General features: G+C 30.5%; 22 protein-coding genes across 43 annotated transcripts; 11 read left to right on the forward strand and 11 right to left on the reverse strand.

Annotated features, from left to right (window-relative positions):
• Positions 1–21,292: 21,292 nt before the first annotated feature.
• On the forward strand, positions 21,293–22,512 carry LOC126841875 (ribosomal RNA small subunit methyltransferase NEP1). The gene is made up of 4 exons (XM_050578621.1): positions 21,293–21,589; positions 21,656–21,899; positions 21,968–22,176; positions 22,255–22,512. Exons 1-4 carry the CDS (start codon positions 21,458–21,460, stop codon positions 22,366–22,368), a joined length of 699 nt encoding a protein of 232 aa, XP_050434578.1. The 5' UTR covers positions 21,293–21,457; the 3' UTR covers positions 22,369–22,512.
• Positions 22,513–23,014: 502 nt separating this feature from the next.
• Positions 23,015–29,707, reverse strand: LOC126841731 (myrosinase 1-like). Of its 5 annotated transcripts, none has more exons than XM_050578346.1 (12): positions 29,588–29,707; positions 25,858–25,999; positions 25,634–25,767; positions 25,432–25,566; positions 25,213–25,335; positions 24,967–25,147; positions 24,799–24,896; positions 24,113–24,254; positions 23,756–23,901; positions 23,554–23,688; positions 23,378–23,484; positions 23,015–23,279 (listed from the first exon to the last, which is right to left on the reverse strand). In XM_050578346.1, the coding sequence occupies exons 1-12, from the start codon at positions 29,618–29,620 to the stop codon at positions 23,135–23,137; spliced, it is 1,521 nt and encodes a 506-aa protein (XP_050434303.1). In that variant the 5' UTR covers positions 29,621–29,707; the 3' UTR covers positions 23,015–23,134. The 5 variants fall into 5 exon arrangements, with proteins under 5 accessions (XP_050434303.1, XP_050434307.1, XP_050434306.1 ...); XM_050578350.1 differs by lacking the exon at positions 29,588–29,707 and adding an exon at positions 26,629–26,719; XM_050578349.1 differs by lacking the exon at positions 29,588–29,707 and adding an exon at positions 26,452–26,619.
• Positions 29,708–32,402: 2,695 nt separating this feature from the next.
• LOC126841761 (terminal nucleotidyltransferase 4B-like) lies at positions 32,403–40,171 on the reverse strand. 3 transcript variants are annotated; one of them, XM_050578400.1, is made up of 11 exons: positions 39,391–40,171; positions 37,749–37,820; positions 35,511–35,889; positions 35,269–35,439; positions 35,053–35,170; positions 34,013–34,249; positions 33,781–33,927; positions 33,539–33,720; positions 33,064–33,268; positions 32,855–32,999; positions 32,403–32,776 (listed from the first exon to the last, which is right to left on the reverse strand). In XM_050578400.1, the coding sequence occupies exons 3-11, from the start codon at positions 35,858–35,860 to the stop codon at positions 32,541–32,543; spliced, it is 1,791 nt and encodes a 596-aa protein (XP_050434357.1). In that variant the 5' UTR covers positions 35,861–35,889; positions 37,749–37,820; positions 39,391–40,171; the 3' UTR covers positions 32,403–32,540. The 3 variants fall into 3 exon arrangements, with proteins under 3 accessions (XP_050434357.1, XP_050434358.1, XP_050434356.1); XM_050578401.1 differs by lacking the exon at positions 39,391–40,171 and adding an exon at positions 38,974–38,989; XM_050578399.1 differs by lacking the exon at positions 37,749–37,820 and having other exon boundaries at positions 39,391–40,025.
• Positions 40,172–40,460: 289 nt separating this feature from the next.
• LOC126841763 (glucose-6-phosphate isomerase) lies at positions 40,461–44,754 on the forward strand. The gene is made up of 10 exons (XM_050578404.1): positions 40,461–40,774; positions 41,992–42,085; positions 42,166–42,357; positions 42,423–42,503; positions 43,039–43,254; positions 43,316–43,555; positions 43,615–43,941; positions 44,074–44,278; positions 44,350–44,416; positions 44,487–44,754. The coding sequence occupies exons 1-10, from the start codon at positions 40,644–40,646 to the stop codon at positions 44,608–44,610; spliced, it is 1,677 nt and encodes a 558-aa protein (XP_050434361.1). The 5' UTR covers positions 40,461–40,643; the 3' UTR covers positions 44,611–44,754.
• A 706-nt stretch (positions 44,755–45,460) lies between these two features.
• Positions 45,461–49,202, reverse strand: LOC126841762 (malonate--CoA ligase ACSF3, mitochondrial). Of its 2 annotated transcripts, XM_050578402.1 has the most exons (8): positions 48,876–49,202; positions 48,690–48,806; positions 47,492–47,700; positions 47,111–47,419; positions 46,887–47,043; positions 46,561–46,761; positions 46,263–46,408; positions 45,461–46,198 (listed from the first exon to the last, which is right to left on the reverse strand). In XM_050578402.1, exons 2-8 carry the CDS (start codon positions 48,803–48,805, stop codon positions 45,561–45,563), a joined length of 1,776 nt encoding a protein of 591 aa, XP_050434359.1. In that variant the 5' UTR covers position 48,806; positions 48,876–49,202; the 3' UTR covers positions 45,461–45,560. The 2 variants fall into 2 exon arrangements, with proteins under 2 accessions (XP_050434359.1, XP_050434360.1); XM_050578403.1 differs by lacking the exons at positions 48,690–48,806; positions 48,876–49,202 and adding an exon at positions 47,835–47,956.
• A 1,408-nt stretch (positions 49,203–50,610) lies between these two features.
• LOC126841755 (integrator complex subunit 7) lies at positions 50,611–53,861 on the forward strand. The gene has a single exon (XM_050578385.1). It carries the CDS (start codon positions 50,970–50,972, stop codon positions 53,838–53,840), a length of 2,871 nt encoding a protein of 956 aa, XP_050434342.1. The 5' UTR covers positions 50,611–50,969; the 3' UTR covers positions 53,841–53,861.
• LOC126841756 (tRNA (guanine(37)-N1)-methyltransferase) lies at positions 53,837–58,221 on the reverse strand. Of its 4 annotated transcripts, XM_050578387.1 has the most exons (8): positions 58,063–58,221; positions 57,783–57,853; positions 56,060–56,126; positions 55,701–55,992; positions 55,080–55,282; positions 54,406–54,547; positions 54,223–54,344; positions 53,837–54,145 (listed from the first exon to the last, which is right to left on the reverse strand). In XM_050578387.1, the coding sequence occupies exons 2-8, from the start codon at positions 57,814–57,816 to the stop codon at positions 54,007–54,009; spliced, it is 999 nt and encodes a 332-aa protein (XP_050434344.1). In that variant the 5' UTR covers positions 57,817–57,853; positions 58,063–58,221; the 3' UTR covers positions 53,837–54,006. The 4 variants fall into 4 exon arrangements, with proteins under 4 accessions (XP_050434344.1, XP_050434345.1, XP_050434347.1 ...); XM_050578388.1 differs by lacking the exon at positions 57,783–57,853; XM_050578390.1 differs by lacking the exons at positions 57,783–57,853; positions 58,063–58,221 and adding an exon at positions 56,192–56,496.
• Positions 58,222–71,732: 13,511 nt separating this feature from the next.
• On the forward strand, positions 71,733–91,447 carry LOC126841711 (uncharacterized). Its single transcript, XM_050578309.1, has 6 exons — positions 71,733–72,032; positions 85,010–85,177; positions 88,455–88,670; positions 89,186–89,376; positions 89,526–90,190; positions 91,106–91,447. Exons 1-6 carry the CDS (start codon positions 71,919–71,921, stop codon positions 91,126–91,128), a joined length of 1,377 nt encoding a protein of 458 aa, XP_050434266.1. The 5' UTR covers positions 71,733–71,918; the 3' UTR covers positions 91,129–91,447.
• A 110-nt stretch (positions 91,448–91,557) lies between these two features.
• LOC126841710 (uncharacterized) lies at positions 91,558–101,087 on the reverse strand. 3 transcript variants are annotated; one of them, XM_050578306.1, is made up of 18 exons: positions 100,777–101,087; positions 100,391–100,464; positions 99,692–99,868; positions 98,219–98,432; positions 97,488–97,587; positions 97,128–97,278; positions 96,464–96,612; positions 95,910–96,312; positions 95,402–95,557; positions 94,191–94,403; positions 93,974–94,126; positions 93,652–93,798; positions 93,300–93,420; positions 93,107–93,219; positions 92,883–93,041; positions 92,584–92,780; positions 92,337–92,452; positions 91,558–91,754 (listed from the first exon to the last, which is right to left on the reverse strand). In XM_050578306.1, the coding sequence occupies exons 1-18, from the start codon at positions 100,787–100,789 to the stop codon at positions 91,741–91,743; spliced, it is 2,670 nt and encodes an 889-aa protein (XP_050434263.1). In that variant the 5' UTR covers positions 100,790–101,087; the 3' UTR covers positions 91,558–91,740. The 3 variants fall into 3 exon arrangements, with proteins under 3 accessions (XP_050434263.1, XP_050434265.1, XP_050434264.1); XM_050578307.1 differs by having other exon boundaries at positions 91,710–91,750; positions 92,333–92,452; XM_050578308.1 differs by lacking the exon at positions 100,391–100,464.
• Positions 101,088–108,205: 7,118 nt separating this feature from the next.
• LOC126841759 (heparan sulfate 2-O-sulfotransferase pipe) lies at positions 108,206–138,164 on the forward strand. The gene is made up of 9 exons (XM_050578395.1): positions 108,206–108,535; positions 111,363–111,484; positions 127,359–127,414; positions 131,638–131,829; positions 134,274–134,353; positions 135,049–135,205; positions 135,307–135,431; positions 137,197–137,351; positions 137,453–138,164. Exons 1-9 carry the CDS (start codon positions 108,432–108,434, stop codon positions 137,608–137,610), a joined length of 1,149 nt encoding a protein of 382 aa, XP_050434352.1. The 5' UTR covers positions 108,206–108,431; the 3' UTR covers positions 137,611–138,164.
• An 81-nt stretch (positions 138,165–138,245) lies between these two features.
• Positions 138,246–143,635, reverse strand: LOC126841758 (zinc finger CCCH domain-containing protein 18). Of its 3 annotated transcripts, XM_050578393.1 has the most exons (15): positions 143,392–143,635; positions 142,317–142,459; positions 141,497–142,030; positions 141,088–141,425; positions 140,899–141,025; positions 140,748–140,837; positions 140,504–140,670; positions 140,071–140,382; positions 139,829–140,002; positions 139,581–139,723; positions 139,352–139,481; positions 139,089–139,293; positions 138,943–139,015; positions 138,647–138,726; positions 138,247–138,521 (listed from the first exon to the last, which is right to left on the reverse strand). In XM_050578393.1, the coding sequence occupies exons 3-15, from the start codon at positions 142,004–142,006 to the stop codon at positions 138,423–138,425; spliced, it is 2,448 nt and encodes an 815-aa protein (XP_050434350.1). In that variant the 5' UTR covers positions 142,007–142,030; positions 142,317–142,459; positions 143,392–143,635; the 3' UTR covers positions 138,247–138,422. The 3 variants fall into 3 exon arrangements, with proteins under 3 accessions (XP_050434351.1, XP_050434350.1, XP_050434349.1); XM_050578394.1 differs by lacking the exon at positions 142,317–142,459 and having other exon boundaries at positions 138,246–138,518; XM_050578392.1 differs by lacking the exon at positions 142,317–142,459.
• Positions 143,636–144,048: 413 nt separating this feature from the next.
• Positions 144,049–148,663, forward strand: LOC126841743 (E3 SUMO-protein ligase PIAS2-like). Of its 2 annotated transcripts, none has more exons than XM_050578366.1 (3): positions 144,049–144,377; positions 145,822–146,500; positions 147,127–148,662. In XM_050578366.1, the coding sequence occupies exons 2-3, from the start codon at positions 145,831–145,833 to the stop codon at positions 148,332–148,334; spliced, it is 1,878 nt and encodes a 625-aa protein (XP_050434323.1). In that variant the 5' UTR covers positions 144,049–144,377; positions 145,822–145,830; the 3' UTR covers positions 148,335–148,662. The 2 variants fall into 2 exon arrangements, with proteins under 2 accessions (XP_050434323.1, XP_050434324.1); XM_050578367.1 differs by lacking the exon at positions 144,049–144,377 and adding an exon at positions 144,388–144,524 and having other exon boundaries at positions 147,127–148,663.
• Positions 148,664–150,114: 1,451 nt separating this feature from the next.
• Positions 150,115–151,088, forward strand: LOC126841786 (ATP synthase subunit d, mitochondrial-like). Its single transcript, XM_050578440.1, has 3 exons — positions 150,115–150,344; positions 150,485–150,653; positions 150,722–151,088. Exons 1-3 carry the CDS (start codon positions 150,226–150,228, stop codon positions 150,983–150,985), a joined length of 552 nt encoding a protein of 183 aa, XP_050434397.1. The 5' UTR covers positions 150,115–150,225; the 3' UTR covers positions 150,986–151,088.
• Positions 151,089–153,594: 2,506 nt separating this feature from the next.
• Positions 153,595–175,316, reverse strand: LOC126841839 (allatostatin C-like). The gene is made up of 3 exons (XM_050578517.1): positions 175,219–175,316; positions 159,731–159,975; positions 153,595–154,171 (listed from the first exon to the last, which is right to left on the reverse strand). Exons 2-3 carry the CDS (start codon positions 159,950–159,952, stop codon positions 154,016–154,018), a joined length of 378 nt encoding a protein of 125 aa, XP_050434474.1. The 5' UTR covers positions 159,953–159,975; positions 175,219–175,316; the 3' UTR covers positions 153,595–154,015.
• Positions 175,317–195,680: 20,364 nt separating this feature from the next.
• Positions 195,681–207,457, forward strand: LOC126841882 (uncharacterized). Of its 2 annotated transcripts, none has more exons than XM_050578632.1 (4): positions 195,681–195,804; positions 202,750–202,971; positions 204,660–204,815; positions 207,142–207,454. In XM_050578632.1, exons 2-4 carry the CDS (start codon positions 202,783–202,785, stop codon positions 207,229–207,231), a joined length of 435 nt encoding a protein of 144 aa, XP_050434589.1. In that variant the 5' UTR covers positions 195,681–195,804; positions 202,750–202,782; the 3' UTR covers positions 207,232–207,454. The 2 variants fall into 2 exon arrangements, with proteins under 2 accessions (XP_050434589.1, XP_050434588.1); XM_050578631.1 differs by lacking the exon at positions 195,681–195,804 and adding an exon at positions 195,833–196,130 and having other exon boundaries at positions 207,142–207,457.
• Positions 207,458–208,569: 1,112 nt separating this feature from the next.
• LOC126841994 (vigilin-like) lies at positions 208,570–210,431 on the reverse strand. Its single transcript, XM_050578831.1, has 6 exons — positions 210,249–210,431; positions 209,891–210,097; positions 209,587–209,802; positions 209,145–209,328; positions 208,928–209,058; positions 208,570–208,871 (listed from the first exon to the last, which is right to left on the reverse strand). Exons 2-6 carry the CDS (start codon positions 210,050–210,052, stop codon positions 208,731–208,733), a joined length of 834 nt encoding a protein of 277 aa, XP_050434788.1. The 5' UTR covers positions 210,053–210,097; positions 210,249–210,431; the 3' UTR covers positions 208,570–208,730.
• Positions 210,432–211,970: 1,539 nt separating this feature from the next.
• LOC126841992 (vigilin) lies at positions 211,971–224,785 on the reverse strand. 2 transcript variants are annotated; one of them, XM_050578828.1, is made up of 24 exons: positions 224,670–224,785; positions 222,545–222,851; positions 221,443–221,658; positions 221,023–221,229; positions 220,719–220,934; positions 220,275–220,458; positions 220,060–220,190; positions 219,835–220,003; positions 219,660–219,772; positions 219,325–219,478; positions 219,063–219,241; positions 218,863–218,994; positions 218,652–218,798; positions 218,299–218,454; positions 217,871–218,221; positions 217,492–217,710; positions 217,193–217,411; positions 216,962–217,091; positions 216,246–216,400; positions 216,032–216,160; positions 215,465–215,575; positions 214,854–215,054; positions 214,527–214,757; positions 211,971–213,991 (listed from the first exon to the last, which is right to left on the reverse strand). In XM_050578828.1, the coding sequence occupies exons 2-24, from the start codon at positions 222,776–222,778 to the stop codon at positions 213,740–213,742; spliced, it is 4,236 nt and encodes a 1,411-aa protein (XP_050434785.1). In that variant the 5' UTR covers positions 222,779–222,851; positions 224,670–224,785; the 3' UTR covers positions 211,971–213,739. The 2 variants fall into 2 exon arrangements, with proteins under 2 accessions (XP_050434785.1, XP_050434784.1); XM_050578827.1 differs by lacking the exon at positions 224,670–224,785 and adding an exon at positions 224,473–224,634.
• Positions 224,786–225,380: 595 nt separating this feature from the next.
• On the forward strand, positions 225,381–225,746 carry LOC126841980 (coiled-coil-helix-coiled-coil-helix domain-containing protein 1). Its single transcript, XM_050578815.1, has one exon. The coding sequence runs from the start codon at positions 225,381–225,383 to the stop codon at positions 225,744–225,746; it is 366 nt and encodes a 121-aa protein (XP_050434772.1).
• A 1,669-nt stretch (positions 225,747–227,415) lies between these two features.
• Positions 227,416–235,556, forward strand: LOC126841993 (UDP-N-acetylglucosamine--peptide N-acetylglucosaminyltransferase 110 kDa subunit-like). Of its 2 annotated transcripts, none has more exons than XM_050578829.1 (8): positions 227,416–227,563; positions 228,687–228,726; positions 228,816–228,898; positions 229,009–229,144; positions 229,628–229,646; positions 230,391–231,534; positions 231,863–232,831; positions 233,975–235,556. In XM_050578829.1, the coding sequence occupies exons 2-8, from the start codon at positions 228,703–228,705 to the stop codon at positions 235,104–235,106; spliced, it is 3,507 nt and encodes a 1,168-aa protein (XP_050434786.1). In that variant the 5' UTR covers positions 227,416–227,563; positions 228,687–228,702; the 3' UTR covers positions 235,107–235,556. The 2 variants fall into 2 exon arrangements, with proteins under 2 accessions (XP_050434786.1, XP_050434787.1); XM_050578830.1 differs by lacking the exon at positions 227,416–227,563 and adding an exon at positions 227,570–227,703.
• Positions 235,557–238,405: 2,849 nt separating this feature from the next.
• LOC126841722 (thymidine phosphorylase-like) lies at positions 238,406–243,238 on the forward strand. Its single transcript, XM_050578330.1, has 8 exons — positions 238,406–238,718; positions 239,029–239,301; positions 239,798–239,956; positions 240,692–240,810; positions 240,871–241,033; positions 241,099–241,320; positions 242,643–242,978; positions 243,122–243,238. The coding sequence occupies exons 1-7, from the start codon at positions 238,604–238,606 to the stop codon at positions 242,918–242,920; spliced, it is 1,329 nt and encodes a 442-aa protein (XP_050434287.1). The 5' UTR covers positions 238,406–238,603; the 3' UTR covers positions 242,921–242,978; positions 243,122–243,238.
• A 113-nt stretch (positions 243,239–243,351) lies between these two features.
• Positions 243,352–255,130, reverse strand: LOC126841720 (uncharacterized). Of its 3 annotated transcripts, XM_050578329.1 has the most exons (10): positions 254,899–255,130; positions 249,530–249,771; positions 248,533–248,828; positions 248,065–248,277; positions 247,697–247,993; positions 246,942–247,166; positions 246,546–246,878; positions 246,099–246,317; positions 243,527–243,583; positions 243,352–243,455 (listed from the first exon to the last, which is right to left on the reverse strand). In XM_050578329.1, exons 2-9 carry the CDS (start codon positions 249,750–249,752, stop codon positions 243,575–243,577), a joined length of 1,815 nt encoding a protein of 604 aa, XP_050434286.1. In that variant the 5' UTR covers positions 249,753–249,771; positions 254,899–255,130; the 3' UTR covers positions 243,352–243,455; positions 243,527–243,574. The 3 variants fall into 3 exon arrangements, with proteins under 3 accessions (XP_050434286.1, XP_050434285.1, XP_050434283.1); XM_050578328.1 differs by lacking the exons at positions 243,352–243,455; positions 243,527–243,583 and adding an exon at positions 244,218–245,593 and having other exon boundaries at positions 248,533–248,822; positions 254,899–255,129; XM_050578326.1 differs by lacking the exons at positions 243,352–243,455; positions 243,527–243,583 and adding an exon at positions 244,219–245,593 and having other exon boundaries at positions 254,899–255,128.
• A 2,968-nt stretch (positions 255,131–258,098) lies between these two features.
• LOC126841868 (insulin receptor substrate 1-B) lies at positions 258,099–269,694 on the reverse strand. Of its 2 annotated transcripts, none has more exons than XM_050578610.1 (15): positions 268,909–269,694; positions 266,329–266,534; positions 266,050–266,255; positions 265,831–265,979; positions 265,492–265,741; positions 265,339–265,425; positions 264,352–264,502; positions 264,112–264,272; positions 263,327–263,427; positions 262,922–263,006; positions 262,740–262,847; positions 262,382–262,658; positions 260,714–261,205; positions 260,228–260,620; positions 258,099–259,502 (listed from the first exon to the last, which is right to left on the reverse strand). In XM_050578610.1, the coding sequence occupies exons 1-15, from the start codon at positions 268,990–268,992 to the stop codon at positions 259,418–259,420; spliced, it is 2,835 nt and encodes a 944-aa protein (XP_050434567.1). In that variant the 5' UTR covers positions 268,993–269,694; the 3' UTR covers positions 258,099–259,417. The 2 variants fall into 2 exon arrangements, with proteins under 2 accessions (XP_050434567.1, XP_050434568.1); XM_050578611.1 differs by lacking the exon at positions 268,909–269,694 and adding an exon at positions 266,615–266,757.
• Between the last annotated feature and the right edge of the window lie 14,943 nt (positions 269,695–284,637).

The following is a 284,637-nucleotide window of genomic DNA, read 5'->3' on the forward strand; positions in this document are numbered from 1 at the left end:
GAGCACAAAGCACTTTAAAAAAAAACTATTAACTTGATATCATAAATGTGTACAATATCTAAACATAAATATAACTACTTAGCTGACTAGAGGGGAAATTTAAATTACTAAACGAGAAAATATTGCGTAAGAAACTATTTTTTGAAAATTTAACAGTCACTGGAGAATTTCATAATTTAAAAATACATTTTTTGAGTGTTTTTTATGTAAATACAAAAGCAAAGTTTGATAATCTATACAATATTTAACATCAAAATATCAAAGAGTTTTTTTTTTAAACTATAATTTCTTTTGGGGGGGAAATTTCAGGTTAGATTTATGTACATCGGTATGGGATGACAATTTCAACAAACAAACCTATACCATACAATTATTAATCATTACTAATGTTTTTGTAATTAAGACATTTACAGATCATATCTTATCCTCTCTGAATGCGTCATTGATTATTTAAAAAAAAAAACGTTATTGAATTTCAATGATTCATATTTTTCTGTTTAGGTTAGGTTAAACTCAAAAATGTATTTAAATGAAAAATAAATAATTTTTTTCTCGTAACTTTTATTAAAATATTTAATGAATTTAACAACTTTTTAAGGAGTAATTAAATTTATAAAATATTCAAATAAAACATTTTTGTTTTGGACATAAATGTTTGTTTTTTTAATTATAGAACCTAGAATAACAAATTTTGCGCAATATAATTTTCTTATTTCAAAAATAATTTTAGTTTGACAATTATTCAACAAGTACTTTGGACATTTCAGTTGTATCGGGTTCTATTATTTATTTTAAATATTTCACCACATCAACGGTCTTAGGAGTATTTTTATTTTGAAACTAAATAATATAATATTTACTTAAAATTATGAGGGAAGTTTTTTTATACGATATATGAAATTGTAATATTACTGTTCTGATTTATGGTTTGTAGTTTTTTGTTTCCACTGTTAATGCAAATGTGCAAATAAAAAAGTAGAAACGGCTCGTACGAATAGGCTACCGAAAACAAAGACATAATTCACAGAAAAGTTGATATATTAATAACAAAAATGATTAAGCGTTTTGCATGGGATGTATTTTATACCGTCGTCGTCTTCGTATAATACATGGTTAAACACGAATTAACATAATTTCACGTCGCAATGGACTTTTGGGCATATTTGCATTGGGACATTTCAATGAGTTGTGAAGAATTTAAGGGAGGAAAACACCTAAAGTGTCTGACAATTGATGTTTTACAGAGTGTCCTATTCCCTTATTGCAACACCGTGGGATCTTTAAACACCGTGCTCCTGGGTGAATAAATTGTTATGCGTTACACAGATGTGTCATATGAAGTGCGAAAGCAAAATGGTTAAAAAAAACTTTACACTATTAGAGGAAAAAAGAAAATGAATTAAAAAACATGCTAATCGACTATTTTGTTTTCTCCACAAATGTCTTTAATTCTCCTTTAAAACCACGACCAGATTTGTATTGTCTTAATTATAAGTTTTACTCTTTTTTTATTTTCCGCCAACATATTTCCAACGCTTTGCTCATCAACAACCATCTCGTTCTCCCTTGTAAGCCGGTCCTATTGATACCACTCTCAAGCCGGGTATATACTACATATTTTATACTCATTGCTAATTCTATTCCGCGGTCAATCTAATATTCCTCTTCCGCTACATTAATTTCCCCATTCGTATCTTTTATTCAATGCCCAACGCTCTATACTATGATTTATTTGAAAAAAAAAAAAAATTGCCATTAAAGATAGACTCGCTCAAAGTATTTGGACAATTGTTTGTTTATGGAAAACTTCAAACAATGGAATAAATACATCATTTGTGTTCAAATACAATATACTTGGTTTTTTTATTTAAACATAATTGTGATAAATATAAATAAATACACTACAGGTATTGTACCAATTATTATTACCAAGAAAATATTAAATCGATTTGACAACTCACATGTAGCTATTTTGTCTTTGGACTGGCAAAACGGGTTCCTGAAATATGTTGAACGTTTTAAAATAATTGCCAAATCGTCGTTTCATCATTTTTCAGGGCACTAGTCGATAAATAGTAGATTTAGCTAATGAAAATTGGTTTTGCTAAATGTTAATGACTTTGTATAGTCTTTATTTTGTATAATAAAAAAAAAATAAACCGAAATATCATACATTTATTAAGTTTACAAATAATACATTGGCTGTTTTTTATGTATGTATATTTGAACGATTCATTTTCATCGATCACACAAGATCACAAAGATATACACAAATTATTAATACTAGTTAAGCTTTGTGTCGCGCTAACTTCGTTTACACGTCGTATAACATTTTTTTTAATCATTCAAAAATGTCCATTGACATAAAACTCAGCTCAAATATTGTTAGTAGTTTTTGTTGCATCCAATCCGCGTTTTGAGTACTTCTCAATAAAATTACACGCTTTGAAACCGTGCATAGAGCGTGGGTTTGGATTTCGGTAGTGCATTAACAATTTGGTTTTGAATCACAATAATAATAATAATAATATAGTGTAACAATAATTACACTATAAAAGCGTATAGTGCATTATCAGCAACTGAACACACAGGGGTCCCTAACGACCAAACCGCCCACTCACCTATTTAGGTTGGCCCTAATATTATAAAGGCTCTTTTGACCTTTCTTACCGCCGTAAATAATTAATTTAGTTTCCATTGTGTATTGTTTTGTCTAATAAATATTCAAAACCATTAGGGAATAATTAAGAGATTTAAAAGCACATTCCGCCCAACAGAATGTTGCACGCGCGTGTTGTACTCGCCAAAATAATAATTATAATAATTTTAATACATTCCATTTGCTCTTTCTCTTTGGATCATTAATTTACGTGGACATATATCTATTTGATTAAATCTCAGAGTATAGGAATATTATTATTATGATGTACAAAGGCAATAAAAAACAAGGTAGTATTGTATTGATTATTCAATTAATAATGCATGTAGTTTTTTTTTTTTTACACTTTTTGTACTCGAAACAACGGTTTAATCTCTTAAAAGTCGTTTTCAACGTTCAAATTCGTTTTCTCCTCTCGCTTTAATAACGTCATTGTTCGCTGCGCTTGTTGTCTGTGCATTGACAAACACTACCAATATAGACAAATAACATTTTTTGTTAATTTGATTCGTGTTAAATCATAAATAAACAAATACAAAGCAATACCGATAATGATTGCGTCATTAACATTTTGAAGATAATCGCATAAAAAAAAAAATCACAGAAAACCGATAATTATTTGTTAGCCGGTTTAACAGAGTTTTCCAGACGGTTCCAACAGTTTGAATTTATAACATTATTCAACAATTTATTATAGGGATGAAATTATTCTACCGTGTGTGAACAGTGGTCAGTGTGTAAACATATTATAACAAATTAATTTCCTACCTTAAAAAAAAAAAAGTAAGTGTTTGAAACAAAATATTCGCAAAGGGATTTTTATACAGCCATTGCAGTTGAAGCTTAACGGGCTCTACCCTCCTCCCCTCTCGCCTTTTCACCACTGCCTCAGCTTAATTAATTTTTAGTCGCAAAAAATGCTTGGACGCTATAAATAATTATGACGTTATTAGATTATTATTTTTCATTGGGCTTATACGAAAACGGATTTGTTCGAGAGACCATATTTTGTCGTTAAGCTAATCTCGGTTTGGTATTAAGTGGAGGACTAAACTGTTATGGAAAAAAAAATACAATATTTTGCGGTTTTTAAGCTTCGACCCGGTTCCAAAAGTGGGCACCTGTCGTTTTAATGCGATAACACTATTTTTTCGTTTAGGGCGGTAAATGGAAAATATAAATTGCAACACCGAGTCGTGCAAGCCGACAGAAAGCTACTGAAATAATAAACTTAAACTCGCCATGGCTCACCAAATAAACCAGAGATCAAAAGGTCGTGGCCAACGGAATGTACGACTTTTAAAGGACTTTTTTTTAGTTTTAAATAATCGCTTTATAAAGTTTTTGGTGTCTGCTAATAAGCAGCCAACACATATTGAATTGAATTGTGCCATTTTGCTCAAACGCCGTCTCGTATTACATTCGACCGTTTGTGTAACGTTTGACATGATATTTCATCAAACCGTACAATTGGTTCAGAACGTTAATGTTATAACAGTATTGTAATCGTATCATTTCCGCGTGTAGCTGCCACGTTTAGTTGATTTGTATGAGCAATTATGGAAAACAATAGGAAGCGAAATAGACACTCGTCGAGAGCAGTGCGCAACCCTTTGTTGGTATGTTATTTTAATTTTGTATTATAAAGCTTACGATGCCGGTGAATTGCATCCGACATATTGAACATATTATCATACAATAATATTGCACTGAAACGATTTTAGGGGTATAATTCGGGACGGTTGTGATTTGTCCTTTCGTTTGTGGCGAGTGTACAAGAAAATATAAACACAACAAATATTATTATAACAATAAATCGTTATTATTGTATGTCTCGTTATCATAAAGATCCACGGTTAATCTAAACAGTAATTAATTATTACAATATTATTATCATCCGGTATAGATAAAACCGACCAGAAAAAAATATATGATACAAATCTGCTCACACGAACAACATAGTGAATCATTTTGTTTTGGGCGTTGGGTTTTTGTCGATGAGTCAGATTAGTGGGTTTTTTAACGGGTTTTTTTTTACATAAAATAAACATTTGACCGTGTCCTTCTTAATGACCTCTTTTTGTCCTTTTTGTGTGGACACCGCTGCGCTTTTATAATAATTCGGCAACGTGTCGGTTTGTTTATTTTACATTATTACACGTTACTCAAACCGGCTGTTCGATTCCTTTGTCGTTATTTAGAAATTCCGTTGTTAAAAATTCAATATTAATGTCTCTTTTAATTGACGACAAGGACGCCCGCGGGGAGGAGCAGGAGGTGGACAACTCCCCCGCACGTTCCTCTGCAAGTTAAAAAAAAATTATATTCCAAATTTCCCTAATCCGTTAAAAATCTCATGCCCGTCCCCCCTCTTAATTGTCACCTGTAGCCGCCCTTGAACAATGACATCGGTAGAAAAATAGTATACTGTTTGTGGTATACACAATTGTACGAAAAATACATGTTTCCAGTACCTTTTTTAGTATATTTAACAATTAGGTACTTGGTAAAAATATTTTATATACAAAATGATTACATACGCTCGCAGAAGCCATTATTTAAAAAAAATCTACAAATTTATGCTTATGAAAGGGCGGGAAGATAGCTGTAAATAAATTATAAAAAAAATTGATATTAAAACTTTGTAACGCATTAACATTTTTATAATGCACGAAAAGTTACCAACTGTAGTTGAAAAGAATATTTATTGATTTGTTCCATTTGTTTACAATTAGTTTACAACTGGTTTAATACTGTAAATTGGATCATGTTATACCTACAGATATTGTGCAATGGTGAAAAACCAAATATGCTGTAAGGTATAACAGACCATTTTGCACCAAACCCAATCGTTACAAATTGTATTTTCTTTTCTAATCTTATTCCAAATTCCATTTGTAAAGATTAAAAAACGTATAGCTTTTTCCTACTCTTTGTCATTGGTAAGCTAAGCTTAAAGTTGGCTGTAGCGCGTATTTAGGCCATGAGTATTGTCGATAATCCGACCAAGCATGTAATAACATGGTGTACAAAGATATAAACCATTAGTAGTACCCATTGAATTTTGCACCTACCGGTCCGAGTAGTCGGATGTATTATTATTATACATATTTGCACCACTCTCGAAGTTAAGCTCGGCTTATTCGGTTTCACGAAATACCTGAGACAAGCGTTATTATGATATGCGCATTTTCTTTTGTCTCCTTGCAATAATAAATTCAACAGCGACGGTTTTTTTTACAAGTACAACCGTGAACGACAAACGCAAAACAAAGTCACAAAGTTATGATAACGTCGTTAAGTACAGTCGACGATTTATATTGTATAATATTATGGTTACACTTACAATTAAAAAATTAAATTCCAATTTCGAATGGTGTCCACGCCGACGCGACGGCGGTAATAAAATAAAAAAATACAAGGCGAGGGAATAACATTGAGGAATCTCATTATTAGTCTCGAAATATTGCTGAACCTTATGCGATTGTTTAACGATTCAGTGTATTTTTTCAACAGCACAGGAGAAGACATCAGAATTGACTGTAAATATTACAGCACTGCTATTGGACTGTGCTGTAATCGTAATTTTCATCACAGTCGCTGTGTTATGTTAAGATTTCAATAAAAAAAAAAAAAAACGTAGGTACATTATAATAATTTAAAATTTGAAAATTATTCAAGGCATATTCTAGTGAAATTATAGTTGTGTTGTAAATCATTTGAGTACTGGAATTTAATCGCATTTGTTGAAAATGAACGTTGGTTTTTTTTTTTTCAAGTATTTTAGGTACGGCTTTTTGATATTAAACATAAACTACATTGACAACTTTTAATGGTAATTATCGATTTTTTCTTTTGACCTTAACTAAATCATTAAAAGAACCAGACACAGTTTGAACCAACACAAAGCAGTCGAGGCAAAACAAAAATAAATACTTTAGAAATTAAGTATCACAGCGATAAAAATGAATGTATTCAAGTGAACAAATTCAAGCAATTGTATGACTTATACTTGATTTATTTTGTCATTAACTGATTGCTTGATTAAAGCAGTTTGTAAACGCTTTAGAAAAATCGATAATTAATTATAATACACCACAAGCAATCGTGGTTTTTAATTCCAGAACAAGAATTAATTTAGTTTGACGCAATTCGAATTATAGTTAATTAACATAAGGATTTCAGATTAATTTATAATTATATGATTTAACGGATACGATCCTTTAATAAATATAATATGGTGTGAAAATTATAACTACGAAGCTACAAAATAATAATTACATACAGCTACATATTAATGATTAAAATACATGTTTACGTGCACGTGTAGATTCTAATTGGTGTACTGTTCGGTCAAATTATTAATTTTTATAAATTATGATTTGGTGTTTATAATTAACTAAATAATAGTTAGAAACAGTTGAAAACTGGACCGTTGGTTACCGGACCGTTACAATTTACAAAAACGTACCAACAAACATTAATATACCTACATAATAATGCATAATATACATATCAGCGCAGCGTGCCGACCAATGTATTTTCCGGTTACAAATATAATCGATTTACGAATAACACTAAACATACTTTGTATAATTAATTATTACGACATACTAATACATTTATGATAATTATTTTTGTTATTGTATAATATTATTTATCGACGATATTAATTAATGGCAATCGTAAACGCCATGAAATTATTACAGTATTTATTACCTGCTATATAGTTCTGTAGAAAACAAATTATAAATGGTATTGTTGTTGTAATTACAATCATATTATTAGCACCGACGAAGCAGCCAAAAACCAATGGACACCATCGAGGTGTGGTCACGGCCAGCGGTCAAAACGCCCAGACGCTGCTGCAGGTCGTCCTGACACCGACGATGGTGCCTGTCGGTGGTGGTGGTGGTAGACCTGTCGTGCCTAACGGCCGTGTCAAACATTATACAATACAATATGTATTATAATAGGTACAATGCGCGTGTTGCAATACAACAAAAGACAAAGATATATTATCCTGTTAAAAAATATTTCTTAAAAATACCTTTTTTTAACACATAAGTTAGTATCAAGCTAAATAATGAACATGTTAAAAAAAAAAAAAAACAATGATAAAATCACTTTCGAATCAACACACTTCGATGCGAATTTTAAGATGGTAAAAGTATTATAAATTTATATATATATATAATACGATTAATATTATAAACCACTTAACTGGCAGTAATCGGTTCATTGCATATTTTAGGCTTCCCTGGTAAAAAAACATGACTACAATAAATTACAATTAATTTTTTAGTTGAGAATAATTTATTAAACATTTAAAATGAACTTTGCATTTGGAAATGTACTATACAGCCCAGACAAATTAACATTTCAACTGGGTACATTTTATATCAAGCTGAATTTTGGCATACAACTTTTAACGCCGTTTTCACAACAATGTGTGAGAAGTCCCCATCGATACCATGTATGCTTCAAAGGTTATGAAAATAACCTTTTCGCAAATATCTCACTTTCTATTGGTCATACGATAAAACAATTTAAGCAAAACTTATAGAAGAGATAATCATCTACAATAAAGGTGTTTTGACATTTTCGTGTACGAGTTATTGCTTTTGCGCTAAATAAGGCCTACAATATCGGTGATAATCATTATAAACGTATGCATGTGTTCAAATTGTGTTTTACTTAGTTTTTTGTTAGGTTAGGTTAAGTTGGGTTGGGTTAGGTTAGTTGCCATTGTTACCAATCGTATCAAATCAACAATAAAAACTATTTTTAACATATTTATTGACTGTTAATACAATACATATAACGTATTCTTACATAACGACCGAGAACTTTAATATGTCAAAGTGTTAACAAATATACTAAATAAACAATTTTATAGAGCCGTCGATATGTATTTTTTTTAATAGAGATATTTGTTATTTGAATGTCTTCATCGACTCCTTCTCTTTCTTGTACACATAAACTCCCTTAAAAAAATAAATATTTATTAACCTAAATTAAATTGAGTTTTTATAATCAAATAAAATAAGTTTCAAAAAAAAAAAAAATGTAATTAAAACAAACACTATGTCCTTACAGTTTTTGTTTTTAAATGATAACTTAAATTGTCTATAGTTAACACACAATGTTTTCGCCAACATTTTAATGGTTAATATTTTTTGCTCGCTATTTTATTTAAAAAAAAATTATACTCGTAAAAAATATATTTATTCCGTTTTAATAAAACAGCTATACATTGTAGTCGTATAGTGCAATACATATATAGTATTTACATTTTTAATATGTGTTAAACATAATAACATTTTGTGAATTTCTTTTTGTCGGTTGGAAATCATAATAATAATCATATTCGTATTTCGTCAGCTATATTTTGGTTGTCGCATAATATTATAAATGAAAATACAGCCGCAAAGTAATTTATATTATAATATGCGAGTCGTACAACGCTCCTGCACGGTTTACACTAAACTATTCAGTAATAAAATAAACAGACAAGCGAAAATATAATACTTTAATATGTATATTAGTCGCACATAATAATATAGTATATACAGGGTGTCCCATTTTAAAATACTAATCGATTTTTCTCCAAAAATACTTATCCAATCAAAAAGTTGCTTATTAAAGACTTTTAGAGTACAAAGGGGGACGTTATAAAAGTTTAAAAAATAGGGTCCAAAATTCAAAATGGTCGACTTACGGTCAAAAACATGTTTTTTTTAAAATGGAAACCATGTATTTTTTGTTAACCAAACAAATGTTCTTATCAAAACTAACAACTTTTGTAGGAGAATTTTTTCGAAAAACCCATAATTTAAATGGTAAAACCCATAATTTGTAAATTAAGTATCTTTAGCTAATTTTAGTTTTGTTATTTTATTTTGATGCATATGGTGACCTTGTCATGTGTAGTAACCTTGGTATGTGTGACAATTATGGTTTTTGTCTTTGTGATACACAGAAAAGAGGATAACGTTAACGATAAAGATAATGATAATGTAATGGTAAGGTTAGGTTAGGAAATTATAAACATACCACGGTTACCACACATACCGTGGTTACCACACAAACCAATGTTTCCACTCATACCAAGTTATCAAACATACCATAGTTACCTCACAAACCAAGGTTACCACACATACCAAGGTTACTACACATGACAAGGTTACCATATGCATAAAAATAAAATATCAAAACTAAAAATAACTAAAGATACTTAATTTAAAAATTATGGGTTTTACCATTTGAATAATGGGTTTTTTGAAAAAATGTTCCCACAAAAGTTGTTAGTTTTGATAAGAACATTTGTTTAGTTAGCAAAAAATACATGGTTTCCATTTAAAAAAAACATATTTTTGACCGTAAGTCGGCCATTTTGAATTTTGGACCCTATTTTTTAATTTTTTATAACGTCCCCTTTGTACTCTAAAAGTCTCTAAAAAGCAACTATTTGATTGGATCAGTATTTTTAGAGAAAATCGATTAGTATTTTAAAATGGGACACCCTGTATATCTATACCTACCTAGGTATATAATATATATGAATGACTGATGTAAAATAAAATGATAATAATGTATTCTGTTCCTTTTAACTTCCTCTTACATTGACAATTGATGAATTCAATACCTAATGGTCTCAATCAAAGACACAATACTATTATGTAAAACCTATTTCCTTTACTCGTGTACATTCACAGAGTTCATATGAAATACATATTATGTCTGACTGGCGTGTACACTGTACATGGTATTGTATTCTGTTAGAAATAACACAATTAATATTATGATCTCTTTTTCTCTAATTTAAGTACAACTATTGTGTCATTTGATTACCCTTTGGAAAAAAAAGTAATACTAATAAACAGTCATTTTTGTTCCACAAACGTGTATGTATATTTTAATAAACATTCAAATTGCCAATTACTGTTTTAGAGGACGAGATCCATTATTCAGGTAAGAGTTTCCTGTCGAGTTAAGTGATGCAAGTTTTCTATTAATTTATTCATTTTATTGGGTATAACTTAGTTGACCGCGGCGCAATGTCTTTTAGATACACCCTGTATGTCAATAGGTGTATACTTACGGCGAGCACGGCCTATATTATGATATTGCCGATTGCGCATTGCAGACCGAAAAGGTAAAATCAATGTGTATATAGTTTGTTTTGGTATTTCCCCTTTTTTTTTACACTCACTCCGAGATATGATTTTTGTAATTTTCTGCACCCAACTCGATTTCTTACCTTTCTTGTGTAATTTTTCGCTTATAAGAGATATAAGTTTAAGAAGAAAAAAAATGTCCTACAAAAAAAAAATCCGAGACCAAACGACGTGGCGACGTTGCATTGAAATATTTATTTTTTTTTTTAATCCATTAAAAACTTTTAATTGCAATTTGTTTTTAATGTTTATAGTCTCTAATTGTGCTATTTACATAATTCAAGTGGACGAAGCGGTCACAACTATTATTATTATTATTACAGCCGACATACACCAATCATTTGTCACGTAAAACGTCGTACACTAAAAACGGTTTCGAGTAGAACATCCGAAAATAGGTCAAAACTCGCCCTAAGTATACATTACATATATTGTATAGTTCTAAAAGCAATATTCCGTTTGAATATGTTCGCATGTGATGTCAACATAAATCATAGTATACACCATAGTACTACTATACATTACAGTATGTGTGCGACCGTCATTAATTGTTGTAGTAATATCTATACGAAACGAGTGTATTTATACTTACTTTGCTATATAATTTTAAAACCACGATATAATATTTTTTTTTCTAATAAAATTTATCTCATATGGGGTATTTTATGTGTGAAAATATATAATTTCTATATAGCTGTAGGTACAGGTGCCTTGTAAAAGTAGATTCAAATAGTTAACAAATAAAAAATCACCTAAGTGTTCAATTAAAAAAAAAAAAAAAAAAAACGAACCCCATAAACTAATCTAACAATTATTTAGTAACGGATGTAATAATAACTAATACGAGTAGGTCGTAGAGGGCAATGGCTATGCATAGGATAAGCGCAAAAAGTAGAGAGGCGTTTTGGGTAGTCCCAGGGGTGATACAAGGGTGCTTTGTAATTACATTTTTTTTTTTATGTAAAAAAAACTTATAATTTATAAACTATATTAGTTTAAATCAAATTATTTTCGAGAGCTTAGACATTATTTGTTCCAATTTTATATAAAAATTTTGAGCCATGCATTACTTATTATTGTTTACTTATTTAATTTGTTTGTTAATACATAATATAGTAGAGTTGTCTCCGGTTGCAATATAACTATTTAACAGGCCTTAAATGCCGCCCCTCTTCATGGCTTCAGTTTTTAATTTAAAACCCAAAATAACTGACGTGCAATTAATATTCAACGTTGTCCTTACACTGCCAAACAAAACTTTTTTTTTAAGGACAGTTACCAATAATTCTTCCCAAACATTACTAATTTTGTCTTAACATTTTTTTATCGTCTGTTACGTTATAAATCATTTATTTTTTCGTTTCCTTTAGATAGCTTTCAGAATGTTATGAATAATTTTTATAAGAACTGATTGCCAAGGAAAATGCACTGGGAAATCATAAAAACATCTTGGCGTGTAAAACTTTTCCATCGAAAATCATATTAAAAATGCATACTATACTATAGTATTTTTTCTTTTTACTAGCCGTTATTTTAAGTTGGGGTAGATAGAAAGTTATAAATACCTATTATCTACTGAAAGACTAGAACTGAGTTTGTATAAGTCTATAGCTATAAAACAGTAACCATTTCCAGAATATTAAATAACATTTTATTTCAACATTTCATAACTTATGTATTGGATACCGGTCGAGTTTTGAAAGTTTGACAGTATTGTGTACAATTCAAAACAAAAAAGTTAAAATATAATTAGAGATTAATAAAAAATGTTTTATAAAAAAAAAAATCACAATTTGTACAAAGTACAACATTTTATACCAAGCACGTCAAAATTAAAATATTATTTATTTTGTGTCGTGTATTGACTCTGTTATAAGATTTTATTTCTATATTCTATATTGCTATATTTATTTTGCTGAACACACCTACACGATAGTCTTTTTATTCATTAAATTACTTATGTACATAAATACAATGTAATTTATAATAATATAATAACAACTTTTTATTTTATATTGACTACAGACAGACTTTACCGGCGAATGAAAAGATCATGTGAATTATCATTTATCTCATAGACATAGCTACAGAGAATTTGTACAATGGTGTATTAAAAATGTTTTTATTAATATAGTTAGAGTAACACAGATTCTAGATTTTCAGCTGAAACACAAGTTTACTTGTATGATATTTTTATACAATTCAATGTGATTTTGACATAGCCCAAGTTTTTTTCTCTAAAAATGTATCAATTCTGTCTATATTCGTACTTTTTGGATAATTCTAAATCTCAAAAAATAATACTCACTTGACCTACATAATTCCAAAACGAATTGATATGATCACCATTAACGTCGATTTAAAGGGGCGAAAGCATACTCTATAAACTCTGTAAGTTTAAATTAGGTTCGTTAAATTGATCATGTGCAATAAAACATGATGAATAAATAAATTTAGGCGTTTTCAACGGCACACGGCTAACTATTGAAGTTTTATGGTTCGTATACACACTATTATAACCAACAAATTTTCGCCTTGGCAAACGCTTTTATCGATATTAAGCGTTTACCCGTTTGTTGAAAGCGATTTTATCACCTTTTTTTTTTTTTTCTATTTTATCATTATTATTATTATTATTTGAACGTCTGCCTCTTTTTACCGGTGAAATTTATTACGATACCCCGGCGTGCCCGTGATTTATCGCACAAAACGTGCTTAGGTATTGCATTTTCGCGCGCGCCCTACTCGAACCACTGCGGTTAAAACCGCACATACCGCGGACCCTTTTGCCGAGATGTCGTTATTATAATATTATACGTGTATATAACACGGGTACCGGTACGTGCATCCGTCCGATTTTTCCATTACCAAAGCACGGATGTACACTCAAAAAAAAACAAAAAAAAAAACTATGTACAAGAGTTCGCGACCGCCTTGTACCTACTGACTTGCGAGATTTTCCACAGATAAATCTTTGAAGACACATCAAAACGATACGGGACGCTTTCCTAACGGAGACCAGCAGCTGTGTAAAAAAAAAATCTACACAATGATGAGTTCAAACCAGTTAAAAAAATGGCATAACGTGGACGAAACATATTGTGGCGGAGGAGGTCTACATGAATCGTTATAACTCAAAATGATTCAGTACACTTTCAAACGAACGCTTCGATGCGAATCTGTAGATGGCAGATAGTGTTACAATTATTGATACAAGCATTTTAAATGATGATAATTGGCTTGAAATTGTTTTTTTAGTTCAAGGGTGGATGATACGATCAATAAACAAAATAACCAAAACATTTGTTGGATACCCGTTGAGTGGTTTTTCCTTAATAAAAAACAAATTTGACTACAAAAGATTTCGAATAAATTTATATTTATAATAACCCCACTATAGGTCTAACTTCAGTTTAATTATAACACCTTAGAACTACACCTGGTAAAACGAAATTATGAAGAAATTTTTCACGTTATCCGAGGGAAAGGGTTTTTTGTTTTTGGTTTGTCAACGTATATTGATAATACTCTGTCTAAAGAATATTCTACACAAATTCGGTGTACATATGTACAAAAAGCCATTTGTACATATTTCTAATGTCCAGTACCTCGTGTATAGTATTTATTCCAAAGTTGTACTGCATAAGCTATAGATTACTAACATATTATGCTTTTGTTATGGACTTAGCCGTTTCATAATATAGAAAAAATGATGTCCATGTCCACACATCTCCTTTCCTCCTATCAGACCGACCAAATATTCTGTCTCCATATTTTTTTTTTAATAACATCAACCCTTTTCTTCTTTGGTCCGACTCTGTGTAATACGTCTCTTACCCGTTTTACTATTCCTAATTTTCCTCAAATCTTTCGACCGTCTGAAATTTGTTCTTTGTGCTGTAACTCTACAATTTCCTCTAATATACTCTCGTTGCACATTGTGTGCGGCCTATAATGGCTATTACTCGACATTCTCTTTTCGCCTACTTGTGCGCTGGCCAGTTCATGTTTCGCCGAAAAACTAGTAAGGAATTCGTTTGAGTGTGAAATACGGTGGAAAATCGTTAGCGAATACCTATTTACCGACAGCGGGTAGTTTATGATTTGGGAAGAAGCGCTAAAAATTCAGTGGTTGCCACCGAAACCGTTAATACGCGGTTGGGCATTGCAAACGTCCATCATCATAAAATCGGCTATTGCCCGGGTAAACGGCAGCCACAGCCTATAATAGTGGTATGAAACGAGAACGGTTACCGCGGTGGTATTTCAACGATATCGATTCCGTGTACAATGTAAAACCATCACATTTTCAGCCGCTAGTCTTGCACCGTTACGGCGTGGGCATTGTGGATAGTCTAAAAAAAAAAAAAATAAATAAAATCCTAATAATTCAAGAGAAACGCGATTTTTGATTCATATGCATATTATCTGTGGTAAATATAAATGCAGTACTTCAAAGTCATAAATATTTTTTTTATAGATCGGTACTTTTCCCCTCCTATTCCTCCAGCCCGGTATGGATTTCGACGATCTCGTTATCTGATTTTGGTCTTTTTCTAATAATTCTACTTTATGTGGGTTTTTGGGAAACACAAAATTAATTCGTACACATTTTTCACGGGTCCGCGTTCGTAATACTAGACAAACGTATACGAGTAATTCGGATTTTTTCCTTAAGTTTTAATATTTTTTTTTTTTTTCCTTTTTAGTTTGTATTTTGTAAAGGTTTAACCCGTAAAAACATTTTTGAAATCGTGAAAATAATAATATATAAATCGCGACCGCAATTTTACTTGTAACTACATACACATATGCGAATCCGTGTGTAACGCTTAAGCACGCTATTGATTCTTTACACAACATTTTGCGGTAAAGGTAGAATGGAAATTTTCACGTTTGTAATACCGAGCCCCGGACACACTTAAAACCATTAATCACATTACAACTCAAAGTTGCCGTCCCCGCAAAACCATCACATCACACACACAATAGTTTCCTATAGTCGGTAACAAAACATAATAGTTAATCGAGTAATCAAAAATTATGATTTATAACAGCTATCCGTAGGTTTTTTTATCTTAAACCGACCAAACATTATTTTTCGGTTCGACCATTGGTCAACGGTAAAAATGACAACACTATCGTTTCGATAAGCATTGGTTGGACATTCGGCATTTGTTGTCTAATAATGTGTTAGACACACAACATATTGTGTTTTACATGAGGTACAAGCATAGCAAATGAGACAAGAGAAAATAAATTGAGATTGTTCGATAAAATAACAATAAAGGTATGAGAAACGATGGCGAATAGAGATAGACTTGGGATGGGAGAGGATTTACAAGAAAACGCAAAGAGCAAAATGTAATTACAAACGAAAACTATAACATCAAAATTAAACATTTAACGGTAGAATTAAAAAAAAAAAATTGCTCGTTATTTTAAATTGAGTTACGATTTTTTTTTTTTTTTTATAGATTTCATAGTATATTCTACATATTTTGGATTTTGGATTTAAAATGGCCTCATCTCGATTATTATAACTGTCAGCCAACGAGTTTTAAAGGACTTAGTAAAACCCTAAATTGATGCTTTCGAGTCAGTAATTTAATCAATTATTGGCGCATTTTTTTTTTTTAGTACATTAAATAAATACTATACACTTGTACAATATACGTCATATTTTCCACCAAACCTAATCTGTATGTCATCTGCATACATTTAGTATTTAAATATTATCGCCAAAGCTTGCTTCGCATTTCTTGAAACTTGAACTTAACTCAGTAAACTACACTCAGTAGGCCTCGACGCCCATTAATATTGTACATTATATAAGACACATTTAAAGACAAACCGGAACGTTCCAAAAATGTTGTGTTATGATAAATTGTTCGTTGCTATTAGCACGACAAAGCATGTCAGCTACTGAGCTACCTCAATCTTACTTTGGGAACTTTTCAGGGTACCTTTTTGTCGGCTTTGCCTCGAATGTAATCTGAACGATTTTCACTTTGGCCGCTAATTGTCGGGCCGTTTGCCATGCCGTTGTAAAAGACGCTTGTCTGTGTACAAAATAACTGATTATGTAACCGGTTTTATGTTAAAAAGAAAAATGCAATTAAATTGTTTTATTCATTCTCCCAGACTTCCGGTGTCTAGACATTTAATATAACACACACCGTTCGACATCGGCGAATTTCAAAGAGCCTTCTACATATAATTATGGTGAATTAATTATAACATCATACCCCAACCATTTCCACAATGATATTATGTTTATGCGGTAGTTTGATTGGGAAAAACACACACGTTTTTTGTATTAAATGTATCAAAACATATTTTATGATCTAAAATAGCTTTTACGCTTAGTGTACTAACCAAACCAACAACTTATTATTATTAGGTAGCTGCCAGCTGGTAGCACAATGGAAACTTAACATATTTTGGAGTCTAAATGGGACAACTGTTTTGACATAGGTATTTGAACAAATATATAAATAGTATTAATCTGTTTTTTTGGCAATTAAATTACGGCGAACATTTATATTTATGTCTTCTAAGTTTTTTTTTTTTTTTTAATAATTTTTTACTAAAACCCTACACAAAAGTGGAGAGAAGCTTCGTGTCAGACCAGCAACATAATTCCAAATTTGTTTTAAAAAAATAAATATACAACTGAAACCAATAAATGTACAGTTGAAAAAAATATTTCAAACCTGCCCAGTCAAAACTCCACTTAATAATCCATCTAACAGATAGTACAGAAATAAAATAAGACAAAAATATACATAGGCATAACAATTTGGTAAACAGTTAGAATATGACTTAAGCTTTGCATAAAATAAAATATTTATTCTAAAGTTCATACACATAGGGTCCCATTGCGCACTTATGAAAGTGATTACCATACATATTGAAACGCTTAGTTTGTATAACCGAAATTATATTTTAAGAACCTCCTAAATCATAAATGAATATCATATTCTAAGAATACCGTGCAATTTTACATGGTTGAATAACTACAAACTTTTTTTATCTCCTTTTTTGTGCTTTGCGCACAAGTTTAAACAACATTCCTAAGAGTGAGCCTATTCGAAAAATATTATAAACAAATACTTCATTTGCATTTTTTACATTATGGTTTATGACATTTTTGTTTGTTTGCTGCGGTTTAAAAATTAAAGTAAAAATATTTTGATGCAAATTAGACTGCAATACATAGCAATTGTATTGTTACAAATCCTCAAGAGAAAAATTATATGTTGACTGACAATACTAAAAATGAAGTCTGTCGCTTAAGGCAGTAGTGTTGAGGTAGATGCTTTTTTTCAAAGAAACTATTGTTTTTATTCACATTTCACATTTCACGTCTACTTTAAAGCTACAATTTATACACCCCGTTCGCCACAAACGTTTCTATTGTACTTTTATTAAGTCGAACCGCGTTCAAATAATGTACCTATTAATTTTCTAGTAATACATACATCTGACATTTATGAAAAATTCTGAACATAAGTGCTGGTTGATTTCCAACGAAATGGTGGAGTTTCTAAATGCCTTATACTTTTGTCTTTTTGCCGAGCAGGTTCGAGTTGTCAAGCTTAAGCCGGACGGATCGTAATAGAAGTTATTCCGCCGGCAAAAAAAGGCCTGTTTTGCATACAATCTCTCTCTCTCGAAAGCAATTTTGCGCGTTTAAACCCGTAAAACCCGTATTTTCCAGGTCGTTAGAAAGTATATTATTATTATAGTCTTTGTGCTTTGGAAAGAAATCCGCTCTTGTCTGCAAGTATAAGTAGGCAAAGCGACGGTAATAATGCGCTATTCATATGTTGTATTATTAATACCGTAACTCGGCTAACACCCGGTTCGGACAGACCCGGTTCGAGTCAGACTTATTTTTCAATGTATTGCGTACAGCGGAGCACAATTCGATTATTTATGGTGTTTAATAATATTATAATACATATATATATATATATATATTTATTCGGTTGATTATAGTTGCGGTTAGTTCGGTTTTTTCGTTGTGTGAACTTTATAAAACTTTCAAAAGTTTCGGCTTGGCCAAAAAAAAATAACATAATTGTCTAAATTTTCGATTATTGAATTATATTTGTTCCGTTTTGGCTCAAAATTACCCCGCATGGCCTTAATTATTGTGATACAAATTCAAAGCTTTCGGCCCAAAGTCTTCGCCCTCCTGCTGTTGCGCGCCAACTGTTGTAACAGAGCGGAAAAGAGGCGTCGAAAGTACACTGTGAAAATAATAACGCGGTCGTCTGGCGGAAAAACGAAAGGCGTTGAAATGTGTTATTATTAACAATGTATTTTTGGGGGCTATGACAATAATAATAATATAATTGTATAATAAGGCGCGGTAATAAGAGGTTAAACGGGGTTAAGACGGGCTAATACAAAGGAGCGTCGTTGATGGACGAAATTCGGCGACCCTTGCCAACAAACAACAAACCGTATACCGCGCAACCCATCTCTCTACTCTCTCTCTCTCTCTCTCTCTCTCTCTCTCTCTTTTCGAGGTATTTTTTTATTATTATCATTTCGAACTAGTGTAGGTATATTATCTAAACGTCGTTGAAATAATAATAATAATAACAAACATCGCGGCGTCGGATTAATGAGCCCGTTCGCTATAAATCGACCGGCGCGCCGTTTCTTAATTCTAATTGGACGTTTTAGTGATTCTTGCATGCGCATCGCTACACGTCACGCTACATTATAACGGGCAATCGGTTATTTTCAACCCCGGCAGAGCGGGTGGACAGTGTGCCGTGTAAACCGGCTGAAAGAGTCGATCCGTTCGAGGATGTGCCGAATCGCTGTTGTGAAGATAATGATGACTTAAGCTTCCCCCTAGATTGGGCTACAAGTGTCAGCGTGTCTTTTCCGAGCGCGATATAGTCCAGACGATATTTTCTATTAATACATACCAATTTTCTTTTACCTAATTAGCGCAACTAAAATGCACGGGCAGATCTTTCGTCATAATATATCTTTGTGACCGAAAAGCAAGAGTGCAATATATATATATATTTGCGGTTCACCGTCGATTTTTCATCGGATACACGTATATACTATTTATTTATTATGTTTTCATGCTTTGACGTACTACGGGGATAGAGAAATCCTTGTACAGAACACACCCCGCGCGTATGATATGCATAAGTTTCAATTTGACCGAATGCACTTTTGGGATGTACGAACTGACTGTCTAGACAGACGTGTTTTTCCAGATTTCTAACAACAATAAATATATACACATAATATACTAATACATAAATACGAAATAAGCGCTTCTTTAAAAAAAAAAAAAAAGGTGGTAACTGAAAATTAATGAACTTTGCATTAATAAATATTCTAATAAATATTTAAAATAATTTTTGCTCCGATTTAAGTTGTTAGTAATCTTAAGCGCCTTAAAATAAATAGATAGGCAACCTAACCTACATTGTAACGAATTCAATGTAGAGATCTGGACTCTTTGCAAATGCAAAGTTAATTGTTTAAATAAGTTCTTGTAAAAATATGTTTAATAATAGCCTTTGTTTATTAATATTTAAAAAAACCTCAGCTTGAAAAAAAAATAAAAAAAGAATGACAAAAATGTGTGACAAATTTTTTGAAAGAAGCTGAGGTAATAAAAATACCATTAGGTATATTTAAAATTTTAACTTATATAAAGATTTAAATGTATTACAGTCATAACATTATGTGTTAATGTATATAAGTATATAAGTCAATTTTGATTAAAAATATAACACTTGTTACATATTTTGATAATTTTAGAACATCAAATTATTTCATTTTTCAATGTCAAATTTGAACATTACCGGTATCCTTCTAATAGGGTATAGCTTATTATTTTTTTAGTTATGTACAATTATTAATACTCAAGCTTACTTAATAAAACATATTTTTTGTTAGAACATATTTTATTTATAATTTTTATCTATTAAAAGTACTTTTCTTGATTCTCTGTGAATGTAAAACAAATATTTTAATGTATTGCTAGTGGTGTAGTGATAGGGGTTTGCCAATTGGCACTTGATATCTTAGTGAAAATATTTTTGGTTAAAATAAGCAAACTTCAAGGTAAATTCCATGTAAAGGTCCCTATGAATAGGTTGGTACAATATTTATGTTGGGCATCATTGTCTATAAATGTTAACGACACAGCAGTTTATTGTAAATATATATTTTTTTTATGTTTAACTAGTTTCGATTTGTTATCTTTTCATCACTCCTTACACATTTAAATATCCAAATCTGAGTATTTTTTTTTATCAAACTAGTTTGAAAAATAAAAAAATCATTAATTTATAATTAAGGCTGAATTAAAAGCAAGACTGAAATTTCCTCGTCGATTGGCACTTGACGTATAGTTGACAAATATCACAGATAACTCTTATCAAAGATGATAACAGATAATCAATGTAAACACAACGAACACGTGTTTTTATTATTTCTTAATTCTTTCTAGTGTCTACATGACTACATTTTTTATTGGAATTTCGCTTTTGACTTTCGAGTGGTGGCTGTTACCTGCATCAATAAAACGATTTTGTACGAATTTTCAGTTAAATTTTAATCAACCAAAATGGGTAAAAAACGACGACGTACCGATGAAGATACGGAATTCGATTTAAGCAAAAAGGCAAAAGAAGTGAAAGACGACAACGAGAAACGATTGATCGTCGTGTTGGAAAACGCTCAGTTGGAGACGGTCAAAGTAATTTATTAATTTTTAAAATTTCAATACAGCCGGTCGGTAATGTTTTGTAATAATCAACTGCAGGTTGGAAAAGCTTTTGAATTGTTAAATCCCGACGAACACGGCCACATATTACGTAAACATGGCCGAGAACTCGGCAATTGCAGACCGGATATAGCCCACCAGTGTCTGTTAATGTTGTTCGACAGTCCATTGAACAGAGCTGGTTTGCTCCAGGTGTACATTCACACCGAAAACAACGTTCTCATCGAAATTAATCCTCAAACGAGGATACCGAGGACTTTCAAACGATTTGCTGGACTCATGGGTAGGTTGTCCTGAAACATTAATATTATTTGTTTTCTCGTGTTTATCGGCAAAATTTCATTTTCCCAGTCCAGCTGTTACACAAATTTAGTGTACGTGCTGCGGAAACGTCCGCTAAACTAATGAAAGTCATCAAAAACCCTATAACTGACCACATGCCGGCGGGTTGTCGGAAAATAGCTACCTCTTTTTCTGCAGGAAAAGCCATCAAGCCTTCTGAGTTTGTGTCTCAAGACGCTCCAGTAGCGTTTGTTGTTGGAGCGATGGCACACGGACAGGTAAACAACTGTTTATCACAAATATTTATCTATTAGGTAAACATTATAATTTCTTATTATTTTTAATTTTTACATTAGATAAAAGCCGATTACGCTGAAGAAACCGTATCGATTAGTAACTATCCGCTATCGGCTGCTTTGACTTGTACAAAAATATGTTCCGCTTTCGAGGAAGGTTGGGGCATACTGTAACATAAGATACTTTGTTTTGTTTGTTTTCATTAAAACAATTATATGACGATATCCGTTGGTATGTAATTCATTTTACCAAGCAGTTTCAAAAATATATAATTTGTAATTCGTTTTAATTATATTTAAAGAACTTTGATAATCGTTCATTTTTTGTACATTTCCTATTAAAGAACAATATTAACGTGTCATAACGTTAAATTAATAATTTAATCAAAAAACATAGTTTAAAAAACTATATAAAATAAAATTTAAAAATAATATAAGAAGTTACTGAGATTTTAATTTTTATTAATTAGTCGATAAAACTAAAAACAAATGGCCTTGTTGGTAAGATAGCTGTGTTTAGCGAGTTAGACAGGCTACAACAGACCTAATCTAATAGGCTTCTTGTTTATAGACCGAAAAACCATCAGTTTAAAAACAAGCCACCATCTCTCTCTTAGGCAACAGATTAACGATCCAACAAAAAAAGTAAATGCAATAAGAAAGCTCCTTCTTATAATAATTAGCTATGTGCCGCTAAGCTAGTTTCTTTTTGGTTAATTAATTGTAAGTATATTTTATTTATTAATTTAATTTTACACATTTCATTCATGATACAGTAAAATTGATGAGTAAAAATTTCGGATTAAATATAAACAAAATGTATAAAATATTAAACAACAGTTTAACAGCAGGTTAACACACTGTAATCTTTTAATTATCATAGTAAAATATAAAAAATGTAGACTGCGTATAAGATAATGATACAAAATAAAATATTTAGTCAAAGTTCCGGAGATTGTGTTGTGAACGATGAGTCGTCTAATCTGTGCGTAGCAACAACATTCTTGAAAAACTGATACGATGCTTTAAGAGTACGAGGTGTTAGTGGATTGTTGAAATCTACATGGACCAGTCCAAAGTGGTATCTGAAAAACATTTGAAATTATATCGAATAGTCAATTATTTTTTTTTTTAACAACAATGTTTAACTTTATTGACATATTATGTAATTTTGTTTACTTACGCGTAACCGTCCATCCACTCGAAATTATCTAATAATGACCAAACTGTGTAGCCAAAGACGTTGCATTTGTCTTCAAATATTGCCTGTAAAGTAGCATTCAGATGACTCTAAAACAGAATAACAACATTAACTCGTTGCATAAAATATGAGTTTTTTTTTTTTTAGTTCTAACTCACCTTAACATAGCTAATCCTTTCGAAATCATTTAGTGTGCCGTTGTCGGCAAATCCGTTTTCTGTAATTATAACTGGTGGGTTGTCGTACTCATTTTTTATCCAAACGAGGAGTCGTTTAAGGCCTTCCGGTACAACCTAGAAAAAATCAATTAAAACATTGATAAGATACTAATTTTTTTTTAAACAAAAAAAACTGTATTACTATAAGCCACGATGCCACTGACGTTGGCCAAGATTTGTCCACAAAAGTCGCATATTCAGCATCTGGATTATAGTTGGGATTTGGATCGGAACCGTGTGTAACCATACGAGTCGAGTAATGGTTGAGAGCGTAAAAATCGGCCGTACCTATACAATACACAATTGTTACTTGCTTGATGTTTAAACACATCAATAATAACTTTTAATCAACTATATTTTATCATTATTTATAAGATTAAATTGTATTTTATTGGCTTACTATAATAATCTCTTAAAACCAATAATCAATTGCAAAGTATGTATAGTTATTTATTTTTTTTTTTTTTTAATTGTTTAAATGAAAAAACCAGCACTGTACCTTTAAGGAGTTCAATTTCTTTTTTTGTAAATGTTGGTAATGTGGACCATGGCCGACCTTCTTTTTTGCTCTTTTTGTCTACCCATTGTCTCATCACAGGCGGATAATCACCCTTGTATACAGGATGACTGAACCATCCCCTCTTGAAAATAAAACGTAATATTAAAAAACAATAATAATAAATGCCTTATTAGGGTAGGTTAAGTCTAGGACAAAGTAACTGATACATTTAGATAAGTTTTAAGAATACTAGCAAAAAAAGTGAGTGCACAAAACAAAATTACCTGTTTTTTATCACAACACATGGATTACTAAAGAATAATTTATGGACAAAAACAATTAGAGCAGTGGCGGGAAAACCTTTGAAATGATTGCAACATGTAAAAATTCTTTATAAATATAATTGTTCATAATGATTATAAATATTTGTAAAAATAATTTATTTTGTTGATAATATTATAATTTTAATTTTTACATGTTACTCATTATTTTGAGTTTTTTTTCCCCTATTTAGAGCAAATTTATTATTACCTATTAATTTTTGTCCTCGAATTATTCTTTGACAATCCAAATACTACACTAATCAAATTGTTTGTTGTAAAAGACTTAAATAACTGACATTATTTTACTAAAAAATTGGCAAATAAAAATGTTTGATTTTTTAACCTAGCAATTTGATTAAATACCTCAAATTGATTGGCTCGTTCGGCTGTGTTTATATCGTCTTGAGATTGTTCGTCTTTGGGTATGAAAAAAACTCCGTTGAGTGACAGACTAATTTTACCTTCAAATTAATAGAAAACATTATTATTATTTTGACTTTAGATTTACTCTTTGTGTGTGTTTCATTGAACCTTGTTGTTTGTCTTTAAATTCATCATTGTACAAGTGGTAAACTTTACTGTGAGCTATGAGTTGGGTGTGACCAGCCAAATAATAGCCGGTATTGTTCAAATGTAAATAAGGTGCATAACCGTTAAACGAATACGCTTTACTTGTTTCCATGGGTTCGTTAAATGTAATCCACCATTTAACCTAAAATATGCACAAATAATATATTTTATAATTAAACATCGTGTTCAAATTTTATAAATGCTTACCCTGTCACCGTAGTAAGAGAAGAGTACTCGAGCATACTCTTTAAAATAATCGGACATAATTGGATTGACCCATCCGCCTAAATCTTGAAGGTACTGAGGAATATCCCAATGGTACATCGTAACCTGTCGTGATTTAATATGCAATAATTATTATGTGTAATAACAAACATACAGTCAAGATTTTTATCTGATAATTATGTAAACACAATGGACTCATACCAGCGGTACAATGTCGTTAGCAATAAGTTCATCGATAAGACGGTTGTAATAGGCTATTCCTTCTGGGTTTAATTTGTGCACTTCTCCACTTGGCGCTATACGAGACCATGATATTGAAAAACGGTAAAATTGTAACTGTAATTTGTTTTAATAACATAAAAACAACGAACTAGATTAGCAGTGGTTTTAAGATAACACTCACATTCAAATCCTTTGCGAGAGCTACGTCTTCTTTGTATTTATGGTAAGAATCGCAAGCGACATCGCCGTTCGAATGGTCTCTGATCAATTCTGGACGTAAATGCGTCAAATGGTCCCAAATATTTACGCCCTTTCCTATATGGTAATCATGAATGATTATTGACATTGTGAAATTTGTATGCAATTCGTGATTGGAATGTGATCAAATGACATAAAAATCATTACCATCTTCGTTCCATCCGCCTTCTATTTGATAAGCAGCAGTAGATGCACCAAACATAAATCCATCAGGAAATTTGTATCCGCTCGATAGAATGTTTGATGAAATGATCAATAAACCGACTGCGGCGATTTTAAACATTTCAAACTGTAAAATATAATTTTTCAAAATTGAAGTAATTTTCATACAACTATTAGGAATTTATTTAATTTCAATAGAATTTATGAAATTGTCTTTAAAAAACTAAGAACTTGTAAAAAAACCAAAGAATAAAATTGATATTATTTCCCGATAGAATAGCTATGCTATAGTAAGAGTAAAACAATAAAATATAATTAAGATAATCTTTAAACTATTTGTTCCAACCATATACTATTATTAATATATTCTTTATAAGTTAAAACAATAGGTACCTACACTTAACATTTCAATATATTGTATATTAAATAATAATTTGAATTTATTATAAGCAAAAAAATTACTATAAATAAACTAAACAATAAAAATAACTTGTTGTTCTAATGGCAAAAAAAGTAATTAGTTGCAACACTATATAGTTGTATGTAATACAATATGAAAATATTAATAAACTTACTAACTTGTTTTCCATTAACAATTTAAAACATTTAATTTACAAGTGACTGTTGACCGAGTAGGCGGGCTTAAAGTTCAGACACTATTAATAATGTGTAATGCAATCTTGATATTTAATTTTGTTGACTTACTTCTTACTTAAATCACTTATTAACTAGTGAAAAATAAATAATAATAATTACCCATCTATATGAAAATGTTGGTAGATTTCGACTTTTGACATTGGTATCAATTATCAATCACCGAAAAAAACCAGTATCAACAATTCGGTACAAATTTTACCACAGGTCTAACCTAACCTGACCTGACCACAGATAGACAACAGAATTTCGTAATGTAATAATATTTATTTTGCTATTTGAACTATGAAGTTTAAAAAACAGTACAATTCTGTAAATTGAGTAAAAGGTCTTAAGTCCTAAGTGAAAATGGGGTTAAATATATTATAAGGGATAAATTGTTTTTTTTTCTTCATGTAAAAGTATTTTATACAACCAGTTACACATTTTATGTTTATTGCAAAAGTTATTTAAATACAAATATGTTTCTCAAGTTTTATTCAAAGTTTAAATTTCATTTTACCAAAATTCGTTATTTTGAACATCAGACCTTTTACCAGGGTACTATACAGCATTACACATACCTACTCGAAGGACAAATAAATATAAAATACAAACATTAAGTAATTTCAAAATAAGATACTTTTATAAAAAAAAAAAACTCAATTGGCTGTTCACGAGTTGGACTTGTATTAGTAATACATGATTATTTATGTAAAATCAACACAAAAGCCCAGCATAATGAGGACTCCCCATCCTTAATTAATATATGGTTTCAAAAAAATAAATAAAATAATAACGCATATTTTTTATTACTTTTTAAGGGTTAATAATATGATATTTTATTGATTTTCACTGTATACCCATTTAACGAATAAGGTATTGTAATTTTATGTAGAAAAATGTGTACACTTGATTTTTCTCCATTTTGATAGGGGGGGGGGGGGTGTAAACTTTTTATATTTTAAACATTTTAAAGTACCTTATGAGATTAAAAAATATCCAGGGTGTAGCCATAAAAAAAAAAACAATGTAAAAACAATATCTAAGCTAAATTGTTTATTCATATTTCAAACGTATTTGATCAAATGTCTTAAATTTATTCTATATACTTTAGAAAATATATTAGAACAATTTTGTCTCTTTTCTTTGTGTGCTATGCATAATTTAATTACTAATATAAGTCTTCAATGATAAAATAAAATATAACCATCTTCATATTTTCAGTTAAAACTATTCATCAAAATATACATATAAATTTAATATACAACGGCACAGGAATGGTAAATTCATAATTTTTATCAATGCATATTCCTCCTCTACTTGAAAACTATAAATTACCTTTTTCCTTAATATCTAAAAATGATAACATCAACATTGTGGAACGACACGTGTATAATTTGTTAGTATATTGTTAGTAATTATAAAACCACGATTTTCTTTAAATTAATAATTTGCTTATTGTACGGATAACTTATAGGTGGTTATACTTGTTTTGTATTTAAAAGTTAATTTTATTAGTAGATACCCAAATACTTATGATCGTGTACCTACTATTTACAATTACATAGAATAGGTCTGTAAACTGGTTATGGACCAGTCAACATTTTTAGTAGATTATTGACAATTTAAAAAGTTAATGAAACGTACGCATTACCATTTAAGTTTAAAAACTTGCAATAAAAAAAATTGTATTTGGGAAGGGGGTAGGAACATAAAGATTTGTGGAAAAGTGAGATCACATTATATAAAAACGCTATGAAAAAATAAAATAAAATTTTAATTAAACCCTATGAGATATTGAGCGATTCACGATAAAATGATCACCCTGTATACAAAGTGTTCAAAAACGGTCAATTTTTCCCCAAAATTTTTTTTAATATTCTGTTAGCAATTCATGTTTGAAAGTAAAAAAATGTTAAAAACACTTTTTAATATCATACGGTTCAAAAGTTATTGCTATTTAATAAAGTTCATGTTGTGCTCTATTCAAAAGCATTTTTAAGTACGTACAAGTCAGATAATTTGATGCGGCTTTTATCAAATGTGTAATTTAATATATGAACTATGATTTCAAAAAATGTACTCGTCGGGAACGTGCAAAATACACAAAATATTAAAAAAGCAAATACATTTTATAGTAATGCATAACAAATATAATTTAAATTTAAGTTTATTAATGTTTAAAATTAGTGTACAAATAAGAAAATTAAACTATAATACACTCAGCAACAAGTCGAATAATAATAATATTTAATGCCGCACAATATCAGAGCTGATAGGAAATGAACTCATAACACAATTCCCATATAATAACCTGTCAGTCCGACTCCGATAATATTACAAAAACTGCTTGGCAGAAATTTAAAATTTGACCAGAATATCTAAAAAAAGATTGGGGGTTCCCATTTAAATTTCTAAAGTTGATACCACGCATGCGCAAACTACTTAAGGTAAGATTTTGGATTTAAGCCTTAAATGTGCATAAAATAACACCTACCAACAACCAAAAGTCAAAATTTGAAAAAAAATCAATAACGGCTCGAAAAATTGACCGTTTTCGAACTTTTTGAACACCCTGTATATTGTTCAACATGTTGCCCAACGGCCAACTCCAACCTTTTATTCGGCAAACAGACGGAAAAATAGTAATATATATATATATATATATATATATTAATTATTAGGTTATCTCATAAAAAACAACGTAATTATAATTTTACATAATCATATTGTACACCTAACCTACCCGTGGGTAATAGAAAATATAGCAATAACAATGTACCAGTCAGTAGTCTATTTTTTATTGATAAACAACTTAGAACACTACAAAAACCTTCAAAATACTTTTGTCAATTTTAACTACAGGCTAGATAACAGGATTTAAAAAAAAAAATTTTTTTTATAATAATTACTATACTATTATTACTTATTGTTTTCTAATGGTACAATATACTCGGGCTGTTATTTTTTTTTTTGAACTACCTACATAATTACTACTAGATATCCTACGTCAACAATAAAACAAATTATCTACTTATGAACTATTCCTAAGCGAACGAATCAATGCAATTTTAATTACCTGCTTTAGAGCTGAAGTGGAAAAATATTGCATGATGTACAAATGATGTATACGCCTACCTCGGTATGTTATGGATTTCTACTATACTAATTTGTACACACTAAAAACGATAATATAAATGTATTACAATAATGACCTTGTTATGTATTATCTTTATTTGTCGACCAATAAGCATATTTTACTGATTTATTAGCAACAGCGATGCCGAGCAAAGACGGTATTGTTTTTTTATTTATTTTTTTGTGTCTGGAACACAATCTTTTGAACTACAGTACCGGATTTTATCACTAATAGTTATAAGAACCCTGTAGAACTGTGACCTCATATACCTTAACATTGGCTGTATCGCCAATGTACTGGCTTTTTAAGTAAATGGAATTTATCCAATTTGTCGTATTATACAATAAATACCTATTACCTCATACTTTCCTCAATCGTTCCTGCGGCCCTAATCAGCCAGTCATTATCCATTAATCATCTTATAACATTTATTTTTATCATCTTATGATATAACATTAAGACTGATAAATATTTATTTTAAATAAAACAACAATATTTTGGTATTTTTTTTTAAACATTAAAATTTACATAACAGTGTTTAACAGTTGAAATACACTAAAAAAATATGTACATCATTTAAATAAATAAATTACACATCAGTCTAATTATACATTTTAATTTGTATCACCAAATCTTAAACGTTAATAGTATTGTTATTGATTGAAAATATCTAATATTGAAAAAGTTAGATATTTTATACAAGTAAAAAATATATTAACGAATAAACAAATTAATTCAATTATAAAGGAATTGGTGGTTGTTTGTTTACAATTTGTGTTGTTGACAAGTAAATTGAAAAAAAAATTACGGAATTTACAAGTTAACGCTTGCATAAAAAAAATTCAACGTAAGAAAAAATAACTTTACTATGTTTATTATTTACAGATCATTTCACTGGAACTGATAACGTTTTTGAAATCATAATATATATAAATATTATATATATAAAAATTAAATTATATACATTAAATAACAGGCCGATGAAGTCGATTAAGAAGTTTCTAAAAATATATAATGACATACAATATGTATAATATAATATTAATATGTATATATTATTAACAGATTGGGCATACATATAAATATATTTTTGAACTCTTCATAATTTTTATTAAGCGTCACATCTTTAAAGTTTTTTTTTCAATTTAACAATGTGAGAAAATATTATATTTAAGACGGAAGTAATAATAATTATTAACAAATAAATGTAAATGAAATAATAATATGTCTTTTTGAGGAAATTTTAGAATTTTTAGTTTTAGAAATTGGGATAAACGTGTCGATATTAATTAATCGAAAAATCATACACATTTCTATAGGACACAGGTTTTTGCATAAAAATAAGTTTATTACAAAAAAAAAAAAAAAAAATAATAATGAATAATAATAAAACAAACGTAATATTTATACCTTAAGCAAAAAAAAATGTATACAAATTTATTACATAATAATTTTGGTGACGTTAACAGTCTCCGTAGTAACTATATATAATCGCATGTTACATATACACGGCGTTGCACATTTTCTCATGTGTCATAAATTATAATTTAACGAATTTCGTATTTACATTTAATGCTGAATAAAATAACTGGTGTTTTGCCTTACATAAATATATTAATTTTATACAGTTTTTAGGATACAACGCAGTATATATTATGCATAGGTAAACTATAACACTTATGAACATAGTAACGAATCGTAATCTTTCCATACATCTCACACGCTTATATATCTAAACGAAACATGCTAACGAAAAAAAAAATAAAGATAATAACTAAAATAAAAACAAAAACAACTCGTATATGTATATATTATAGCACATCAATTAGCATTTAAGTATAGATAGATATACATTATTAAGCTCCGATATATGAACATGTCTCCACGTTTCTGCGTTTAATTATATTTTTTAAGTTTTTTATTGAAAGACACCTTGTCCGTACGTACAAATAACTTGCGATTTACTTGCACTGTTTAGTTTATTATAATAAATAATTTTTTTCTTTTTACAACTACTACAAATTTACATGTAAATTAAAATTTAATTATATAAAAATGACTAGGAACACAGTGGGGCTTAGACGCACGCGCGATTCGTTTAACGTTTGAGTACATAAAAAATATATATAAATATATTTACAAATATATATATATTTATCTATATAGGCCGCAGTTTTTTTTATCAATTAGTTTAATTTAATAACGCTTAAGTCGTGTGGCAGTGACAGTTTATTATTTTTTTTAACTACGTAAGCTGAGTGTACACGCTTTTACACATGTTATATCGTACTCATTATTTCGCGTATGGAAAACATTTTTATCGCTGTACCAACGGACATTTTTCCCGAGTTTAATAATTATAATTTCGTCTTGTTACGACATAAGAAGACACATTTGGACGTATGCATAAATAAAAATAAAAAAACAATCATGTGAACATTTTAAAATAAATTTTTTTCCAGCTTTATAAAAAATCGCTGTATCTCTCTTTTTTGTTTTTTTTTTTATAATTTTAATTTTTTTTATAGGTTTTTTTTTTTTAATTTAAAACAGCGCAAAGGCTAATTTTGGTTTTCTAATGAAATTTCTTAAAATAATTTTCACAGAACTTAACTTTTTTTTTTTATAAATATAACTGTTAAATATACTTTTTCTTCTATATAATAAATATGATTGTTTTAAGTTAAGAAAAAAAAAATTGTCGAAAAAAACGACCTCATTTTTATTTTTATTATTATTATTATTATATAATGAATTTTTTTTTACGTTTTTAATGTTTTTGTATTTTTTTTTCTAATAATTTTTTTAAAAAATTTTTATTATAATACTTTTATAAGTTATCATATACTTTGTCTAATTTTTTTTTTTTATTATATTTAAAATTTACGCGCTTTTATCTGACATCTTGTGTTTGGTTTTTCCGTTTTTGCCGTTTATGCGATGACGTAAAATTACCAAAATGAGGCTGGTAATTACCAGCGTATTGGTGTTTATTTCCAGAATTAGGCCGATAATTCTGATGATGGTTATAGTTATTATTGTAATTATTGTTAGTGAAACCCCTTTGTTGGTAAGTGTTGGCCGGACTGGGACAAATTATCCTTTGGGTACGCATTGCTGCGTGATTACCTATAATTTTTAATTTAGAGGCATTAAATAGAATACTAGTTTAATGCAAATATTTTTGAAAAAAAAAAAGTCCTTTACCTGGATTAATTATTTGGTGACTTTGTTGATTGTTCCAACTGTTGTGTCGATGGTAGTGGGGAAATTTACGCCTCGGCTGATAATTACTATTCTGATCGTTGTGATCGCCGTGGTCGCTTAGTTTTTCTATACTACTCTCAGAGTCCTTAACACCAAATCGAACATCAAATTAAATATCACAAAAATTACAAAAATAGTGAAACCCTTACAGATTCAGCAGATCCGGAACCAGAAGACACAGTAGACGCTCTACTGCTAGTATTTGTTGATGCGCTAACATTGTTACTAATGGTGTTTGAGGCCAAAAAATTATTGATTATCATTCTTTGAGTATTGTGTATGGCGTAAGTATCCCGAACCCATTGCCGGTATAGTATAACTTTGTCGTTAACTCGTACAATTCGTCCAAGTATACTGCAATAAAAATCAATTAAAATTGTTAATCAAATGTGTACAACAGTTAGCATTGTTGTGGCAAAACAAACTGATGGATGGCACCTCTCGGAGCCAGAAATCAGAGTTGGTTTTTCATTTTATTAGAAAATTCTAAAAAAAAAATCTATCCAGACTATAAGTATAAAATAAGAGTAACTAACCAGGATTGGGCAGTTAAATTGGTAATATTTCACTTCTTTTAAATGTGTTTGTGACAATTTGTTTTATATTTGAAAAATTTCAACTGACCTGAAACAAGGGGAGACGATTTGAGGATCGAGTGCAGCCTTAAGTGTTGTAAACGCATATTCGAATACACTTTTGACTTGAAGTGCGCCGTAAGAACCACGTCCAATATCGTTGCCTGGGGTCAATGGATCTTCAATGCACAATATACTTGGCCTATGACCGTCGACCATGTCTTTTTGAACCTGCAAGATTCCCATTAATTAGTTTCTTCTTGCAACACATTGAAACACTCATGGTCATACTTCATCCTTAGATATGTATTGTCCACCATCTTTCACTCGTATGGCCGTGTGCATATAATTAAATTTCTTGCCGTAAAGTTCGAAAAATTCTATAAGTAATACACCCAGGTTAGCGGTAGTGTAATTTAAATCTCCTCTTGGATGTAACTGGAATATTAAGACCAAACAATGATTTAAATAATTGTTATACATTTAATGTTTTATTATTTATCGACAACTATTACTACTATACCTGCAAAAAACTAACGACCATGAGGATTAAACTATAGGAAGATATTCCTCCATAAAATACTTCATTCATATCACGCTGAGCTAAAAATTGCTTTAATACTAATACTAGTTTGGGAAGCATCGGAAAGACGTCCATATAGTGCTTAATCATTTCGGCTGATTTTACACCATTATTCATGTTAAAACTTATGTCCACTCTGACATCAGTTGCCTTATCCGTCATTTTAACAATTGGAACCTATACAAAAACAACATTATTATTTAATATTGAATAAAGCTTGTTACAATATAATGCATACAATTATTTATAAAAACTCAACAACATAAAATAGAAGAGGCTACCTTAACAGTATTATTTGATTTCAAACCTTGTGACACCACAATGAACAAATTTTGTTTTTCAATTTTTTTTTAGCATATAGTTTAATCAAATCAAGATAGAACAGGACGAAAAACATCAAAATAAGTGTCTCAGAATTTCCCACCAAATTATAATTACAATTTATTCTAAATTGTAATTATTTTTTTTTAACACTTAATTTTTAGGACAGTAAATCCAAATATTTGTTTATACTTTTTCGGATATTTCAAATTGTTAATTACCGATAAATTATTAGGGTGTTACTGTTAACCCTTGGGCACCCACGATTTTTTCCCCGGACACTGGCACCTGATGCCTGATAAACAAGCTACAAATTCGGCGAGTGGATGAAAAAGTGGTCTAATAGTTGTAAATGATACCTGCGCATTATCTAGCGAATGGATTGTGTACTATGAAGTACTCTTAGTTTTAGTGAAGGATTGCGGCACGGAGTGCTGTCGTGCGGGTGCCCAAGGGTTAAATATGGGTGTTGTTTGTTCTGTGCTTTAAAAACTGTAATTATAATGACCAACAAACTATTATTAGTTTAATTATTTTTTACATGAATTTTAACAAAAATGCAAACTCTTACACATCTACATTCGGAAGAACTTACCGACAAAAAGGGTTAAAACAAAACTGTATTTAAAACGGCTTATTACACTTCTCGGAAAACTTACTGATGCTTTGTCAAGGACTTGAATGTTTTCATTACACACACCATTTTTAAGTAGAGCTTGAGCGAGGGAATGTAATGGTAATGTGTCCCATTCACCTATTACAACTAGATCCATGTCACTAAAAAAACCAAACCGAGAAATTATAAACAATTAATAGATACCTATATTATATATTCATATTACAACAATTAATAACACGAGAATGATGATCCTAACCTGGTAGGCAGATAAAGACCGGTTCGAAAACTACCGAATACTTCGACTTTAGCCTTAGGCCATTCAGCGTGTATTACGCTGGTTACACGTTCTAGGACGTCAAGCCTCATGTTATGTTCTTCTGGCGTGGCCGACATATAAGCGAAGAAGTCTTCTATCTCTTTATGAAGGCTAAAATCACCAAAAATTTACAAATAAGTATTATTTTAATACTGCATTTGAATTTGTTTGCGCCATCTTACGTGCAAATTGGTTGGCGATCGTAACTCTTCCCATGTCTCCACGGACAGCCGCCGAATTTTCCTATGTAATGCGCCTGCATTTTGTTCATGTCGTACGTGCTGGCTATGTTTGTGAACAGACCGTGTTCATAGAGATTGCTTGTTTTGATTTCTTGATCATCAATTGAAAAATCAAACTTCCAATCTAAAGGCAACGAGTAATCATCGTCGTCTTCTTCTTCCTGAATCGTTTCAGTGCTATATTTGTCGTCGTTACTGTCAGTGTCTTCAGTGGAGTCCAATATTCTGGACCAAAATTCTTGAGCGGGACCTACTTGTTCTGGTTGCAGCCAACCTATCTGAGGATCCATTTAATTCATCTCTGCAGCAGAGTCGTACACTATAAGAAGTAATAATAGCAATGTAAAGTTTAAGCAAATAATAAAAATTATATTCAATTACTAATTTAAAAAAAAAATGCGATTTAGATAAATAATTCATGCTCATTAACTATAGTGTGCTTCTATACCAGGTGATTGGTTAACTTAGATGTTTGAATTTTTTTTATATACTTTTATAATTATTAGTCAGGATAAATTTAATATATTATTAAAAAATATAACCTCATCCCTTTTTATGTTAAAACCGTATTAACTTAAATTTTTTAATTGGTAACTTATATATTTGATAAAATTTTTTTAATTAAGAATAATTTGCTGAACATTTTAACTGGTCGATAACCAGTTTTGGATAATTAGTTAGTTGTTAAAGTTTAAAAATTAGGACGGGAGGGGAAGTGAGCTTGAGTAATGTACGCGTACAATAATATCTCTACTCTCCAACCTTCCCCCAGTTCTAAATTTTAAATTTTAATAACTTTGAAACTAATTATCCACAACTGGTTATTGATTAGTCAAAATGTTCAGCAAATTATTTTTAATTTAAAAAACTTAAGTTCATACGCATTCTTTAAACAAATACTGGAAGCAGTTATATTTTTTTAAAAATATAATATTAAATTGGTCCCGACTAATAACTATAAAAGAAAAAAAAAAGTTAGTTAAAAAAGTAACAACTTCTAAGTTATTGACTGGGTCATAGTTAACCAATCACCTGATACATACAATTTACAACCTTATATTATTATGGTTGATACTATTGGTATAATTTTGGAAATGATAATTTATTTATAACTGCCGATAAAATATTGAAAGTTTAAATTTGTTTTGAATTTAAAAATTGTTATAACTAAACGTCAAAGAACCAAGAGACACCTAAAATTATCATTTGGGGAAAAATAAGAAAATAAAGAATACATTTATATTTTTAATGTATAACATGTTCAGATATTTGATCTAAATTGTAAAAAGATATATAAATATATGTGTACTAAAAATATACATAATTAATTAATGGTTTAAGTGTAATTAAAAATTGATATTGGGCATTTGTATTAGGTTTAATGACAACGGTGAAGTGTAGTTTTGTAATATCAAAAATAACAAAAAAAATTTAATTATTTCTAAAATATTGTTTAACGAATTTTCCATTTTTTTAAAATTATATTATAATTATGTTCTTGGTAAGAAATGTTTTAAAATGTTGTATGAACGTTAAAAAATAATTTCTAAATTTTTATATAATTAATTTTTAAAACATATTTAAAATATTAAAATTTGCTTGCTGTATGCGCCAAAACAATATTTAGATTTATTTAAAGATATAAATCAAATTGATAAGCGTATTAGCAAAATGCAATATTTGTGTATTTTATTTTCGTTATAGAAGATCTACCAAACAATAACATATTTCTACATTTTACAATGTGTAGGTATTATAACTAATAGGTGTTAGAAAACTAATTAATATAAATTAAACAATAAATAAAAACACATTATTGTAAATACAATACCTTCTCAACTATCGCATCGAAGCTAATATTTTTTTGATGCTTATTTATTTTTAACACACATATATATATATAAATTTTTTTTTAATACAAACAAATGCATCATCAGGCTAAATACGTATTTTTGTTTAAAGCTTTGAACGTGTGGTTAATTTGAAATGTTACAATAAAACTAATAAGCGAGTGCTCATAAATGTAACCTTATTATAAGGTGTAAGTGAAATATAATAATAGTAATAAAAACAAATAAACGATACACGAAAAACAATCTCAGATAAATTCCAATATAAGTATTGATCAGAGTATTAAGAAGATTAAAAATAGTCATATGCAACACATTTAGTAGATACCTATATGAATAAACACCAACTGGTTTCATTGTGGCCGGAGAGTCAAGCCTTTATATTCTCGATATCAATCACCTTAAATGTTTAAATAAATAGTTAACTTATTTTTAAAACAATAACGGTTCAATAAATATATTTTATTTAAAAATATTTGTATTTTTGCAAACAAAATAAATAAGCACAATACATCTAAATAAGTGCGTACGGATGTAGTTTAAACATTCCCAAAATTTATATTAGTACATCTATTTTGTCTTCCTTTGATTGGTCAAAACAGAACTATCTTCATATTTATCTTGAGGCAACTTTACATTGGGATGATGGTGTGAGAGTTAAAGGAAGTAAGTCAGTTTTTAGCATATTTAGTTAGACAACTTAACATGGAAATGAATACACACTTAACATAGTACAAAAAAAATGGTATTATTATTAGGGATTGTTAAAAAATGTTCCTTATGAAAAATAAAAGTGTGAAATTTCAATTATGACACACCGTTCATTATAGTACCTACTTAAGGAAAACAATATTCTTTTTAAAATGTTTTTAAACCCATGTGAACCCACCGCTTTGCAACGTAAATTTACTTAAGTACTTGTTTTATATATTATTTTACCAGGCTATTAGTACATACTTTTACTTCTTTTAAGCTACTTTACCTTGACTAAAAGTTTAAAATTATCGCACATGTGTTTTTAAATGACACAAGTCAAAAAATAAATACAAATTTAAAAATATGATTTTTATTAAAGGATTGTTTGCCCAATTCTTACTATGGTGATAACTCAAAAACACACATTCTTTTAATTGTATAATTTTAAAAACATATGTGCGAATTATATTAGTTATTAAATACTGTTAGAAGTAAAACTTAGTTAGAAATATTATGTCTTTTGAATATCCTAAACTGAAATTGTATTTTAGGTAGTGAAAACCGATATTGGATACTCAAAAACAAATTCAAATGCTTGAAACCAGATAGCCAAATAAGATATTATTTTGATTCAAAGCCTTGAAAAGTTTTCCGCACACTTATGGTTTTTACCACTTGTATATTATAAACGTGTTAATCCATCAACGACGAGAATATATATGGTTACAATAGTTTCTCGTCGTTGATGGGTTAATAACAGTTTTATAAAAAAAAACGCCGAAACCAGCCAGCCTTAGTCGTCTCAACCGGACAGACCACTTTACAGTCGAACAATGTTTCTAACTTTTTTCACTTACCGACCAAAGCTTCAAGTCATCAAGTAATAATATAAGCATAAGATTACTGTCCACAAGACAAGTATCGCAAGGAAAGTTTACAATATAGAAAAATTGCAAACAAAATTAGTTGGAGGAAAATTTTTAAAATAAGAGGGTGGGTCCAACGTTTTGGGTGTCCACGTGAGGGGTGGGGTGGGCGCATGGGCAATCGCGTAAGTAGGGTGTTAGCGTCGGCGTCCGAGGGGTGGACACGCGCGGCCGCCATGGTGTCCACCACACAGCACGCCGACGGCCACCCTCGCGGTTCATGACGTCGCGCGTCGGACCGGAGGGGAAAAAACGGCCATTTTATGTTTTGCAATTTTTAAAAACCGAGTGCTACAATTCAAATATAAACATTTTTACACAATGCCGGTTTTTTTTTTTAATACTCACTGATAATGTATACGATGAGTCCACCATGAATTATCGTCGGCTGGCGTTTGGAAATCGCCTATGCACCGTACGGAGTCGACGACGTGTTTGCGGGGGTTTGTGTGAAACCTAATCCGTCATTTGGACGTTTATTAGCGTTTGAAAATTTCACCGACGTTCATTCGCATCGCATATAATAACACAGTATTGTATACAAAAAAAAAAAAGAAGAAAAAACGCAAAATACTCGTTACGCTATATAATGTAGCAAAAATAAATTTAAAGGTATTATTATGATTTTTACATGTGTGAGTAACGGAAGGCGTGTGCGGTCAGTCAATTCGGTGGAAAATCTCGAGTGTACTTTTTGGGTGTATTATAATATCATATTATATTTTATACATCAAGAAATATATAATTAATAATATTAGCGGAAAAAAAAGAATGCCCGATTTCGGATAGAGCAAAGAGGCAAGAGCCAAAAAGGAAACACCACTGTTCTGTTCGTCTTGGAAAAAAAAAAGCTCTTATGATAAGAAGCGCGCGGCCGACATCGGCGGCGAATTCGTTCGAGGGGAAAAAACACAATATCCGTCGTTTGTTATAAAATAATTTTTCGTTATCAAAAAAAAAAAAAAATATTATATTATAAAGAATAACTATATATTTTTTTTTTTTTTGAAAAAAACCAAGTGATTCGTACGTACACGGCGGTCACTCGCGGCGAAAAAGTAACGATAGTCAACCGAAAATCGTCTATTTCCGCGTTGTTATTCACGGTTATACTCTGTACAACATATATGTATAATATTACATATATATATATATTAATTATTATGAAAAAAAAAAATAATCACTTCTTAATCTGTGTACATGAAATACACGTTTGTTTTAGATTTTCACGCCGCCGTGCCGTAAAGACTGGTTTCCCACCATTTTTTTTTTTTTTTTTTATTCTTTTATCGGTATCGATAGTCGACCTTCCGCCGTACCCCCACCGCCATTTATCCTTTTAAGTGTATTACACACGAGGACGTATCCCTTCCCCTTTACCGTGGCTGTGCACGATATCAGAATTATCACTCGGCCGCGGCTGCCCTTCTGGATTTTTATTTTCCACCGACCGTTCGAGTGCGCCCGACGTTTCTGTCGGTTGTCCGTTTTGTTTTTCGCTGTTGTTCGACAACTGCCAGTTAAATCCGATTTTCATTTCGTTTTGAATTCGATATTTTATCTTAAAACTTCTCACCCGGAATCCTCCACGAGAAAATAACATGTCGGGAAAACTTTTGCTCACCGACGATCCGGCTTATAAAGCCCTAGCCGATTACTATACCTGCGTGGGCTCGTCGTTGAACATCAAGAAATTGTTCGCCGACGACAATGACCGATTCAACAAATTCAGGTGAGAGAGAGAATGTACGTTTGAAGTAGTTCTTGACCTTGGTGGTAACGACATAATACAATTATACAGACGAGGTGTTGACCTTTAGATGTTTTCGCTTTTTATTGAAATATAGTCGGCGATTGCTGGTTATTAAATAGCTGTCAAATTCCGTCGTCCGAACTTTGTTCCTAAGCTTTTGTAAATGGGTTTTCCTTTATGATATGTAAATATCCTTCGGTCGTGTCTTATCTCATCAGATAGCATTGGGGAAATGCCGCGTATTAAAACTTCTAACAAGTTTATTTTCAGTAAATTGTTGCCATAATACTATGTATAACTCTGCCTACCACTGTCCACTACTACATATTATGATAATTAAACTACCATTTATTATAAAATACCTATGGTAATGGATGTTGAGAATATAGAATATTATTACACTTGTCTACTCTGATAACCGATGTTTAATTTTAAAAGATTACCCACAAAGTTATTTGTATATTGGGTGTAAGAACAAAATATTGCGGAGAAATCTTAAAAAAAAAAAAAATTAACAAACAACTAGCTTATTAAATATTATCATAAACCTTGTTGAAAAAATTTATTTTTAAAATTTCACAAATATTTTTCTCAAGAGGACGGATTTAGATAAAATATCAATGGGCATATTATGATAAAGCCCATTAAATTACATAAAAAGTCCTTGATTAGATTATTTAAAAATAATTGATCTTATTAGCTCAAGAGACCGAAATTCTTACAGAGAGATAACACCCTCAGGCTTAGTCCACCACTGATTTCTCCAACACTAAATACAATATTAGAAATCAACTTTATATTTCTACCAACTAAAATGATAGTCTAATAAATCAACCAAAACCATAAATTTTGTTAAAATAGCCCAATTACAGATGAAAATAAAAAAATTTTTTAACAAATATTCCAAATGTACCTCAAACCAAGGCAATCTTTGGCAGTCGAAGCCTTTATAAAACACTTTTAAAGTCTTTAAAAAATAAACATATTATACATAATTACATTGTGATAAAATTACTTGAAAAGGGTAAACTCAATAATGATTCAAATTATGTATACCAGTTTTAATACATTTTACAAATAAGTAGTAATTACATCACTAGAGAAAAGAAATGCATAATTATTTTGACAGCTTATAGCTCTTCAATTCATCAATTGATAACTCTTGCCAATAACTTACCAGTTTTCTATGTTTTTAGTTTACGGTTAACTACGCCAAATGATGGAGATGTGTTAATTGATTACTCGAAAAACCGTTTGGACGAAAAAGCTTTTGGCCTGTTATTGGACTTGGTAAGAGCCTAGTTATTGTAATATTACAATTTTAAACATTTAAACAATATTCAAGTTGTATAATAAATATTTGTATTTAGGCAAAATCCAGAAAGATCGAAGAGGCTAGATCTTGTATGTTCAACGGAGAACGTATTAATATGACTGAGAAACGACCTGTGTTGCACGTAGCCCTGCGTAATCGTTCAAACAAACCAATAATAGTCGACGGTTCAGATGTAATGCCCGAAGTTAACGGTGTTCTGAACCATATGAAAGAGTTTACCGAACGAGTAAATACGTAATAGCTTAAAAATAACATTTCGACAATTCTAATTGCATTCTCGTTACAATAAAGGTGATTTCCAAGAAATGGTTGGGTTATACTGGTAAACCTATTGAAGATGTCGTTAACATTGGTATCGGAGGATCGGATTTAGTAAGTAAATTTTTAACATTTGAACATGAATACAAAAACCACTAATATGACAAATCAACATAACATAAGAAAAATATTCATAATTCATTTTTTATTTTTTTAAATGAGATTTGTTTGTCCATGAAAATTACATGGTTTTTTTTTGTATACCTTCCCAATTATATATTTAAATTTTTATAAACAATGTAAAGTAAATTTGAAAGAAATTAACAGATTACGCTAACGATTTGTTATCTTTTAAATGGTTCCTAATTGGAAAGAAGTTTCCAATTTAAAACCTTATTTTCGAATACCTCTTTTGTACTTTTGAATTGAGCTTGTATACATTTTAATGAGTCATGTGCTTTCTTAAAGTTTGTCAATAATAATAACAATGGGTTAATGGATTTGTGAAACCAGTTATTTAAATAATAACTGAATACAAATTTGTGTAATTTGTCATATTTTTGTATTATTATTATTATTATTATTATTACTATTAAAATAAATTGTATTTTACATTTTTTTTCACAAACATGATTATCACTCTTTTTAGGGTCCATTAATGGTAACGGAAGCGTTAAAACCCTATGCCATTGGTCCTCGTGTTCATTTTGTATCCAACATTGATGGAACGCATTTGGCCGAAATCCTAAAAAAAGTCAATCCGGAAACTGTGTTGTTTATAATCGCCAGCAAGACTTTTACCACTCAAGAAACCATCACTAACGCAACGTCTGCTAAAAAATGGTTCATTAACACGGCCAAAGATGTAATGCAATTTAATTTGATTAATCGTAAATTGCAAATATTTATACATTTATTTTTATTAGGCGTCTTCAGTTTGCAAACATTTTGTAGCTTTGTCCACCAACAAGGTGAAAGTAACTGAATTTGGTATCGACGAGGCCAACATGTTTGGATTTTGGGATTGGGTTGGTGGACGATATTCGCTTTGGTCCGCAATCGGTCTTACCATTTGTCTGTCCATTGGATTTGAAAATTTCGAGACTTTACTATCTGGAGCACATTACATGGATCAACATTTTCTCAACACTCCTTTGGAGAAAAACGTAAGTCAGTTGTAAAAAATTACATTAAATTAATTTTTATCTTAAATATGAAATTTTAGGCGCCAGTTATTTTGGCCTTATTGGGAATTTGGTATCACAATTTCCACGGTGCTGAAACTCACGCCTTACTGCCCTATGACCAGTACTTGCATAGATTCGCTGCTTATTTCCAACAAGGCGATATGGAATCTAACGGAAAATCGGTTACCGTGGGCGGCACACCGATTACTTCATTTTCTACCGGCCCGATAGTGTGGGGTGAACCTGGCACTAACGGTCAACACGCTTTCTATCAGTTGATTCACCAAGGCACTCGTCTTATTCCAGCTGATTTTATCGCCCCAGCGGTCACTCATAATTGTATTAGTGACGGAATTCATCACAAGGTAAATTATCATTCAGAAAAGGGTTTTCAGTTGGAAATTCAGTTTAAAAAAAACTTGGATGCCGCCTCTGAGAATTCAAGTCTTAAACCTACATTTTTCTAAAATATTAAATGACATTTATATATTCAATAGATTTTGATGGCCAACTTCTTGGCCCAAACCGAAGCATTGATGAAAGGTAAAACACCCGATGAAGCTCGCAAAGAACTCGAAGGATCCAATTTAGAAACCAAAGAACTCGAGAAATTGGTTGCTCATAAAACGTTTTCTGGAAATCGTCCAACGAATTCGATTGTGTTCAAACAAATTACTCCGTTTACATTAGGACTATTGATTGGTACACTAGTATTTAACATATTTGTTTAATAATATTATTTTTATTATACTGACATTTTTTTCTTTTTTTAGCTCTGTATGAACAAAAAATATTTGTTCAAGGAATCATTTGGGATATCAACTCTTTTGATCAATGGGGGTAACCATTTTATTTTATCTAAAATTAACTCTCGGCGTTCTACAATATTGTGTTGAATTTTTTTGTTTAGTGTGGAATTGGGTAAACAACTCGCCAAACAAATCGAGCCGGAACTTCAAACTTCCAAGAACATTACTAGTCACGATTCGTCAACAAACGGTCTCATTAATTTTATCAAGTCCAATTGGTCATAAACGAGTCGCCGTGTTTGTTATTTATTTTATAATTATACTAGAACAAATGCATTTTTTTTTTTTAAAAAAGAAAGCTTACCAAATACCATTTTATGTTTTTAAATATTTAGAGCTAATAAACTGTTTTCTAGTTATATTTTTTAATATAGTCTGTAGTTTTTTTTTTCATTATCAAAGTAAACACCGATATAGTAAACGACATTGTTTAGACTTATATTTCAAGTAGAGTGTTTGAATTGCCAATTGATGTCTATTGTAAGTTTCAAAATTTAGATGTAAATGAGAATAGATTATTACGTCACAGAAATGCCTTCCAATTGATGAAAATGTAGATTTCGAATTTTATTAATTTCATTTTTCAAAATAAATTTTACATTTAAAACCTAATACAAATCGAGACAATAAATTGTTGAAGTTATTATTATTACTATAAAGATGCACTCATTTTTTAAAGTGTATGAATTGCGTGATAGCTATTTACCATTTCACTTTATTGCTTCTCTAAAATCTGGTTATTATTGTTATATTGGCGCTTTTATTCAAAATAAATATGATAGAATTAGTCTATTATTAATACAAGAAAAAGTTTGAATAATGTCTTTTTGTTTTCTTTCCTGTTATAATATTGTCAATTTTTATCGGTAGTCGCCAATAGATAATTTTTCCCCAGCACTTGGACCATGATTTATGGAATGTTTTTGTTTTCAAACTTAAGCAGAGTATAATAGGTGAAGTAGTAGTATTGTCTTGAGGTTATATAACGATTATAACGTTAAATTATATATTTAATAAATATGTGCATTTGGCAGAATAATATGTTCACATTTAAAAAAAAATATTAGTTGAAATGTAAAAGAAAAAGTAACAGTCTCATTATGTTTATAATTTAATAATGTTATATAAGTAAAATAATAAACTATAATCATTTGTGTGTAATATTTATAAATAAACTATTTAGTTGAGTACGCTTCTAGATATTCTTTAAAAGATTTTGTTAACAATGATTTTTTATCCACTTTGCCCATAGCGTTTCTAGGTATTTGTTCGACAAGTTTTATCACTGACGGTATACTGTACGGCGGCAAAACCGTTTCAGCCCATGTTTTCAATTCTTTGATTATTTTTTTGTTATCCATTTCTTGGGAAACTTGATTGTTGACCACGAGCAGAGCTGCTATTCTCTGACCCCACGTATTGTCCGGCAGGCCGACTATGGCTATATCTTGAATTAATTTGTTTTGTAACATTATGGTCTCAATAAACAGAGCGCTAACTTTGTATCCTCCGGTCTTAATTATATCTACCGACGTCCGACCCAATATCCTATAACTGTTGTCCGAGAATTCTGCCGTGTCTCCTGTTTTGAACCATCCGTCTTCAGTGAACTCATTTTTAGTTGCTTCTGGTTTACGCCAATAACCCTTGAAAACGGCATCACCCGTCACTTGCAAAGTACCTACAAAACTTCCGTCCTTTTGTTTGGCTTTGGGGTCAATTACTTTTGTTTCCACACTGTTTCCTTCTACCAAGACGTTGTCATCGTTGACAATACGTACGCTTACGCCCGGCAGGGGATGACCGACAAAACCTACAGCCACAAAATTTGATAAGCAACAGCCATCACAATACGTTTTCTGTGTTGAAAATAATACCTGGTCTCCTTTCGCCATTCAGAGGATTAGAGAGGGCCATGCCTATTTCACTCATACCGTATCTTTCCAATAGTTTCTGTCCAGTAATTTGTTCCCATCGATCGAAAACTGTACTAGGCAACGGAGCGGATCCACTGACCATTAATCTAAAGTCATAAATAACGTCAATAGGGTTTAACACAATCGATACAGTTCCTATCGAATTATTAAGTAGGTAATAGTCGTTGAAACCAACTATAAGTTGCCAACACTAGATTTGTGAAGACACAAGTAGTCGGTTTTTTTAAAATTAAGTTACCTAATTTTTTGAGAACAGACGGCTTTTATGTATTCTACCATTCTGTCGTTCTTCTCAAACATTTTTTCATAATTTTCAATCAATTTGACGTACATAGTAGGAACGCCCATGAACATATTCACTCTATACCCGTAGTACTGTTCGATAGCCAGTAACCAAGTCCACACATCGGAGGCGTCAAACTTTGGTAGCATGACGCATCTAAATATTTGAAAATAATAACAATCATCGTCAACTTTGAAGACTTAGCAGTTTGTTTTCGAGTTGATCCTTATAATTGATTGACTCGCTGTCAGAAAATAAATAACACTCTACGACGAACGCACCTAGCTCCGGAGTGTAGTGAACACATTAAAACATTGACGATACCGTGAATATGATGCAACGGCAACGCGTGTAAAATAACGTCTTTGTTGGTCCAGCCCCAAGAATCTTTTAAACTATTTATTTGCGCATTCAAATTCTTGTGACTTAGCAGAACGCCTGAAACCCAAAGTCAGTTTTTTGAAAACAAATTTATTCACACAATGAAATTTATTTACAAATTAACCTTTCGGCGGACCCGTTGATCCAGACGTATAGATTATCATAGCGTTGGAATTGAAAAATTGCTCATCGCTAACGTCATTTTGACATTCCAACAGCTTGACCTCGTCGCCATTCTCAAACGATGTCTTGCCGAGTGGTTTATAGTTTAAACTTATGTGGTCTTCAAAAATCAAATATTTTTGTTGAAGTTTTTCGGTCAAAGGTTGTATGGTTGACTCGAATTCCGATGTTGTCACAATAACTTGAGCGTCGCTGTCGTTAAGAAAATATTCGAGCATAGATGCTGGATGCGATGGGCTCAACGGAACCACTATATGGACGACAATACATTATACTATGGTTATTTTAGAAAATTATAAATATACTCTGAAAACATGCTTACCGATTTGACCGCTCATCCAAGAGGCCCATTGGGCCACCACATAGGACGCATTGTTTGGGCACAGTATAGCAACACGTTCTTGTGTTTCTCCTCTCATACATTTTTCTAACACTTTGGACAATGCGATGCTGCTGTTGTATATCGAAGAGTATGTGTGTTCTCCGAATTTGTCTATAATGGCAACTTTGTTTGGCCATTGTTTTGCTAATCTATAAATTTATAGAAAGAAAAACAATTCTTTTTAAAATCAATTGTAATAATTAAAAACGTACATTGTGTAATAGTTTAAATTAATTGGCTAGTACTTAATAAAGAGTTAAAACATATCATTTTATAAAATAACCTGAATATAGGAATGGGCATTGTACGAAATATGATGGCTTTTATGAAGTAAGAATTAAACAATTACTGCAACGAACAGAACTGTTACAGTTGTTGTTCGTAAAATGGTAATTAATGTTGCAACAAAAATGTAGCATATTATGAATTATTAATGATTTCATGACATGTTTTATTTTATTTAATGCTAATCACATGATTAAAAAAACTTTTTAACCTTTTGGTTATATAACAACCAGTAATCATTGATGTTTTTATTGACATTCAATTAGAACCAGTTAGAGATACTTAAAAAAAAAAATATTAAATAATCAATTATTATTAGGTACTAGTGTATGGATTGAAATTTCACTTAAAAATCTTAATTTACAAAATAATGCCTGAACATATTTGAAAATGCGACCACTAATGTAAAAAGGTAAAATAAAAAATTCCAAATAATTTATCTACAATTGAACAGATTTTAAAATTAATTGTGAAGTTGGAAATAACTTACAGGTTAGACCTAGCTGGGATAAAAAGTTAATACCTACTTATTAGCTCATGTCTCGCCATATCCAATTATGGCGAGACATGAGCAAATTTTTTTAGATTAGACTACGCAAATGCTGAGATATATTATGGCTGTCTTGAATAGATTGAATTTTAAAATAAAATTTTTGATTGGATTGGATCTGTTTAATAAAACTAAATCATAAAGCGGACTTTTGACAACTGCGTTATCATGTTTTTTGTGAAGAAAATTACTGTGGGTGTTACCTACTGTAGGTTAAATTTTGATTCTACAAAGATTGGCTAAGCAAGAGTAGAGGAATTGTTTCCCTACTGTTACATAAAATTATGTTAATCAGAAGGTTACCTAAATATGGGCGTAACGCACGGTATGCTCTTTTGAATGTTATTTAACGCTTCCGAATGTAGTTGCATACGGTTGCACAGTGGTTTGAATAGAAATTTTCTGTACAGCATCATCATCCTAAGAGCGTACGATACTGGTTAAAAAACAAAAGAGATGTTCATAAAAACATAAGAATTCATGATTTACCTTTTTGATAATACAGAACTGTATCCGAAGGCTTATTGAAATATTCAACCGTAGTAGGTTTAGTGTAGTTAACTTGTTATAGGTTATGACTACTGACTAGTTTTGGTGCAAGGCAAAGCAAATTCAAGATGCTATTTAGTATTAGCAATATTTTCGAATAACTTTATACTGTTAATTATAAAAAAAATACCATAGTTTTTTGCATTCGACAAAAAACAGTAACACGGATACTAAAAAATACCGGTAACGTTCTAAGGCTTAATTTATAAAGAACTTGGTCGTTGGTTAGTCGTAAAATAATATATCCGTGTAAGAAAATCAGTAAAAATTTGATAAAAAGAAATGAACCGTTTTCTATAGTTGATAAGCCGAATGCGGAGATTACAACCAATTTTAACATTATTTATTCAACAAAATATTAACCAATTAATAATTAGTAATTAAACTTAAATACCAAAACAACAATAATCGTCGAACTTCACCTTAATTTATATATTGAATTAAAAAAATCTTTTTTGAGTTTTTTAATTGAATTTTTCTTTTGAAGTCTTAAAATTGGTAATTTTTTTTTCGCTTTTATTTTTTCTAATTCATGGCTCGACAATTATAGTAATACCATCTAGTTTTTAACTTGAAGTATAAACTAATATTTAAATATTCAACATTTTTTACAAAGCCTCGACATTTTTCGACCGATAATTATTATAAAAATGCGAGCTTTGCTGTCAATGATAATTCAACATCAAGTTATTTTTGATTTTCATCTATTACAAAATAGTAGATTTTAGTAGATGTATTTTAAAAATATTTTCCGTTTCCTTTCTATTCACAGCAAAAATATATTTATACTAGGATACTGTTTTAATAATTAAAAATATAAAAATCCTAGTTGCTGAACATTTAAAAAAATAATTATTTTAAATAATGAGTTATAATTAATTTTATTTGGCTATAAATTAAATGCCATGCAAATATTGTTTATGAAATATTATTAAACTATTTTATATTGTAAATATATTAGTAGCTATTGTACTATTATTTTAGTAATATTTAAATGTTTTTTTTTTTTTATATTTTAACAACGTTTTGCAAGCAATTTTTGTAGTATGACATTAAATTTCTAACCAAAAAACAACAAAAAGAAATTATTTTTAAAAAATTTTTTTTGTTAACTGGAATATTTAAAAATCTTATTTTGACAGGAAATAAAATATTGATGACACAAATGTGTCGCTTTTTTTTATTGCCAAACATGGTGTAAATTTGTAACACGGATTTTATTTAAATGTAAGAAATATTTTCAAAACCTTTATAAAACGTTTTGTAAAAAACATTTTAAAACATCAAATTTCGTAACAAAACATCTTTATAAAAAAAAGTTTAAAACATTGGAATCATTTTTAAAACGTTTAAATTTTGTTGCTGTGTGGGTAAGAAATATTTATAAAATCATTATGTAATGTAACACATACATAATTTTTACAATTATAAACAATTTTAAAACGATTATTATAAATATTATAATTTTAAAATATGTTTGTGTGAAGTGTCAAATGTGATTTACATTCAAACTGTGTTATTATTAATTCGATTTTGGTGTTATTATTTATTAGGAACTCAAAATTTAAAAAAAACGTGGCCTAATATGTCATGTTATCATTTTTCCAACAGCTGCTGATCGTCCTGTTATCTTTCTTATTATCTACATTACTCTTCGTGTACTATGTTGTTATGATGATAAGAGCGCGTCTTACCAAGTGCCGACTGCCGGATACGAATTTTGTGATCATAACAATGACAAAATAGATGTATTTATCATAACATAATATAAGTCATAAGATCAATGATCAAGCATAGGTTGATCAATGATTATTCAATGTTGTTATGTATTTAAATAAAGATCTTCAATTTGTGTGTTGTAAGTCATATCTAGTGAAACCAAGTATTTGTCCACAGTCGACAAACGGTAATAATAATATTTGTGTAACTTACCGTGTTTAAATTATTAAACTGTATAGGGGAAGTTTTGTATTTTTATACGTGTATCATTAATTAGTTTTCAAGTTAATCTAGTATAAAACATAGTTTTCCAAAATGACGGCGTTTAGAAGCGCCATGTGTGAAACACTGTTGGGTGAACCCGACCAAGATGCTAATTCGGCACTGATAGAACTGGACAAAGGCCTTCGATCCAATCGGGTGGGCGAACAATGTGAAGCTATTGTACGTTTTCCTCGGCTGATTGAAAAGTATCCATTTCCGATATTGATTAACTCGTCGTTCCTGAAGCTGGCCGACGTCTTTCGTTTAGGTACCAATTTTTTACGTCTTTGGGTCCTACGTGTATGTCAACAGACCGAAAAACACATAGACAAAATATTGAACATCGATGAGTTTGTTCGACGAATTTATAGCGTTATACACTCCAACGACCCGGTTGCTAGAGGACTTACGTTACGCACTCTAGGCAGCATCGCACGAATAATACCCGAAAGAGGTCAAGTCCATCATAGTATACGCACCAGCTTGGATTCGCATAATGCAGTTGAAGTAAAATCGGCTATCTACGCAGCTGCTCAATTTGCCGCCCAATCCAAATCCTTTGCTGTGAGCATGTGCAGTAAAATATCCAACATGATTAGCGGTATATCCACCGACGTCATGATGAAACTTAAATTAATACCAATTCTGAAGCATATGCATCACGACACTACCACGGCCACAATGGTGAGAACACTTTGTACAGATTTATTGAAAAAGTATCCGGCCCAAGATTTTGTGCTCGTTACTTTGAAGACACTGAATCAATTGGCTTTATCAATTCTGGTCGATATACCAAAACAAATAGAGCTGCTATTCAAATACCTCACCCAAGACAAACGCCCTTTGGTATGCAAATGCGCAATTTCTGGACTTCATCAAATTGCCAAGGAAGGAGCTCATTTTTGGTCCGAGGAAGCTGTTAATAATTTGGTAAGATTTTGCGAAGATCCATCTATCGATAACAACTTAAAAGCTGACGCTATTCATGTATTCGTGCCGTTGACTAAGTCACCGGCGATATGCCAGTTTCATTACAGTATCGATAGCCCCCTTATGAAAATGTGCATTGCAGAGTCAAGCTCATCTCATGAAGCGGTAGCGGCTAATGCAGTAAAAGTATTGACAAATATAGCTTGTTATTGTTTCGAAGAAGATATACTGTCTATAGAAAATGCACACAAACTACAAAATTGCATACAATGTTATCTTCTGTCAGTTTTGACTACAAGAGAGAAAATAGATGACGATTTAAAGGATTTCAGTGTTGAAGAGCGTGCTCTCATTGAAAGTATTTTAAACACTGATAACGATGCCGAACCTATGGATGTTGACGACATTGGGTCATCCTATAACGATGGGAAACCTTCAATTTACCTACGTGATGGTTTACGATCAGCTGTTATGATGTGCAAAGCGAATAAAAATTTAATACCAGATTTTGTATCTCTCGTTGTTAGAGCGTTCCAACAAGAAACTTTTGAATTAAATCCATTGGTATGTGAAGCCATTGCGGCTTTTGGCGGTATTCTACCGGGTACATTAGAACCCTATTTAATGGACTTTATCAATCAATTACGACGTTTGACTAAAAATCACAGTCAAGAGTCTACTACTACCAAAATTATGCTCTGTACAGTCGTCTTCCAAGCATCGATCAGTTATGATGAGCACGACAAGGGCGTCGTTAATGAGTCTATTAAAGAAGTAATCAACGGGGTATTAAAAACTATTGACTTATGGTCCAACTACAAAGTTGGTCGAGCTGCCATTAGATACGGCCATTTTAACATCAGCTCGGACATTTTTGGAAATTTGAAAAACCGAGTGGGGTCTGAGCAAATGCATTTTTGGTTAGCCGCTCTAGAAACCATAAGCGTTGCAGAGTGTCAACTTGAATTCTCTAAGGGCACTTCGTTACTGACCAATATTGGTCAATCAATTTCGACATATTATCAAGCTATAGCGTCACTGAAAGCAGCGTCGTTGATGTTAATTTTCCAAACAGAGTACACCCGTTTGCGCTGTGAACTACTTCAATGTTTCATGCGCTTGTTGTCGACTTGCAATAGTTTTTGCACAACCCCGCCGCCCGCAATAGCGTCTGCCATCGTTTTAGCGACTAGAGATGAAATGCAAAGTTATGGCCATATAACGAATCAACTGAGGAAAAGGGCTAAAGAGTTTAAAGGATGTGCCGACTTATATTGGAGGTTGTATCAATCGGCGTTTGACGCCGACTCTAATACGTTGTATCATTTACAGCTTTTGCAGCATTTGTGTCAGTTGATGGCCTACAATATAGAATCTGTAGCGGTTTCTAACAAAAGTGAATGCCCAGTTCTGGATTCTGAATTGGAAAAAGAAGGTTCCTTGGAGATACAACTAATCATTAAATGTCGGCAAGAACTTTTGGAAATTATGAGCACGGTCGAACCAAAATCGATTACTCATAAACACATTGAGTCGCTCAAAAAACAAGCGTCTGTTTTACTAAATACGCCAATGTGTTTCCCGCGATATTTCTTTCAAACTCTCCAGTCGACCACCATAACACTAGCTGTATCACCTCAACCCCGAGTCAATGGAGAACCCATCACGGTGAACATGGGCAGTAATTTTGTAGTCAAAGTAGAAGGCGTCGTACAACACGGAACCAAAGCTAAATTCCGAAAGGTCGATGGAATCCAATTGACTGTAATGTCTCAGATGATGAGCAGAAATCACGACGCCCGACCGACAGACGGCCATTTGATGTTAACGCAAACAGTAAAACCTCACAAAGACTTTTTCGCATCGGAGTTTTGTCTGAGTTTCAATCAAAGCAGCCAATATCAAGTGCACATTGAAGCGGCGCTGATCGACGATACTGCATCCGTATGGCAGATTGGTGTTCGGAGTACGTTAATTATAAAATGTCATTAATAAAATAATTTTATATTATAATTTATAATAAAACAATTACTTCCCCCCTCACCATTTGAACATAAAATACAATATATTGTTTAATATATAATTCATCAGTATGTGTATAATATAATGTATAAATATCGCTAATACTTGACTCGATTTATGATTTCTTTAGAATTTATCACAATCTACTTTGTCGCTCGGATTTGACGTTTTGCAGTAAAAACGCCGGTAAATATTTAATTTCTCTGGTTTCTTCGTCGATATACTTTAAATGTGGATTCGGTTTGCTGTTCGACTTGTTACCGAGCGATGTGTACCTGTTGAGAAAGCAGATCGGTCATACATAACTGACTAAAATATATTATAGTGTGTAACACGTTTTAAAATTACTCACCCTTTGTCGTACAGACAACAATAGGGTATAGAAAATTGTCTTAAAAATGACCACACTGTTTCGTAGTTCCAATTTATAAGAGGTTGGACACGAATCAACGGAGGCCATCCTGGATCAGTATTCTGAAAAAACATTACTCAATTGAAAATAACTATATTTAACTACAATTGTTGCAAATATTACCTGAAAAAATTGAAGTTTAGTAGAATCGTTATCCGACTGTCTGGTGCCAATGACTGATGCGCGAAACTCGGGATTTTTGGTGAGAAAATTTGTGAGCCCGCCTTTAAGTTCTCCTTCGATAATTTCTAGGTCTAAATCATATCTAATGAGGACAGATAATTATTGTATTATCATTTACGATAAATCACATAAACATACAAAATAATTTCTATGTATTTATCTAACGACCGTAAACGTAACAGTTTAAAAGATTTAATACTCTTTTTTTTTATTAAAAATTAATTTGATTTAATTAAAAAAAATATGTATATTAGACAATTACCGTGGCGTAAATATAATTAAATGAATATATAATTCACATCAGTTGTCAAAAATTGTTTTTTTTAAATTTATTTTTAGAGTTCCACTCTAATGTGAATTTCATACATTTTACACTTTTAATGTTGTCTTTATACAAGCACTTAAATGAAAAAGAAATATACATTCTCTCGAAATGTCGCCAATTATTTACGTTTTGACAATGTAATTATAATGATTGGAAATGGTAAAAAATGTACAGTCTTCAAGTAATATTGTTTAAAGAAATGACGGAGGTAAAAATGTTAAAAGCTAAGTCTCAAAGACGAAACAATATTACAGGTTTTACAAAAATAATAATAATTAAATAAATATACTTTTTTTCAATTAAATGGACGTATTCTTCTTCCTCAGGAAACTGGTCGTCGGATCGAAAGTAAACAACTTTCAGAGGTCCGCACAATTTTAATTCTTTCATGACGGCCAGCAACAAATGTAGTAGTACGACACAATCTTTTCCGCCGTTGAAACTCAAAAACATAGTTTTAAGCGTGTATTTTTCAAAACATTCTTTTAATATCTTTAAAAAAAAAAAATAATTAAATAAAAATTATATTCAAGTTAAAATTGAATAATAAATATTTTTTTATATGCGAATAAAATATTTGCACTTGACACATGTAATCTGTTTGTTTATTATTTACATAAAAACATCTTATTATTTGAAATAATTAATAATTACTAATTATACATATATTGTTTATAAATGTATTAAAAATCACTTGTTTAAGTAAAAAATTACAAAAGTTACGCCGATAATTCAAAAAATGTATTCGTAAATAATTAATAAATTTTTTTACCAAATAACAACTAATGAAAAATGTTTGTCATAAATAATTGAATGTTTAAATAAATGCTGTTTTTTTTTATATATCGCTTCATCTAGATAAAAAATTATTACAATAATGTTCAGTTCTAAACAAAGAAAAAAATATTACCTTAAACGTTTGGCTGATACAACGTCCGAGCAGTAAATGTGTGTAGATTTGGAACTTTCGTATATCGTCGAAATCCACAGGACTGTTAACATGTTGCGAATATATCAATGCCTTACTAGGCACTTTTTTCACAAAAAATAGTTCAAACTGTTTGATTACGTCCTCACTGTCGTTGTGCAGTTGTACGTAATCCGGACATACAGTGCATATAATATCATGGAATTGACATTTTGCCTCTTGCACAATTTTACCAATTACCTCGGCGTAATCAGATTTAATGTAAAACATACGACTAAACACATGAGCTGTTAAATGATCTTGTTGATTATGTTCCATGGCGTATAATGATCTATAGTCACCTCTTCATGGACATCCTAGAATAAACTGACATTGCTGAAACAGCCTCCATGTGACAACACAATTTTTCTACAAATAAATAAACAACAAATAAGTAAATGTTTTAAACTAGTTTCGTTTTATAAGGTGGTCACCTTATCATTTAATAATAACGCTTTTGTGCATCATTAAAAAGTTTAAACCTCAATGAAAACAATTACTTTTATTAATAATTATCAGTTATGGTTGCTTAATTTATTGTAGTCACAAAATTAGAAATAAATTCCACTAAAATAAGCCACTACAATACGTTTGATTGTATGTCATAGTTTGATATTTTTCGGTTACATATGTTTTTTTAAAAGTCCAAATGCATAAATATAAATATTTTTTTTTTTTTTGTGGTAAAAAAGTCTAATAAGAAAAGAAAATAACTAAAAAATAAATAAAACTTTTTTTATAAGGATAGTCAATTTTTTGTTATAGCATAACATGGTAAAAAGTTTACAAAAAATTATTGTTATTTTGTTTTTTTTGGATTTTCGTTTTCCTGTTCTTCGGTTTTTCTTTTAACACTACTTTTGCACAACATCTCTTTGGTGGTTTGTAATGTTATTCGGATCATTTCTTTGTTGGGCGCGACATTTCTGACTCGAATAATTTCTTGAGCATCTTCTTCTTTTATGTTGTGTTCAGCCATGACTAGATGTAGACCAGTTTCATAACTTTCGTTAGTTTTCACAAAGGTATAAATGTGTAAAATAGGAAGAAAACTATCTGATATTTCATCCCATTCAAATAAATTATTAAAATATTTCACAAACTCTATACCAATTGCGGGGAGGTTCATTGTAACATGTACTTTGTTATCGTTGTCATTAGTTAACGTTTTTGAATACAAAATTAAATGCGCTTTTAGATCTTCTATTATGAATCGGCTTCCGTCTTTGTTGATTATTGTCAATCGATCATCTTTAATGCGATTTAGCTTCTTGTTGACATTCAACCATTTACAGCAGTTGGGATTTAGATCATTAGCCAACACCGTACATCCTCTTTTTGAGGCGGGTATAGAAAACGGTCCGATTCCGGCAAAAACGTCATAAAGAAGGTCTCCGGCGTTGAGTTTTTCTAAAATTCTCTCATGTTCCGTACATAACCTTGGGTTCCAATAGACTTCCGAAAAATCTAACTCGAAAATACACTTATTTTCTTTAAACGATGTTTGCAAGTCGCTAGAACCGCTTAGAACTTCAAATTCAAAATTCCTAAATATATTGTTGATGTTATCAGTTTTATTGACAACACTTTTGCATCCTTTGATTTTGTCTTTGAGCACTTGTCCGATTACATTTTTATATTCTAATAATTCGGGTTTGAGGTTGACGTGAACGATCGATCCAATTGCTGAATAACTTGTCAACATTGATGATTCGGGAAGGATTGCCCTAAGTATTTCATCGTGTTTCCAATTGTCGTAGGTTAATTTCACATCCGTATGGCTAAAGTGTTCTGGCGACGCGAAAGGCAGATTGAGGTCATCGAATGAGCGCACTTTGAGCGGGTTCAGAAGGAATACCCGTTTGTAGTTGTTGGAACCGCTGTCACGGATCGATTTGAAATTAGTAAATTTTAACAGCTGATTTTTTAGGATTTTACTAGCGCTGGCAATGTTTTGCGTGTCTACTTCTATGGCGGGTACACTGATGAGTTTGGTAAACTTATTTATATCAAATATTTTCATACCTCGTACGACTGTTGGTGGCAACAGAACGTTCATGTTGATCGCATACGTTTAGGTGGCGGATCCCAATATACTAGAAAACAAACATAAAATGCGACGTAAACTCATTGAATTTGTGTTTGAGCGCATAACAAAAATTTCAATATTTTTAATTTTAAACCAAAACCGAAAAACCAAAAAAAAGGAAACACGTGTGACAATCGTTACAGTAGTAAAAAAATAATAAACAATATTCTAGATTATCGTATTGAGTAGGTTTCAGTATACAGATTACAGACTTACAGGGTTAAATAATAAAATCGTACTCGATTCAACTGTACAGGACGAAGAGTTATAATTTTCAGTTAACAGATAAGTCACAGTTTAATAAATATTAAAAAGTAGTTCGCGACGATAAGAGATGACTAATGAGTCTTGAGTAATGCGTTCTATCGGCGGCACACGAATTCGGAGTATTTTAAAATCGTCTTATCACTTATCAGAAAATCCTTATCAGTTATTGGCTGTTATCAATTATTTTATGACGTCAAATACTATAGATTATCCATTACTCTTTGACACTGTCTGATGCGTGATAACAATTACAAGTATTTGGCGCCAAAATACAAATTTCTATATAATTTTAAATATATTATCAATATTTTCTCAGCCAAGTTTTCAGTGTTTTAACTTTTTATGAGCATAAATATAATATTGATATTGTTCCCTTTTAGTTTTGAGTTTTGTTTCACATGGCTAATCAACTTTGCGCGATGTTAAACTGAAACAACAACGGCAAAGAAACCTGAAGAAATTAAATTTTATCGATTTCCGGCAGATAATTAATGTAATTTGATGATTTTGTATTTTGTGTAGTGCTTATATTTTACTATCAAGTGAATATATAGTAGATATTTTTAAAATTTTATTTAATCTTTTTACTTAACGCATTTCTTCATTTTTAGTACTTTGTGAATTGCTTTAATTTACACACATAACAAATACATGCATAATAATTATAAATTATTATATAATAAGCATTTATACTTTTTGTACTCATTTAAGTATCAAACAAATGCACATAGCTATAAATGTGACCATTGTTTTAATAATAAATATATAATTATTAACATAAATACACTTATCAAAATAATAATAAAAAAAAGAAAAAAGTTGAGTGAAAACACAGAAGCATCATCATCAAAATGTATGTTGATGTTATTTAATTTTTAATATACTATCAAGTATTCGCCATTGTTATCCTTTGGCCACTCCTGCCATATTTATAAGTTTTCCAAAAAAATAATGTGAATTTTAGAAATGGGAATTTGACATTATACGATAAATCAATAGATGAAAGCATTTGTTAAAACAATATCTACTAAACTTTGACCTCGCCACACAAAACTTTTAATAAAAAAAAACAAGGCAGAAGGCTTGATAAATAAGGATCGACATATTATATCTTCACAAATTGGTGCAGAGAAATAAATTGTATTTTTATCATTACTTTTTAGTTTTATATTTTTAATTTTAAATTAAATTTCTCTGACATTTAAGAATTTTTGTTATTTCTAACACAACATTATTAATTTGACCTAAATAATTTCGGTTTTTAAGAAAGAAATCCACTTTATAGAACTACAAATTTTGAATAAAAATGATTGCTTATTTATAATAAAAGATAATAAAAATATTCAAGAAATAATGGCATTTATAAAACCGAATAACGTCGAGTATGAAATTACTCATATATGTATTTAAATTGCCTATACTAAACGCCTTTTGAACAATTTTAATGTAATTTGCAATAAAAAAATAAACCTGTACAATTATTGTTATTTTTAAACGTATTTTATTTTATTACTCATCTTTCAAAGGTGGGTTTATACATCTATATATATTTTTTTTAAATCAGTAGAGAGTCAGCAATAAATACATTATAGTTATCGAGAGAAAGAGCATATTTTTATTTTTATTTAAAAATAATAAAGCGGACTGCCTGTCTACCAGGTTCCCGCCTATGATAACAGCGTAAATATAACCATATAACATGATAAAAAAATTTAATTATTTGCATGACATATATTAATATGGTCTAATAGATTTATAAATGTATATATTTACTAATTTATTGTATTATTTAAACAAATGTAATTAATTTTTTTTAAATGTAACATCGATTTAACTGATTTGAATTTGTATAAACTATATATTACAACATTGGTTTTAACTTATTTAATACTGTGTTTTCATGTTTAAAAAAAAAACCAAAATATTTTGTTTAAACATTTATTTAACGTTTTTTTTTTTTGTTAAATTTCATTTGCCAAGATTCGAAATAGTGTCAAAACTAAGGTTTTTTAAATCTGAATTTTTGTCGTGTTAGTCGTTAGCCCTCAATTCCCTTTCAACAAAAAATATGTCAAACACTATTTTCATTTGGAAAATGTTGTTTACTATATTTTTATCAAACCTTGGATTCACTTTCTCACTCTCCATTATCTCCAACGACCCTACATAGAGATATCTTCAATTTGGTTACTGTCAATATTGTGCTGCTGGTCGAACAATTAATTTTTTATTTTGGAAAAATAATAATATTAAAAGGGAAAATTATAATTTGTCCGTAAAATAATTACTATAAAAAAATAAAACACTTTCGATGGTACGCGACCAAAGATAGACAATAGGCCAAAAACACCACACTGGCCTATTGTGACAATCCGGCAACCGGCGGACGGTTTGCGCTGAAATTGCTTTGGGTCGGGTCTATGTATGTTCAGTATACCTATATTAAATAGATAGAACAAACGTTTAGCCTGACAATTTATTACCGACTACAAAGTGAAATCGAAAACGTGTAACACACCTGTACACGAAGAAAACACTATGTGAAATGGTCGAGAGGGTAAAAAAACAAAATTACATAAACGGGCGAAAAACACAATTTATTTTTGTTGCGTTGATTTTTTTTGAATAATAATTATTGTTACCGAAAAAAAATGTGTCAAGATAAAAAAACACAATTTAGAGAGAATATTTTGACGGGGAAAAAACGCACCCCATCTTTTTAATTTTCGAGTTATCAAACAGACTTGGATAGTTGAGTAAGTTTAAACGGGAAAGGCTTGCGAGACGATTTTTTGGAATGTAAAATTGAAAAATTGTTTTTACTCTTAATCCTACATGGATCCTACCTAAGGATCTAGGTCCATAAAATGACCACCCTATATAGTATGTTTATATTTTAGTTACTTGTTCAGTTATAAACAGAACACCGTTAAAGAGTTTTACTGTGAAAAAAAAAAATGGGTTTTAGGTACATTGCATTACATACATTATTAAACGCCTTAACGGCAGTTGCCAAACCGATATTTTCCGCATTAGGTACCTATACAATAATCAACGCAATACATGATACCGTGTTACATATAAATATTATATGCCTTATTGAATAATAATAACAAAAATAGTATCAGTGTTCACAAACGTGCAAACCGATGGTGTGTTTTTATGGCGATTATAAAAAAATTGGGGACACTTCCGGATTTTACACATTAACTCGCGTTACTGTAATATATTATACAATACAAAATAAACCTCTAAAGTAAAAAATGAGAAAGGTAGTATAAAAAAAATATGAAGAAGAAGAAAATAAAAAGATAATAATAAAAAGTAAGATAAAATCACTTTCAAAATATACTCTTCAATGTGCAAATCTACTATAGGCCTGTTGTGAGCCCAACCTTATCACAACCCTTATCAGGACTAATACTTATACACATATGTGATAAGGGTTGTGATAAGGGTGGGCTCACAAACAGGCCGTTAAACAGTTTAATTTTTTTAATATTCAAAAATCAATCAAAGTTTTTAAGACTTTAATCGGACGGTTTTTGCGAAAAAGGATTTAAGTAATTTTTTTTGTCATTTTCATGTCTTGTATTATAATTTTACGGGACAGTTTTGTTTTGGTTTGTGACATTGCCGTTCTTATGGTATGAATTTTAACAATAAAAATATTATCAACGACGTTTGGTAATAATTCGGTAAATAATATGCATTTATATTATATTTACAACCTCAACAATTTTTACCCCCTTAGCTAAGAATAAAAACGCTTCAAAAATTTCAAGTTAATCGTTTCAAATTTATAAAATGTATTATTTTCAAAATAATTAGTTGTTTTCCGATTTTCAAAATGTCGGTCACGGCTATTCGCACCGAGACATATAATAATAATATGTATTTTTCTGTTTCGAAGACAGGAAATACTCGTTTGGTGTATTGATTGCTGTTTATAAATAAAATGCATACGCAAGCACGGCCAATGTTTGTTCCAATATATATAAATACCTCAACAGACCATTGACATTGTTAATTTGTGTTTTGTTTTACCGCACGTAGATAATAATAAGTGCGTGTTTATGTGTGACTAGATGTAGATGATATGAGTGGCAACTTACAATAATATTGATACACAATACGGTGATATTTATTTTTATTTGTTTCGAAATTCCGTTAACGATATTTCAGTCCAGACAATAGATTTATAATCGTAATAATTTAAAAAAAAAAACAACAAAACAGTAAACGCCAACGCAATTTAAAAACTTTCACCTTAAGCATCAAGGCCCTTTAAAAATGATACCAACTTAAAACGGTTTACAAACGCAATCATTTTGGTTGCACAGAAAATGTTCTTGACAAAACAAGTTATGCTAGACCGCAATTTATTAAAATACAAGTCATGTAATTCAATAGTAATTTTTACCGTTAGCAACTTTCAAACTTTGTATTTTAAATACATTAAGACGTCATATTTGGATGTATAAAAAAACAAGAACTGAATTTAACTAACCGTTATCATGAACGCTTATTAACTGTTAGACTATTCTAACATTTATATTACATACTAATTAATATACTTTAAAAAACATTTATGATTAGTTCTATGCAAACGTTTGGGCATTTTTTTTGTATTTAAGGATCGAAAATTAGATTGATGGTAAGATTTATTGATTACATACAGGGTGTGCAACAAGGATTTGCCTATTGGTATATTATAGAAAGTCCTAGAGATTTTTGTTTGTTTTGCAAGTCCTCAAAAAAAAAGACCCGTTGGAACTTTTACTTTTATTTTAACGCTTTTATTTTGTGTCTATTTTTATAAGAATTTTATTCGAATTTTTTGTTAATAGCCTTTTTTTAAATAAAAATGCAGCGACTTTCAAATATAACATTTTGTTGTCTCATCCTATAAACGTTAGTTTAATTGCATCAGTAAAGAGATTAAGTAGCAAAATCATATACTCGTTAGATACAGGTACGGTTTATAATATTATGTATCTATGCGATAATCCTGTTATTTTTTTCACAAACTTGTTTCAGATTGACAAACGACAAGTCAATTAAACCGTAAACAAGCAAGTATTATTACATTTTAATAATAATAAAAAAGATAATTGGAAACTCAAAACACTATATCCGTTTTTAATGCGATTTTACCGAGTTGCTTTTAATTACTCAGTTAATTAAAACACATAAGAAAATAACATAATAAAACGATTTCACAAAACTGGATACTGACTAATCGAGTGACATTTTGAAAAAACCTAATCAGAATTATTATTATATTTTAATAAACATTGACCATTCGATGTTATCTCATTAAACGCTTTTACTTTAGGTGAAAAAGTATAGAAATTTGTTTAAACAAAGCTCAAAACGCCTGTGTATTTTATTTCTCTACAAGAGTGTACCATTAATACCTACTAAAATTCTTTAGATAATATGTTGCACGCTAAATTAAACAGCGAATGACTTCGGTATCTGTAGCAAGTAGAATTGTCTGTTGAGATTCATTTGCATCTGTAGAATGTTAACAATACAGACACTGAGAATAATTACCAAAAATAATACAAATATCCACTTGCAAACGCTTTCTAAACGCAATATTCACGCATAAGTATTCTGTTTTGGAAAAAAATGCAAATTATGAGTAAATTCTTACAGATTATTATTCAGCTAAAAAATACACTCGGTTTGAATCGGTATTTGTATATTTTATTCAAGACAAGCGTATTTTTTTGGAGAGTGCTTGAGCAGTTACTGAAGAGTGATCAATATTTAATATTGTTAGAATTATTGGCAAATTTATTTTTAAATAAGCAAAATTAAATAAGTATTGGCTAAATATTAAATTGTACAGTATCACGGTTATTGTATATATCTATTGAAAATATCATTTAAAATGTATATAGATTACATATATACAAGTACCTGTTTACTATCATTAGTATAAAGACCTTGCGACTACTAGCATTTTGTTTCGTTTTAAAAAAATATTCCGCTTAATTTAATACATTTAAGATAAGATCAACTCGATTATTATTATAGTTAATTACGTGCAGCATCTCTAATTGTGTACACAAAACCAAAAAAATTGATATTCCACATTGAAATCATTAATAACACAAAAGCATTATGTGTCGGTTTTTTTTCACTTACTGTTAAACAAATGTTGTCCATTGTTGTCTTGAGTATATATAATAATTTTTTATTGTTTACATTTAATCACGACAGAATTCGATTAACATTTATAAGCAATTGATTTATATTTGTATAGACACTTATGATGATATTTAGAATTAACCATGAAATCTTCCTCAATTTCGCAGTACACGGATAATATTATGTAATTAATAATTTTTAAGAGTTATTGTTTATATCACAATAATTTCAATAAAAATAAAAATATTTTGCTATTTTTTAAATGTCGCCTTAAGCGACCATCTAGATTTTGAAAAACTCTAACTACATTGATAGAGGAACTTTTAAAACAGGGGATTGCTTAAGATCACTGAAAGGTTAATAGTATTAATATTAATACAATAACTGTCCATTAATAATGCAATGGAAATGAACGTTGTAGTCTTTTAAGTATCCAAACATTAACAATCACTATTTATAAATACTCAATACATACAGTTTTTCTTCTTCATCATTGCCGGGACATTAATAATATTTATATGACACAATAATAGGCAAACAAGGAAACTAAAAGACAGTGTTTGATTTACGGTTTTTGTATAGGTACAAGATTTTTTGTCGAATAGTCTGAGTTATTACTATATTTAGTAGTTAAAATTATCAACAAAGGTTAGGCGAAAACTAAAAATTCAGCGACGCATGAAATCATATTTTAAATCCCCTTAACTGTTTTTTTGGAAAACTTATTTTATTGGAAATTTTTAAATTAACTCTTTCAAATTGAAAAACTTAATTAAACTAAAAAGTCATCAATTGTCTTACAACAAATATCGTCTTTACCTATTAACAATTATGCCACTTGGCTCTATGTTGGAATCTATTCTGTTAGACATAAAAAAAAATTCCAGTTAATAATTGTTCACCCTCAATATTATGTCTGCAAACACCAAGACATAAGAAGCTGGCATGAGTAGACATATAAGTATATGATCGGACGCCTTTGTGTAAAACACCAAAATGACAAGTCAAAATTATCATGTTTACCTTTCCATTAATTATTTTGATAGTTCTTTAAATAAATATCTACTAAATCCATCAATACTTAGCTCGATACCAGCTCGTTTTGTACTTATACAGGTAATTATTTTTTTATCATATAGACATGTACTTTTTAACGTTAAATTTGAATAATTGTCTGAAACGCAAATTGTTATAATCTGTTATGATATACTGCCAACACTTGTGTACATAACAATGAAAAAAAAAATACTCGGCGAGTTTTTTATACACATATTACATAAAACGAAAGGTGTAGGTAGTTGTCATGTGCTTTAACATATGAATATGTTTTTGGTATAATATACTGTATAATATGCCTTGTTTTACATCACTACCATGCAGCTGTCAGGTACTAAGTAAATTGCCCATGCTGTTCCCACAAAACAAAACGTATCTCTGATTCCGATGAAAACTTTTTTTCCCACATTAAAACATATTATTTTTATTTATTTGATCCGTTGAAATTAAAAGAAAATATTGACGCACTCCGTGTGTATAATTTTATTATTACATATTATATGAGTTCAACTAGTAGGACATGCAATATAATATATCATGTACCTATTTACTTCTTGTAAGTAACATTAAAACAATATTTCATTGTTATTATTTAAACCCCTCAATGTCTAAAATATTGACAAGTTAAAAATAAAGCAAATGTTTTTTAAAAATATTTATAAGGAAGAAGCTTTAACTTTTTAGTTTCTCTTTATGGTTCATACGGACAATCTGAACAAATGCCACTTTTGAATAATAAATACCAAAGTAGGTTAACTTGGTCGAAATTTAACAAAGCACTTTTTTGTTTTTGTCAAGTATTGCCTAAATGTTGACCCTTAATATATTGTGACGACCACCGGAGCGAAACATTTTATTTTATTTCCAACAAAACATAAAATAAATTCATTATACTATTTTATATACAATTTTTTTGGATAGGTTTGTTGTCAAAATGACGAATAAAAAAATGTGGGTGGGCCAACTGAACTTGGCATTGTTTGATCTTATCAACAAATTATAAAAAGTTTGCAAGTCTATTTTCAAAGTTTACTAAATTTTATGAAATATGGGCAAACGATACGATGTAACCAAGGTAACCCAAACAATTTTAACTTTATTAACCGTGGAAACCAAAACAATGGTAACTTTATTAACCGTTACCTTGGTCGTTACCACAGTTATTATAACCAAAAAGCTCTTCTTAGATCCCTCCCCTTTTTTTGAAATGATTTTATAATATATTGCTACACTCATTATGTTTATTATTATATTGAAACAATTTTTAGGATTTACTTTTCATTAAACCCTGACTACCAATAATAATATTATGTTCAAAAACATATAGTATATTTATAGTAATTTATTTCGTTTGCTATTATTGCATTTTACAATTTTTTTGTGTATTTCACTTTTTCTTCCTTTATTTTTTTTTTTTTATTAACAAACTTGTGCATAAAGAGTCTCTGGCGGAATTGTTAATTATACTGTCACTTGATACGATGGTAATTTAAAATCTCTTGCGGGTATACAGTATAGAATATCATATATAATACATAAATAAATAATAAGGAGAAACGATGAACCAATTCAGATAATAAACAATAGAGAAAATATAAAACTACTGTGAAAAGACCATGTATTATTATGTTAGCATAATAATAATATTCAGGAGAGGCTGTGACGTAATACGTTCAGTTATTATGCTGTATTTCAAAATAACGCCAAAAATCGTATAACTTCTGCATAATAATATGCAATGCATACAAACATGGTTACTATTATTATTATTAAATTTAGACGTTGCACCAAAAACGTATACATTTTTACCACGATATGACAATTTCAAATGTTCAAGTAAATATTAATTTAACATACATTAGACACAGTTCTTAGGAAATTAGTTACTGTGAAATATGTTTATGTATTTTTATTTTTATTAGCGTTTGTATTGAATCGACGAGTAGGTGTATTTAAACGAATTTAATTTGTTAGTTTTTTTTCAAAAAACAAGTAACAATCGTATTATTAAATTTTATAATTTAAATATCGCTCATCAGTCATGGTAAGTTACCGTTTTGTTTACAGAGTGTGTTTTTTTTTTTTTTAATAATTTAGTTTCTACCATATTCAAGGCAGGTAATTTTTCTGCGATTAAATACCCACGTCAGTCTTTCTAATTTTATATGGTCCAATGCCTACACAACTACTGGCCATATTGTGTTTGTATGCTGTACCCGTGTATGTGTGAAATTTAACAACAACCTTGAGTTTTTTTTTTTATCAACAATTACAGTGCTCAAAACACCAAAAAACATACAATGATTTTTCGTACTTCATTCTACAATTATTAGTAATTAAACATACATATGATTAAAAAAAAAAAAACAACGTATATCTCCTTTAATTAGTGTTAGTGCCCAACAATTATGATTTCGAATAAAACGTATGGTATTTTCTAGAAACAAAATTATACTACCTACGACCTTCAAATCACCGACTTGTTGAACAAATGAAAACATTTGCATTTGTGTTCTGGTGCAGAAATAATAGCCGTAATTAAATGTGTCTTTTCACAAACAAACAGATACGATTTCGAGAAAAAAAAAATGCATTCTTAACGGATTTGAGTTTACATTGTTATATTATAATTAAGTATACATAGTTAACGGTGGGAAGTTGAGAGCACCTAATATCAATTACTTTAAAGTGTTCACATAACATGATTTATTTTTGGAAAATCCACAAAAAATAACACGTGAAGAGGATTTGGCGTACACAATTAGGTATTTATAATATACTATCAACACTATATGTTTCCATATGTATCATCACTTATACACATAACAAAAACGATTTTTTTTTTTAAAGCAAACAAACGTTTTAGGAAATAGCAAAATGTAATGTATTTTATGCACCGATCGTGAGAAAACTGAACGTAGTGACCTCCTAATAGTCCTAGTGGTGGACGTACTTGGAGCCCATAAAAAGTAAAAGCATAGTATTATTACAGATTACTGTAATTTATTTCATAAAATTAAAACTGTCGATTAAAAAAGACGCGAAAAAAAAAATAACACTATTAATATTCGTTATCATCAGAATTCAGATATAATGCAGTTATATAATTAAAAAATGTGTCATTTATGCGTTACGCGCCAAATATAGATACTTTTAATTCTATGTACGTCTTGTACATGATTACATAATTTTTAAATGTTCTTTCGACATTTGATCGTCGACTGTGCTATACCCAAACACGGTATAACAATGCTTGATTAAAATATATATATTTTATTAGATAGTTCAACAACGCCAAAGACACATTCGCTCGTTATTTATTTTACTTTATAAACTATACAATCGCAATATATCACTTGTAAGTTTTTTTATTTTCATTTACAAAATTTAACCTATAAAATAGAAAGCGCTATTAAACTTTCAAAACTAATTGCTGTTAAATAATACCTCGTGCATTAATTTATACATTACCGAAAGCGCGACTTGTACCAGACTTGTTTTTTTAGGGATTTTATTAATTGGACAGAAATTTGAACAAGTTATCAACTGTAATTTAATTAACTTGTAATTTATTTTCAGTAAGAAACATTCATTTGCCTTGGACAGGTTTTACTTAGTTAGTGTTTTTTTTATCAGGTGACTGAGTAAGTCTGGAAAAACTATAGCAGATAACAACCCTTATAAGAGAGAGAGAGGGCAGTAGGTGAAACAGCCTCTCTATAATAGCACTCTCTGATATATATATATATAAAGTAGTCCTGGAGAAGTAAAAGAAGAAGTACTGGAGTGGTTAGACCTCACTAAACTAAATACTCAGCTTAATATTAGATGTACCGATTTATTTTTTATATGGTCATTCCCTCCACAAATCTATTCTACAAATTTCGTCATTTGATCTAACACTAAAGTACATAAAAAGATTGTAAACGATGGTAATTAAGTCAAAAGGTTTGTCGTTTGGTAAAAGTGATGCTTGAATATTAGTATTGAGTCAATACTGTTGACACCATTTGAATAACTTCTCATACTGAATTATTGATTTTAGTTTCTACCTTTAGTTTTTTTTTTTTTTAAACTTAATATTGACTTTCAAAAAATAGTTTTAGTATTTGGTATAACATTTGTAAGCATAATATATATATTTTTTTTAAATGGTTAATTTTGGTAATTTGTGTGTGATGAAAGCGTGTGGAACTTAACCCTTTCTACCCACAGAAGGCACAGATAATTAAAAATGGATGATGTTGTAAGCAGTGGTTTAACTTTAAAACATGTTAGACCTAATGGGAATACGATAAGATATATCTATAAAAAAAAATTATTTGGTATTTTTACTGGAATGTAACATTTATGTATAAGTATATTAAATAATCATCAAGTATGTATCGCACACAACGATCTGGTCGTTATAATATCTTGTGTTTCGTTTCATTAGCATATGCTCCTTGCGGTCTTTGTTGACATTTTATTATGCGGAATACTGACGGACAAAGAAACGATTCGAATCCAAACAGCGAGGAGGAGGTGTTCTAAAGAGAACTTCGTGATCAACGAGCTCAAATCGAAAATCCACCTACCTAACATTATTCGCTTAACTGACAATAACCTTGAATTCGACGTCCAGTACAAAGATCTGTGTACGATTTTATCTATAGAATATCATTGGCCATTACTCATTACACTCAATATACACTCTGGTCTATAGGAACGCCAGAGGAAATAAAAACCAATTGAACACTTCCAGTGAACAGAGACACCGAAAAATTTAGTTTTACCATATTTTTATGTACATATGAAATATAGTCATATTTTATAATAAAATGTCCAAGGAATGTCAAAGTTAAATGTCAAAGGACACTCATTCATTAATTGGTTATAAGTTTCTAATGTTGTATCAGCTTAAAAATGGGTTACGCCTCCGACATGGATATTCGGGTGTCGGTTTAGAGGTCGAATGTTGTTATTTGGACAATATGTTGCGGATGTTACTGTAGTACTAAAGACTTGTTGTTATTTTAGCAATCAATACTAAAATTGTAGAAAATAATATTTCCGGCATAACTCAATTTAGTCGATAACATAGTGTCAAAAAAAAAAAATGTTTAATCAAATTGAAGAACAATTTATACAATTAATGTTTTATTAAAAAAACATAACAACTTTGTTATGTTCAAATCTAGTATTAAGATGTACTGTAAATGTCTATTTGAAAAAATAGTTTTAGCTCATCTCGCACGCCTACCACTTGTCTTTAATTTTTTGTTTATATATTATACAATTTTTTAATTAATAATATTTCAAACTTGGACCTTTTTGCCTGTCACGCAGAGAATAATTAATATTGTATTAAATATGGTCATTAAAACGAACCTAACAGGCAATAAATAAGTGGACAAAGTTTAAGAAGATAAGGTTTTACAATATAATAAAATATTTTGGACCTTACTCAACACTAGTAATAGGTTTGTGCGTTTTGTCGGTGAAAAATTAATTATTTCAGTATACTCGTTGTGTCCTTCGTATTTAATTGTTATTATTGATTCTTTTTTTTTTTATTATTATTAATGCCAATTTATTTTAAAACCGGTAATAACGACGATAAAAATGGCGGATTTGCGCGTTTACCAGTTGACAATTTTCCAAAAAAAAAAAAATTATTACCAAAACCGAGACTTGAAATTTGTAAACAATCCGGCGCCGAAGGTCGTTTAAATAACAGCACACAGACTTGGCGAACAACAACAATCACTCATACAGGATATCTTACTAGGATAATATAGTTACCGGGTGGTAAGACACTAATTTTTTCTTAAAATACTTGCAATTTAGTTTTTATTTTCGGGGACACTTTAGTTATGTATTTCATAATATTAGACAATACTCATGTTTTTCAAAAGCTCTATTAACTTTTAAAACTAATAAGGGTTAAGTGTGTATTCAATAAAATTTTTATTTTAAGAATAATTTTCTGAAAACGTTGACTGGTCGATTTTTAGTTTGAAAAGTTGGTAGGTTACCATTCAAGTCTCAAAAGTCGATAGAGCTATGGAAAGTTGTAAAAAGTCAAATAGTTAGTAATTTTATAACATTAAAAGAAAACATGTTTTCAATATGAAAAATAACAAAATCTCAATTATTTGCCGAGAATAGGAGTGTTTTGCGTTAAATTTATCATCCTGTATATAGGCTGCTGGCTATAGCTTACGTGACTGTGTATTATCATACTTAATACTTGTGTATTTTTTTTTAAATTTAAATATTGTTGTGTACGAAACAGGTGACGGTCGAGTTGTGCTGTGTTGTACTGCTGTTGCTGTGGCGTGGGAGTTAATCGCGCCCCTTCCAAAACGACGGGTTTGGGCGACGGCGGTGGTGGAAAGCCGCGGTGGTCCGTTCTTCTTTTGCCGTCGCTGCCTGAACAGTTCAGTCCCAGTCCGGTGGTATCCGAAATATATTTCTGCTGTAATTATTGTTAAATAAAATAAGTCCGTCTCGCCGCGACCAAAGCAGCCGAATACAAAATACAATAAACATCAAATCAATTAAACAATATCGAAAAACAAATCCTCTGCCGTTGTTGCCCCGCCATGGACAAACAACAAGAGGCCGCAGCCGCAGCCGCCGGGACCGCGGCCGACGACAGCATAAGCATGAAGACGGACTACCCTGCCCACGAGGTGTACGTTTCCGAAGCGCCGCCGGTGAGTTTGTGTTCAATGTATATATATTTTTTCCAATTTAAAAATCTTACACTAGACGACGGCTGTAGAGAGTCTTCGGACTCTACAATACACTCTGTTGGTACCGGTAAAAATTACAATATTAAAAAAAAAAAATAAAACGTCGGCAACGGTCTGGCGTACAGTAACCGTCACACTCCATTTCCGACGAAGAAAGTCACTGACTATAATAATAATAATCGTTTTATTATTATAAAAATTATAATACGGCTAGTTTTCACTAGGCCACGAACCGCTCGTTGAAACCCAATAGAAATAGCTGTTAACACACACAGTCGTACTACAGCGATCGACTTGAGGGTGCCGTAAAAACTGTAAAAATATCAGCTATTTTTGAATTCTGATAGTGTCAATTTATTTTTAGGGTTATATGAAAAATACTTTACGGGAAGTAGGTTGACATCTCTCAGAGTAATCACATTTTGCTGTAAAGCTTCTACTGTAAACCTTTACGAAACTAAAAACTAACTAAAAAATAGCCATATTCAACTCTTATTATGCAACACATTTTGTTTTTAAATTATCGATGACATAATCATCACGCAGTATATACTTTAAGAGAAATTACATCAGCGTTTAACTCCAATAACGTTATACACATTGTTTACAAACATTTGGAGACCAAAGATACAAATTTCCTAAGCTCGATTTAACGAAATAGTGTAGGATTACGATAAATGTATACATTTTTAAACGGCCATCGTGTAAAATTGCACGAACAAAATTTTGCACTTATGATACCTGATGGCGCTATGCCGTTGTTAATATAATATCATCATGGTTTTACACAGTCCGCATTCTTGTTATTTGTTTGTAACGGCCCAGCAAGATCCTAGCCATTAGCCCGACCTACAATATTGTCTAGTGACAAAATATGCAATACATGCAAATCTATTCAGTCGGCCGTCATATTATTAATGTGTAAACAAAACAAGTAAATATTGTAATTTCCGTGGAGTTTGTTTACTACTACTGTTGATCTGTGTGACCACAGAGGGAAAACAACCAGAGAGACGCTGCGTGCGTTAAAATCTCATGTTTGCACGGAGAAATCTCCCGTCAACGAACAATGGAGGCGACAGGGCAGCAAGGGAAAAAAAAGTAACAAACTCGAAATGGTTGTTATTATTATTATCTCTTTCTTTCTTTTTATCGCGTAATAGAAACCGTGCACGAAAACGTTAAGACCGTTTTGCACCGTAAGCCGCCGTTTCTCGCAGAGTTCATAGAGATCAGCACACACAAACGACCTGACCTAATCGGAAAATTACCGCGTTCGCCGTTCGCTTTGTACGAGGAACGTTATCGAAAAAAAAAAAACCAATCACCGCAGACACTTTCTATCTATGTTATGGAAGAGAAAAAAAACCAATCCAATGAACACTGAGGTCTGTTGGTTTTTTTTTTGCTCTTCCCCGCTGTCATATACGGGCGCATCAATAGGAGGACGGATAGGACGGAAAACACAAAAACCTATGCCGAAGCATTTGCACACACACACGGACGGTTGTTCAAACACAAAAAGGAAAATAATGGGAAAAAAAAAACAATAGTTTGTGCGGAGGCAGTGTTAGAGGGCATAGGACTAGTATAGATAGGTACGTTATACACACGGTACACAGGTTGGTCGAAATTATCATTATGTAGGTGTGTGTGCGCGTGTGTTTGTGTAGTGTTGTAAAAAAATAAAAAAGATGTGGTGTGTCGAGGACAACCGGGTATTGTAAAATATATCCTTTCTCTCAGACTCGGTACATATACATAAATGTAGGTACACATATATTGTATATTAGATTATATTTGTACGTTTACCTTGGGTCCGATTCCCGAGTCGTGTCGCTGAATAGTAATAATTATCATAATGTTTTTTTTTTTTTTACTTAAAAATTCGAAATGACGCTAATGGAAGGAAACGAGAGGGAATTTTTATTATTTTTTTTCTAAAGAGCTTTTCACGCTCTGCGTACTTTTCCCCGGTAAAAACGTTACAAGGTCGCGAACTCGAGCAATTATTATTATTCGGTCGGAACAGATGCACGGAGACGATTACAACGAAAAATAATAATTATAATATTAATGGCAATACACCGCCATAACCGGTTGATTCCATTGCTTGTATGGCCAATTGCTGGTTTCAACACCGGGCCAAAAAAAAAAAACAGACGGACAAAAAGAAATGTGTTCAAAAATAAATGGTACAAAAAGTACACAGTCAGTCAATGTGTAAATGAGCGTGACGGTTTCGAACGCGTTTACCTAATGATCCGGTTAGGTTTTGCTAAGAACATGATATTTTGTATAAAAACAAAACATGAAAAATAACTACAAAACCCACAAAAGTCAATTCGACGGAGTAATATTGTTTGCGTTTTTTTTGTTCGCGACGACTGGCGGTTGTGAAAATTTGCTTAAAAATTAAAAAGAACATATTACAGTACGTTTGTTTGAAGAACAAAAAAGAAGAAACAATTTGCGAGAAAGTTTACACGGCCGGTAGGTTAACGCCGACGCTATGGCAAATGGAAAATAATGATAATAATTATTATTATTATTATCATCATCATCATTATTATGTCGACCGTGGCCGCGGCCGATTCGAACGGATTCTGAATATGAAACGCCAAGCGCAAAAGACTTGGGCGATTTAGATCATAATCGAAATACTTCATTGTACGGTACACAGATATATATATATATATATATATATATATATATCACGTTTGCGCTAAACGCCCGCACGTACTTACTTTCCAGTTTAAGTACACAAATTGCATATATGCGCCAACGAGCAGTTTCACCTGCTATTATACACATCTCCATCTCTATGAGGTGCTACTGCACGCCGCCGCCGCTTTCTCTGTATATATATATATATATATATATATATTATATACAATAAATACTGTATCATGATTTGACCCAGTAAATGATGTACTTATACATGTACGTGCAGTGGAAACGGCTTATAAGTAGAACTATAGGTAGCTATGCTGCACCATGGTAAAGAACTGGAAAAAAGAAACCAAACGTCCCCGAATGCAACCCCTTAAAACGAGAAAAAGTGCAAATTTATGTTAGAACTAAAGAACTTGGAACATGTTTCCTAACTGGATAACTCCCCTATTCAATTGACAGTGTAACCGTATTGGCCAGCGATTGCTTTTGTCATGATATCAACTGAATCATAATTGAAGGGGTGTGCCTGAAGCAACGTATTGAGTGTTTTGTTGATTTCATTTTACAGGGGAGCTTTTTTAGTTAATTATTGTTCCAAACACTGATAATGGATACAAGGCTGTTAAACCATCACTATCCATCGGTATATATTTGAGAATTGACTCTAACGTATTCTAATGCAGCTAGTCTCAAAATATTCTTTGCTAAAAAAGTCACAAGCAACGTTACTCCAGCCACACTTTCAACATTATAAATTAAATATAAACTGATTTTTGACCAGCCCAACCTTAAAAAGGAATTGTTTTGCACTCTCATGTTTTGGAAATCGAGTACAGAATTTATTTTAACATAATATTTTACACTTGAATATTTTCATCGAACACTCGCTTTAGGTACGCCAAGTTCTTACTTGGCGAATAAAACACATATTTTGCAATTCGTTTAAAAAATATAATTTTTTTTTTATTGCGACACTGTAAAATGACTAATACAATGATCGTTTAACATAGTCGAAGAATTAAGTAGTTTGAGTCTGTTATTATTAAGTATAATTAATGCTTAAGAGAACAGTTATTTTATGAGATTATAAATTATTATTGCTCAACCGATAAATTGTTTAATACGGTTTAATAGAGAAAATAATAAACCATTTACTATTTATAAACACAGCTTTTTCTACCGCCTACTGGTAATATTATAACTATTATTTTTAAGCGTTGATTTTATTAGAAAATAATATAGTTATTATATATATATAATATAATTCGCTAAACGTTTTCATTAGTAATAAATGGACGGCAATTCGGTTTCGAAACAGTATTTCCGGATCGACTTAGGAAACCAAAGACATGAACATAAACTCGACACTAATTACTGCACTTGTATTATATTAAAGGTACATTGTGTCAACCGAGCCAATGAATGAATGGTAATTGTTTATTGTTAAAAGTAAGAAGTAATGACGCACAAATAGTAGTTTGGTCAGTGTGTCGTGTGTTAATTGATTTGTCTACCGAGTTGACAAGTACATACTTGTAGGTGCGTTTTCTACTTTTCATTCTATAGTAAAGTATGTAAAACAGACCTGAATAGGATTTCTGCAAACGGGTTAGAAAATCAATTAGAAGAACGACAAAGAAAGTTGTATATTTTGAATTTTATGTACTGTTTTTAAGTTGACCCAACTTTCCTGTAGATTTTCAAAATTCAAACTAAATCTTAATTCTTAGTCATTGCATGAATAAGTGGTAAGTGGGTGAAAGTACCGAGTTTGGGTTAACGACATATAAAACTCTGTTCACCGTCATAAATATTTAAATTTTAATAAAACCGCTATATCCAGTAATAATATTATTGTGTTGCGAGTTTCGGTTAATTAACATTATAAAATGTTTGTACTTACATTTTGACCTATAATAATAATATAAACACACACAATTTAAAACTACAAAAAGTATCGAAGCTCAAAATGATTTTTAACGATTCAATTAATCAACCGTTACTGTACAAATTAACAATTATAACGGAAAAAAAAATATATATATATAGACTAGGAAATAAATAATAGTAGTAGAGAAGAAACAAGTCGCCAGTGAGAAAATTGTTTTAACATTTTACGTTCAAATTTTGTTCGCATAGTTTATTTTACAAAATAAATTCACTGTGCCAATTTAAGAGACAGTTCTGCAATTATGAATTAACAAAAAAAGTATGACAACGGAAATACATCAAAGAGTTGTTAATAGATATAAAAAATACCAGGAAAAAACAATAGGTTCTGCTTCGCTTAGAATCTAGTTTAGATACAATTCTACGTCGAATGCCATATTATATACGCCTAATATTTATAAATTAGTGTAACTTGTTAGCCAAATAATTAGCATAACAGTTTTTTTTTATTATTAGGCAAACGGCCATTTTTCTTTTGATAACTGATTATAAGAATGTTGAACGGGCATTGAATGTCTAGCTAACATAATTTCTTTTAACAACTATATGCAAAAATAATGTCCACGACCGAAAAATATAATTCGACAATAATTGTTAAAAACTAACATTCTTAGTATCAAAATTGTCTTTTTTGCATACAACAATGGGCGGCACTCGGGTCGGATATAGGTACCGTTTTCAAATAAGTCCCAACGCAATAAAATATTAATTGCTATGAAAAATATTCGAACTAAATACATCAGTAACTAAATACAAGTCGAAACTTTTTAGCAGTGTTTCCCATACTAAGTACATTTACTATATTTTTCTAATGATCTAATTTGTCTGCAGTACTGGATGTTAGGTGAAAGTGTCCGCTATGTGGAATTGTGAGTGAATTCCAAACAAATGCCTACTTTATGGTGTAAAATTAAAAAATCCAGAATTTTTCAATTTCACACCCAATAGCGGATTAGCCCGTGCACAAGACAATGGACGTGCCTAAAAAAACACATTACATATTAATTGGACTCGCCAAAAGCGCTGGAAATTTCACCGTTGACATTTCGAAACCCTGATCGTCGTAACCTATACCAAATAGAGCTCTATTATTCGCGTTGTTCATTCATCCAACGACCTCCTATCAATTCATACTACCTATACAGTATAATAATAATAATATATACTATTATTAATATACTATCCTATAGCCGCCGCTATTATTATTATTATCATTCTGTAATAATTATTGCGCGTCAAATTAAACGCTGCAAATCATAATAATAATAATGCATTTTTTTTTTTTTTTGTCTAGTTCGAATACATTATAATAAACTGTGTACTTGCAGTGCGAATAACAACAACATAATTGCATAATCGGCGCGCATTGGCTGACTGCGGCAGCGGCTATCGAATTACACAACCAACAAAAATACTATATAAAAAAAAAAAAAACACTGGTACCTACCACGTATATTGCTACACCGTAATATTTTTATTCTGGACCCCCGTCTCCAGCCGGGTTCAATGAACCAAACGCTTTCTCCTTTATGTGTCCCGCTCGTATATTATATGTGTTGGCAGTAAACAAAAAAAAAAAATCCTTTGGTAATAACGTTTTAAGTATGACAATCGCACACACATACAACATAACAAGCAGCTAAATAAGGTACGTGCACAATATGACAAATCGTAGGTATATATCGCGCCACAATAACGCCACGGTGAGAACATTAAATAATAAATACTAATGATCACAATCGATACACGATTAAAAAAAAAAGAAGAAAAACTAAGAATTAATAACAACAGAATTAAGCACGGCCGGGGGACTGGCCGCCAATGGTTCAGCCTTTTCTAAAAATGTTAATGAAAATGGTCTGTGTTTCAAATAAATTCATGTAACGTTGATACAATTCTGAGAAACTATTGAAGAAGGTCATGTTTTGGATTTGCCTCTTACAAAACAAACATTTTGCAGCAAAGATTAAACATCGTAAACTTCAACTTTTATTAATGAAATTTACACCAAGATTATTATATAAAATTCAGCATATAAAGCTATAAAAAACATATTTTTTTTTAAGTGTTTTCCTATTTAATGGATGGAATTTCAAGTTGTTAAGCAAAATAATGTCTCCTAACTTATTTGTTCTATTTTAAACTTATTTTTTTTTAGAAATACTTTATATATTTTGTTTCAAAATATGTAGTATTCAGTATAATTAATTTCGTTGTTTTTGATTATGTTTTATGTTTTGACGGGCTTTTTAACCAAATTCATAGATTAAATATACATTTATGCCAATCTGTTGCACGGTGGCCATTTTCGAGCTAGTCTGACGTGGACGTTTAACATTATTGTTACGAGGAAATAAAAAAAGAACAGGTTGTTTTTTGTGCCAAATGTGTTCTATGTGCAACGACACAATCGAATCTCGTACCTGTACCGTTATACCCGATTGGCCTGTTGATTTCCTATACAGCTGATACCTATATCCTCCAACAGACCGTACACCATATCGTTCGCCTTGTCACGGAACAATATCAGACCGTGATTGTCGCTCTTAACCCAATTATGTACACACCGATTCCGGTCAAACTTATTTTTTTGTTGGAAAAAAAAAAATATACTAAATCTTAAAACTTTTGATGCATCAAATACCTACCATTGGTAAATTGGTTAATTTTTCCTCTTATCAGAGATACTTAACCTTAGAAACGTTACTGCGACTAAAGGTGGAAACCCCACATGTATATGACCAGTAAATACACCCGTCATGACCACTTTTTTTTCAAGTTCAGTGTATTTCGTCCTCATTTGATAAGACATAAGGAGTAAAACGAGGTGGCCATGAATGGGATAGAGAAAAGTTTTTATGGTGTTTTCACCCTAAGCTCTTCTGTCTAAACGCCACAGAATTAATAACAGCTGAAGCGACTAAGACCGAGATTTTGTGTGGATTATTTTTTTATATGAAAACTGAAGAGAAATTAACGGTTTTTTTTTTATGACATTACGGTGAATGTGATTGCGGTACTCAAAAGCTGGTCTAGTTTACCTACTTGATTTTAGTAACTCGTCAAGACTTCTTAAGACTTTCAGAACGAAAAAAATAGAAACTAGTTAAGCAATTTTTTATTACCTATAAAACACAAGTAACGTGAAAGTTACAAAGTTATTGGCTGGCTTGCTTACAACACATCCAGCTTTGAGGTAGGGTTATTATACTTTTTTTATTAGGTAGGTACAATAACAATGATTTTTTTTTTTTTTTACTTCTTTTCGGTGTTGGAAAATACAATTATCATTACAGAAGCACAAACTGTAATTATAAAAAGCGGCAAATAAATGTGTACAAGTATTTGACGGTTGTTGAGCAAAATCGTAGGAAATACAATTGAGTTACTCGTGTATGACGATCTGCGAAAATCGGAACTAACTACTAAACCGCGTCGGCTTCTGTTTCCGTGTCTTATAATCGAGCTATTGGATGGAAAAATGTACAGGGTGGCCCTTTTGAACCGACTAATATAAGCCATACACAGTATATCCAGTGAATAATTTAACAATTTGTAGGATTTTTTTTTTTTGTTGGCGTCACAAGGCGAACAACATTGCAAACTAAACACAGTAGAACGTTTTTAAGGCGAGTATAAGAGGATTTTTGTTGTTGTTGTCGTTATTGTACTCAAATAATACACACGGCGCGTTTGGGTTTGACATTTAGGATATTTATAATATATTAATATATTATAATTTATATATGCTCATTAAAACGATTTATGTATATATTATATATTACAATTGAAAACCGTCTAATGTGTCTACGGTCACGGTTAGGTTTCACCGAAGAAAATAAGTTTTGTATTTTACATTTAAAAGTGTAGATGTCTTCCTTATTTTCAAACAACGGCGGTTTGCACGCGTACAGCTGTTAAATATGCTACAAATATAGTGTTGCGGCTATCTTAAGATAATTACTACAATAAAACAATCATTTTATTACTCATTATTATAATCGGACAACAAGACGGCCGAGTTTAAAACGTTTCGAAATTCTGACCACTCTCTGGCCAATTACCATGCTACACGTCAAGTTAAACGTTATATAATATAGGATCATTATCGCCATGTAATTTGACAAAACGTTAATTGTGAAGCGCTAAACAGATTAGCGACCGTTTTCCAATTTCGTTTCTAGTCTTCACTCTTTAGCCATCGTTCGAATAAGGCGACGTCATTCATTATTGGCTATTATTATTATTATTATTATTGTTTTGGTTGTTATCATTAGATACTGCTATTATTATCGTTACGCCAGCGTGAAGGAAGCCAATGCGCGTGTGAACGTGTACATAGTACAATAAATTATGGTTGTAATGTTTTCGCCAACACCAGTAGTGGTAATGTTAAAACAAAAAAATAATTAAACAAAAAGCAACGTAAATAAAAATAGGTAAGATCAAGAGTATAGAAACGATTAAATGCCAGTGACAATAATGTGACATTAAAATACATGTACTGTAAAATACTGTAAACACAGTAGGATTGGATTATATTTTATGTACAAATCTAGTAATTTTACAACACAGTACTGTACTGAAGTATGGAAAGAGTCACTACAGGCCACAAGGACAACACGTTGGAGATACACCGCACAGCTGTATATTGACTATAATTTTTATTTTACAAAATATTTACTTAATTTAGTAAAATAATTGGAATAAATTACACGATTTTTTATTTAGTTTAATTTACATATTTTGTTTACTATGATGAAGGTTGCCCTGTTGTCTTAGGTGTATTAAAACTTGATCTGTTATATCACTCATGTTGGATTAGGTAGATCACTTAAACTCTATATATCAGCACACTTATATTTTTAAACACCACACGCTGTACAGTAGTCAGTAGACTTATTTTATAAAAAAAAAAAAAAAACAGAATAAATAAATCGTTGAAATCCAAAAGCGATTATTTTTTTTTTTTAATAAGTACATAAATTTGTGTTTAGGTAATTTTCAAATTGCATTTATATTCATTATTCACAAGACAAAGGTTTAAATCATGAATACGACATAAAATTGGCAAAATTTGATATTTCTACAAAGGTTTAAAAACAAAAAAATGTTGCATGAATGAATTTTCCTTGCTCAGTACCCCCATTATGTACTCGTCAGAATTGCGGACAATACAATAAAGACATGATGTGAATTAAAAAATTAAAAAATAACCGAAAAAAAAAAACGCAATCTCTTTGGTACAAAAACCATGTGCATTAGCTTCCTAGTTAAGACGTTTGGCATTCATCAGGCTCGTTAACACCTGACAGAGACGCCATTATTGTAATCGTTGCGTTCGTGATCGAATTTTGTAAAAAAAAAAAATTAACGATGGATCGAAAAAACAAAATCGATCCGATCATTCAACACACTTTCCTATCCGACGACGACGACGACGACCGTGAAGGATTTTCCACAACAAAACATAAAAAAAAAATCATACAAACAGGATTCTAATAATTTTCACACACAATCAATTTTCCAAGTGCACCGGACGTCCTGTCCGCCAAAAACTAGTCGGTGTTATTATTATGCATTCATATTTCGGTCAACGCAAATCACACAGGAAACCGATAATAATCGCGTATGCAATGACAATTATTTTAAATGTAATAATAATAATAATAATAATAATTTGTAACGAGAACACGGCATTGATAAAAAATAAGAGCAAAATTCGGATACAACCGACACCGGGGCGGTTAGGAGGGCGTCGCACCGCCCATTTTTAAGGAGTAAGGTATAGGCAATTTTTTACAAAATCTTATTTTAAAGGTTAAACTGCGATGTGTAATTATTAGTTCGTTAACTGAGACTCTGTTTTGGTAGTTAATTAATTTTTTCGGACTATCACAGCTACCTTGAAAGCGATTTAAAAATGTTTTTGTCATCTCGACTTGTTTAAGCAGACTGAAAATAACTCGCTTAATTTTGCAATTAGAGTAAAAGCACCCGTTATAAAATTAAAACGGAACAATATTTCGGAGGGCAAGACGACGGTGCGTTTTTTTTTTCTCATTATTTTAAGTATAGCGCTCAATAAATAGTTTAGAAATAACGGCCGTTTTAACATTTTTAAATGACTGTGACTTTTGAAAAAATGAATTTTTTGAAATCACCGGTGCGACGCCCTCTTAAATCGACCCGTGGACAGTTTTTTTTATTTTCCCGCAGTCGGACCCGATGTACCTATACGTATAATACCTATAATAGTTTATATTTTTCATTGTTTTCGCAAATTATCGCGACGGACCAAATCGGTGAAAAATAAATACAGTCGCGTCTGTGACCGAAGCGGCAATTGCGCGTCCGGTGTGATTATGTTTGTATATATATATATATATATATATATATATATATATATATAAATAATTTTATTTCATTCCATGATTTTATTAGTTATAGATTATTTGGACGTCCGTGACGGCACGACGGTAATCGAGAAAGTACCCCGCGCTTAGGGAAACCGCAATTGTCAGCAATGACTTTTCTTTGCTGCTGTGGCCAAATATTATACATAGGTTTTCGGTTTCGACCGTTGGATTTCTATACCATTAAAAAGCGCCACGTTTTCCATTGTTCCTTCGTCCAATAGAGGGAATGTGTACCTTGGTCTGGGTACTGACGACAGGCGATTGAAAACCCAGTTAAAATGCCACTACCTTCCAATTGCTAAAATTGACATTAGGGAGACTAAAAAAAATTGTTGAAATCGGATGAGCCGCGTCCCCAATAATAATCGCCCTGTGATGTACCTAAAATTGAACCGGTTTGACTAAATTTTTTATCCGATCATTAGTTAAAAATTTAAATCAATTAATTACCAAAGTTTGAACGATAACCGCTAATGTATTATAGTGTTTCGATTAAACACTGTCTATACTGATGCAAATGTAATTCGATTTTCTAGATTGAGAGTCTACAAAAGCAAATACAACAACTTCTATACTGTAAAAGAACCCACTAACGAAGTATGATTTGCTTAATGAAATGCACAGACGGATTATTTGAAATAAAATTATAATTAGACCCGTTGCCACAGAGTTATCTTTTGCTTTGGTTTTACTTTGTTAAACAATTTGAAAAAGCCCTTTTTCTATTGATCACCATCGATATTTAATCGGTTTATTATTATTATTTTTTTTTTTGAGCAATAATGTATTGATAATTTATTGTTATAAATACATTAAAAGATTTGTTTTTCTCTAAAATAGAACAACAATAATCGTTTAAACGGCGTGCAATTTGTTATAATGGCGCAGAAAAATACTACGTCCGTTTTTGATGTACTTATAATAGAAAACGTGATTCCTTAACGCGCAGTATACATTTTACATATAATAAAGAAATACAAATATGGAAGACGCACGATAAGTCTGAAGAAAACACAATTGAATCATAAATCGTATGTCAAGTCATGAAAAATCGTGATAACGAAACGGACAAAAGTAAAGAATTGAAACTTTAAAGAGGATGCGTTTAATGTACTTGAAAATCACGATTGTCGATACTCAAACAATAGAAACCCAAACTATTTCCAAATATGAAATTAATTACCGTTCATTACAAATTATAATAAAATTTATCCTAATTTTGTATCAATTTTCAATTCGATAAACGAACGGTTAGTAAGTGAGAACGATGAAATGTATTGCCCCACTGTACGACACTTAGACAAAATGAAGGCGTCATGCCAACTTGTTTTGTAAGACTTGCAATCTTTTTCACTATCACAATATTGTAATATATTTTATAATTATATATTAGCTCTTTCATAACAAAGCCGACACGATAGCGTATCGACAAAAGGATATAATATTGTAAATTGTAATTATTATCCAAAGTGTAATTAGCATACAATATCATATACTCAATTATATGGTATTGGTTATTTGTATATAAAAAGCGAAACCGGTCAATTACATAACTTCAGTGTCGGTTATTATTTATGTTTGTCAAGTTATCAGTTTACATAAAAGAAAAAAAGTTACTTAAATTAATAGTGAAATATATATATATATATATATATATATATATAAAAATTATAACTTCTAGAATGGGAAATATTAATTAGAATAAAAAAAACAATTATTGACCAATGTCAAAAATCCAAGTTACACATTTTATTGGCTCTTGTAACTTATTACTGTCTAACATTGCAAGCATATTTCTTAAGAAAGTCTGGCACTGAACTAGAAATTTACATAAGCTAATAATTTTATTGATCGTATCATTAAAAAAACTTATCCGTTTGTATTGTTTTCCAGGCGTACAAACTCAAAACTCGTCCGACTTCCGTCCAGATAGCCAGAATAGCTGCATTTACAGTGGTCGGATGCACATTCATGCTGGGATCGTTTATGTTGGCAGCAGCTTATTTGCAAGCCAACGCATCTTGCTCGCAGTTGATGCACGCCGAAGCTCTTTTAAGACAAGTATGAAGCATATAATACAATACTTATCGTTGTAGGCACAACCACTATTAACCGAGTCAAAATGAAGAATACAATCTATACTCTATGGGATACTTCAGTTTCCAATGTTAAGCAAAAATATGTGACAACAATATAGGGTGTAGTCTTTATCTTGGGTTTAGTGGAATTTCAATGGATTTCGATCTACACGTACACTCCCCGTGAATAGAATTTTAATGGAACAACAAAGACGGCTACCAAAAAACGTAGGTGTATTTTAATTGCACTATTTAGTATACCTACTTGTAATACTAGTTTTGAAAACCGAGCTGCCTAACTTGACCGGCTCTGGATCGAATGAACTGAATGTTAATGGCCCACTGTATAGGGTCATTATCTAGGCAAGGAGCTTTAAATAGACTGTTTGGTAATTAATTTCATTCTCAAACGTTTTGATTTTTTCACAAATTAATAATGAAAACAAAAAATAAACTATTCCACGGTACATCCTGTTAAATACTTTTATAAACTGTTATTGTCACTAAAATTTGTTCAAAAATAACTGCAAGCTAAAAAAAGTTTTCATATTCAATTTTTTTAGTACATTATCAACTATTAAGAAAACTTTGCAGCCAAGAAAGTAAAATAATTAATTTTTTGTAAACATCATTATTTTATGAAACATTTCATAGTCTAATTTTTTTTTTTTTTAGTTAAGTAATGATTGAGGAGTTGAAATCAAAATTAAGACCAGATTTGAACTATTTCCAATCAATTTAGGGGGTGTACCCATTGAAATTCCATTAAATCCACAATAGGGAAACTTGTAGACTCAGGGTAATTGTGTTCCCCATTTATAAAAAATATCGTTTGAATTGTTTTTTTATCTAACCAATGTTAAATGGGTAACATTGATTAGATTGCCTAACCAAGCTTTAATTTGTTTATAAATTAAACAAGTTTGAATGTCTAGAAAAAAGTATAATTCTCTGCTTATTAAATAAAAGGGTAAAATTTTTGTTAATTAATTGAAAAACGCGGGTACACTTCTCACGATGTATCCTAATACAGAAATTATCTTAAGAAGTCTTCCCCGTCTCAAATCGTTTATTTCTTGAAATACAATAGCGACTTCTTTTCTATTTTTACTTTACTCGCTCTTTTAGCAAGGCAAGTTACTTTAATTGAGTTAAGTTATTGAATATTTATAAAACAAGCTACTTTCGTTGCACGGGGCGATCAAGTTGGTTTTTTTAATTTCATTTTTCATTGGGTTTACTAGGGGCAATATATAGGCAATATAAATAAACAAAATAATTTCGAATTAACGTGGAAACGCCATTCGATCAGATGCAAATTTATCGACTTATGCGTCTTGTCTTTGCAGCAAGTTTGTTTGTATATATTTATTTATTTTTGTATATATATATAGATAATATAAAGTTAATTTCAGACATGCAACGAAATCAATTTCGGTCGACCCAAAACGGATATTACTTGCACGTGTTATTATTTTCAATCGGATTTTGCAACGCAAGTATAAGCGTTATGCGCTTTTCACGATTTTCATTCATTTTCTTACCGTACAATAATAATAATAATAATAAAAACACCGTTTTCAACGCGAATAAAATATCGTTTCAAGTTTTTCTACACAATATATTTTTTTACAGGTATGTATTATCGTCGCACGGTGATGCAACCGAGTGTGTCTGGAAATTACATTGCGTTGGAATTATCGGTATAATATTATGTGTTTGGATAGGTTACGAATGACATGTTTTTGCCAAAATATTACATTGTGGAAATCACACAACGACGACAGTCGTCTCGCAATTATATTATATTATATCTTTATACCTTTCCGAGCAAAAATAACACATGACAATACGATTATTGTTAAGACCCTCCTCTAATGCGTCCCCGCGTACCCAGAGGTACACACGAACAATAATACAAAAAGCGTAGGTAATGACATGTGAGAACATGATATGTACCTGAAATTCTCTCAGAACGGATAATATCACTTTCTTTGGGTTTATTTCTTCGTCCGGCGACCACAGTTTTTTCCAGACAGACACAAGAATAGCCCGACTGCTTTCACTGTACGATCTCCACGCACAGTCGGTGAAACTCGACAACGGCTTCCTAGTTTTATTTCATGTTCTTGTCCGTACAATCCATCGATCGTAATGATGGATAATATCAACAGCTAAAAAACACCACCGGATCGATTAACAACGGTCAAATGACAAAGCGAATTAAAATTTAAAAAAAAAAAAACGGAATCTAGAAAATACATAATACTACACACCAAACTAGGTGGGTAGTAGGAATTAAATGTCTACACACACAACTCCAGGATCAGAACCGTGTTATAGGTATAGGAATCGATCAACGTTCGAAAATAGCAGAGTAACGCTTAACTGTTGGTCGACCATATATTTCATCTATAACTTATAAGAGTATAACATGCTGTAAACATAGTATGTATTTTTAACACTATAAATATTTAAGTACATTGATTGAGCGTTTTATAAACTTGAACATAATTAAATAGGCGACTTACAAAAAAAAAAGCTGAACACTTAAAATATTAACGAAATATGATCTTTTCGGACATTTCTGGGAAAGGTGTAGAGCAGGCCGCATGTTGTTTCTCGACCAACGCATAGGTGGTATTCAATGCATTATTGTTCAAGTGACAATGTATACACCGCTGAAAAATGCAAAATGGTCAAAATTGTATTCCGATTAAACCGAGTAAGACCTAAAAGTAAAACGTCGTGCGAGTAACGACCATAATACAGTTTATAGATAGGTACAATAAAAAAACAACGGGGACTAATCGGTTAAAAACTGTCCGTTTGAAATATCACTGCAGAATATACACAACAATAATAATGAACTAATATGGGTGAAACGTACGTGCCAGTAAAGACTGTTGTTCGGTGTAACCGACCATATAAGTCGGGGCAAAAAAATATAACATAGGAAATGAATGAGTTATGAAACTCTCGACTAGAATTGTAATATACAATTCGAACACGTATAATATTTGTATGCGTACACGACACCGTCCGACATAGTACTCATGCATTAATTGTTTTTATATATAATATATAACGTGGAAAAAATATAATACTATACGGTAACGCGAGCCGTGGTTAATCAAATCCACATCATGTATGTACTGAATTAACATTTAGCCCAGCACCACCACCCAGGAGTTGGCAAAAAAAAAAACCCTGTGGTTTTTCTCCCAAAGTAACAGTTTTTTTTTTTTTTTGGTTTTCAGAGCGAAGAAGCCGCCGACCGTCCACAATTCCAAGCCCTTGTCGACCCACTGCAATCTGACGAAAGCACGGACTCCAAACAGGAAGAACTTCCGGTTCACCAGCACACGGCCAGGAACGCCGAACAACAGCAACAGACCTCCAACAACGAACAAGCGGCTCCGGCCCAAGTTCAAATCAAGTTGCCAATGGAACTGGACTTGGAAGAAATTATCGGAGTGAGTTCGTTAAGGAAAATCAAAACAGACCCTCGAGTTTCCAGGTTATCTATAATTAATCTCCCTCGTCCACTTTTGGATGGAAATTTTGTAATAGAAGTCCCACAGACTATTGGAGCTTCGCACTAAGTTCTCTTTTAATTCACAATAGTCCTGTTACTTACATTTGGTCCAACTGTCGACGTGATGTCTATTCTAATCTAACTTTAATGGATGAGCTTGAATCAACCGGGATGTTTACCACCTCTCAAACTCAAAACAGAAATGAGGGACCCAACTAAAAAATGGAAGCCCAAATGCTAGGATTTCCGGAATAACCCCGGTGAAAATACAAATAGTATACTAGGAGTTCTATTTGTAGAGTGGATGGAGGAAAGTGATAAGAGAGGATTTGGTGGCCAGGAACGTAGGCAAACATACGTGACGTCATCATATGATTATGCCCTTGTTAGGTTCATTATGTACCCTATGCACCCCCCTATTAACGACTAAAGGCTACGACGTTTGACTGATAGAACTTGCTGGAGAAGAACCAACGGTCTCGCATGAACTGTGTGGTGGAAAAGAAACGCGCCGAAGAAGTGATGGACCATCAGCCGAAAACCCTAAGACTGCCATTCGGCGTCAACATCACCACAGATCCACGTTTCGAACATGTCACAGGCGAACGGTTGAGCATCATATGCGAAAGCGGACACGACGAAAGGTAAACATATTAAAATATTAAAGGTAGGTAGGTAATATTTGTGAAGTGTCTGGCAATATCAACATATACCGCGTTCAACCGCCATTCATGAAAAAGCTCAAGATTTGCTTGAATTTGTTAACGTTTTTGTTTTTATTTGTACACATTAGGCGAGCTCCTAACCCGATGGAACACATGCAACCGCAACCGTCGATAATGATGCCCATCCCGATGGGCGCCAACCAGATGACTCACATGCCCAACATGATGGCACCGCCGTTGCCGCCGCCGTTCCAGCACCAGATGCCGCCCAACCCTCACCACCAACACCAACACCACCACCAAGGAGGCCCCGTGCCGTTGGCCATGATCGCCAGGATCAACGCGGACATTGACAACCAATTGCAGATGCAAGAACAACAGCAGATCGAAGAGCACATCATACCGATTTTCCAACAACTGTTGCCGGAACTCAGATCCATGCCCGAACAACAAGAACAGCAACAGCAGCAAGCCCAGCAAGAACAGAAACAGGAGGTCGAAGACAGGGGGGCGATGCCCAACAAAATCCTGTACCATCCCGCCATGCCCGAGGGAAGAGCTTTGTACACTGTAGCCATATCCGACAAGTCGAACGGCGAGGCACCGCAGATGGCACATCAGTCCATGCATCAGCCTGACGGTATGCGCCAACAAAACGTACCGTCCTTCTTCCAAAGGAGTCCCATTCACGTGCCAGTTTCATCAATGGGGATGGCACCTAGTGCAGACCAACAGCAAGTCGTTCACCCTGATAACTTAGAATCAGAGCAAAAAACTGAAAATCGCCCACACTGTGAGTATAACCAATAAAGCAATAAAATCAATCATCAATGGCAACTACTAAAACTTGGGCCGATCTTAGGCATTATTTAAAAATAAATAAAACAACATTTTACTTATATTTCAATGAATTTAAATAACAAACTTAAAAAATGTTCAATTTTCTCTAAATAATTGAAATAAAAATGGACAAAATTATTTAAATATAAACTAGAATAATAAATACAATTGTATTTTTTTTATAAAAATTACCAAATAATAATTTCAAATACATTCTTATTTGGACGAATAATTAACAATAACACTTTATTTGTACACTACAGATTAAAATACGAAAATAATCATTAGTACTTTCTATAGAATGGGTGGAACTTTTTTAGGGGTTTTAGATTTAACGCCTCATCAAAATAATTTGAAAAGTTTTAAGCAGGCTTTATTTGCAGGGGAGAGAATCAAGTAACACAATTATTGCATGTACATTAAATTCATTTTGATACTTAATATTTTTTACCCCGAGTTGGCAATAGTCTGTTTTTTTTTTTAATTACCTGACCCAGATAACTGTTTTAATAAGTATGCATGGTTTTTTTTTGTCATTGATTTCAGCCCACATTCCATCCCCATTAGCTTCACCGACTTAATAAAATACCATATATCTATCGTTGTAGACCAGTCACACTTAGTCACATTTTGACTGCGGTAACAAATGTACGGCAGTCACACTTTATTTAGGTAGTATTGCAGTTAAACAATAATTGTTTTCTCAAATAGTTCTATACAAATATTTACCAATCGTTTAAATATTAAATAATCTAAAACTTTAAAAATAAAAATAAAAGTTTTTGGGCAAGAAGATTATACAAACAGTTGTTGGTGACAAAACTTTTACTTACCGAGCTGGTGATAACTGTTGTTATTGTTGTTTCAGACGTTCATCCACGTTCGGTCTGATCAAATGTGCAAGACGACAGAAAGGACGCCAATGTTGATTTATTTTTTATGAAGCCTACATTTTTTTTTTTTATACATATATATGATAATATTATACCATACATTGTTATTGTTTGTTAACAGATTGTAATAATAAGTCGAAATTGACATTAGATTTACAATAATCAAATAACAATTAAGCTTATGCGTGGAATTTATATGGAATTAGTCAGCGTGAAGGATTATATTATTTGACGACAAAATAAAAATACTGCAGTATATTGTCAAACATATAAAATATATTGATCTTGTTTACATTATAATTTTTTTTTTTTATTTAAGATTTGTTAATGTTAATTGTGATAGTGTTATATAAAATTTAGTTTTGTCTAAAAACACACTGCGAGTATTTATTACATTTTAATTTGATTTAAAAAAAAAAAAACTACACAAATTATAGCCCTATTATTTAACAGTATTTTCGAGTTTCCTAATATTAACATTTATTAAGAAAAAATCTATTAGAAATTACGATAAAAATTTGTTTTAACAAATAACAAAATTATTTAACACATTTACAATTAGATACAAAAGATGAACAAAAGTAAGAGGTTGTTTTAAATATGGTCGTCGTCATTCAGTTCTGCCTAAAATAATACAAGAAAAATTATGTTAATAAGTTTAAAAACAAAAAATTATTATAAACGGTTACATTCTAATCAAATCTGAATGAAAGTTATGAATTTATATATGTGGGTTGTCTAATATTTTCTGATTGACAATTAATTATCACAATATTTGGTTGACATTAATTTGATTTAAATTTCCTATTTAACTAGTTATTTTTTTTTTTATTTACAAGGTAACTTTATGATGAGTATAGAAATTAAAAACTTTTCATACTCATATATATTATATTAACCATAATTTGTTTGGAAAAAAAATTAGACGATTAGACTAGGTTGAACATACTTATTTTTCAAATTACTTTATTCAATTAAGTTAGTAAGTGTATAGCTAATATTAACTTACTAACATAAACCTGAGCATTTTTAATTTAAATAAAATAAGCATTTCTTTGGATATTTGTCTAAGTGAAAATACAATTTTACTAATTATTCGAGATTTTATTTAAATAATGTCTAGATTTAACTAACATAATATTGTAACATGTTAAATATGTATATTAAATTTAAAGTAATTCACTTCAAAGTATTATTCCGACTTACTTGAATTTAAATTTTTGTCATATCTTTCTTGTAATCTATACAAATAAGTTAGAGCGTGAACATTTCCAATGTTGATCAGCTCTTTTATCTTGGGGTCATCGATTAAATAATTAGCTCTATAAATATAATATTGAAATGTCAAACAACATAATAACAGTAAAAATAAGTTTTGAAAAAAAAAATTCTAAACATTATTTTTTTACACTAAAATTAGATTTGTAATTAGAAATGAAAAAATAAATCTTACAATTGTTCTGCGTCGTAAGGCGATAGTGAATTACACATTGAACATAGAACCCAAAAGAACTGTTTGAAAGGATAATCCAAAGTATCGTCCATAGCGTATTGTATTCCATGCCGATGGACGTAAGTCGACACTAAACGCTTGCCGATTTTATCATTGCACTGATTTATTAGCCGAGCTATTATGGAAGCTATTTCTATCTGTCGGATTGTTCAATAATAAAAACACAATTACTATAAATACTAAATTTACAAATTGCATGTCGACAGTACTGACTATACTAATTAAAAGTGTATACTCACCACGTCTTTGAATTTGATGTCTTCAAAATTTTCGCTCTCCGAAGTGATGTTTTCAAACATGTACACCAAAAATATGTCGATGATGTTGCATAGTTTATTTCCCGTTTCTCTAGTACAAAACATATTGAAAACGGGCCTCAACGCTTGCTCGAAAATATCCTAAAATGTAAAATATAACATTGATTTATCATTACATAGAAGAGCTAAATTAAAATAATACAGACCATTTGAATAAATTGCAGTAACGTGATTAAGTGACTTATGTCGATCAACTCGTCTTGAATCAATCCAACATATATTTCGAGTAACTTTATTGTGTTCACATCATCATCAGATTCTAAATTTCAATAAAGATAGTTAAAAAAAAAAAAAGTCTACCATATTAAAACTCTATTGAAAGCAAAAGTAGACAAGTACCATCATTTTTGGACACGTTGAACATAAACGCTGTTAGTATATGATTTTGATTGCTGTCAAGTTCGTACGGCTTCTGAATGGAATTTTGGATTCGTAAAAACTGTTCAACAATTATAAACGACTAAAAAAAAAAAAAAGTAATTTTAATAATTTTTTTAACTAATTTGTGATGTCTAAATTTTAATATTTACTATGCTCGAATTCAGAGCACACGTTTGGTTTTGAAGCAACTCCTTTTTTCCAAACATGTTAAAGTAATTAGGAAAATTTCTATTTATTTAAAATATCACATTAATAGATTTATTTTTTTGTTTTACAATTATTTGAAAAAATAAATTAAAAATATTCTGACCGATTCGCAAAGTTCGAACACTTGTGCATCGTAAGTTTTCATGACACCAAACATACATTCTATAAACTTGGCTGCATCGTCTTCAATATCAGATTCAGTTCTCAATTTGTTTTTCAATATTTCAAAATATGCATAAAACGCAAACTTCTATTGACAAAGTAAAAAAAAAAAAACAATAAAATTAAAAAAGAAAAATTGCAAACAAACCAAAAACGTTTAAGTAAATATAATTTTTGTTTTGTCTATTATTTTTTAAATTATACTTTTCGTATCAAACACAAAAAAAAGTCAAACAAAGTAAAGCAAACATTGAATGACTTACTGAAACAACCAAATTATTTTGAGAATCCTTTAAATTTGGTATGTAATACGACAAGTACAATAACGTATTCAGCTCTTCGGGTATTTGATTGTATTTCGCGAGTGACCAAATTCTGATTAAAGCCAATTTCTGGCACAGCAAGCTCGGTAAAGCCTAATAAATAAAAATAATAATTAATGTGCAATTGCAAAATAATAAGAAACGACAACAAATTTACCGAGTTTTCTTGGTGATGCATTATAGTTCCACTTTTTATTACTTCGACATTGACACGAGCTGTATTTTTAATATGTTCTAAACAAAAGTTATACTCCAAGGGCTTAAAACATAATGATATTGAATAAATGTTTCTCGAAACCATTTCTAAAAGAGTCGGAACATCGTATGTGTTGTAAAATATAGACAATTGCTCAAGTATAATAGGTATCGCCTGAAATAAAAAAATTCAATTTAAGAGGACGCTACCCAGGCCATTTCTAAAGGAGTAAAGTATAGGCAATTTTTCGAAAAATCTTAAATTAGAGTTTGAACTATATTATATACTTATTAATACAGTAATGAGGATACTTTATTGATTGCCATTTTTTTCGTCAGACTATCACAGTCACTTCTATAGGATGAATTACAATTTTTTCCCCATCAAAACTGCTTTGCGCGGGACAAGAACGTGAGGGCAGTATTAACAGTAGATTTACCAAATTTTCACAATGTATAGAGAAGAACTTTATTGATACCTATACTTAATATTTTTTTATAAGCAAATGAAAATTGAAAAAAAAAATAGAATCTTCACGAAGAAATAATTTTAATTGTGATTAAGTTATCAAAAAACTAAAATCACTACCCCGTAAATAAAGTTCTTCTCTATCCATTGTAAAAATTGTATACGGCTACTGTAAATACCGCCTTCACATTCTTGTCCCCCGCAAAGCCATTTTTTTGCGGACAAATTACGGGTGGGTAGCGTCCTCTTAAGACAAATAAGTAAGTTTTAATAATAAGTATAAGAGTCCGATTTGTCTAAAAACAAATCGAAATTCAATTTGTGAAAGTTTGTATAAATTTAAAAAATAACAAACAGATCAATTTTAATCTAATTACATTAAATTTCAAATTTTAATTTAGAAACGAGTTTTAAAAATAATAAAAAAAACATTTTTCCTTATTGGAAAATAGGAATTTTCAATAATTATTAATTTGCAACAATTTTTTGTACATAAATTCTAAACAAAATGGTCTAACTATGAGTGTTTTTTTATTTTTACAAACGATACTTAATCCCGGATTGATTTTTTTTAATCAAAAAATAATAATTTAAAAATGACAAGTAGGTATTTGAAATAAACTTCTACTAAATTTTTTTTTCTCATTTTATACGTAATTGTAAGTAGTAAAATTAAAGTTCCAAACATATGTTTTTTGACTTACCGTTTTGTCTAATTTATAGTCAACAAATTGCATTAAAACTAATAGTGAAAACGCATAAGTGTGCAACTCACAGTTTTTCATTTCATTCAACAGACATGATAACATACTAGCGGTAAATTCTCTTTTCTCCACCTTATTGATGTGGTTCTCCGATATCTGAAAATAAATAATCAATTCGTGTAAGTGTTATAATTTTTTTACTTTACGTTTTAATTTTTTTTAAGGCAACGGAATAATATATTCAAAAAAATGACATCTGTTTATTTTTCATATTTTTAAAATTTTATCATTTTTCCACTCAGCTGTTCAATTGTTAAATAATAAATAATAAAATGGCTGACAAAAATAGTAATTATTTTATTATTGAGATATAATATATTATGTAGTTTTAAACAACTAAAACTATTAATTTTAATTTATACATTTTTTTAAAACGATAAACTAAGTATCACATATTTTACCAATACGAATCATAGTAGGTGATAATTATTAAAACAAATTTACTTACGTCCATAACAAATCCCATGTTGGCCGTTTTCAATTCAGATCCGACACCAGTAATTTCTCTTTTTACTATGTACATCAACAGAGTGGCTAAAATGCATTTTTCATTTTGATCTAAGAAATTTTCTGTACTCAACACTTTGGCTATGAGCTTATAGTCTTTGAGGTCGGGACAAATTTCATAAATAGCATCGGAGAAGAAAATCTTGGCGATCGCAGACAAATGTTGTGGAACTCCACTTAAAAATGTTACCAAAAATTTCAAACGGTCTTTACGGTTAGGTTCTGTATTAACGAAATGTTCGAAGAAATGTTGGCCAGCGTAACAAGCAATGTTCGAGTTTTCAGAAAAAATCAACTCTAAAGCTATCGATTCGATTGTAGATGAATATTCTTCGGTATCGTCACTGAGGAAAAATTTTAAAAACATGTATTAATTTGTAACGACATAGAACATTTTTTCAAAAAATGATTAACCCATTCATTGAATGTAATTTCTGTATAAACCCAATGGTTTTTTTTTTCGTTTTCAACTTTGTAAAATATTTAAATAGTTACCTATCTAATATAGAGTAAGCCTTTAAAGCGGAAATGGCTACGTCTTCATTTTTAGATAATAACAAATTTGTTAAAACTGACAAAAGTTTTTGGATCAGACGCTTCACATCTAAATCGTTATAATGATAGGTAAAAAGGTATTTGCAAATCTGAAAACAAAAACATAATTCTATCCAAATTATTACACTGATAAAACTAATGCAAGCTATAATTACTGATAATATTTTAAAAATAATGTCAAATTTAAAAATATTTTTTTAAAATTTCTCAATAAATAATATTGTATTAATACACATGAAGACAAATCACACATCTAACTTAAGAATGGTCCTTTCTAGAAAAATTCTCGTCGCAAAAAGAGTACATTTTTATTTACCTACTTGTTAAAATAAATTTATTATTCAGTAATCAACTAAAAAAAATTATATTTGATTAGTTTTTATTTAAGTTTTTTACATTTTATGTTCATAATTAAAATAAGTTACTTTTTTTTTTTAAATTCGTTCAAACACCAAGTTAATTTTATTTGTTAGTTTTTGTTTTAATAAAAATGTACATTAATAATTTCCAGGTCTGCTTCTAACTAAGATTTTTTGTCTACACTAAATTGTTGTTAAACTAATATTGAAAAAAAAAACTATTATAATTAACATTTAATTTTTACCTTTAAAGCGATATTTTGCACGCAACAACTTTTATCACACAATGCGTAATAAATATGTTTCCAAAATTGATTAATAAAAAATGAGGGATTTATTTGCAACCATATCTCAAGTTCTGATAGTACAGCTTCTCTTATTACATATGAAGAATCTCTGTAGGTTTATCAGTTTAAAAGAAAAATTTATTAATTAACATAAATAAATGAAAAAGTACTAAAGTGGACAGTCGTTAGAACAAATTTTTTTTCTGCAAGTAAAAGCCTTTTATTTATTTTAAACAGAACTATCCAATGGCCTAAAATATCTTTAGTAGTAATTTTCAATTAAGTTGTAAAAGGGTTGTTGCAAACCGTTATACTAACTTCCATCTCTTAAACATGAATTCTTCCAAAAGCTCTATAACCAGTCCATTTATCAGTACTGTTGATTCGGATTGCATCAAACCAGTAATTATTTTTAAGCCTGAAGACAACATAATTTAAAATATTATTAAAACTTAAGTGGGTTATTGTATTTACACTATTTACTAATGATGGGAATCCGAAAATCTGGATTTGTAAAAAAAAAACACTATTTAAGTCACTTGAAAATCTTATAAATATTAAATACTATTACAATACAAAGATGTGTACCTAAATAAAATTTGTTGATAAATTGTTTTAAAAAAAACTTAACTTATTCTATAAAATGCTTTTGAATTTTGGATTTTCGGATTTCAACAAATCCGAAATCCAAAAGCAGTTTTTCTTTTTAGTGTTTTGTTTTATTTTTACATATTTATAAAAAATAATTTTACTTAAGTACACAGCTTTATATTGTAAAATTTTTAACACATATGATTTTTAAGTAGCTTAAATAGCGTTTTTTTTTGTGAAAATCCGGATTTTCGGATTCCCTTCACTACTATTTACACATCTTGAGGTTACTTCCATTTAAATAGATTCATTGGTCTACCAACGTTTTGGAATACTTGCACATTCCATCTTCCGAAACGTTGCCGCCATGATGTGTAAATATAGTGTAAACATATTTAAAATTGTTTTTAATTTATTAGTTTAATTATTAATACATAATAATTCATCAAATGATTTACCGAAATACGTGGCCAAGAGCCTCGGTCCCGGAAACATTGATTGCGACATTCTAACAAAAATATCTCGCAAAAAAATGAAGTAGTTTTTACATTCAGTCGAAGACAAAAACAAACTGCTGTGCTGACTAAAGATAGAATTCAGAAATTGTAATGTTTTAATTACACTTGGTAATTTCTTTATTGTTTCGGCCGAGTGCAACCTGCCGTTGGTGTTCTGTAAAAAAAGAAATATTAATAATAAAAAAACAATTTGCTACTTTGGGTTTAATAACAATAATAATATACTAAACAAACCACGGCATTATTTAAAAACAATTTTATTTAAATAAAAATTCAAATAATTATTAAAAATAAAAAAGCAAATTATTTTAAATACCTGGTTTATTTTATTTTTACATATTTATTTAAATAATTTTGAATTGAAATTGTTATTTAAATTTGATGAAACTTATAGTCAAATATTTGTTTTAAATAAAAATAATATTTTTGTTTATTGTTTATTTTATTTATAAACATCATTAAATTATTATTATTTTTAATGGGAAAAACTCTTCTGGCTTTGGTTTAAAATTTTATGGTAATTTATTGTCGAGAAGTTAAATTTTGTGGCAACGCTATTTCTATTAATATATATTTTAACCATTTTTAAACTGTATTTTAATAATAGTGAGAGAAGGAGTGGGAAAGTGGTTTGGAGCTCACTGTCGCGGGTTTGACACTCGGTAACGGGCGCTCTCTTTGCCAGGCGAGAAGTCATCTGGTAAAAAGAAGCCGATATCCTTCTCTCTGAAACCGGACTGACGACTCGTCCCAAAAAGCGAATTTGTCTAGAAATCATCTCATGATAGCAACGTTGGACCTTCAAGGCCGGTTAAGGTACATGATTATTGTAGCGTTCTATACAAACTTTATCTTGCACAATGTTAATGATCCCGGATGCAGAAATTAAAAGTTAAAAAATATGAGCAAGAATTAATTTTGAATATCAACTTACTTCTTTGGTTTATTTAGAACAGTTTAAGTATTTAATTTTTAACATATATTTTAATTTATATCATCCATTTTTGTGGACAAAAATGTATTTACAATAAAACGTCTCAAGTCTTGTAGTGATTGAATTACTTAAAATATAAATTTAAACTATAATTTTTTTTTATTAAAAAACCCAATCCACAAAAATATTTCACTCTCATGCTAGTGAAATATTTCTTGAGTGACCCTAAGTTTATATCTATCATAAACCCTATATATAATATCTATATCGGGGACCGTAGGGCTAAAGAACATTTTTGCAGAAAACACAAGAAAAAAAATTATTTTCTCCAAATATTTTTAAAAATGATGGTTTAAAGTTAATTAAAATTCAGTCACTCAAGACAAAAAACATAACACAGTGTGAAAAGTGATACCAATATAAAATCGGAGGAAAAGAAGTGTTAATATTCTGCAAACACAGAAATAAAATAAAATTACCAATGTATTCAGACAGTTAGTTATTTTCATATACATCTCGTCGGAGTTGAAATTTGTAATGTCACTAGTGCAAACTTCTATGTCTAGGCAATCGACAAGAACAGCTAATAGTTTTATTGTTCCAATCCTTGGATTTTCCTGGAATACATCAACCCATTTGTTCACTATCTGAATCATCTAAAATCAGTAGAACAATTTTAAGTAATAACACAAAAATTACATTAATTTTACAAATAATTATTCGTGTAATTTAAAATGATAGGCAATTCCATTTAAAACTTTATATTTGAATAAAAAATAAAAACACATCATTATAAAAACCAATTCTTTTTCAGCAATGCATTAATACTTTTGCCGACAAATAAAAAATATTAAATGTAATAAAAAAAACCAGTCATTTAAAAGTCTAAGTTTATTGATGAAACTTCCAATCAAAATTTTAACTGAATTTTATATATCAGCAAAATCATTTATGCATACCTGAGAAAGTTACATTACAATCATATGTTTTTATTTTTTTTAATACTCTCTTGTTTTTTACTTAGTGATCATTTAGACTGAGCTAACGAAACATTTTGTTGGCAGATATTGATTTTGTTGTTACACTAATACTATTTGCTATAATTGTATAAGTGGCGGTATTGCTGGCGCATCATAATAAAAGTTTTGCCGTATTCGTCCAGAACCGGGGTTGCTTACCTCTATGTCTTGATTACTTGTACTGACCAAGTCCGCAATACTGTTTGATGATAATTTAATTGATGACGATGACTCTAATATACATCAAAATAACACATTTATTGTTGGCATCACAAATAAAAAAAATAAATTGTTGTCCAAGCATAATACTACAAAGTACTATGCTATAAGATTTCCTTCAGAAATTATCGTCGCCAAGTTTCTAAAAGTTTCCTGTTAGTTTGGCGACAAGTCATTAAATTTTAATAAACAATTAAAATGTATCAACTGTCATATCAACCCAATACTATCCGTTTGGGTAATGAACGATATTTTTCCTTCACACCATTATTGAAAAATATGAAATTTAATTAACAATTAACGTTGTTTAATCTGATCAGACTTACCGTTGACAGCCATGGTGAAATGTAGTACCTTTCTACTGCAACTGTACTTCAAGTAATACTTTTCTTCTTTTGTTTTTTTATTACATAGGCTGTTCAAAATGTGTAGTTGCAATAAACAGTATAAATCAACGAGTAATCAAATACTATTTATTTACGTTAATTTGTCCATTACGGATTACCAACTAATTCAAATTTTTATTATACACTTTTATTACTTTAAACTTTTGTCACTAAACGACAGATTCAAAATTTCAATTGAACTTGCAGTAAGAGACCAAAATTGCTAGAAACCGGTAAGGACTAAGGATACATAACTATGGTGATTGGAGAGTAGACACTGCATTCGGCAGCCGAAAGCCCGAAACGAGACTATGGCGATTTACAGGTTAACCAACTTAATGCAAGTCTAACGTCGGCCATTTATAATTTTATGGTAACAACAATGTTTCTAACCATGGTCTAGATGTTGTCAGTGCGGTGTAAACTAGTTTAAATTGGTTCAATTAAAAAGGCAACTGGCAATTCATTTGTTTTATTTGGGGTGTGTAGTATATTATTTTGTTTTGCAAAATATAACTTCCAAAGAGTATATTTTGTAATTTGTTGCAAGTATTTTTTGGAACAAAAGTCTACTGGGAAAAATTATTATTTAATATAAATTATATTTCTTTTTTGACACAAAGGATCTTTGGAACAAGAAGAAACAAACGTTGGATTAAGTATCCCAAAATGTTGTTTCTGACAAATGTAACGTCCAAAACAAAAATGTTAATAATATGTTAGGTAAATGTATAATTGTTTTTTTTTTTGTACAACACAATGTGCCCATAATTCATTTCTTTTAGAAATCTAAAATTCATTTGACCGGTTCTTTATTTCTTTGAGTATTTTTTGGTCTGTTTGTCTGTGACTTTTTTATGTTTGAAAAGATCAACGTATATTTACTAATAAATTATTGTTCTAATCGATTTTCTAAAAGCGTAATTTGTATTGCACTAATGAGTACCTAATGACAATTTACACTTGGAACAGGTTGGAAACCGATATTTAATATGGGGCAAAATATAGGCAATATTTGATACAAAACGGTGTTGAATATACCTACTATTTTTCCCGTGTATATAATTTTAATATTAGCTTTAACTTTAATTTTATAATGATTTTAGACCAATAAATCCTTACAAAATGTCGTCTACTTAGAATGGTCTGATTTCAAATTAGTTAACATTTTCCAATTTGTTGGTAAATAATTATAAAGGAGTGTTAAGAACCGATTAAAAAAAAATTCAGTTCTATGCAGTTAAATTAAATAATTTTATTAAATTGGTTGATTTTTTGAAAATTTAATCGTATAATTTTTTTTTTCGAAAACAGCAAATAATCTAAAATTAGTTTTTATTTTTATAAAGTTAAAATCGGACCGACCTAAGTAGTCGAAATTTTGTAAAACCAGATCTAAATTGTCATAAAAATAATGATTTTTGTTTTTATTCTAAGTTCTAGGTTGGTAGGTGTGTATTATAGTATTTAACAAACTTATAGCAATTTGATTTTTATATTTTAGCATCTAATCTTTATTTATTCCATATTTAATTAAATATGTATGTATTTAGACCATTTCACCTAGTATAGTAGTAACTAGCAAGTATTACATGTAATATCTATTCTTTCTTAGCGAGATATTTACTTTTCATTATCTAATCCTGTATGTTTATAGTAATTGTAGTGATTATATTTACTAAAAAGTTAAACAATACACTATTACTTATATTACTTACACAGTCACTTTACACATTTAATTATACATAAGTTGGTTTACTGCATGGGAAAAAATATGAACCGTTGTAATTAATTAATAATGGTGATGGTTTTTAAAGAAACAAAAATATATTAACTGGAAACTTAAATTGTGTCCGCGTGTTCCCAAAATTACTATTTTGAGAAAATACCGTTTATATAAAAAAAAAACGGCAGTATATTTTGCCTATCACCAGTGCCCAAAATCTGTTTTAAAATCTGAATAATATATTGTATTCAATTTAACGCTACGACGTATCTTTAAAATTATGTAATATAGTGCAAAATAGAGAACTGAATTAAAAACAATATTTATTAATTTATTTGATAGAGTTCAGTAATTAAAAATAATTACTTATTTACAAATTTTTGTCTTATATTTATCGGCTAAATGATTATGCATTTCTACAGTTCGTGGATGAACCCAATTTGTAGTATTCTAAAAACGTTTAAAATACAAAATACTTATAATTGTATACTTTTACTGAAATACATAAGCAATTTTTATTATTTTTAAAAAAATATACACATGTTTTATTCAATAAATACATTTTTTATTGGTATAACTAAGATATTGTTTTACACAAGTATTTAAAATAAAAAATATATTCCGTTCAATAAAATATTAAGATAAAGGTTTTAACGAAATTAATTTTAATACTCGTATTAACAAAATGTTCATCATTTCCGTGTCGAGATAGTCCTTGTCTCAGCATTAGAAATTATCACAAATATAAATATTTTGAAGCAATAAAAAATTGACACAATGGGAGTTTCTGATTGGGAAACTTGAGGGATGACCGTTAGCGGGCCTCTAAAAGACATTGTTTGTCCTTAAGAATATTTTTATTCTTATGTAGAATTCCTAAGAGATAACACCAGGATTCACCGTGCTAGAGAAATTATAAGCCAATAGAACAAAAAAACTAGTATGTGCATTATTGTGTGAAAGTGAGTTTTCAAATTGGCCGATTTAGTGAAAAATTCGTTAATTATCTGTGTATAACAAATATATTTTACTACTTACAAATACTACTTACTTAATACCTTTTTTCAAGAATATTAAACAAATTGTAAAAAAAACGTGTTTTTACGAAACCGGTAATTTTATAAATAATTTATATATCCTCCTCGACTACTGAACCTTTAAATTAATCTAATTTATATTATGGCTATTTTGGATTTTATTTCTATAATTGTGTCACTTTCTAATGTTTTACATTGAGTTAGGATTTCATCAAATACAATACACCCTCTCACCCACAGTGCTTCGATAGCCTGACATGTTATATTGTTTAATGTTGGAAACACGACAAAAAAATGCCATTTTTATTAAATATTTGTGAGAAGTAGTGTTTTTTAAACGTTTCCATAATAAATGGGAAAAAGCCTACTTTTTACCTAAACACGTGTTGATATCAATATTTTTGGGTGATTTTTATTAATTAACAGTCCCCTGAAATACTGAGGTCCTTTTTGAAAATAGGTCAAATATACACACAAACATTGAAAAATCGTTGTCAATAATTTAAAAACTTAACAAATTTCTAAAATACTTATAAGCTAAATTTCAAGTTTTTATTTGTTAGCAAAAAAACTTAGTAAAAATGGTCAGTAGATAGTAAATGAGTTCTTAATGCGATTTTTACAAATTATGACACTAAAAATATATTGATAAATTTCAACAGGGTAAGTGCTGCTTTAAACTAGAGTTCAATTTTTAATTTAAGTTATATGAAAGTAGCATAGGATTGCTTATTATTTTTTTTATTACTTAATTGGCATTCGTCCAAGGAAATATTTGATCGTAATGTAATTTTATCGTTGATTCATAGGTATTTGTGTTTGCCTATCATTGGCAAACGTCAATATAGACCAAATTGATTTTTAAATCAAAGCAATGCTTCTTTAATATTAAATACAAATCTATTAAGCAACTCGACAGAAACCAAATTATTCACTACAGTTGTTGGCTTTGTTTTAAAAAAACAAATGTAGCTATAAAACGACTATATAGTGGAAGTGCCGATATTCTACACGAATATATTGCCAAGTATATTATGTACATTAAAAACGTGAAAGTGTTTGGGAATATAATACTAGGAGAGACAATACCACAATAGTTCCTATAGAAGATAAAATAACAAATTCACGTATCACGGTTTTTGTAAGTTTCTAAATTAAAATCCCAATTTCGAATAAAACTACAGTACATTCTTAGTAGGTACACGGTGGGTCGTGGGAAAAACAGTATTATTTTGTTTGTATGAAGAGTGGCATTTTTCTCACGAATGCTATAAACATAGTATTTACATCAATTTTTCAATTTTAAATAGTATTAAGGATGATCTTCTCGAAACCACAGTAAATATATTACCATATTTTTGTTTGTTTGTTGCAAAAATATATTTCAAAAGTAGATAACACGAACTATACATGTAAAGTAAACACACAATTTAAACAAGAACAATATAATCCAATTTTCACACACAATTTCATTTTGCAATCAAATCACATGTTGTTCTTCCCAATAACTGTAATTTAAATATCAAACTTTTAAACATTGCATCCTTAACTAGCCTAAAAATTAGGTACATTCTCTAAATCCTATCCTAATATTGTCTCAATAAAATTGTTTTTCAATCAAGACAAATTAAAGATTAAAATTCATTCTTCGAACTTAATGTAAATTATTTTAGAGATTTTTTAATCAAAATAGAAGTCAAATAACTTCAACATTCTTGCACATCTTGATCACATCTGATTGTGAGTTACATTGACAAATTCGTGAAATATTTATAACTTAATAAAGTAAAAACTGGCCATAGCGACTGTCAGTTTAGGTTGTTATTTTGTGAATTTATAGTGAGCCTAAGTTGAAAAAAACAGAAATCATTTTAGGTGTTTTACAGTTTTTTTTTTGGAGAGGGGGGGGGGGTTTGGGACCTCTTTATCTTCTACTTATCACCACACTACCAATTAGGTACCACTTGTGATCTACAAAGAGTTGCATGCCCAACTATTTCCAATTAATTTCCTAGGATACAATACGGTCACATAACTAATGTATGGTACAAATCTCAATTAAAAATAACAATAATACGGTCACCTTTTTTTCTTTATTTGTCTATTAATTCTCACACAAGATAGACGTTATGGACCAAATAGCAAATACAGTAAACTATTTACATGTATGAAAAATATCCAAAAATGTTAAACGCTATTATTATTATACTTCTTGTAGTATAAACGTACGGTAAAATATATATCATTATATTGTCATCGCAATGGCATAACTAAGCATATGGTCATATAAATGGATGTACACGTTTTCCACACTTGATGTGTAATATTTGTATTCAATTTTCAATTCTAATTTAACATGACCCAATGCATGGACATGAACTAGGAGAAATCAATTCCAGACTTTGTTGGATAAATATACGTGTATAAAAGTATTGTCTGGACGGATTATTTTAAAATAAATTAATTTCAAACAATAAGGCGAACGGCTTCGTCTGCACTCATAACATGTCTCAACCATTTCAAAATGTTCTCACTCGTTTTTCCTTCATTGGCGCCACTCCCAAATTATCTAATTTCTGATTCTGTCTTAAGAACTAATTTTCTCCCATACTAATATACACGGTATAATCATGTACTTGTATTTGAATGAATCATTGAAATTTAATCAATAAAAAAAAAAATTAACCTTTAAACATACGTTCAAACGCGTAGTACAATAGTAATAAGATATGAATCTCAACCCAATTAACTGGCAAATTTCGTTATAAACGTGTCTCGACTATCATTCCCAGCGCAATACTTATTTATCTTTTCGGCTTAAACACACACACCTCGTCTCTGTTTCGGTTGCGAGTCCTTTGATAGGATTTCGGTCTATTTGTCTGTCCATCACGCGTCACAGGTGCCATTCAACAAATTGCACGAGCTGCTTACAAGATTATTGTACTATTTGTATATTATATTATACACATATATATCTATCATCATCGCATTATCGCAAAATACACCCGGCGTCGACAAACAATAACGATCGTGCGGCACACACGTGCATGTCTATGTTTATAGGTATAATAAATGCATGTATGTATAATTATGATAAAAACCGAAATTGCGCAAGTAAGAGTCCTTCTCTACCTTTTTTTTTTTTTTTTTTGGCGTCGACGACACAAATTTAAGGTATGCCTTATACATATTTATATTAATAACATAAACTATATACAGCGTTATATTTAAATGGGTACGACTGCTTAGGCAATAATATATACAAGATACCTATACATCTATACGTATATAGGTATCTAGAATATGTATATATATATATATATATCCCATATAACGTTATTTTTGAGCTTGTTATTTAGCCAACTTTGAAAAAATATCTTTCATTTTAATTAAAACAAAAGAAATTTATTAAAATCCGTTTAAAATTGTGCAAGTTTTAGTAGATCAAATTGTTTTTTCAATTATGTTCAAATAACGTACTTCGAGTAAAAAATTACTTGAACAATTAAAGTAAGTACCTAACTTTTTAGTTTTTTTTTAAATTGGTTTTATAAAAAATAATACTACTTACCTAGCTAATTTCATGGTAAATATTACAAATTATATTTATTTATTTAATAAATAAACATGGATATTACTATATTAGTATTTTCTTCTATTAAATCTATTTTTTTTTTTCATTTGAATATAATGCCGAACTCTGTCCGTGACCTTCGCGACCCTATTTATGCCGACGTTTTTTTTTTAATTTAAAGAAAATTATGTTTTTAAATTAATAATTTTTCGAATTCGAAAAAAATAATGTTTCAATTATAAAAGCCGTATTTTTTTGTGTTTATAATAGGGAGTAGTGAGATTTAAAAAACGATTTTTTCTAATCAGAGTCTAACTCGGATGTGCTTAGATATAATAAAAAAATGTTGTATACATGTACAAAACCACGATATATCATGATAACGTTTTAATATTTTACCGTTAACAATCATACTTGATGGATTTTTTTTTTTTTTTTGCGTTTTAAATATCGACTATTTTGCTGTCACGTTTTGCAAGACAAAAATAAATCTTCCAAATTTTCCATCCGACCATACAGTAAAGACATTTTGGTTAAAAATTAACTTACAGCACTTTGATGACATAAGCCGTTGATATATTTATAAATGTATAAAAATATATTCGACGTCTAAGCATTTTTTTTTTTTTTACTTCCCCCCCCCTCGAACAAATTACTTAATAAATTGCTAAAAAAAAAAAAAAAAAATTATAACACGAAATATCAAAAGAAGGATTTTCAAGTGTTGATATTTTAGCTTAAATAAGACACTTATTTTCAAATTGAAAATATTTTAATTAGTTTTCAAGTTAGAATTTTTTTAATCCTACTAATCAAATGAAAAAAAAAACAATTCTCGAGGAAGTGTATGAGCTAGGGATCTGAAATTTTTGGGAATTTCTTTTTGCTAATGTATGTACATAAGTATATATGTATATACTCAATCGTTATATGCCGAATAATGATGTGTATATACTGTATATAGTTGTGAACGACGAATAGGACCAAGCTCTGCGCGGTACGCCGGTCATGCACAGTCGGATTCCGGACGCCTTCACCGACGGTAGACCATAACCCGGGTCCATCCCACATAATAAATATATTCACAGTAATATAATATACATATATTATAAAGTATATTATTTGTAATTTAAAAAAAAAAAAAATAGTTAATCGTTTTTTTAATATTCGAATCTAGTTGAAAAAAAAAAAATAATAATAATAATTAATTTTGTTCTACACCGTTAAATGTGACCAAGAAAAGCGCGAGACCACCATGACGTGTTCGGACAAAGGATACACCACCAGGATTAACATCCTTTCGGCGTGCACCCGTTCGGTCGAGGTGGCCAAACACAAACGAATGTTTACCTCAAAAAGGTGCGTAAGACGTTTAAATAAAATGTTTTTTTTTTTTAAAAACTACTATACCCGATAATTTTTGCTCGCCTCCTAGTAACGACAATAATAACAATAACAATAATATTGTCAATCTTGTCCACGCACGTACGCATGAGCACGTATTCGTTTGTACATGTGTGTACTGCCTATAATGTATAATACAATAATAATATTATTGTATCGACGATTAATAATATAATAGTAATATTTATTGTTAGGTGCAGCTATATCGAATATGTACGTACACGTTTAACGGTTTCCAGTTGCCGTGACCGAGTCGATGTATAAAGCTAAGATATAGGCTTTTGATATTAGACTTACAAAGTACACTAATTGATACTTATTTATAAACGTATGATTATGTGTTTAATCAAATGGATGACGTAATTTAAAAATAAGCAATGCGTACCATTCCGAAAAATGAAGTTCTAACTATTAAAACATTAATAATTTTTTATAACAAAATAACAAATACAAGTTTGCAAAAATATAAGTATAATTTATTAAAATCCTGTGGAATTATTCATTAGAGTTTTAGATCCTTAAGTTTAAATGACTTCCCATACTGTTATAAAATTAAAAACTACGGCACTTTTTTAATACAGTTTTGTTTCGGTATATATTTAAAAAAAAACTCATACAAGAACATTATAATACCGGATTTTGGCATATTATAAACTAATTTATTTGAATTATTCTTTATTTTCTAATACACTATCTCAATTCAGATTGATAGAACCTACTGTTATTTGTTAATCTTTTAATTAATCTCAACTATCCTATAGCTATAAATGTATTTAAAACATAAACAACCAATAAAATATGTTTAAAATCACGACTTCAAACAATTATATTATTGTTAATATTTTTGGAATAGGTATTATTTGAAAAGTTTTTATAATTTTATAAAACGATATGAATAGATAACACACGTTTTTTTTTTAATGTTCGGATAAATAAGTTACATAACTTTTGTATAGACAAACAATATTCTGTCTTTTGAAAATACATCATTTTCATTTTTCCCAAGTACAAATTTAATTTATAATCATTTCATTATTTAACACATTAAAATAACAACTTGTTTGTGTCTAGTAGTTCGTAATTAGTTAATATTATTCACTGGAAATTATTAAAAACATTCAAAAGCGGTTTAGGAGTAATGAAAAAAATAAATAGTTTTTTTTTTTTAATTTACATAAAATCGTATTTCGGTAAATCGTTTTCGTAATAGGTCAACATTGTAACATTTATTTTACCGGGAAATCTATCATTAGTATTGGTGTGTGGTAGCTAAATGGTTTTCTAACATATAAGCCTGCGCTTATGTCGTGTACAAAACATGTATTTATATCGAGATAGTACGGCCTTTTTAAGAAGAAAAAAAAAGTGAAGACGCTATTTCCACGATTATCTATGATTGCAAAAAAAAAAAAAAAACATCCGAACTTTCCATTTATTTATAAAAATTGCATAGTGAATAATATGCACAAAAAAAAACTAGAGATGAATAAAATGTGAAAGGTGAAATGCGCGGTTACCGGTTAGTAATATTGACCTTCCTCTAGAACGGATAAACTGTCTATTGTTTTGATCCGCCGCGATTTTGCATTTCCATTGAAATTAGCTCACTGCAAGTGCAATTATGTACGGTTGGATTTCAGCGATTATAGCAGTCTGCTGTGCCGGCATTAATGTGTCTTCCACCGTCTTTTTACTGTGAAATTTAATTCCATCCACTCGAATCGTCTCGAGTCGAGTACACTTCACAGTTCACGCTTTTATTATACAAACAAACCAGCAACGATAATGATGCATTTATTATTATTATTATTATTATACACCAGTATGATGCGCCGTGCAGTGACCACCATTGCATTTGACTCGTACGGATTTATTGAAATAATTGTCGGCGGCCGTCTGAGACATCAATGGAGTAATAATTTATTACAATATAATATTACTGGTTTATAAAATCGTTATTTCAATCGAACCAAAGGTACACGTAGGAAGTAAGAACACATAATATTAAATAGGACACTTTTCGCTAAGTCGGCTTGCTTGGCCGGTGCTTCTCTTCACGGGAAGCGGTTTAACGCCATCTTGACCATATTATATTATATCAGTGAAATGTAATATGTGTACAACATTTTTAGTTTCTATAACGCACAGTATTAAAATGCATTCATAGCATATGTCACTTTTGTTATCTGTGTCAAAATCCCAAGGTGTATTATAATATATGATATTATTATATTGGCGTATAGGATGATCTTTAGTTTCGGTCGGCAATAAAATGTACATAATATTAATGAGTATAATATGTGTCATAAAATGTATACATATACTTCCATATCTCATTCAGATCAAGCAACGATGGTGATATGCCGTATTACAGATGTAATTATTATTCCTTTTCAATTATATTGACTAGACGATAATAATACTAATATAAATTACAAAATGTATTTCATATTTCAATGTCATTGGAGACCCATATATAAAGTGTAATACGTTGTTTTGACAAGCGATGACAACCTTTTTTTTTTTTAAATAATTGTATTTTATATATATTTAAAAATATATATGTTTACAATCTTTATAGGTACAATACAATACAAAATGTGTGTCAAGATTTTGTAATAATATTTTAATAATAAATTATAATACTATATCGCTGTATCATCGTATTCGGTATTTCGTAATAACGCTTTCGAACTTTTCTAGCCTATCTTTTAACAATGGTTGTTATCAGTTTAAATAATCAATAATCTAAATTTTGCTGTCTCTTTTTTTTTTACTATAGGACCAGCGAACTCTTAGCACTCATGGCGCTTTCGTCGACTTTGTTTTTGTTTTTACACACCAGAGATCTTCACACGAGACTTAGATCATTGCAATCAGTGACAAATTCGGCGTCAACTTCGGGTGAGTTGATAATACTTCATCTACAATACATCAGTTGTGTAATATTATTATAGATTAATATTAGTTGCTGTAGTAATTTTATGAAATAGGGTCAAGGTAGGTATAGTCACAGGTTTATAGGATTTGAATATTATAAAATAAATTTAGAAAACAACTGACTAACAAAAACTTGGGTCTTTAAATTAACTATCAGTTTTAGTGAAAAAAAACACTAAAATAAATATTAAAACATCCTCCCCACTATAGAATGCAAAGGGTTTTAAATGTTTTCTTGAGTTTTAACGGTCGTTTGATCAGATTATATATTTTAATGAGGAATAAGAAACTGGAATTATTTTGACTTTCTTTCTTTAATTAGTAGCGAAACTGTATTTTAAAATCTAGTTCAATTTTTTAGTGTTTTTTCCTTGATCTTGTTTGAAAAGGGGAAGTATTTTGATCTAATAATTACCTAAGGTAATGCGGATCAATAGACTGGTTATGTCTTCAAATCGGTCAAGCGATTAAAAAATTCCGGATAAAAACCACAAAATATAGTAACAGAACAGTCACGCTGTGGACCGATCAGCGGTCGGTTATGTTAAATTTTGAAATCAAAAGTGACAAAGTTTGTGTAAGTTAATTTTTTCAAACAAAATCTTAACGTTGAATTTTGCAAAAAAAATAAATGTTTGTTTAATTGAATCGTGTCCGTTAGTTGGAGATTCTGCGTCCCATATGCTGATTGTCGAGAAAAAAAATCTACCGTGTTAAAAACGATGAAAGTTTTAGTATGAATCAATCAAACACTTTAATGAGATAGTAAAATATCGAATATGTAACATGAAATTCAACCTTAGGTTATTACACTTAACAATCATATTATATTTTGCTAAATTATTAATTTTGTAAAAGGTGCGAACGTGTAATTCATATTTGTAAAACATACACTCAACATTTTATTTTTGTTATTTTCTAATTACTCACAAATAAATACTCGTGATGTACACACTCTTTTTCACCGTAGAAAATCTTTTTACACATTCTAAAATGTTTATAATGCTATTTTTTTATTGCATTTGTTGTATGAATGTGTATGAACAAGTTAAAAAAATTTTAATTTCATTTTTTTTCCGTATATTTTTTAGTATTGTGGTTATATGTGTTAAACTCGATTCGTTTTAGAAACTAAACAAACCAATTATTTATACACTAAACACCGTTGCGGCAGTTTGTGCAGATGAAGTTTGATTTTAGTAAACACCTAAAAAAAAAACCGGCGTTTCTATGCCGGCCGTGTCTTTATTGTAATAATAATTAACATGTCCTAAAAAAAAAAAAAAAATAGGATTTTCATTAGATATCTTCCACGTGCGATCTACAGCTCGGTGCTCGCGGTCTCGATCCCTGGCGGTTTTCGATCAAAAACAGTTTTTCGTCTTAATCTTTTTTATTAAACATTTTTTTTTTTTTTGTTTGTTAGTGGAAAAATATACAGCTATGACCAAAATTATTATCTTGTACTGAGGCCTACTCTACGTGCAGTAAATCAATTTTCACCGACTGCGGACATATCTACACAGATATAATAATATGTGTGTGTGTTTTCACGGTATGTACTTAATAGCGTTGTGAACGACTCTCGTCGTGTATTTTTACTTTGAGAATAAGTTAGGGAAGCAAGAACGACGTCATAGTAGCTCTGCACGATTTATTCTTTATGTTCAACACCGGTAAAGACACAGAAAAGCATTAGGCAACTCGTTCACGTACCTTTCTACCTGCCTACCATCGGCTTGACAAAAGATGACCGTTTTTTTTTTTTTTTGCCGGACCACTGCGGTCATTATTATGGCCGCGCGTTGTTTTAAAAAAGAAATAACTAATGTAACAAACACCTAAATGCTTTTTTACATCTGTCTCTCCTTGTCTCGCGAAACAGACATTAGTCCAGTGCCGCCGTGCCCTACATTTATTAAAACGAGACACGATCTTTTCATTATTTGAAGAAAAAAACAATTTTTTGTTAGGTCCATTCAAAAAAACAAACCGCGCGAGTGTAGTTTACACATACATATTATATTATACACTTTCTCCGCGTGTCATCATCTCGCATAAGCATGGCGACTGATTAAATCATAGTGTAATTAAAAAATATTTCTGTACTCTACTTAGGAGACTACAATAGTTTTTTATATGTACATAAACTAGACATATAAACCTGCGTAACGTTTTTCGCATATTTCATAAGGCGGACATCTTCTTAGATAGATTGTTAGTCTTCTCTCTGTCAACGCTTCAGTCAAATAAGTTTAATGACGATCAGCAGGCTAGTATAAGCTCCCCCCCCCCTCCTTAAAGCCGCAAATCAAGGTCCTAGGATTTGAAGGTTTTAACTCTAATAAAAGTTTAGAAATAATTGGTTATGATGTAGCTTCGAGCCTTCAACCGTATTTATTATTTTCCTAACGAAAATCTTGGTTTAGCTAAGCGACTGAATCGTAAAACATATACTAAAAAGTTAATACTAATCTTCTTTGCTTTCTCTCTTTACCATAATAATCAAAGTTTTAGTTCTATACCTTGTGGGTGTAAAAAGGTGTATCTCATTTTTAGGCCAAAATAAATTCCTTGAGATTGGCTCATCTAGATCAAAGGTACAAAACTGTAGGTTTTTAATACCTGTGTGGAGTGACGTTGATTCTTTGTGAGTTAAGCGTTCAGTACTTGTGATGAAATATATTAGCTCAAGTTTCATTCGTATTCCTTAAGAGTTTTATCCCCTTCACATTGTCACAGTGTACAACGATATTATAAAATAAAATGTTCAGCTTAAGGTAATAATTTCACGTTAAATTATTTGACCCAGTTGTAATCGACAAAGGGAGATTGTAACGAGAGATTATTAAAGCCTTTTCGTAGCTTAATTTTATTTATATTAGTAATTATAAATAACAATATTTTAAGCTGTTCCGAGTGCTTTTTAAATTTTGTATAAACTAAGATGATAAAACAACACTCAAAAAATATTTTATAAGACTAACGTTTTTAATAAATACTCAATTAACTATTTTCTAACGAGATAATTAGAATAGACCGTTTTTATAAGTTAAATGTAGTTTGTGCACGAACTAATGCTTATATTTTATTGAATGAAGTACCGCCCAGGATGATAAATAAAAAAAGTGTTTCTCTAGAAAGTGGATGATTCGTGCGTCGGATTTTTGTACTAATGATCTATTTGGATCATAGTAATGACGTAGTGGTGGTTTATAAATTATAATTATTAGTTATAAATGTCTTAGAGGCTCAGTGCTGCATTGCGTCCTTGTGCCGTTGTAAACAGGAAGACATATTCTTGTGGAAAATAAACACGTTAATATAATATGTAATTAAGTAATAATTTCTAATGATTATGAAAATTGTGCGTGCAATGTGTTCATATGGGTGATGTTCATGATTACAGCTAAAAAAAGTGTTATTGACAATAAATGTATGATAAACAATTGTTTTCCTTTTTTTAAAAGGTCGCTTGGTTCTTATCACTTACAATATCAAACTAAAGAAAACATTTAGAAAATATAAACTTTTTGAAACCGCTTTGTTGGAAACACAAGTACAAAAAACATTTCTCAAAAGCATTTTCAAATATTATTTATAATCATACGGTATTTTATTGTATTAGTTTTTTTATAGTCTACCTAAATGGATACATAGTTTATATTTTACAAAATAGAACTATAGAAGGTGTCATTTATGAAAATTGTGATTTTTGGATAACCAGTTTTGAGTTTATGTAGAAGTGAGTTATATACGAAAGAAAAACGTTTAAACGTTCATACTTATTAGCATAGTGCACGCGTACATATTGAAAAATGGTAATACGTGGTACCACTCCTTGGCCGAAACATTTCCATTTGTATTATCTCATAAGCTATACGAAGAAAATCTAAAACTGGTTATCGATCGAAATATATTATTATATGTTTAATCTTTACAGAAACATGCTATTTTTTTTTTATTCGTTTTTAATTACGAATCCGTTACTGTTCGGATATGAAAAATGTTGTTTTGATACCGTACAAGGTCACGAGTACACTAACTGCAGAATAACCTTAACATAGTAAGAGGAATGCACACTGTATGCAGTAACTATATTGAAAATAAAACCGTAAACGAAAACCGACAAATTATAAAAAATAATTTCTCAAACACTTGCGTTGGTTAGTGCATGGCACAGTACGGTTATAATAACGAAAAATAATAATTATGGCTACTTGTGACGATTAACCGAAATCCGGACCTTACTCACCTTTCCCACGCACCAAGGTCGACAAGTTATTGTTATTACTATACTATTATGTATATTGTGTATACAATGTGAAGATAATATTTAGGACCAGACGCGCGCGCGCTGGACTCGTTATGGTCAATGCTTCTGAGCGTAAGACACCCGGTAGCAATTATATTCGAATAAACAAACGGAAAGGCGTATATAATTACTATATTGTGAAGATCATTGTTAGTCAAACAAGAATTAAGTCATTGACAAAAAGATTGCTCTAGTGCTCGCACGCTACGTTTCTTATGGACGCATTCGCAGACGGCCAGAACGTCGATTTAGTGATTTTTATCCACTCATTTTTTTTTATGATTTTTCGTTTTTTATTAAAACCCATGTCGTTAGTTTTTTTTTTATACTTATAGGTATAAACTAGGTTTATACTTATAAGCAGATCTGGCGATACATCTACTATGTATATAATAATTATATTATTGCAAATTGAATAACTAAAAATATTCGATTTGTATAATACCTTCCAATTTATCCAGTCACGTTTACACATTTTTTTTCTTACAATTTTTTATTATTGACCGTACGATATAATTATTACTTGTAAACCGAATATCCGGGCGATTAACTAAAGGATCGCTATAATTTTCGTTTTGCAATGTCGAATGGAGAATATTTTACATGTTTACATGTGTGGTCGCTCGCGGGTAAAATCATATTTAATGGTAAATATAAATTTTCCAGTAGAGTCAATTATTTATTTATTTTTTAAACAACAAAGAAACATTGGTAATATTATAATTTCATATTAGGAAAGATTATCACATTGGAGATGTTTAAAGAATATTTTTATCTAAAGTCGAGTATACAAATCGTTAGTTTTGCACAATTCTCGAACCCGATCAACTTAGGCTAAAGTTTTAACAGTTCATTCTCCTTTTCTGTTTCTTCTTCTGCTGTCTTAAACATATTTAACACTACAACAACAAATCATCACAGAACTGTCTATTTTGTACCATTATATAAGCATTATTAATTTCTTTACTTAATACTGACAATTAAAGTCAGACCAATTTTTTTTTTGCGGTACCCATTTTGTTTTTTAACCGCTTATAATCATAGAATAATGTATAAAATTTACTTCGATGACATAAAAGCTGTCCCCGTTTTTAATAAGTGTGTTTTGTTTTTTAGAAATTTGTGTTATGACTTATGTCTAGCAATAGACACTTAATAACTTTCTGAACATTGTATACAAGCAACGGTTCATCAATTTTACTGCCAGAAGACATGACTTGTATACAATGTGAACTTTCAAACGTCATTCCTGTAAAATTAAAAAAATATCACAACTTATCACACTTGTTCGCTATGCCTTCGATTTTTACCATTAGTCTTTGATCAAATTTATGTCAATCTCGTTTGTGATATAAAATTATTGTTGAGAAAGTCCCGTTTTATAAACTAATTCGTTTTGTTTCTTCGTCCACGTTCTTTTAAAAATATGAGAACTTGTTCTTTAGTTCAAAACTCGTAATATTATCAGTAAATCGGTAATTTCTACTTGAAACTGTTGCCAACCGAATGAGTTGTATAAAAATGTAATTACATATCCAAGTACAATAGAAAAAAAAAAGTATGTTCAACAAGGACTTAAAGAAACTCTCATTTTCGGTGCTTTATTCGAACACCGGAAGCAGTCCTAAACTTCGATCCTACAAAATAGACTTCCTTATAGACTTCGCTCATTCTTAAAAATAAGTATAAAACGTTGAAAATGAAATTTTCATACATACTACTAGTACGCCTATAACAGTAATGTGAGAAGATGCGAAGGCGAAGCTATCTGTTTGTGAATTCAACACACTTTGTATTGTACCTTTACATTTCTTTTTTGTACAAAAATATCGTGTGAATTCGCGACGTTACCGAAAGTAAATTATTGGTATTGTGTAAACGAATAACGCTAGTTGGAAATGTTGCCGTCGGATGTACCATGTAGAAATAAATACATTAAACAATATGCACTATATACATTTATCAAAAAAAAAAAAAAAAACGTTCAACTCGCGATCACTGACTATACACTGCATACAGTATGTTACAAAACAACAGCCGTTGTTGTTTTCAGACAACAATTATCGAATTTTCAAATTTATTATTATTATTTTTTTTTTTTACAAATTTTTCAAAACATAGGTACTTATTTTTTAAGATTAATACATTTTTTTTTCTAGCCCTTTAAAATACAAATTGAAAATATCCGTCGCAGTCGAGTTCAACGCTACAACATCCGCTTTGCGGGACATACTGTACAACGTGTGTTTATTGTTATTATTATTATGTTGTAGGAGAAGAACCGATTATTCTACATACATATTATATATATATATATATATTTCCTCAATTCTGACGTTCGGTATGTGAAAGCATGATGATGATGTACGTCGTGAACGCATATTGGAAAACGAATAGTATGTGTGTATATTATAATATTGCGATTATTTTCGGATATCTCCGTGTCTATCTGCTTTTTGTGCACATGGTCACGCGATCGTTGTGTTGGAAAAATGGCCAAAGATATTTAAAATCTATTATTTTTTTTTGTTGTCCATGTATACCGTATGTATATCTGCTGTGTTGTGGGTGAAAGTGACCGGACCTTGTCATTGACCCTAACCACCTCTGACACAGCGACTGCGTCGCCCCGGGGGGACTAGTTCCAATACGCGCTATTTTTATGTCGGATTAAAAATGAAGGACAATCAAATGGGGCAAAACATCCAGACACCCTATATACATTTTTTAAATGTCGCGCCTAACACACAAAACATATATGGCAATAAAATAACTCTCTACGCCATCTTTCGAATAAAGTCTCCAAAAGGTTAGGTAACTTCAAATGAGTAAAAAAAAAGGCAACGTTTTTTCTGGGGTAAGGTTTTTGACTTTTTCAACTTTTCTCAGCTTCGCCGCATCGAAGCTAAATACTTGATCAAAATTGTACGTTTTAGAGGTCAATGATTTCGAATTTGGTGATTGGGATTGGGAGGCAATCGATTGTACACATTAAATATTAGGCTAAAAATACAATAATGTTGCATATTTATATATTAGACCATTTACAATGTCATGATGGTACCTCAAAATAGCATTAAAAATCCACGTTGTGTCGTTTTTGAGTTTTTGCACAATAGTAAAAAATGTTTACAACAGACTTTTTTTTTCTTTACATTTTTTAATAGATATTGATTAAACTACCTACAGTCTAATATTCAACTTTTAAATAACAAAATTGCGCCTAAAAAATAAAGAAAAACCTTCCAGTCCCTGTAGGAGGGGAGGGGGAGGCTATCAAAATTTGGTTTTCAGTTGATTTGTGAAGAGGGGTAAAAGTTAAGACTGAATAATATAAGTATCTTTGATTTTCTTTCAATATTGTTTACAACCAATATTTTTCGTCCAATGTATTTTCAGACCACTTTTTTAATAACTACTGCATTTTTTGTTAAGATATAAAAACAGAATTTTTTTTAGGTTTCTTCCTTTAAGTTCTATCTCTAATGAATAAATGACTATAACTATAAAATGATTAATATTTTGTTTTTAAGTCGACCAACTCGTCTGAAAGGTTTGATTAGTGTCTGACGAATGCCGTCGGCAACACAATTTCTCTTGAAATCCGACCGTTTCGTCAGAAACAATAACAAACATTCTGTATAGTTCCTGAGAGTGAGTATACAGATATATATATATATATATATAAATATAATGGATTATGTACCTACCATATTATAGTGATGATCGCGAAACGCATTTGCATCAACAGCGGACTGCGATGCGCGTAACAAGGAAATGATATTTGTACAGCGAGGTAGGTAAACTATAAAATAACATGTTCATGATGTGTACAGATAGGTTATGTTAGAAATCGGATTTATGCAGTTGAATTCCCGGTGCAAGTGCAACGTTTTAGTAAGTAGACATATTATACACGATGTCGTTTTCCGGTGCGTTCTACCTGTATACCTATCACTAATCAGAACAAACAAATAAATCCGTCTGACCTTTATTCGTTTTAGTTTCTCGGCTGCTTTGACATAAAAATGTGGTTTAACTTATTGTTAATAAATAGTTTTCTTTTTTTTTTTAAATTAAAGAAAACCATTTGTATTTTTATACAAATGCAAGTTAATGACAATTCGGTCGAACGAAAATGTTTTTGTTTTTTTATTTTGTATAAAGTATTTGAAAATACATTGTGCGCTCTCTAAAATGATATTTCAAAAGAAACAATTTACTTACTAGTATTGATAATAATTTAGCTTTGATCCCGATGAATAATGATGATGTGTTTTTTTTTTATGACTGTAGACGTCATTCTTAAGAGTAAAATGTAAATTTTGGCTGAAACTTACCCTGACCACCCAAAGATTATTGATCACATGTGGGTTGATGGTAATTAGCTGACTATTTATGAATTACCCAATTTTCCCAACAATTCTATTTTTTGTTTTTGTAAGCTATAAGGAATGATTATTATTATTATAGAACATTATAATTCACATGTCCCCCGCCTAAGCGGTAAAAAGCTCTCAACTAGAAAAATAATCATTATATTTAGAACTGATTATCGACGAGTCATTGTTTTTGTTGAACATTTCTCTATTGAAAAAAATGGTCAAAATTGTCGGTTGTCAGCATTGTCGTTTAAAATGAAATGTCAATGGCTTAATGTCGACTAACGGGAATTAAGGTCACTGTTGTAATATCTCTTTGAAATTACAGTTTATATAGGTACATACTATGTGCTTCATAGTGGTAATGTGATAGTCAAGATAGAAAACTATGTATTTCCTACGATATGTTAATCCGATCGGACTATAAGATTAAATTTCCAGCGTAGATGGCATCTATTTGTGTATCCACATTTTCCCGTCTATTACAACGACAACACAACACATCCGTTTATTTATGTATTTGGCTCATTTCTCGGCTACACCGTGAACAAAATATACTTCAGTGTACCGTTAAACTGTTATTTAACATCGTAATAAACAAATTATAACATGATGTATACAAGAATAATAATAGCTGATCGATAGGTATAACACATTGCGCTGTTCAACGGAACGACTCGCGTTACTATTGTATCATTGCTTTCATGTAGGTAGCGTAAAATCCATGCAACTATCTTTAATTCGTCCAATCGCTGTGAAAAGTACTAGATAGTCGTCGATAAAGTGTATGCAATTTCAAGGTCTTGGCGGTAAAGTAAAATACAGTACGACGCCACAGAGGAAGAGGTCCTCGCAGTGTCCGACGATTAAGCGGAACTAAGATGGCATATTATTATCTGTACAGTTAATATTATTTGTAAAAAATAATAATAATAGTACAGTTTAGGTAACAAAAAATATACTATTGGTAACTGCGGCCTGTAATTTAAGACTTGGCAAATTTATTATTTTCCCCTAATGGTCTTGGCGACCATTGTGGTCTATCGAATTTAATAACCTTTAAGACGGTTAGGTTATAATTTCAGTCTTTACTTCGACATCGTATTTGATACCGTTGCTGTTCTTTTATGATTTTTCCGGTAGTAACAATAGGATTTCTAGTTTATCGATTTTGAAAAAGCCGTGAATAGATATCAAATAATAATTTAGACTACAATACACAAGTAGAAATCAGTGGCATGACGACAGTTCACGGGGATGGCTAAACAAAAAACATATTTTTTCAAATGATTTCAAATGCTGTAGGGACTCAATGAATTGTTTGTGGTATTTTTCACATAAAAACCTACTGGTCTGCAGACGAGAATACATGTATAGAAATCAAACTTTTAAACGGGTCTATTTTTCTCTAATGATTTGTATCACTTAATTATAAATTAAAATAATTCTTAAGAACCCGCAACCAAGCCCGTCCCACCGTGCTGACTTTTTGAGAAAACAAATTTTTAATCATCTTTTCGGTTTCGATATCCTTAGCCCGTGTTAAGTTTAGTACCCCATCATAAACGTCGGTTCCTTAGGAATTTTGTTGTTCAATCGTTTAAAAAAAAAACTATATTTTTTATATACTATGTATTTCCATCATAACTTATTAGTACAACCGTTTCTCAATGAAACCACGGAGCGAAGAGGAAAGTGTAAACTTCTTTTTTTTGGCGTTATCCCATTACGAGATAAAATTTTAAATGGAATACATATATTATAATAAAAGAAACGCGTCGTTGGTAATTAAGCGATTTAAGTCTTCTCGAGTGGAAATATCAATAGGATTGTTTAGACGCTGTTGATTTAAATATAATTGTTACATTATATTATTAGCCTGATATCATCGAAACACGAGCGTTTTTTTTTTTTACATTATCCGCTCTCTATTATTCACTTGCTGTGTCTTAAACGTAACGACCGTTTCGAAATTATAGTGCCGATTGTTATTTTATATTGTTGTATGCATAATAATATATATATATATATATATATATGTATACTCATCGGTGGGTACCTAACATTAATTGTAAATATATTAGCGTTTCTTCTCTCTATCCTTCAATCCAACTGAACCGTACCCGTATTACAGTGTTAATATGGATAACTTTTGCATGTGTGTGTGTGTGCACATATTACACTATAATACACATCGTAAGCGCCGGTAGTGTACTCGAAATTTGACGTTAAGATTGTTATTATATGCCCACTCTGATCTATTATGCTGTCACGCCGTCACGTCCGAACAATACTTGAGATATACCCCACGGGTATATACATAATGTAATAATATTCGAATACACAGAATAAGTGTTATTTGCATAAGGTTCAAACAACTAGAATACGTTGCGACACTGGTCGGTTCGAAATCAGAACGGATCTAGATACACTGGAATGATAACTTAATAACACAATAGCACATATAGGTGCACGCATCGGCTCACGTTAACGGATATGAAGCGAAATTGGTAAATTTTAGTGTTTCGCAAGTACGATATTATTACCAAGACATAACCTATTGTAATTTTGTACCCAGCTCGATTCCATATAAACGATAATGATGGAAAATATATCCGATAGACGACTCGGTAGTAATTGCATAATATTATATGTACCGGTTATCGCATACAAATAATAATAATAATAATGCATTATTTTTTTTTTTTGTTATTTATTATTATACTGTTTCTTCGTACATGCGGAAATGCGAATTTTTTTTTTAAACCAATTTTATCTGTGCAAATCTGAATGTCACGAATGCGTATTAAATGTTTATAGGACACACGCGATACCTGTTCTGTCAAAGGCATCAAGTATAATACCTATACATTAATATAATATTATCTTCTTGCCGATTTCACCGACTTTCCAACAAACGTGTGTAAATTAGCACGAAGTGCACAACAGCGCCAAAACCGGTGCACGTATAAGACTGCTGTGTACGCTTTACGTTCTGACACAGTGACCAGCTGACAGGTGGTTTTTCATTAGCACAATGTTTGTTTACATTATGATATTTTATATTATATAAAAAAAAAAAAATCGTTTTGTGATCTTTAGCAGTAGGTACGCATATGATGTATCATATGTTACATTAGTGCCATTAAAACATATACATAAAAAAAAATTCGGACTATTTATATGTAGATTTAATAGATTAATCTATTCTGTGCTTAGACGATATCGTCTGTTACAAAATATTTTATTTAGACGAACATATGTTGTAATACTTGATATAAATATTGTAATTTTTCTATAAAAAAAAAAACCATAACTACTCATTATGCAATTTCCATCGATTTTTCAGTTTATGAAAACAATGTTAAGAACAAAAATCGTTTTTTTGTTTTAAATCCAGATTTTAAAAGTTCTATCCCAAATAAGTACCCCGTAATAACAGCTATAACTAGGAAAAAACATTCACTTTGCCATAGAGATTCCATTGGTCCTATCTCTAACGTATATCTATTTCTTTTAATATGAATAAATAAATTATTAATTACATTTTAACATACTGAAATTTAAGCATATTTAAATGTATACAAATTCAAGCCATCCTAAGCAGTTTGACATACATAATGAAGTTATAAAAAACATATAGGCAGTTGCATATTTTTTTAGAGTTTACCATTTGGATGTCCTTAGTTTATTTGAAGATTTTATTTGTTTATATAATATAAAAAAACACTAAATCCTTATTTGAATCTCACGAATATTCGAATCGAATATATTATAACTATAATTTTGCTTTCTTGTAAAACGTTATAAAATTAATATGATTCGTACCAATTTTGGTACCCCGACGCTTCACGGTTACATTTTATTTAGTACACAAAGATTTGGCAAATATTTTTTTAAATGTTAAATACTCATGACCTAGACTGTATTTGAGTAACATCTGTGCAAAAAATATATAGAGCATATAAAACCTTTTTTAGGTTGGTTTTTTTTTTTATCTGCGAGTTTAGACAAATAACGTAATTTCATTTTTGTACATATATTAACCATAGTGAAAAATTGAATCTATGAAGACTATGTGTGATCGGTCACGAATAAAAAAAAATCTTTTTAAGCATGCAAGAACGTTAACACATCATAAAACCAATTACTGGCATTACAAGCAACCGCTAGACTACATAATCAGAAATGTTTATGGATCGCTTTTTTTAAAAAATAATAAGATACCGATTTTTTTTGTTTCAAAGTATAAATAATGTAGTTAACAATTCGACTAAACGTGGGCATAAACTGGTGTTTTAATGGTTCTGGTTAGTTTCTAATGACGTCACAGTTATAAAAAAACAAAACTTTTTTAAACAACTATTTAACTGCCAAAATATTTATATGAAAAGATGAACGCTCATTAAAAATCGCTCACACGATGAATATTATAGTTTTTTTTTTTTTGTACAATTTCAACTGTGAAAAATTAAATCGCATTATGAAAAATCTATAATTGTCTATAGGTACTTTTTTTGTAAAAGCATAACTTGTTTTGAACTTTTACTTTTAATAGCCGGTAAATAGCATCACATAATATAATACAACTTATATGGTAGGTACCTGTAAAGCGTGTAAATAAACGGATGATACATTTAGAATTAATTTCATTAGCGCACATACCTAATACGTATTACATGACAATTTAATCGTTTATGGGAACAAGTTTTTTTTTCCACTTTTAGTCACTGTAAAAATGATTAGAGATTAAACAATTTTTTTACAGATTATCCAACTTGTAAAGCGTACTCGAATCATAATTGTTTTTTACACAATGCCGTAACAGTAAAAATAAATCTTCAATATATTTCTTTTGAAATCGTGAACAATCAATATAATATGCTCTAGTAAATGTCAGCTAGGCTTGGATCAATATCACACTTTGGCAAAATTCAGTCGGACAATTAAAACAAAATATTCATACAATATATATATATATATATATATTGGGTGATTCTCTTTTATCATGAACTACTCATTATCTCACTAGGCCAATTTATAATTTAATTTTTTTTTTCATAGTGCTTTTATATAATGCGATATCAATTTTCCACAAATTATTATGTTTCTCTCCCCCTCCCCAGCTAGTTTTTTTTTGGTAGCAACTTATAAAACTTTTTTACAAAATCTTAATTTAAAGGTTAAACTGTGATGTGTAATTATTAGTTCAATAACTAGGACTCTATTTTGGTAGTAGTTAATTTATTTTTTGGACTATCACAGCTACCTTGAAAGCGATTTAAAAATGTTTTATTCATCTCTACACGTTTAAGCAGACTGAAAATAACTCGCTTAATTTTGGTTTTAGAGTAAAAGCACCGATTATAAAATTAAAAGAGAACAATATTCCGGAGGGCAAGACGGTGCGTTTTTTTCATTATTCCAAGCTTAACGCTCAATACATAGTTTAGAAATAACAACTATTTTAACATTTTTAAATGACTGTAACTTTTCAACAAAAAAAAAATGCACAATTTTCAGTTGGCGTAAACATGTTTTTACCACTGAATATCACCGGTGCGACGCCCTCGTAAGAGAAAATTACTGTTATAGAAACCTATATAGGCGCAGTCAAAACTATTTTGTTTTTTTAAATATTAAAAATAGAACCGATAACCGGGATATTTATTTGCATAACAACATTTACTATCTATATTAATTTGAATATAAAAAAAATTATAAATACTAAGTTAAGCTAAGAACGCACGCTGTATTTATTACTTGTAGTATGTACATAAAGTATTATTTTTAGTAGATTTTTAGTTCATTAACTTGCGTGACCAACGACTTTCCACAAAAAAAAAACATTAAGCAGTTGAAAACCCATTAAAAGGTGCTCGTTCAGGAGAGACTTCTTAAGAGAAATTGACTGTTATAGAAAATTCGTGGGAATCTACTACTTACCTATTAATCATTGATATTGGTTATTGTTTTTCCATTTAGTTTGTTGATGAAGGGGCATAGGCAATATAGTAGAAGAACGGTAGTAGTCCATATGTACAAATATGTTTAATTATATTTTGGTTTAAAAAAAATTTTAAAGGTCACTTTTTTGTTATCTGTTGTCATTTTTTAAGAACTTTAAGCACTTCCAGCCCTTTATAAAGTCGGTTACTTAAAAATAAAAATAAACATGTGTAATCTTCAACAAAAACGAGTAGGTGCCTTAGATGTACATATATCCGTCATTATTGAATTGTTTTTTTAGTCGTTATTTTTTTTTTTTCCATTAAAAGCTTACCAATACGATAAAAATAATTATTGGCCGATTATTTGACTTGAAGACATCCAGCAATAAAGAACAACGATGGAGAGAGTATTTTTATTATTTTTTACTATCATCATTGCGTTAAAAAGCGACATCAATTTAATTACAGGTATCACGGTGATGGTCAATTTAGGCCAATTATTTTATTACGAATATATATTTTTTATTCTCCTGGCCCGACGGTGTGGAAAAACGTAATCGTTTTAAACGGATCTTAATGTCGTGTATTGTTTTGTATGTAGCACAGAACGATGGTACCTACTACCATACTTTATATATATATATATACATAAATATATCTGTAAATGTTATTTTATAAGTAGACGGGTGTACAAGATGATGATGATGATAATAATAATAATAATATAAATACAAATTCGAAATAAACCAAAGAATAGAAAAATATAATATGCAATTGTCATAAGACGAAAACGATTTTTTTTTTATATATTATTATAATTGCGTTTGTATAATAAGTAATAACATCCAACGTCCTCTTGGTAGTCCTTGTGTTGATGTATTTCACGGTTTCATAAGAATTACACAGGTGCACAATTATTTATATATATATATTATGTGTGTATACAGCAGTTAAATTCCGGTGTCGGTAACGGATCGTCAAAATGAGCTCGCCATGGTATGTGCGATACTACTACTATACCGAATATAGTATCCTACGAGTATAAAATGTTTTTTTTTTTTAAATACTCGTTTATCTGATACCAGTATGGTAGTTTTTTTTTTGTAGTCCATCGTATCGACCGGATTTGTTTTTATAAGAAAATAATATAACAATAAAATAATAATGATAAAACGTTTTTTATATTTCAGGAGATTCTTCGTCTGCCATGGAAATCGACATTGATAATTTCATACAACGCGACGAGGTAAGTAGATTATTTATTTATTAGGTTTATTGTGTAAAACACAAACAGATACATTTTGGTTTTTTAGTAATAATTAGTAGTAATATTAGTAATGTATAATAAATAAATGTAGTAATGTGTATACACGAGACCTTCAGCATTTCATGGTTCACCTGTACAAAAACAAGTATTTGAATTTCCGTGTGAATTTTTTTATTTTTAACAAGTTAATGGTTAACCGTAGTATAATCTTAAATTTGCATTATAATTAGTGTTTTAATTATCACCAAAAAAAAAATCCATTTATGACGTATTTTAGGATTACTGTATTAGGTTGTTTCCAATCCTTATCTAGTTAAAAAACGGGTATTAAAAAATATTCAGCAAGATAAAATGTAAGTTAATTATACATTTTTTTTTTTCATTAAACGACATCGCATTTTGTTAATTTTGTTAAGTAAATAACTTATATAAGATGTAAAGTACATTAGGTCAATAGTATAAATGATTATATAATGATAATAAATTATTCTTAAAATAATATGAAAATATATGCTATTATAAAATATAATTATTTTTGTATTATTTGTCTCAACTATACTATATCATTGGCGTTAATTTATTTTATATTTGTGTATCTGTATAAATTATAAATTCGATTAGGAATTGTGAAATTGTAGATCCTTAAAAAAAAAATATTTAAATCAAAGTTTTAACAGATCTTTTCCGAATTAAAAATTGTAATTCTGTTAAATTTGATCTTTGGATGTTTAATATTTAACGTTCAGTTATAAAAGAGAGAGAGTGAAGGGCATGTTCTAATTAAGATTGTGTCCGATTCAGTTATTAGGCAATCGACTAATATATATTTGTTTATTCAAAAATTGTTTTATACGACGATTTAACCCAATTTTCGTTCGATGACTTGACAGTTTATACAAAACAGCTTTTATATCTTGTTTTTTTTTTTAGATTATGGTGTCATTTGTGTTGTTCTTAATTTTGCTTTCTGTTTGTTTTTAAATATTATCATGTGCGTTACGGATATTACTCGGAATTCGATCATACTCGCTGCCACTTTTACTGAGAAACCCATTTTTTTGTGGTGTACCAGTCTACTATGGTATTCTTAATCTCCCTGGAGTTGATAAAACATATATCAATAGTAGATGTTCTAAACTAAATTCATATAATATAGTGCAAAAGAAAGATAATAATATACATACTATAAGATGTATAAGATACTAATTCTAAAAATATTAAAATATTTAATTGTACATATTAATTACATTAGGTATTTTATATTTGCTTTTGTAATCCTAGTAGGCGTTTGGATTTTTTTTGGGAAAACTAAATTCGAACATTAAGTGAGGTCTGAAATATAATTTTATGGAAAAAAACAAGGCAAACTTTATGTCTATGGTTAATAACATAATAAAACAATTTTTAATAACCAGAATTTGGATCATATGTACACATCTGTACTTGTTTTACAATAAATCTTAAATTTTTTGAAACAGATGTTGAATTTTTCCCTACTGTAAAATTTGTTAAAAATCACTTGTACGGTTTAGATTCCCATTGTTTATTAATATTTTATAGTATAAAATGATCTACTGCCATCAATTACTCCAATTTATAATATGTGAACTAAATTTTTACACGCAAACTTATAATAACTATTGAAAATTGTAATTACATTTTTGCGTGGATTAAAATTATTTTTATCGTTTAAATGTACACAGCTGTGCGTAAATTGTTTTATTATATTATCTAGAAAACCATTTTTTTTTTTTATATTCAAGTTTATAAACTTATCGGTTATCAATAAACTAGTAGGCCAAGCAAACGCGTTGTTAAAGATCAACAGAGAATTTTCAATGAATAGAAAATGGTTTGGACAATCGCCTATCTAGAAATTGTAATTTTAATTTTCAATAGTCCCGTGAAGCGTTAAAGAGAAAATTTAAAGAAAACTATCAAGCGAGGAAAGAAAACAAAATGTTGTTTTCTGGAAATTAAATACCATGTGATTAGATTGGACGGGTTGAACGAACTGAACTCATCTCCGTGAGAAACAAGTTTCATAATTACCAGCTAAGAAAAAAAAAACAATGTACCGTGAAGACTATTAATTAAATGAAAAGGAAAATTATTTGCGAATAAGTAAAAATGTGTTTAATCATTATACGTCAAAAATTTGATGAATTTGTGTAAAACAAGAATGACTTATATAAGCGATAAGTAATGGCTGCAATAAAAAAATAACTATATGTAGGCTTATATAAGAGTAGTTGGAGATTAGATTAATACATAATAATAAACAAAAAACAGACAGTAAGCCTAAATGAACTTATTTGTTTAAAAAAAAAATACATTTTTTACTATTTCTATTAAAAAAACTACTTACATTTACAATTTTTCCGACGATTTACCAATATCTTATGTTTATAATTTAATTATTGAAATATACTACTAAGCGTCCGCTCTCTAAGTCTAAACTAATAAAGTTAGTGTAATAATATGATAAAGTTTAAGGTTTCTATCATGTAATTTATTTTTAACAGTTTTACAGAGTGATCAGCTATTTAACCTAAGACACTCATTTTCTCGGTAATAACTACAATTTTACAGTTTTTTTTTTAGAAAACATTTTTATTTTTGTTGTACAATACCTAAAAAATGATCAAATATTTACCTTTTTTAGTATTTACCGATATCGACTTTTAATAATCGATAAATAAATGTCAATAGACTTTTAAAGCAAATAGGTACCGTTACTACCGGCATTTTTTTTGTTTTTTGACAAAAGCATATTAGCATTGTTTGTCAACGTGGAGAATTGTAGTAAAGCATGAATTTTAATAATGAGCTTAGCATAAAACGAAGAAAGAAATATTATTCGCTATTCAACATAAGCTTTGAAACGTATAAATATTAAATATTTATATTTTTGCATTTAAAAGAATTTTGTTACAATAGACAATTATCTTATAATGGTCCAGTATTGCTATATTGAATACTGACTTGACTGTTTAGCATAAGATATTGTGTCTAAACTAGATACAATGTGTCACACTCTGGTTCACTATTGAAAGAACAACATGTGAACACGATACCTTATATAGTAACGAATGAAAAGGGTACACTAAAAATAATTTTCATAAATGTTTTTACAACAATCTTACAGTATTTCCAACGCATACGGTTATTTATTAAACATTTCATATCACATTAAAATAAAATATTTTACTACATTTGTATTGAAACCGTTTGTAATAAGTTAGCACTAAATTTAGTATTTATGATTTCGGATTCAGGAAAAAAAAAAAATAATTAGATGCATTTTTGTCTCTTTTTTCTTCAAAATCGTGTGTTTATTATTAGCTTCAGAATTATTTATTTTTAAAACCTATGTGACATCGCATTAACGCCTATATTGACTATTGCCATTGGCCACTAGAAGTAAAAGCTTTTTTAACGTGTAAAAACAAAAAATAGCTAAATAATATACATAAGTGTTGTACCCGTCAGCCGCCTAAATGGTAATCCGCTGAGCTGTTATGAACGTGGAAATGATAGTATTTTGGATCATCACGTTATTATCACTGCCATAATGGTAAATATATTTTATGGAAAGTGTAGTAGCAAAATTAAAGCCAGCGGTTAAAAACAATATGTTAATTTGCTATTATAATACACGTCTTATACACCGAATTGCCAAACGAGTTGTCAATACCGTCAAGGTATTGTGGTTTTAATATTGTGTCGTCTAATGTTTGTTTTTCATGACAATAACAACAATACTAATCGTAAATACCTACTTGATTGAATAACCGATATTTAAATAAAACCAGATTTGTTTATGTAATATTTTAAATGTCACTTGTGTGTATGCACTGCACAACAGCGACTGTAAAGGTAACTTAAAAACGATAATGAGGAAAATGAAGTAGCTACAAAATAATATTGCCTATAAAATAGGATACACTTCCGCCATACAAGTTTGACCGGATAAAATGTACATATTCGGATTTTTCAACCAAAACATTAGTGTTAAACGATTTTAAAATTTCAACACCGATAGCGACTTACCTCACACTACTAATCGTTTTTCCCCAGTCTTTTATTTATCGTATATTTTTTTTTTCTTTTCGACAAATTTGTCGAGTTTATAAGTAATATCCAGGTCTGAATATAAGTGTACACCGGATAATTGTCATTTTATTTATTCACTGTTTTAGAAACTGGAGGTGGACGCGTTGAACAATACAGGGAGAGCCAAAAGAGAGTTGATATTCTTCAACAGGGTGCCAAAAGTGGGCAGTCAGACGTTCATGGAAATCCTGAGGCTGTTGTCTTTGAAAAATAAGTTTGTGTTTTACCAAGACCACGTACAAAGGGTCGAAACCATTCGTTTGGCCGAATCTGAACAGGTTAGTCGTATTAATTATTGTTATTATTATGACCAGTCATTGCGTTCAAAACCACACATAATGATACAATGTTAAAAAATAAGCCAATACACATTAAAAAACCAGTCAATCAAAGTCTTTACCACTATTTTGAGTATTTGAATCGATAGTCCGACAGCAAAATGAATACCAATTAGAATTTTAGTTTTTCAGATAAATAATTGCCTTTAGGCTTTACCCAACTGAAAATTGTAACTAACATAACCAATATAAACGTGTTTTTGTCAATAAAAAATGAAAATTTGAAAAAATCTCACACGTGTATTGTTGTAAGTCTAATTTTCAGACCACCTAGTCCAGAAAAGGATAAGTGATGAACTTCTTCGACCGTTCTTCGATTCAATAACCAAAGAAACCTTTAAATATATACACCAGAAATACGTCTAGAAATGTTACTGAAAAAAGTATAAATAACAATACACTGACAATAGTTAATTACAGTGAGAAGAAACAGTTTCTAACCTAACCTATATATTGCTTTTGGATGTAACAATATACCTAAAAAAAATAGGCAGACGCGCCTGAACCTATTGTTTTTGTTTCTTTTTAAATGTCCAATTGTTAACTTCCAAGTCCTAATTGATTATTGTCCATTGTTTTTGAAATATACGTATGACGTTCAGTTAATTTTTTTCAAAAACTTACAACCTATGCATAAATTTGGCTCTAGCTGCTGTTGTAATAATGCTATAACAATTCGATTTCGAAGCAAGAATTTGTATGATTTTACAAGTTTTTTTTCCACTGAATAATAGGTCACTGACCCTAGTGTTCTTTAGCATTACTGATGAATATTTTTAAAATTGTCAGAGTTTTTTACGTGTTATTTTTTGTGTTTGCAAGAAAATGCTACATTAATTATGAGAAAAGTTTTGAATTCCTCTAAGGAAACACAATAAAAAACAGCTTCATATGAAATGGATAAAGATAGAAATAGAAAAAATATACTTATTTAGACGTGGAAAAAAAAAAATAGAAAATACTACCAAACGGTTGTTCCGTATAACTTTTGAGAGGATTAAAAAAAAAAATTACCAAACGTGCTAGAGCAAATCTTCGACCAGATTCGACGAAAAAATAACCATACAAATTGTACATGCGTTTATTTTGAGTCTAAAAAAATAACTCTTATTTCGTAGTACGTTGTGATGGAAAAACTAGTCAGATGCGTCGAAACTAATAGTTTTTCCAATTAATTATTGTCACGCTGTGTGTGCGGCAATAATCTTTCATAAATATTTTAACTATCATAACCGTTTGTGTAGAAAATAATTTACACACACATGTTGTTATATTATCGCTATTATTATAATATGCATAGCGTTATTGATTGTATACATATGGTGATTTATGAACGGATATTGTAGGTGTAAATATAATCGTAAATCATCACTTTCATTCGAAGACCGGAAGGTTTTTTTTATTTTTTTTTTTTTGTGATATTTTGAAGCGCCGCTCGAGTGTATACCTAATATATATATATATATATATATGGTAATCCAAATGTAGAAATAAAAAATTGCCGTAGAAAATAATATTAAAAAAAAAAATTACCCGTGCGACGTGTGGTTGACCCCAAATACAGTTATGTGCAATTGGGGGGGGGGGGGGGTCTCGTCGATGCATTGTTAGTTACTGTTTAACATACATAAGTACACGGTACCTGTATGTATAGATGCAATTAGTAATACATTTTAGATACGGTTTGCGTTAAAGTTTTTTTTATATATATTATTATTATTATTATTATTGTGATTTGTGTGAACGCCTCGTCGGTCTATATTATATTATCTGGATAGGTTAAACCGTTGATTTTTGTAATTTCATAATAAAAACAAACTGTTATGTCATATTATGTGCGGTCGGCTAATGATGTGGACATATTTTCTCTACTATGCATTATATAGTCAAGCACGCGCTCGCACACCTAACCCTTTTTTACTGTTCCTGATTTTTTTTTTTTCTTCTATTTTATTATAAAATAATATTTTTCTGTTCAAACTCGGTGTGATGCGAATTGGCGAAAAATCTCTTATTTAGATTAAAAGGTGGTTCGATTATTAATGTTATTAGGTTTAACCCAAAAAAAGCAGCACTAGTTTCTAAAGAGCTCTGGCTTTTCAGTTTAATTGAAGTTTATATTAATTTAATTTAGTTTTACGCACTTTTTGGTGGTTTTTTATCTATCATTTTATATTTATCGTTTAAAATCATGTCATCACTAATAATGTAACCTTACATTTACTCTTTAGTACTGTTTAATTGTTGAGCCAAATATTTTTTATAGCCAACTGGGGGTATCCAATACTGATAATAATATTTAATTAGTGAAAACAAAGTATACACTTTTTTATTTTGTTTTTGGCTTGTGTCCTTATAAAAATGTGCGTTTTTTTTTATTTCAGCTTCGCGTAGCTTCCATGGTGACCAAGTACGACACACCTTCAGTGTTCATAAAACACATATCGTTTTTGAATTTCACCAGGTAATAATAACATACAAATATAAACCTGGGAAGTTTTGTATTTAAATAACAAATACCTACTTATTTGCAAATAACTCGCTATTTGCTATTTTAGCCCTTTTTTTTTATATATAATCAATAAATAATATCTATAACAGGAAAAATAAAAAATGTAGATATCCTATTGTTTGGCCACTATGACAGGAGGGTTGAAATACATTTTTATTTATAACATTTATTTGATTAAACAATAATTGTCCGTTTAAATAACTGTCCAGGTTTGCGTGTATATTAAATTTTGTGCATAAAGAGGACGCCGCACGTGTCACTTTATAAGGGGTTGTGTATAGGCAATTTTTGTATTAAACGTATATTTGTTGGTATGATAACGCGAGAGATTTATTCATTTTTTTTTTTTTTTTTTTACTTAATTATAATAATCCTCAAACTCGATGACATGAAAAAAGAGCCACTCGCTTACCCCGAACATCTTGACCCCAAAAATTAAGACGGCTTAACATATTCGCTAGCTGTTGGAGAACATTTGTTGATCATGAACACACACGTCTTATGATTTTCTGTCTGTCGTCAGCCGCCGATTGTCGTATTGTTTCCATTAGAGATTTTATAGATTAAAACTCGAGATTGACTTCCGGCCAAAAGACATTTTTAATAATGTGTGTGTAAATCGTGTGTAATCGCTGCCGTTTGTATAGGTTTTATTTGCCCGAACCGATCTACATAAACCTGGTGAGGGATCCCGTGGAACGAGTGATCTCTTGGTATTATTACATCAGAGCGCCGTGGTACTACGTGGAGAGGAAACACTTGTTTCCGGACACGCCGTTGCCGGATCCGAATTGGTTGAAAAAAGTAAGCGGGGCTCAGACGGAGAATTTCATCAAAAGGGGGGGGGGGGGATTTACTTTTTTCCTCGTGAAAATTAATTTTTTGATAATTTTTTTTTTGCACAGGATTTCGAAACTTGTGTCCTGCGAGGCGACCGGGAGTGTACGTACACGCAGGGCGAGAAGAGAGAAGGCATTAGCGACCACCGGCGACAGACAATGTTCTTTTGCGGCCACGACGAAGAGTGCACGTACGCAATAACAGTGACGATGAATAGATAATAAAATAGATAAAAAGGGCCATTTTATTACAATCCCGCTACAATCCCACAGTCGTCCCAGGGCGCATGTTTTCAGGTTTTATGGACGTTAGTTCTAGAGCAAAACAATTAGAAACATCTTCATATATATTTTCGTTTGTTTCCAAAACTTGGCCACGTTTGCCAATTACTTCGTTCAATACACTCAATCAACGAACTCGGCTAAAATGTGCCTAATAATATTTTGTTGAACTTTCGTACAGCGATATGACATTTATCGACGTGCGTGACGATAAGATTGTTGATTAAATAGTAGTTGTAATCTGTGGATTTCACGTTATTTTCCCAGGTAAAAAAAAAAAAAACTACCGGTGCAATTTACATGTAATAAAATCAACCCGAAAATCAGCTTGCCTACAAATCGGTGGAATTTACAATCGCCCGTCTCGTCCCCTGCCCCTCGCCGACCTAACCTTCCACACCTTCCGGTGTCGCCGTGACTTTTAATTACAGATAGCCCAAAAAACTAATCAATCGTGTTAAATAACAAAAAAAAAATAGCCGAAAACTATTCAACTTTAACGCGAATACGTTTTCCACGCGATGACGTCAGCTGATAACGGACTAGTGATAAGAGATTGGACGAAATTCAGATTTGTCATTTGGCGATTTGATCGGTTTAAGAAGGCGTCGCACCGGCGATTTTCAGTGGTAAAAACATGTTTAAGCGGGCTGAAAATAACTCGCTTGATTTTGTAAAAGCACCAATTAAAAAAGAACAAAAAAAATTAATTATAAATTGGCCTAGTGAGATAATGAGTAGTTCATGATAAAAGAATCACCCAATATATATATATATTTATATATATATATATATATATATATTGTATGAATATTTGTTTTAATTGTCCGACTGAATTTTGCCAAAGTGTGATATTGATCCAAGCCTAGCTGACATTTACTAGAGCATATTATATTGATTGTTCACGATTTCAAAAGAAATATATTGAAGATTTATTTTTACTGTTACGGCATTGTGTAAAAAACAATTATGATTCGAGTACGCTTTACAAATTGGATAATCTGTAAAAAAATTGTTTAATCTCTAATCATTTTTACAGAAACTAAAAGTGGAAAAAAAAACTTGTTCCCATAAACGATTAAATTGTCATGTAATACGTATTAGGTGTGTGCGCTAATGAAATTAATTCTAAATGTATCATCCGTTTATTTATACGCTTTACAGGTACCTACCATATAAGTTGTATTATATTATGTGATGCTATTTACCGGCTATTAAAAGTAAAAGTTCAAAACAAGTTATGCTTTTACAAAAAAAGTACCTATAGAAAATTATAGATTTTTCATAATGCGATTTAATTTTTCACAGTTGAAATTATACAAAAAAAAAAAAAACTATAATGTTCATCGTGTGAGCGATTTTTAATGAGCGTTCATCTTTTCATATAAATATTTTGGCGGTTAAATAGTTGTTTAAAAAAGTTTTGTTTTTTTATAACTGTGACGTCATTAGAAACTAACCAGAACCATTAAAACACCAGTTTATGCCCAGCTTTTACTACTCTAATAATTAAGCGAGTTATTTTCAGACTGCTTACACGCGTAGAGATGAATAAAACATTTTTGAATCGCTTTCAAGGTAGCCGTGATAGTCCAATAAATAAATTAACTATTTCTATAAATATATTAAATATTTCTTATTGTTATTAACTAATCGCTATCACCGTGTGTGTAGACCGTTCAATTCCGAAGGAGCGTTGGAAAGGGCCAAACGATCCGTGGAGAAACATTACGCTGTAGTGGGCGTACTGGAAGACTTCAACGTCACGCTGACCGTGTTCGAGCATTACATACCGAAATTCTTCAAAGGCGCCTCCCAGGTCTATTACGGTAAACGTCGTTCGAAATCACATATCAGATACTTGTGAATAATTTTTTTAAATAAAAATTTGTTGAATAATGTATAACATCCTCATCGTATCCGATTGCAGGCGACATGGGACTGCACAAAGTCAATCACAATGCGTTCAAGCCGCAGGTCAGCGAAGCGGTCAAAGACATGGTGCGCAAGAACTTCACCAGGGAAATAGAATTCTACCAGTTTTGCCGGCAGAGACTGTACCGACAGAGGCTGGCGTTGAACTTATAGTTAACCAAAAACACATAGCATATTGGCAATATACACATATATTGAATGACAGTTCCTTACGACTTATTATTCATATTAACATAATTTAAGTTACGTCGGTAAGATAGCGCCTGTACTTATTATACATCTGAAATACTATGTTTCCTTGAGCGACATTTTAAAATTTACTCTTGGTTTCTTTTTGGCGTCGTTTACTATCGACCTCGACATTTATCTTGTATATTTTTATCTCATTAGTTTTTAAAATACGATTTGACGTTTAAACACTCTGGAATAATTTACCATCAAATCGAGTATGTATTCCAGTAATTTTAGATTTCCCTTCCAACTGTTCCCGAAAATAAATTCTCAATTATCTACATAATAATATATGAGTGTTATTTTTTTTTTTTTTTTATCGGCAGTTTCATTCGGGAACATTTGGTAAATTAAAATAATATTTATATAGTATTTTTGGTAATACAACAATACTGGAATACAGGCTTGACTTGAAACGTATTACTAAAAATACTAGTATTGTATAATAACATTTTTTTTATGTAGTATATTTAAATTTGCATTTGATAATAAAATGTGTCTTTGTAAAAAAAAAAAAAAAAAATTGTAACGTATACTATTTAACTTAAACGTATTATTTATGTTGTTATTATTAATATGTCTTATTAAAATACATGTATGTATATTGTATACGAGATAAAAACCGTTTATTTTAAAAATACTAGCGTATTCATAACTATATATATATATATACATAATATAGAATTATCAAGTCAACACAATACTATGACCATGGTTAAAATAAAATAAATTATTTACAAAGTGACTTTTGACTTTTTACGTGCTATGGCGTCTTCGACGGCTTTCAGTTGTTTCAACAGTTCCTCTCGCCTCGTCGGTACGGCACCTTTCTTCTATTCCACATTATACATACAATTAAAATAAATCCATACGAAAATATTTGTAAGTCGATTCGACAAAACGACTTTGTAACAAAATTGTTATTATATAACTTTACAAAATATGTTTTATGACTTACCCGAGGAGGAGAAGGGTTTTTAGTCGCCTCTTCTAGGTCTTCCTCCAGTGCACGTTTCTTACCTTGCATACTAGATTTTTCTAAAATTAAAAAAAAAAACAAAAATTAGAGTAAATTTTGGTTTGATACTTTGATCGGCGATCACAATCAAAGTTACCAATAACCTGGTTTTTTTTTTTTTTTTTTTAATAGCCAGATACTGTTAAGGTTTTTTGGGATCAACACCAACCATTTTCAAGGGTTAAATAAAAAAAATTACTGGCTGGGTTTGGTTTAGATAACAATGAACAGTTTACCTTTTTTAACTGGAGGAACAACAGCTGCAGATGTTTTCTTCTTAAGATTTAATTTAATTTGCTGTTTCTGAGCCTAAATAAAATTTAATGTAGTCAGTTCATTTCAGTTTTCTTTTGATAACAATATTCAGATTCAATGTTTTTACCTGATCTCGTTTTTTTATTTGTCTGTGAGTTCCGCTGCCCTCTGAAGAAGACTCTGAACCGCTAGAGTCGGACGATTCTGAAGAACTAGTTCCAGAAGCCGATTCATTACTTGATGAAGTAGATGAAGTGTGCGTACTGGATGGCGACTTTGTTTCGGCCGTTTTGTTAACAGCAAACCTGGGTGGCATCGGCATTTGGCGTGCTCTAAAAATAATAACAGTTAACTTGTTATATTGTAAACACGACGGCTCAAACTGCTTACCTTTGCATCGGCATTACCATCGGAGTCGAATTTGTAGGTGAAACAGACCACCGATTTGTTGGCACTGGCGGGTTCATTGATCGACCGGCTGATTTTTTATCAAACACATCAACGGGTGATAAATTTCTCTCTAGAAACATTTCATAAAACGATTAAAACAGAATAAAAAGAAAAATTAAAATACAAACACGCGTTTAAATAATAATGTTAACTTAAGTTTATTGTTTACCTGGTTTTCGTATTTGTTTACGGCCAGGAGACGTTTTAAATGGTATTTGTGGAGGCTTCTTTCTATTTTTTGGCATAGAATTAGACCTACCCCTTGATCGACTACGAGAGCTGTAGCTCGAAGCACTTGAACTACTACCAGACCTAAAAATGAAATTAATGTTAAATAAATAAATAATGATCCATTTTTTAAATGTTCAAGCCTCATATAAATGCTATTCCATACAATTTAAATTTTGTTAAAATTACCTCGATGATGAAAACGAAGAATGAGAAGAATATGACTTTTTTCTGCCTCTGAGTTTAGATCGACTGCCACCACCGGGTGATTTTGATCTCATCCAAGGATCGGCCCAGTCATCCCCTCTACGAGGTCGACTCAATGATCTGTCTCTTCGGTTACGATGGCCAGACGGCTGAGGACTACGAAATAAAATGAAACATATTATAACATAAAAAATATATAATATAACAAATCTAATATTATGTACCTGTATGATTTTTCGGACCTCTGTACGATTACTTCTCGGTTAGGAGGGTATTTAGGAGGTAATCCCCTGTGATGAGGTTTTAAGCCCGGGTGATAATAAGGATCGGGAGGTGCATACGGATAATATGGATTTCTCCGTGGTGCCGCATGGAAATCCATCGGATGACCAGGGAAATGTGGTAAAGGACGTCCGTGATGTGGAGGCCAATATTCTGGACGATGATGATAGAAATCGACGTGTGGCGGGATAAATTCTTCTACGTAAGCATCAGGAAGTGGAGCACGATGATGACGAGCTTCCAGATCGGATTTACTAAAACAAACAAAACATTTTAAATTTACATATCATTTAACAAAAAATAACGATTAACATTTAGGAACAATTTTTAACATGCAAAAAGTTATTGTCAATTTAAAGTACGCGCTTTGCTTACAATCTTTCAATAGGAGGACTTATTGCAGGTGGCGCCGCCGGACTCGTTGGACGTTGTGCGTAATAATCGTTTTCTTTTTCTACTTCTTCTTGATTAGATGTCAAATTCATTTTCTTTTCTTCAAAATCAATATCAGTTTCCTTTTTTTTATTGGATTTTTTCAGTATCTAAAATATTGTTGTTTGTGATATTAGAAAAATCGTAAGTCTGATATTTACAACGTTTCAATAATAATAATGTTTACCTCTTTGGCTTGACGTAATCCTCTTTCCCAAGCAGACTCAACAGGAGGTACATCATCCTTTTTAAGAGGAGCGATTGGAATTCCTGGAATCTGATAAAAATAAAGTTAACACAAAAATTGGCAATACATTAATTAATTTTCAAAAATTTACCAAAGGCCGTTCATGAGGTCGGTAAGGATCGGGAGGAAAGAATGGTAGGCCACCAGGCGGTGGAACCGGCCGTACCATTTCGAACATTGAATAATTCCCTTTGTCAGTGACGCCCGGATGCAAAAATCTAGATAGACCAATCTCGATACTTATTTTGGTCCATACATTTTTTACTAGAATATTACTCACCGACAACTCGCACCCCACGTGCACTGTCCCCTAGAGTAAAATCGACAAATGGGTCTTGGTTCTGTTTCTTCGGGTCTGTGTTCGCCTTCATCAGAAACTTCACCTTCTTCAAGCTCTTCAGGTTCTTTTTCTTCTTCGACTACACTATCTTCTTTTTCTGCCTTTGGTTCATCACATTCACCGTCTTCACCATCTTCAGCCTCGAAGTCAAGAGGCTCCTCTGGATCGTTGACGGTATTGTTTTCTATTTTAGTGTCACTGTTATCGTGGCCGTTAACTGGTATAACGTTGTCCTTGGAATTGTTGTCACAATCATACGCCCATTCTTGGTTACTTTTCTGCAAAACCAATTAACATTTTTAAAAAGCTGCATAGGAAAAATGATTGAAGAAATTATAAAACTATTTACCGGAGAAACGTTGTCCTCGTAATTTATATTATCCATCGGATCTTCATCCGACACGTCCGATAGGTCTTCAGCATAGTTAACTGGAGCTTTTTTACCCTTATCAGACGCTTGACTCCTCGACGAATTTTTAGATGATGCTTGTGACTGACTACGTCCATCGAGTGATCCAGCAACCGAAGATGCTTGACTGGAAGAACTTGATGCCGAACTCGGTCTGGGTAGCTCGTTTGTATGGTCTGGACTACAGGATCCTTCGTCAACAGGACTTTTAAATTTAGATGAGGAACTATCGGGGGATTGAGGACCTTGTTCTGGTGATTGAATTCCATTTTCTATACTTTCAGACTTAGAAGTATTATTGTCAGGACTCTGAATACCGGAATTATGACTGGAAGCTGAAGGTGAACAGCTACCAGCAGATTGTTCTCGAATAGCAGTTTCTGGCGATGCCGATCGACTAGAGTTGTTTGATTGAGAGTCATCTGAATTTGAGGAGTTGTCCGATTCCATTGGTGCACGTTGTATGCACAAATTCTAAATAAACGCAATATTTAAATCAATACATACTCTTTTAAATAAAGTAATATCAAGAGTGGAGAATTACAAATTGACAAACAAAAATGTTTGGACAATAAACGCGACAGAATTGTGTTTTAAATAGATTATTTTTGTAATAAAAATTTTTTTTCTAAAAAACAAATGATGTAGATAAGTAAATTTAAACACTTAAAAATACATAACTTATTTGAGTAAAGCATGGCCATTAATCCCGAAACTGGCCAAGCCTAAACATGACATGGTTTTTTTTTATTGATCTTACCTTCCTTTGAGGCCAACATATCGAGGTGCCGAAATATTTACCGGGAACGCACTTTTTGTCGCAAGATTTTACGGAAGAAAAGTGACTCGCGGTATTCAAGTATTTTTTTTTTTTTTATATAGACTTTACACGACACAAACTAACTGTATTTAAATGAAAAAAAAAATAAAAAAAACTATTCGGGTAACGGTTTGCCCGTATTAAAAAAGTACTTCCAATTATATTTTTTTTATAGATTGGCAGTATAAAAGTTTCGCTGAAAACTGATGAAGAGAAAGAAGATAATAAAAAATACATTATAGTATATTTTAAAAAACATGATGTTATTTTTTTAAAATAAACATGCTATTCGCGTGCCTTACACATTAAAGTGTACACGATTAGTACATATTATTTTGGAACAAATGCACTTTGAGGCATACTTTTTTTGCAACTTTTTGATTAATTAAACAATTTTTCCAATCTTGTAGTATTTTTTATGCTGATTAAAGTAAAAACTGTGTAGTTCATAAGTTGTAGCTACTTAAACTTTAAAAATAATCACTGCGGGAGACGCCCACTTCACCGTGCAGTAGTAGCGACCAGCTGTGGTCATCTAAAGAAGACGTTATAAGAGCATGTGCGAACTACTTTATGACTACTAATTTAAGTCCTTACACCTGCCAGCTCCAGGAGCTGACTCGAGTCCCTCAGGGATCTTGGTAAATATGCTAACTCACGCCTTCACTGCTAACTCCACAGAAAAAAAAAGCTTATCAAAAGGGAATAAATAAAGTTAACGGATACTGCTCTGCAAACGGTATCTGCTTAACAAGTCCAAACTGAGATTATGACACTACAAAACAGAAAGTAAACATAAATTAAAGATAGAGATATCTAGTCCACTCTACCCTACCAGAGGACTACTAATCAGCATAAAAAAAACACTAAAAGCTGGCAAATCAAAAAAGGTTTCCGTTAAAACTTTTTATTTTAATAATATAGTGCATTTATACCAGTATTTTATTTAAAGAATAAAAAAAAAAATAAAAAAGAATAAGAAGTTTAATACAAAAATAATGTCAATCGCACTTACCTTTAACGACAATTAGCCCTTCGGTGAACAGACGCTGATGTTATTACAACTAACATGAATCGTGGTCGGCTCTGCTAGTGTTCGCGCCAGACTACGATAATAATTATTGTAATAATTATTATAAGTCAATATTTATTATTCCGTTTGTTTGTTTGTGATTTTCTCAAAGAGGGACGCCTCGCGTTAAAGGAAAACACCAAACGGCCGATGAAAACGCCGAACGCACACATATCATTTGTTAAAAAAAAAAAAAACAATAACCAAAATGGCGATATGATGATATGCTGACGGAGGGGACAAGGAGCGAACTACTAGAAGGTTCGACCAGTGTAGCCGCTTGTTGTTTGTAACTCGGGTCATATTTGAATTTTATATTTTTTCAAAAAAATCATCAAAAACCCGCAGTGCTAAAAAAAAAAATTAAAACCGCGCAAGATTTACAAACAACGTCGGGATCAGATAAATATAATATTCGAATAAAAACGGTTTCTTTGGAAGTTTAACGCATTTTGTCCGATAAACAGTAAACTTGACGCGTACAATAAATAATGGCTAAACTGGTCGGTTCGTGTCGTACCTAGTGGCTAGTACCTACCATTGATTAAATACTTAATCAATGGTCCTGATGGTACTGATTTTGTTTTTATCACACTACAGAGTACAGACGGTTCGTACTTCGTTCGGATTTTATAAGTATTACATTAAAAATTCAAAAATCGTGTCCACATTAGTTTTTCGTGTAAAATGACATAAATCAAAACGCGACGTAACCAAAGTCCAAAAAAAAATTGTTGTATTTTTTGTACTTGGATTGAAAATTAACAATATTGACAATAAGAATAATAATGTGAATACAATTTTATCTCGCTTTGACGGCACACCGTACCTACAATATCTATATATGCGATAGATATTGTTGATTAGATTATAAATTGTGTTTGTTTATTATTTAAATTGTTGTCGTATTAAACAAAAAACTAAATAACGTAAGTACAAAAGACCAATAATTGTTAATCATAGGTATTTTATATTACCGTGGACGTAAGAACCGATTTAGTTTAAAATTTAGTTCGAATAGAATAGTTTCTACAGTTCTGGAACTAATCAAAACGTTTATGTTGATCCCAAACTAAGTATGTTATTATCGGTTTTTTCAATTTTTGAAACATTTCGCTATTATAGCGAAAAGTCAATATGTAACAACATAATTTTGTGTTAAGCAAAATTGTATCTGTAATGTTTAGAGACGCGAATGTACCATCATAATACTAAGAAAACGTGATTTAATGAGTTATTGATTCAAAAATATTGTTCTACATATAGCGAAAAAACTCGAATAACAACAATGATGATGTTTCTCTACATTCATAACTATGGTTTATAATGCCAGAGACCGGTGGAATTCCGGCCCATCAGTTTTTTCGATGGACGTATCAGCACGTATAACCTTTTTTATCTTGAAACTTATATGACTGATGCAAAGTGATCTTTTAAAGTGATGTACTTAATTTCTCATAGGATTTAAAAAAATTTTAATTTTAATTTTTCGTAATGTTATTATACAATGTGATATAACTACTTTTAAAGTTATTAGTATAAGTTAGGACGTGAAGAGAAGTGCGGTTGAGTAATGCACAGTTATAAATAATACTACACTTCACCTTTGTTCTCAGAGAAAACTCATGCTTATAGTGACCAAAATTGTATTTTTTTAATCTTTTGCCTTTAATATAAAAATACATTGAAATTGTATGTATATTATCATCAAGCTTAACAGGCCTTTAAGGCCTAATGCTGCCTTCATGAGATGATAGTTTCTAGACAGATTCGCTGTCCGGGACGGGTCTTCAGGCCGTCACCGGAGAGGAGGATGGCAGTTCCTTTCACCGGACGATTGCTCGCCTGGCGAATAGAGCACTTGTGACCAAGTGTCGTACTAGCGACAGTGAGCATTAAGACACTGCCGCCTAACCCACTTGACCACTCCTCCTACTATTTTATATATATTACACTTACTTGTTCGTAGTAATTTTAGGCACTTCAATATCTGGTTAGAAGTTACTGCTAGTATGGACAAGTCAATATTTATGTCTTGCTTACTTCATAAGGCTTGTACTTGAAATGAATAAGTATTCTCAATTTTAGTTTAATTATTTTTTTATTTTTCTAACAAATTAAGTAGTGTAATAAAAAATTGGATTTGCATACTTATCGACGAAAAGTTTTTTATATATTATACCTTGTCATAACCCTATTCTGGTAGACGGTATTTCAATTATGATGTAAACATTGTTTATTAGTTTTGTTTACACAATTTAACGGTATATAAGTGTTTTTTTAAATATTTTATTTAGGCTCTGCACAATAGTATTAACAGTTTATTAATTTTCAATTTACATAAAAATTATATTTTTTGTCACTTGTTTTCAGTCATACACAATGACCCACAGTTACACAGAAGATACATACAAAAACATGCTCTCGCAGTTCCGAACAAACGATTTGCAAGCATTGTTAGGTGCTTTCGGCTTTAACAGAGCAGGTCGAAAATCGGAAATCAGAGATAGAGCTGTTGAGTTGTTGAGAAATCGAGCTGTCGGCTTCAATTTAACTGCATATTTATCAAAAATTGTTGAAATTCACCGGTCGATCCAAAGTAATGATTTGAACATGATACGTAACATTTTGCCGAGCCACCCGCGACATAGTATGATGCCGATGAACATGCAGCCTCAACAAATGCAACGGTTCCCACCGCCTCAGTATTCACAACAGACAATGCATATAACTCGAGCTGGACTACCGCAAGGCATGCAGCCAATGCAAAGAACCATGTGTGGCAACAGTACCATGCAATACAATTATCAAACGGGAGCTCCACGTGGTCTAGTACCGCAGATGCTTGCTAATCCACAGAATATGGTGCTACCCGATCCAATGGGATATAACTTAAGCCCTAATAATCTTGGAAATAGTTTCAACCCTACGGCTCAACCCCAGACCAACTTCAAATTAAAAAAATTACCGTTTTACGAAGTCATCAGTGAAATAATTAAACCAACAACCATGGTTGGCCAAGAAAGATGCAGTATACCGAATCCCCCTCGAGGTATGTATAACGATAACCATAAGTGAAGATCTTGTCAAATATTATGTGGGAGGGGGAGGGCTTAGATATCTGGTGAAAGAATAACCCTTGGGGGCTTTATCTTTAAATAAATTATTTTTTTCCGGAAAGGGAGGGCTAAAGGAGAGATAAGCAGAAATGAGCATTTAATTCCTTTTTCAGTATGAAAAAATTGTATGAATTACTTTATTCATTATTAAATTATTCATGAACTATTTAAACATAATGTAGTTGCATAAAATGTAGTATATATTATTTATCTATATAGTATTAACAATAAGTAAAAATAAGTTTTACATAAGTTTTGGATAAGTGGTAAGAAAGTAAGTGGCATTGGCTAATCCAAAACTTTATTTCTAAAAATACACCTTTATTTTTGTTACATTAAAATAGTTTTAATTCACTCAAAAAAGCATATTTTTTATTGTCTATCGATGAAAAATAATAAGAAAATATTTATTAAATTATATTAGTTATTCATAATTTTTTCATTCTTGTTAGATTTATACACAATTTTACCTGTAAACCCACCATGATCTTTGCCTGTGATGATAACTAAACAATCCTTATAAATTGATCGGTTAACTGTTTTTTAATTTTTTATCCAGGCATGTGTGAATCGAATTTCAAAATCCGTTTATTGCCCGAGGATGCCACTCATATATCTATGAATCGTGATATGACCAACGGCAAGAATGAATATTTGTATCAGGTACAAATTCGAATTTGTCTCTCCGAACCAGGTCTGAATGAGATTTCGGATTTCATGCCTCTGGGTCTTCACATCCGTGTTTGCGGCAAGGTTTGCCCATTGCCGCCGACAACGCCCAACACTAGACCGGGCACCGAGGCGAGACGAACTCCTAGGCCCATTAACTGTACTCAGCTTATGAAACTCAGCCCAATCGTTGTTAACAACATAGTTATAAATTGGAACCCCGATGGGAAAACCTATGTAATAAGTTTGTACTTGGTAAAAAAGTTGACTTCGGAGATTTTATTAAAACGACTAGAAGACAAAGGTACACGAAGCGCAGAAGAAACGAAGAACAACATTATAGCAAAACTAGCTGACGTCGATCCTGATTTAGCCACTACTTCTTATCGTTTTTCATTAGTATGTCCGTTGGGTAAAATGAGAATGACGTTACCCGCTAAATCCGCTAAATGTGATCATTTACAATGTTTTGATGCGAAAATTTTCATTCTGATGAATGAGAAAAAACCAACGTGGATGTGTCCCACGTGCAGTAAACCATGTATTTACGATGACATACAAATAGAATCGTACTTCTTAGAAGTGGTGACAAGCCCCAGTCTTCCTGACGATTGTAAGGAAATAGAAATTATCGCTGACGGTACTTGGAAAGTGTACGAAGAGGAAAAAGAACCTAAGAGTTCAGGAAGCGTTCCTAATCCGAAAGAAAAGCCCATCGATTCAGTAGATTTGGACGACGACAGTGACGACGGCAACACGGACAACTCGACTATCCAAAAACCAGAAGTTAAACCAGTATCTGCAATCGCTAAGGAGTCTGAAAAATTGAAATCGGCCCTTATTGATTTGACCTTGAGCGATGAAGACGACAATGACAAACCCAGACAAGAGAACGAAGCTCAAGCAGCCGATGCAGCACAACCGGCTGTTGAAGTCACGTCAAAACCATTTGCACAAGTGCAACCTCAACAAGCAGTGACTAGTTCAGAACAAGGTGTAATAATAGAATTAGATAGCCCTTCGCCGCCATCAACGAGTCCACAACTTCCTGCTACTCCGCCGCCTCCAACTGACAATACGACCGAAGAACCCCAGTAAACGAATACTGCGTTTACCATAATACGTTTTAATTGTCATTGTGTTCATTTTTTTTAATAACTCAAACACTTCCATTTGGGTTATGTTGTTCGACAACAAAATAAAATACCATTTTGTTTTAATTACAAGATGACTGTAATCCATTAATTTTGTATCAAAAAATTTTTTTTTACCAGTATTAAGAATATAATTCAGCTTTTTCTAAAAGATAGAATGAATACTTAAAAGTTATTTCAATCTGACTTTGCAATGTATTAAATTCGACTAAAATTTCCAAAACTAATTTATATATAACTTATACTTTCGATAAATATTGGCTTAAGAAATGTATTACAGTTTTTAAATTGTAGTAATAGTTTTTATTATTATTATGAGAAGTCTTATTTCTTTTAAATGTATTTACAACAGAAAACATTTTAAATAAGTTTTTCCATGCTCTACGTACATAATATGTATAAAAAATCAAATTTACTTATATTAAGTGCTTAAGTTTGTAAATCTATTTTATTATTTTTAAACATATTTGTGATCACATTTTTTGTTGTATTATTTGTGTATATAATCTTTTTTTTTTTATTTATTATACATTTCAATAACATTAAATATGTTTTTTGAAAAAATAAAAGTATACCAATGATAATTTATTATTACTTTTGAAATTGTGAAAACAAAAATATCTCTTCTCAAAACTTGTGTAAAATGCCGCACAAATTACTGACTTTTTCTAGTGTATAACACAAAAAAGTAGACCTGTCACCTGTGACTTCTTTTTATATTTATCTAAGACATAAACAAAAAGTTTTCAAAATGCAATCGCAAGATTTTTATACTTATCTACTGACGTTGATAAATGGGGTGGATTTGAAGCAGAAGATGTGGAGACCGCTACTTTTTATTATTTTTGGCTAAGTTCTTCGATAATTTTTTTATGAAATAGCTCATATCTGAGACCGAGTTAAACCTACAAAGATGAACCGTTTTACAGTTATTTTTAATTTTCTATTTTTTTTTTTTTTAATAGTTAGATTTAAAAAAAATTTAATTTCGAATATGTCTGTCAAATATGTGTTAGTAAAAACTAAAAATTGTTTGTTATTGTTTAAAACTTTGTTTTATTTTTGTTAAACAAAAGTAAGAACACCAAACATTATTTTTAAAGAATGCAGTGAACTTAATAGTGTTAATAATTTTGGGATTATTTTATAAGCTTTTACATTTAATATTCAAATTATCCTTACCGAACAGTAATAAAAAAAATGCCTTATGCTAATCTCGTTGCTAAATGCCAATTTGTGTAAATTATGAATGAAATGTATAAATTACGTAGGCCATTTTTAAGTTTATTAATTCAATCTAGTCGAGCGTAATTGGAACAAATCACTAATAATATTTTTCATATGCGTTTTTATTCGACCATTATAAATAATTATCATTATTATTATTTTGTTAATGGAATAATATTACGAGTACTCTGTACCTATTTGTTTTTTCACCGTTTTAAGTGACATAATAATATACTTTTACAATAATAAATGCAGACTAAAAAATACGGAATTCTTTTGTTATATTTTAGTTATTCAAGTATGTTTTTATTTGAATAATTTTAATTGTTGATTTCTTGAAATAACATATTATTATCTTTTTTTTCAATTAATTCATTAAATATGTTTTGTTTTAGTTGTTGTTTGTTGGCAGACCTGTTTCCCTACAATTACCCAACCTGGTATTCAAACCAGCTGGTTGATAACTACCGCAGTCGCAACTACCAATCATCAATATCAAATTAACAATTATTTCTCGTTGGCTAATGGTCTTCTTCTTATACGGGTTAGTGATTTGCGACTCGTGCTAATAATTCACTCTTTTTTCGTTATTTAAAATACCTATTAAAATGGCCAAAAGAATTGTTCAGTCTTCTGTTAACTGGGCGGCAATCGCTGAGCGTGCACCTGAAACCGAAAAAGCTGCGTTTTTAGCTTTTAAAGCTAAGTCTGATGGATATCTGAGAAAGTATGTAAAGGTCATTCAAAGTTCATACTAATAATACAATTGAAACTTTATTTTTTTTCCCCCAAACTAAATAGAAACATGTTTGTTGATCGATTTATTATCTTTAAAAAAAAAATGTAATTTAATTTCAATATTCACAGAATGTTATCAGCACCGGCAGAGCCGCCGAAAATCGATTTTGCGAAATACAAGAGTACAATTGCTGTTGCCGGTTTGGTTGATAACTTTGAAAAGCAATATAGTGCCGTTAAAATACCATACCCAGAAGATAAATACACTGCGGCGATTATCAACGATGAGAAGAAAACGGTGAAATTACTCGTTTTAAATAGGCGTGTCTCGATTACTTATAGTTTTTTTTTGACATTTTCTTCCAGGTGCAAGAAATTGAAAAGTTTAAGGTTCAATCGGCGCAGAGCATTAAGGAAGCAGAGTTGAGAATCGAAGAAATCGGCAAACTTTTGCCTTATTCTCAAATGACATACGAAGATGCCGCTTACATTGAACCCGATTTGACTATAGACATAGATAACAAACCGTCATTCTGGCCTCACACCGAAGAGGATTACATTTTTGATGAACCAGAAGCGGCAGACAATCAACAAATCGGTGAACAGAAGAAAGTCGATGCAGGTCACTAAATTGTAACCAATTGTTTATTAGGTGTTCATTCAGTTATAATAACGTGTTTTTCATTAACTGTCTATAGAAAAGTATTTATAATATAAATTTATGATGAATGTATGTAGTTTTTTTTTTTTTTCAGTTGCTAGTGTAATGAATAAACTGCATAATTGCTAGTGTGACATCATAATTAAAGCGAATTATACAGTTGAATTAATTAAACATCATTAAATAAGATTCTGTTTCTACTGATTTCGATTTAATTTTACCCAGGATTGCATCCACGTCTAAGTTGTAATGTATTTCAGTGACTTATCTAAAAACAGCACATCTATATTTTAAAAAACTTAATCAAGAAAATCATCTGAAAATACATTTTTAAAAAACAAAATACTCTTGTCTTAATAATACATATAATTTTGTTTTATGTGTGAGAGTCATTAAAATTTTGGGAGGAGTATTGAAATTCTTACTCTTCCTCATCTTTTTTTGGATACTCTGCTATTGTATTTAATAAAAAATTACTATTACATTGAAATTTGTCTAAAACAATCACACAGAAAGATTAGGCCGAAAATATAATTCCATTTTAGATAGGGTTCACTTTATTATTAAATTTATAATTAAAATTAAATTATTCATATTTTCAAACGTTAACTTGTATATTTTACTTTTTTTACCTAGTTCTATTTTCTGTATTGTAATAGAAAATTAATTTTTATTTCTCGAAAAAATTAATTTAAACTTTTTAGGTACCTAATTATTAAATATTAATAGTAGTCCGTTGATTATATAAATTAAATGTGTGTTTTGATACAATCGAGATACATTTACTTATGAAAAAAACTTTATTTTGTTTACATTAAAAGCTGTGCTTTCATAGATTAGATTTTTAAGAATTACCTTTATCGAATATAGGCTATTAAAAAAAAAAAAAAATTACCTATGTAAAAAAATGCATGGTAAAAGATGAAGAATATTGTATTAATAACCTAGTAAGAACTGCCTTAGACGATTTAATAGGTTAAAATTTAAACTATTAATAATTTTATGAAATAATTTAATTTATTTCATTTTAATATGTCGAGTAAATAAAGGTGTATTTACTGAATGCTGAATAATTTTATATACATTTAATTTTGAATAAAATGACCTACAACTAAAAAAAAACATGGCTGCGGTTGCTTCATGCTGTCAACGCGATAACGACCAAGGCGTTTTCGAAACACTACATTTTTATCACATTAAATAAGTAGCTTTTGACTATTTTAAATCTATTTTACCTTGATTTGTGTGTGAGATATTTGGACCTATGTTTTAATGCTATTCTTTGAAAAATTGAAAATCAAGACAAACACTTCTTTGAAAATGTTTTGTTGCCTTGGAATATTGTTCAACGCGGAGGAGCTAAGAAGGTAATCGTTTTAATAATGGTGTGTTTTTTTTTTTTTTGTTTTTTTTGTATTTTCTAAGACACTGAACCGATTTCTTCATATCGGGGCAAATGTGTAGATCAGAAATCGGTAGCTGGTGAGGTATTTAAACGTTTAAAAAATTCATCTCTCTCTAGGTACTACCACTACACGAGAAATTCAGTTCACAGGAAAATAATTTCAGACACAAAAAACACATCGTTATAACATCAAAGCCGAGAAAGAAGTTTGTGTGTATTTTAATTTAACGCCTCAGTGTTAGATATTCGATCAAGTGGCAAATCTATGTAAAACCAATTATTATTACATGTTTGCCGACAACTCGAAATTCTCATTTCTAAGGTGTAGTGTAAAAATGATGTTATACTCGTTAATGGTGTTTTTTTTTTTTTTTACATTTATAAGCATCTGGCCGAGCAAACAAAATGAATCATAATAATATGTACATATCATAACCGTCAAGACTCGAGGTGTTTACTTACTGTTACAATAAGTTTATTCGTAAACAATTATTAATTAGTTATTGCTCCAATCGGATACACTTCTAGCCTTGTCCTCCTGTCTACAAACGCATAATGCATCCCTCGATCTCCCTTCTATTTTGTACTGAATTCTAAACGTGAAGTTGTTATTAAAATACATTTTTTTTTTTAAATATTTTTGACCTGTAGGTTGCCTTTGTAAATGTATTATTTTTTGTATTTAATCGCTTATTATTGTCGTGACTTTGTGTTCTTGTTTTAGTATTTAGTATTAACTATTCGTGTGTTTTAAAGTATCTTTTTTTTCCATGTGGGCTAAAGGGTCGAATATTGACTTTGTTATTAGAAAATTAGTTAGAATCCAACTATTTTTTTTTATAGTTTTTCTAATAAATCTAACTGTTAGATATATACAACAACAGTCCCACTTTAGATTTACCTCGATATAAATTTCAGACCTTAAGTCCCGAAACTAAAAAATTGAAATAAAGAATAATGAACCATTCGTTCTAGGGAAATGTTCCCAACTACTAATGTTATTAGTAGTTTAGCGAACAAGCAAGTGCGTTGATCAGAAATCGTACCCAAAAAGTACTTTTATATGCAAAACAATTAAATATAATAGGTACGTATTTCAGTAAAACTATATATAGACGTTTTACACAATATTGTTAATATTTTATATAATATTATATTATTTTTTTAATACAGTGATTTGACATTGGATAAACTAAATTAACGTGATATATATATTATTATTGCGATATTAATTAATATTATTCGGGTTCGACCGTCTAAGCAGGGTTATCACTATAACTAGTTTAAATAGCAGTTACACAACACATAAATAATAATTATAGTTATATATTACATTACACGGTATACTATAATTTTCCATATTAATTTTTAATAAACATATTTTACTATGCCATGACTCGCAGTTCTGTAATAGTACAACTTTCCAAATGGGGGGGGGGGGGGTATGAGGCATTTTAATGAAGCGAACACACAACAAAAAAAAAAAAAAACAAATATTTCAAGCAGGGTCCGGTCGTATAGGTTTAATTATTTCTTATTTAATTATATGCGGATAAGTTGTGTGTAATTTTTCTTTTGGCACGAAAAGTTGTATCTAACCAAAACACGACACAGCGTTGAAAGCGCATTGCTTCCAATAACTTCTTTTCTTCTGTAAGCCCATCATGCTTCCTCGGGCGCGGAATTTGCTGGCCATCTGTTTGGCGAACAGGTACTCGGCCAGGGCATTCTCCAGACTCTGGTAGTCGCTCTGAAACACATGATAATATTGTCAGATTGTTTAACAAATGGCGTAATGCGTGACAATATTAAAGATGTTCAGATTATTCTTGTGGAATCTACACATCAATATGCTCGCAATTAAAGAAAATCCCTATTTTTTATAAGAACTCATAATCCGTACGATGATAATTTAATTAGACGTCTTTGTTGAAGCTCCCGAAACATTCGATAAAGTGCTGGATATACTTGAATGGTAAACGACGAAGAACAGTTGAGAAGAACCGAGTCATCAGTAAGTTAGCGTGAAAATGTAGAAACTGATGATTGTGTAGGATTATGTAGACTGGCGAGGAGGGACAATGGCAAAGTTCTTTGACAGCAAGGTTTCTTCGTCCAGCGTGAAGGCAAATTGTGTGCTGGACATTGCGAACAGGATGGACGAGTAGAAAATACAAATGAGCAAATATCACAGCAAATTTTTAATATTTTTTTTACGCCGAACAGGAAGCAGGAGAAAATGCACAAAATCTAAAAATGTAGTCAAATTAACTAATCGTTAAATGTAAAACCGTTTGCTTTTTATAGTTTCAAAACAAAATGTATGCATAAATTATATTTTATACATAGGTATATATTTTTTTGAGTGCTATGGTTCTCGCGGAAACGAAAACGCACTTGTAAAGTCAACGGTGTACTCAGCTCGTTTAGAACTTGTATGTAAGCAATTTTTAAAGTTCCATCACAGCGACACACCCGTCAAGTCGATTCAAAAATGTAATTATTCGAGGGCGTATTTTTTTTTTTTTTTGTTTCAGTTCCATTCGTATGTGTGGTTTTCGAGAAGAACAAAAGGAGAAGGTACCAATATTATATTACGAAAAAAGACCCCCGACGATGGAAACAGTAAAAAATAAAATTTAAAAAAACCATTATAAAACGAATAAACAAGTTTTTTTTTGTTCTTCTTGTGCAATCAAAAAAAAAATAGAGTCTGTTTCTCCGTGTAATACGATATTCAATCATCATTTCGAAAAATATTACAATAACAATATCAATAATAATCATTATTATAATAATAATATGTATTTATCCCAAGTCGACGGTTCTGCGTATTTATCTACTTCAGTTACCATTGCGGGCAAAATGAAATGTATTGAATTACCAATTATTATACAATAAAACAACCATTTGGAAGCACATCGGTTCGGGCAAAAATTCATAATTGCTGAGATAATGCGTGTCAGTATTTTATAAAGTATAATAAATATATAATGTAAAGGCATGGACGCCGAATGTTAAAAGTGTTTTATTATTATTATTTATTAAAAATAAAACACTTGACTTTAACATAATAGTTATTACAAAAATATATGTTTCAATGGGCATTTTCTTCTTCTCGATAAACGTTAAATTATAAGTGTACCTATTGTGAGCTGATCAACAAATGATCGTTAATTAGAGGAAAACGAATAATAAAGAAAAACAACATGTCGTTAAATATAGAAAGGCAACACAATCCTAGTTAGATTGCAAATCAACACCTCGTCAATAAAAAAAAAAAAAAATACATTTATTACTTTAGACACTGATTTTAAAGCGACGAATATGATGGTGATGGGATGAAACATAAGATATCTTGAATTACCAAAGAGAAAAATAACATCAAAGTAGGTGCAATTACAGTTTGTTTGCATTTTAAAATGGAAATGTTCACTCTCTTTCTCGTATGTCATGCTGAAACTTGTACACACTTTGTACAACAACTTTCAGGTAACGTTTTCTCCTTTGGAAATACACAGGAAGAGCTGATTTAGTCATTTGCAATTTGGTTTTGCTTTTATGATTTTCTCCACAAAGTTTCAAAGCAACGTCTTACATTGAAAAAAAAAAAAGTGCACTCGCAACAAACATTCATGTACTGTACTTATTTGATGTGAACATCATAAGTATTAACACCGGGATGAAGTTTGTTGGGCAAATAATAAGCGTAAACGGGAAATGCTCTTTAAAACGATCACAGGAAGCAGTCGATTTACGGGAAAAACAATTTTTTATATAATTTTCAGCTCTGCTGAGATTATTTTTTTAATATTTTATTAAAACATCTCTATCGATATTCGCGTTTCAAATCATTTTACACGCCGTTGAAGCATATTAAGCTAAGTGGTACCTACCATATCTGCCTACCACCTTGCTACCCCCCCCTTCCCCCTCCCTAAATATTAATGTAAAATTTAATTTTTATTTATGAACATTTTAGAGTATTTTTAGAATGACGTTCAACCAATGAACGTGCTTGTATCAGTGGCCATCGTATCTAATTTGGTCATGTTCTTTCCTGTGATTACTGTTTAGATTTCCTTACTATGAGGTTTTAAAAAAAAATTTTTGGAATGAAATCGTTTTTCATAAATGGTGGCTAATGGCTGTAGAAGCTTTATTTATTTATTTCTAAATTGATAAAAAATATTTGAATGTAAAACAAAAAAAAAAAAAAAATGCTTTAGTCCTTGTAATACTTATGTTTAAGAGGTTGCCAGTTGCACGATAAAATATATCATCCCTACACATTTTTTAACTAACAACAAAATGAAACTTTTTTTTTTTTTTTTTTGTAGTCTTGAAAGACACGGTTTTGTAACTGACAGTATTGGTGTAGACACGAGACAATTTACAACTTTATTTTCATCCCTTGTTTTCCCAAAGTTTTTAAAACAACATATGTTTCCTCGATAATATATCATTTTTTTTTTTTTATTTATTAAAGAATATTTACAATCTATGCTGCAAGGCATAATAAGCAAATAGTTACATTGTTATATATACAGAGAGAGGAAATTAATTTGGTGGTATGATGAAAAGGAATTACCATATCTGATACTATAACTTCTATTTTCTAAATAAGAACGAATTATTAAGTAATATGGGGCAGGTAGAAACAATTTGAGTTTAAAGAGTAGGCCTTCATGCCATACACGGTCAAAAGCCTGGGCTACATCCAAAAATACCCCTGGACAATATTGTTTTTTTTTTCAAAAGAAGAACAAATTTCATCTGTTAGTATGTGAATTTGGTGAACAGTCGAGTGATTGGATCTAAAGCCAAATTGGGAATTAGGAATTATGTTGTGGGCATGTAATATTGGTGTTATCCTTATGAGTATAATTTTCTCAAACAATTTGGCGAGAGTTGGGAGTAAGCTGATAGGTCTATAGGAAGTAATCTCATTTTTTGATTTGTTGGGTTTGGGGATAACAGTTATTGTGGATATTTTCCATATTAATGGAAAATAAGAAATTCGCAGCATGGAGTTAAAAATATAAGTTATTAGAACAATTGTTTTTTTTGGCAAATTTTTGAGGATTTTGTTAGTTATGAGGTCATGTCCTGGCGATTTCCCTTCTTTTAATTTATTTATTAAAAATTTGATTTCACTTGGTGAGGTGTGTTTTGCAGGTAATGACATTGGAAGAGGACTATTGATAAATATGTTAAGTAAGCTTTTGGTAGTTTTCCAGAGTGAGCCATCTTTTGAGTTTAAGGACTGGTATTTTCTTTCGAAGTACTCAGTTTTGTGTTTTATTATTAATTTTTTAATAGTGTTCGTTAAGTGATTAAATATTTGTATGGATGTGTAATTGTTGTTGTTAATGATTTTTTGGAGTATTTATCCTCTTGAGTTGTCGGATATGCAACCCCATTGGGAATGTTTGGCATTAAAATCGCCCCCAGCCAAGAAGTTTGGCCCAAGGGATTTTAAAAAATCTTTTGGTTGTGTCGAAGTAATAGCAGGATGAGGGGGAAGGTAAACGGAAGATATTTTGATCGGTGTGTGATTTAATGTTGTTTGGATATTAGTTGCCTGTATAGTAGAGGTTTGGTTAATAGGGAGTAACTGTTGCTGGATTTTAGAGGGAATAATAATAGCAGATCCTGCATGAGCAGTATTGTCGGGGTGATCAGCTCTATAAACCTTAAAACCAGGGAAAAATAGTTTAGTGTTTGGTTTCCAGTGGGTTTCAGAAATAAGTGCCAGATCGATTTGTTTTTCTGATAGTAAGTTTAACAGTTCAGAATCATGTTGTTTCAAACCGTTAGCATTCCAAAGCAATATCTTTAGTACGTTTATACTTGGTTGATTACTGACCATCTTTCATACGTTTATTTTTAACTGTTGTGAGTGGTGATATGAGAGGGTTATTTGTCAATTTAAATTCAGAAATGAAGGAGGAAAGTTGTGTAGCTATATTAAACTCAGGTGGATTAATAGTTGCGTTTGGGGGTGTATTATTTGGAGCGTTGGAACGGAGATGTTGGTGGGTTTTTTGTTGATTTATTTTGATTTTTTTGATGTTTATTATTGTCGGGCGATAGGCCCGGAGAGCCGAGTCGCTTAGTGCTATCAGGAGTAATAAGTCCATCAGTATTATCGGATAGATCTGAAAAAAGCGAAAGTCGATTTGGCACGCTCTGTATACGTGACGCTTTTTTATTGTTAACGGATAGGTACTGTTTTATTATTTTCATTCATGGCGACAGGTGAATTTATCTGGTTTAAGCGGGGACCGTCCGAGCGCGGCCACGATGGCAGTATTAGCAATTAATAATATGTTAATTAAATAAATTACCAAAAAGACAATGATGAGGCTCAGAGGTGATGTAGAAATGGGATGTTCGACTAGATAATAATAACTAGATGAAATAACGGAGCACGATGTCGCATGGTCAACGATGCCGTCGATTAACCCGATAATATCACATTCAATATTTAACACTGCCTGTTTTGAAAATCTATCTTGCATAGTACATTTTAAATAATTGACGATCCCACGTGCAATGGAATCATTTTAAATAGGGTTGGGAATACTTCCTGTGTAATTTATCGCTAAAATTAATTTAAATTAAGTTACTCGTTAGCTGTCACATAATTATTTGCTTTACCAATGATTCGTATTCAATAATTTGCAACTTGTCTGGTTTTTATACTTAATTTTTTTTTTTTTAAATAGAAAGCAATTATTTTGTTGTTTTTATTGCATATTATATTCTTTACCCGAACAATAAGAAAAACACGAAAAAGGTTAGATACAGATAGGAATGAGTGTGAAAGGGAATGACAATATGAGAGTTTCGCCAAGAGCACAAAAAAACCGAGAAATAACGTTTGAGATAGTCAAGGAAAGTAAAAAAAAAGAGAGACAAATTTGCTAGTAAACCGGATAAGAAATATTATTGGCGAGGGATTAAGAAGCAGGTTGTTTGCTATTTTACTATTGCATGGCTTTGGCATGCTACTTGTCAACAGAAATAGGATTTTTAAAAATCTGTATTATTGCCAATGTTTTAAATCCTCTTGGTCGCTATTGTAACATGTTACCCGGCTGATGACCAGACACATGTTAAATAGTCGAAGTCAGTTCTTGGTGACTTGGACCAGCTTATTAAGACAATGTAGACATACAAATTTTGATTTATAAAAATGCTTATGATATTTTTATATCTCTTATATAATTAGAAAGAAAAAAAAAGAAATATTTTTAAGCTTTTTGTCCTATAGTAATAATATTATGCAATTGATAATTTTCACCTTTGGTTTCATTCCATAGTCGTTGATTATGTTGGACTCGTCGAGGTCTCGGTAATCTTCCTTGTCGTCGATTGACATAACTTCAGGAGGTCTCTCCCCCAACTCCCTTTGCAGTACTCTTTGGTCTATGGCATTGCCAAAAGCTGGCTTGAGTAGACACCCAGCCAGTAGTGTAACGGTCAACAGTAATCCAATCATTGTTATTTCGATTTGTTTGGCCATCTCTAACAATATTGTTGGCGCACCTAAAGTGAGAAACAAACGTTATTCTTCGTGAAATAAATTACAATTATTTTTAACAATAGTCCAGTCTGTGCTTAGTGATGACAATGGTCTTTAAGAAGAAGTAAAATTAAATTCCCTAGTGGTACTCTATTTACAGTTTTCATATAAATATCTTATAAAAACAAGTGTATCTTAATAAATAAAAAAAAAGGTGAATAAAACTTAATTTAATTTTGTGCATTTTATGTAATTTAGATACGTCGTTTTATAATTATGTAAACAATTGTGTGTACGTTTTTTATTTATTTATTTTTAAAATACTTAATATTTGTGTCAATTATATTATAAATTGAGCTTCAGGCGATTACGATTAGATCCATACAGCTGTTGCGAAAAATTTAAATAATGACTGTACTTTATACCATGTCTTTAATATGGCGTGATGTAAGTACTCATACATTTATATTTCAAGTAGCTTATTTATTATTTAGTATAAATCGTATAAAAAAAAAAATAAATACAAATTTGTATGTATATAAACTGTTAACGTTCAATAAAACCGAGTAATCTCGGTTAGCTTTTTATTTATTTTTTTACTACAAAATGTATTTAAAATGTACATAATACATGTCGAAACTGTTTTATACTCGCATTACAACCAATCGCGTTAGATGGAGCAGTTTTAACAATATTCATAAGGAATTTTCTGCATTATTATCAAAGTCGTTTGATCATTTGTTTTATTGTTTCGCTTTATAAAGTGTGGCTTAGAATCACTTTTTATAGCAGACAATATTGAGACAGAGTATTGTTGAAAGCACATCTAAAAAGTGCTTAAATAATTGTTGCTAAAATGACACAGTTTCACATCATATTAAAAAATTGCTTTTAGCTTTATAGGTCTGTAAAAATAGCGTGGCTTAGAAAAAGAAAAATTGCAATTATAAAATGTCAGTTAGAAGTGTGATTTATAAGACTTGCTATTTAAGTCGAGACTCATATCGTACACATTTTAATTTGAGCACTATTAGAGTTGTCAAGTTAATCGATGAAATAATAAATACTATGCGCTAGCCATAGGAAAATGCATTTAGGGCAATACCTACATTTAACCAAAGTTTTTGATGTCGAACTTCCAAAAGTGTCGATAAACTATATTATAAGGAGATTTTGGCAATTGTAAAAAGAAAGGCCCATGGCGAGGTACAAGACGTAAGCAGTATAGTCAATACAAACAGAAAAATATAATTCTACAATTTTGACAAAACAACAAGGCTTGGCACCCGAATGATTTAATGGGTGTTGTATTTGGATGATTTTAGGCAATACATGGGGGTTTCGTTGAGCTGATATAATTTTTTCGGGTTATGATGTTTTTTTTTTTAAAATCGAGTGATACATTAGTTTTGTTGTGCTTTTTAAAAATGCCAGAAAATACTCTTTCGACTGGCATATTATTTAACCCAGACATTTTTAATGGTACTGTTCGGTTTTGACGGTAGTTCACAGCGCCAGAGGTGGTCAAGTGCCGGCAACCCCTTCTGGCCTGTCCGCGTGGTCCGTCTCGTAGTCGGCTATTGTCTTTTGTTCCGATTCGAGCAGCCCGAACGAATGGATTGCGGCGGTGTCCGCTTTGTTCCACAGCACCGTACTCAGGTACTTGGAAAACAGATCAATAGTGAAAACCGTGTCGACAACGGGCGCGCACCTGTTGATATAGTAATCGAAGCCCAACTGGTCGCTGAACCAAGTGGCCGCGTCCAACGAGGACGAATCGCCGTCGTCGTCCATTGTAAACTCGTCGACTTCGCCGCCGAACGGTCTCAAATACTCGTTGACGATACCGGCCATGGCCTCGATTTGTCTGTCCAACGCGGTCGCGTTAACGTACGCCCAACGGTACGGGTTGTTCAGCGCGGCGGCTGTGTCGTCGAAAACCGGTTCCTCCTCTTTGGCGTCCACGTAGACCAGGCTGAGCGTCGACATCAGCGTGAGCGTAAACACCTCGCTGAAATCGGGCCCGGCCCGGATTCTCTGGTAAGCGTTCATATTCTTCAAGTACATCAAGTGCTTGCACGTCAACCGCAACACGACCACCCTGAGCAACGCGACGAAAACGCGGTTGTACAGCCTGCGGTACTTGAACAGGTTTTGCGGTCCGTCCACGGTCAAACTTTTCTCGTGGTATTCCGCCATCCGGCCCGTCATCGTTCCCCAGTCGACGTTCACGTTGAATTTCGTCATAAAGTTCCGCACCGTTTGGTCGTCGAAACGCGCGTAAAACCGTTCGGCTTTGGGCTGACTCCGGAACCATACGACACGCCGGTAAGCTCGGTGAAACCGATTAATGGCCATGCCGTTTTTGCTGATCACTTCGCCGATTCGACTGTTGTCGTTCGCAGAAACCGGTTGTTCGTACGCCCGGTAGTACTCCGCATACAACTCCGACCCTGCGTACGTGGGGTTGTACACCGTTTGGAAGTGACATTTCGTCGAGCAAAATTCCTCCAACATATCCGTCACGATCTTGTGCATGGTGTGCAGGGTGTGCATCCAAGCGTCGTCGATCGGTTCCAGCAACTGCTTGTACCGGCGCACGCTGGTCGCGTACACGTACGCCGTCCACATCTCGTTGACCGCGTAGATCTTGTTGCCCAGCAGATAGCCGAGCATCGTGCTGGCGGTGTCGGCGTACGACTCGACGGCGACCACCGCGTCGTCCGGATCGCTTCCGACAAACAACAAATGACACATGCGCATGTGCGTCAGAGCGTTGAACGCGAAGCTGCACCGGAGTTGGTATTTGGACTCGTCGAGCACGTCGGTCAATTCGCCGTCGGACAACAGGTTCAGCGCGCCATAGTTCAAGTCTTCCGGGCGGCGGTAAACGTCGTTGTCCACCGACTTCAGAGACACCAAGCGGTGCGACTCGAACTCGGCTCGTGCGTATCCCGTGTCGGCCAACAGCAAACACCTGGCTTGACCCACCAGGCTCCGGTGTTTCCGGTCGACGTGGGCAATACAAAATTCCATCATCAACGAAACGACCACGGCCTGGCGGAAACGTTTGAGAAACAGCAACATATTTTTCGAGTGCACGCCGTGTATATACTATATAGCTGATAACGCGAGACCTTTTCCGAATTTTAACGGTTAAAACCAATAAAGACCGTGTAAAAAATTCGCAGGCAATAGGCTCGACGTTGGTTCAAACGAAGTCACGTAATGTTTGTTTAAAAAAAAAAACGTTAAGTGCATGCGTATGTGTGTATCATTACGTAAGCTAAGAAAAACGTGTGTGTAAAATTATATTTTCTCATACAAAACGATAACTATTTTTCGTTTTGATACTACGTCATTTGTTGCGATATTTGATGTTCAGATAAAGCATACACTCGTGTGTATACGTATATTTATTCAACTGTTGAATAAGCCTAGCTTTTTCAGCAAATCAGCAAACACTCGCAAATCATTTTTAAACACCAGAAACGTTTTTTTTTTTCAATTTTGTTTAATAAAATACGAAATAATGTTCGTCTTAAGCCGATCGGGCACTGAAAACCAATTAAAAAAATAAATACAAAACAAGTTATTCTCATGACATTGAACTGCTCCACTTTAAGTACCTGGGCACTTACTATTTATCAATTAAAAATTATATAACATCATAAAATATTGCCTATATTTTATCCCTTATTAAATACCGATTTATCGTCTCTTTACCTCTTAGTAACTAATTCAAATTTTAATCGTAAGTTTAGAGATTTTCATAGTAGACTCAGTTAGTCTCTCTGTAGCTGCTATAAAATATCACTTTGTATAGTAATCCAATGCGGTTCGACAGGATGCGTTATGGTATTACTTAACTACTGTTGGTTTAGATAAATTTTAATCTAGAATCTTAAGACTTCGTTTGAACTAGATCTTCGTCAAGGAGATCGGTGTAACAAAGAACAGAAGCAGATTGTTCAGTATAAATATGGAAAATCAACAACAAGTTATTAGTACTTGTGTTTGCAACAAAACCGTTTACAAGTGTATTACTTTTATTACACAATTATGCACCGCGAGGCTTTAGCGATTAATGACTGTTTATAGGATTTAAAATGTGAAGAAAAAACAAATTCTTTTCTTGTGTTGTCGGAATTCGTGCCCAAAGGTCGTATTTCACAATCGCCATAACCGCGTAAGGTCGACCGTTTGGAATGGTATTAAAAAAATAAAATAAAAAGGCCGCGGTGTTGGCAATAAATCTAATATTTAAGTACTATCATAAGCGACGCGAGGTAAACATGGTGGTGGTAGTGTACCCATATTATATAGCCGTCGTTTGTTAATCTGTATATTTTCAGGGTATCATTTTTTTTTTTTTTTTTTAATATATCGTACTTCTCCGAACAGTACTAAACTAACTGTAATAAGCGGACCACGCACAAAAAGATGTGTTTTACAGGTCCGCCTCTAAGTACGTCTCGTTAGTTTTTTCAGCCCCAGACTCGATGTGTGTGCATGTATATATTGTAGGTATGAGCTGTGGATAATTCAGCTGCTTGTACACGTGGGCGCATGCATAATTAAAACATACAAGCGATATTACAATATTATAATCTGCACGCGGAGTAGAAAAACAAACGGCTGCTGGGATTTGACTTATATATATATATATATGTTTATTATTATAATACATTATGTTCATTAATTAAAATATTCGAAGTCGTGCCGGGCAATGCGAAACGTATTAAAGATTCGCCCGAATCCGGATTAAAATATTAAAACATGAGAATATCGTACAGTGCTTTTTTATTTTAGTTGTTCAATAGCCGCCGCTGTCACATATGCAGCATACATTATTATTTTATTATACTATATATAACATCGACCTTTAATCCACCGCGCACGTCCCCGGCATAAATTAATGAGCTTTCCGAATTAGAGCGCGTACTGCTGCACTGTCTGTGCACATATTTGTTCGTAATTATTATCATTACAATTTATACACAATTACCGAGCTCGGATCGTACAGTGAAATTCAGTATACGGCTTCGGGCCAACCGAAAATACCTACGACCGTGTTGGTTTTATTGGCACGAATTGGATACACGGGCAAACCACAGAACAGATTGAACCAGTAGGTACGTGTCAGCGTCAATAATTGGTCATAAAATTAGATCAGATGTAAAGAAAACTGCCTTCATATTATATGTTAGAAAAAAAAATGGTATTCTAAGAACAAACATTGAAAGAGTTTCGAAGATTTTCGTAAAACTTTTGTAACACAATAGAAAATGAAAACTTTAAAACTCACTTTTCAAAAGTTCCAGCGTGGAATGCTTTTTTTGGTGCAAGTCTTTAGTCAATTTACTTGTTTGATTATTGAAATATGTATACACTATTTGTACATATATATATAGTGTTTAGTAAATACTAAACATCTTTACCCTTCTCATAAAAGTTGTTCTCGCGCTTAAGTTTACATTGTAAAATATCCAATTACAAAAACACAACTCACATTTCGAAACATAACCCGACGAGGGATTAAAATTTCTAAAACCTAAAAAACTGGCAAGTCTCTTGGAATCAATAGAAAACCCAAAAACGTGTTCATCCCATTTTTTGAATGAAGGAGAGCAAGGGGTTTAGGATTCACATACTATTATTGTTTTGTTATGTCACAAAAAATAGCATATATCTGTAGTCGATAATTCGGTTTTATTTGGAAAATTGTATGTAAAATAATAATTGTAATGATGGTATATATTCTTAAATTACATATATATATGTAATATAATGTATATCTAAATGTATTGGTCCATGAAAAGATCGCATAAAGCCCATATTATCATCTTGAGCTAAACAGTTTTAATATCTTTATACAATGATATGTTCTTCGAGTCTCTTTGTTGTTGCATTACAACTGAAAAAGCTAAGGATCAAAGTATTATAAAAAGGCCTTTAATTCTTTTTTTAAACTCTCATTACGGACATCTACGACGTATCCAATTTCGTTAACTCATAAAATCTAAAGTTACTGTACAATATATTATATTATTTAATATTGGGCAAGTCGCGGTAAGTCGGAGAGTTATGGGATTTTGAAACAAAATGCCGTCCATAGAAATAAAATTTAAAAGAAACGGTTTTTAACGAGATTATCATAATAATGGAACAATGGGGTTTTTTTTTTCAAAGTACTTATATGATTTTATACAGTATACGAAAATTAAATTGCTAATGAAATCAGCGATGTACTATATAAGACGGGGTTTTTCCTTATTAAATTGCCATAGAATAGTATTTAAAAAAAAAAAAAAAATACCGTAAACCAAACAACTATTATATTATGTGACCTCGCACTTACTGTAAAATGAGCACAAATACAATGAATAATGCAACAGGTTACGCTGAAAATTTGAATAAACTCTACTTAAAAATGAACGACAACTCGTGTTTATAATGACATTAAAAAAAAAAAAAAAAAATCAAAATAAATAAACAATTGATGTTTAAACATTAAATGTAAGTGCTATAGAACAGGTATTAGAATACAAAAATCGGGTAGAAATACCCTTCTCGAGTTCTCTGCACAATAATTATGTCGAGACCGATTTTATCAAGTTATTATAATAATGTAATCGGTTATTATTGTAATTATTCTGAGTTTTTATTGTCTTAACATCTATTTTTATAATAAAAAAATGTAAAACACGAATTTAAAATTTAAAGATAACGAATTGTATAACTATTTGTAAGTATACTCTGATATTGCCGCGTGCGCTTAAATGTATCAAAATTGCATACCTAATACGCCGTCTCATTTAACGCTGTATTATATAAGAACGTTGAATATAGATTCAATCTTTATTGATCGATAATAAACAAATTTAAAAAGATAATTACTTTTGAAAAATAAAAAAAATTGGTCACGAAGAACCTTTTAAAAGAGGAGATGTCATAATAAAAACAAAGACAATTGAAAATAACAGTTTGTTGTTTTAAAAAGCGAAAAAAAACTGTGGCAAAAAAAGAATAAGCGGATTATTATAAAAATAAATATACTTTTACTTGATATTGCTTAATTGTAGTTAAGAATCGAGTAAAATATGTTTTTTTATTTAAAATAAATCGTTTTAATTTAATTTGTTGGTACCTAATTATTTTCACAGGGATAATACAAAATAGAAGATGTGAGATTTAAATAGGCAATAATGTATAAGTAATACTAATAATATAAATAGAATTAAAAAAAAATTCAAAATAAAAAAGACCATAAAAGTGAAATCTGATATATTTATTTTGTTTATCTATGTTAACCACAAACATTTCATTAAAACGCAGCAGGTTATCTTTTTCCCATTCGTATTGTGTTTCAAACGACAGCATCCAATTTCTCGTTATTGAAATTAGTTTGAAAAATATAATCAGAATAATTTCAACGTTATTATAACCAGAAACGACGGTAAATCATCATGCGCCTTCCGAGAATAGTATAATGTAAAATAACATTTAACGATAATAGCGACACTTCAAAAAGGCTTGGTAAAAAATTCCACAGCCGCTAGTTATTATTGAAATTAATAAAAATGATATAATCTTATATTGTACGCGGGTCATTATTTGTACTATAATATAAAATTAATTTTTCAAATATTAATAACAGCTCGTTACCAATTACTACTTTATACTGTCTACACATAACTAGTATTGACAATAGGTAATTATAATTAATCTTTGAAAACATCAAATTACTAGCTTGTTCCCTTTTAAGTTCTAGAATCTCAAAGAAAATAATACTACATCGGACTAATTTATAAATAAATATTGGATAACCAATTAAAATGATTGTATAATATAGAGCGACAGCGTTAGACAAGTAAAAATTAATTTTGCACATTTCAGCAACAGTAATGTTGCAGTAAAAACATTTTATTTTGAATTTCCATTAATTACACACTTATGGTACGTCGTGCATACAATTAATTTTAATAATATCAACTTTGCGGTACCAATACGTTCTCATATTTCGCAAAAGTGTTACTTATATACATTTTTATTGCAATTAAAAATAATTAATTATTCTCTGAGGAGAATGGCCGATTTTTGAACACCTTTCAAGAAATATTCAATCTTATGTTAAAGTACACTGCAGTGTATACACTTTTGTTAGAGTATAAAAATAACAATATGGAAAACCACGTTAGCGCACATGCCCATCAGTTGATAATACTACTGATTAGAATTCGCCTTGTCCGATGGCTCTGTTTGCTTACCCACATACAATAATAAATTTAATTTTGACAGTTTTTGGCAAACTACTGTAGCTCCGATGCGGTGCTGAGAAAGTATTGTTTTTACTTTATTTAATATTTGTTTTTTTTTTTTGTGTGTCTGGGCCCACGATATTATCTAAACCGCTGAATCGATAATATAGCGAGTCTATTGATGTTTGATCATAACTAAAAAAAAATAGAACTCGATTGGCCAAAAACGTACCCTTCCTCCTTAAAAAATCGAGAAAAAACATCCAAAAAAATGTACATATTTTTCAACATACCACGGCGCGCTATAACTTTTTTTTAAAATAATCGAAACTCAAATGAGTTCCAAATATGTATGGAATATTCTTTAAACACAGTACTATATCAATAAACGTTAACAAACCAAGAAAAAAAAATTCAAAACCCTTTTACCCTAGAAAGGATAGAAGCGTTTTCTCTTATTTCGCTTTATTAGGTGCAGTCTTAAGGCTTAAGATCTGAAATTATATCTACAATTTTCTCAAAAATCTGTAGACAAACTTTTTTTTTCTATTAAAGAAAAACAAAAAGATTGGGAAAATTACACTTTGATCGTTGTGAATTTCTAGGTTGCTATATTATGTGAGTGAATCAACAGTCAACAGATATCTGAAACAAGTTATATGGGAAACAATGGCGACCAAATATCATGGGCAGACGATCTATCCTAACCCGTCTAATACTTAAAATACAATTTTAACCGCATAACGGCTTTTGCGATAATTTATTGATTTTTTAATTGTTTCTATACCATCTACAGTATCGAAACGTTTATTTAAAAGTAATTTTATTATATTTTAGTTATACCTAATAACAATAATTCCTCTTGACCTGTGACCTCTCCGTCCCAATTTGTTCCATGCCCACTATGCTCAGACCCCAGTGTACCGGGTTTTTTTTTTTTTTTTTTATTATTAATTATTGCAAGCTGTAATAATATAATATAGGCGTCCGTACTGTTCTCGGTCGACCGAATATCGACAAAGGAAAGTTTCCAAGGAAAGTAACGGTGGCCAAGGAACCGCGCCTTCTGGGATTTGGGCTGAGCGAAAAAAAAAAAAATAATAATAATAACAACACATAGGATATCATATAGAAAGGGCAATACTGGTGTACGATATATCAATCAAGCACACCGTGTGTAGTTCAATAAACGAACATCGCCCGTGGACATAATAACGCGTTTACAAGGTACACTGTCAATTATTATTGTATGTACCTACTCCAACGCAAGAAAAACTACCGCGGTAACATATTTTTTTGACATCATTGCAAAACGCTCGTTAAACACTCACAGTATTACAAGTTGTCAGGATATTATTACTGACTTGGACGACAAACAAGTTTCAAACGTAACATACTCGAACTTATAATGAGTAGATGGATAACAAAAAAAAATCAAATAAGAATCTAAAATGCAAGGACTACAAGCATCTGGCCCGTGGATGAAAAATGGTGTATTGAAATACATTAGAAGAACCCCGAAATTGTAATTCGCATCAATTGCCTTTTGCCGAAATACCACAAAATTAACAACAATCAGCTTCTCAACTAATAAAAAACAATTTTAAATAGTAATAAATGTTTAATAGTTGAAAAATTGAATCTCTTATTTAAGAAAATAAATGAGTAAGAAAATTCAACATTTTGGGAAAACTCGACAAATGCGTTTTGCTAAATACAAACGTTTTAAAAAATAAGTAATAAAAAAACAATTTGTTTTTCTTAAAATATTTGATATTTTATTCTTAGGTACTTAATTTGTGTCAGTTTTTTCTTTTGGTTACACAGCTGGCGGACCTAACTTAACGGGTTTTTAACATTTATTTAAACCATTATTAAGTAATTACTATAATTAATAATTAGTTTTTACATTTTACTGGTTATTTTAGGGTAAATTAAATTAATTTACCAAAACGTTGGTCCAATAGTGAAATAAAACACAGTTAAGGTATTAGTTGCATTTGTAGAAAGCGTATGGAAGTTAATATGTGTTATAAAAAAAAAAAATAGAGTAAACTCAATAATAAAAATTTTTTTTACAGAATTATACGTTGTTGATTTTGGAAAAATGTTCAATAATATAAAATACTGCCAGTGTGAAACATGTCGATATGACACAACAGGCTTTAAAACTCATCAAAAATCCATGGCAATCACAATTGTTGTTCATTTTAATTCTAAGGATTTATTTCGAATTTAATCTTGAGCCATTTTATAAGAGATTGAACAGTACGCGATTAATAAAATTGTTTGAAAACCCGGCGCGGCATTTGTTTTTTTAAAAAATAGTTATTTTATAAAAAGTGTTTATTATTCAACGTCTATTGCTCGTTCATAAGCACAACTTCTATAGAAATATATAGACACAAGTCCCAACTGAATTAAGCAATACTATATAGTAACGATAAACCGATGTAAATAATATAAAGTGTTACAATAATATTTTTCTGTCGTGTCCACTAAAAACCCAAAGGTTGCAGACATAACAGTATTTGGCTTTATTCCATTCCAAACAAATATATTTATTTGTTTGAATGTGTTTATGCATTATTCAATTATAACTTAGGAAATACAAGATTCGTTGAAGTTTTTACGAATAATAGCCACAATGTACCAAATACAAACAATAGAATAATGACTTCTGCTGAATGAATATTAACCAAACACAACGTTTTACCCGGTATTGTTTTGCGGCGAACATTATCTTTGATAATGCTAATATACGTTCAGTTATGTGAAAAATATGCATATAAGTTGAAATATATGTTATTGTGTGATTATTAAAAGGTCACAGATTGTATTTTAAAGGACTATAGGCGCTTCTTTTGTACTTCCGGTCATGAAACGTTAATTATTTTTTCCTATCATAAATGATTATGAACGCCTACCGAGTAGTGTAATGTATACAACTCAATCATAAATAACATTATATTATAATGGTGTAAAACTGAAACCGATGTAAAGTGATTTTTATGAATCTTTACAACAAAGCAAATTGAAAATAATTATACTGTAGTTTTTTTTTCAAGTGTCTCCTTTGAAAATAAAAATAAAAATGTAAAACGCATATAGATAGAAAAAGGTTTCACAAAAAAGTGCATATAATGATATATATATATATATATATAATATATTATGTGATTTAAACGTGATCACACATAAATTAATAAAACACAAAACTTTTTGTTTTTTTCAGTTAGAAAAAACTTAAATACAAAAAAATGCGGTTTTTTTTTTGTTTACATCTAAGAAATATTTGGTGTTTAGCCAAAAATATGGATTTTATTGGGTTTACGCACACCTGAAAGAACTTAGCTGGGCCGGACATTTTGAAACAAAATACGGTCTATAAATTAGGTAATGTCAAAACAACGTTCGGTTAATCAAAATAATAAAAGCTGGTTTACAATTGTATTTAAATGCGACACACCCGTTTACAAGTATTCCGCCTAACCCGGTCTGGGCGTGAGTGACATTCATTGATTAAAATTACATTTGAAATGTCTTTTTCAACGTTTCTCAAGTGTAAAATATCTTTCATTTCATATTAGTATAACTTAAACACGTAATTCGTTTAACGTTTTACACCTAATCTATTATATATGTGTACATGTATTATTTATGTATATATATAAATAGTATACACACGTTTATCATATTGTTTAACGCTCATATAACAATATAATACTGTAAGTATATAGTGTTAAAAGAAAAACTCGTTTCGTGTCGAATCGTTTTTAATTTAACATTGTTCATAATATTTCGTTCTGTGAATAATGAAAACAAAATATCAAAATTATTTTTAACCCGGCCACTTTTTAAAACGCCTATGGATACAGTGTGGTGACGAGGATATGACAGATTTATATGAAAATGAATAATATTTAATTCTGTCAAGTGTTCGTGACCCGCGTTGTACCTGTTCTTCCAGCTGTAAGTGTACACACACACCGTTCGCGTTTGGGTGATGTGAGCTTGGACATATTATACTTTTCTGAATGCTGAAGCCAACAACAACGTTTATTATTGTTTTTTAACCGGCTTTTTATTTACTATGGTAATATCGTAAGAGCACGCATACCACACCGTGGTCGTAACCCAACGGCGAAATAGCTCAATTGATCAAAACTGCCGTGATCGTTTTAAATACTTATAATTGATATTGAAAGCTTCTAGTTTATGAAATTGACGGTCAACGACTTCTTACATAATATAATATTATCGTATACATATTGGGACGGCCAGGGGAGTAACGCGCAAACTGTGAAAAAGAAAACTACTATTACAATATCTGCAATTAAATCCGGTGTGTACACCGCGTGCGCTTCCTTGGAATATAATTATGTTTTTATTCGTTTTTAAAAGTATAAAAAAAATAATTAAAAAAGTATGTTTCCAAAGAAAATGAATATTTAGTATACGTTCTATCTACGAATTACACTCATTTATTATACGCGCTTTCCTACTTTATATTAGCCGCTACAGATTAGCGGAAAAAAATTGTAATTTATTTTGGCAAGTAACACATATATTATTATATCATATGATAGATGATGATTTTTTTTTTTTTGTATATACTACAATAATATAGACTGGATATAGACTTTGGAGAGAGATATATGAAGAGACAGAGAGAGAGAGCGGGTTTTGCTGGGTGTATCCATTTGTGAAAAAAAAAATATATGGTTTTTTTTGTTAAATAGCTTTTTACACATTTCTGTAACTTTTGTGTATACTGATTCGTCTACGGGTTTATTTTTTAAGACGTTAAATAAATATTCATTAACAAAGTTTTTGGAAAAAGTCTAATAATTATTATTCGTGTTGGGGTTTTAATACTGATCGAGAAAAGGTATTTTTTTTTTTTAAGCTGTTTGCCGAAATAAATTATAATAAATCCGGAAAACATAATAGTGCGGTAATGGTTTTAATCCCGTATAGATTAGTGAGATGTCAGATGTTGTAACATCTTTTAATACCAAAATAGAGCCACAGTAAACGAGTTATATTGCTTTTCAAAAGGAAAGAAAACAGCAAACGCTTGTTAATGCGACATAAGACCGTTTGGACGCATTAAACCAACGACGGGAATTATTATTAAGAGTCGATAAGAACGAATTTAATATTTATATTGGCGATAAATTAGATTATCACGTTATCGATAACTCAGTTTTCCCAATAATAATATCGACCAGTAATTCTAATTAAAAATTATACATGTATGCAATGTATGCATGCTTAACCGCGACGATAGCTTAATATTTTTTTAATCGGAACGGTTTAAAAAAAGTTGAAAAAAGCGCTATTATTGATGTTAAATGTGTGTTAAGCGATTAATACAAATTTTTAATTTGTTTGTTAAAATAAAAAAATTAAACATAATTGTTGTAGTATTTGAACATTGGTATTATTCAAAAATTATTTTTAAAATCATTCGTTTTAGGTCAGTTAAAGACGTGAAGGTCTGAATTTTTATTGAAAAAAAGAAATTTTCATTGTCCCATGAAAAAAATGCAACACATTTTTATTTGAATCGAAAGATTTTTATTTATAATTAATATTAATATGTAACCAAATTATACAAAATACAATCGTTGTTGGGAACTTACATAAAAAAAATATGTTTACATTTGCCCCATTTTTTTACAATAATTATCTCACCAGACCCTCTAAAGCCAATTGGCGCTGTTTAATTGAATACAATAATAGTATTAAATATTACAAAATATACAATTAAATCCTCTAAAAATCAATTTTTAATACATAATAGATATTTTCTGTATTATATTGATTTTTTTTTCTTCACTACCGTTACTAATTATTCCAACCAGATGAGCAGTCTGGAAAGAATCAATAAGACCGTGTTGGTTATTACTGACCATATTTTTTTATAAAAGTGTTATTTTTATATTAAGGTACATTAATGTAATAACGAAAGTCTTATAGAAATAAACTATACACTTATTAGATCAAACCCATCGCCGAGAAAGTAGAAAACATGTTTTTCGAACTTAAATTATCATAATACAATTTTAAAATATAAGCGCATATACGATATAGGTTGTAATTACCGTTATGTCATCATGCTAGTTTAATTAAACAAGTTTGTATTCAAGTATTTAAGACTATCTATTTAATTATCGATACTTTTTAATAATGGATAATTTCCAAAACGGTTAGATAGAATAATATATCGTTTATTAACACTCATGGTAAGTCGTAAACACATTCACCGGTAATTAATGGCTAGTCTTAAATTGTTTAAGACCTTGGAAGAAAATATTTATCGGGTGGTCCGGTTAAATATTACAAAATTTCAAATGGAATTTGCCACTTCGCCACCAAGTGCTACCACCAAATCGCTTAAATATTAAATATATTATTTGTCGTCTCAGAAAAAAGAAATATTATACATTTTCATAGTTTACTCGCACAACAAGTCTTATTTTTCCTTAACCAATAATCTTATCTGTCTATGAAATTGTTTAAAATAACACGTCTGAACTAGAGATAACACATTTTTCTTTAATAATCATTTTTCGAACTATTATTTAGAACTGTTTTATTTGGGGAAAAAAATAATACTTTAAATCGAGAAGACGTGTTATTGTAAATTTTAAAGCGTATTTTGTCGTTGAATTGGATGATCGTTTCTAAAAAGTTAGAACAATAAAAAATTCGAGGCGTTAGCTCGTTGACGTATATAGAAATATTTTATCTTTCGGTTAAAACCGGGTTTGTAAGATTAACAAAACTCGTAGTAAAGTACCGTAAATATAGTTATTGAAAAAAAAAAAATGTACAAAAAAATCGGTATTTTAAAACGATATTAAAATGGGATTTTATTCCGAACATACGGGCTTATAAAAAAAAAAATTAACTACCGCTATTGGGCGGTTATATTTTATGGTATAATATTTTTAAGATATATATATATATTTTTTTATACATATAATATGCACGTACCTGTTGAGTGTATGTTGGCCCGGACGGCGGTCGGCGGTCGGCGGATTCGATACCAAAGTAAATCACACTGCGAAAAACAAGCGGTTTTATAAGCGCCAGACACGTCCAAAAAGGGTGTCGCGCATGTTCTTCAAACCGAACGCACTATCTTCTGGAAAACACCGCCTTCGCAGCTTTATTCGTATAGAATATTGTTGTCGTTATTATTATTATTATTATTTTTGTTATTATATTATGTGCGCCATAGGTGTGTTCCGCAACAACTCGGGTGAGCATTTATTGTGTAACACGCGTTTGAAAACAAACATCCCGACACCGTAAAAGTATTAACTTTCCCACTTGCGTTAAATCATCGTCAAACAAAACGTTTCCATCCATAATACAATGATATCATATATGTGTATATATATATATATATATATTGAATTATAGACACGGGTAAATACCAACTATATCGGACGACAAAACCGGCCGCCCGTTAGACGGCACAGAGTAAACAACGGTTGAACCCCATAAAACATCATGATTCGGTTAATTTGCGTTTTTGTTTTACATAAAAGAAAAACATATTTCTGTATAATAATACGAATTGACATTTAATTATTACCGGGACACTTGTCAAACGTTACTTAATGATAATAGGGAAACTGTAAATATCCGCGATACGACTCAAATGTATTGGAAAATTCATTTTTTCAGGCAAAACGTTATAGTTTTAAAGAGATGATATTTCAAATAAAATATAATACACACCTAATGTATACTGACAAACTAATAAAACCTATTAAAACGTAAATTATATCTGACATTTTAAAACTTCCGCGACAAATGATCGAATCTAGCCGAATAATTTATTATTAAGCGTGGCTCGACCCAAACTAAAATCTGCAAATGAACCTTGTTTGCACAAATATGAGAAAAATATAACTATGCGTGAAAAGTACCATCAATTTGGTATTCAAGAGTTCTCCTCAATTTCCCTCTCAAGTACAAAACATTTTTTAAAACACAACAATTAATATGTTTACCAAATTTAAAATTAAATAATTATTCTAAAATGCAATTTTGCTTGTATTAAATATTATTTAATACTGTTGCTGGATGGCTTCTTTTCATGTAAATCGATGCCTTATGTTAACTTCGCCACAATGACTTATTTAATTTTCGATAACGTAATATTTTATCCATAAAAAATGTTTGAAAACTCAAGTAGTAGATTTGATTTATGAATCTATTTTTTTAGCAACCCCCTATAGAGTACGGGCCGTTGTATGCGACCTTGAACACTCTGTATATGTACACGTTTTTTAAAGTAAATATTAAAACCGAAATAGCTAAACTCTACACGGTGCCTTACCAAGTATTCTAAGTAGTCAAATTAGAAGTTTATCTGGAGTTTTCTTTTTTTACAGCCAAATAAAACTCGATACAGACTAACTGCTAAAGCTATAGGAAACCGTGTTTTTTTTTTAAGAAGAACAATAAAAAAAAAAACATTGTCGTGTGTAGAGTTTTGCTGACAAACGAAAAGATCTCGAGAGACTAGATAAAAAAAAACTTTTCCCAAGAAGCCCGGGCATACTTGCAAACTTTTTGTGTCATTTAACCGACATTTTCTTAATTCTCGGTAGTTGTAAAACAACAGGCTATATAATTGCCATAACATTCTAGCGCAGGGCTGAGAAAAAAATAAAAAACTCTTAACTAACTCAAGATGTATAATTTAGTATAAACATGTATTATAATGCAATAAATGTAAACAATAATATACAAGAATAACAGTAATAATAATCATTTTTTTTTTTTTTAATAATTTCAAAACGTTAGGGCAATCGTCGCCGTGAAGTAAAAAAAAATGGGTACTTTTGGAAACGGGAACTTGTCCACTCTAAAATATTGCTTAAAGTGTGCTTTTATATATTTGTTTATGTCAACAGCTTTTATTTATAAGCAGTGCGACAATATTGGTTTAGCTTATTGAAAAATATTAGCGAGTTTTTGCTTCTTTCACTGGAATCGCACAAGTATAAGAATACATTTTGGATAAACCTATATAATATTGTAAAGCTAATCGTTTGAAGTTTATTTAGCTGTTGATTGGTCGCACTTTTCAATTAGTTTATTTTGAACTCATTTTACTACTCACATTTTTTTAGATTTTCGTTTGACTCCCTTTGGTCTCCCCGGATTGGTGGTAATCAATTTATCGATTGTACTTAAAAACTATGAAAGCTCGAGAAAAAAGCGATTACTTACACGATTTACCTGTATAGTAACATGTTTTTATTAATTATTTGACGCTTGGGGGCCGTTGTGGCCCAGGAATGGATGGGTGTAAATATATGTTATTTTAGCCACAGGTGTCTAACAGGATTTTATCAAGCTGGTTGATTCATCAGGACGTGTCTGGAACAAGACGTTTACTTAGTTATTATTTGCAACAAAATCCCTACTGTTAATGAAAAGAGAAAGTTAAAAAGTTATAGTTTTCCACTGATTTTCTTCTAAAATTAGCCTGTGTCGAGTATCAAAAATAGACATTGACGCGTTATGATAAGTTAAACAGTTTATTTTACAATTTTTAACTTGACTGAGTATCTATTTTTTTTTTAACAACTAACAACTTTTTTAACTAAAATGTATAGGTAAAACTGAAATATAATCGAGTATTCATGTATTGCATCAAATTAAATTTTTTATATTTTTTCAGAATAAAAGAGAAAAATAATAAAATTCTAAAGACGGTCGGTGTGGTTTAAGCTTTGTGTCGATATAGTCGAGAGTTGTATATTACATCCTTAATCGTAATTAATATTATAAAAGCCCTTAAAAAAAGTCTGCAATAAATAAAGTTTAGGCTTCCAATCGATTTTTAAATTTATATAGGGAAATTAAATATTAAAGAGAATTATTTAGTTTCACCAAGTATCCACTTTCTATAATCTCCACTTATGGCGCACAGTTTTAAACACGGTAAAAAAATATACTTAAATAATGAACGTTCCATAATATCTTTTATAATATTTAAAAAATGATACGATATAATGAAAATAGCCAATGACGGGTTTTCTCAACTTTAGAGGTAGTTTGTAATGCGTTTTGGTACTTATTATAAAGTCGTGTCTTTCTTGGAGATTGTTTTAACGATACGAAGTTTGTTGGGTGCGGTTTAAAGACCATTAGTCTTTATCAAAATATCTAAAAATTTGCATTTTATAAAATTTCCACGAGAAATATTGTACTTTTATTTTTTTTTTTACATAATTCAGGAATAAAATCGTTTAACAAATCGATGGGTTTACTGTACTAGTCTAGTAAGTATATCATACATTCAATTACGACTGAAATCCATCTAATTGATCATTCGAACTAATAACTTAATCATTAGGTTTACTACTAATCAATGTAGGAATAATTTGAACCTAACCTATCTGAAAGGAATGTACCTACGGGGGATAAGCTTTTAAGTAGAGGGTGAAGTCGATAGGTTGAAGTATTTGGAATTTTTGGCGCTAATGAGAATGTATATTGAAAGAATATCAGTTAGATTAAAGATAACATGTGTTTTTTTAACGGTTTTAAATCGGACAGACATGGTAAAATTATTATCCTTTTTTTTTTTTTTTTGGTTAACAAATTACTGGTTAAAGCAGTAATTCGAATATCCGAGAAAAAAAAAATACTAAAGAGCTTTGTGCCATTTTGACGTTAATTTAGATCTATTACATACTAATGGACAATGCGTGGCCGTCAGTGTTAAAATACTGTAAACATATTATTGTATTGCGTGTACATTAATTTAATTTTAACAATATAAATACATTCTCGAATGTGTTAATCGCACCGTACGTATTGGTATTATAAAATATGCTACATTGATAGTAAAACAATCAATAGAGAAACAATGAAGCCTTATAAATCGTTTCATTTCATGCGCTGGCCACTGCGTTAATTGCATATTGTTGTAGTATAAGTTGTGGCTGATGAAAAACGAGCAGATTACTAGTTTATGGAAATGTTTCCAATCCTACAATTGTTAATTTATAGGCGATGTCAAGTAATAGTTTGAATTAAACCATCGAGGTGGGTCTAGATAGATCAACTCTTGATAATTCATGCATTTGTTTGGAGTACTCTTTCAAGGTTCAGCCGTTAGACATAGTAAATCAAATGTACAGTCAAAAAGGTTGATGATACGAATATCATCTTTTTCCCCAGAAGAGGTGGAAACGTTTACTTTGTATTCATTTGACGGGGATGGTTTTTAGACTAGGGGCTTGAAAATTGCACCGATGGTTGATTCATATTTGGAAAATTTGTCGACGAGCGATTTTTGTACATATAAGCTCATTAATTGCCTAAGCAATGATTAAAAAATATATATTATTGTCGGTTGTTTAATAAAATACTGAAAACAAGAGCGTAATACCGTTTGATTCAAAGGATTTTCTTATGATAATATTATTATTTTCAATATGGTTTGTTTGTACTCTTTCACGGGTACACAGACACACGTGTCTTTGCCCGAGACAGAACAAACACACTTCCAAGTACAATTATTTTGTGTAATTCACTTCCCTAAGAGCGCCTATCGATGAATATAAAAGCAATTATTTTCAGCTTTGGCGTTTATTCGACATGTCTAACAACAATAGTATTTTTATAATCTTCTTTTAAAGCAATCGTGCACAGACGTTGCTCTAATTGACGGTAGCTGCACTTTATTTTAAATAAGTCAAGCGTAATATTGAATAACAGCTTTGTTTATTTACTTTGCACATTTATACCATAAAATTATATTATATATTAGATTGCAAATGTTGATTTGATTTGTAAACATCGAATAAACAGCGTATTATACCGCACTACCCCCGACAAAAGTGACAAAGCTAGAAAATGTTCAACATGTTTGTATAGATATACAATTTTACTATATTATTAAACAAGTAATTTTTTACACATATGATTGTAACTATTTATGTTTCAATTGTTTTATGTAATTCGTTGAGATGTATCTGTCAGGTATCAAGATCCATCGAGATCGAATAAAAACGGTCGGCTCTAGTCGAAATTTGTGTAGAAGGTTTATTGTATACATTTTATAATGGAATACAAGCAATATAAGTACTTACAACTTAAGTATAAGTAATACGTCTTACTACTCGAGTAAATCAGTTTACAGGAAAAAAATTAAAACAAATACCTTCTCAGCTCCCTATCGAAGCAAAAACTTACTCGAATAAAATATTATCCTAATTGCTATAGTTCAATTATGTAATTAGTTCTTTATTTATTTGGTATCGCCAATAATACGTTATTACTCATAAGATTTGTTTCGGTTACTATTTCATTATTCATATCAAAATTGTCCAACGCTGCTTATAACCTCAAGTGCGATTCAGTTTTTTTTTTATTTTTAAACACTAATAGCAATAAGGAAATGATTTACCTGACCGCGGTTTTTGAGTCATGTCACTTCCAGTTGAAGAAAACTGTACATGTGTAGACAGGTCAAGTTACAAGAACTAATCTAAATTTTCTTGTGGAACAATAATAATAGACTGTGTTTAGCGTTCTTGAATATATTATTAATAGGTATTATGTGTATTATAAGCCTGGAGACCTGGAGTAGAGGCAAAATACCAGAAGACGACTTTTACGACAGTTAGTTTGCAAATGGTTTCGTTTGAAAAACGGATGAAATATTTATTTTGACTTTCGGCGTATCCGACGGCGTGATCGATTGGTTTGACAAAGAGTTGGTGTTTATAAATGAGTAATAATGGTACACTAAATGAACAAATACCGAAGTCCAGTGAAGTAATATACACTGATCGACTGTTTGTAAACGTTAACGAAAACTTCACAACGGTTACAATACATTCGGTAAGATGGGTACATTTTTATTAAAACACTTTGGCGTTTTGTTTAATCATTTAACAAACAGTAAAAATGTAAATATTGGCAGTGCGTCGGAGTTTGTTTTTCCGGGTATTTGTGAAAACTTATTCAAAGTCTAAAGGCCACAATCAACAATTTAACATACCGTGTGTTTTAAGAGGTATAAGGAATGTACAGCAAGCGACAAACGTGGGATTTAACAGAGCTAGATACAAATGTAATCTGTCAGTGTTCAAGCTACATGTTGCATGCAATCAGTTAATATTATTAAACGGAGTAGTATTGTACCGACCATATAAGATAGATGATCAACAATATTACATATTTATACCGAGTGAGCTAATTATGGTTTTATTGCAATAACGCGCGTGTTTGCACGAATAATCTTACCCATAATAATCGTAACCCAACTTGCTTACAATAATAGTCTTGCACATTACAGTGATAAATATACTGTCACGAGAATAGTGCACAATAACATGTGCCTACGCATAATGTTATAATCAAGGCCAAAAAGCTTTGGTTAAGCAATTACATTTTGTCTAATATCAATTAAATTAAGAGGTTAACCGGACTAATTAAATGGTCAATCAAATTTCATGTGAATAAAGTTCATCAACAACTATATTTTATGTACCAAATTTTTACTATGACAACAACGTCCTTGAACATAACCACATTAAATGTAAAATAAAAGTTGATTTCGATCCCGATACATTAACGCTATTGACCAATTATTGTAATAATAATAATAATAATAGAAATAGAGAAATAATAGGATATAGGAATAATACTTAATTTCATTAAAATATAATTATGTTTTTTTTTATTATCTTTGAAGTGGAGTATTTTTGGTTTATTTTAATAATATAAAATAAGTAATCGCAGTGTAGCAAAATAATGTAACTAAACATTTTTTGAACCTTCAACAAAAAATAAGTGTATTTTTATAGTAGGTGCTATAATATTATAGCATTACTAGGCCTAAACTTCGAAGGAAAACATTTCATTTTTCCAACATACAACTGCGAAAAACGTACAACGTAATATATTTTGTATTATTGTGAATTCAAACAGGAAATATTGTTATAGACAATTACGACCGGCGGCCCTTAAGCGATTTTCACGTGTCGCCATATTATTATTATTATATATATTCTATAACGGGTCTATAACGTGTCAATTGTATTGACACAGTTTTCATACCGAATGCTCAATAGTAAAGTGTCGTAAAAAAACTATCTGTGCGCTGTATAAGTATATGGATTCGAGTACTTTGAGAATAGCCCGAATTGGGACGAGGTGAGAATTATAGAAAATGACAAAATACAATAACAAATATATTATGAAATATGAATAATGCCATTTCATTTAGAATGGGTCGTCTTATGCGGTAGAATCTTAAGTATTGGATTCGAAATCAATATAAAAGGAATCGTGTTATCGATATAAAAACAATTTTGTACACTCTTTTATAAATTAATTTACTTCATTCACTTAGTCGCCTCGTACTATTGATTGAACCATACACACGATCAGCGCAGCACCACTTTAATAATATATTGTTCGAAATTCAAATTAATATTATACACGTTAGGTGTTCAAATAAGTATGAAAACCGGGTTTGACAGTTATCAAGAACGAGCAAAGTTTCTACACTTATTGATTGACCTGTACACAAGTAAAGCCGTTCAAACTTATGATCATCAAAAGCACACAGCCGGTTATTAACGGTCTTATCCGTACTTACATCTCGATTATCATCCGCATCTTGTACCTTGGCTAAAGCTACTACTTAAACCTTAATGTACCTATTACTGAATGAATGTGTAAGTCGCTTTTCAAAGAAAACCCCGACAAAATCTAAATTAACTCGAATTTGTCTTACGAAAACCCAAACTAATCTATAATAGATAAAAAGAAAACAAAAAAACGTTTAATTAGTAATGTACAGATGGATCTGTTCCAGATTGGTGGCGATGCAAAAAATATGAAATTCGTTAAAAGCCTGCACTCGACACTGCTTAACAGCGTTTTGATTAAATACCATTGACAGTGTCACACCTACCTCGTGGATACTTGACTTGTGTTGCAATTTTCCTCACCATATTCATTAATCAAGTTTAAAATAAAAAATGTACAATACAGATTATAAAGGAAAACAAAAAGATGATGACATTTGTAAAAATCAATCCCAAAGTGTAAATCAGGTATGGAAAAATGTGTATAAAATCGTTTTCGCTCCACCACAAGACCAAATATATACAGGTGATCTAACTGATGTAAGACAATAATTTTCTCGGAAAATATGGATATTGTGAAAATTATGTTTTTCCTATACTTGTAGGTACATATTTTACTATATTTTAATATTCAATATTCGGAAAATATTTATCTTCATCCTTGATACGTAAAACAAGTATGGACTTTGTTTTTTTTATTCCATAAATACATGTGTGTAAACAACAATTTTTAAAAAATGTTAGCGTTTGGATTTTTCATTTTCATTAATCTGTTTGTTTGCTATGGCTTTGTAAAGATTTGAACTTTATATTAATCTTCGTTCGGTTTTTACATCTACTAACACATGAGTTTCCCGTTAAATAATAATATTGACCCCGTCAATAACACTGTCACGTTCGCTGTGTTTGAATGGGTAGATAAGGTCCGCTTGTCTATCATTATCTCGAAATATTTCATCGTGTCTGGTTATTGGCGCTTTCGTCTATCGGACAGTGCCAACAGAAATATTATGAATGTCATGGGGGATATTGGAATTTGGAAAACTAAAAGATGCCAAAAATAAAGATGGACACAAATTCGCCACTAATGTTAGTAGAACACTCGCATTTCCCACAAAAGAAATATAATATTTTAATTAATTTGCATTGACTTGCTTGTTAAAAAAACACGTGCGCCACGTGGCTGTTGTTATTTGATGTAATTTATTTATTATTTATTTACCCCGGTAAACGAAATATTATAATACTAAAATAATAATAAATAATATTTAATAATTTTTTTTTTTTACCACAACCGTCAATATTAATATGATGCGGTTTTGTGCAATGTCTAACACACTCCAGCGAGCCAAACCACCCAGACATAGTGGTATTATAGCTCTGACAGTGTCAGTCGTTGTAAAAAAAAAAAATTAACATTTTTAATTATAATTAAATCTGTTCCGATTGCGGTCGCTTATTGTAGTCTGAAGTCGAACGCGAGTGACCTATTCTTGTTCAAATAACACGTTTAAAATAACATTGTATTGTCCATGATTATGACACTATTACAAAGATAACATGTTTTATTTATTCCGAGTTTATTTTTTTCACACTAAGTAAAAAACAAAAATATTTTTAAAGATACTTGCATTTTGTTGTAATTAGAAGCGAAAATATACAATGTAGATTTAGTTATAAACGCAGACATTTTTTTTACATCGATGCTTTAATAATTTAAGGTTTGTCGTGTCCTCGGCTTAACATTAAAAAATTTAAGAACTTACCTGTTACTAAACTTTTCTTTGTGTCTCGTGAATGTTTTATAGACATTATTGTAACGTACACACGCATGTACCAAAATTGCATACCCATGTCCCCGGCAGACTGGACTTTATTCACTTAGTTCAAAAACGCTAAGGACTTTGTTTTTCAAATTTCCGCCAGAAGTTGTAAATTTAAAGTATAATATGACACTTTATTTATTCTTCAACATTTTGTTATAAACAGAATGCTGTAAATGCTATTAATCAAGTTGTATTTATTAATTAAACAATTATTTTATTTTATTGCATCTCACAAGATATCTGTACACTAGTACGTTAATTACAGTGCTAATTAATCGATTACTTGTTGTTTTTAATTCCAGGATACACTGTGTATGTTTTTTTACGCTCAAGTTCTACTTTATTCATCGAATATTATTTTCCGAAAAACTAATCAAACCTTTTAGTACACAGTTTGAAAGATTCTATTTATCCTTGAAGACGACCCAATTTCATTATAGGCATCCGTAAAACACACTTCGGGTGAACTGTACGTATAAGCTAACCTGACAAATATGATCTACCATGCTATAATTTGGTTTTAGAATGTGTTTGCTCTATTTGTTTGTTTATGGCAATAAACAGGTTAAGGTTAGGTTAGACTTATATGGCGAAAATTCATTTTTTTTTAATCTATGTGTTTTATGTTTTAAACAGTTTTCATAAAAACTAAAAATCATGTTTCGGACAGTTAAAAACAAATAAAGCGTACGTTTAGAATAAAATGACGTCTAATGATATAATAAATGCATTATAAATATTGATACAGGATACTATTTAGCCCTATTAGGGTCCAGAAATAGAGTTAACACTACTGTATTACCTACACGTCGTTCATATTTTAATTTTTTGTTTAACAAAATTATTCCTTTATAATTTTTCACTAAAACTAAAGTCAAAATTGACAAATTTGTATGTTATAAAAATATCAATAGTAGTCCTAAAAAGTATTAAAAACATTTTATCTAATTGTCTAAATTTGTGAGAAAAAAAAAATATAACATAATTTCCTAGATTTTTAATAACTTTTATCCACCATTTTATATGTTTATCCGAAATGGAAAAAAACGTTTTCTAAAACCCTATTCTTATTACATTTAGTATTATATACAGATGTAAATAGGACCAAATATTTTTACCGTTTTTAACATGCTGTACAGCAATAATAGTAAACTAACATGTTTTGAAAACGCTTAAAAGAAAATATTTAAAAAATAACACTTTAAAAACTCGTGTGTTTCATTAATATAATACATTTCTAAAGCAACCCAAAGAATATTATTAATCCTTTGAGTCGCACATACAATTTTTTTACTGTAGTTGATGTAAGAAATATTTAAGTATAATTCTATAGTACCTACGATGTCGTTGTTTTCACTTTGTTATATCTAGTGTCCTTAGCTGTACTGCCGGCAAAAATTAACTATAAGACCACATCCGCCATCTTCTTGAGTAACATTAAACTAAAACAAAGGCTACTCAACAAGATGACGTAACGTTAATAGTTGTTAAAATATTGAATTGAGTATTAAGGTTAAATATTAAATACATTTTCAAACCTTTTTTTACTAAAGAATGAATAGAATTTTACGAATTTTCGTTTGGAATAGAACATAAAATAATTATAGTTTAATAAACTATTATTTTTTGATACAACAAAAAACCTATTTTTGTATCTTTCTGATTAATATAAAAATGCGTTTGTCTGTTATAAATTGTATAGGTGTGGGTTATTGTAAGAAGAAAAAAATGAGGGCAAAAAGGTTATGTACTTTATTAAAAGTTAAAACGAACTTGTTAATTTTGTTTTTTGATTTAATCTTGTGGCAAAAATAATAGGTACGTTAACATCTTACGGTTAAAAGCTTTCAATGTTTACACATTAGTATTGTACTTTTAATAAAAAAAACAATAATAAGAAAGAACATTTATAGGCTGATTTCATTTTTTTTTTACTTTTAGTATATGATTTTTAAAATTTTCAAAGACTGTCTGTTAAATTTGATTTAAAAGTAGTCCATATTATTACAATATTTATAGTGTGACATTAATGCATTATTTTAATTATCAAACACTTATTTTCGTAACTGACTTGGGCCTTTTAGATTCAATATATATATTATTTTTTCGAGTAAAATTTTGGTCTAATAGGTTTTTGCTGATAGATTTTGTTCTTAACGCGTCATATTTCACTATCGGTTTCTTTAGTGAAAACAAAGCAAGCTACTTGTATATAACAGTACAGTCGCGTTTATATAATGTAAATATTAGATACTATATGTACAAACTATACAGACATAGATTTGCGGTAATCGCTTAGACTTACAGTCTGCTTTTTGTTAAACCCCGAACTACGAAAATTACTGTGTTGGATGGTCGTTGAGTGAGCTAAACTAGTTTGTTCATCCTAGGATTTACCTAGGATACTTTTTGGGAAAAGTATGAAATTCGTACGTTGTCCAACAACTCAAGAGTACTTGCTAATACCTAGATTTATCCGGTAAAACCTACTCGTAGGTTCCAAACAGATCCCAAGGCCTTAACGTTTACAAACACCGAAGAAAACATTATGATATCCAGGGCTCAGGGAGGATTTTAGATGTTGAAACTTCCCGACCCCTATTACTGTTAACTTAATCCAACTAATTACCAATATAAAGTTACTATGACTGAAGTATTACCAGTCAACCATAATATTATTGTAAATAATATACACATATTATATTTTCATACAATTTTGAAACTTTTCCAAAACAAATGTTTTGTACAATACATATAAAAAAATACCTAAGCCCGTTTTCAACGTAAAGAGTTTTCGTCAAAAGAATAATTTAATTTTTGTTTTATTTGTTGTTAACATTTTTGGAGGTGTACATTTCAATTAAGCGAAAAAATTCTAAAACCAAACTTTTGAAACGATATAAAAAAAAATTCTACTTTTAAAATGTTGTTTTAACATTAAATTGGTTTTAATTTACTTTTTTTTCAGCAAGTTCAAAATCAGTTAAATATTAGAATATATAGTACTACTAATGATTTGAATCAACATATTTGGTGTAGAAAAGTAACATAATAATGAACATTTTTAATTGAAAAAGTTTTCAAGTATTGGCGTAAAGATAATGTTTCTTTTTTCAAATGAATCAAATCCATAATTTAAAGTCAAATACCAACTTTTTTCGCGTTAACACATACTTGTTAAACATTAAATTATAATACAAATTATTTAGAATGTTATAATGTATGAACTATTGTGATCAATGCTGATTAATTGTGTATATGGCCCAAGTCTGAGTATTGCATACATTAATAGATAGAGAGAGAACATTTACTGGATTGTTGTAAAACATTCCTTATGGCTTCTGCGACCGCTGAGTATTTATACCAAAATGAAAAACCCAATATAATAATATATTTTGCTATTATTTATGTGGCTAAAAACAAGTGGTCTGATTGAATGGAAATTTTATTAGGCTGAGACTGCGTTAAGTTTTAATTGAATCTACGGGGGACAGCCCGGAAAGTCTTTCTGTGTAAACGCCGTCGGTGGCATATGCAACATGCTTCATGTGGAGCACACATTCACACCATAAATACCATTTTTTTTTTCACTATTGGGTTAACCGAAATTCGAAAGATTTACGATTCGGTGTGAATAAATGTATATACATATATATATTATATACGCTTTTATTTAGATGTACTTCCGAACGCGATTAACGCATTGACCGATTAAAAATGTGTTTTTACACGGTGTACGTTTTATATATTATTATTATAGTAGCGATGTGACACAGCGTTATGTTAAAAAAAAAATGTGTCAAAGTGGAATTTTGTGTATTGGTATAAAATAAATAATATAACTAAAATAATAATAATTTGTTTAAAGCGTTTTAGGCATTGACGTAATATAGTTATACATAGTAATGTCAATATTATTATCAAGTCTTGGACGGTTGTACTTTACCAAAGAACTGAGCAGTTTTAGCGTTAAACTACAAAATTAAAACGATGATTTTATCAACAATTTTACATCTGATTGTTGTCATTTTTTTGCTAATAATATAAATAACGATAATAAAATAATTTCACTATACCGTTAATTTGTCTTTTGGTAACAATTACGGCAACGAATTATTAGGAAAGACTGACGATCAACCCTAATCGTATCCACCCTAATATTAAAAGTACATTTTGCCTTTACAATGTTCTTATTAGTATTTCTGCCATCTACAGAATCCGTACCGAAGCGTTTATTTGAAAATTATTTTATCAGTTTCAGTTATAATAAAATATTTGAAAAAAAACCTTTGCTAATTAATAAACTTACTTGGTAAAAATTACAAAAAAAAATTCAGAAAATAGAAATACATATATTTTTTTATAGCTGAGGGCTTAGAATTATGAATACAATTAAAATTATTTAGTTGGGATTTGAACTATAAATGCACATCTCATGAGTCATAACAAATATTAACTTGCTGTAAATTTATACTTTGAACTGTTAAATAAATAATTATTATACCTACTTATATTATTATAAAGTTTGTAAACCCATAATAATATTCAAAACCCACATTGTGTTAAGTCACCTTTTGGGTTTTTTTATTATAAAATAAAATGTTGACATTTTTTTTTACAAATGTAATAGATATACACTGGACCTATCTTCAGACTAATTTCCAGCTCTTAAATTCTAAACTTGCGCCTAAAAAATATGAAAAAACCAAAAAGCTTCCAGCCCCCCTCCCCCGGTAAAATTTGTTTTTGAGGCAATGCGTGACAGAGGAATAATTTCTATAATAATGTCGACGTAATACGTCTGTTGTTCACAAAGATATAGCAAATCAAAGTAGACGGTTAATTTTTTTTTCGGTTTTTCCAGGTTCCGAGGATAAAGGAGTTGACTTTTTTATTATTAATTTTTTATTTTATCTCAAGTATATTTACAGTCTGTAAACAAAAAATACAATAAGCAAATTGGATAATTCATGTTAGTCCAACGACCCCTGTACAGTTACAAACTTATTCGATTAGGAGCTCTGTGTGGTTTCAAGGAGATCTCTTGGCCATCTTCTTTTGAGTCGACGGGTTGGGTTTATGGGGTTGATAAGATAACAATAAGTTATAAGACAAAAAATAACTTTACGCCCGGTTAATGGTTTGAAGAAATGACTCGAGCCCGAGTGTTGTTGCGCAGAACACACCCGTAAGTGACAGTCACTATAGCAAAATAAAAAAAAAACCAACAATAAAATATTGCCAGACAATATGCGAAAAACAACAGTGATGGACCGTATTTAATCGTCGAAAATGTCACGTTACGGTTAACACACGACCAATTCGGACGGGAGCAAAATGGATACGTCCAATCACGGACACGTCAGAAAAACATCAGAAAAGCTTACTAAAATGGTCAACCGTCGCCCGACGTAGACTTTATAACCCTCCGGTTATGCGGTGAGGTAAAAGAATACCTATATATTTTTTTTACCCGTAAAAAAACCACCGCTTAAAAAAATTAGTAGGGGTACACAACGATTTCTGAAAAAGTAGTTAGGGTACTCAGCCCCCCCCCCCCATAATTCGAGTACTGCTGTCGGCATGGTTATTGTGTATTGTGTCTTTCTTTTTCGGTTCATAAAAACATTAGCTGTGTATGACGATTAAATATCATTAGTAAATACAGAGTTTCTGATAGTGCGGTTGGCTATCATTGTTGTCGATTGTTATCGAATAGCAAATAAAATATCAAAAAAAAAAAAAACGACCATTTTAGATCGGTTGAACAACTCTTGCCCTACGAAAGACAAGAGGTTCCATCCTGGGGAAAATATCTAAATGTATAATTTCTTTGTTAAAAATCGAGCTATAATTAAAATAATAATTGTCGAACGAATAATTGTTCTTTATTTGAAACTATTAAATATTTGTTTATCTTTAAGAAATAAAAAACTAGACAACAGATTTTTTTCTATTTCGTGTTTTCGGACGTTTTTCCGACTTTAAAACATTTATGAGCTATAGCTGTGAAAAATGGTCGAATCATGTAGTAATTTGTATGTTTCGTTTTTTATTTATTGAACCGAGTAAATGAGTCAAATGTTGACTATAGACTATGTTCATCATCACCATCATGTTCTAAAGGCAACGTCTTTTAGAATTAGCCCTGTGTGTCCGTCTCATATAAGGGACACATTATTGGCTATTTGGGTTAGGGATCTCTAATGCAGCAGTTTCCCTCTTGCTTGCTGCATCGCAGTTGATGAGCCACTACTTGAAATATTCCCAAGCTGCCTCTACCATGTCCTTCCATTACCGCTATGTCTGCTGCAGAAATCGCCAATGGTTGCTGGTAACGGAAGCTGCTTCCCTCCGTTACCTCCTTTTAATTGCCTTATAAGATAAGCAGGAGTTACTGTGGACCTATTCTGACCCCTAAGACTATGTTAAAATATTTTTAAAAAAATACATCACTTCATTATTCGTTTCCCAAACACAACCAAATTTTTTATCTTACATACAAATGTCTAGAGAAGAATTCTGCTCAAGAATTACATGTGTATATTATGCTTATTTTCCAATCATTTTTTCTAAATGCCTCTCTTCGTCTCTCCAGCTTAACTCTTATGACACTTCTATTCTCTTATCCACTTAAAATACATCCAAAAGTTAGACACATCAAAGCGTATATCGTTATACCCTCCGCCCCACAGTGGTCCAAGAGTGAATTCTAGGCGCTCAAAAGTCCTATTAATAAATATACAAAAAATATCAAAACAATTATGAATTATTAATTTTAATATGTTTTTTAGACATAATATAAAATTTCAAGGTCATATGTGTACCTAGACGTTTTTTATTGCTATTTAAAGTTCAGTTTTTATAGTTTGGCGGTTATTTTGATTTAAAAAAATAATATTTCGTTACAATTGTTTTACCCTTTGATATTTTTAAAAAAAATGTTTTAATTACATTTTTTTATTTAACTAGTAGATAACCAAAGGAAAAAAATATTTTTTTAAAAAATGTTTTTTTTCAAACTAGTTATGATAGTTTTGAATGAAAAATATCAGATGTTACTTTTTTTAAGAGAGTAGTACTAAAATTTGCCAATTTTTACCCACATAGCAATACATAGGTGTTGTAGAGCAAGTATTCAGGTTTTTAAAAATATTAATTTTTTTTGCGACAGACAAAAATTAATTAGTACACAAGGCAAATTAAAAAGTATGATTTTTCAGTTTAGCGGTTATTTTGTTTTCAGAAAATATTATTTCGCTTACAATTTTTTTACCCTTTGATTTTTAAAAATTTTTTTTTTTAATTTAGTTGTCTACTAGTTAAATTAAAAAATGTAATTAAAAAAAAATCTAAGGGTAAACAAACTGTAAAAAAAAAAAACATGTAAAACATCTGATATTTTTCATTCAAAATTATCATAACTAGTAGTTAGAAAAAAAAATTTTTTTAAAAAAAATTTTTTTTTCCTTTGTTCCTTTAAAAATATCAAAGGGTAAAAAAATTGTAACGAAATATTATTTTTTGAAATCAAAATAACCGCCAAACTATAAAAACTGAACTTTAAATAGCAATAAAAAACGTCCAGGTACACATATGACCTTGACATTTTATATTATGTCTAAGAAACATATTAAAATTAATAATTCATAATTGTTTTGATATTTTTTGCATATTTATTAACAGGACTTTTGAGCGCCTAGAATTCACTCTCGGACCACTGTGCGCCCCCCCCCCCCCCCGTGTGTTGACTTTATTCTGGTTATTTTCTAATTTATTGTTAACATCACCTAAATTGTGGCAAACAAGTGTTCAAATCTAATATGTCACGGTGCCGTAGTCCTAAGTTAAAAAAAAAATCACACAATATCGAATACTCAGAAAAACATTACAATGTCATCATTCCTTTTTCAACATAAACGACGCAGGTATTATTTGTGGGATCTGGTCTATAAGTTACATAGTTTGTCAAAACAAAAATATTTGGCAAATGCGCGCACCCCGAAAACGCTTTTGCTTTTTTCCGTTTTACACAATTTAACGTGTAAATAAAAATTACTTTTTCTCTTTAACCACGCATAGTTATAGTACAGCCTGCCTTTCCGGAAACGCCACAGAAAGCAGATTATTATTTTACTATAAAAGCGCCAAAATAAATATGCTATACTAAATATTTTTTTGGCAATATATATTTTTGTAGAATTTATTTTAAAACGTTTTTAAACTATATATTTACTACCCATTGAAGTGGAAACGATAACATATGTTGAGACTCGATCACTGCTATAATAACAGTGGTTACTTCCAGGCTCGAAAGGGTTTTACCTTGAGCGCAACACTGGTCGAGTAGTCTAATACTATTTATTTGTATGCTTATATTTTAGAGTGCAGATTTTATATTTTGAACAGCACTAATTATTTTCTTAGAATAATTTTACGGAGGACTACCAACGCCAGCAATCATTTTAAAGAGTAAATCCAGAGTTATATTTGATGCAACGCGATATTCAGACAACAAATCCAAAGAATGAGTTATAAGACAAAACAACCCAAAACTATTTACAATAGTACATATTAAAATTAATAAGATAACCTCTAATTTGTTTACAACTAAGAAGAAAATTATGAGTATGTAATTAAACGTACTAAATATTTTAGTTTAGTTATATATTTATATCTATATATAAACGTTTTTTTTTTTCAAATTAAATTTTTCCAAAAACGTCAAATAAGTAAAAATTGTTATCCATCGTAAAGTTTATTATTATAATTAAAATAAATGTTTTCCTTAAATTAACCATTTAATTATATCTAATGATATAATATAATTATAATTATACTCTAATTATTTTTTAACTTACCTAACTTAAGTCGCGAGGGTTACGAGAAAAATTATTTTCCTTTGACAAGTCCACCGGTGTATAATTTTGTATAATTAAACTCTGTCTTGTCTCAGTCTTTATTTGATATAATATTAATAAATTACAGTTTATAATTGTATTATTTATTAGCTGCCGGCCAATGCTAAGTAGTTACACTGTTGTTATATTATAAAATAAAAGCACAGTATTTTAGGACAGAAATTATTTATTAAAGTCTATTTGACAGCTGTTGATATCAATATTTTTATTTAAAAAAACCTGCTTGGTAAGTATACTTATTTCATAGTTATCAAGCATACATAAGCTTTGGTTAAATTATATCTTGCAAGTTGAAATATCTACGTCACTAGTTCTTAGCCAAGAACGTTTCAGACTTATTTGAGTCCCTGGCCACATTTAAGAACTTTTTAGAAAATCTTGTTTTCGATTCACCTTAATTTTTGTCAAGTACCTCAAACAAGAAATGGTACATTTTATTAAAACCGGATCCGAATTAAACATAAACATTTAAAAATATTATTTTGTGTGGTGATTTAAGAGCTGACAATAATCTTAATGTTTTCATTTTTGTATTCGACCAATTTCGACGGCATTGTCTGTTATTTTTCAAAACAATGATAATATACAACTCTGTGTATATAAATTTTTTAAAAAACAACAACTCATAGACAAAAGCGTTCGTCTAACAAACAATAGCCGATGTTTAACGCACTTGGCCGGGACCGAAAAATTAGCGAAGATCTTCAATAGTAATGCACCACCCCCTCGCATAAAATAATTACATTTGGCGCAAACGGGGTAGGGAACCGTGGAAGGGATGTTATAAATGGACTTGTAGGTTTTTCCTTCCCGGGGGTTCCGGTGAAAAAAAGCCTACTATGTATAACGAATTAAGAAAGAACAGTAGGTAATATAAACGTACATAAGTATGCGCACAATAAGACTGCCGCTCAAAAATGAAATAAACTGCATATTTTTATTTTGTCCTCGGTCGTCTTGTTCCAATCGACGGTACAGCGATTTTAAAGTATCTAATTATTATGTGTATTCTAACCGTCACGGGACCGTTGCGTAAGTAAACAGTTATTATTTAATTATTTCTTAAAACATTAAATTACCACCAGAAAATCAACAAAATTAAAGAATCGAGATAAGTCATTATGAATGAATGCAAAATGACCATAATACTAACGCCTTACAATGGTTATCTTAAAAGTTTCTCGCCACATGGTTAAATGAGCCACATTTAATGAACAAAATGAAAATTTTAATAAAACTCCACCGTGAATCCTTTTGGTCGTATCAGATTTTATTATAAAACTATACACTTAATACGTATACACACACTTGATATAATAAAAATTGGTACTTTTTGCTTTCCAGACTACTGTATTATTTTTCATCAAATCTAATTTATACTACTACAATGGAACTTTGAACAATACTATTTTTCTACTATCAGCTTATCCATATAAACTTAATTTCCTTGAAACATATATATTTATTTATTAAGTTATTTACTATTAAAAGACGACGGTTTTTTTTTTTGGTAGAGCTTGTGTATTGACTCAAATAATAAAATATCATAGCTTGTATTTTTCATTATTTAGCAATGAAGTTCAGAGACAATACTCGAAGGCCTACCGAAATGTTGTTTTCAAATGTATTACCAAATGCACAAAAACATCAAAAATATATGCCAGCGGTCTTTGATAATAGTTAGTATTGGTTGTATTTGTAAAAATGTATAATTATAAACACGAATTTTCAAAAAAAATGTTCAACAACAATAAATACAATTTATTAGTGTTAATAAGCTATACTTTTAAGATGTAGCCGAAACATGTTAGTTATATCTACTGTTTGTGGGAAAAACGTGCCTTTTTTTTTATAAAAAGGCACGTTGCCGATATTTTCGTTAAACATATAAATCTCATATGATTTTCCCTCTGGGAGCAGAGAAATTCGCGTCAAGTGTTTAACGATGATTGTGTGCATATTTACTTATTTCACGAGAAGCCGGCATAATAAGAGCACGGGGACTTTGAAACATAGTTTGCGCAAGTAGGTGGCGCGCGCTACTTGGAGTCTAAATGAATCACTTGTTTATAGTCTCGTGTGTTGGGGAGTTTGCCGGCTATCGGGACATAGCACCGCAAACGAATATTCTCATCCGGTTATTGGCCACACAATTCCCAGGAGCACATCAATGCGGTTGTATAATTATTCTCTAGGGTAAGTCGAAAAGTTCGAGATCATATTATTGTATCGCGTTTCGGTTTTGATATTTTTGTATTTTATCAGCCTACTAAAAAAAAAAAAAATAACGACAACGTTCCATTCGCAATAATAATATGTTCGTACAAATCAAATGAACGGTTTGTGCGTTATGTTTATCGCGAGGCTGTGTCGTGGTTTTTACTAAATATTTCGCATTTAAACATTTAAATTACACGGATTTTTTAATTCGAGTTTATAGGACAAAAAGTTTTTTTTAATGATTTTTAACTAAAGAAAAACTTTTTTCGCCGGCAAACTATTCAAACCTACACCTACCGCTGGTAAACTATATACCAACTTGTTATATAATTTAAAAATAAAAAAATACGTACAATATGTTTTTAGTACTACCGTACGCACATAATATAAAACCAAAATTCAGATTTATTCGTTTTTTTAATCTCAGAAAGTCGACAAAATATTAACAATTTGTAGTTACAATTAATGTATAAATCAAATTTGGTATGGGTTTTATCCAAAAATTTATTTAGAAATCAAATAATTTTTAAATAATACTGACAATCAGATTGAATCAACTTTTTGTACGATATTAATTATTTTTAAGAAGCTTATAAACAAATATAGTTTTAAGTGTTAAAATTTTTTAAATATACTAAAAAAAATGTTTTGATTTGGTTACCCTCTGACGCGAATGTATCGGACGTATTCTAAATATTTAATAAGTTGTTATAAAATCATTTAAAAGTAATATCTATAATAGTAGATAACCCGATGCACCTACTTGTTAGAGTTATTTTATATAAAAAGGTAAAACAATTCACTATAAATCAAATTTGTGTTAAGCCTTATAATTAATTAATACGTTTAACTTAAGAAAAAATTAACTTTTAACGTTTTCAGGGAGAATACTTAAGTTTGTTAAATTTTAAAATACTTTTAGCTATTTAACCTTTGATAATTTATTTTAACTAATTATCAAGCTAGATGACATTTATCTACTGACGTTAAACTGTTAATTATAATTGTACGTGGTAAATTCTAGAAGCTCTAACAAGTAACAATAATAAGTAAAATGTTTTAAATGACATAAACATATAAGCATTGATTTATTCATAACGGTGGACATCTGTTATCGGTAAAAACGAAATTTTACTGAATAAAAACTGAATAAAAAAACAACATAGATTTATATCAAGTTTTATTACGAATGTCAAACCCAATTTAATATACTAGTTAAAAATTAAAACGACTATATTATATTGATTTAAAAGTTATGGTGAAATTTGTTTTTGGCACTTCAAGTAATACGCCATTGTGTATCTTCATTCTTAATATATAAACTCGAATACAATTCAATTTCATTCTCGGTAATAACATTCGTTGTTTAGTTATCATTTTTATTTATTTTTTAAATTAATTTATTAAATTAGTGGCAGTGTTGAATTTATTATCTAAAGAGATTTACTGCTTTGCTATATTTCCAGTATTTTCTAACGACTCATTTTATATTTAACAAACAAAAAACAATAAATACATATATTTATACATTTTTCATTATCACTATTTACACTATTACCCTAAAAAACACTTATGTTTTGTGTTTTTTTTTTTAATCATAGATCTTTGAACTTCTTAACCCGAATGTTAACCAAGTGATTTTTCATCCGTGTAAAAGTTTTGAGGGGAAATGTTTCTCACGTTACTTGCCAAATTCAATTTTTCACTCTGTCGTCAATATACTTTATTAAAACATAAAAAAGTGAATAAACTTGTAAAGGTGTATTATGTTTCGTTTCCCAATTACTAACGACAGTTAAAAAATTATTTACAAAATTCCATAAAAATATTTTTAGAAGCATTTCATTATTTCAGGATAATAAAGAAACTAATTTTATATTTTTAATTATTTTGTCCGTTTAATGTTTTTTTATAAGTAAGTTACAATAATAATTTAGTAGTAAAAATATAGTAATGTTCTTATTCCACCCCCCCCCCCCCCAAATAATCGCTAACCCGGGAGAGAACTGTTTGCACAATATTTCATCAAATAATGTTCTTATTAAAACAATTAATTGTTGTTTTTTGTTTTACTCATTAATTATTAATTGATTATAATATAATATGTTATTTGTGTAGCTTAAAGTTATCAAATGAAAATTAACAGTAATCATTCTAATTAGAAGTTTTTTTTAAAAAATAGCTTAAAAAATATATACTGGTAAATTTTCTATTTCAATTTTAAAAGATAAACTTCAATAAAAATTGAACATTTTATAAATCTATAATTAAAAGTTAGGTAAAACTGCGAAACCTTCATACAACAAGATGTCTCCTCGAAGTTATATCCCAAATACGTTTTTTGATAAATAAAAATACATTTTAAAAAATTATTTTTATTTTTACCAGCTATAAAGTTAACAGACTATTGTCAAGTTGACTTAAATATAAAACGAAAAAATCCTTTTAAAAGCCATGTTTTAACGAATACCACACAACCCACAATACAAACAAAAATTGTATAATAAACGTTTCAATTTTTTTTACCATTTTAAAAAATATTTTTAAACTACATTTTGAAGGAAATCGAATTTTGAATAACACAAATGTTTTAAAACAATTTTGATAATCAGAAATTATTACTAAAACATTTTCTGTCAAAATGAAATTAAAAAGTATTTTTATCATTGCTAAGTGGGTAGTTTAAGAATAGTTTTTAAATCGACATAATCTGTATTTAATAGATAAACATAATTTAATGAAAATTAATTAGTTATAATAGTATACTATATGGAAATAGTTTTGTTTTAAATTGTATACACTGCATCAATAAGTAATAAAATTAAGGTATAGGTCCTCTAATATTAATAGTTAGGCTAGTAAAATAGTACCTTACTTAATCTAACAATTTTTTAATTATAACTCTGTGTTAAAACCATTTTTTTTAAACAAATTCAAATAGAAAGAAATACTTAGACAAATATATATAATCTATAAAAACTTAAACTATAAATCGATTTTTGTTTCGACACGATTCGTTTTGCAACCCTTATATTATAGAAATTTCTCAAATTTTGAACGATAATTTCTTGCCTATGTTGGGCGAGTTCTTCATATTCTTGTAAATCAGTTTCGAGCTTAACTAGTGATGTTGGCTTTGTATGATGTACTCCTTTGGACTTCAGGTAGTCTCATAAGGGAAAAAACAGTGAGTCGATAAATCTGGCCAGGTTTCATGGGCCATCAAGCGAAAAACTCAATGGATAATTCGGTCAAGTAATAAAAACAAAACAGTTTTTACTGCGAATAAGCTGCGATTTGCTCTCCGACCAAGTTGATGGTAACAAAATAGCATTTTATGAAAAAATACAAACTTGGATTCCCTTGAAGAGCTTCGATTTAAACCGACCGTTTTTATCATGGTAGCCCCCGCGTACTTGTTAGAAAATTATTTGTATTTTATATTATACGAAATAATGGTAATTAATTTATTATATTATTAATAATAAGATATTTAATTAGATGACACGGCGGACGATAGTTCATCAAAAATTAATAATTTGTTATGACGTTAAAATTCGACTCCTGTGGGCTTGTTCAACCCTCTCTTATTGGTTGTGAAATATTTAACATTATTTAATATCATGTAGTATGCTTAACAACGTCAATTTAGTTTTCTAGAGATTGATTAAGGGACTGCATTCTGCTACTAATTTTTAAAACGAAAACAAATATAAAATCAATTGTTAATTGGTTTTCTAATTAAAGGTAAAAATGTATTTAGTTTTGAACGGTATTGATCAGAACATTGTTTTACTTGTTTCTTAGTTACGCTTACAAATTCTGTAAGAAAACAAGACTGTGTCTTTAAAAAACTTAAAGAATTTCCCCAAACTGAACAATGTGTAGGTACTCCAGAAACTTTTTAAATAATTTTGTATATGATCTGATGAATGAAGTATCCAAACGTTGCGCTTTTATAAAAAAAAAACATCAAAATGTACGAATTTTAAACTTTTTCCTTTAAGCAATAAAGTTTCGAGAGTTAAAAAAAAATCGTAGGAATTAAAATATATTGTTAATTAAAAGCTGATGAATGTATTGGTTAAAAAGGTGAAAAACAAAATACAAAATGTAAGTATAGGAGTGTCTTGTTACCAGCACAATATAGAATATTTTGAAAAATTATCCACCTAGGAATGTCAAGAAATATTGGCCTTTAAGTATTTAACAAACGCAAATGAGTTCGCCTACACTAATCCTGACCATAATTTGTTTCTCTACCCGAACCCGTCCCTGTTTTTTACCCCAAAAGCCTCGGTTTTTAAATTTGTAATAACCCTTCTTATTTGTTTAGTTATTTCTTCTCTTTCAATAGCCCATTTAAGAAACGCAAAAAGTAGATTCGCATGATTTTGGCTCATTAACTTAATACCTACCGTTAATTGATGAATTAAATAAAAAAACAATAACAAAAAATAATTTTAAAAATAATAAAAGTAAAATAGTTAAGTGTAACAAAAAATGTGGTGCTTATGGCACAAATGAGTATAAATTAATTTTAAAAAAACAAACCTTAAAAATATTCATTAGAACAAAAGTTATTTCATTTGTCATATATATATATATATACATATATAATATTCTGTTCTTTTTATTTTTCGAATTCGATGCGGTCTTTTTAGCAATTATTAGTTTAGGCAACCTTTAGACCCTATTATATTTTAAACCTTGCGGTTTATTATTGACTGTTTATTATCGTTATATTTGCCGCAACGGTAAATATTTGTCGAATTACTTCAGTGAGATAAATATAGTTTCGAATTCTACATAACTGCGTAATAGTTTAAAATATTTATTTAAAAATAAATTAGGTAGGAGGGGAGGGAAAGGAGGGTAAAATAATATACCCACCCTCCACGCAACGGTAAACAGAAACATCTCATTGTAATCAACATTAATTATTATCACCATAATAAGCTGTTATAATATATACTCTCTATTGATATATGTAAATAGTACAATCGTGATTGTGTAAATACATTTTTTGATGGTCGGTGACTTAAAAGCGATTAATGAACTTAAATATTTTTGGACGCCTGGGAATAGCCAATAGTTATGAAGAATAGTATGAATAATATCAAAGTGCAATAATAATTCCTAACATAAATTCCCCTATATTAATACACTCATCGTTAACGGATGTATAAAAGTCGACCAGAATTTTACACTCGAATAAAATTAACAATCCATCACCTTGGTGAGAATCAGCTGAATTTGAAATGTTACATCTACAGTAAAATTGTTGTTAATTAACTGCGTTAAAATAATTTTGCGCTAGACATTATAAGACTGTATTTTTCCCCATTTGTGTTTCATTCAATCGAACAATTTAAAAACCAATATTTTTCAATACATTTAAACTAATCAATCAAAACATTGTGATTAATGGTTTTTAAATGTTTTTTCTCGTAAATAGATAATATTATTTCTTTATGTCCAAACTAATGGTTTTATCATTATTTTATTGGTCAACACCTTTCTTCGAGGTGGTTCTTAGCATCAATTTCGCCACGGATTTTTTTAACGTCCCCTCCCACCCCGTCTACACAACATATTTCAGGGTAAATAATTAAGAATAATACACTCGTTTTCTCTTAAAATCGTGGACATTTTGTAGGTTGTCTTTTTGGAGACACTTTAGTTTATGTTATTTTAAAATATTACATGATATTCAAAATTTTTTTTTTTTTATCCAGAGCTCATCAACTTTTAAAATTGAAAAATGGTAACGTATATATTCAATTAACTTATTTTTTAATTGATTATATTACTTACACTTACTTATACTTTTGTTAAATATTAAAAGGGCGCCGCACCGGTGATTTTCAGTGGTAAAAACATGTTTGAGAAGACTGAAAATAACTCGCTTGATTTTGGTTTTATAGTCAAAACACCCATTATAAAATTAAAAGAGAACAATATTCCGGAGGGCAAGACGGTTTAAAAAAAAAATTCATTTTTTGAAAAGTTACAGTCATTTAAAAATGTTGAAAATAGTCGTTATTTCTAAACTATGTATTGAGCGTTATACTTAGGAATATTGTTCTCTTTTAATTTTATAATGAGTGCTTTTAATCTAAAACCAAAATTAAGCGAGTTATTTTCAGTCTGCTTAAACATGTAGAGATGAAAAAACATTTTTAAATCGCTTTCAAGGATGCGCTGTGATAGTCCAAAAAATAAGTTAACTACCAAAATAGAGTCCTAGTTATTGAACTAATAATTACACCATTACAGTTAAACATTCAAATTAAGATTTTGTAAAAAAATTGCCTATACTTTACTCCTTAAAAATGGGCAGTGCGACGCCCTCTTAATTATAATAATAGTCTGTTGGAAATTTTCACTGATCGATATTTGAGTGTAGTAATTAATTTTTATCTGTGCGCAATACTCTACCGCACTCAACCTACCATTCTAAATTTTAATTATTTATAACTTTAATTATCTAAAAGTGGTTATCGATTAGAGTAGTAACACTTTCGGCGTTACCGTTTTTAAATGTCGACAATCGTTGGAACTATGGAAGAAAATAAAAAATATAAAAATTTGAATTACATTTTCTAACATCATAATGTAAACAAGTGTTTTTGAAAAAGAAAAACCACAAAATTGCAATTATTTTCAGAAAAAATTAGCGTCTCGTCCGCGACGGATGGCCCTGTACAATATTGGTCACTCGAAAGTGACTATACTTATGTACTCTATGTACTTTTAAATTGAACAGTCTCTCATCCGTAACGTGTGATCGCGAGGGTAAGATAGGGTGTTGGGGTGGGGGTGGGGGGGTGTTTTGAGTTGTGCGTTCATATATATTATGGTTCTCGCCTAACCGTATTGTATCAGCTGCAATTTATGTGCTCTGTTTGTGTTCGACAGGTGAACGTGTTGATCAACAAGTCGAGCGCCATTATGATTATTTGGAACGCGATCGGTTTAATGTGTATATCGTGTTTGGTGGCGTCTTGCGAACCGGCATTGCACAAACCCGTGGACCCGTTGACGTTGCTCAGGTACGAAAAACGGGCCGAAGAACAACAACAACAACAGCAATCGTCGGGCGACGACAAAAATCCGCCTGTCGAGTTCGACGAATATCCGGTTAGCTGTTTTTATTTATATACTTTTTTACTTTTTTTTTTTTTAACGCGTCACCGTTTATATTTATGACCGGTCTCGTCCGATTCGAGACGGTACGAATTCGCCCATATAGTGTCGGTAAAACGTTTTGTTTATTAACGCCAACACGGCCCATGGGGTCCGGGCACCACCACTATAGCGCGCCTTTAATGAAACGCCCCATTCGGAAATTTTATTACTCTTGTCGTTCCGGTGATTTTAGACGGACTGCTGGACAACAGAGCACTTAACCGTAAATTGCCGAGAAAACATTTTTTTTTTTTTAACACCGCGCCCACAATGCGGCCAATTATCAACAACAACTCTCGTTTTTTTAACGCGGTTCGGTTTAGTTTTGAGTAATTTTTTATATACCTGTTAGCCAAAATTTGTTTGGTACCCCTTGTAAAAAAACACAAGAGAATAGTTTCAAGTTTGGATTTTATAATACTAGAGTTTCCGAATAAAAATTAGACGAGTAAATACAGGTTCGGGCTAAGAGAGGGTAGCGTAGAGAGGTGTCGCCAAAGTTCATAAATTTCAAAAGCCCATAAAAAAAAAAAAACCTAAATTTTCAACGATAAGTGTTTTATTTAAAAAAAATCGTAGTTTTGGTCTAAAAAGGAAATTATGAATTGTAAGCAAAACATTAGACCGCTAAACACGATATTATTAAAACACCATTTATAAAATTGTATGAACAATTTCTGGAAAAAAAATTAGTTTTTTTTTTTTGAAAAATTTGACCCACAATTATATGATCTTTTTATCCGCTGGTCCGTTTTTTTCATACATAACAAGTTTATAGACGAAACATTTTATACGAAAAGTACAAAAATTGAAAAAATCTGTCTCATTTGCCTTCAAAAATCGAGAAAGACCGCCTTAAATCGAATCTTTCTCGAAGTAGAGATTGAGAGACTTTCTTAAATTCTCATTTTTAGTGACTTAGGATCTTAAGCAGATCTATAGTGTGTTAAATATAGAATACTTTCTCAGATTCGAATCAAAGTAAAAAAATTAAATATCTGTTTTTAAAACTTTTTGAAGTAAACCCAAATAACACATTACACCGATTTACACTGTATTCATATTCAATACTGGTTCACATTGGATTCGTATCGAAATATATATATTTTTTTTCTAATGACACTATTGTACCAAGTAAACATGTGAAAATTCCAAGTATGGCAATCACAAACTGTGTTCTATTTTATTTTACTTGACCTTCGACGGTTAAATCCGAGCTGTACGCCGTTGTAAGTGCAAAGAAAACGGAACAGACTACGATTGACAAATAAGTTACATAAATAAACGAAAACCCTCACCACTATCGCAATGACTGCTGGTTAGTGTTCCTCCGGAATCCCCTGGATGAATTATTCAAGTTTAACGCGATACCGAGATTATATATATATATATATATAGTTTTATATATTTGTTTCCTATTTAAATTTATTGAAATATGTATGCCTGTTCGGATGAATAGGTTAACACGCGGATTGACCGCGTAAAGAAGCTATACCCGTGTACAGTTCACAGCGTACTACTACAAATGGGTTAAATTTTTTTTTAAAAAAAACACACACATAAATATGATACCGTCTGTTCGAATCAATCGTCGAGTCTCGTCAGGATTTCGGATTATAATTTTAAGACATTTTTCCCAGGTAGTCGTCCCGAAGAGAACAGCGCTGTTGCTGGATAGACTGATGGTGGCATTGCAAAAAGCGGTCGACGGGAACGCGTCTGGCAATATGAAAGGATATTACCCCGAACGAACGATTCCGATAATTAGCGGCGGAGCCACTAGACCTAACCCCGGTGTGAGTATCATCGTCGTTATTATTAAAATAAGTATAAAACGCATCTTAATAGCATAACTAAACGACTTTTCAGTGTTCGACGTTAGATGTATCTATACATTTCTTTTTTTTTTTAATCGTTCTGAACAAAAACAAAACCCTGTGCGTAATTTTTTTTTTTTTATAACAGATAACTTTTATAGTTTGTACACATAAAATATGCATATAATAACTTTAATTAAAATTTCCAGAAGACGGATTTTATACGCTTAAAAAAATTATGGTACGCTTTTATTATATGTACAGCTTGTCCCGTGAGGTTTTAACTAATTGGAAAATATTTCTCGGGAAAATGGCAATTTGGAAATATGGAAAATGGCGATTTTGTAATTCTGTTTTTCCCCCCGAAATCATTTATTAGATACATGCTACATTTGCTGAAAATAGCTTATAGATGATAATTTGAAAAAGAAAAATAACAATAATAATATTGTTATCATCGATGTTATGTTATTATCAAATTGTTTAGTTTTTTATAGCTAAAATTTAGACATTTTTTATGGTTTTATACTATTTTTATGATTTTTTTGTTCTTTTGTTTAATAATAACCACACATATTTTGAACAACAAAAATGTGATGAAATAGTATTAAAAAAATAATGAAAAGTCGTTGTCAATTCTATTAGAAGCAAAAAAAAACATCCTGTACTACCTACAAACTGTAACATTTGCCTATGCATTTAACTTAAATTGATGTATGTATATTGTATGAATTGTCTAATTAAAACTAGGCTTTAATTATTAACCATAAATCGTAGAAACCGTTTTAACAGGTTATCCAGTACGGAAAATAAACACCTAATAGAAGCGACATAGAATAAATGATTGACGACTTAATAGAACAAACACTCAAATGATTTCGGTTTGAAGTGAAGTCTTTTTAAAACCGAATTATTCAACTTCGAACAATGCATCTGTGGCAAAAAAAAAATCCATCTGCTACCTTCCTTAAACACATCACAGCGTACTCGAAATGAATTGCCGTTCGATCAATTTAAATATGCCAACGCAAGAATTATATTTTCTTAAATCCATCGCATAAACGAGGTGAAATCAGTCGTTTGGGTTTTCCCCTTTTGTACATGCATCGTTTCGTTTGTCAGGCGTTTGAGGTATGCAATTTCGGTACATACTCGCGTGCGTGGCTATACTATGAGTGTATCAAACGGGTTCGAGGATTAAAATAATAATAATAGTAATAATTGATCATGTACATATACATCCTACTAAAAACCAACATTGATATTCGTCTCATCTGGTAACTAATTAGTAGCAGCAACAGCAGCGGCGGCTCGAGTACAGATAATTGTAAATACAGGTAATGGCAAACTATTAATTGTTTTAAGCCGACGCCGAATTAATGTATTCGTCGTACGCCGGCGGATTTACATATAATATTAACAACAATAAACGTCGGAGTGTATTTTTTTATGGACTTGAAGAATATCTATGAGACTTTAATAATATCATACTTAATCGTCGGTCGATACGTCAAATCGGATAATACGTTATGGTACGTAGTGTACCTGTTTGGCGTCATTACTAAACACTCGTACGGTTTGCCCGGGATTAACTGTATGTGAGCCAACACACATTAGTGGAAAATAATGATCATGCGCCATAATTGATGACACGCACGAATAATAGTTACAAGATTTGCCATTTTGCAGTCAACATGACGCAAAACGATTATTGTGTCACACGGGCTACACGACATATTGTGCAGAAAAACAATTCCGTGATCGTCTGCCTGGCAGTTGTTGATGGACGCACAAAAACAACAAGGTGCAATTGATAGCTTTCCGTTTGTAAAATTGTAAATTTTTAATGCAATTACAAATGTTAATATCTAAATTAGATTGTTCAATGGTTTCCTCGGTAAAGGTACAAAGCGCAGAACACATTTATGGTTGGTTGGGGTCCCACCACCAATTTGACGATACAATAGATATTTGTTATTTATTTATAAACAAAACTTAAAACCTACCCGTCCTACCTAATATAATTGGCCAGAGTTGCGAAAAATCAGGATTTCCAAAATACCAAACCTTACACTTAATTATAGGATTTTTAAACTAAAATAAATTGTTTATGGTTAATAAATCGACATACGCCATATTAATAATCACCGTATTATATAGCTGTTAAATTTCACATAATATTATGTATGTATGTATGTATATTGTTAAAAATTGTATTTGAAAACAAAATGAGTACGAACGATTTTTTTTAAATTTCAGTTCTACTTTACGATAATAAACCGTTTAATACCGTTTTTGTTTTCAGATGGAATTGCAGAGACGAAATCAACAGAAAGGACGACTATACTGGAGGTGTTATTTTAACGCAGTGTCCTGTTTTAAAAAGAAGAAATAATAATAAACTACTCTGAACATGATATTTTGTTTTTATTAAATCAATTGAAAATATTAGATATTATTACAAAATCTATACGTGAAAAGTTTTTTTCCACGTATATCGCTTAAAAATCATTATAGGAATAGACCTTATACTATATACTACTGTATAGGACTTAAACTGCTGTTCTAAAATGGGAAATGTAATGGTAAAACTGTCAAAAAAAAAAAAAAAGAAATGTATAACCATTGATACTGCGGTCTCGAAATATAATATTGGTTTCACATGATTTGTTTTTATTCCATTAAAAACCCCGATACGTAATCGTGAGACATTTTTCTTTGTTCGATGCTTTAAGAAACTCAATTTACACTGGTTTTTCGGTAAATAATATACAAAAATTTTAAAAAATGAGATGAATATCTAAGTATGTAAAATTAAAACACCCTGCGGTTTTCTATAATAAAACTGTAACTATTTGATTAACGAATATTCCTACTTCATATATATACACTAATATTATATATACATTTTTTTTTTAATAAGAAAGACTTCAATTACAAAGATTATTAGCTAACTAATGATTATTATACATAATATTTTTATTACGCATTACTTTTTAATTTAGTAGCTAAAAAACGTTCCACTAAATGGTGGTTAAAAAAATGGCCAATGTTTAAATTAATATACAAATTTCAAAAACAATATTCAAAATTCAATTTTGAGAAATCCCTGCCTTAAACCAAATCCATAATAAACTACTTTGTTAAAAAATATTAAAACACAAACTTGTATTACAAAAATTATTCAAATTTTATCCGACCAATACTTCTGTCATTATCTACATATATAATATATCGATTTTCGCATTTCATTTAAAACCATTTGGTTTATTACAAGAAGGACATATTTTTAAAGCCTAGTATCAAGTATTCGAAAGAATATTTTGAACTGTGGTTCCGCACAAGAAAATATTGTATACAACTCAAAAGCAAATGACATTATGGTTCGAGGGGGATTATTTTCGTTTACAACGTTTTGATGGAAATACATATATTTGTTATGTTTAAAAAAAAACTCAGAAATATTACGAGCGAAAAAATAAATGGAAATTATATCAACAACCGTGATATATACATACATAATTTGTAAGTTATTTTTATATATATGAAAATTATACCCATAAATATTTATAGGAAATTGTTTTATTATCAAGTTAACAACAATTGAACACTACCGCCATGTCACGGCGAAAAATAACAAAACAATTGTATGATATTTTTAAAATGTAATTTACTTAAATTTTTACTAGAGAAAATGTTTAAATTAAATTAAACAATTTAAAAATAACCACTTAAAAAATTATCGTGTGAAATGGTTGTGTACAATAAATAAATTACAATAATATTCCTTTCTTACCAATAAACATAGGATGGAATTCGGGTTTAATAACCTTCTCATTTTTCTAGTAAACTAATATGTTGCTTATACCGCCTAGACTGGTTCAAAAATCAATTTTATTCGTTTTTAACTTTCACGTCAAATTCTATAGACACGTAGCAATCAATAGCCTTCTTCAATGAATCAATTACTTTAGAAACCATATTTGTAGGTCCTTCGACAGTGATCTTGTTGTCATCAGAAAACTCAACATGGACCTTAAAAATAGTTTAAATAAAGTATGCATTTGAATAGGAATTATATGTGCAAGTACTTTTTCATTATCTTCAATCAATTCCCTTAAGTTTGAACCATTTTTGCCAATTAAAAACCTGTACATCCATCTTGGGCACTCAATTGCTTCCGAAGTCATACTATTGGCTTTTTCATACAACTTAGTTAATCCTTAAAAAAATATATATTAATGATTATTGTGGATACAGCCCTTTTGTACTACATTCATATATTTAATTTAAAATAAAATAATTTACCAGTGCCCAAATCCTTGTAAAGGCCTCTCAAGGTAACGGTCTCCATGTCAGAATCTCTTGGGGGCATTTCAACACTGACGTTTGTTTCCAATAATATATCTTGAATTCCACTTCTTTTTTGTGCCATTAAATACTTGTGTTTTTGTTTTGGTATTTCCACGAAAACTGTTTCAGATTCTTTTTCCTGAAGATTTCAAATAGGTACTTACTTGTATAGTTATTATTTAATTTAATTTTAATTAATTTATCAAGTTTAAAATTTAGGACTTTTTGTTTAAGCCGATGTAAACATTCTATTTGTAGCCTAATTGTACACACGACCTTTTCAAATGTTTAGTGCGACGTCATTCAATTAGGGCAAGTTGGGACAGTACAAACTAATAATTGAATCACCACAGGTCTACAAGGTATTTTTCCTTTATTGCCATTATAAAATGCATACCATTTTTTCATAAATTTGTTTAATCTTCTCGATAGCCAGTTGTACTCCTTCCTTGTCACCCGCAATCGTTATTTCATCACTAGCCACAAATGGTGGTGGAACGTGGACCTTGACACCTGTTTCTTTCATTAAATTGTTGAGATTTTCATTATGTCCTCCAGTAATGAACGGATGGTAAATCTTTGGAATTTCAATTCTCTCAAATGCTTTCTTAGACTGTTTTAAAAACATGATTTTCAAAATTTGTGACTACAAACATTTTTATGAAATACTTATAAAAGATTTGATAAAATAACTAACTAACCAACTCATCTGAAATCATTAGAATTTCCTGAACAGCTTTTTCAACAGCATCTCGTTTTCCAGTAACATTTATAATATCAGATGTGTCTTGAAAACTTGGCTTCTGAATACGTGCACCAGTTCGTTGTTCAATCTCCTTACGGCGAGCTCCATGTTTGCCCATCACATGACCACGATGCTCCTTTGGTACTGGCACTGCACTAGTAGCCTAGACAAAATATTATTCAAATATAATATTCTATAATGAAAAAATAAATAAATATCAAAAAACATAAAATAATAATTAAACTATTATTACATGTACCGTAAAAATGAAAATATAAAGTATACATTTAAAAAGGAATAATATGTAAAAATACTTTTTTAAAATTTCCTTTTATCAGTTTCCTAAATTTTAATCCGGGAAACGTGATTTGTACATTGCATTGTTCTTGCGGTTCACAAACTTTTTCTCCCTTTGCACCAATTTTGGCTGGATGATGACGTTGATCGATGGTTATTTCTTTTTCAACTTCTTTTACCAATTTGCGAACAATACCTTGTAATACCTTGTTATCAAAGTAAGAAGAAAATATCAAATTAGTAGAATGCCTTAACTATCTCGTATCGTGGTCGGTCGGTAGTCGGTCAGTTGTTTGGTCGGTCAGTTTCGGAGAAAAGTCTAATATTTATATCATCTCACTTATGAATTGCATAAAGATAAATTTGTGTATAATTTTTAAACATACTATTACATTACATTTTAGCTTCGGTACGGAGCTGAGAAGGTAGTATTGTTATTACAATGATACCGCTGAACCGATTTCTTCGTGTAGCAACTCTATAGATCAGAAATCATTAGAAGGTACTTTAATGGGCCAAAATTTTTAAAAAGTCACCCCTTCCCCATCAAAATCGAGAAAAACACCCAAAAATTTACAAATTTTTCAACTTAAAATTACGATGCTCTAACTTTTTTAAAAATAGTCGAAAAAGGTCCAAATTTATATAAATTGTTCTTCAAATATAGTACTATGATAAACATTAACAAACCAAAAAAATATCATAAACCTTTTCCCCTAGAAGGGATAGAATTTTTTTCTTTATTTCACTTTTTCCAGCAAAGTTTTAGAGATTTAGATTTGAAAATTAGACCGAACGTAGATTTAAAATGGAACTATACAATTTTCTCAAAAATCTGTAGTCAATTTTTTTTTTTTTTTAAGGAAAAACACCAAAAATAGGGTAAATTTACACTTTGGCCGTAGTCAGTTTCTAATTCTAGGTTGCTAGTGTGAGTGATTCAACAGTCAACAGGTAATGAATAAACTGGCTTTTTGTTATTTAGTAATTTCAGAAGAAAAAAATGAATATTAAAAAAAAAAACAGAAACAAAAATAACAATATAACTACTACTGGCTGACAACACAAAATTCATAACAGAACGAATAAGACACGGTGCGTTAATAATATCAACACATAAATAGGTGTGCCCACTGCCCAATGTTGAAAAACATTTTAATTTCAATGCTTATGTGAACAGTTTACAATATATTTTTATAATATAAAAAATAAAAAGTTGCACGAAGTTGGGTTAGAGAGCGCTTTGATTTCATAACATTTTGTTGACTGAGTTCCTATAGCAATCACACGGGTAAAGTATACATTCCCATGTAAAACTTGAACAGCATATAAAACCGAAAAATGGTGTGAAATAAAAAAATCGTGACTGCCTTAAAAAAGAACGGCCATCCTAAAATATAAATAATATTTACTTTAATAATTGTTTTACACATTTGTCTTGGCTGAGCGGCTGCTGATGGTTTTGCATTGAACTCTCGATACTATTGTTCAAAATCAAAGCACAAAAAAGGTTGAATCTTTTTGGGATATTATCTACTACTTTTTTTTGTCGACATTGTAACAGTTATTTTCTAATTAGAGGTAGTTCCTATGATTTCATTAAATCCTATTGTGCAGTACACTTTAGTGCCCAAAGGCAATAGTTTTGCCAGATACTAATTCAAGCGCATTATAGTTTGTTAGATTAGGAGATATGTAGGATTTAAGCAATGTGACGATTTAAAAAAAAAAACAAGAAATATTAATAATAACTATAAATAGCAAATTTATTAATATTCAACCCTGAACATTATTTTTTATTATTATTTTATACAGTTTCCAAAGTACATTATATACCGAGTTTGCACACAAAGAAAAAGGTAGAAAACCAATATGTATACAGAACATTTGGATGGTGAAATTAATAATTACGTCGACCTATAATCCTTTTCTAAATAACTCATACATTACATATAAAATAGATCTAAATATGGTCAAAAATAATTTAATGTAACATACAACAAATGACAAATCCGAGGTAAGTGATAATACGTTAATGGTTTTAAATCAGGTTAAAAAAAAAACCTAAATAAAATACTTAAAATCAAGATAACTCGATTTATATCAGTTTCAACAATTTTTTTTTCATGTTTTAGTACATTTTTTTTTTTTTAACATTTAAGTATTTTTATACAAAATACAAATTGAACAATTTTAACTAACAAAAATTATTCAAAATTAAATTTTTCTGAGCAGTCTAAGAGTGGGAAACTGGTAACTGTACGCTTTTATTAAGTAATTACTTGATTAAAAAAAAAAATAATAACGATATTAGTAATGTTATTATTGTTGCGAGTTCCCTGAATTTACTATATTAAATACTAAATCTCTATTTAAAAGAAGAACAAATACAAAATATCATAGACCGTAGATTAAAAAAAGTGTTCATTCATAAAATTACCTGGAGGGCCATCGTTTCGAAATTATTAACAAATAAGTCGATTTTTACATGCCATTGTCTGCAGAGGCCTGAGATTACCAAGAGAAAAATATATAAATATTTATAAAAATTAAAAAAAAATTGAATTATTAAAATTGTATAAAATATTAATAAAAAAAATGAATAGAAAACAAAAAGAATAAGATAAAAAAAAAAAGATAAAACAGACAATTAACAAATATTTTTGAACCAAGTAATATTAACTTTACAAAACTCTTTATTTTCAGGCCTCTTTTCCATTTTTTTTATACATTTATTGCGCAAATATGTATATAAAAAGAGAAAAACATAAAAAATTATTCAAATTTTAGCAAAAAAAAAAATATTTAGTAATCACTTTTATAAATACGGAAACTTTTTGTTAAACAAAAAAAAATATTTAATTTTTTTGTTTTTAAACAAATAATTTTAACACTACAAACAAAGCATATAACAAATATGTTAACATTTTTTTTTTTTTAGGCTTAATAATAAATCATTAATATATGATACACCATATATTATATTACTAAAATATTTCCACTTTTTATGTTTAATAATAATTTGTTAAAAAAAGAACATAGCGGACACAAGAAAAAATGAGACCCCCAAAATGGTTACAATCTATAATTTTTTTTTTTTACAGCATATTTTTCTTCACAGCCCGGAAAATATAGATGTTTTCCATCTAATGTTTCAAAATCTCTTAAATATATAAATATATATATGTATGTATATATTTATTTATACTTAGACTATTATAGTTGTATACATATAAATAAATATATACACATATATGTATATAAATACATATTAATTAATGATAACTATTTAGTATTTATTATTTAATATAACATTTTTTAAAAACATTAATCTATTCTTAAAATATATATATATATATAGTTGTAATTTTTTTTTTTTTTAATGAAGAAGAAGAATAATAGTTGCAACTTAGTGGCATCCAGACACTATAAAAATGTATTGTTTTATAAAATATCAAAAAAATTTATAATTGGAAACAATAATTATATAAATGAATTGAAAATATAACTAGCGACGCCCATTTCCCCAACTAGGCGCTGAAGATTTATCAGACCCAGCATTGTTGGCGATCCCAGCAAACGACGGAAAGTCTCTAGTACTATTTGTGTCGGGGTGAGCTTTTTCCCACGGTGCTCCATTACCCATGACGAATCCGGGGCCGCCACCTTGGGATTTATGGTTAGACGTACCATTAGGGACAGATTTATCAGCCTTAGGCTTCAAATTTGCACGTGCTTCGTTTTCTAAGAAGTCGGCCAACTATATAAAAGTAAAAATTATTAAAACATAAATACTGATTGTCTGGTGTATCCTTGTTTAACAAGATACTCTCTTATTGTGTCAACTATTTTAAATTACTACTAGAAATTTGTATAAAACAGATTTTATTTTCCAATCGATATTATTAAGAATACTATAATTTAAAATAAACAATTGCAACGTAAAGTATAATTATTTATATCTTAATTTTTTTTTCAGATTTAATAAATAATTATTTAATTTTTAAGTAATTAACTATGAATTAAAAAAATATATTAACTTTTAGGGTTGTTGTAGTATAAAAGATAGAAAAGATAAAATAAAGTGATAACTGGCCAAATGGACCGGAGTCTACTTTCATCAACTTTGTTTGTTGTAACAACTAACAATTTGTAAAATTACCAAGGACGTTACTGAAGAAATTAATTAAATCCATTTTTCTGGTTATTACAATATAAGCCGAAGATTCTGGATTCTGTTTTATTATTTTATTTTTCTGAAACCAGTTATTTTTGAGAATTAAAAAAAAACTTACGTAATCTTGTGTTATCATTTCCAAATGATCAACACAGTCCAGGACATCGTCTTGTGTTGCGTCATCACGTGCATAAACAGTGACTAAATCTGGGTTGCTACTGTCTGATTTTGCAAATCTGATATCGACATGGAATTGGTCCATCAATTGTGAAATATTACGTCCGCGGAAACCTATTAATCTCGAATGCACTCTACTGTCAATGTAAACATCTTCTTTGTAAACGTTTTTCTGTAAAAATGTTATTTTTTTTTTTAAATTTAAAATCAACTTCATAACTCAAAAGTGACATTCATAACAAACAAATGGATAACAAAGGGAACTTACAAGTTTATCGACCATTTCTTGAATTTCGTCTCTTGCTTGTTCAGCACTCTCCTTATAACCGACGACTGTTACAATATTTTCGTTGTTACCTTCACCCCGCCTCGGGAGATTTACTTGAACGCCATACTTGTTACGTAAATTACGAACTGTTTCTCCTTTCTTACCTATAATCATTGGATGGAACTCAGGTTCGATAACCATCTGAAAAATATAAATATGTTGCTTACACATAGATACATGACTTATAGGCATATAGATATGATATTAAATTCATAAAACCACCTAGAAAAAACCTTAACAACACTTGTGGTGTATATATAATATATACATATATTATAAAACAATTAAATATTTAATTATTTTATCATACAAATTATATTTGATATTTTGATGATGTGATCGACAAAACACACAATAAAATTACTTATTGTGAACAATTAAAGCGTAAATAATAACTTGAGAAAACAATTTTTAAAAGGAAAAAATTATAAAGATTCAAACTTTTAAAGTTATTTATTTTATAATAAAACAACTTTGTTAAAAGTAATCAATGCATGATACTATCTTTGGCCTAATAATTGAACTTAGTATTTTAATTCTGTTTCCTATACCTGAATTTCATATGAACGTAGTTGCCTATCTTCTTTATCAGCATCGTATAATCTCATTTCTTCTTGAATAGCGGCCACAACCTCGTCAATGTCTTTTTGTACCCCGGTAATCTAAATAAACATTGGTAGTAATGTTAATATATTTAATTATATATATATATATTTGTAATTAACTACTCCAAACACATAAAAAAACAACAAAAGAATGATAAATCACCTATTATGATTTTTTAAATGAAAATGTAAAATGTACTCGAAAAAATAATAAATTTAAGTTGTAATGAATACTGTCATAAAAAAATTGATATATTATAATTCTATGCAATTTTTAAAATATATTTTTTTTAAACATTGTACAAATGTGATAAATTGTCTTTATAAGTTAGTAAGTTTAAAATAAAAAAATGCATTTTTATTATAATTTACATCTTAATTACAGAAACAAAAAAAAAACATGATATTTATTATAATAAATGTAATGTGTTTTATATAACTGTCAAAAATACTAGTAATTATGTTACATTCCTACACGAAAGTAGTTATGAGAAGTAAATAAAAAACAATTACCTTAATAATATCAGCATTCTGCTCCTGATTTGGAACTTTAATTTGAACATTGTAGTCTTCACTAAGTTTTTTGATTGTAGCTCCCTTAGTACCAATCAGTGTTCTATGATACTCGGCTGGTACGTTCAACTGAAAAATAATTATTAGATTTAATCATTAAGTAAAAAGGCGTAATCTAATCTATTTAATAACTTTTATATTTCACTTGACTCACATCAATTGATTTAGGTATGTTGTCAATTAAAGTCTTTTTAGCTTTTTCACAGTTATCAGGTTTTCCAAAAATCGTAACTACGTCATTAATGCTCGGTGCTCGATTCTCGTCTTCTTCCCCATTTATATCTTCCTGTTCACGGTTATATTGGTCTTCTGTTAACAATACGAATAATAATGAAAAAAACTATACTAATCAAATTCTTATTTAAAACGCAAATATTATTTATTTCCATATACACGACTAACATCTATAGACATTAAAAAGTGCGCAGCGAGGTCATAAGTCTAAGAAAAAAGCACTGCAATAAAAATAATATCGAAAGAGGAAAACTAAGAAGATGTAATTACAACAAATGACATTATTAATTACATGACTTAGTATCAATAATGCTTTTTGTTGTTATTTTGAAAACAACAAAGCTAAACTACTACTGATTGAACTTATTGGCAAATGGGAAGTTGCTAAACAATGCTTCCAAGACCCGTTTCACACCTGATGCGTTATGGTGCACTTTTTCATACACTACAAATATGGGAACAACGAGCCCTCTATATGGATCATAACAAACACACATTTTAAAACAGGGTGCGTATATCATGCACATAAAATATCTGGTATGTTATATACCCGAATAACATATTTTTATACATATGATATAAAAACACGTGTGCTGGTGTCAAACACAGGCCTAACTCAATATAAAGCGTATTTACCTGATGGTCTATCGGGGAACTTGATCCAGACATCTAAGTCTCTTCTTAAACCTTCTAATAAATCTCGATTCCTCATTAATATTCTGTGTATTCTTTGTGGTATGATAACTTCAAGCGTAACACGTTGTTCCTAAAAGAAAATTACAAAATTACTCAGATAAAAAAACAATTTAAAAAAAAAAATGTTTTGTATTTGTATATACTACGCATTAAGTTAAAAAAACAAATTACCAAATCAACAACAATATCGTTTATCTTCTTTTTCACTTTTTCCACGTAATCTTTGTGTCCTCTAATCAGTACTTCGCTGGAGTTTGAGTTAACTTGAGGGAAAGTTACAGTGACACCGTTATATTCAGTACTTATCTGATTGATTACTTCAGCACGGCGAGCAACAAAGTGTCGATGATGTTTTGGAGGAACCTCCATTGTAATTTCAATAATATTTTCCTAAAATTAAAAACAACAATGTCAGTAACTTACAAACAAATTTGATTGTTCTTTTAAACATAAAATTAATTTATCTTTACCAAATCTTTAACAATTTCTTCTATTTTTCGTTTTGCCTCTTCGGTGTTACTTTTATCTCCTTTAATAATGACAATGCTATCGTTTGTTGCCACTTTAGGGAATGTTATGGATACTCCATTACAATCGTCGATGATGCGATTAATGATTTCACCGCGTCTTGCAACAAAGTGACGATGATACTTTGGATCAACATTAACTTCAACTTGAACAGTATTTTCCTGAAATATTTTCATAATTAATTTCATAGTAAAGGAAAAGATAATCATCAAAACCATGCTACAAATATTTAAAATTCATTTAAACAGTTATGAAAGAAATCTTAAATAAGAAATATCAAATTAAAAAAAAAAAAAAGATTAAATAATATTGAATTCATACCAAAACTTTGGCTTGATCCAATAACTTTTGTTTTGCAAGAGCAACATTAGCTTTGCTTCCTTTAAGTATGACTTTATCGCCGGCGCCAGGTTTAGGGAATGAAATTTTCACACCACCGCATTCTTCTTCAAGTTTATGCAAAAACTCGCCTCGCTTGGCCACAAAACTCTTATGGTATTTTTCATTTATTTCAACACGGTCTTCAACAACATTACTAATATCAACAATCATGGCTTCCAATTCCAGTTTGGCCTTTTCCACATTTTCTTTCTTGCCAACCATAGTAATATTTTCATTAGTAGAATCAGTTTCGGGAGGGAAAATAACTCTAGTGTGAGTAGTTTCTCGAATCTATTTCATTAAAAAAAAATGTTATTGCACAATGTGTAACACAATTTCAACTAACTACTGTTCTCAATTGATCTTACCCGTTTAACATTGGATCGTTTTTTGCCAATTAAGTATTTATGAAATTCTGGTTTAACTTTTATATCAATGACATAATTGTGGACCTCATCTACCATTGTTTGAATTTGGGAAATGGCATTTTCGACATCATCTTCAGGTCCTTTAATAACTATTGTCTACAAATTTTGAATTAATTTATTTTAAACAAAAAATATTTATAATTAAAATTAAAATTTTAATTGTTGGATTCGAATTGGATGTATTTTTATTTAAATGTTTTTTTAAATAAAAAACAAGAAATATTTGCATTTTTATTACAGTAATTATTATGTATTTACATAATGCCCAGGTCTGTTCTTCATAGCATACTTACATTGTCGCCTTTAACTGCTGGTAATTTTAGTGTAACATTACCACCACAGTCTTCTTTAATAGATTGAATAAATTTATTACCCAAATTAACAATAACATTACGAACTTTCATATTTCCCAACACGATTTCTTTTGATACGATATCTCCCTAAAAATAATAAACATGATTATTATTTAATGATTATTTAATAAAATTAATCAAAAAAACAAACCATTTCGTTTTGAATTTGCTTTATCATATCACAAGCAATCAAAACTTTTTCTTTGTTGCCCATAACTTTAATGGTATCGCTATCTTCACCTTCACGTGGCAAATCAATTCTAGTATCCGTTTCCTCACGTATCTAATGACATATTTACAATATATAATAGTATTTTTTAAAGAATAACTAAATTAAAATTAATATATCACCTTTTTAATATTGGATCCTCCTTTTCCAACAACAAGTTTATGGAATTGTTTAAAGACGGGAATTTCCATTATGAAATTAGAGTCATCGAGTTCTTTTGCCAGTTTTGCCAACGATTTAAATGCCTTTGTAACGTCTTCATTCAAACCTCGTATTTTTACTATATTACTTTTAGATTCAACTAAACAAAATTATTTGGAACTAATTAAATGTATTCTACACACTTGTAACAAAATCAATTGGTCTCGGTATATGTTTATTTACTTGAACTGGGAAACGTGATTTGTACATTGAATTGTTCTTGCAGTTCACGAACATTTTCCCCCTTTACACCAATTATAGCTCGATGGTGACGTTGATCGATGGTTATTTCTTTTTCAACTTCATTTTCTAATTTGTAAATCATTTCTTGTAATTCCTTGTTATCAAAATAACGTGAAAATATCAAATTATAGAGTGTCTTAACTATCTCGTTTTTAAAGTGACACACATCTAAAGTGTATGTCTAATATGTTTAGTATTTGGTTTATTTATATACAAAATGATTTTGTAAGTGTATCTCTATTTAAAAACAGTGTTTAATTTATTATTAAAATTACTTTTTTAGCTGCTTCTACTCCATCCTTGCGCCCTTCGATACGAATAATATTCGAACTGTTGTCAGATTCCGATATGTTTATAAGTACGCCAGTGTCGTTCTTCACTCGGTTGACTGTAACATATTTTATATATAAACACTGTGTTCTTAAAAACTTTTTTTATAGAAAAACTTACTATTGCTTCCATTCTTTCCAATAATGTGTTTGAAAAATTTTGGGTTAACAACAAGTTCTGTAGAAACGTAGCAATCAATAGCCTTCTTCAAAGAATCAATGACTTTGGAAATCATATTTGTAGGTCCTTCGACAATGATCTTGTTGTCATCAGAAAACTCAACATGGACCTTAAAAATTGTATAAATAAAGTATGCATTTGAATAGGAATAACATGTGCAAGTACTTTTTCATTATCTTCAATCAATTCCCTTAAGTTAGAACCATTTTTGCCAATTAAAAACCTGTGCATCCATCCTGGGCACTCAATTGCTTCCGAAGTCATACTATTGGCTTTTTCATACAACTTAGTTAATCCTTAAAAATATATATAAATGATTATTGTGGATACAGCCCTTTTGTACTGCATTCATATATTTAATTTAAAATAAAATAATTTACCAGTGCCCAAATCCTTGTAAAGGCCTCTCAAGGTAACGGTCTCCTTGTCAGAATCTTGTTGAGGCATTTCAACACTGACGTTTGTTTCCAATAATATATCTTGAATTCCACTTCCTTTTTGTGCCATTAAATACTTGTGTTTTTGTTTTGGTATTTCCACGAAAACTGTTGCAGATTCTTTTTCCTAAAGATTTCAAATAGGTACTTACTTGTATAGTTATTATTTAATTTAATTTTAATTAATTTATCAAGTTTAAAATTTAGGACTTTTTGTTTAAGCCAATGTAAACATTCTATTTATAGCCTAATTGTACACACGACCTTTTCAAATCTTTAGTGCGACGTCCATCAATTAGGGCAATTTGTTTTAAAAGGTCCCCGAATAATTGAATCACCACAGCTCTACAAGGTATTTTTCTTTTATTACCAATATAAAATGCATACCATTTTTTCATAAATTTGTTTAATCTTCTCGATAGCCAGTTGTACTCCTTCCTTGTCACCCGCAATTGTTATTTCATCTCTAGCCACAGATGGTGGTGGAACATGGATCTTGACACCTGTTTCTTTCATTAAATTGTTGAGATTTTCATTATGTCCTCCAGTAATGAACGGATGGTAAATCTTTGGAATTTCAATTCTTTCAAATGCTTTCTTCGACTGTTTTAAAAACATGATTTTCAAAATTAGTGACTATAAACATTTTTATGAAATACTTATAAAAAATTTGATAAAATAACTAACTAACCAACTCATCTGAAATCATTCGAATTTCCTGAACTGCTTTTTCAACAGCATCTCGTGTTCCAGTAACATTTATAATATCAGATGTGTCTTGAATACTTGGCATCTGAATACGTGCACCAGTTCGTTGTTCAATCTCCTTACGGCGAGCTCCCTGTTTGCCCATCACTTGACAATGATGCTCCTTTGGTACTGGCACCGCACTAGTAGCCTAGTAGACAAAATATTATTCAAATATACAAATATTTAGTTATTCTATAATGAAAAAAAAAAATGAATATAAAAAACAGAAATAATAATATAACTATTATTAACTGACAATATAATATTCATAACAGAACAAATATAACATGGTGCGTTAATAATATCAACACAAAAAGATATACACTGTACGCAAATCATTACCTAGTCAAATTTAACCTACTTGTGTTTGAAAACTTGCAATAATTCTGCGTTTGGCTTCTAAGACATGAGCTTCTTTACCTCTCACCAAAAAGGTCAAATTCATGTTCTTAGAAGTTGAAATCTCAATTTCGGCACCAGTTTCTCTTGTGATTTGGCTACAAATACGTTTTGATTCTCCTTCGCCAAATTTTTCACTATTATCTGATTTGCGGTCTTGAACAGAAATAGTGAACACCTGAAATAATTAAAACAAAATTAATATACAAATTAAAAACATTTAATAAATGTTTTTTCACTTATTATTGTTTTACATAGTCTCTCGCAGGGTGGTTTTAGCATCTACTAGTTTTCTTTTTTTACAAAATTCTTATATTGATGTTAGTTCAACAAATTTACTTTAAAAACTAGAATTTTATAGGTTTAAAAAAAACCTCTAAAGTTAAAAAGATGACGAACACGGCCATCACAATTCACACAATTAAAAATTAATGTGTCAATCATTATTTGATCACCAAGTTTTTGATCAAATAAAATATATGTCAAAGAACAGTTTTTCTGTCCATTTGTTTTACAATTATTCATAAATTGTTAAAAAAGATATTGTAAAAACTAGTGCACATTTATAACACGGAAATACAATTTTCATATATATGTATCTGTAACAACTGTGAATAAGTGTGTAAGTCTATTTCAGTGATTTAACAGGAGAGCGATTTTAAACTTTGACCAGATGCCATTAATCAATAGCCATAACAATAATTCACATCTCTCTCTCAAAGTTTTTTTGTTGGTCCAACGAGTTAGACATTTATTCAAGGTGTGCTAGATGCCTTGGACTACATCCTAGCGTACTTAGTCAATTTTGACCAAAATTCGACTTACACACTTTTGTAGTTCTGCCTATTTCTCTTATCCATCAAAATAGTGTAACTATTTTAGCTTTACTACTAAATTATTTATATTTCAAATTATACCTTATCCACAAACTTTATAGATCTCATACTAGTCTTATCTTCTCATTTTCCTATTTCTGCTTCCATATTTTTAATACATCTTATATAACCTTTTTTTTAATTATTTAAATAAATAGTTATAATTAAATGTACATTTTTTTTAATTACCTGATTCACAGTTGAAATCCGAACTTTATTACTCCATCCTTTTTGTGGCGGGTTCAAAGATGCAACATGTCCATTGAGTCCAATGTTCTTGGAACCTACTGTCTTGGAATCCGGTAAAGCCGGAAACACGAGGTCATAGCTATTACCGCCATTACCCCCATCTTCTTGGCTAGTGTTGTTAGACACTGCACGTTCACTTTTCAACTTAGGGATGTCTTGTTGTAACTCCAACATGATTGCTATAGCTTCCTTACCAAACGTTTAGTCCAAATAAAACGAGTACCAGTAGTCTCTCCTTATTGAAACACTGTAAAAAAAAAATGGTTATAAATTTTAAAAATATATAATATAAAAACATCCGATTTATAAAATTAATTTTACAATAAGGCCAAAATGTATCATTTTGTAATATACCTAACGAATTAGTCCATTGCTAATTTGAAAAAAAAAAAAAAACTATACCATTAGAATGTTTAAAAATTGTAATGATTGTTTGGACACAGCGTTACCTAAATTATGTTTTAAAACCAATCTTATCCACATAACAAGAACCAACAGTTAATTTTACAGACTTATAAAAATTATTTTATTTCATGTCTATCACTTGTGTACTCACAATGTTAGAAGCATATGACTTAATAAACTTATTTGACTGTTGGACTACTTAATATTACAGAAGCAGAACTAAGAAGTTGTTCTCTTGTTACAGATGTTTTAAACATAGTATTTTTAACAGGGGTCCAAAAAGAACGCTTTTTTCAAATTGGCTAAGAAACACTAGTTTTCAACAAAAAAAAAAGGACATGTTCAGTTACAGTATGACCTCTGATTTACGTATGAAAAATAATATCATTCGAATGATCCCTCTTGGTTTGTTGATAGGCTTTAATGTGGTGAGCCAAGTAACCAGTTGCGACCGCAACTTTGGCTGGTTGGTCACCGCCCCAACCGACTCAGGCGCCAATGCGCGTCTTTGCACCCCAGGCCGCCGGGCACCTGACTTGTCACATTACAGCCTGTCAACAAGCCAAGAGGGGTCATTTGAATGATATTATTTTTCATACGTATACTGGAGGTCATACTGAAACTGTTCATATCCTATTTTTTGTATTTGTTTGAAAAATAAAGTGTTTTTTTAAACCAATTTAAAAAAAGAACCTTCTATTTGGGACACCCTATGTAATCAAACATCTAAATAAATAAAAATTTAAATATGTACCACACAGGGTTAGTGCAATTAATGAGTAATAAAATATAGTCTTGTTTAAGAAAAATAAAATTAGTCTCAGACAAGCAGCCTAAACTATTATTTTGGCATCGTAAGTGTTAAAAAAAAAATACTGTAATCAAACATTTAATTTATTAATCTCATTTCATACGATTTTAAATTACCTTATTAATATTTAGTACTTTATGTTGTTACTACATTGTATTTCAAGTAGACACCTACACCCGAAGTACCAATTTCATAAAATCATAATTCAAATAATAATATTAATAAATATATGTTGTAAAGAACGCCGTTTTCAATCAATTGTAAACTATGTATATTTCTGGTTCCTCGGACGAACACCATACAATTTATTAAAACCATTTGCTCGAGAGAGCGAACATTTTCTTTATTTATGAGCGTTACAGTGCTGTAAATGTAATACCCTGGGCAAAGGAAAACGTGAAGAGGTCATGAAGAACGTTAATGAAACCAAATAAATGTTAACGAAATTGGACGCGAAGGAACACAAATGGGGTCCAGGGTTAAAAAGCCGACGTCGTTTGATTTCGTGGAAAGCCTATTTATAAGTCGACGTGTCAACCACACTTGTGTTGAATAATCGCACATAACCCCCCGACAAGACGTGTGCCATGAGGTTTATTAAAATGACCAGAGTTATGATTTATGCCGATTAAAGTATGCTTGTAAGACTTACTGAAATTACGTTTGTTGGCTTCCCGTGAGAACTAAATAATCAGTCAGGATTAGGAACGCGTGAACATAAACAAAACAACGAGTTCTTTGAAGCAAAACCGAAACGATTTTGACTAACTAAAGAGCAGCCGCTGTACCGCTATCAAACATTTCACATGTAGGAAAAATAAAAAAAGGGAATTATTATATATTTTTCACCTTTTCACAATGCAGCCAAGTCGTGGAAAATTAAAAGTTCCCTTATTGACCGTAGTTTCCCGTAGTGACGTTTAGGCTCGGTAATTGAATACATTTATCGCGCATTCATCACTCAAAATACATTGAGTGCGCATTAAAATTAAAATTAAAATTACATTTTTTGTCTTATAATGCGTTACATCAAAACGCTATTTAAATTCGACCAAGTATACTATACAATCAAGTATTATGTTTCAGTTGGAACCACCGGGTAAGCGATAAAACGACATTACGTCCAATATAAGATTCGTCTAAGCGCTTAAAAAGTAATAGTAATTAACATTTGCATTTTCGTTTCGACAACAAGATTAAAGCTAGCTTTGTAAAATACCGGTATGTACCGTGAAATACATATCATGAAAGTACAACATATTATTGTAAAATAACAAAATTCATGGTAAAGTATGTTTGTTCTAAGCATACACGTCGTCCTACCATATTGGCAATTGCCCGTCGGTAATAATTACCTAACCTTAAATTTTATAGATTATTTATGATAGTGGGTTATCTTAAAAGATTGATAAGATTTTTCAGAAATAAAAAGTTACATATTAAATGAAATTTTAACTCGATTGAATAAAAAAGAATACAGTTAATACTTATTAGTTACTGTTGGTTAAAAATTACATATTTATTACTTTTGAGTGTTTATTTTTTTTCATTATAAACAAAATGCGCCTAAGTCCTATCCAGCAATTTCGTGATATGCGAAAATATACGAAAAACCCGAACAAAGTAAAATTTGAAGAACTGTTACCATTAAAGTTAAAAAACAGTGTTTCTGGCAAAGGAGACCGATCTAAGGAACGCGCTTGTGTACATGAAATGACTATTATGTTTGCATGTTTCAAGAAAAACGAATTTGACCAAGGTGTGTGCTTGGATGAAATATCTAAATTTCAAACCTGTGCCAAAAAGCATCAAGTGGATAAACACACAAGAAAGATAGCCATGCAAGAAGGAACTATTTCTACAGGACAATACAATCTTACCCCTAGAGAAATAAATCACCTATTAAAAAAATTCCCTAATCCTTAATTATTACCTCTAGTAATAGTATTAGAGAATAAGAACATATTCAGTTATAACTTTTCAACTAAATAAAAAAATGTTAATAATATTTTGCTGTTACTATATATTTGTATGTAATTATGTTTCTATGTGTATGAATCAGTTACTCACAGAGTATTATTTTTGTGGTAAAGAGTTTATACTTTATAAACTAAAATAATATTTTATTTCTTAACTATATTAATACCACAAGTGTTACTTAAGTTTTTCGAGATATATAATTGCAGTTATTGACCAAAAGCATTAAGGATTTGTTGTGTCAAAGAATAAAATATGCACTAGTAAACTCATTTTTAATCATGCGTACAATTTCTGTTCAAGACTCAAGAATTTTTAAGGCTGATGATTGACTCTAAATAGTGGAAACTATAAAAAAAATATTTACAATTTAACAATAATTTCCTATTTAGTTGGTAAGAGGTAAAAATGGTCGTAAAATAAAATATCTTTTAAAAAAAACTGATTAAGTGAATTGTGAAACACTTAATAAGGGGATTGCATGCAGTTAGTTTTTAAGGAGTTTTGTATAGGCAATGTTTAAGAAAAAAGTGGTTTTAATATACTTCGATCATGTCAATTAAATTACCGGTTAATTTGTATTAGCTTCATGGTATTATTTTTAATTTAAATTATTTTGTCTATGAGTAAAAACCATTTTAGTTAATATAACATACATTTTTTGTTCCATCGCACAGGCTGAACCAGTAATCCGAAAAATAATCTGAAAGCATATATGAATTCGTCATGAAATTTACTTATGATCGGTTACTTATTTGATACTTTATTCCTAATATATATAAAACACGTTTGAACATTATATAAAATTTCAAAGTTTAAAATCAAATTTGGAAAGGGTTAAAATTAAAAATTGAAAAAAGTACCCTGACCGATCATAAGTAAACTTCATGGCAAATTAAAATCCGTTTTTATATTGCTTATCGGATCACTGGTTCGGTCTGTGCAATGGAATAAAAATGATGTGTTTTGACTGAAAAAACCGACCGCATGCAATCCCCTAAGATAAGACTCGAGCAGTTACAGATCAAATTACAATACTACAAAAATGATTTATCCTTTATTATATGTAATATAAGTGTCAACTGTCCCAACGTTATTTTAATATTCACACTTGAAAAAAAATATCTCATTTTGGATTTGGAATTATTCATTACTGATCAAGGTGCACAACATATTTTATCCATCTTGTTACTGATTATAATTGTGTACATTATTATTATATGACTATCGATACGTATTATTTTCTTCCTTGAAAATCGTGAACATTTTGTATGTATATTGTTTTGGAACTTGGAAGAACAACAAAGTAAGCAGTCATAGGTTCCCAAGCCATCCTATAGTATTCTATTCTTCAATTGGCATAACTTGGTTATAACCTGGTATAAAAAAAAAAAAGGACCACGAAGGGCGGGGTAGAGCGGGACCGTTATAACCATAGTGGTAACCTGTTATCATTTTGGAATCCATGACCGAATGCCGAACAACACGTACTCTAGAATTTATTCGATGTATCGATGTTTCGATACTATCAGTTTTAGTAATATCAACATACTATTATTAAGGTGTAATGTTAAAATATCGTAAACTTAAATAAATATCGATAAAATAGTTATCTAATTTTTTTTGGCGGGCGGCGACTTTGTGGGCACCGGGCAATGTGCATGTATACTGTATAGGTAGATTCTAAAATAATGAATTAGATTGTTGATAGTCTAATGTCTATGCATAACTGCAGTCTGTAACTGAATGCTGTTTTCAATGAAAAGGTAAACCGTAAATAGCTGTTTTTATGCAGTGAAAGGTGTGAAACTCGCTAGTTTAATTTTCTTTTAAACTTTTGCGTTGAACATAATAACTATACAGATTTCTAAACCTAATACCTAACGGTTCGGCGTCTATGCTTCAAGTAACACTTTATACTTTTTAGTTAACCATTGATTACCGTTGATTTTGTTTTACAAGTTAAAACTTCTTATTCCACTGCTGTAAAACGGTCCAAAAAAAAAAAAGGGAAATAACTCACTTTACGTTACCAAATTTAACTTTTAAGGCTGTGAAGTCTTATAAGGTGTTCATTAAAACGCATTCATGTTATGTTAACACTTTAAAACGGTAAAAAAAAATTAAACCGTTTTCAAAATAAAAAAGATCGCTCTATATAGTTTAAAAAATTGAAACCGTGTTAAACGTATAAACGATTTATCAATTGAACATATAAATGCGGCTTTTTCATTTTGTATTTATATTATCACGATCATACTTGAGTTATTAGTTTTTATTAAACATTTTCACTAAATGGATTTAATAGTTTAATAACTAACTAAGCTAATCCATTTTAAGAAATTTAAAAACAATTCAAATTCAAACCGTTCTAACGCTATCATATAAACATACTGAAAAGGGTACCATATTATAAAAAATGTAGTTTTTTTGAACTGTTCTTTTAGAATAACATTGAGACTACCATAACAAAAAAAAAAATGTTTTGTAAATTAATGCGATTTGGTAAGGATTAGTTAAAAATCATCCCTATTAGAATTTAAAATTGTATGTATTAATTGTACAAAAGATACAGATGTTACTGGTTTCAAACTAAAGTTATAGCTACATAAACTTTGGCGATGAATATTATTATGATTACGAATAACAAAGGGTGTATTTGTACGTTTTTACCTTTTACTAAAACAAAAAATGTCTTATGTTCTTAATTAAACAATTAAGTGTAAAAATTATTTAATCTCGAAAGAATTTAGATTAGAACAACATGTTTAGGACCACCTTTTCTTTTATATGTAATTCACATACATGTTCATGTATGTCTTTTACATAAAAAATGTATTTTTTTAATTTTAAAATTATGCAGTTAATAATTTATACATTTTTTTTCAGAAATTGATTATATTTTATGAAGTTACATAAAGAAATAATGGTAAGATACATTTTTTTATAATTAACTTATTATCATTTATTATTTTGTTTTATTGAGACAAAAATCATTTTATTTTAAATTGTTTTTAGGATATATTTTGTGAAAAACATACAAGCTGTGAATCGCCAATCTCAGTAATTGCCGAAATACTTTCAAAAAATTTTAATGCAAAGTATGTATTTTATGTTGCTAGAAAAATGTTCGTTAAATCCTCATTTAAATTGCTATTTCTTCTTAACTTATCGGTGAAAAGTAAAGAATACATTTTTTTTTATGATATAGGTATGAAATAGTTTTAGAAGAATTTAAAAAATTAGGATTTGAAAAAATAAAGGATTTAGCCAAAGCCACATTAAGTAAAGCCAGCTCCATACCATTAGATGGTGATCCATTGGCTAAACTTTACAAAGCTATCCAGGTTTGTTTAAAATAAAGTATTATAATATAGCGTTTTAAATCTTCTTTGTTATATACACATATTTTTTTAACAACAACCTGTTTATGATATACACACACGATTGCCGGTTCGAATCTCGGCCACTGGCGGTTTGTTCTTTCGGGCGGGCGGGCAACTGTCCAAGGGATGAAATGGCCACCTGCACCTGGGGCCAACATGCTTAGTAGCGTTAGGTTGGCAGCTATAAGCCTAAAAATGCTAAATCTAAACTGTCTAAGCCCCAATCGGTGGGAATAACAGACGTTAAACATAAGAGAGAGAGAGAGATGTTTATGATACACACACAGTAGAATGGTTTTTTAAATTATTTAAAAACCTCTTCTGTAATTACACCATTCTATGTTTTCTTTAAGTAGTGAAAAGCATGGCATATAACACTTAGTTTTTACTTTATGTATTACTACACTGTGTACTAATATTTATAATTGTATATTTCTGTTTTAGATTTATGATGAACATTGTGGTAAGTTTAACACGAATGTTATTGTGTAATAAGTGAAAGGATTATAAAAACTAATAATTGTCAGTTTTATATTAACAAGTTTGATAAATATGTGGACATTTATTTAGGGCTTATATACCAGTGTCACTGATTACACTTTATCTTTTGTATTGGCGAAAATATGGTATTAAATTTCTAATTATCTCTTTTATTATATAATATCAACTGTCAGCATGTGTTGTATAAAACCTTACCAATTTTTCGTTACAAATTTCATAAAATATAATCATGGAATTTATCAATTATTCATTTGCTTATGATTTAAATTTTAATCCAGACAATTACAACGTATAGGTGGTACTATTACAAAGGTACAAAGTATATTTTAAAGATATCTGGATGTGTACACTAAATTTAGTAGTGTTAACCTTACCTAACGTCCTATTTTTCTGTGTATGCCTGTACTCAATGACAATCTTATACCTACTGATAACGTGCATGCACTCTTAACGAAAATCATGTACTGGGTACATGATTTTTCACTATGGCCACAGGCATTCACAGAAAAATGGAAAGCGGGTACACAAAGCAATGCTTTACAAATACACCACTGAATATTATACGCCCGTATGTAAAATATACTTTGTACTTTTCTGAATAATTATTTCACTGTTATAACACATAGTGTATACCCTTACGACCACACAGCTATTGAATAAATTATAAATATTATACTTAATTTGTATTGGTTTCTTTTTATATTAGCTAAACAATTAAAAACTGTCACAATGGAATATAAAGAACACCATTTTACAAGGACAAAGGAATTATGTAAAGAAATGCTGATCCATCAACCCACTAATGTGGATTATTTAAATTTGTTGGGTTTAGCTCATTTTAAATGCAATGAGTACGACGAGGCTTTTACGTATTTAAAAGAAGCATCAACACACAATTCTAACTGTGCAGAAGTTTATAGTAATATAGGATCAATCTTTTTGAAAAAGAAGCAAGTAAAGGATGCACTAGAATATTATTATCAAGCTATTTGTCAAAAGCCTGATTTCGTCGATGGGTGGATTAATTATGCGAAAACATTAGTTTTAGCTGGTGACAAAATCCAGGCATCTCGGGCATATTTAATGATTTTGGCTTATAAACCAGAGTTGTACAAAGTCAGAAACCACTATGGATGTTTGCTTTTATCATTAAACAACACAGAAGAAGCAGAATTACAATTTGTATTTGCCAAAAGATCTGCACCGGAGTTTCCAGATACTTGGATCAATCTCGGAGGGTTGTATTTGAAAATTGGCAAAATAGATGAAGCTATTGATCATTATAAAAAAGCATTAGAATTAGATGGAAATTTGACTATTGTATGGATTAACTTTGGAGTATGTTATGTCAATTTGGGAGAATACTCAAAGGCGATTGATGCGTTTGAAAAAGCAATTCAATTGACTCCAGATAATGTTATTGCGTTAACCCATTTAGGTCATGCTTATACATTGAATGATCAGCTTACTTTAGGAGTTCGTACTTATGAGAAATGTTTAACAATGGAATCTGGTAATGCGGAATTATACTATAATTTAGGTTTAGTCCACTTAAAACTGTTAAACTATAAGGAAGCGGAGAAGTATTTGAAAATGTGCATAGAACTTAATCCTTTGAAAGAGGATGCCTTTAAGTATCTCGGGTCAGTTTATTATAAACAAGGTGAACTGAAACAAGCTTCTGAAATATTTATATTGTTAGGAGATATGTATTTCGATAAAAAAAATCAAGAAGCATCCAGATCATTATATATTCAAGCTTTATATTTAAATCCCAATAACTCTGAAGGACATTGGAAATTAGGCCTTACATATCACATTTTAGGAAATCTGGATTTGGCTCTGTTAAGGTAATTCATTCTTGGAATGCTATTTTCTTTAGACCATATCCTTACAAAAACTAACACGTTTGGTTTTTTTTCCAGCAATAACTAACATGTTTTACTGTTCATACATACAAATGTAATAAAAACGTATTAGTTTTCGTAGGGAAATATGAACATAATAACTTTCAAAAAAAGTGCCGATTTTCACTGTTAGCTTTATTATATCGCTAACATTGCTAGATTGATCTATTCTGTGTTAACATTAATAATCAACCCAGTTAAACAACATTGGATTCTCTAGGAAGTGATATTGAATTTTATTTTACTAATACATTTTGTACTTTTTATACAGGTACAAGAAAGCTTTAGATTTAAAACCAAATTTTCCGGACGCCTATTGTAATTTAGCGCTTATCTACGAAACTAAAGGGTTGACTGAAATGGCTTTACAATATTATGAAATGGCATTACAACTTGAACCGTTTCATCTGAATGCACTACATAATTTAGCGCTGTTGAAAGAAAAATCAGGTGATTTTGATGATGTTGTAGAACTCTATATGAAAATACTCAATCAAACTGATGCAGACGCATTATACATACACATTAATTTGGCAAATATTTTTTATAACGAACAATTTAATCTTCACCAAGCTCTTTATCATTATGAAAAAGCCGTTGAGATTGATAATACTCTTTTAGAAGCATACCTCAACATGGGAAGTATACTAATTGAACTGAAAGAAAGTGCTAAAGCATTAGAATGTTTCAATAAAGCGATCCAACTCGATTCACAGTGTGTAGTCGCTTACACCAATATAGGTTCCATTTACAAAGACAATGAACATTTTCCTGAAGCAATAAAATCGTACGAAAAAGCATTAAGTATAAAACCAGATTTCCCAGATGCGTATTGTAATCTTGTTCAGTGTTATCAACATATATGTAATTGGTCGTCGTATGAAAGTCGCAAATCAAAGTTGAAAAGTATTATTACAAAACAGCTCGCTAAAGACAATGCTCCATCGTTACTACCACATCATTCTCTCATGTACTCGTTTTCGCCTGACATTGTTAAGCAAATCGCTAGCAAGCACGCAGAAGTTTGTATAAATAAAGCCTACAAGGTAGCAAGACGACAAGTTTACAACCATCCGAAAAATTTATCTTCCGTCAGTCGAATTCGAGTGGGCTATGTATCGTCCGACTTTGGTGATCATCCAACATCTCAGTTAATGCAGTCCATACCGCGTTTCCATAACAGAAAAAATGTTGAAGTGTTCTGTTACAGTTTATCACCGAATGATAACTCTTCAGCGTGGTAATTTATTTTTATTAATCTCATTATCTGAGGAACGTGACTGAAGTGTGGTGTGACATCCAAAAGTGGTTCTTAGCCTGGGGATAAAACAAAATTTTAAGTATTTTATAATGTATTAGGAAGAAATCTTTTTTAATGAGGCTATCAATTTAACGTAAGTCACATTAAAAATAATTATAATTTTGTAGTTTTCCTTCTTATAAAATGTTATAGTAAACTAAAATTAAAATTATATTATTAATACATTCTTATTCAGTAGTTTTTTTTATATCTCTTTAAATTCATGTAAAAATTGTAACAAAGTGACATTTTAGGAAACATGTTCATTGCCAAATATTATATTATCAAAAACTTGGTTTTAAAAGAATTGTTGCTCATGAGTCATGACGTTTCCTATATATTTTGGTAGTGTTATTAATAAATTGCTTTTTTTATATAAATAACATTTTACGATCTAATTCCTTTTTTTATTAACTGTATTAAATTTAATGTCAATAAATCGTATTGATAGTAAAGACAACAAATTGATTTTATTGTTATTCTACTAAAATTTGTCTATGTAAACACACAAGATTAGGCAAATGAAAATTAACTAAATTAAATAAAGTTATCCCAATAAAAAAATAACAACTTAAGTTAAAATATTAGTTACAAATCAGTTAATAAGTTTATTTTGTATGTAAATTAAATTTGTATACAAGCAATAATACTTTATAATATTTTTGATAAAATTGGTGGTGAAACTACATGAAATTGTGGTTCTAAGATAATATTGTTAAATTATCAATCTGTGAAAATAAGTTTTTTTTAAAACAATTATGTTCAAAAAACAAATGTATTATGTTAGAAACCAGTTACTTGTTGTAAAACAATTTTTTAGTGCATTTTTTACTTTATAGATTATGTGAATGTATAACTTTAGATAGAGTAACATTTATATTATGAAAAATAATTTGTTGAATTAACATAAAGTAACTAGGTAATTATTAGTTATTGAAAATAATAATTTTTTACTTTCTAAATCGTTAACTTCTTCGTAAGTCCATCTTCCAAAAATCGTTCTTGAAAACAAAAATATTTACTTGAAATTAATATTTACATATAGTATGTACACTAGTTAAATTGTTAATTTTGTAATTTCAGGATTGAAATTTCTAATGGTGCAGATAGTTTTGTGGATATATCCAACATGAATATAGTTGAAGCTGCCAATCAAATTTACAAAGATGGTATACATATTTTGATCAACATGAATGGTCATACAAAGGGTGCTCGTAATGAAATTTTCGCCCTACGTCCGGCACCTATCCAAGTCATGTGGCTGGGTTATCCTAGCACGAGTGGTGCTGAATTTATGGATTATTTGATAACAGACAAGGTGTGTTCTCCTCCGGAGTATCATCGTATGTATACTGAAAAATTGGTGTACTTAAATCGCTCGGTTTTCGTTGGTGATCACAAACAAATGTTTAACGATTTGAAACGTCGTGTCAAAACCGATAAGGTGCATACAACTCATAATGCAATTGAAAATTTCAATATTAATAATTCATCGTTGACACGTGGTTTGCCATTAAAAAATACCACACGCACCGTGTACAGTTTCAAAATACTTTCCGATCTATCCATTCAATGTTATTGCCGACAACAATTTAACTTACCCGAAGGTGTTGTAGTTTTTTGCAATTTCAGTCAACTGTATAAAATAGATCCGGACACTTGGGAAATGTGGATGACTATTTTGAAAAGTGTGCCCGGTTCGGTTTTATGGTTACTCCGTTTTCCGGGTGACGCTGAAGAAAATTTACGATTATCTGCAAAGAGTTTTGATGTAGATGCAAATCGTATAGTATTCAGTGACTTGGTGTCCAAAGAGGATCACATAAGACGTATTCAACTGGGTGACATATTTTTGGATACCCCTTTATGTAATGGACACACAACTTGCTTGGACGCGCTGTGGGCTGGATTACCCGTTGTAGCAATGCTAGGTGAGACATTTGCATCCCGCGTCGCGGCTTCACAGCTAACAACCCTAGGGCATAACGATCTGGTCGCAAACAACGCTGAAGAATACATTTATATTGCAACAAAACTAGGATCAAATAGAAGTTTATTGGAATCAATTAGAGATAATATATGGTCATCGAGAATGGAAAGCAAAATGTTCGATTGTCAAAATTATACTGACGAATTAGAAACTCAATATAGAAATTTATTGGATAGATATGGACACTCTGAACAACCAAGCCAATTTACAAACAGTTCAATGTAAAATTTACAAAATATATTATTATTCAATACCTTGTTCAAATATTCTTAAAAATAAAATTAGTATATTTCCACATGTCTCATATCTAATATTTTTACTTTTAGTATTTGAAAACAAAATTATTAATTTTTTCAAATATTGCTATATCATTTTTTTAAAAAATGTATAAAACAAAATTTTAAAATAATCTGTTATTATATATAACAATGTTAAAGACATTATAGATATTATGGACTAGCTGTTATGGCTTATAATTTTAATAAATGTTTTAGTATTAGTTAATTTTTTTTTTTAAATGTATAAAATAATTACCAGATACCTCGATTCATATTAGATTATCTAATTTCTATGTATTTAATTTAATTTTTTAAGTGGCAAATATCTTGTAAAATGGTATAGTATAGTATTAAATAAAATATTTATCATTAGATCATTTGAATAATGTGTTTACACAGTTACAGCCCAAGCTAATTGTACGATTTTAGTAATAATAAATAAGATAAAAATGATAGTTCCATTTAATGACGATTTTTTGAAAATTTTGTAATAAAAATTAAATTGTTTTAATCGATTTTTTTTTCTATATACTATATAATTATAACCTGAATAATAGTACTGTTGTCGTTAATGGTTTCTTTTTTATAGACATTAATTTTATATAAAGAATTATTTCTTCGATATAACTATTTTCATTGGTTGCAAGCAGTTTAAAATTTAAATAATAGAGAATTTTCGTTGTAGATGTTGTTTTATTGAACTACAATGTTCATACATTTGCTTATCATATTGTAATAGGCTAAAAGTTGTATATTGGTTCATTATGTTACTAGTTGGAACTAATATCAAAAGCGATTATTTACTTAATCTGCTAGAAAAAAAAATTTAAGTTTATTAGAATTAAACTAAACATTTAACAGCAAAATTATTCTAATAATTTGTGTTTAATTATTGTTTTTTTCAATCGAATAAATTTAAATCTACAAGACTCGGGGTTATTAGGAATAAAATCTACAACTTTCTATTTCAAAATCTGAAAGACAAAAATTGTTTTAACTAAACGGGGAAATACAATTAAAATAAATTATTGAAAATAGTAACCATTTTGTCCTTTTCCAATTCGCTTGCAAGTTATAAATAAACGATAAAAACCAGCACAGTGAGGATGGAACATATTGTAATGGGGGAGAACTCGTTTTTTTTAAATTTATTATAATTATTAAATCGCTATAAGGGTTGATAGTCTGTTTTTCCTAATAATTCTTTGCTGTAATTGTTAACAATAAGCAAATTGTCGACAAAATATGTTTCTGATACCTTTGTTGACAGTCCAGATTCATTCACACGTGACAACCTGGAAATTTAATACGGTCAAAATGTGATTTTCCTCCTTTTTTGGTTTTTTGTTACAGAGTTTTTAAAAAAAATGTATAAGTTGTAGTCTCCACTCTTGATCTACCTTCAGTCTAATTTTCAGGCCTCGAGTCCTAAGCCTAAGCTCGAAAAAGTGAAATAATCAAAAACTTTCCATCCCCTTCTGGAGAATAGGGTTTTTAATAATTTTTTTTAGTTTGCCAAGGTAAATCGAGAGTGTTATATCTCAAGAATATTCCAAGCAAATTTGGAAATAATTCTACTATTTTTTAATAAGTTATATTTTTTGGGCGTTTTTCTCGATTTTTAAGGGGAAGAGGTGAACTTTTTCAATGTTTTGCCTAATTAAGTACCTTTCAGGTATGATTTCTGGTAGACTATTGCCACTTTTAGGAATCGGTTCCGTGGTTTGGAAGATAATGTGGGTCCAGACACAAAAAAAAAAAATACATCTTTGTAAAATCAACCCCTTCTCAGCTCTAAAATTTAAATCTGGTATAGTAACTGTATATGCCGATAAATATTGTATGTTTTTACGGTGTACACGTTTACAGTTATTGACAAATTATGTTAACGTGTGAATTTTTCGTTGTTTACAATATTGCGTGTTGTATTGAGATTTTAGTTTGTTTTCCCATGCATGTCTACCATGTAACTGTCAATCATTCAAAAAAGATTAATTATTATTCAATGTAGTATAATATTATTATCATAATATTAACGTTGTACATTCTATATAGTACAAATAATACCTGCATTGTAGTGTAATTATTTTTTTTTTTTATTTTATGACATTATGTGATATTAGTTTCATAATGTTTTAAATAAATATTCAGTGGTGTTTAGTTTTTAACACTTTGAAAGTATTAAAATCTGCTTAGCAGTGTTTTAAAATAATCGAAAAACGAATAAAATTACTCAAAATACTTTTCAAGTATTCAAACTCGTATTTGTATAATACGTTTATCTTTAAAAAAAATATTTTTTTAAGTATTTGTATTTTAAGCGTAGGTAAATGTATAAGAAATACTTTTAAATTTTGTCAATCTTTTAATAGCGAACGGCACACATGCCGCTTTTTAAAGCATTCGATGGAAGCAATTTTTTCCACAATATACTTAATTTAAAGCAACAATTATCTTGCATACTATTTAAAAGTATTAAAAAAATACAGTTTTACCAAAAATGTAGACAGAAATTACAGAGTATTTTTATTTTCTGTACACATGTACAGAACACGATTTTATAAATTTGTACTGAATTTATACAAGACTAATTAACAACAAAATAAAAATTAATCGTTCCTAAAAAGAAATTAACATATTAAGATCCAAGTATTGCCTCATACAAGTATCATGGCTTTTTGTACTTTTGGCTTAATCATCTTCAATTAAAAATGTCACATATGGTCCTGCGAAGATACATAATTACGGCACCGGATTAGAGTATACATTGATAAAATGTTTTTTTTTTTTTTTAATATAAATCTTGCAAGTTGAACTACAACATTTAAAGTACAAAGGCACATTAAATGTTAATTAAAACTATTCTTGATTGACCGTGTATGCAAATCGTTAATCCGACTATCAATCTATAACGAATGCCGTTCAAGATTGATCGTGAATGACCGGATTTAGGCACGCATAATATATTCGAGTAGGTATTAATATACACATAATAGATAGATATTATATTATATTATTATGTGACTGTGTAGACATGATAAATATGTTTACTTTATTATCAGACGCGACCTTTGTTCTTTTCTATTTATTGCATATAAACTAAAACAACAAATAATCCCAGTCGATTTTTATCTAATAATTTTACATACTCGGTATTAATAGAGTAGGTATACAATATCACAGTTACCAACAATTTATTCATTATGAATACAACGTATATACATTTTAGTGTGAAATGATGATAGCACCTACAAACATACACACGAATGTATATTTATATATATATATAGTTTTTCATACATTACCAATTAAAAGATAATCGACTATAAAATCGGTTTGCCGAGACAACCACGCAGTTTTCCTCCAACTGTAGCCAATAGCAATAGCGAACCTGCTTCGATATTGTACCGTGTTTCGTGTTTGTGTACATTGCAGTATATAAAAATGAATATCTTATCCATCATCAGAAAGAAGTCTCTGAAACAAGAGCTCACCGAAGAAGAAATGAAATATTTCGTGAAGTGCGTAACGAATAAAAATATCGACCAATGTCAAATAGGTAAGTGTTTTTTAGCGTCGAGGCGAAAGTTTTCATTTTGAAAATAATGTCTATACATTAAAAGTGTGTTTTCTTGTTAAACGTGCACTTATTAGGTGATTTTTTACGTATTCCAAATTAACCTATGTGGCGTAAAATAGCAAAATTAAACGAAACATTTTTCCATACTACTTTGGGCGGTCAAAACGAAAGTGTGACGCATTTTTCTGCGTCATTGTATTTTATTTTATTTGTTTTTTTTTAATTGTTTTACTCGTACTCCTACTAGACTTTATTTTACCGATGTTTTTGTCTTAACGACGAATTGTAGGAGCGATTTTAATGGCTTTTTACTTGAACGGCATGAGCAACGCCGAGGTCATGAACATCACAAAGGCCGTTGTCGAGTCCGGCGACGTTTTGGATTTTGGACCCTCAAAAACCGTCGTGGACAAACACAGCACCGGCGGGGTCGGCGATAAAGTATCTATACCACTGGTGCCCGCATTGAAAGCCAGTTGTTCGGATTTCGTCATACCCATGGTGTCGGGGAGATGTCTCGATTTCACCGGCGGCACGTTGGATAAACTCGAAAGTATTCCAGGTACATAAGTGTGTGTGATTAGTAAGCTGTCTCGGGACCCAGCCTGGTCAGGAGCCCCCTGGGGGGGGGGGTCGATCGAGTAATGATAAATCAAACGTGTGTCAAACGGTTGATTAGATAGTGTGTCACTTTTCGCGAAATCTGTTTGTCGCGTAACCTAGTTTATTATTATCATAATATATTTTAACCGATTTCGTTCAGTCGTATAGAGTTGTGTTGTACTTACTATTTTTTGGCAATGGAAATAAATGTTAAACTATAAGCAAGTGTCTTTAAATGTATTGCACTGTGTAATAATAATTATGTTAAAAAGTTTTATACCTTAGTGGTCGTGCGGACTACTTGTTATGCTAAAAAACGTATCCACGATCCGATTTGCGCCTATGCTCAAGAGCCAGAGGGATAGTGTTAAAGTTGGAGCATTAGGTTCTATGAGAAAGGCGCAATTAGCAAAAAACCAAAATGTTTTATTCAAAAAAATCTACGACTTCTTTAGGATATTCCGCATTTAACTACGATACAAAACAATTATTGGACATGGGAAATGATTTTGGATGCTTCATCGTTGGTTCGAACGATGTGGCGCCGGCAGATTCAGTTCTCTATCAAGCCAGAGATGTAACCGCCACGGTAGATAGCGACCAATTAATTATATGTAAGAATAGAATTTATATTATTTACCTATTTATTAAGTGCAAATGTCATCAAATTTGACAATTTTGTCAGGAAAAAAAACATTGAGACACGAGTAATGTAGTATTTATGTTTAAAACCTAAAATGATATTCTATCATTATTAGAAATAAGTGAATTATTTTTGTTCAGACTTAATATAGTAATCGGACAAACTACTTTGTTGTATTGCCTACTTCCCAAAAAAAAAAAAAAAAAATGTGTACATAAAAACAAATATAAATACAGACTTTAAACTCTTGAGTAAAACCTAAATTGTATAAACTGAAAGAAAAAGTGACAGTTGAAAAGATAAGAATTCTCGTATAATTTTACCCTTTTGATTCTTACCGCTTAACGTATAACAAATATGGGAGAGAACTAATAAACCAAAAGGGGGGTCGGTGCTCTTTAGGCGACGTTATACACCCCCTCCCCTATTTATTAAGGAGTTCAGTATAGACAATTTTTTTTCAAATTAGTTCAGTAATTAGGAATATTTTTTGGTAGTTAATTTATTTTTCGGACTAACATCATTCTCGACCGGTTTCAAGTATATTTTTAAAATTTAAACATAGAATACGCAGAATACGTTTTGCTCGGTTCATGGCGGTTTCAGAGCAAAAACACCCCGTTATAAAATCGAACGATATTTGTGTAAGCAATATGTAAATCAACGTCCGTTGCACTAATGTCGTGTAATTATATTATCCATACAGCTTCTATTATCTCGAAAAAAGCTGCCGCCGGTATCAAATATTTAGTACTGGATCTGAAAGTCGGGTCCGCGTCGTTTTTCACTTGCGCCGAACGAGCGAGGCATTTTGGAGAACAGTTTGTAAGTAACAGTCGTGGACATCGACATAGTACCCCCAATGTAGAATACTTTCGCTTCTAGGCGAATGTTGCAAAAATGATGGGAATTTATTGCAGAGTGTTGTTGACTAGAATGTCGGCTCCGGTTGGCAATTATGTAGGCAACTCGTTGGAGATTATAGAATCGATCGAATGCTTACAAGGAAAAGGACCGTCGGATCTTCGAACTATCGTTGAAAATATCGGTATTCCATAAGTGGACATCCGAGTCTCGTGCATTTTGTAATTGTACGGTGTGAATAATTTTCAGGGGGTCATTTGCTGGAGATGACCAAAAAAGTGGAATCTGTACAAAAAGGCCGCGAGGTGATCGCCAAGTCTTTGGTCGACGGATCGGCGTTACAAACGTTCAAAAATATGTTGGTAAGACAAGGAATCCTCGAAAGCGTAGCCGAAGAACTGTGCTATGGTGACCCGAAGTCCGTTTTGCCCATGGCCAAATATATAAAACAATTCAAATCCACCACTTCGGGTAATTTTGGACAGTTTATATTATTGTCTTGTACCGTGTAAAATCAATGGTTATTGCACAACACATTCAGCAGAGTCCGAGTCTAAATGTCAACGATTGAAGTGCATAGGAAATGCATCCTCTGCGTTTCAATCCGCAGATTGGTTTGCAGCCATCTTCCATTCTTCTATCTTATCTGCTTTCCTTTTCATTTCTACACATGAGTCACACATCGTTGGTCCTTTATTATTTGTTGAATGAATTCTAATCTTGGTCTTCCCCTGTGGTCCTTTCCTTCTATAATCAGTTTAAACAATCCTCCGTGTCGCATTATATGGCCTATCCATTCGTTTCGTGTTCTGACTATATTTTTCCATAGTAATTTTCCTTCTGACATTCTGTCCATCCAACTTATCATTCTTAACATTCTTTTATAACACCACATTTCAAACGCCTCGAGTCTTCTTCGTTCTTCCATTGTTATTGTCCAGATTTCACTTTGAACTTATAATAGGATAAAAAGGAATATTTGTGATTTTTTAATTTCTTATACAATTTCTATATTGGTTTGAGTAAATTTTGAAATTTTGGGTTTATACATCAAACTTGTACCCGCAATATAATATGATGTAAGCGTACTGGCTATCCTAACGTCCCTTGACCATTTATTATCATATCAATTCAATTTATAGCTATTTGAGGTAGATATTAAATTATTAGCTCCTTGTTAAAATAATGTTTCGTCAAAGGAATATTTATTAATCAGAAAATAGTACTATTAAATACTTGAGTAATATATTTTTTTGATATTTTATTATTAAACAATGAACAGATTATGTAGCCCACAAGATTTTTCTAGAATATTATCGACTTTTTGGTACACCGATTAGATTCTTTACAAAGTATAGACATTTTTTATAACGACCTATTAGTTGACTGTCACAATATTATTATATTTGAAAATTTAAAATATGTATTTCATAATAAAAGATTACTATTATTATTATTACCACCAGCCCTGCTAGCTTCTAATAACGCCGTCGACAGCATATCTGTGCACAAAATTAAGACCTACGCGGCAATAGATGATGGCAATATCTAATATCCTTCTTCGTATTGTGTATCAGTCTTGAAACGTTAAGATTCAAGTTTGTGTGCTGCAACGAGTCGGGTCGGTTTGATTAAATAAATGAACAACAGATTTTAAACCAACGTCGTTTCTTTTTGAAATGCACTTATGACGCTTGTGAAATATGTCATCAATTATTTGTTATTATTATTATTTTAGTAATACTGGAAATGCTGGCATGTTATAATACTCGGTTGTATTTGTTTTTGAAAAGGTTACGTGAAAGCAATTTACGGTAAGACCATCGCAGAGGCTTGCAATAGTTTAGGCGCTGGGAGACTAGTTTGCGACCAACAGATTGATCCCAGTGTCGGTGTTCATGTACTCGTCGAAGAAGGGGCTTACATCAAAAGTGGCACGCCTTTGCTTAACTTACATCACAATAAAACCACACTGGACCAACACATTATCGCACTGTTACAAAACTCAATAGAAATATCGGTTACGGCCAATTCAGAAGCAACAGACATTATACTCGACTGTATTGGTTGATTACACTTATCTAAAAAGATTGCCATTCTAATAAAATATTGTGTCTATTTCACAACAGGTATATTGTTATGTTTTCATTTTTACGTTTACAATAACATGGCTCCGTCCCTGATATCACGTATACTCTTCACTCTTCAGTCCTTAATTTAATTTAAAATGTAACAATAATGATCATACATTTTTTTTTTTTTTTTTTTTTAGTCTAGTAGTCCTCTATAATATACGGGACACCTTGGCTGAAAGGGATAACAAATTGTAAACAATTATACTTGAACAAAATTGTATTTAACACGATAATAATATATATTGTATAATATGCATTGCTTCCCGTTTCTGAAAAATAACATAATATACCTAGTCACGAGTTGCTGACAGAATAACGAATATGTTATAATATTATTATGAATACAAATACAATAAAAGAGTAATACCTACCATTCGGCATTATTCAAATCGTTGCTCAAGCTGATTAAAACCCGGCGTATCATTTTGCTTGATACAATGGCAGTTGTACACACATTAATCGTTTACTGACCTATTAAAGATTAATCTACTTCGTGTACCATTCATATTGTATGTAGTAAAATATATGTAATATACTAATACCGTTTTACCGCTGTCCAAAGTTACATTGGCGTATATAGGTTACTCGAACTAGTCGTCCTAAAAAGAAAATAATAATGAACACATAATATAAAATGTACAATCATATTTTATGATTTCTAGAACTATTAACTCTTTAAAGCACGGTAATGAGCATTATTGACCGCTTATTTTTTGCATGGTGGTTATGACTATGTACCACCTCAAGAAAATAATTTATCTTTTTCAAGGGCGAAATAGAAAAAAATTATTATTATAGAGTGTTACAGTGTAAATAAACATTTATTAATATTTCTTAGATAAATTTGAAAAGTCCCATAACAGAAAGGACCATTGAATAAGGCATAATTTCCAGTCATATTAAATATAGTTAAAATATTTGTATTAATGTATTTTGATTTTTGTAGTTTAATAAGCTGGCTTATATTTATGATACACTTTCTGATTCCATTTAATCTATGGATTAATTTTTATCTTGTGCATTGCTTTACCATATAGTCTAATGCGTAAATGCATGTTATAAAATGTTGAACACTTTAATTGTTACATACCTGATAATAATAATAATTAATACTCGTGTTTGATAACTTATATACTATAATATAGGTGCTGATTTAATTTCAAGAGATAATAAAAACGCCCAAGTGAATGTTTTTTTTTTGTAATTTATTTTATTTTCAACGAAGAACAAAATCGGTTATAATATAACCTATTAACACAATATAATTAATCTGATAATCATTAAAATCACATTTATCATAACGAACGTATTGCTTTATTTATAATATTAAAATACCCTAGAAAATGTATACTTCCAATAACTTAATATCACAATAATAATTCTATACTACCCTATGGAACAGCTTTTATAATGTCATGCACTCGAAGATTATTTCGTTAGCATATAATTACCAACATTTATATGAATAGATAGATAAGCGTTCTATACAGAATGTTGTTCCCAAAGTACCGTTAAATTAAAAAAAGTTTATTCAACAAACAAATGAATAACGATGAAGATCTAAATATTTGTTTTGAGCTTAATAGGTGTGTATAGTAATTAATAATACAATTCAACAAGAAACATTATAAAGAAATAGTAAAAAGTGAATACATTACATATAATAATAATTATTATCTAACAATACATGTTTCGTGGTTAAATTTATAGTTAAATAACGACATAATTTAAAGTGCATTTATGTAATTAAAAAATTGTATACCAAAATTACAACTATATTATAATATTTATAATATTATAACAACTGTTGTGCGAATTGCGAATCCTTAACGGAAACATTACATTTTTATAACACAGGTACGTTAAATATAAATTAATTAACAACTGAATTACCCTGCAAAAAATGATTTGCTTAAAATTTAATTCAGTTCTATTGTTTCTAGACAGACATCAGATAAAGTAAAATCGAAATAAAATTTAACAATACCCATTTAACATCTGAGCACTCGCGGATTTAATTGGTCCAAACCACCTACGTCCTATATTATGTAACTAATGGAAGTCATCGAAATACTTATAAGAAGTATCTAAAAAAAAATCTATAATCACAGCGAGAATTAAAAAAAATACTATTCGAATATCAGGAAAAAATAGATACACAATTTTTTTATTTTCAACTAAAATAATTATACTTAAAAAACTAAAATGTGTTATGAGTTTTACGGATTACGGTGTAGATACTCGCAGACTTTATATTTTGTGAATAAATGATCATATTAGGCAAATATTGTAGACGCCCAACTCTTAACGAAGGTTGTTTTTACCACGCAAATTGTAAAATATATAAGACTCCTAGGGAAACACGAAAACTAAAAAGCCAAACTAGCTTAGGAACCCTTTTGAAAAACATTTTTTTAAATCTGGGTGAGTAGTTGTTCTTTTGGTAATTTCGACAATCCCAGAAAACTATCTTTTCTGTATACATTAGACCTGCAAATATGCATTCTAGGTCGATAATCCTGTGTTGATTGTGAGATGAGTGTGTTTTTCGTTTTTGGAACTTTCACCAAAGGCGGCAGCGGCTCGGTTTCTTCCTTCTGAAATCCAAACTACAGACGAACACACACTTATAAAAAATGGATAACGACGATTCGCAGTAAATCGTTGAGTGTGTTCCGTAAGTTTTTCAACGTATTAAAATAATGCTAACGTGAAGAATTGTTGCGCGTTATGAGCAGAGATAACAACGGATCAATCACAGGCCATTTCGCCCGACTCCAACTTACTCTAACGATACGAGTGCGTTAAAACTTTTACGGACTGAACTATTAGTTTGATCATTTTCGGAATCAATCCATATTGCCATTATGGTTAACTGACGTGTTAGCGTGTACTGTACAAGCTGACGTTTCAGTCTGAAAATGGACCCTGCGGTGGGTCCTAATGGCCGAGCTTACTAATGACACAACATGGATTGATCCGAAAATGATGGTAACAATTTATTCTAACGGCGGTGGACGATTTACACAGGTGGCGTCCCGTCTGTGCACACATCACCTACGGCTATGATTGAACCGTCGCGTCGTTGCCTGTCTATATTATTATTTTACAAACCTTAGATTTCAGACGAGCTCCGGCACAGCATCCGTCGAAGTGACACATTTGCCAAACGCTTTTTCTCTGTCTGGTCTTTTTCCTTTTCCGCAATTCGCGGAGTAGAGTCGAGTATTCGTATTTGAGCTGATTCGCGTACCCAATCGCCTCGTCGCTGAAAACTCCCAACTCCTTGGCCGTCTGGAGTTTCATTTGGATGTCTTTCATCTTCACCATCAGCTGCGGAACACCCGAAAATTCGCGTTAGCTACAGGCCAAATCCTTCCTGACCCTCTCGCCACAGTCACTAATAAACTGACACTGGCCACGACAGACGGTGTCTACTATACCAAAGTTGGCATGACGTAGTGCGTGAAACCATTAAGCCGAAAAATAGACGATCAAACACTACCGAGACACTCCTCTCGCGCCCATTTTCGAGACGACCAGTTTGTAGATGTCACTTACTTCTTTGACGTTTATCGCCGACAAGTCTTTCAAGTGATTCGGCAACAGGGACGCGGTGGACTTTTTGTCTTTGGGCACCCTCCTGTATCTCAACAAATCGTACATTTGGTTAATCTGTTGTTTCAGGTTGTGCAGCAGAGTGTCGCCAAACTTTTCCCCAAACGAGTCGTCCGCCGTGACGGTGACGTATACATCGTTGTTGTACGTGAACACCGAGATTGACACGCCGGTGTTCTTTTGAGGCGGCAAAATGGAATAGACGGTTTTCAGCGGAGATCCTTTGATCACGATCCTCGACCTGGGACCCGACACCCAGCTAAATTGTAAGCTGGCCTAGACACAGTTAAAAAAATACATATCACAATCGTATCGCCTCCCTGTAAACCACGGCTGTACCGTATTATCCGTGAGTTCGGACAACAGCGTTCTGGCCCCCGACGCGTTTAGGGGCATCAAAAGAGAAACTATTGCTTGTTGTAGAGCCTGGTCGGATCGGTACATGTTTTCCATCGCTTTCTTGGTAAACCACAGTCTTGGGATCGCGCCCTCCACGCCCGTTGGTAACACAACCAACACTGGCGACGAGTAATCAGTATTTCCTATTTGAGTCGGGTACACGATCTAAAAACGTATGTATAGTATGCAACGTTCGGGTAAACAATAGTACACCAAAAATTACAATTTACCGATATCGATTAATAAATACAAAAATCTGTTTTAAGTCGGTTCAAAAATGTACCTAGCTGATGTGTTCGATAATTTCGCAACGCGCCATAAACGAATCTATTATGTATCAATGCAATCGATGTAAGCATAATTTGAAATACACACCGTCCCTATTTTTTCTTTTCTTCGCTGTTACACTCTTAATCCCACACAAATAGAATCGGCAACCAATATCCTCCGCCTACACCAAACACTTCTATGTCTTTATTTATTCAACATTCGACCAATTCTTTCTCTCGGTCTACCTCCACCTCTTAAATTCCTCTACGGCTCTACCAATAATAATATATTTTACCTGTGTTATATCGTTTTATACGATATAACACAACGGTCACATTTTCTTCAATTCACTCCATTCTCTTGCATAAATACACGGGCTATGGCTATTACAATATTAATACAAGTGTACATTTCAGTCGTCTTACGTTCATGTTGTTCAAATGCACTATTCCGTTGAGTTTCATCATTACGTGCAACGATCCAGCGACTGCAGACAAAACCACAAAGCCATGTGGTGTTTTAGTTACTTGATTAATTCGGTTTAGTTTAGACAGAGCGCCTTCGAAACAACACCAACTAACGTTATAATTGAAAGACAAGGCATCCGGGGGGGTTGCGTGATTGTTTTTGTTAACAGGGTTGATTATCTTCCATAAAAGCTCTAACGAACCGGTAAATATTGTCTCTACCATGTTCGCCCAATATAGCACTTCCGGAGGATTCTGAAACAAACATTACGTTCAATATATTATCGAACACATCACAAATATTTCAACATGTCTCGACAACTCACTTCGGATACATGGTAGTACGTTTTCGTGTCCGACAAACATGTACATAATAGTTTTGCCAATGACATCCAATCGGCTAAACAACGGTGTGCGACAAATACTACTACAGAGTCTCGTTTCCCGGGCATCGACAAATCGTTTCGTGACAGCAAGTGCAATTCCCACGGGGGTTTATCAATCGACAAACCCCTGGAAACCAGTTTTCCAATGTACCCCTAAGAAAAAAACACAATCAAACCGTTTGTTAAAGAGATTTGTCCAATAAAATGGAGAGAACGATAGCCGGAAAATGGCAAATAGTAAAGAAGGCGACGAGCGAGAGATCAAAGTGCATGAAGACGGGAGAAGAGTCAAAACAAAAGGAAAGGAGTACAACAGGAAAGGAAACAATTATTGGAGTAGACGGGAAGAGAATCAAAATTCAAAGGATATAAAAGGAACCTTCAAGACTGATGTGATTTTACACTTACTTGGATTTGTTTCTTGTCCATTGGGTAATCACATGATTTGTAGACGTGTTCATTGATGTCAAACGAATTTCTCTCGGACATCCAACAATATGAGTTACCGAATACGTTTGTCAACACCACAGGCCGTTCGGTCAGTCGTGTGCATTGTGGTAATGCTTTTTTGATTACCAGCTCTTTTAAGTACCGTAGCTCGATCTCAGAGTCGAGAATGAACACAGACAACACGGTAGACCGAGCCCACGACTCTCCCAACCACCGTATCTCGTTGCTCGACATACTCGTAAGATTTCCTAAAACTTTGAACAATTGTGTATATATAATTTCAGTATAAACTTGAGCGTACACGCGTTTTTCGGCAACAGACTGAGACTTTAAGCAACTCATGGTTATATATATGATATAGTGAATAAATAAATATTTAAACCCTTAACAATAAAAAATAATACACTCTATGCATAATGTTGTCATCTTCAGCACTAACGACAATCGACAGAGTGTATTATTTGTGTGGTTATGGATTTACATATTAATTTCTTTACTATAACCTCGTTGTACGCCTAGCAATCGAAGTAGAAAAGGTGGAGCAACACGTAACCAGCACACAACACATCCCTGAAGATGGAACATAAAAGGCTTATTCGAAACGTTGGCAGAGCTTATTTGTAAATATAGATATAACCTAAAACTATGTATAAATAAAAACTAGAGTAACTTTGTGGAATTATTATAATTTGTCATTACAAACCCAATCCACAAAAATGATTAACTTAGAGCAAATGCGTGTTTCATATTACATTTTTACTGATGATGGCAACTTAGTTGTCGAAGTACGTATTCGCTCTAAGTAAATCATTTTTGTGGATTGGGCTTTTACTATTAAATTAGACTTTGTAAATATTTCAGTGAAATAAATAACATAAAAATAATTAAATACATTTTGGAATGCGCAAAAAATATAAATGTCTTATTTCTTGCGTATACTCTTCGTGTAGATTACCTCCTAAGCAAGCGTATCGGTGAGCCAAAGAAACGATCCATTTGAAGAAAAGAGTGATTATCACGACAAAAGACAATACGGCTATCACTGGTATGCTGATGATGGTGTGTATTGTTTTCAGAATAGCAGCACAAATCAGCCTCCATGTTGTTGAATGTCTTTTGAAAGATATTCTTATAGGGTACGCTTCTGGTCTACTGCCACGCCGTAATTGATAGTACATGTGTATTTAATTGGGTCTCCTAAAATCATAATAGTTTTACAGTTTTTAATGAATGTAATTCATTTTCGTATTGGTATTGGTGTTCCAAAACTGTTGCCTAAGAACATATTTTTGGTATCTATAATTTCAATAGCATTGTTCCTGTTATAGCCGGTTTGGCTATAATCTTGTATATTTCGCCTAACAAGTTAAGATTTTTTTTTTTAAAGAGGGTGAGAGGGTTATGAAAAATTAAATAAATTAAAACACGAATATTTTAGCAAATAAAACATCTATTATTTAATAGATGATCGTTATATCGTTGTTTTACTCAAAGGCCAAAGGCATATGGCTGAAAAAACCAAACAATAATTATAAATAAACAAATACCTAAACGAAACAAATGAGTGAATACATCGTACGTAGTTTAAGTAAAAAATATACATATAATATAATATAATATTTTATATAATATTCAAACAAACACTGTAAACAAATACACATAATTAATTTAGTCAATTACTGATAAAACTGAAACAACGTTATTAATTAATAACAATACGGTAGAAAAAATACTATACATCAATTAAACACATAACGTGTAATGATAAAAAAAAACATTTCTCCTAATTGTTAAACCGGATTGAAAAAACCCGAATTCAATTTATAATAATAATTAACCTAAATTACATATAATATATAGTATTTTGAACGCGATAAAAAAATAATATTTTATATTAAACGTGTTTCTTTTTCTAGTGTGTTTGTCTACACAGTACGTGTTCAAAACATCCTTGTTTATTACTTTATTCATCACTAATCGTATGTTAAGTAGGAAATGGTTCAGTATTGTGTGGTGTATTCTTACAATGTGTAACCCGTATTGTAAATAATATTGTCCACTTAAAGCTGAACTCGAAAAAATAAGAAAACATCATGTCAATATTATGGCAGTACATCTATAGGATGGCTTTCATAAAAGTATAATTCTCACTCAATGACATTTCAACATTTACACTGTATTTTTTATGAATTTATTTATAAATGTTTTCTCTCTGGTGTGGAGTAAACTTGACAGACCTTACAAATATTATCATTAAGTAATAAAACCCAATTTTATTTTTCTGTTTTATGGAACCAAATAAAATGGGATTAAATAAACTGAATTATAATAGACACAAAAATAATGAATGATCGCATAGGCTACAGCTTTGAACCGGACAAAGCTACCTGTACACAGTAATGTATGAAAATATGTCAAAAACGTAAGCAAAAATGAGATTACACGCTTTAATCAACTGATCTATGTACTTTATTACATGATCTAACGAACGGCGCTTAATTTCGATTGTCTAACGACAGCAATGCAGTAAAAAAAAAAAAACAGCAATTCACCACGTATAATTATGTTTTGAAATGTAATTAGTATTTCCTAGATTCGACCCCACCGAAAATAAACAACAATTATATTTTTTTATGGGTTAAGCGTTTAAAAACATCACAAAACCAAATTATACATCACGTTAGAGATAGAAAAGATTTTTTTTTTTTTTAAAATCAATATTTATTATTTATTATGCCTATTATTAAGCGCCAATTAATATTATATAAGATCAACCGTCGTCTATTTGAATAGAATTAAGAATATGTCTTACATTAATTTTTATTTCATCACAAGTGCAATTTTATGTTTTATATTAGTCCCCCAATTGGCAAGTGAAACCAAAGAGTATAGTACAGACTACAAAGCGACTCTGATTTAACCGATAAGTTTTTCCTACACAAATTGATCTGTTATAAGAACTTAGAAGTATAAACTTTTTTTAATAACTTCTGTGTACAATAATTATGTACTATACTAGTTTTAACATGTGTGGTATTTCTTGAAAAAGAAAATATTTTAATAGTTTAATAGTTTTCATTGGAGATTAAATTAAGATTAAATTTAATACACTCTTTTTATAATAAAAAAAAATTAGTTTTAAAATAGTTTTCAGTAATATTTTTTTATTTAACTGTAGCTTTATTGTATAGTAGTTTAGCCGTTTAAACAGTCACCTTCTCTTCCTTTAAATCTGCCACTACCTAAGTTCCATAAATTTGGTCTTTTATGCTAAATCACGTACACCTTTTGTATAGATACAACTTACTTTTTAGCATGCTAAAAAAAAAAGTGCTTTTGCACAACATAAAAAAAATTCTACGCTTTACAGATTGTACAGTTAGACACATTTTGGTGAAAATATACTTTATGGTGTATGTTTAATGCAAAGTCATCGGTGTAAGGGAATACGCAGGGTCGAATATTTTGACTTACTAGTTTTTTTTTTATTGTTTCCCGATTTTTTTTTTTTAGTAAGATGTGCATTTGAAAGAAAACAAAAATTTCGATAATTTAAAAAATGCAAAACCCGAGGTGCAAATATCAAACGGTGTACGTGCGTAATATTACAATATACATTTACTCGATTTGTGTATACGTACAAATGCAAACAAGTCAAACCAAACGAGGGCACCGGCGACGTGCGGCAAACCCCCTGGGACGTTCCGGCTTAGTCTGTATGGAGCGCACACGGTATATACACACCGTGAAACTGCGTGACCCACATAATCTCTACACTGACAGTGGCACGAGGCCGGAGGGGTACGCGGCAGCAGAGGGTTCATTTTTTTTTTTTGCAAAACGGTGACGTTCAAGGCAACTGGGTCACAGTCGCGATCGTTTCTCGCCGTGCCAGGGTACGCCGTTTTTCGCCAACCACCCCTTCTCGCAGTTCAGCCCCTACCCTCGCCAAATCTTCCGGGGTCAGCCTTGAGCCCGAACGCTTAACGCCGCATGGATGACGATTATCTGCCTTGTAAAAAAACGCGGTCAGCTCTCTACGGCGACCCGAAGGGGATACAAATTGGGGTACATGTAAGAAAATCGCCTTGGCCAGCACGATTACAGTACACCTTCTGTATCACTCATCGGTTCGTGGAGTCACTTCGTGTTCATTGCAAATGTATTTCATACTCGCGGGTTAAGGTTAGGTTGTACGCGAGCGATGACAAATCCAACTTTTTGCATTATCACAAAACGATAATAACACACAGTACAGGTACCTATTACAACAAATCCTCGCGTGTGTTTACCTATTGTTTTACGATTTCCTTCGCCCTTGCCCCCATCTCTATTGGCGTAGATCATATCGCACACTAAAGGCAGCGGATACGGTATTCTATTGTTATTATTATTATTATTATTATTATACGGCTCGGTCGCCGTTATCGTTATTACCGTTATAATTTATTATTCTGTTGGCGAATAGACGAGAAAAAAAAATCGAGAGTGCTCGCTGTATGATAATATTATGCGGATGGTCGATAGAAAAAAAAAAAAAAACATTTTAACAACAGCGATGTACAAAAACCGTTACGGCATATTAGGTACAATAGTATGTAATTTATCATACGCCGTGTACTACGATAATAGTATACAAATTACTACACCATAGAAAAACTATGCAAACGATCAAATTCATAGAATCGAATGATTGTAGCGAGTTTTGTGACACAAGCGCGCGCGGGCGCAGTAATAAAATACACGGTGTTTACAACGATGCTTATGTACTTTATACGTACATCCGTCATCCGCAGTGGAATGCAGCGGAGAATAAGATTTAAAAAACCGATAGTTGAAAAATATAATGTGATAACGGCTGGTAATTATTGACATTGAACGCAAAACGGTATGACGCGTTTCCGTCCAGTTCCTAATTGGTTTTCAAGAGAATAACGTGCAGCGGTCAATCTTGATTGGCACGTCGCCGTATAAGGAATACGCACCATTTAATTTAAAACGGATTACGGACCGATATTTTAGTGGTAGGTAGAAAGGTAGACGAGGCGGGTACGAACACGATTTCGATCTCATTTGATTCAACCTACTTATTAATCTCTATGCCATCGGTATCGCAGGCATTATATTATATTGTTAAGGGCAAAATATTATATTAGAAACGAGATCAATATTGCCGGGACAGCGAAACGCCGCGTCCCACAGCGCGGGTGGCAGCATACGGTGGTCCACGATCACTCGGCTTAATGACAATTATTATTTTACACATACCCCGTGTACAGCGTGACAATAAAATGTCCATAATAAAATGTAAAAAATCTATCTTGGTTACTACTTGTGGACTACCTACATCATTTGCCGTCTGGGATTATACCGACTAACCAGTAGGTACACCGGTTTGATTAAAAAAAATATAGTCGTTATTACAATAATTATTATTTTTATAATTATCTATCACTATCTTTGGTGCGATTAATATGGTAATCTCGATACTGATCAAACATAATACCCATAGTATTATATTTAGTAGTGTACTCAATATATATATATATTTTATATTACTCATTTATAGATTATTTTTTTTTTTTTTGTAGTCTCGACAAGACTTTAAGAGATAGTCTACGAAACGACCTATTTTCATTTTTTTATTTTCCCGTAGCGTTCGTCACAAACGCAAAATATTTGCAAAACTGTAATCACAAAATTGAATTGGTAAAGTAGGTAAGTTGCCGACTATTATTAACACACATTCGCTGGAGCAAAACGCACAAACAATATAACAACACCAACGTTTGCGGTATACTCAATCGTTGGTAAACATTATGCGTTATAAGGTGTATAATGATAATAACAATAGTAATAGACAATAGTAGTAGTTGATGTCAATCGGCTTGAGAACACAAACCGTTCGAGTTTAGATTAACTAATCTAATTATATAGCGCCTTCGCGCTGACCTTTATAAATGCATTTTTAATCGCATATTATTATTATTATTGTGCATATAGTACAGACAGAGACACCGTGTTATATACTAGACAATTACGCACATAAAAATATAACCAAGTACCTATAGTGCCTAAAGCGTATATACAAATACTCTTATGGTTTGGACAATAGCGCGAACAAAAAAAAAAAAAATCATAATACATTATACTATTGTTGGTGTTAATATTTTTATTTTTCGTGTTATTAGATTATTTGATTAAAAAATAAAACACCTACCCGTAAAGATAATACCTGTTTTTTTTTTTATTGTAAACGCATACTACATTTTCTACGGGTAAAATTTGAATGCATTTTTTTTTTTTTTTTTGTCAACTACTCACCCGCATTGATGTGGGTCGGCGGCGATAAGTGACGTTGAGCTTTTTGGAATTTGACGGCAGCACCAGCGTTAGCCAACGACCGAGCTCGCGTACTGTCCTGATCGTCTGCCGTAGTGAACTTTAATTGCCCGCAAAACGCGTGGCGCAGCTTGTACCCAAACGCGCTGCGAACAAATCCGATCGGCCGCCAATGCACGTACCTGCTGCTGCTGCTGCTGCTGCTACTGTCCGTATGATAATAATATGTATAATATACACGCGAAGGATCCACCAAGTGAGTGAGGTGAACAACAAACTTTTGTGGCTTTTTTTTTTTAATTATTGACAGTTTTTAATATTGTAATCGAGAACGAGTTTTTTTTTTCAAAGGTCCAGCAGGAGCCGCTAAAGTCGTTCTGATTGTGCAACAGCAAATTTTAAACGTACAGTTAACTTCACGCTATTGTGCGCATTTAATTGTACACGGGCAAGTATATCGAAGAATAATATTGTACAAATTGTAGGCGTAGTTTGAAGTTTGTTTAACTATCAATTTGCCTTTTTTTTTTTTTTTTAGATAGAGAGAGAGGCGAGCTACTTGCGCGAAAGCAAATAAAGCTTAATACATGGACTTGCCAAACAATTACATTAACCCTTTGTTGTTTTCGCAACATTTTTGATATTATTTTCACTTTACGTCAATACCAACGAACGATTCTGTTTGGAAAATAAATAAAAAATAACACTGTCACAATTTGGTTTCGGTGTATACTTTTGTTTATAAAATATTACAATTAGTTTTTTAATTTCAGGTTAAAATCTTTTTTATCTATTTTATTAAAAAGTAGATTTTCTTAAAAAAAATGTTGAAGAAAATGAATGTTGACAATTATTATTATAAAAAGTGTTGAAAAAATAAAGTGGCCCACGAGTCGGCGTAGAATATAATACTTATAGGTGCAGTTGGAAAAAATCACATTGATTAAAAAATCATATGTAAGATATATAATTACGATTTTCAATTTTGAAGCGTATAGACATTTTTTTTTTTTTTTTTGCATACAATTGACCTGAAAAATTAAGGTAAACGAGTTTTGTGGTCAATGCAGATATAACGATAAATATATATACTGTTATAATATGGTAATAACAATTTTTAAAAAATTTATTTCAAATTAAATTAATAACGCAACTAGTTTTTAGCTCTAAAAAGTAGTTGCACTTGACTCGTTTAATAAATAAAAGATTTAAATCAATTTCGCGTACAAATGTGATCATTGCCAAAACAACCATGGCCAGCCGGCTGTGAAGACAACACAGACTAAAATATGCAATTGGTGTGCATTTTTTAAGTACACTCTTTTATACATCATATTAAATCGGTTCAACTACTTATAGTCTCATTTTCAGACCTTTACTATACAAAACTACACGGGGTACACCTAAAAAAAGGAAATCGAAAACAAATTTGTTAACCATTCTGGAGGAAAGGATTTTTTATTTTTTTATGTGTTACAGTATATTGATAACACTGTGTCCAAAAAATATTCCATACAAGTTTGGAACTAATTCTACTATTTTTAAACAAGTTAAAGAGTGCCGAAATTTTAGGTTAAAAATATTTACATTTTTTTTTGTGTTTTCCTGGATTTTAAAGGGGAATGGGTAAATTTTATATATTTTTTGACCAATTAAGTACCTTTAGGTACGATTTCTGATCTATTGACTTGCTACACGAAGAAATCAGTTTAGCAAGGAAAAAATAATGAAAAAATGAAAATTACAACAAAGTGGTAATAAAAATAATATAAATAAATAATACAATAAGGGGATTATAAATAAAATAATAATAATAGTGTACTGAACAATATGAACGAAATAAACAAGGTATACATATTGCATGGTAACGATTTATAATAAATAAATAAACAATAACATAAAAAATCAATTAGGAAGCTGTAAACCGTAAGGAGGCAATAAACAACGAGGAGAAAATAAATAATAATAATAGAAAAGTACACTATAACGACAAGAATCAAAAAAGTATCATAAGTTTCTGTCTGTTACTATATTTTCTGTCTATGCAGATTTTTTATTTGTCGATGAGCAACTTGAGAAAACACTTGTGGACATATTGGCATTGCTTTGAAATTAAATACTACATTATAACTACGACCAAAGTTCAGTGCACTCACACATATTTGTATGAGATCTTATAACTATATAAATAAAAGTTAATATTATGTCATAGGTACACCGTACCTATGATCTAACGATCTACAAAATAATAATATGAACGATTATATATCCAGTTTTCTCGAGGGCCACAATATTTGTCAAATCATTTTAATACATTTCTCGATCATGTACATACCTATTTTTAGGTTAAAATGTTTTTAATTAATTACTAAATTATTAAAATATATACTTACCTATCTGCGGGCTGCGGCAAGAAGGTTGAACGTCACGTTTTGGAAAACAAATTATTATTATTGTCGCTTTTGCCAGATAAGCTTGGAAAAATTAAAAAACTTATAAAGAGTTTTGTACTCAAAGCCTTATCGAAAATAAAAACTTAAAGAAAAGTAAGATTGGCCATTTTTTGTATAATCCTCTTAAAGCTAGATCAGAGACAACACAAATGTAAATAGTATTAGGTATGTTTCAATACGTTTGTTACTTACTGTAACGTTAACATATCCTGCTGTTGACCAATCTTATACTGAAGTCTGACATCCTACGAGCGATAGAAAGGATTTGATTTCCAAATTGAAATTTTCAGTAGGTACACTATTGATAAGCAGAATTTTCTCAAACTGTAATTTCATCAGGTTTTAGAATTTAGAACTGTTACGACGGTTTTTTTTTAACGTAATAGAAAAAATTAATTCATCAAAGTAATTAGGCTGCGGACAGTAAACGACTCAAAACTAAACATAAAAATACATTAGTATAGTTGATTTGGTCGAAAAAAATGTAAACTTAATAATAGGGACTTTTTATTTTTCGTTCTCACAGGAGGGATAAAATACACAAACAAATCCTCAATATACACTGTATTATTTTATTGCAATAATAGTAATATTAAAACAAGTTTGTTTACACACTATATTAACAACAAAACTATTGTTGCAAAATAAATTAATAAATATTACAAAATTGATAGCTCTCAATTGTTTTTTTCTATAATATTGTAACTAAAAATTAATAATATGTTTTAATAGTAAATACAGTGATCACAAGTCAAGTTTTAGAAAAAAGTCAAACTTAACAAATATTTTTTTCATTTATTTTTTTATCAAGCGTGTGTTTATATAAAAAAAATTCCATTTTTTTTAAATTTTTATTTATAGAGTAAACAAAAAAAGCGTAATAATAGGAGAAACAATATAGGGGGAATGTGAGCAAAATAATAAAAACGACAATTGTTCGTGTGTCTAAAAACAGGCAAAACCCTATTTTCCAAGAAAAACAATACACTATTGAAATTCCCTTAAACAAATACTCACTACAACAAAATTTATCTATATAAGAAAAAAAAAGAAAAAGTAAACAAATAAATATTATTTGTCTATAATATTTTTGACCTAGATTGCGGGACTAAACACATTTGTGTTGAACTTATTACATAAAAATATATATATTTATATATATTAAACGGTAAACAAGTCCGTATAAAAAACAGTTTCAAAAAAAAAAAAAGATAAAATCATAATAAACTTAATTTTAATAGTTTAAACTGGGCCATCCTGGCCCTATTAACATAGTGGCAGTATTCAATGCAATTTTTAATACGAGTGTTGAGAAAAATTACAAATTTAAAAATTTTGTCTTCTACATATTGTATTGTTAAAAAATGTTTAAAAACATGTCCAGGTCTAAATATATGCTGTTAAATGCGGATTAACAAAAATCAATATTTTAATAAATTACTAATACAAATATACAAAATTTTGAAACTACTTTTATAATGTTGCACATTTACTATTCAATAGATGTTACACGCATAAGAAATCATTCTGTATTAAATTCAATAACATCCATTGTAATATTACTAACAATTTAATTTTCTTTTTTTTTAGAAACAAAAACAGAATCATTAATGAATAACAAGAATTTACAATTACATTTTCTAATTTAATAGTGATGTAGATTTAAAAAAAAAAACAATTTGCATTAATTAATTTTATATAGATCAAAAACAATAAACAAATAATAGTTTTAATTATAAAAACGTATCTTGTTTTATGAATGTAATATTATATATTTTGATAAACATAATACAAACACAAAACACATATACACACTCACACAGACACTCAATATACACATACAAACGTACACACACACACACCAAACAAGCAATTAAAAATACATTCCTTATTTTTTTTTTCAAAATTTATTAAAATTTTGTAGATATATATATATTTTTTTTATTTTTTATTTAGCTAATGAATATAAAAACATCTCAAAAGAGAATAATAAACGAGGTAAATTACAGTATTCTATTGAGAGTCTATTGTTATATCATAGTACTTTATTAGATATATTCCCAAAGCCGCTCTTCAGTCTTATTATCCGCGTTCATTGACGTCTGGTCATTAGGAGATTTCTCTTTTTTGCCCCTGAAACATAAAATACATAATTTAATACATACATTAATTTAAAATTGATTTTTATCAATTACTAACAATAGATTTTAATCAATTGTAGATAAAAAAAATAATCCATCCAAGTGACTACTATTATAATTATGAAGAAAAATATGGGCAGTCTTTGATAACAAACATCTTTTTTTATTAATTTTCATTATGTCAACTTATTTTTACATCAAAAATTTGTATTAACTTGAGGATATAACTTTTTGCCTATATTATTTTTTTTTATTGATTTAGACATTTTGGCAGATAACCTCTTAGTGTATCATATTTTGTTATTTACTTTTAAGCACGATTATAAACAAAAATATACAATATTTTTAAAAGTTTTAAGTATTTCTTTAACATTTTAAAACATATTTTAGCATTACTTAAACATGTTTTTCTTAGGTCAGAAAAAAGTGACTGCTGGTTTTTTCCCTGTACCCTTCAATTTTTTCATCTTTCCTCATTTATCAACCGAAAAAAAAAAATAATCCAATCACTCTACTACTAGATTTTAAACGAGTTTTATAGCTGCAAAAAATTGACACAAAAGAATCGTTACATTGTAAAGACGGTCGATTATCCTTTATACATTACAAACAAAATATAAATTATGAAGTGGTCAAAACGCAAATGGAATTTTTAATACTCTGAACGTATGAGTAATCTTAAATGCCATTAAATAAAACATTTTGAAAAATAATTACCCGTCTATTGAAGAAACAAAGTTGACAGACTGAGGGTGGCTTAGAGAATTATTTGATGGAACAATAGTTTGATCCGAGAGCGTCAGATCGGAGAGTTCATCACTAAGTGAGTCTAATTCTGAACTATTAGACCGACCAGATTGCCTGTCGGGTCGTATAGGTATTGTCTGCACACCAGGTTTAATAGTTGTATAATCACAGCTACTATCCGTTTCATCGACAGCTTCATTAGATTTTTGACAAAGCTGTTCACAATTTGAAACCGAATTGTTACGCTTTTTGTCTTTGCTACGACTTTTCCAATTCAGCATCTTGAATATCGGAGATGTACTCGTCTCCCAAACGTTAACATAATTTCGTTTATTTGACTCTTCGAGCAACACAACTTTTGTACTAAACAATTTAAATTTCACATTAAACCCTATTTTCGATTTTTAATAACCACAAAATATTATCAAATATTTAATTTTCGATTTTTTAACATACTTTTCAGAAGTTAAAGGCTGACCAGGTTTCATTATTGTGTAGCTATCTGAAATTTCTACACCTGGATACTCAGACACTCTTTCTAACGTGGGTGAAAGGTAAGCGTGTGCCGAAGGAGGTGATCTGGATATTGCATGTACAGCTCCAGAGAGTGCTCTTTTAATATCTACAGAAGAAGCAATTGATTTCGGAGGTGATCGTCCAGTGGAACGATGGGTACATGTAGTGTCGGGTGACGGACAAAGTTTAGGTGAAGATCTAGGAGATATTTCCGCTGGTGTCTGAACAGATAGGTTGCGACATGTAGCTGAATAATGCCGACGAAATTTGCCATTGCGGCTAAAATCAATTTCCATGCGATCGCCACTATCGCTCTGTTCAGACATACTGGTTGATCCAGACTGATAACCATTACGCACCAGTCCAGTAGGAGGTAATCTACCACGGCTACCAACTGAGAACGCACGTGTTCTTGTGCGATCTGACTCGATCCTAAAAAATATGCGCAAACATATTATGAATATCAATCATACATTTTTTTACATCTATATTTTTGACCCGTACATAACAGGATTTATAATTAAAGGGAAACCTGGTTTATATAGTAAAAATGTTCGAAACTTAATTAATTAAAACCGTATAATATAATAATTACAAAATTAATGTATATTAGAACTATTAAAGAATAATATACTCATTAAGTTCGAAAGTATTCTTATTATTGCTTATACAAAAGGTATGTTTCCGCGGCCATCTAATAGACTTATTAACATTTTAATGTGGGTTTCTCAAAAACTTTTATTCAAACCCGAGGGAATGATAGAGAAAAAATGACTGATCAATTGATTTACTTCTAGTATTTTATATAAGAGAGCATTAAAATCTGCATTAGATGATCTAAAAAACAAATTTTTTTTATTATTTCTTACACTATGTTTTTACGTATGTTTACTAAAATTTAAAACATTTTTAATCTAAAATACTGAATATTACACAATGCCTACAATTATCAAAATTGTCAACTAAGCAACCAAACCTACAACTTTGACAAAAATACTCAACATTTACCTTTTTTCAAAGTTAGTAAGCTCCCTTAATAAGGGGAAAACGGGGATAATTAACAATATATTTTCTGAAAGAAATTTTACTATTTTATAACACTATTTTTTCAAACAGTTTATAAATGAAAATAACAGTTTTTTTGTTGTAATTATAGCCAAATACACATTCAACATAGTAATAATCAAAATGTATAAATTTCTTTTGGAAAAAGAATGAAATTCTTTAGAGCGCATTGAATTCATATTGTATTTGCTAAAATAATTATAAGTGGAACTCCTATAATACAAAGTGTTAAGAGGAACAAACACAATTTGTTGTTTAGACATTCGTTAAATCGATTTTTAAAGTTATTTTTTTTATTTTATTAATTACAATACTTGATTTTAAAATACGTATAATATAAACATGTGTACTTTTTTTAATAAAAATAATCAGCGAGTTTTGATTGTTGTATTTTTATAGATGGGGTAGTTTTATCAAAAAATGTCTTGCTATAGTAAATGCATCCAATATTTCATATCAGTATTAGCGGGAAATTATTAAGACTATAATGTACAAAAGTAGAAATAAACAGGTTTGCCTAAATATATATTTTGATTTATTTACTTGTCAATTTTCTCCCGTAAGCCATCTGGTCGAGATCCAACGGAGTAGGCTCTAGTTGGTCTTTCAATTGGTCCTTCGTCTTCGGACGGAGTTAAGTACGCACATACTTTGTCTAGGTGTATATCCGAAAATCGTATATCTGTAGAAGGAGTTCCAGATTCAATTGACCCTTGTTTACAACTCATCGGCACATAATCGTACGTTTTGCTTCCCATCGGAGCCATAGGAACATAGCCTTCAGGTAGAGTGCATTCTGGTTGAGACCCATCGACCGAATCTAAAATATCAACAAAATAATATACTTTTTCTAAAAAAAAAAAACATGACTTTTTAAAAATGTTTATAGTGTAATGTTTACCTTGCTTGGAATTACTTCGTCCGCCCATTGCCATATAATTATTACAAACCGTAAAACCCGGCTTCATCGGAAGGTAACCATCTGGAGGTGGTGATGTTTCCGGTATACCTGATGAATTAATTATTAAATATACAGGCACTCTTTTGTGATTACAAAAAAAAAATAATAATAAATTTACATACTAGATGAATTTAACGGTGTATATGATCGATCATCCAAGTTGATTGGTGAACCATACGGACTATTTGAATCACAACAGGAACCAGTCTAGTAAAACATACAAAAAATATACATACATCACTAAGATCAATATCAATGTATACTAATAAAAGCTAAAAATAGAAACTATAAAAAATTAATTTTGATTTTATAAATCCAAAAGTATACAATTATTTTGATCAGTATTTTAGAAAATTTAGTGTGTGTCTTAGTATATGACAGTTGAAAAATACAAAGAATAAAAAATATATATATTCTGTGCAACGATTTCAGAAATAGCAAAACCACAGACATAAAACCAAAACTTTCCCAACACATTAAAGCTAAAACTTAAATTATCTAAATTTAACATTTTAACCACGGCTTACCTGAGAAGAGGAACTCGATCTATTGCCAACTATGTTATTGTTTATCAGATGAATGTTATTATTAACATTACTGTCAGATATTTGTCTAATAGAATCTTCTTCTGTAATAAAAAAAATTATAAACATTAGACATATATCTCAAATTAAATTTAAAAATATTTACATTAACAAAAACGAAACGATTAGGGCTATAGTGCTATGATTTAGTTATAAATAGTAAAAACACGACCGTTATAAAATATTTTTAATTAAATATAAGATTTTTGCAAAAAAATTTGTTTTTTTTTTTGCCAAAGACCTAATTTTCAATTAATGAACAAAGCTTCAAAAAAGGCAATTTTTTCTAACATAAGTAAAACTTCTCTGTATTTTAATTTGAACAAACTTAAATAACAAATAAAAAATAATTTAAATAAATTTCCAATTTTAACTCTACATTTTTTTTTTATTTAAATAAAATCAAATACTCAAATTTTTATGTAAAATAATAAGTTATTCAAAACAGACAAATAGAAATATGTTTAAATAAAATATGATGTGATATTAAAAATAATAAACTACTTTAAATAATTTATTATTGTTTAACTAATTTAAATTTGATTATTTGATAATTTTCATATTTAAATTGCCTAGTTTTGCCTTTTTGCCTTGATAGAATTTCAATTTCAATAATTGTATTTATTTCTCTAAATTTTCAAGACTAAATGTTAATTTAATAAATTCATTTATAAATTAAAAGTCTAAGATTCGATAGTAAGAAATGTAGACATAATAAATAAAGGTACCTCTGTCTAATGGTGTATACGAAATAAAGTCTTCTTGTTTTTCTTCAAGTATAGCTGACCGTTGATCGCTAAGACTTGTGTAAAATGGAGAAAATCCATCGGTAGCGTCTGTAGATTTTGAAAGTGTTGAATCCCAGCCACCCAGACCAGAATCGTTAAACCTAAATTATTAATAACATATTTTGTATTATTTGATATTATTCATTATCATTATGTGTAAATAATCAATACGAGACGCACGCTGGTGACGATGAGGAAACACAATTGCAACCCTTGTGGAAAGTTTGTTTTGGAGATAATACGCCATTGTATGACCGTGTCGAGGAAGTTGTGTTTTCGCTTATAGTTCGAGGCCGTAAAGGCATACTATCACAGCGTTCTCGCACAGATCCTAAAATTTACAATGTTATTAAAACTAATTAAAATAATACTACTTTTCATTTTTTAGAAGTACATACATTTTTTTTTTATAGTTTTATTTAAATATGGCACCCATGGAGCCCATAATTCTTTAACCCCATTCAAAATGCACTAATCTGCAATTTAATTTGAAAGTATGTGACCAAAACCTTGAACCCTGTCTATATAAACCCGTAAATTCAAATATACAATTTTGTGTCGCGTATAATTATTTCAAAAAGACATTTAGAGTCGATTTTAATTTTCGTAAAACCTTGACCAATTTATTTTAAGTGCTTACTCGCAACCCATATTAAATAAGGGCTCATCATCTATTATTCTTAAAAAAAATAAAACACCCGTTTTCCTAAATCCATAATAATCCATTCAGCCATAAATAGCCTCCATAAATAGTATAGGTGCAAAGGTTTACTTCTATTTATTATTATATATAAGCATAGGTAACATAATTTCGTAACATGATCTGTGTAAAAATTTGAATAACCAAATAGTATTAAGTTTTTCATTTAAAATATTGTACTTAAGCTTTTAATCAATTATTTTTATATCAATTACCTATTGATATAATTTGTATTTAATTTAGGCAAATTGTAAGTTATTTTTAAAAAAATGTACACAGATTGTATATGTTTTTTGTTAATTTACAACTCAATTTATTTAGTGAGCAAGTTGATCTATTATTAAGGTTATCAAATGACATAAAAATCAATCATTATGGATGTATATTTTATGTATTCAATTTAAACTACAAAAAAAATTTTAAAATAAAGAAAAACATTTTACTTTTTAATTAACGATTAAAATTACCTGTACGTGCTAAGTCTATATTGCCATTACTAAGCATCGAGGAACTTTGACTATTGTTTTTATACCGTAGTCCGGGATTATTCTCATCTAAAGTTTGCGATAAAAGATATTTAATAATAGTTTCGAAAATAATTTAATTTGCTATGAACCCACCATAGATATTAGGGCGCGTTCTCGAAGGACACGTTATCATTCGTGATCCTTCATTGAACGACGATGACCTCAATCTAAATCTAAGGTCATGAGTACGACTCGATGCTCCCATTATTGTCTGGTGTATGCTGCTCGACACTTCCGAGTCCCACGTGTCCATCCATATATGTCCGGCACCCAATGGAGAACTTTGCCCAACTTCCATATAAAAAAATGTATCAAGAGCTCCACATCGTCGAATGCTTGTCAACTGAATATGTATTTAATAGAAAAAATGTTAGATACATTAACATTTGTAACAATTTACATATATATATATATATATATTTTTTTTTTTACCATTATGTCAATAGTTTTTTGTTTCTTTGATCTAGTCGGATACTTCATTATAGTTACTTTTTTGTCGCATAAACAAAGTCCAGTCATTCCGATTAAACTAGAGTTTAGTCCCAATTCCTTTTTCAGTATAGATATGTGCCAAATGTGCTCTAAAACAACAGTATATTTTTTATTATAGAATTGGTTTATGTAGTAAAATTAAGGAAATAAGGTACATACCGAAAGCATCTTTAGACGATTCGCCCGTCTCTAAATCTTTATTGACGCGTTGCAGCACCAACATTAAGTCTAACCATTCTTCGAGTTCTTTTTCAGTATCAAACAGAATACAAAAATAGTTGTCTTTTGTATACAAACTCAACACGTTTTTATTGCGCGCGTCTGCACGTTTGTCAATATTAAAACAAGTCTTCAATACAATTACCCTAAAACCAAACCGTAATTAATAGTTAAAGAAATGTTATTAAAAATATTAAACTAAAAAAAAACCTTAAATACCTCTTAGGCAAACAATTAGTTCTCCATTTTTTTTCGCTTTCGTAATATTCAAGACGAGCCGGTCCTCCAATAGTCTCTTCACGAAGTACAAAGAATTTTTTCCTCATACTTCTCATTTTTTTCAAGTAACCAATTTTTACAACGCCAGCCATAGTGTTTCGAGGCCTGGGACTATCGGTTTGCGTTACACTCATTTTTAATAATTTCTAAAAAAAAATCAAAAAATTATTTTATTATTTTTTGTATACATTAAAATAACTAATTTAAATATTTTAAAAGTATATACCGTGAAACACATGATTAGAAAAATTTTACCAAGAGCTCTAAAAGAAAGGAAAGTTAAAGGTATTTTTAATAAAATATAATGTAATAATACAGTTGCAATTAAGTTCAAAGAAAATTAATTTAATATAAATTAATATGCATTCTAGCAGAATATAAGTTGATAAATAGAAAAAAAATGTAAAAACAAGAGAAGGTGCAAGATATTTTAGGACTGTTTAATATTTGTTATCATAAAAAAAGCCAATAACAAAGCCAGTGGCAAATGGGGATTTCACTGAATGGTAAGATATTAAAATCAATGATTGTTTATCAAGTTGTATGTACCTATCAGAAACCAGCGAGCAAAAAACTATTATTAGAAAGCATCGTACAGCTATTTATGTAATAAGCTATAAAACGACTTAATTTTAATCTATCACATTACCAAGCGCAATTTGTTTTAAACTAATATTGTTCTATTCATTTTTTCTATTAAATTATTTTTTTTTAATAACTACTGTTTAGAATTTATTATTTTCGTCCATTTGTAATTAATAAACAACAGAATAATTTGCATGGAACTACTTTATTTGGCATGGCGGTAAATTTTAATATGTTAAATGTTTACTAATAGAAATAATAATAATGGGATTGAGGTGTAATTTTTTTATTTTTTTTTTTGGTGACAACAAAGTTATTAGCAAAAATATAATTTCTAAAAAATGAAATACACTACTAATGTTGAAATTAAAATAAAAAAATATGTTAATCAAATTATTTAATTAACAATATTATTATAATTATATAAATCGCCAGAAAACTTAATATCAAAAAAAAAGTTTTACATTAACATATATCAAAATTATCAAAAGAGAATTTTTAAAAACTATCATTACTTGTGTACTGATTAAAGTAATCGATAAAAAAAAAAGGCGGGGGATATCGCATACATAATAAATATTGTTACATTTTATTAACGTATTATAAAACGTGAAATATGTTTTAAGTATACTACATTTATGCATTAAAAAATATATATTTAAATTACACTATCACTTTATTACAAGATCTAATATAATCTAATAATATACAAGAAAACTATATAAAGTATCTAGTTGTAGAATAAATCAAGCATTTCAAACATCTATCGTTTTACGATTAAACAAAATTCAAATCATTGAGGAAAAAAACAATGACAATAAACACTAAAAAAAATACTATGAACTATAAAATATTATGTACAATACTATGATAGATATTTCATATTCCATAAGTCATAATAGAAAGTCTAATGATGATTATTGGAAAGAGATGTTTACTTGTTAAGTATTATTTTACTAAGAAGTAAAATTTTTCAACGTGTATCCTAATATCAATAGTAATATTAAAAATAACAAAAAAAAATAGTGAGCAAAACAACAAGGTACAAAATACAATAAATTACACATATGTAAACAGAAATGTTGATAAAAATGTATATTCATATAATCGTTGCTATTTTAATAATTATTTCGAGTCTATGAAATTGATATACGTGTACACATTGTAAAGTAAGATACGATTCAACTCATTGCTAAGATACAACTAAACGAGACGTTTACATCTATACATTAAATGGATATCAGCAATATGTTTTTATTAAATTTTAAGAAAAGCAAGATGGTCTTCTTGTAATTTTTATGACGACACTATCAGCTAACCATAAAAATATTCAATAAAAGCAAAACCATTCAAAATTCTATAAAAAAACAAAACACATTTTAGTAATAACATTACACACAATCGACAAAAGCTCTCACAAAAAAGTCAGCTGTAATCATAATAATTATATTATGCAAAATTATTTTGTTATCACACATCATCAATATTGTGTAGGATATTATGATGTTTATGCGAAAGTTTGTGCAGCGATACGGAAAATACCTTATCGCCAAACATAACATATTGTACCCAAAGGGCCCAAAAAGGTTTTTTTTTACTTGCTTTAACATATAGACATTACATATACCCTGTATGATCACCTTCTAACAGGGAGTTACATAACATCTACGACCGACTCCCCGCGGGTGCATGTGTCGGCGAGCCCAAAGAGTCTGCGATAAGCAATTTACACCCAACATTTGGGAGCTGCAGTACACACGATTACTAACAAGTAAAACCACTAGTCGGGCCTAGGTATATTATGATAGCCATTCAAGAACGAGCAGTTGTGTCAAGGGCATGCACTGTTTATGTTATTATCCGTTTGTCCGTTTTTTTTCTCTATACACAATTGCTCGCAATAAAATAACACGCAATAAACACATAACTACTTGCCTGGTATTTCCTTTCGCGTACTCGTGTGAACTCCGAACGAATTTGAACTATAAATTGACTAGAACCAATTGCATTATTATGCATGTATATACCGTCGTCGTGTTCAGAGATTATTATCTCGAAGGGGGCAAAAAAAACACACACACACACACACACGAGCAAAAATTGATTAAACGTTTCGAGAAAAAAAAACCAACTGAAAGAAAAACCACTAACAAAAAATATAAAAAAATCAACCGAGAAATAATAAATATTTATATATAATAATAAATAATATATAAATATATCGGTATATTATGTTGTGTACGTATTTTTTTATTAGAACATAAACACGACGCACACGCAGACAAACGGTCTAATGACAATAATATATATATATATATATATGTATTATATGAATATATATATATATATATAATGTTATAGACGGGCAATTAAAAAATGTTATGTTATAATATAGCACTGCGGGCAAAAACAACACACGGCGTTTATGATAATCCCGAACATGCTGGCACGGCAAATGGGGCACTTTGAAAATCTGTGGAAACCCTAAACGACACTCGCCACTGTACACACGCTCCGCACGAAAACACTGGCACCGACGACCACGACGATTTAGTTACCGTACACACCGTGTCATTATTGTTAATGGAAAACATTTTTCGCGGAAAAGTCATGTGGATACGTAAGCGCCACTGTGTATGTGTATGCGTGCGTGTGTGTGTGTGTGTGTGTGTGTGTGTGTGTGTTATTATTTTGTGTGTGCGTATATGTGTCTGTGTCTGTGTGACGATTAATCAGCGCGTACTCCTATAGATGTAAACAAGTGGCGCGCATGCGCCCGCATCCCCGCCTTCTCCGACGTATGGGTCATGTTGACCGTTGAACCGTGCAAACAACAACAACAAAAACAACATTTTTTCCATAGCGCGTCGTTATACACTCGTATATACATAAAGTATACACGTATTTATTATTATTATATATATATATATATATTATATACGAGTACGTATGTATGTATGTGTGTGTGTGTGTGTACAATTCTGTACAATGTTTTTCTTTCTCGAAAAATCATCGTCTCTTCGACAAAAACACACGAGGCGGGCAACCTACACGCGCGCCGTCGTTTTCTTGTTCAAAAAGTTTCCGCTTAACGTCTCGGCCCCCGTTTGAACTACGAACCCGTGTACAATAGGATGATTAAAAATATTATTATTACATTGCCGTTATCATTACGCTTTTTTTTTTTTTTTTTTTGTATACGAAAAATTCGTTTTTCTACTACGACACCGGCGGCGCGTATCCGACAAATCTGGCGGCCGCCCCGTTTGGGTGGTATGTGTGGGCGGTGGTCGAGGGTGAATTCCACGTTGGAATCACGTTGCGTTGTTTTGACGCCCTCGTAAAATCGATAACGTGCGCCGCCGCCGCCGCCGACTATATACGTCGTGTAAAACTGGGTTGGCAAATTGTGATGGCAGACGTTCCATTCAGAGTACGGCGCGGAGGTTGCGCCGCGGTCCGACACGACTCCGGGCCGTTTTCTTGGGGTTTTTTTTTTTTTTTTTTTTTTTATTCAATAGGACACGGGGAGTACACCGGCGGTACCCCGAGACTATCGATTATTTCGACCCCCTATGCTCTCTCGCGCTATCACAATACAAACGCACGCCCATGTCCATCGGTCTATGCGGTATGGCGGAAAAAAAAAAACAGGACCTTGGCCGCCGCCGCCGGGTAGTAACGCACGACACCCCCGGCGCGGCGGCAAAAATCAGCCCTACGCCGCAAGCAAATGCCGGTATCGGCGGCCCTTTAGGAAAAAAAAACACACACACCTCGACAACGCTATGTGCGCGTTTAACGTTAAGTCCATGGAGCCCGAAAGTATACACTCTAAAAATAACCTCTATGTACACTTGAAAAATTTTTAGAGTGTATACACTCTAAAAATAACCTCTATGTACACTTGAAAATTTTTTTCATTTTTATTTTTTTTATTACGTAAGACTAATTGTAACCATAAGGTCTACGTCATCAAATTTGTATTGTACAATACTTATTTTATAAATTATAAAAAATCTCTTGAATAAAAACACAAAAAATTTAGGTACAAACAAAATATTAAAAAAACTTTTTCCTTTTTCATCTGATAATTTTAATTTACGGTGTACTGCAATAATTATAGTATACCAATAAAAAAAATATTGGTGTACGTATAAAGTTTAAAAAAATATATATTTTTCATATTTTCATTATATTATTGGTACTTTTACATAAAACAAAATAAAAACATACAAAATATGCTGCAAATATTGATGATATTTTTAAAAAAAATTGCATAAATATGAAAAGATCCGGAATTATGCTAAAATATGCAAAACGATTTTTTTAATTTGACTTCTTTAAAATGTAATTCGATTTGTAGTTTGTCTAGCAATTTTTTTTACCGTTTAGGAAAAATATGCAAATACATGAACTTCTAAGACCCCAAGTTGTGGGTATTATTTTTATTTTGTAGTTTTCGGGAACGGTACAATACGGCCAGACAGTTTTTTTGGATTCTTGCCCACGTGGTTTTGATGGTTCCGAGAGATTTAAATAGACGTTATACGTTTTACACGGAAGTGTTGCTCTAAGTCTATACGCGACAAAGCTGTGCAAGACGCGTACATTCAAGTATAAACTCCAAATACTTTTAAAAATTAATCATTTGTCTTAATACTCGATTTTAAATGTTTCAGAGACGACCAGACAGAAACAAAAACAGTCGCTGTTTCAAAATATTTTTCCTTACTCGTTACTCTTTATAATTTCTTACTCTTGGAAATGTTCATAAATAAAATGCAACTTTTATTACGGTAAACAGCCCGCCCAACAAGGTCGTTAATGCGGCACAGTACACGAATCAGGCACATAAGTTAAACTAGTATTTGCATATTGATTTCTATTATTAGAATATTAAAAAAAACAAACTTTCATAACAAATGTTCAGTCGCATAAAAATTATTATTATAATAACAAAAAGTTTATGTAATAAAATAAATTATAAACAATTAAAATCAGTAAGTAATTAACACACACTCATCACGCGTGTCGCATGGTACTCTAAATAATGCCGTAAATAGATAAATATGTATCTAGAAATATTTTACACAAAAATATTTTTTATTACAAAAGTAAATAAATACGATTTTTTTTGTTAAATACATTTTTTTATTTTAATATTTTCATCAAATAATTATTTTAATGAAATTATTCTTGTAAATCCGAATTTTCGTCACTTTCAAAAAATAAACATCTAAAAAATTGTGTTTTTCTTTAGGTTAATTATTTAGGCTGTGTTTTAAAGTCCAGCGACATTTTGTATGCTTGATATAATAATTGATGCTCCAATTGCATTTATTACGATAATAATTATACTTTATAGATTAAAGAGAATAAAAGTTTTTAATAAGGCATATAATTCATAATTCAAACTTTTACAGTATTATATATTATGGTATATTCGTGTATATTATATAATATGTTTTTATGTTATATAATATTAAATATTTAGTTGTTGAAAATAATGAATTTTAATAAAATTTGTTTTTAGGGAAACGAGAACCTACCCTTCCGATTTACAAAACTGAAAACGAAATCTAACAATTCTGTTTTCATTCCGTATACACACATCACCGATAAGTAAAACTGTAGTGTGTGGACCACCCTAAGTTGCAATTTTCGAAAATAATAATGATTAATTTATAATAACAAGAACACGACAGAAGACCAACGATGGTGGTAAATAGCTTAAGCGCATATGTTTAACTATAGATTTATTTATTCTAATGTAGAAATTTTGACTTATGAAATAATGCAATTTCTTAGCCGAATTCAATAAAAGAGAAGGTTATCAAATAGGCTGGTATTTATGTAATAATATGTATTTTAATTTGGTTTCTATTAATAGGTCCATTCGTAAGAGGTATTCTAAATTTGCGTTCGAAATTTTCATAAAAACGTAAAATTATTTAATTTTAAAATGTTACCTTACCATCTCGGGCATCTCTGTTAGTGCTTATTTATTCTAAACATTTCCTAGTCCCGTTAACAACAGCACCCATCGCAGAGTTTTCAATTGATCGGTGTAAACAGAAAATTAATGCGTTTCGAGGATCGACATTTCCGATTGACCGTTCGTCCCTCTTCCCTTTTTACGATAACCTTTTGTTTATCTCCCTTGTAGTTACTTGTAATTTTAGGTTTATATACTTACCCAATAATTAGAATAGAAACACGATACACGTATAATGAATGAAGTAAATTATCACTCGATAAGACATAAGTCCCTATACCGGCTATTAATATAAACAGTATAAATTACGCGCTGTATGATTGATACTGGTCTACAATAAAATATAAGCAAGGACCTAAATTTAGATAAGAGCAAAAATAAATAAACCGTAGCCTGTGAGGAGTGTTCAGAGAGAGCCGATTGTGATTGTAAAATAATTTTCGAGGAAAATTAATTGATATTAACTTGAGAGATTCAGCATCATTCTCAATCTAAAAGTTTGGAATTTTGTCAGTTTTACCTTATTCGTTCGTAATTTACATGTAACTACATCAAATCGTCGTTATGGGTCGGTGAATGATGATGAACTTATAATACATAATTCCTCAAAAGTATTTTTTTTATAATTATTGTGCAAAATTAATTAAAATAGCTAAAACTGGAAAAGTTTAACGCCCCCCCCCCCCATTTTAAAGAGCAATTTTTCTTCAATATTGTTAGATATGTCGAGCTTCTGTTCAGATGTATGAAAATTAATTTGCGACAAATAATTCTTAGTACTAATATAGCAATAGTAAATAGTACAATGTGTCTTCGTTTCAAAATTATTTTTTATAGGGATGCAATGTATTTTCATTATGCATAAATTGTTATTTAATACAAGGCGAAATTGAATAATATTATTAGCATATATAAAATACCTACATGATTTTGTTTTCTATGCTAAAACAATGACTAATACCTCAAACAAACAACGACGTATCATCAGACTGTCACACTATGTTTTTATAATATCTCGCATATGATTAACAATTCTATGTAAAATGAAAATAGATGCTAGTATATAATTTTAGATTTAAATAAACTTATTTTATTGAGGTTTTTGAAATAAAAAATTAGTAGCACTTGTTAAACGGCTTTTATCATTTTTTATTTTTTTTTCACATTTTTCATTAATAGGCATAATAAATTATTAAAATCTGCGCTGGTATCCTTTATGCGTTCGATAGGAACGCTCAATGTCTACAATAAGACAGCTGTTTAATGTTAAAAAATATTTCCAGTTTTGACTTTTGTTATATATTATGTTCTGATATTGAACAAGACAATCTATATAAATGTGAATTGTCTAATATTCGTTATCGAGTTTAGAATTTGTGGTATTATTATTACCCACCATTGAAATAACAATAATATTATAATACAAGACAGGTGTCCTAACTCCTATTCCTATTTAGTTCTCATGTTATACAGGCTTTTTCGAGATGTTTTGTTATCTTGAGCGTACAACAAAGTATGAAATAAATCTCGTTAACGATTAAAAGTAATGTTGCTATTAACTGAATAAATTAATTATCGACTATTGTTGTGAATACGCCATACTGTTAAGCACCTTTGCTTTGTGAAAGATAAACAAAGTATGTTTTCCATTTTCAGGGAGAGAACCGAGATATAAAAATAATTTGGAGTTTTTCATTTCAATTGTTGGATATTATTGTTGTTGTTAATGGATGTCAACCGCTGGTTTTTTGGTGTATGAAATGAGTCCTTTTGTATTTAATAGGTGTAATAATTATTATAAATTAGGGTCTAATGTTTAGTTATGCGTCAATTATTATCATATCCATTACGGGTAAATTTATTTTAATGGACACCCATTTTAAAGGATTATAAACTTTTTGGTAGATTATAATTTCCATGCGTTTATGTTTTGTTGTTATTGTTTTTTTGTCTCGTGTTATTTTTTAATAATTAATATATAAAAATTATACATGTTATTGTACTTGATTGCTAATTGTAACTTTAAACATCGAGACGTATAATTTTTAAGTAGTTCTCATTAAATAAAAACATTAAAAAAGGCCGTAAAAATAAAAGTATTAAAGTAATTAATATTTGTTGGTTTGAAAAGCTCATGTCTTATTGTTTAAAAAAAAAACAATATTATTTTGAGCAATAGTAGTAGAGCGTTACCTCTCAGATCACAATATACGTGTAAACAATTTAAGTACAACTTTCTATGTAGATATTTTATTATGCATAACAATTTTGAATTTAAAATATTTGTTTTATTTATAATGAATCAAATTCATAACAGAATTATATCGTATAAGAGTATAACATTTAAATTATTTAGATGTACCTTATACTAATTACTAGCAATCAGTGGAGTATTTTGAGTAATTTTCCAACGGGTATCCAGTGTTGGCTCGCAAATGAGACGGACAAGTGATAATTATTACTCATCGCCTTTATTTCCTATGTTATTTATATTTATTCTCCCTCTTCTGGACGTTAGTTTAGCAACAGGATCTCCACTAAACAGGAGGACTTTACTAGTATATTTTTTAACCGAGGCCAGGTGTAAGACGTGGAAGACAATCCCTAAAATAAGCCACTGCTTAAACTTACACGCACGGTACAGTAGTCTGTAATACAGTAAAATATACTAGGTACTAACTACATAGCAGTTAGTAGTTTAAAATCTGTTAATAATACCATAGTATTATATTTAAAATATGTTAGTAGTTCAATTTAATTGCAGTTAACCGCTTACAAGAGTAAATGACTACGACGATGGTTCAGATTTCAGTGTTTATTTTCTATATTATTATGTGCATGAGTCACATGAATGATACATTAGTCATTCATCAATCATCTTGAGCATATTATGCAAACGAAAAATACAATTTGTTTATTAATTATAATTGTTATTCATTAATGAATTGTTCCAGTACTCTTGTTGAATAATATTAATTATAATAACGTTTAAATCTTTACAAACAAAATAATAACAAAAAGATAATTTATGAAATCCAAAATATTAAATAATGAAATTTACAAACGAGGACATACTATTAGAAATCATGTCATATACGCAATGAATAGCAGTATTGTACGAGTCAGGCTGAACCTAACAGTAGACACTCAAACATATTGGAGTTGTGTCTCGTGTTGTTGTCAGAACTAGCATTTTAGAATATATTCTAAAATCAATAGTACAAGTGAGTTATGTACAGTATCATTCGAAAGTTGGGCGTTAAGTGTAGAATACTTATTTTTGATTGATAAATCAGTTTAGTTTTATAATCTAAAATAGGTACGTTTCGTGAGAATTAGTGGCGATCCTAGGACTTATTTTTAATGGGTTCGGATTGATTATTGCCGACTTCCAAAGACATATCTGACGACTGTACTATATATTATAACTACATTGAAGTGCCGGAAAAATACTATTTTATAGAAATCAACCAATACTTTTTGTGTAGATATAATTTTATATGCAAAGTAGACTACAATTTTGTATAAATATGTTTCAATAATTACCGTTTCACTACTGGTCTGTTGACTATCAACACATGACTTGGACTCAATATTATTTTCACTAAGAATATGTATAATTTGTACAGGGAGGGCATAGAGTACAACCGATAAACTGATATTTTATAAGTGAATCAATGATGTATTCTTTAAATACATCACTACAGGTACACAGTGAAAAATGTTAAAAAGATATTATAAATTCTTTCTCATTTAAGGGTAGAGAAGTTTTCCTTAATTTATTTTTTAGTAGCTTTTGTGGTTAATATATTTTTTTGAGATTAATATCTCTTTCAGTCATAATATTTATTTGAGAACAGTTAAAGAACTATTTCAATTTTAACAATTATTTCATCATTTGTATATCACATTTTTTTAAATTACGTTTTATAAAATACAAAAGATTTACTCTACACTGGGAGTGATTTACTTATGTATAATAAAATAAAATGTCCGTCATATTTAAAAAATAATAATAATTTATAATTTACCATAGTATATAATTAAAACAAATATTCCACACTAAAGAGAGAAATTTGGTTGGATGTTGTGTCGCTTTGAAGTTGGACTTTTTTTGCATATCATATTATACAGGTATAGTACTAAAAAAAAATGTATGTCTTAAGTCATTACGTTTATCATAGAAGCTAAACACTTTATGCCTTCTTTATAACAGGTATCCGAAAATTGTAATATTCTGTAATTGTATACCAATTATCACCAATGCGGAATTCCCTATATGTGTCGACTAAAAACATGTTACCACACTATCTATTAGGTACACTATAAAGGAGTTAAATCCTGTACAACCCGTCATTAATCATTATACAAACATATATGTTTAAATATCTCTAACTAATAAATACCCTTGGACATTAAATCAGTATTACCTATATGTTTAAAAGACAAAAAAAAAACAAAACACAAATGTTGGTTTATCATACATCCTTCAGATTTGTTTACCTATTTTGCGTTTTATACTATTAGCATGAATTGTTAGTTTATTTTGAATATTAAACAGAATAAAAACAACTGTGACGTGAAATTTGAATAACGCTTATTATAATTAATATGCAAACATATCTAAATTGGCTCTAATCTTCAACAACTATTTATATTCTATAAATATCAAATGTAACAAGTAAAAAAATAATTTGAGTATGACTGTACATGACCATTTGTAATTTTTACATCATACATTTAAAGCCTAAATCTCAGTTATTATACTTACGTCATAATATTATGTAGTCATGACGGAACAGTGATAAAAGCTAATAGATATTAGTTAATGACTCAAAACAATAACATTAATTGTAGTCACGTGGATTGATAGTTTTATTTTTAATTATTTATATTGTATTGTATACATTGCAATTTTAATAACAAAAACAATTATAATTATATAGTACTCGTAAGTTGCAAAATTCAACTGATTCGGTCACAAATTTGGAATAATACATTTGAAAAGTATCGAATTTTAAAGAGTTTTAATTATATATATATTAACTATAGAAAGATCTAAATCATTATATCTATACAGTGTGATTCATTAAGGATAAGACACTCATTTTCTCTTTAAATATTTGAATTTTTATAGTTTTTAGTTTAATATGTTGTTTTCAGTCATAAATTTTCAACTTTATTAACTTAAAAAGTAACTATCTAAAACTGGTTATCGACTAGTCAATTTTTTTTAGCAAGTTATTCTTAATATAAATAAATAATGAATTAATAAAAAGTAAAAATAATTTAGTTTTTAATATTATACCTGATATTATTTATTTCGATTACTTTATATAATGTTTCGGTTTACATTTGTTAAATCTATTCAGAATATTATATAGTTAAATATGGCATAATATGATAATGATATAGTATTAATCTCCTTCGCGTAGAACTGTTATTTATGAATGTGATATTCAACTACAGCCTACAAATACTGTGACCTCCCCCGAACCATTGACCCTTTTTTTTCTTAATGATTTTAAATTATTGTATTCGGACGAATCTATTTTAATCGTTATAAATCATAATTCACTGATAAATTATTTTGTTTATATCTCATATTAACACAAAGTTCTCTTGGGTCACTGGACAATTGGCATATAGATTACAGTAAATACTAAATTATAATTTTATAATAACTATTATTATTTATTACATAATTTATTTATTATCAAATACTTAGCAGCGTATGCTTATTTTTTTGCTCTCTCGGTTGTTAAAGTGGTTACCTCTGATTTACTGCTTTTAACACTGAACACACTATAAATAGCAATTTATACATTTTTAAACTGTATGCTAATGTCAATTTTTGTGTTGGACCGTTATTTAGTGTTGTAATGAAAGAATGAAAAATTGCGACCAACTCCCAAAGTTGCAATCCGTTAATATCCAACCCACTAAATTAAAATATTTTGGATTGAGCCGTAAAAATGTTTACTGATTTTAATAAAATAATAATGCTAAGGTTTCAGTCTAAACCAATATTTTGGTTTCTGTTTTTTTTTTTTAGTTGCTCTTTATGGTGCCATTTAATAAAATGCAATCGATGTTTTCTACAGTGTTATGTCATCCTTCAGTTGGGTATTTTATCTTGTCATAGAAGTATGGAACAAGATAAAATAAGAGTTGACGTCATAGCCCTTCAGGAAATACTTCATATGCTGATTCATATATTCAGTTAGTGTTATTATCAGACAGACCAGACAGTTAACATTCGTCTGGTGTTTATTTTATCTTCCATTCATTTATTTAGACACCAAAATTCAAGCATTAACAACCACCAACTACCTTATTTATTTGCAATAATAATATTCGCCACACAAATTTAATCGGTTATCAATATTGCCGGTCTTGAGGAAGACATGAATATACTTAGCAAAATAGTCACAATTCAAAATGTAGGTATTTTTATGGCTTATGCAAAACCATAAATATAGTTATAGCTAGGGCAGAGGACTTCTAGCATTTGCATATTTGTTTTGCGCAGCCGTATAAAAAGGCCAACCATAAAGAAATTTGTTTTAGGTTATGATAAAGCCAAATCTGTAATTTTATGTTGCATATTTTTGCATATTTAGGTCTTTTTTACTTTTTGAGGCATTTTTAAGTTATATATGCTTTTTAGAGGGTTTTTTTCGAACATTTTCTTTAAAAATAATTTATCAAAACAATAAGCAGTAAAAAATGTCTAAAATATTGGAAATTTATTTTTAGGGTCAGAAGAATGAATATCAAAATATTAAAATAAAAAAATCAATTATTCAATATGCCTATCTTTAATAAATTATACATTAATTACACTATAATTAAGTCAATAAATAGTAAAAGTTTCATTAAGCCAAAGATTTTATTCTTTTATTGGTCGTGGACTCAAAGTATAGCATATACATATAGTTTAATTTAGTCATTAATTGTTTTTCTTATTTTAAATGTTTTAATTAAAGTAATTAATTTATTTAATTAAATCCCTAAAAAAATTTTAAATCATATAAATAGTGCATATTTTATGGTTTTTAAGTGCATAAGTGCTTGCATATTTAGTGTTTTTTTAGAGCTACAAGCCCTCTGCCCTAGTTATAGCTAAAAATTAAAATGTTTTTGTTTGGAAAATGCATTAACATCGCTCGATATTAGTCGCAACCCAGTTAACCGTAATAGTTTTATCTATTGACCCATTTTTTTTTTAAATAACATATTTTTACAAACACATTGACTTAGTGTTAATTTTATATGTGTTTCACCTTTGAAGAATTCTACATTTTTTATTTTGGAAAGGGCTTAGGCTATAAATCAAGTATACTTCAGTGCTGGTTTGTATACCACGTTATCTAAGTATTAGATATTATAAACACTACCAGAAGCTATCTTGGGCATACAAATATAATAATAGCCTACTTAGATATTAACAAATAATAACTCGGTAAAAAATGAATAAAAAAATTATGCATTTATTTTAATTGTGAGTTCGTCATTTAGTCTAGGTATATCAATTTTAAAACGAGTGAATTATACATATTTTATTTTTTTAATTACAATATAAGGCAGTTATTTTTTTTATATCAATTTCTTCAGTTTCTCTAAACTCAGATAGTGGAAGTTATTAAATTTTAACTACTGTCCACTGACACTTGATTATTGCATTACATATTAATTGTGGTTAATCTGATAAGAAATTAGATAAAAACTTGGCAATCACTTTATGTAGTTTATCTTTATTTAAGATTTAATTTTTTTTTTAATTCCTTATTTGAGCTGCGAGAAGGTTTAATGGTTTTGCATTTGTACGTTTTTATTTATCTATGGTTATATTTATGATTCACTGTCTGGGCCAACAATTTTACAGGTCAGAATTCATAAACCGAAGTTCATCCCTTACTCTTTAAAATTTAGAAAAACACATTTTTTGAGTTTATTTATATAAAGTGATTTTTATTGGTTTATTTAATATTTTTATCATTTGCCTACATACTAGCGTCGAAGCGTTTTATCGAGTTATTTTACGAAACTATTTATTTATTTAAAATATTAATTTTGTTCAATTATGACCACTCTGATTCCATTATAACTTGTCGCCGCTGGCTTTTTTTATTAGGTAATAGTTGAAACCAACAAACTGACGTTAACATATGTACTTAGCTTTTCTATCGTTGTTAAAGAGCTAAAATTAAGTTATATTCCTACCACTCACTAAAGGGTATCACATTTTATGGTTTGTGTACAACATTCGTATTATAAACCCCCCTCCTCAATTTTAGATACTACTCCCCTATTGCTGCAACTCTGACCTTATCCACCGTCGATGAAAAATGTGTGTGTGTGTACAGTGTATACCATATTGTTACCGAACTGACAATACATTCTCCGCAGTGTGTGTGAATTTTGCCTTAATTTTTTCCGTTAAAATACATTCTAGTTGTTTTCAGAATACTGACAAAATACACGAAATTCCTATAGTTAGTGTGATTCATACAATATTTTATAAACATTTACCAGACTTTTACCTACATGAACACTATATTATCTTACGGCCGTATGCACCTACCGAATAGCTAAACCCAAAGTTTCGGTATTAATAAACTACCCTTAGATTTTTAGTGTATTGCATTGTTGTTGTAAATGGCTATAAGTCCCTATAAACAGGATTACTCGGATTACGGACTTAGACTTTTCTTTTGTACGATCATACAGCGAGCGTACGTTTTCGTGTGTTTTGTACACTTTTACGACTTCTCGGGGTATAGAGTTTACCTGTTAACGGAAGTTATTCCATCCAGGGCGGTAAAAACCAAAACAAACCCATGCTAGGCTTGGAACTATTTGTACGCAAAAAGCGGTGATTTTTTTCTATTGTTTTTACCGCCGTTAATTGCCCGATTAAAATAATTAATACTTAAAAATATTAAAAACAACGTAAATGGCAACAAGACCGACGATGATTATTTTACTACGTTAAAATCTGGCTCGTATGTGTGTGTGTGTGTGTGTGTGTGTGTGTATTAAAACATTAAGTCACATGGTTTTCACGTGTATAGCGGTGGTCGTTTTTGGGGCCGAGGCGACGGCGCGGTGTGCGTAAATAAAATAGGCGCGGCTCGAGTTTCGGATCGATTGACACGCCGCCGCCGCCGCCGCCGTACTCACTCGCGGGCAGACGGTCGTACTCGGCCGCCGCGTCTACCGTCCGTCCGTCCGTCCGTCCGCACAGCGGCGGGGCGAACGCCCTACTCCTCGTCGTCCTCCACCCGTGCCGTATAGGCTGCCGCCGCCAGAGTTACTATGACACTCCGCCGGCAGGAATGCCATTCATTCCCGCGCGCACACACACACACAAGACCGGGGCAGCAATAACGGTGGCGGCTGCGGCGGCGGCGGTATACGCGCACACCGGATTCCGCCGCCGCATTCCACAGCATCTCTGCTGGCCGACGGACCGCGAACGGGACGGCCGCGCCGCCGCCGCCGCCGGTCCGAAAAAGCAAAAACATAATAATAATATTGTACAGCGCGCGATCCGCGACCGCTTCCGTCGCTCTGGCGGTGCTGGTGCGCGCGCGAATCGACCCGCCGCGCCGCCGCTGCGGAATACGCCCTACAGACGACTTTGTCTAGACGTCGTGTTACACACACACACACACACAGTAATACATACACAAGCACATTATTGCGACGGCGACCTACACGAATAACGAAAATAGATTGAGTATAATAATATATTTAAAAAAAAAAAAAGGTGTCCATTTGATCTTCTCTAAGTGAATGTGTGTGTGTGTGTGAGTACATCGGTGTCCACAGCGGTAACGCGCGGGCACGAGCCAATTGGCGGCGCCTCCGTCCGTGTACAATAATATTTCTTTATCATAAATATTATTTATTATTATACAACGGTACCGCCGCACATGTCCCCGAAACAACATGATAAAATATATAGGTATACAAATATATGTATATTTTATAACGCCGTTAAAATTATCAAAATAATATTATTACCATTGTTAGTTAACTACGCTGGCTGGCTCACCGGTTTTCCTAACGTTCGTAAGGGACATGCATATAATATGATACATCTATAATCAATATACTCTATACATAGGTACACACTAAACGAGATTAAAATTTACATTTACATTTTTATTTTCACCAACAATGGATTATAGTAGGTATGTGTCGATTTGAAACTTAATTATTTCAAACTTTTGGGTGGTGAGGAAAAAGTAGTAATGGTTTTAAATTCATGAATGATATGAATTGACAACATTTAAACAATTACCGTTACATATTAAAATTGATGGTTCCAATTTGCACTTTTATATTTTAATAATAATAAAAAAATTCTATACCTATGTATTGCAGAGTTACAACTTCTTACTAAAAATATGATTAGTTTCCTGTAAATTTTGCGCAAAAATCCACAAAAAGAGCCAACATTGTGCTAGTATATATTTTTAGATGTTTAAATAAATATTGAAAATTTGATACATACTCGAATTATGAGTCAAATTTGTCGAGTTTATTTTACAGGAATAGAATAACCAGAGTCTAAATCGTAAACGGACAACTTTTATTTAAAAACAAATAGTGTTATGACAGATGACTTATAAAGTGCTTAAATTGTACACTGGTCAGCTGCGCATTTTATAGTTTATATTTCAAGTATAGGTGTTAAGTATTTTGCTCATCTTTGTGACATATTGTTAAACGATTATTTTTGTTTTCAAGTTTTTTACCTTATGTATATTTTTTATAGTTAAAGTACAACCATATTGGCTACTTGTAGCAATTATGTACATATTACGTTCGACTTAAATTGACAACGAAATAGAAATACATTTACATAAATTCCACAAAAATGAAACAAGAATGGTAGGCCCACCTCAAGAGGAAAAACTTGAATGACTTCGTTAACAACGATCGTTTTAGAGACGTGACTGAACATTTAAAATCACAATATTAAAAATACAAATAGTCTTTTATTTTATAATTATTAATAGGTGTTCTCTGGGTACACTTAGGCCTCATTATATAGTGGTACCTAGAATCTTCTTGTTAGATAATGATATATGCGCCATACGTTTGTGCAACTACAATAGGCGCACAATATAAATTCCTTTAGGAAAGAATTTATTGAACCGAGTTCTCATACAGCTTGTGGCCTAGTTCAGAATACCTATAAATTCTTCTGTATATAAATATACAAGCACAACGTAACTATATAGTATAATAATATATAAATACAAGTCATGTGTGGCGGATTGATACGAAAAATAATAATAGTTAACAGAGTTAAATATAATTAAAATCGATATTATTAACACTGTAGCAAAAGGTAAAAAAACAGGATCGATCAATTTCATCAATTAGCTCAATTTCTCTAATATTAAAAAAAAAAAATCAAAATTCCTTAACTGTCTTCAGGTCACATTCTTCTCGTTTTACATCCGTTCTTAGTACGCTTACTGTTCTGCACTTTCTCTGTTTTAAAACATCACAGATAATTTCAGAAGTCCATTTTATATTTACAACGTAATTTTATATAATTGCTAATGTTAAAGTTATTTATGTTGGTGCAGAAAAACATAATTCATCGTACTATATATATATACATACATTATGTTCAATTATTG

The sequence above is a fragment of the Adelges cooleyi genome, unplaced genomic scaffold, assembly GCF_023614345.1.
Source record: "Adelges cooleyi isolate 19-005CV unplaced genomic scaffold, UGA_ACOO_1.1 ACOO_flye_CR_arks_rails_tigmint_CR_PRNA_41, whole genome shotgun sequence".
Lineage (NCBI taxonomy): Eukaryota > Metazoa > Arthropoda > Insecta > Hemiptera > Adelgidae > Adelges > Adelges cooleyi.

Coding starts and splice junctions, on each gene's coding strand:
- LOC126841875 (XM_050578621.1), top strand. CDS start 21,458: ATGGGTAAAAAACGACGACGTACCGATGAAGATACGGAATTCGATTTA. Junction 21,590..21,655: donor CTCAGTTGGAGACGGTCAAA/GTAATTTATTAA, acceptor AATCAACTGCAG/GTTGGAAAAGCTTTTGAATT. Junction 21,900..21,967: donor ACGATTTGCTGGACTCATGG/GTAGGTTGTCCT, acceptor TCATTTTCCCAG/TCCAGCTGTTACACAAATTT.
- LOC126841731 (XM_050578346.1), bottom strand. CDS start 29,620: ATGCAATATTTTTCCACTTCAGCTCTAAAGCAG. Junction 26,000..29,587: donor CCACTTCAGCTCTAAAGCAG/GTAATTAAAATT, acceptor TATATTTTACAG/TTTGAAATGTTTAAAATCGC. Junction 23,689..23,755: donor CAGTGGCATCGTGGCTTATA/GTAATACAGTTT, acceptor GATTTTTTCTAG/GTTGTACCGGAAGGCCTTAA.
- LOC126841761 (XM_050578400.1), bottom strand. CDS start 35,860: ATGGATCCTCAGATAGGTTGGCTGCAACCAGAACAAGTAGGTCCCGCT. Junction 33,000..33,063: donor GTTCCGGATCTGCTGAATCT/GTAAGGGTTTCA, acceptor TTTGGTGTTAAG/GACTCTGAGAGTAGTATAGA. Junction 32,777..32,854: donor TCACCAAATAATTAATCCAG/GTAAAGGACTTT, acceptor TAAAAATTATAG/GTAATCACGCAGCAATGCGT.
- LOC126841763 (XM_050578404.1), top strand. CDS start 40,644: ATGTCGGGAAAACTTTTGCTCACCGACGATCCGGCTTATAAAGCCCTA. Junction 40,775..41,991: donor GACCGATTCAACAAATTCAG/GTGAGAGAGAGA, acceptor CTATGTTTTTAG/TTTACGGTTAACTACGCCAA. Junction 44,417..44,486: donor AACTCTTTTGATCAATGGGG/GTAACCATTTTA, acceptor TTTTTTGTTTAG/TGTGGAATTGGGTAAACAAC.
- LOC126841762 (XM_050578402.1), bottom strand. CDS start 48,805: ATGATGATGCTGTACAGAAAATTTCTATTCAAACCACTGTGCAACCGT. Junction 47,420..47,491: donor TTGGATGAGCGGTCAAATCG/GTAAGCATGTTT, acceptor TCGTCCATATAG/TGGTTCCGTTGAGCCCATCG. Junction 47,044..47,110: donor ATCAACGGGTCCGCCGAAAG/GTTAATTTGTAA, acceptor TTTGGGTTTCAG/GCGTTCTGCTAAGTCACAAG.
- LOC126841755 (XM_050578385.1), top strand. CDS start 50,970: ATGACGGCGTTTAGAAGCGCCATGTGTGAAACACTGTTGGGTGAACCC.
- LOC126841756 (XM_050578386.1), bottom strand. CDS start 57,816: ATGAACGTTCTGTTGCCACCAACAGTCGTACGAGGTATGAAAATATTT.
- LOC126841711 (XM_050578309.1), top strand. CDS start 71,919: ATGGACAAACAACAAGAGGCCGCAGCCGCAGCCGCCGGGACCGCGGCC. Junction 88,671..89,185: donor ACTTGGAAGAAATTATCGGA/GTGAGTTCGTTA, acceptor TTTGACTGATAG/AACTTGCTGGAGAAGAACCA. Junction 89,377..89,525: donor GAAAGCGGACACGACGAAAG/GTAAACATATTA, acceptor TGTACACATTAG/GCGAGCTCCTAACCCGATGG.
- LOC126841710 (XM_050578306.1), bottom strand. Junction 96,613..97,127: donor TGCAAAATATCGCTTTAAAG/GTAAAAATTAAA, acceptor TTTTGTTTTCAG/ATTTGCAAATACCTTTTTAC. Junction 93,042..93,106: donor TACTGCAATTTATTCAAATG/GTCTGTATTATT, acceptor TTTACATTTTAG/GATATTTTCGAGCAAGCGTT.
- LOC126841759 (XM_050578395.1), top strand. CDS start 108,432: ATGACGTGTTCGGACAAAGGATACACCACCAGGATTAACATCCTTTCG. Junction 127,415..131,637: donor ATTTCATACAACGCGACGAG/GTAAGTAGATTA, acceptor TCACTGTTTTAG/AAACTGGAGGTGGACGCGTT. Junction 134,354..135,048: donor TCGTTTTTGAATTTCACCAG/GTAATAATAACA, acceptor CCGTTTGTATAG/GTTTTATTTGCCCGAACCGA.
- LOC126841758 (XM_050578392.1), bottom strand. CDS start 142,006: ATGGAATCGGACAACTCCTCAAATTCAGATGACTCTCAATCAAACAAC. Junction 141,026..141,087: donor ACGTGGGGTGCGAGTTGTCG/GTGAGTAATATT, acceptor TGGTCTATCTAG/ATTTTTGCATCCGGGCGTCA. Junction 139,294..139,351: donor ATGGTAATGCCGATGCAAAG/GTAAGCAGTTTG, acceptor TATTATTTTTAG/AGCACGCCAAATGCCGATGC.
- LOC126841743 (XM_050578366.1), top strand. CDS start 145,831: ATGACCCACAGTTACACAGAAGATACATACAAAAACATGCTCTCGCAG. Junction 146,501..147,126: donor TATACCGAATCCCCCTCGAG/GTATGTATAACG, acceptor TTTTTTATCCAG/GCATGTGTGAATCGAATTTC.
- LOC126841786 (XM_050578440.1), top strand. CDS start 150,226: ATGGCCAAAAGAATTGTTCAGTCTTCTGTTAACTGGGCGGCAATCGCT. Junction 150,345..150,484: donor TCTGATGGATATCTGAGAAA/GTATGTAAAGGT, acceptor CAATATTCACAG/AATGTTATCAGCACCGGCAG. Junction 150,654..150,721: donor TCAACGATGAGAAGAAAACG/GTGAAATTACTC, acceptor ATTTTCTTCCAG/GTGCAAGAAATTGAAAAGTT.
- LOC126841839 (XM_050578517.1), bottom strand. CDS start 159,952: ATGGCCAAACAAATCGAAATAACAATGATTGGATTACTGTTGACCGTT. Junction 154,172..159,730: donor ACTATGGAATGAAACCAAAG/GTGAAAATTATC, acceptor CATGTGTTTCAG/AGCGACTACCAGAGTCTGGA.
- LOC126841882 (XM_050578632.1), top strand. CDS start 202,783: ATGATTATTTGGAACGCGATCGGTTTAATGTGTATATCGTGTTTGGTG. Junction 202,972..204,659: donor TCGAGTTCGACGAATATCCG/GTTAGCTGTTTT, acceptor CATTTTTCCCAG/GTAGTCGTCCCGAAGAGAAC. Junction 204,816..207,141: donor CCACTAGACCTAACCCCGGT/GTGAGTATCATC, acceptor TTTTGTTTTCAG/ATGGAATTGCAGAGACGAAA.
- LOC126841994 (XM_050578831.1), bottom strand. CDS start 210,052: ATGGGCAAACATGGAGCTCGCCGTAAGGAGATTGAACAACGAACTGGT. Junction 209,803..209,890: donor TAATGATTTCAGATGAGTTG/GTTAGTTAGTTA, acceptor TTTTTAAAACAG/TCTAAGAAAGCATTTGAGAG. Junction 208,872..208,927: donor TGATTGAAGATAATGAAAAA/GTACTTGCACAT, acceptor ACTATTTTTAAG/GTCCATGTTGAGTTTTCTGA.
- LOC126841992 (XM_050578828.1), bottom strand. CDS start 222,778: ATGTTGGAGTTACAACAAGACATCCCTAAGTTGAAAAGTGAACGTGCA. Junction 217,412..217,491: donor AAGAAATTGTTAAAGATTTG/GTAAAGATAAAT, acceptor TTTTAATTTTAG/GAAAATATTATTGAAATTAC. Junction 215,576..216,031: donor AGAATGCTGATATTATTAAG/GTAATTGTTTTT, acceptor ATGTTTATTTAG/ATTACCGGGGTACAAAAAGA.
- LOC126841980 (XM_050578815.1), top strand. CDS start 225,381: ATGCGCCTAAGTCCTATCCAGCAATTTCGTGATATGCGAAAATATACG.
- LOC126841993 (XM_050578829.1), top strand. CDS start 228,703: ATGAAGTTACATAAAGAAATAATG. Junction 228,727..228,815: donor AGTTACATAAAGAAATAATG/GTAAGATACATT, acceptor AATTGTTTTTAG/GATATATTTTGTGAAAAACA. Junction 231,535..231,862: donor CTGGATTTGGCTCTGTTAAG/GTAATTCATTCT, acceptor CTTTTTATACAG/GTACAAGAAAGCTTTAGATT.
- LOC126841722 (XM_050578330.1), top strand. CDS start 238,604: ATGAATATCTTATCCATCATCAGAAAGAAGTCTCTGAAACAAGAGCTC. Junction 240,811..240,870: donor GGCATTTTGGAGAACAGTTT/GTAAGTAACAGT, acceptor TTTCGCTTCTAG/GCGAATGTTGCAAAAATGAT. Junction 241,321..242,642: donor ATTCAAATCCACCACTTCGG/GTAATTTTGGAC, acceptor GTTTTTGAAAAG/GTTACGTGAAAGCAATTTAC.
- LOC126841720 (XM_050578326.1), bottom strand. CDS start 249,752: ATGTACTATCAATTACGGCGTGGCAGTAGACCAGAAGCGTACCCTATA. Junction 248,829..249,529: donor CCGATACGCTTGCTTAGGAG/GTAATCTACACG, acceptor AATTGTTCAAAG/TTTTAGGAAATCTTACGAGT. Junction 245,594..246,098: donor GAGCTCGTCTGAAATCTAAG/GTTTGTAAAATA, acceptor GTTCGTCTGTAG/TTTGGATTTCAGAAGGAAGA.
- LOC126841868 (XM_050578610.1), bottom strand. CDS start 268,992: ATGCATAATAATGCAATTGGTTCTAGTCAATTTATAGTTCAAATTCGT. Junction 262,848..262,921: donor TACACCGTTAAATTCATCTA/GTATGTAAATTT, acceptor TTAATTCATCAG/GTATACCGGAAACATCACCA. Junction 261,206..262,381: donor TTACGGGAGAAAATTGACAA/GTAAATAAATCA, acceptor CATATTTTTTAG/GATCGAGTCAGATCGCACAA.